Genomic DNA, 288358 nt, shown 5'->3' on the forward strand with positions numbered 1-288358 from the left:
ACACCAGGTTAAGGTTCAACAGATTTATTTGGTTGTAAATGCCACTAGCCTTTGGAGTGCTGTTCCGCTCACCTGGCAAAGGAACAGCTTTCCAAAAACTCCACACAGGCAGTGACCTGAGCCAGGAATTGAACCCAGGTCCCTGGAGCTGTGAAGCAGCAGTGCTAACCACTGTGCCACCCTAAAGACCTTTAACCACTGTGCTACTTCTGCCCCTAATTTGCATAAAGACCTTTAAAATGGCTGCCCCTATGTCTGTGAATTCCCAGAACAAAAGAAGCCATGTTACAGTGTCGGAAATGACCCACCTTATTACTGCTGAGGAGCTACTAACACCCCCTGGGAGATACACAAAGGTCATGTGTATTTGCTAACCTGACCTGCCAGTGGAATCAGTGAATCAGCTCAGGAAATGGCCTCTCAAACATTCCTCTGAATCCATAATGGTGGGGACATTCGCATTCCCGAAGACCAAGCTGAAATTCAGACGCTGGATAAATATTCTTTGTTGCAGACCTTGTGGAGAGGTAAGGTCACATCCGTGAAGACTCTGGCTTGTTTAATAAGTTAATATTGCACCCACCCCACCACCCCACCAAGTGCAAGCCACTCTGCTGCTTTGAGTTCTGACTAGCAAACCACAAAGCAGCTCTGCTTTGCTGACCCCACCTACCTTGTCTCTGCTCAAAGTTCTGTCCTGTCGCACCCAAACCGATCCATCTCTGCATGCCTATTTCACATGTGAAGTCAATACTACCGGAAATGTGAATCTTTCATCACCAGGTTTCAGCTCCCCCCAATCTCCATGAAGGAGACCTCATTTAACATTTCCCTGGTTTCTGTAAAACCTTCTTTTCTCTGTCTTTCTCTTTATTGGAAGTGTGTGTGGAGGGGGCCATTTCAGGGTGTTTGAATATGTCAATTCACTAATCTCGGAATTCATTCTAATTTGTTTGCTTTTGGTTGTTAGTAAGAGTTGGATCGCACTCACTGAGGGGTTGGTATATAAGCCAGCACTTATTAAAAAGGAAACAGATCACCCACCTTTCTATTTGGGTGGTGAGAGGGGAAATTAGCCATGTTTAAATTAACCCCTGCCTGTCTCCTAATTAAGAGACACGGGCTCAAATCCAGGATCACTTGTTTGAACTTGACCAGAGTCAAGATGATACAAAGATATGTAGAGGGACAGGTAATATTCAGGAAACGGGGGGCTACAGAAGGACTTGGACAGATTAGGAGAGTGGGTAAAGAAGGGGCAGATGGAATACAATGTGGAAAAGTGTGAGGTTATGCACTTTGGAAGGAGAAATGGAGGCACAGACTATTTTCTGAATGGGAGTTAACATCTCATAGCACAGAACAAAAGAAATCTGGAGTTAAAGAAGAAGGTAAAACTGCCCTGGACAATGACATGATCCAGTTACTGCTCAGGGATTGAAACTCACATAACTAACCGAGCTAGTAACGAGTGCTCCACCCTGATGCAGAATCCTCACTCCTAGCTCAGGGACTGGAAAAGCTCAGTGTGCATCTAGAATTTCAGGAGAGAGAGAGAAGTGGAACAGAAGTGAGAGAGTGAGCGAGGGAACAGGAGAGAGACCGTGTAAAGGAACACGAGCGAGAGCAAGCACAAGAGAACAGGAGTGTCAGGAGAGGGAAATAAAATCCCAGCTCCGCAAATTGGAAATGGAGCAAGTAGCTAAAGGGAGAGGGAGATCTGACAACTGGAGGCTGTAGGTAAAAATCTCTCTCTCTACCCACTAGCACCCCCTATTGCTCTAACCACAAACATGCTCTGCAGTCCTCAAACACATTCCCAAATCCAAAGGCAGTAACGTAGAGGGTTTCTTTTTGCCAGGAAGGTTAAAATGACCATCGAAACAGCTTTAATTCAAGGGCAGCTGCTAGGCAACTCCATAAGTGTATGGTAGGAATTGTCCCAAGTTATCGGGTAAGCGTTCTCCAAGGTCGCCTTCAAGACACACAATACAGAGTCGCTGAGCAGAGACTGATAACCAAGTTCCACACACGAGGACGGCCTCAACCGGGATCTTGGGTTCATGTCACACTATCTGTAACCCCCCACAACTTGCCTGGGCTTGCAAAATCTCACTAACTGTCCTGGCTGGAGACAATACACATCTCTTTGGACGGCATGGTAGCACAGTGGTTAGCACTGCTGTTTCACAGCTCCAGGGACCTGGGTTTGATTCCTGGCCCAGGTCACTGTGTGGAGTTTGCACATTCTCCTTGTGTCTATGTGGGTTTCCTCCACAGTCCGAAGATGTGCAGGTTAGGTTGATTGGCCATGCAAAAAAATTGCCCCTTAGTGTCCTGAGACGTGTAGGTTAGAGGGATTAGTGAGTATAATATGTAGGGATAGGGCCTAGGTGGGATTGTGTTCAGTGCAGACTTGATGGGCCGAAGGGCCTCTTTCTGCACTGTAGGGTTTCTATGATGATTAACCTGTGCTTAACCCTCTCTGCACTCACATTGTCTGTACCTGTAAAGACTTGATTACCTGTAAAGATTCTTATTCCAACCATGAAGATGTGGAGGCATTGGAAAGGGTGTAGAGGTATGGTGGGAAGGTCTTATGAGGAAAGGCTAAGGGACTTGAGGTTATTTTTATTAGAGAGAAGGTTACGAGGTGACCTAATTGAGGCATACAAGATGATCAGAGGATTAGATAGGATGGACAGTGAGAGCCTTTTTCCTCGGATGGTGATGGCTAACACAAGGGGACATAGCTTTAAACTGAGGGGTGATAATTATAGGATGGTAGTAAGGTCGTGGAATGCCCTGCCTGCAGCAGTTGTGGATTCGCCAACTTTAAGGGTGGATAACATTGGAATAGTTTAGGTTAGAGGGTCATTAGATTGGTTCCACTGGTCGGCGCAACATCGAGGGCCGAAGGGCCTGTACTGCGCTGTAATGTTCTACGTTCTACAAAATCAGAAGGCGAGGTTTCCCCATTCATAGTTCTTCACATATATTGAGTGGATTAAACTTTAAACACAATTCCGCTGGTCTTAATTGTCCTAAGGCATTGCAGAGATATCCCAGATGGAATTTTTAAATATCCTACACAATTTATTCAGCAGCTCAGAGTGCTTAAACAACAATCGTCAAAGATGTTGTCATTGCAACGTCATTCAACCACAGACTAATTTCAGTCAGATCAGTTGACAGTAAATACACCACACAGACATTTACTAAACAGCAGCTGCTTTCAGCATGTGCGGCAAAACTGAAAATACAGAATGACATTTAGCTAACATTTTATTGGGAGAAATAAACACAATCTTACATGGGTGAGAAAAATAAGAGTACACCTATCAGACAGCAGACACTGTATCGACACAGATACAGGAACTGGAACATTTGCATTCCCCAAGAAAGATAGGGAACACAGGAGGAAGAGTTTGTGGGGGAAATCCATTCAACAGTTCAAGAAGACCATCATATGGCTGGAGAATTGTAGAAACTGTCAGAGTGAAGGAGGAATCCACTGAGGCCATTACCAGCACTGCATCACATGAGAAGGCCTCTACGAGGAGTGCAGAAACCTGTTGAACGAGTTATAGGCAGACTCCAAGTCAAACAGCATCTGACGCACTTGGTTGTCATCCAATTCATCTGAGGCTGACATTCCACTGAGCTTCTGCAACCTACAAAACACCACAACACTGGGATAAACCAGGTCATTGTATCCAAACACAGATAAATCACATTTTTCTCTCTATAACTGGAGTGAGTCAGGGCTCATTCAAACTAAGAGTTGCCCTCCATACAGCTCACTCCACCTTCACAATCCTGCTCTGCCCTCAGCCCTGTATCAATCTCCAACCTAATCCCACTGCCCCGCTCTCTCCTCATAGCCCCGTATCAATCCCCAAACTAATCCCACTGCCTCGCTCTCTCCCCATAGCCCCGTATCAATCCCCAAACTAATCCCACTGCCCCGCTCTCTCCCCATAGCCCTGTATCAATCCCCAAACTAATCCCACTGCCCCGCTCTCTCCCCATAGCCCTGTATCAATCCCCAAACTAATCCCACTGCCCCACTCTCTCCCCATAGCCCTGTATCAATCCCCAAACTAATCCCACTGCCCCGCTCTCTCCCCATAGCCCTGTATCAATCCCCAAACTAATCCCACTGCCCCGCTCTCTCCCCATAGCCCTGTATCAATCCCCAAACTAATCCCACTGCCCCGCTCTCTCCCCATAGCCCTGTATCAATCCCCAAACTAATCCCACTGCCCCGCTCTCTCCCCATAGCCCCGTATCAATCCCCAAACTAATCCCACTGCCCCACTTTCTCCCCATAGCCCTGTATCAATCCCCAAACTAATCCCACTGGCCCGCTCTCTCCCCATAGCCCTCTATCAATCCCCAAACTAATCCCACTGCCCCGCTCTCTCCCCATAGCCCCATTTCAATCCCCAAACTAATCCCACTGCCCTGCTCTCTCCCCATAGCCCTGTATCAATCCCCAAACTAATCCCACTGCCCCGCTCTCTCCCCATAGCCCTGTATCAATCCCAAACTAATCCCACTGCCCCGCTCTCTCCCCATAGCCCCGTATCAATCCCCAAACTAATCCCACTGCCCCGCTCTCTCCCCATAGCCCCGTATCAATCCCCAAACTAATCCCACTGCCCCGCTCTCTCCCCATAGCCCTGTATCAATCCCCAAACTAATCCCACTGCCCTGCTCTCTCCCCATAGCCCTGCATCAATCCCCAAACTAATCCCACTGCCCCGCTCTCTCCCCATAGCCCTGCATCAATCCCCAAACTAATCCCACTGCCCCGCTCTCTCCCCATAGCCCTGCATCAATCCCCAAACTAATCCCACTGCCCTGCTCTCTCCCCATAGCCCGGTATCAATCCCCAAACTAATCCCACTGCCCTGCTCTCTCCCCATAGCCCTGTATCAATCCCCAAACTAATCCCACTGCCCCACTCTCTCCCCATAGCCCTGTATCAATCCCCAAACTAATGCCACTGCCCCACTCTCTCCCCACAGCCCTGCATCAATCCCCAAACTAATCCCACTGCCCCATTCTTACCCCTGCATCTTCTTTTACTTCAATTATTTAAATTCCTACAATAATCTCTGTCTCACTCACTCCTTTTGCTAAAGCATGTGCTGTTCCTATCCTGAGTCAATCCCTTTCTCCCCATCTCCTTCCTCAGTCCCTTAGTGAGACATTGGAATGAACGCTCACTAACCAGCAATTCACTCCATGAAAACTCACCACTGGTCCACTCTATCCTTTCCTTCAAAATCCACTGGCAGATTACTCATCCGATTCATCGTTTCCATCAGTTCCCGCAGATCAGGCTGGATCTGAGGAAATACTACAGTTTAGTAAGAATGCTGTGCTGGTCACAGGAAGGCAAAGAGTGAGCAGTGAATGGAATCAGGATCACATGGAGACATGTGAAATCCACTATTCCGTTCCTTGCCCATGATTCAGAATTACTCACTCCTTGACTGACAATCACCATGCCGTGACAGACAATCACATGGAGCAGCAGCACAAACACAAAGGGAACATTCACCAGCCCGTCCACACAGTCTACCATTCTATTAAAGTTAAAAACCTGTCTGAAAAGTCATAGGCTGAACATGTATATATTGAATGTATATATATTCGTTTAAGAGATCTCTGGATAGGTTTATGGACGAAAAGGGATTGGTATAGGCTAGTGGGTCATTGTTTTTGTAACTGGTCGGCGCAACATCGTGGGCCGAAGGGCCTGTTCTGCGCTGTAATGTTCTATGTTCTATATGTTCTATATAAAATTCCCAGGCCAAACTGTAATGACACTCTGACCCACCTGAAGCATTAATTGTTTGATAACGGTCAGATCTTGTGGCCTTCAGAGAACACAGCCTCATTTCAGCAGCAGAATAATAAACTACTTACATGGGGTTATTCGTGTTACCATTAATGCACGGGAGCTCCACTAGGGACAGCAGTGGTAATGTTACTGGTCCAGTAATCCAGGGACCCTGGGAATGCTCTTGGATCATGGGTTCAAATCCCATCAATTCAATAAACTGGATCAAAAGCCAGTCTCAGTAATAGTCACTATGAATATATAGGAAATTTTATGATTCGTTATAAAGTTCTGGTTAGGCCCCAACTAGAGTTCTGGTCACCACACATTCAAAAGAACGTGATGGACATTGACAGGGTGCAGAGGAGATTGACCAGAATGGTTCCAGGGATGAAGGATTTTAGTTACAAGATTCAGATGGAGAAGCAGAGCCAGGACTGAGTTCCTTGTGGGACCTTTTGTCTGTGCTGATGGGTAGCGTTTAAAATAACTTGGCAGGGTGATGGGGACCCAAGGATAGATTCAGTTGTGATAAAATCAGAAATGAAAATGGAAGACAGAAAATATTGGATGTGTCAGGAAAGCTGAGGAAACAAAGGTTAGAAAAAAAACTGTGGCAGTGGGCAAAGGAATCTCTTCAATGTAAAGAGTAAAACAAATAAAGCAGATAAGTTGAAGGCTCAGACGGAAATGTGGCAACTTGATATCACAGTTATTACAAAAACACAACTTCAAGAAGAACAGGAACGGAAGTTCAATGTAATGTTTTCAACTTAATATTGAACCGTATTGTATTATGATCTATTATGTACTATTTCTCAACTGCACCCCCCCCCCTCTCTGACATTTGCCACCTGGCCTGCCTCAGATCCAGCAGTTTCCTCCCTGGTATGACTGGAAATGTACTGTTCCAGAAAGTTCTCCAGCACACACTGCAGGAAGTTTTCCCCTTCCATGTCCCACAGTCTAAGCTTTTCCCAGTCTAGGGTAATTCAAGTCCCCAACTATCACAACCCTATTTGTCTGGCAAGTTTCCATAATTTGCCTACAAATGCTCTCTTCCATTTCCTTCCCACTATTTACATCGATCATAACAGCGCACTATGGGCCCTTCAGCCCTCAATGTTGCACCGACCTGTGAAACCAACGTGAAGCCCATCTAACTTACACTATTTCAATATCACCCAGATGTTTATCCACTGACCATTTAAATGCCCTTAATGTCGGCGAATCCACTACTGTTGCAGACAGGACATTCCACGCCCTTACTACTCTCTGAGTAAAGAACTTACCTCTGACATCTGTTCTATATCCGTCACCCCTCAATTTAAACCTATGTCCCCTCCTGTTAGCCATCACCATCTGAGGAAAAAGGCTCTCACTGTCCACCCTATCTAACCCTCTGATCATCTTGTATGCCTTTATTAAGTCACCTCCTCCTTATAGAACATAGAAGATAACAACGCAGAACAGGCCCTTCGGCCCACGATGTTGCGCCGACCAGTTAAAAAGCAATGACCCTCTAACCTAAACCAATCCCTTTCCATCCATAAGCCTATCCACGGATCTCTTAAACGCCCCCAAACTAGGCGCATCTACAACTGTAGCCTCTCCTCATAGTTCAACCCCCTCAACTCCGGTATCAGCCTAGTAAACCTCCTCTGCACTCCCTCCAAGACCAAAATATCCTTGCGTAAGTGCGGCGACCAAAACTGCACATAGTACTCCAGCTGCAGCCTCACCAGTGCCCTATACAGCTGCAGCAAGACCTCCCTACTTTTATATTCAATCCCCCTCGCTATGAAGGCCAGCATCCCATTCGCCTTCCAGACCACCTGCTGCACCTGCAAGCTGGGTTTTTGCGACTCATGCAGAAGGACCCCGAGGTCCCTCTGCACCGTCGCCTGCTGCAGTTTTTCGCCACGTAAGTAATAGTCCTTCCTACCATTATTCTGACCAAAGTGGACAACCTTACATTTGCCAACATTAAATTCCATTTGCCAGTTCCTGGCCCATTCACCCAGCCTATCTAGATCCTTCTGCAGACTCTCCACACCCTCCGCACAATTTGCCGTTCCACCAATCTTGGTGTCATCAGCAAATTTCGACACGATATACTCGGTTCCCTCCTCCAGATCATCTATATAAATGGTAAAAAGCTGAGGCCCCAGCACCGACCCCTGGGGCACTCCACTAGTCACCAACCGCCAATCCGAATAGCACCCATTGACCCCCACTCTCTGCCTCCTATTTGACAGCCAATCCTCTATCCACCCTAACACTCTACCCCCAACTCCATGCCCCCTTACCTTCTGCAATAACCTCTTGTGAGGCACCTTGTCAAACGCCTTCTGAAAATCAAGAAAGACCACGTCCACCGGCTCTCCTCTATCCACCGCCCTAGACACATCCTCATAGAACTCCAATAAATTCGTCAGACACGACTTCCCCTTAACGAAACCATGCTGCGTCTGCTCTACCAAACAATTCTCCTCAAGATGCCTCGCTATTTTCTCCTTAATCACGGATTCTAACAGTTTTCCTACAACAGACGTTAAACTAACCGGCCTATAATTCCCCGCCTTTTGCCTGCCACCCTTCTAAAACAACGGCGTAACATTAGCCGTTTTCCAATCCTCTGGCACTTCCCCGGAATCCAGCGACGTTTGAACATAAGAACATAAGAAATAGGAGCAGGAGTAGGCCATCTAGCCTTTCGAGCCTGCCCCGCCATTCAATAAGATCATGGCTGATCTGTCGCTGCTCAGTTCCCGCCCTCTCCCCATAACCCTTAATCCCCTCTCTTATCAAAAACCCATCAACCCGCGTCTTAAAAATATTTAGCGAGGCAGCCTCCACCACTTCAACGGGCAGAGAATTCCAGAGATTCACCGCCCTTTGAGTGAAGAAGTTCCTCCTCAACTCCGTTCTAAACCGCCCCCCCTTTATCTTGAGGCTGTGCCCCCTAGTCCTACTGTCTTTTTTGAGCGGGAAGAGTCTCTCCACCTCTATCCTATCCATCCCATTCATCATCTTATACGTCTCAATGAGATCTCCCCTCATTCTTCTAAACTCTAACGAGTACAAGCCCAGTTTACTCAGCCTCTCCTCATAGCTCAACCCCCTCAACTCCTGTATCAGCCTAGTAAACCTCCTCTGCACTCCCTCCAAGGCCAAAATATCTTTGCGCAGGTGCGGCGCCCAAAACTGCACACAGTACTCCAGCTGCAGCCTCACCAATGCCCTATACAGCTGCAGCAAGACCTCCCTACTTTTACATTCAATCCCCCTCGCTATGAAGGCCAGCATCCCATTCACCTTCCTGACCACCTGCTGCACCTGCAAGCTGGGTTTTTGCGAGAGGTTATTGCAGAAGGTCAGGGGACATGGAGTTGGGGGTAGGGTGTTAGCGTGGATAGAGGATTGGTTGTCAAATAGGAGGCAGAGAGTGGGGGTCAATGGGTGCTATTCGGATTGGTGGTTGGTGACTCGTGGGGTGCCCCAGGGGTCGGTGCTGGGGCCTCAGCTATTTACCATTTATATAGATGATCTGGAGGAGGGAACCGAGTGCAGGGTGTCGAAATTTGCTGATGACACCAAGATTGGGGGAAAGGCAAATTGTGCGGAGGGTGTGGAGAGTCTGCAGAAGGATCTAGATAGGCTGGGCGAATGGGCCAGGAAATGGCAAATGGAATTTAATGTTGGCAAGTGTGAGGTGGTCCACTTTGGTAGGAAGAATGGTAGGAAGGACTATTACTTACGTGGCGAAAAACTGCAGCAGGCGACGGTGCAGAGGGACCTCGGGGTCCTTGTGCATGAGTCGCAAAAACCCAGCTTGCAGGTGCAGCAGGTGGTCAGGAAGGCGAATGGGATGCTGGCCTTCATAGCGAGAGGGATTGAATATAAAAGTAGGGAGGTCTTGCTGCAGCTGTATAGGGCATTGGTGAGGCCGCAGCTGGAGTACTGTGTGCAGTTTTGGGCGCCGCACCTGCGCAAGGATATTTTGGCCCTGGAGGGAGTGCAGAGGAGGTTTACTAGGCTGATACCGGAGTTGAGGGGATTGAGCTATGAGGAGAGGCTGAATAAACTAGGCTTGTACTCGTTAGAGTTTAGAAGAATGAGGGGAGATCTCATTGAGACGTATAAGATGATGAATGGGATGGATAGGATAGAGGTGGAGAGACTCTTCCCGCTCAAAAAAGACAGTAGGACTAGGGGGCACAGCCTCAAGATAAAGGGGAGGCGGTTTAGAACGGAGTTGAGGAGGAACTTCTTCACTCAAAGGGTGGTGAATCTCTGGAATTCTCTGCCCGTTGAAGTGGTGGAGGCTGCCTCGCTAAATATTTTTAAGAAGCGGGTTGATGGGTTCTTGATAAGAGAGGGGATTAAGGGTTATGGGGAGAGGGCGGGAAAGTGGAACTGAGACACAACAGATCAGCCATGATCTTATTGAATGGCGGGGCAGGCTCGAAGGGCTCGATGGCCTACTCCTGCTCCTATTTCTTATGTTCTTATGTTCTTATGACTCATGCACAAGGACCCCGAGGTCCCTCTGCACCGTTGCCTGCTGCAGTTTTTCGCCACGTAAGTAACAGTCCATCCTACCATTCTTCCTACCAAAGTGGACCACCTCACACTTGCCAAAATTAAATTCCATTTGCCATTTCCTGGCCCATTCGCCCAGCCTATCTAGATCCTTCTGCAGACTCTCCACACCCTCTGCACAATTTGCCGTTCCCCCAATCTTGGTGTCATCCGGGAAAATAATCACCAAGGCATCCACTATCACCTCCATTTCCTTCAGAACCCTTGGATGCATTCCATTCGGTCCTGGGGACTTGTCCACAATCAGTCCCTCCAGTCTGTCGAGGACCCAGCACTGATCCCTGTGATACACCGCTGGTAACCGGCCTCCAGTCTGAAAATTTTCCCTCCACCACCACACTCTGTCTTCTATGAGACAGCCAGTTACTTATCCAATTGGCCAAATTTCCTTCTATCCCACACCTCCTTACTTTCTTCATGAGCCTACCATGGGGAATCTTATCAAACACCGTATTAAAATTCATGTATACGACATCAACAGCTCTACCTTCGTCCACACACTTAGTTACCTCCTCAAAGAATTCAATCAAATTTCTGGACAGCAAGAAAGGATGTCCCGAAGCATGGTACATTGGGGAGACCATGCAGACGCTATGACAACGGATGAATGAACATCGCTCGACAATCACCAGGCAAGACTGTTCCCTTCCTGTTGGCGAACACTTCAATGGTCACGGGCATTCAGCCTCTGACCTTCGGGTAAGCATTCTCCAAGGCGGCCTTCATGACACACGACAGCGCAGAGTCGCTGAGCAGAGACTGATAGCCAAGTTCCGCACACGAGGACGGCCTCAACAGGGATCTTGGGTTCATGTCACACTATCTGTAACCTCCATGACTTGCCTGGGTTTGCAAAACCTCACTTACTGTACTGTCTGGAAACAATACACATCTCTTTAAACTGTGATCAGTGCTCCTTCCACTCACATTGTCAGCCACTTTAGGACTTGAACAGCAGGTTAGGTGTAAAGATTCACATTCTAATCATTAATCTGTAAACTGTCTGTGCTTTATATGCTCCGTCTGAGGCCAGAACTCTCCATTCACCTGACAGAGGAACAAACCCCGAAAGCTTGTGAGTTTACTATCAAGTAAATCGGTTGGACTTAAACCTGGTGTTGTCAGACTTTTTACTGTGTTTACCCCAGTCCAAAGCTGGCATATCCACATCATGACTGCAATTTTTTTACACAGAGGGTGGTGAGTGTCTGGAATAAGCTGCCAGAAGTAGTAGTAGAGGTGGGTAAAATTTTATCTTTTGAAAAGCATTTAGATAGTTACATGGGGATGATGGGCATAAAGGGATATGGGCCAAATGCGGGCAATTGGATTAGTTTAGGGGTTTTAAAAAAAAGGGTGGCATGGACAAGTTGGACCGAAGGGCCTGTTTCCATGCTGTAAACCTCTGACTCCATAACTCTGACACCCTTCCCACAGATGAAGTGCAATAGTTCAGTTTTCAGACTGACGTTTATATAATCACTATTATCTCCGCACTTTTACATTCCATACTTATGTAAAACACAAGATTCTATCAGGTTCTTACAGCTTTATTCAGCTGGGGGGATTTTCCACAGATGATCATGTATTCTCTTCCAGCCACCCTGCTGTTGGCTGGCTGGGACTGCTCTCATTTGGTTTCATAATTAACTATTATCACGATTATGGAGCAAAACCCCAAATTTTGCATGGAAATGTTGGACTTTTAAATAAAATGTACAAGCCAAAGATAGCTGAGGATGTAAATTGTGAGAACATAAATTCAGTGACTGTCTGAGAGGTTCCAGTATAGGTGATACCAAGAAAGAGACAATGGAATGTCACAACCTTTCTCAGACCCACATTTTAAAGGAAGAATCCATGCAAAAGTTAACTGCCATTCCCTGTGGAGATAATGGAAACCGATTTTCATCTCAGCAGGAATTATATCCTTAAGTTATACCCCAGCTGTGTTTCATGGGTTTCCCCCTCCCATGAAAATAAAAATGTCTGGAATAAAAAGCCAGCTGCAAAACTTGGTGGGTGGACTTGTGTTGAATGTGTCAGAATGTGTGACATAGAAACAAGAAAACACTGCAGCAGTCATCTGTGCACTGGCAAGAAAAGAAAATACAAGTCTTTGGTGTCCCAACTTCATTTTCTCATGACTATTTGTTCAGAACATATCCACTAATCTCCTAGCAAACCTTGTTCAGCAACAACATCTCCTTACCTCATCCATGGCTCGGATTTCCAGACGCAGTTTATCCATGACAGTAATGAAAAGCTATGGAGAGAGAGAGAAAAGCACAGAGTCAGAGAGACAGAGCGCACGCTGTGGACAGTGAGTTAATGGTCAGCTTTGTTCTGGAATGACCTCTGGCCCTGGTCAGCCTCACCGACACAATATCTGCAATACAGCGATTCAGATTGCCCTTGTCATCCTTGATTGTGATTGGACGATCCTCCTTAATCCTCTCCATTGCCAATGGACAATCCAGCTGGAAAAAAATGATCGAAAAATTTAAACTGGGCCTTGATCCTCGATCCACAAAGTCCACCCAGCCAAACCCCATCTGCCAATCAGGAGCGTTCGCTCCCAGTCTGCAAATCCAGCCTTTTGTTCCACTCCTCCCACCTGGCCCTGCCCCTTCCCCTCCGGCCCCGCTCCCCCTCAGTCCTGTTCCGTTATTCCCCGCCTCCCACCTCAACCCCGCACCGATATTCTCTCCTCACATGTTACTTACCCTGTACTTTCTACAGAACTCATCGATGGTGGTGATATCTGAGCCCTGAACCTGTTTAAATGCTGCTTTATATTGAACAAGCAGGCGGGAGCAAGCAGCTGTGTACCTGCAATGGAAAAGTCAATTAGGAGAGTTCAGAACACCTTCAGCCCTTTCTCCCTCTCCAGTTCTCTCTGTGCCTCCTTTCTGCTCCCACTAACTCTACAGTTGTTCAGAAACACTTCCCATCACGTTTAGTTCTGTTTGACTTGTAACCGATCAACTTCAGCAGACAATACCTGCATTACCCCAGCTCAGCCAAACTCCGAGTGCCAATCGCTTCCTCACTCCCAACTGACTTTGTCTGCTCCAGCCTCCTGCCACCCTTCTCCTATGGGCCAGATCCCCCTTCCCCAGTGTATAACATAGTGTGATACTTACTCAGTGGGAGTGACACAATCCTTTATGTAGGTTTTCTCCAGCGCCTGAAGTGTCTTCACCACAGCAAACAGTTCAGCCATGTTATCAAATCTAGGATTGATGCACAGTGTTAACACAGGGTTTACACCCATCCTGTATGTGTGACCTTGTCTCAATGGTACAATCCATCCTGTATATGTGACCCTATCTGGTGGACATCAATCCTGTATAAGTGACCTTGCCTGGGACACCCATCCTGTATATGAGACCCTGTCTCTACGGTACACACCCATGTTATATATGTGACCATCTCTGGTACACACACATCTGCATGTATGAGTCAATCTGTCACATACTCAGTAGGTTAGCCTATCTGGTATACACCTATTCTGTATGTGTAATGCTGTGTGGCACACACCTATTCTATATGTGACCCTGTCTCTATGGCACACACCCATCCTTTACATGACTCAGAAAGAATGTTTCCAATAGTGGCAGAGTCCAGAACTAGGGATCATAGTCTGAGGATAAAGGAAAAATCTTTTAAAACATAAGAACATAAGAAATAGGAGCAGGAGTAGGCCATCTAGCCCTTCGAGCCTGCCCCGCCATTCAATAAGATCATGGCTGATCTGTCGTGGCTCAGTTCCACTTTCCCGCCCTCTCCCCATAACCCTTAATCCCCTCTCTTATCAAGAACCCATCAACCCGCGTCTTAAATATATTTAGCGAGGCAGCCTCCACCACTTCAACGGGCAGAGAATTCCAGAGATTCACCACCCTTTGAGTGAAGAAGTTCCTCCTCAACTCCGTTCTAAACCGCCTCCCCTTTATCTTGAGGCTGTGCCCCCTAGTCCTACTGTCTTTTTTGAGCGGGAAGAGTCTCTCCACCTCTATCCTATCCATCCCATTCATCATCTTATACGTCTCAAAACTGAGGTGAGGAAATTTTTTTCACACAGAGGGTGGTGAATGTGTGGAATTAATAAATGGGATGTTGGCATTTATTAGAGATGGACTGGAGCATAGAAATAGAGAAGTGTTGTTGCAATTGTATAGGGTGTTGGTGAGACCACATCTGGAATATTGTGTACAGTTTTGGTCTCCTTATTTGAGAAAGGATCTGGTGGCATTGGAGGCCCAGAGGAGGAGGTAGCTTCTGGGAATGAAAGGGTTGACGTATGAGGAGAGATCACATAGTTTGGAGGATCTTTAAGGAGATCTTTCTTGGTGCTCAGCAGAAATTTATTCCGATGGTTAAAAAGGATCGTAGGAGAGATAATCAGCCGTGGATAACGAAGGAGGTAAAGGGAAGTGTTAAATTAAAAGCGGATGCATTTAGAGTAGCTAAGAGTAGTGGGTGAGAAGAGGATTGGGAGAGGTTTAAATGTCAACAAAGAATGACAAAGAAGTTGATAAAGAAGGGTAGGATAAACTATGAAGCTGGGCTAGCGCATAATATAAAAAAGGATAGCAAGAGTTTTTATAAATATATAAAAAGGAAGAGGCTGGCTAGGGCGAACGTTGGACCCTTAGAGGATGAGAGGGAGGACATAGTGGTAGGGGATGGGGAAATGGCTGAGGCCCTGAATAACTTTTTTGTTTCGGTCTTCACGGAGGAGGACGTGAATAATTTGCCGGGTGTTAGAGATGGAAAGATGGTAGGATGGAGGGCCTGAATGACATTATTGTACTAGAGAGGTGGTGCTCGACAGACTGGAGGGGCTGATTGTGGACAAGTCCCCAGGACCGGATGGAATGGTTCTGAAAGAAATGGCAGAGGTGATAGTGGATGCCTTGGTGATTATTTTCCAAATGTCGCTGGATTCCGGGGAAGTGCCGGAAGATTGGAAAACGGCTAATGTTACGCAGTTGTTTAAGAAGGGTGGCAGGCAAAAGGCAGGGAATTATAGGCCGGTTAGTTTAACGTCTGTTGTAGGAAAAATGTTAGAATCCGTGATCAAGGGGAAAATAGCGAGGCATCTTGAGGAGAATTGTTTGGTAGAGCAGACGCAGCACGGTTTCATTAAGGGGAAGTCGTGTCTGACAAATTTATTGGAGTTCTATGAGGATGTGTCTAGGGCGGTGGATAGAGGAGGGCCGGTGGATGTGGTCTTTCTTGATTTTCAGAAGGCGTTTGACAAGGTGCCTCACAAGAGGTTATTGCAGAAGGTAAGGGGGCATGGAGTTGGGGGTAGGGTGTTAGGGTGGATAGAGGATTGGCTGTCAAATAGGAGGCAGAGAGTGGGGGTCAATGGGTGCTATTCGGATTGGCGGTTGGTGACTAGTGGAGTGCCCCAGGGGTCAGTGCTGGGGCCTCAGCTATTCACCATTTATATAGATGATCTGGAGGAGGGAACTGAGCGTATGGTGTCGAAATTTGCTGATGACACCAAGATTGGTGGAACGGCAAATTGTGCGGAGGGTGTGGAGAGTCTGCAGAAGGATCTAGATAGGCTGGGCGAATGGGCCAGGAACTGGCAAATGGAATTTAATGTTGGCAAATGTGAGGTTGTCCACTTTGGTCGGAATAATGGTAGGAAGGACTATTACTTACGTGGCGAAAAACTGCAGCATGCGACGGTGCAGAGGGACCTCGGGGTCCTGGTGCATGAGTCGCAAAAACCCAGCCTGCAGGTGCAGCAGGTGGTCAGGAAGGCGAATAGGATGCTGGCCTTCATAGCGAGGGGGATTGAATATAAAAGTAGGGAGGTCTTGCTGCAGCTGTATAGGGCACTGGTGAGGCCGCAGCTGGAGTACTGTGTGCAGTTTTGGTCGCCGCACGTACGCAAGGATATTTTGGCCTTGGAGGAGTGCAGAGGAGGTTTAGAATATAAGAACATAAGAAATAGGAGCAGGAGTAGGCCATCAAGCCCTTCAAGCCTGCCTCGCCATTCAATAAGATCATGGCTGATCTGTCGTGGCTCAGTTCCACATTCCCGCCCTCTCCCCATAACCCTTAATCCCCTCGCTTATCAAAAACCCATCAACCCGCGTCTTAAAATTATTTAGCGAGGCAGCCTCCACCACTTCAACGGGCAGAGAATTCCAGAGATTCACCACCCATTGAGTGAAGAAGTTCCTCCTCAACTCCGTTCTAAACTGCCCCCCCTTTATCTTGAGGCTGTGCCCCCTAGTCCTACTGTCCTTTCTGAGCGGGAAGAGTCTCTCCACCTCTATCCTATCCATCCCATTCATCATCTTATATGTCTCAATGAGATCTCCGGTATCAGCCTAGTAAACCTCCTCTGCACTCCCTCCAAGGCCAAAATATCCTTGCGTAAGCGTGGCGACCAAAACTGCACACAGTACTCCAGGCTGATACCGGAGTTGAGGGGGTTGAACTATGAGGAGAGGCTGAATAAACTAGGCTTGTACTCGTTACAGTTTAGAAGAATGAGGGGAGATCTCATTGAGACGTATAATATGTTGAATGGGATGGATAGGATCGAGGTGGAGAGGCTCTTCCCGCTTAGAAAGGACAGTAGGACTAGGGGGCACAGCCTCAAGATAAAGGGAAGGCGGTTTAGAACGGAGTTGAGGAGGAACTTCTTCACTCAAAGGGTGGTGAATCTCTGGAATTCTCTGCCCGTTGAAGTGGTGGAGGCTACCTTGCTCAATATTTTTAAGATGCGGGTTGATGGGTTTTTGATAAGAGAGGGGATTAAGGGTTATGGGGAGAGGGCGGGAATGTGGAACTGAGCCACGACAGATCAGCCATGATCTTATTGAATGGCGGGGCAGGCTCGAGGGGCTCGATGGCCTACTCTTGCTCCTATTTCTTATGTTCAGGCTTGTGCTCGCTGGAGTTTAGAAGGATGAGAAGGAATCTGATCGAGGGATATACAAATTTAAAAGACACTGATAAAGTAAATGTGACCAAATGTTTCCCCTTGTGGGACAATCTGCAATAAGAGGTCACAGGTATAGAATGAGAGGTGGTAGATTTCAAACTGAAATGAGGAGGATCTACTTCTCACAGAGGGGGGTGAATTTGTGGAACCCGCTGCCCCACAGCGCGGTGGGATCTGAATCATTGAATGGTTTCAAGAAGGAGATAAATACATTTCTAATAAAAAAAGGATAAGGAGATCTGAGGAACAGGCGGGGAGGTGGATTTGAGACCAGGGAAAGATCAGCCATGATCTGACTGAATGGCAGAGCAGGCTCGAAGGGCCGAATGGCTTCCTGCTGCTTCCATTTTCTATGTTTCTATGATCCTGTCTGGTACACGCCCATCCTGTATATGTGAGCCTGACTAGCATGTGTGTGTGACTTTGTACATTCTGTATATTCTCTGTGGAGTTGATCCTGTTGTTGTTTGCAGGAGACTCTGACTAGGAAATTGGAGTGAAAGACAAGGTTAACTCTGCTCCCCTCTCATGTGGGTGACCTTCTGACACATTGTCCTTCCCTCACCTATGATTCTGAGCTTTGGGTTCTCCAGCCTCACAGTATCAGTTCTGAACACTCCTGAGAATTGTCTCTATTTCACTCCAAACTATCGAGGTGTGCTCTCGGCAATGCCCCATATAGTTAGAGTAAGATTTCATCACACTATTTAGCACATTTTGCTCTCTTCTCTTTAACACCCACCTCACTTTCCACTCATTCTGTGCGGTCTCCCTGTGTAATCATCAACATGTCAAAAACAACATTACTCACTTTTCTCTTTCCCTGGCGTTTTTGTATAACTTCACTTCCTGAAACAAATAGAATTAGAATTCAATCTGGATGAATCCACTAACACTGAAACCGGCACGGGGCCAATCGGGACGCGAGGTCAATTGAGACGCAGGGCCAAGTGGAGCCAATCGGAGCACGGGGTCAATCGGGGCGCGGGGCCAATTGGAGCCAATCGGGGCATGGGGTCCATTGGAGCCAACCAGGATGTGGAGTCAATCTGGGCGCAGGGCCAATCAGTGCAGAGACAGAAGCACCTCAGCATGCTTCAAGCTCCATTAGTGCAACACTTCCTAACAGACTCTGCCCCCTCATCCCTCTCCCCCAGCAGAATTCCTCTGCTTCCGTTAGCCCCACCCCATCCCACCAGCTCCAGTCTCCTCGTAACCCCCAGACGTCTTTGCTCCCATCCAAAATCCTGACCCTGCCACCCCGTCCCAACGCTGCGCCTCCCTCCCAGCGCTCCCTCCCCCACACTCCCTCCCTGATGCCGCGCCCCCTTCCCCAACACCGTGCCTCCTCTCCCACATGCAGACACTCTGCCCTCTCCTATAACCAATATCCACCCCTCCCACCAGATCAAGGTGCTTCTCAGTCACAGCTCTGGCAATGATTTCCCACCTCGTACAGTTCCGGTTTGTTCCCTTGACCTGGAATTACACAAGAACAGAAATGGTGAAATTCTCAACTAACTGCTGGAGAGATCCCCAGGAACAAGTGATCAACAGCACATCCTCAAAGGGAAAAACTGATCATTACACAACATTCAATCACTTCACATACTGAAACAACCGTGTCCAAGTGCAGCAAGATCTGGGCAATATCCAGGCTTGGGCTGACAACTGGCAAATAACATTCGCACCACATTGAATACAGGAGTTCGAATGTTTTGTTGAAGTTCTACAAGACATTGGTAAGAACAAAGAACTGCACAGCAAAGGAAACAGGCCCTTCGGCCCTACAAGCCCGCGCTGCCCATTTTAACACTTAGTGAGTGCCTTATTCAAGTCTTTTGTTGATCGTTGATGTTTTTGTCTATCTCTAGTGGACTCCACAATAAAAAGGGTTCAAATTTAGGGAATTATATGTGCGCCAGTTTAGGGAATTATATGTGAGCTAGTAAGGCCACACTTGGAATACTGTACATTTCTGGTCACCCTATTATAGAAAGGATATTATTAAACTGGAAAGAGCGCAGGAAAGGTTTACTAGGATGCTACCGGGACTTGACAGATTGAGTTATAAGGAGTGGCTGGATAGGCTGGGACATTTTTCTCTGGAGCATAGGAGACTGAGGGGTGATCTTGTAGAGGTCTATAAAATAATGAGGGGCATAGACAAGGTAGAAAGTCAATATCTTTTCCCAAAGGTAGGGGAGACTAAAACTGAGGGGATAGGTTTAAGGTGAGAAAGGAGAGATACAAAATTGTCCAGAGGGGCAATTTTTTCACACAGAGGGTGGTGCGTGTCTGGAACAAGCTGCCAGAGGTAGTAGTCGAAGCAGGTACAATTTTATCTTTTAAAAAGCATTTTGATGGTTGCATGGATACAATGGTATAGAGGAATATGGGCCAAATGCTGGCAGTTGGGATTAGTTTAGGGGTTTCAAAAAAAAAGGGTGGCATGGACAAGTTGGGCCAAAGGGCCTGTTTCCCATGTGGTAAACCTCTATGGCTCTATGACCACATAAATGCCAGGCAATGACACCCTCAACAAGAGAGGAGCTAACCATCATTCCTTGACATTCAATGGCATTCCCAACACTGAGTCCCAATTTTCAACATTTAGCATTTGTCAGAAACTGAACTGGATCAGCTATATAAACACTGTAACTACCAATGCAGGTCAGAGGCTGGGAATCCTGCAATGAGTAACTCACTTCCTGACTCCCCAAAGCCTGTCCACCATCTACAAGGCACAAGTAAGGAGTGTGACGGAATGCTCCCCACTTCCCTGGATGGGTGCTGCTCCAACAACACTCAAGAGGTGTCAAAGCATAGTAGTCAATTCGATTGTTACTCATCCATCAACCTAAAACATCTGTTCCATCCGCCACCAACACACAGTGACAGCCGTGTGTACCATCTACAAGATGCATTGCAGCAACTCACCAAGACTCCTTAGGCAGCACCTTCCAAACCCACCACCACTTCCATCTAGAAGGACAGGAGCAGCAGATACCTGGGAACACCCCCCACCTGGCGATTCCCCTCCGAGTCACTCACTATCCTGATTTGGAAATATATCGGCCGTTCCTTCACTGTCGCTGGGTCAGAATCCTGGAACTCCCTCCCTAACAGCACTGTGGGTGTACCTACACAGTAAAAAGTCTGACAACACCAGGTTTTTACTGTGTCAGACTTTTTACTGTGTTTACGCCAGTCCAACGCCGGCATACCCACATCACGGTGTACCTACACCCCAGGGTCTGCAGTGGCTCAAAAAGGCAGCTCACCAGCACCTTCTGAAGGGGCAATGAGGGATGGGTAATAAAGGCTGACCTAACCAGCGATAGTCATCTCAGGTGAATGAATTAAAAACCACGTTGTCTTCTCTCTTTGTGCCCATATAGGGGTAACCTTTTAAACACAGCTGGTCCCAGTGAAGAGTTTCTATTGCTGACCATATCCCAGAGACATAACAATGATTGGTTTGAAGCCTCACCTCCAACAGCAGGATTCGCTGCAATGCCTTGAAACATTTTGATTGAAGAATGTTGTCTGCCTGTGAAACACTTGTTAACCTGCAACAGAAAGGCAAATATCAGAGCCCACAGATAAAACCCTACCCACCTTTGATTCACAAGATGTTTACAAACAGGACATCTGGCCCATTGTGTCGACACTAGCTAATATACGTCTGACTACATGAATCCCATTTACCAGCGCTGGGGCCATAGCCTTGCAGGTTACAGCAGTGCAAGTGAATATCTAAATATTTCTGAAACATTATGAGAATTTCTGACTCAACTACCTTTCAGGCAGAGAGTTCCGGACACCCATCACCATCTGGGTGAAGAGATTTCTCCTCAATAGCCCTCCACAGAATCCCTACTGTGCAGAAAGAGGACATTCAGCCCATCGAGTCTGCATCGACTCTCAGAAAGAGCATCTGACCCAATCCCCCACCCTATCCCTGTAACCCTGCACATTTAGCATGGCCAATCCACCTAACCTGCACATCTTTGGACTGTGGGAGGAAATCGGAGCACGTCGCGGAAACCCAGACACAGGGAGAATGTGCAAACTCCACAGTCACCCAAGCCAGGAATTGGACTGGGTCCCTAGTGTTGTGAGGTAACAGTGCTAACCACTGTGCCACCCACATCTATATCTCCGGATTAATGACCCCTTTACTAATGGAGAAAGTTCCTTCCTATCTATCAATGTATACTCATAATCTTATCCACCTCTATCAGGCCCCCTCTCAACCTTCACTGCTTTAAAAAAGACTCAGCCTATTCAGTCTTTTCTCATTGCTCAAACCCTCCATCCCAGGCAGCATCCTGGTAAATCTCCTCTGCAAAACAATTACATTCTTGCTAACGTGGTGACCAGAACTGCACAGTTCTTGCTGGCTTACCCAGCTTCGGGATGATCTCTCTGCTCTTGTATTCTGTATCTTGGATAATAAAAGCAAGTATCCCATAATGCCTTCTTAAGCACCTTATCTATCTGCTCTGCCACCTTTGGGGATCTGTAGTTATGCATGCCAAGGTCCCTCTGATCTTCAGTACTATCCAGGGTCCTACCATTCATAGTGTAATCCTTTGCCTTGGTAGCCCTCCCTCGCTTTCCCAGGGTGAATTCTATTTGTCACTGCTTTGCTCACCTAACCAAGAGTCCATTGGTGGGGATGAAGTAGAAAGGGTCGAGAGCGTCTAGATCACCAGCAACCTGTCCTGGTCCCCCCATAAGAACATACGAAATAGGAGCAGGAGTAGGCCATCTAGCCCTTCGAGCCTGCCCCGCCATTCAATAAGATCATGGCTGATCTGTTGCTGCTCAGTTCCACTTTCCCGCCCTCTCCCCATAACCCTTAATCCCCTCGCTTATCAAAAACCCATCAACCCGCGTCTTAAAAATATTTAGCGAGGCAGCCTCCACCACTTCAACGGGCAGAGAATTCCAGAGATTCACCACCCTTTGAGTGAAGAAGTTCCTCCTCAACTCCGTTCTAAACCGCCCCCCCTTTTATCTTGAGGCTGTGCCCCCTAGTCCTACTGTCTTTTTTGAGCGGGAAGAGTCTATCCACCTCTATCCTATCCATCCCATTCATCATCTTATACGTCTCAATGAGATCTCCCCTCATTCTTCTAAACTCTAACGAGTACAAGCCTAGTTTATTCAGCTTCTCCTCATAGCTCAACCCCCTCAACTCCTGTATCAGCCTAGTAAACCTCCTCTGCACTCCCTCCAAGGCCAAAATATCTTTGCGCAGGTATGGCGCCCAAAACTGCACACAGTACTCCAGCTGCGGCCTCACCAATGCCCTATACAGCTGCAGCAAGACCTCCCTACTTTTATATTCAATCCCCCTCGCTATGAAGGCCAGCATCCCATTCGCCTTCCTGACCACCTGCTGCACCTGCAAGCTGGGTTTTTGCGACTCATGCACAAGGACCCTGAGGTCCCTCTGCACCGCCGCCTGCTGCAGTTTTTCGCCCCGTAAGTAATAGTCCTTCCTACCATTCTTCCTACCAAAGCGGACCACCTCACACTTGCCAACATTAAATTCCATTTGCCATTTCCTGGCCCATTCGCCCAGCCTATCTAGATCCTTCTGCAGACTCTCCACACCCTCCGCACAATTTGCCGTTCCCCCAATCTTGGTGTCATCAGCAAATTTCGACACCCTACACTCGGTTCCCTCCTCCAGATCATCTATATAAATGGTAAAAAGCTGAGGCCCCAGCACCGACCCCTGGGGCACGCCACTAGTCACCATCCGCCAATCTTCCGACACTACAGTTAAGAAAGCCCACCAACACCCCTACTTTCTCAGAAGACGAAGGAAATTGGCATGTCAGCTGTGACTCTCACCAACTTTTACAGATGCACCATAGAAAGCATTCTTTCTGGTTGTATCACAGCTAAGTATGGGCTCCTGCTCTGCCCAAGACGACAAGGAATTTCAAAAGATCGTGAACGTAGCCCAATCCATCACACAAACCAGCCTCCTAAACACTGACTCTGTCTACACTTCCTGCTGCCTCAGGAAAAGTAGCCAGCATAATTAAGGACCCCCACGCACCCCAAACATTCTCTCTTCCACCTTCTTCCTTCGGGAAAAAGATGAAGTCCGAGGTCACGTACCAACCGACTCAAAAACAGCTTCTTCCCTGTTGCTGTTAGACTTTTGAAAGGATTTACCTTGCATTAAGTTAATCTTTCTCTACACCCTAGCTATGACTATAACACTATCTTGTGCACTCTCTCGTTTCTTTCTCTATGAACGGTATGTTTTGTCTGAATGCCGCGCAAGAAACAATACTTTCCACTGTATGTTAATGCATGTAACAATAATAAATCAAATAATATCTTGCAGTCTATGGCTATTCTCCTCACTTTACGTTAATGTACACCAGCACATAGCAAGGGCCCTAGTACCAAACCCTGTGGAACCCCATTGAAAACAGACATACAGTTACTGCAACATCTCTCTATTATCATCCTCTGGATCCAAAATTGGGTGAGAGGCAGGAAGCAACATACCACTTTGCCTTGGGTCCCATGGGCTCTTACTTTCCTGTCCAATCTGCCATGAGGGACCTTATCAAAAGCATTGCTAAAATTCATATATATCACATCAAATGTATAACTGTAATCAACACTCCTGGTTACCTCCTCAAAACATTTGATTAAATTTGCCCAATACAACCCTCCCTGAACAAATTCATGCCAACTGTCTCTTACTAATCCATGTCTATCCAAGTGCAGATATATTGTGTTCTTCAGAATCCTTTCCAGTAACTCCCCATCATTGAGGTGAGAGTGACCAGGCTATAACTTTCTGGTCTATCCCTACTTCACTATTTTAATAATGGGTCAATGTTAGCTGTCCTTCAGGGTGGCCAGCGAGGATGTGACAATGACAGCCGATGCCCCTGATATCTCCTTCTTACCTCCCTCAACAGCCTGGGATACATCTTGTCTGGGCATTATCCAGATTTAAGACTGCTAAACCTCCAAGTATCTCCTCTCCTCTAATATTTCAATGTTGCCAACCCTGAGGTCTACACCTGCATCATCCTTTTCCATTGTGAAGACTGACACAAAATATTCATTGAGGACCTTACACACCTCTTCCAGGTTGACACACACTTTACCTATTCCCTATTGGAACTACTCTTTCCCCAGTTACCCTCATGTTTGTTATATATTTGAAAAACCTCCTTGGATTTTCTTTTATTCCAGCACTGACCCTCTGACAGTGTGGCACTCCCTCAGTACTGACCCTCTGACAGTGTGGCACTCCCTCAGTACTGACCCTCTGACAGTGCGGCACTCCCTCGGCACTGACCCTCTGACAGTGCGGCGCTCCCTCGGCACTGACCCTCTGACAGTGCGGCGCTCCCTCAGCACTGACCCTCTGACAGTGCGGCGCTCCCTCAGCACTGACCCTCTGACAGTGTGGCACTCCCTCAGTACTGACCCTCTGACAGTGTGGCACTCCCTCAGTACTGACCCTCTGACAGTGCGGCACTCCCTCAGTACTGACCCTCTGACAGTGTGGCACTCCCTCAGTACTGACCCTCTGACAGTGCGGCACTCCCTCGGCACTGACCCTCTGACAGTGCGGCGCTCCCTCGGCACTGACCCTCTGACAGTGCGGCGCTCCCTCGGCACTGACCCTCTGACAGTGCGGCACTCCCTCAGCACTGACCCTCTGACAGTGCGGCACTCCCTCGGCACTGACCCTGTGACAGTGCGGCACTCCCTCAGCACTGACCCTCTGACAGTGCGACACTCCCTCGGCACTGACCCTCTGACAGTGCGGCACTCCCTCAGTGTCTTCCGGTGACTCTGGATCTCAATCCACACTCTCCGGCAGCAGCAAACTGTAAAAACAGGGCCTGGATGATAGGAACCGCTCAGTCGCGGCCTGGCAGCGGACTCTCCGTCTCTCACCCGCTCTCCGCTCCTCCCGTATCAGCGCCCCCGCGCGGCCCGGAGTCTCACAGCACCGCAATCCCACAATGCAGCCGCGCAACCGCCTCCCGCGCGCAGCTTCATTCGCCCAGAGCCTCACAGATCGTTCCACACAGCCCCTCCTCACTCCCACCCCCTCCCCCGCCGCGTCCCTCTCCCCACATTCCCTCCCCTCTTCCCCCCCCTCACCCCCTCTTCCCCCCCCTCACCCCCTCTTCCCCCCCCTCACCCCCCTCCCCCTCACCCGTCCCGCCCCGCCTCCCCTCCCCCGCCTCCCCTTCGCCCCCCCCCCCCCGCTCTCCCGCGCATCACCCCCCCCCCCCCCCGTGTCCCCATGCCTGCTCCCCCCCACCGTGTGACCACCCACATTCTCCTGCGCACTACCCCCATCTCCTTCTCCCCCTCTTCCTCAACCCCATTGCTCTCTGGGCAGAGGGCAGTCAGGAGCATTTTGGACTATGATTTTAATTCGTTATGATTTTAGGCAGTTACGGAAAAGATGAAACCAAGATGAGCTGAGAATAAGGTTTCTGAAATGTGGGAGGGCAATTTTAATTGGGTAAGATGGGATCCAGCCAAAGTGGTCTGGAAACACGTCGGAAAATCCACATCAGAGCGATAGGAGCCATTCGAAAAGGAAGCAGAGGGACGAGAAAGACAGCGTGTTCATGCGAAGGTAAAGGGTGGGACGTAAAAGCCCAAGGATCCTTGAATGTCAAGGGATATACAAAAATGGAGGCTTAGGGCAGGGATAGGATACTCAAAACAGTGTGACCAGTGGTGTACTGCAAGGATTGGTCCTTGGCCCCTTGCTGTCATATGACATTTGCAGATGACACTAAAATTGGTGTTTTTAATACTGAGGAAACGTAAAAAGGGTGGCACTGTGGCACAGCAGTTAATATTGCTGCTTAACAATACCAGGGACCTGGGTTCGATTCTCAGCTTGGGTCACTGTCTGTGTGGAGTTTGCACGTTCTCACCCTGTTTGTGTGGGTTCCCTCCGGGTGCTCTGGTTTCCTCCCACAGTCCAAAAGATGTGCTGGTTAAGTACATTGGCAATGCTAAATTCTCCATTAGTGTACCACAAACAAGTGTTGGAGTGTGGCGACTAAGAGATTTTCACAATAACTTCATTGCAGTGTTAATGTAAGCCTTTTAAGACACTTCTGGATGATTACTTAGGATTTAATGGGATTGAGGGTTATAGATAGGCCTGATGGGTAGGGATATGATTGGCGCAACTTGTGGGCCGAAGGGCCCGTTTGTGCTGTAGTGTTCTATGTTGTAATTATGACACCAATTAATAAACTTAAAACTAAAATAAGTTTGTAAGTTTATTTCTTAGTGTTACAAATAGGCTTACATTAACACTGCAATGAAGTTACTGTGAAAATCCCCTCACTCTTCTAAACTCCGGTGAATATAACCCTAACCAACAAATTCTCTCCATGTATGACAGACCTACCATCCCAGGAATCAGCCTGGTAAACCTTTGCTGTACTCCCCCTATAGCAAGGACATCATTCCTCAGATAAGGACACCAAAACAATACTCCAGGTGTGGCCTCACCAACACCCTGTACAATTGCAGCAATTCATCCCTATCTCTATACTCAAATCCTCTCGCTATGAAGGCTAACATACCATTTGCCTTCTTTACTGCCTGCTGTACCTGTGCACTTACTTTCAGTGACTGAAATATTTTATTAATATTTATTAATGATCTGGATGAGGGTATAGTTGGGTGGATTAGTAAGTTTGCTGATGACACCAAAGTCGGAGGTGTGGTAGATTGTGAGGAAGGGTGTCATAGTTTGCAGGGTGACTTAGAAAGGTTGCAGAGCTGGGCCGTGAGGTGGCGGATGGAGTTTAATGTGGAGAAGTGTGAGGTAATTCATTTCGGTAGGAATAACAGATGTGTTGAGTATAGGGCTAACGGGAGGACTTTGAATAGTGTGGAGGAGCAGAGGGATCTAGGTGTATGTGTACATAGATCCCTGAAAGTTGGGAATCAAGTAGATAAGGTTGTTAAGAAGGCATACGGTGTCTTGGCGTTTATTGGTAGGGGGATTGAATTTAGGAGTCGCAGCGTCATGATGCAACTGTACACAACTCTGGTGCGGCCGCACTTGGAGTATTGTGTGCAGTTCTGGTCCCCACATTACAGGAAGGATGTGGAGGCTTTGGAGAGGGTGCAGAGGAGGTTTACCAGGATGTTGCCTGGTATGGAGGGGAAATCCTATGAGGAGAGGCTGAGGGATTTGGGGTTGTTTTCGCTGGAAAGAAGGCGGCTAAGAGGGGACCTTATTGAAACATATAAGATGATTAGAGGTTTAGACAGGGTGGATAGTGATAGCCTTTTTCCTAGGATGGAGAAAGCTAGCACGAGGGGGCACGGCTTTAAATTAAGGGGGGGTAGTTATAGGACTGATGTCAGGGGTAGGTTCTTTACCCAGAGGGTGGTGAGGGACTGGAATGCCCTGCCAGCTGCAGTTGTAAATGCGCCTAGTTTGGGGGCGTTTAAGAGATCTGTGGATAGGTTTATGGACGAAATGGGATTGGTTTAGATTAGTGGGTTAGTGTTTTTTTTTAAAAGCTGGTCGGCGCAACATCGTGGGCCGAAGGGCCTGTTCTGCGCTGTAATGTTCAATGTTCTATGATGCATGAGGACACCAAAGTCTTGCTGAGTATCCACCTCTCTTGATTTACACCCATTTAAGTAATAATTTGTCTTCCTATTATTGCTACCAAAGTTGATAACCTCACAGTTATCCACATGATACTACATCCGCTGTTCATATGCTCACACACTCAGCCTGCCCAAGTCACACTGAAGCATCTCTGTATCCTCCTCACAGCTCACCCTCCCACCCAACTTTGTATCATCTGCAATTTGGAGATAATACATTCAGTTCCCTCTTCCAAATCATTAATATATAATGTGAACAGTTGGGGTCCGAGCACAGATCCCTGCGGAAGCCCGCTAGCCACCGCCTGCCGATCAGAAAACATCCATTCGTGCCAACTGTTTGCTTCCTATCTGCCAACCAGCTTATATCCATCACAAGACATTATGTGCAATCCCATGAGCTTTAACTTCATATAGTAGCCTGTTATGTGAGACCTTGTCTAAAGCCTTCTGAAAGCCTAAATAAACCACATCCACTAGTTCTCTTTGGTCAACATACCACCCTGGAACGTTGGAGGGAGTACAGAGAAGGTTCACCAGACTGATACCAGAGATGAAGGGGTTAGCTTATGAAGAGAGATTGAATAGATAGGGTATGTACTTGTTACAGTTTAGAAGGCTGAGGGGGGATCTTATAGAGACTTACAAGATAAAGAAGGGGCTAGATAGGGTAGAGATAGAGAGATTCTTCCCACTTAGAAAGGAGACCAGAACTAGAGGGCATAGCCTCAAAATAAGGGCGGTGGTGGGGGGGGCGCAGTTTAGAACGGAGTTGAGGAGGAACTTCTTCATTCAAAGGGTGGTGAATCTCTGGAATTCTCTGCCCGTTGAAGTGGTGGAGGCTACCTCGCTAAATATATTTAACTCACGGTTAGATAGATTTCTGATAGACAGGGGAATTAAGGGTTATGGGGAGAAAGTGGGAAAGTGGAACTGAGCCGCTTCAGATCAGCCATGATCTTACTGAATGGTGGGGCAGGCTCGAAGGGCTAGGTGGCCTATTCCTGCTCCTGTTTCTTACGTCCTTATGACACCTATGTTAGACTCCTATTTATTGACTACAGCTCAGCCTTCAACACCATTTTTCCCATAAAACTCATCTCCAAACTCCGTGGCCTCGGCCTTGCCATCTCTCTCTGCGACTGCATCCTGGACTTCCAAATTCACAGACCACAATCAATAAGGATAGGCAACACCTCCTCCATGATCATCCTCAATAGCAGTGCCTCACAAGGCTGAGTTCTCAGCCCCCTACTATATTCTTTGTACACCTATGACTGTGTGGCCAAAAAACAAAGAACATTACAGCGGAGGAAGAGATCCTTCCGGGGACCATGTCCCTCTATTCCCATCCTATTCATATACTTGTCAAGAGACCCAAAAGTCACTACCGTATCCACTTCCACTACCTCCCCTAGCAACAAGTTTGAGGGACCCACTACTCACTCTGTAAAAAATCTGCCTCGTACATTTCCTTTAAATCTTGCCCCTCGCACCTTAAATTATGCCCCCTAGAAACTGACTCTTCCACCCTGGGAAAAAGCTTCTCACTATCTACCCTGTCCATACCCCTCGTAATCTTGTAGTCTTCAATCAGGTCTCCCCTCAACCTGTTGCTTCAGTGAGAACAAATCAAGTTTCTCTAACCTCTTCGTATAGCTAATGCCCACCATACCAGGCAACATTCTGGTAAATCTTTTCTGTACCTTCTCCAAAGCCTCCACATCCTTCTGGTAGTGTGGCGACCAGAATTGAACACTATATTCCAAGTGCGGCCTCGCTAAGGTTCTATAAAGCTGCAACATGACTTGCCAGTTTTTAAACTCAGTACCCTAGTCGATGAAGGCAAGCATGCCGTATACCTTCTTGACTACCTTCTTCACCTGCATTGCCACTTTCAGTGACCTGTATACCTGTACACCCAGATCCCTCTGCCTATCAGTACTCTTAACGGTTCTGCCATTTACTGTATATTTCTTATCTGTATTAGACCTTCCAAAATGCATTATCTCACATTTGTCCGGATTAAACTCTGTCTGCCTTCTCTCTGCCCAAGTCTCCAAATTCCCCTTCAATTCGATTTTCAAGTTTAATAATAAATAGGCAACAATAATCTCTCCCTCAATGTCAACAAAGCGAAGGAGATTGTCATTGACCTCAGGAAGCGTAGAGGATAACATGCCTTTGTCTACATCAAAGGGGATGAAGTGGAAAGAGCTTCATTTTTTTAGACATCCAGATCACCAACAACTTGTCCTGGTCCCCCCATGCTGACACTATAGTTAAGAAAGCCCACTAACGCCTCTACTTTCTCAGAAGACTAATGAAATGTGGCATGTCAGCGATGACTCTCACCAACTCTGCACTATAGAAAGCATTCTTTCTGGTTGTATCACAGTTTGGTGTTGCTTCTGCTCTGCCCAAAGTCGCAAGAAACTACAAACGGTTGTGAATGTAGCCCAATCCATCACACAAGCCAGCCTCCCATCCATTGCCTCTGTCTACATTTCCCGCTGCCTCAGCAAAGCAGCCAGCACAATTAAGTACTCCACGCATCCTGGATATTCTCTCTTCTTTCTTCCGTCGGGAAGAAGATACAAAATTCTGAGGTCGCGTACCAGTCGACTCAAGAACAGCTTCTTCCCTGCTGCTGTCAGACTTCTGAATGGACCTACCTTGCATTAAGTTGATCTTTCTCTACACCCTAGTTATCACTGTAACACTACATTCTGCACTCTCTTGTTTCCTTCTCTATGAATGTTATGCTTTCTATAGCATGCAAAAACAATACTTTTCACTGCATGCTAACACGTGACAACAATAAATGAAATCAAATCAAGTGGAATGGATGTTCACCATCTCCCTCCAGAATGTCAATGCAACCTGTGCCAAAGGGGACAGACTTTGAAAAGATCTAGTAACTCAAGACTGGGCATCCATGAGGCACTGTGGGCCATCAGCAGCAGCAGATCTGCATTCCAGCACAATCTGCAACCACATGTCCTGGCATATCCCTGACTCAAACATTACGATCAAGCAAGGGGATCAACCCTGGTTCAAGGGAGAATGCAGGAGAGCATTCCAGGAGCAGCACCAGGCAAACCTAAAAATGAGGTGTCAATCCAGTGAAGCTACAACACAGGATTACTTGCATGCCAGACAACATGAACAGCAAGTGATAGAGCTAAGTGATCCCACTCTGCAGTCCTGCCGCATCCAGTCCTTAATGGTCGTGGACAATTAAACAGCTCACTGGAGGAGAAGACTCCACAAATATCCCCAACTCGATGAAGGAGCCCAGCACAGCAGTGCAAAAGATAAGGTTGAAGCATCTGTAGCAATCTTCAGCCAGAAGTGTCATGTGTTTGATCCATCTCAGCCTCTTCCAGTGGTCCCAGCATCTCAGATGCCAGTCTCCAGTCAATTCAATTCACTCCACGTGATATCAAGAAGCGGTTGGAGGTACTGGATACTGCAAACATTCTGGCAATAGTACTGAAGACTTGGGCTCCAGAACTCGCTGCCCTTAGCCAGCTGTTCCCCAGTATCGTTACAAAACTGGCATCTACCCAACAATGTGGAAAATTGCCCAGGTATGTCATGTACACAAAAAGCAGAACAAACCCAACCCAGCCAATTACTGCCAGTCAGTTTACTCTCAATCATCAATAAAGTGAAGGAAGGGGTCATCAACATTGCAGCAACTGTTCAGCAATGACCTGCTCAGTGACGCTCAGTTTGCATTTCGCCAGGGTCACTCAGCTCCTGACCTCATTACAGCCTTGGTTCAAACATAGACGAAACAGCTGAATTCTAGGGGTGAAGTGAGAGTGACAGCCCTTAACAGCAAGGCCGATTCGACTGAGTGTGATATCAAGGAGCCCTATCAAAACTGGAGTCTTCTGTTCTTATGTTCTTAATGGGTATCAGGGGGCAAACTCTCCTCTGGCTGGGGTCGTATCTCATTCTTAGGAAGATGGTTGTGGTTATGGAGAGTCAGTCATTTGAGACCTAGGACACAGAGGGATTGAGTTTAGGAGTCGGGAGGTAATGCTGCAACTTTATAAGTCCCTTGTCAGGCCCCACTTGGAGTACTGTGCGCAGTTCTGGTCGCCTCACTATAGGAAGGACGTAGAAGCTATTGAAAGGGTGCAGAGGAGATTTACAAGGATGTTGCCTGGATTGGGAGGCATGCCTTATGAAGATAGGTTGAGGGAGCTAGGTCTCTTCCTGGAGAGACGAAGGTTGAGAGGCGACCTGATAGAAGTTTATAAAATGTTGAGAGGAATAGATAGGGTGGATTCTCAGAGGCTATTTCCCCGGGTGGAAATGGTCACTACGAGAGGACACAGATTTAAGGTGCAGGGAAGCAAGTACAGAGGTGATGTTAGGGTTAAGTTTTTCACTCAGAGGGTGGTGAGTGAATGGAATCGGCTGCCGTCAGTGGTGGTGGAGGCGAACTCGCTGGGGTCTTTTAAAAGACTTCTGGATGAGTATATGGGATTTAATGGGATTGGGGGTTATAGATAGGTCTATGGATTGGTAGGTATTGATGTGATCGGTGCAACTTGTGGGCCAAAGGGCCTGTTTGTGCTGTAGTGTTCTATGTTCTATCTCTGCAGAGTCCCTCAGGATAGTGTCCTTGACCCAACAATCTGCAGCTGCTTCATCAGTGACTTCCCCTCCGTCATAAGGTCAGAAGTGGAAATGTTCACTGATGATTGCACAATGTTCAGCACCATTTGGGACTCCTCAGATACTGAAGCAGTCCATATTCAAATGAAACAAGATCTGGACAATATCCAGGCTTGGACTGACATGTGACAGTAACATAAATACCAGGCAATGACCATTATCAATAAGAGACACTCTAACCTTCACCTCTTGACATTCTGTGGTGTTACCATCACTGAATACCCCACTGCTAATATCCTTGTGGTTACCATTGACCAGAAACTCAACTGGACTTGCCATTATAAACACTGAGGCTACAAGAACAGATCAGAGGCTGGGAATACTGCAGTGGTAACTCACCCCCTGACTTCCCAAAGCTTGTTCACCATCTACAAGGCACAAGTCAGGAGTGTAATGGAATACTTCCCACTTGCCTGAATGGGTTGAGTTCCAAAAACACTCGAGAAACTTGACACCATCTGGGACAAAGCAGCCCGCTTGATTGGCACCACATTTACTCCCTCCACCACCAACACTCAGTGGCAGTGTACTATCTACAAGATGTACCGCAGCAATACATGAAAGATCCTTAGACAGCACCTTCCAGACATAAATAAACATAAACATAAAAAACATAAGAAATAGGAGCAGGAGTAGGCCATCTAGCCCCTCGAGCCTGCCCCGCCATTCAATAAGATCATGGCTGATCTGATTGTGATTCAGTTTCACTTACCTGCTTGCTCCCTATAACCCTTAGTTCCCTTATTGATCAGAAATCTATCTACCTGTGACTTAAACACATTCAACAAGGTAGCCTCTACTGCTTCAGTAGGCAGAGAATTCCAAAGATTCACTACCCTCTGGGAGTAGAAGTTCCTCCTCAACTCTGTTCTGAATTGACTCCCCTTTATTTTGAGGCTGTGCCCTCTAGTTCTTGTTTCCTTTCCAAGTGGAAATAATCTCTCTGCCTCTACCCTATCTATCCCCTTCATTATTTTATATGTCTCTATAAGATCCCCCCTCAGCCTTCTAAACTCTAACGAGTACAGACCACACTTAGAAAGTGAGGGATGGAAAGAGAAATGGACAGAGTGGGAGAGGAGAGGGAGAGAGAAAGTGGTGGGACTGGTTCACTGGTAGCTGGAATATTTTCCTTATGACTGTTTTCAGTTCTGTGCCCATAAATTGGTTAATAGGATACAGATGTATTTTGCCCCTGAAAGTAAATGGGAGTCAGATGTTTGTCTGCTTTGTACTCTAGTTGCCCACTGAGTCCGATGGAATTTTCCATTCCAGGGAAGCAGTAAATTAAGATTGAAAATCTTTGCATTTTGTTCCGATTGCAAACTGAAGATGGAGTGGTTGAATTGAGTGTTCTCCATAGCTGGTTGAATCTCTGTAATGTTGGGCCCTGGTTTGATTTGGCACTGATTGAACAATGTGAGTCACACATGGAGAGTGTGTGTGTGGGATGCAATTCTGAATTGGCCTTTGTAAAATTACTGATTCTATTTTTCTCTGACTGTATAATTTACCCTGCATTTTCTTCATTATTATTCTTGTAACCATTTACTTCTTTGCAAACCTTGTCTCAGTTTTTCATAAACTATTCAAACCTTACCTCCTTTTATTATTCCTTCACGACTTCATTAAAACGTCATTATTCCCATAGGGCCCTCATCAAACACTCATCATTTCCTGAAAAATTCCTTACTGTTATCCCATCAATCCTGAATCAGGAATTTAGCATTTCTTCATTATTCCCACATGAATCCTGAATAAAACCCAAACCAACAACAACATGTATTTATACAGCAACTTCAGTCTGATAAAATGGCTCAAGGTGCTCCAGTGAAGTGCGATACAAATCAACAGGAGCATATCTTAATTCAGATATTCTTTCAGAGAAACATATAAGATAGGAGCAGGTGGAGGCCATTTGAGCCTGCTCCGCCATTCATTATGATCATGGCTGATGATCCAATTTAATTTGTTTTGATTTATTATTGTCACAAGTATTAACATATAGTGAAAAGTATTGTTTCTTGCACACTATACAGACAAAACATATCATTTCATAGAGAAGGAAGGGAGAGAGTGCAGAATGTAGTATTACAGACATAGCTAGGGTGAAGAGAAATATCAACTTAATGCAAGGTAAGTCCATTCAAAAGTCTGACAGCAGCAGGGAAGAAGCTGTTCTTGAGTCAATTGGTACGTGACCTCAGACTTTTGTATCTTTTTCCTGAAGGAAGAAGGTGGAAGAGAGAATATCCAGGGTGCGTGGGGTCCTTAATTATGCTGGCTGCTTTGCCGAGGCAGCAGGAAGTGTAGACAGAGTCAGTGGATGGGAGGCTGGTTTGCGTGATGGATTAGGCTTTCTTAACGACCTTTTGTAGTTTCTTGCGGATTTGGGCAGAGCAGGAGCCACACCAAGCTGTGATACAACCAGAAAGAATGCTTCCTATGGTGCATCTGTAAAAATTGGTGAGAGTTGTAGCTGACATGCCAAATTTCCTTCGTCTTCTGAGAAAGTAGAGGCATTGGTGGGCTTTCTTAACTATAGTATTGGCATGGGGAACGAGAACAAGTTGTTGGTGATCTGGACACCCAAAAACTTAATACCCTAATCCTGCTTTTTCCCCCTGATCTTTGATCCTGTTTGCCCCAAGTGCTATATGAATGCATTCAGTGTTTGGCATCAACTACTTCCTGTGGTAATGAATTCCACAGGCTCACCACTCTCTGGGTGAAGAAATGTCTCCTCACCTCCGTCCTAAATGATTGACCCCAAATCCTCAGACTGTGACCCCTGGTTCTGGACTCCCCCGCCATTGGGAATATCCTCCCTGCATCTATCCTGTCTATTCCTGTTAGAATTTTATGAGTCTCTATGAGATCCCCCCTTATTCATCTGAACTCCGGCGAATGCATCAATTTCCTCTTGTGACCTGGATATCCTGGTGAGGCTAGTATTTATGCCCATCCTTAATATCCTTGAGAAGGTGATGGTGAACTGCCTTCTTGAACTGCTGCATCCCTGAGGTGAAGGTTTGAAGTTTATTTTATCAGTATCACAAGTAAGTTTACATTAACACTGCAATGCAGTTACTGTGAAAATTCCCCAGTCGCCACACTTCGGTGCCTGTTCATGTACACTGAGGGAGAATTTAGCACGGCCAATACACTTAACCGGCACGTCTTTCGGACTGTGGGAGGAAACCAGAGCACCTATAGGAAACTCTTGCAGACACGGGGAGAACGTGCAGCCTCCGCACAGGCAGTAACCCAAGCCAGAATTGAACCCGGGTCCCTGGCACTGTGAATAAAGTACAGTACAGCACACGAACAAGTCCTTTGGCCCTCCAAGCCTGTGCCGATCACGTTTACCTATCTAACCAACAGCTTATATCCCTCTATTCCCCATTTGTTCATATGCCTATCAAGATTAGTCTTAAATGTGGCTAATGTAACTGCTTCAACCACCTTATTCGGCAGTGCACTCCAGACCCCTGCCATCCTCTGAGTAAAAACCTTCCCCCGCACATCTCCATCGAACCTTCCTCCCTTACCTTGAACTTATGTCCCATTGTAATTGTCATTTCTGCCTTGGGAAAAAGCTTCCAACTGTTCACCCTATCTATACCCCTCATGATTTTATAAACTTATGTCAGGCTGCCCCTCGCCCCCATCTTTCCAGGGAGAACAATTCTAGTTTACCCAGTCTCTCCTCATAGCTAAGATCCTCCATACCAGGCAACATCTTGGTAACATTTTCTGCACTCCAAAGCCTCCACTTCCTTCTGGTAGTGTGGTGACCCGAACTGGACACAGTTTCCAAGTGTGGCCTAACCTACATTTTATACAACTGTAACATAATTTGCTAACTTGTATACTCAATGCCCCGTCCGATGAAGGCAAGCATGCCATATGCTTTCTTCACCACGTTTTCCACCTGTGCTGCCACTTATAAGGATCTGTGGACCTTTACTCCCAGATCTCTCTGTGTGTCTATGCTCCTGATGGTTCTGTCATTTATTTTATGGCTTCCACCTGAATTGGATCGACCAAAATGCGTCGCCTCGTATTTGTCCAGATTAAATTCTATCTGCTATTTCTCTGCCTAATTTCGCAGTCTACCTGCATGTGCTGTATTCTCTGACAATCTTCATCGCTATCTGCAACTCCGCCAATCTTAGTATCATCTGCAAAGTTGTTAATCAAACCAGCTACATTCTCTGCGGAACACCACTAGTTACAGACTTCTCAGAAAAGCGATACTAGGTGCATGCACTGAAGGTGAGAGGGCGACAGTTCAAAGGAGATGTGAGGACAAGTTTCTATACACAGAGAGTGGTAGGTGTGTAGAATGAGCTGCCAGGGATGGTGGTGGAGGTTGATACGATAGGGGTATTTAAGAGGCTTTTAGATAAGCACATGAATATTCAAGGAATAGAGGAATATGGACCAAGGGCAGGCAGAAAGGATTAGTTTAATATGTCGTCACATTTGACACAACATCATGGGCCGAAGGGCCTGTTCCTGTGCTATACTCTTCTATATTTGACCCTGGATGCTTATGAGTGCTAGGATCAAGGCCACGTAGAGTAGTGAATTATAGTGTATCCCTAGCTGCTTCAAGAAGACATCCATCATCCTAAGAAAAACCAAGCAGTGTGCCTTAATGAATATCGGCCAGTGGCTCTGACAAAGAGCAACAAAGAACAAAGAAAATTACAGCATAGGAACAGGCCCTTCGGCCCTCCAAGCCTGCACCAACCATGCTGCCCAACTTAACTAAAACCCCCTACCCTTCTGGGGACCATATCCCTACGTTCCATCCTATTCATGTATTTGTCCAGATGCCCCTTAAAACTCACTATCGTATCTACTCCCACTACATCCCCCGGCAGCAGGTTCCAGGCAGCCACCACCCTCTGTGTAAAAAACTTTCTTTTACATCTCCTTTAAACCTTGCCCCTTGAACCTTAAACCTGTGCCCCCTGGTAATTCACTCTTCCACCCTGGGAAAAAGCTACTGACTATCCACTCTGTCCATGCCTCTCATAATTTTGTAGACTTCTACGAGATTTCCCCTCAACCTCTGTTGTTCCAGTGAGACAAGCCAAGTTTCTCCAATCTCTCCTCATAGTTAATGCCCTCCATACCAGGCAACATCCTGGTAAATCTTTTCTGTACCCTCTCCAAAGACTTTGGCTGATAGGGTTAAGGAGAATCCTAAGGCGTTCTATAGGTATGTCAAGAACAGAAGGTTGGTTAGGGCAAGGTTAGGGCCAGTTAGAGACGGCAGAGGGAAGTTATGTGTGGAACCGGAGGAGATTGGTGAAGCATTGAACCAATATTTCTCTTCGGTGTTCACGCAGGGGGACATGGATATAGCTGAGGAGGACACTGGGTTGCAGGGGAGTAGAATTGACAGTGTTACAGTTGATAAGGAGGATGTGCTGGATATTCTGGAGGGTCTGAAAATAGATAAGTCCCCTGGTCCGGATGGGATTTACCCCAGGATTCTCTGGGAGGCAAGAGAAGTGATTGCAGAGCCTCTGGCTCTGATCTTCAGGTCGTCGTTGGCCTCTGGTATAGTACCAGATGATTGGAGGTTAGCGAATGTTGTCCCATTGTTTAAGAAGGGGAACAGAGACTTCCCCGGGAATTATAGACCGGTGAGTCTCACTTCTGTTGTGGGCAAGGTTTTGGAAAAAATTATTAGGGATAGGATTTATAGTTATTTGGAGAGTAATGAATTGATTGGAGATAGTCAGCATGGTTTTGTGGCGGGTAGGTCGTGCCTTACTAACCTTATTGAGTTTTTTGAGAAAGTGACCAAAGAGGTGGATGGGGGTAAGGCAGTGGACGTGGTGTATATGGATTTTAGTAAGGCGTTTGATAAGGTTCACCATGGTAGGCTTCTGCACAAAATGCAGATGTATGGGATTGGGGGTGATCTAGGGAACTGGATTAGGAATTGGCTAGCGGATAGGAGACAGAGGGTAGTGGTTGACGGTAAATATTCATCATGGAGTTCAGTTACAAGTGGTGTGCCTCAGGGATCTGTGTTGGGGCCACTGCTGTTTGTGATTTTTATTAATGATCTGGATGAGGGTATAGTTGGGTGGATCAGTAAATTTGCTGATGACACCAAAGTCGGAGGTGTGGTAGATAGTGATGAAGGGTGTCATAGTTTGCAGGAAGACTTAGACAGGTTGCAGAGCTGGGCCGAGAGGTGGCGGATGGAGTTTAATGCGGAGAAATGTGAGGTAATTCACTTTGGTAGGAATAACAGATGTGTTGAGTATAGGGCTAATGGGAAGACTTTGAATAGTGTGGAGGAGCAGAGGGATCTAGGTGTATGTGTACATAGATCCCTGAAAGTTGGGAATCAAGTAGATAAGGTTGTTAAGAAGGCATACGGTGTCTTGGCGTTTATTGGTAGGGGGATTGAATTTAGGAGTCGTAGCGTTATGTTGCAACTGTACACAACTCTGGTGCGGCCGCACTTGGAGTATTGTGTGCAGTTCTGGTCCCCACATTACAGGAAGGATGTGGAGGCTTTGGAGAGGGTGCAGAGGAGGTTTACCAGGATGTTGCCTGGTATGGAGGGGAGATCCTATGAGGAGAGGCTGAGGGATTTGGGGTTGTTTTCGCTGGAAAGAAGGCGGCTAAGAGGGGATCTTATTGAAACATATAAGATGATTAGAGGTTTAGATAGGGTGGATAGTGATAGCCTTTTTCCTCTGATGGAAAAATCTAGCACGAGGGGGCATGGCTTTAAACTAAGGGGGGGTAGTTATAGGACAGATGTCAGGGGTAGGTTCTTTACCCAGAGGGTGGTGAGGGATTGGAATGCCCTGCCTGCTGCAGTTGTAAATGCGCCTAGTTTGGGGGCGTTTAAGAGATCTGTGGATAGGTTTATGGACGAAAAGGGATTGGTTTAGGTTAGTGGGTCATTGTTGTTGTTTTTTTTTAACTGGTCGGCACAACATCGTGGGCCGAAGGGCCTGTTCTGCGCTGTAATGTTCTATGTTCTATGTTCCACATCCTTCTGGTAGTGTGGTGACCAGAATTGAACACTATATTCCAAGTGCGGCCTCACTAAGGTTCTATAAAACTGCAACATGACTTGCCAATTTTTAAACTCAGTGCCCCAGCCGATGAAGGCAAGCATGCCGTATGCCTTCTTGACCACCTTCTCCACCTGTGTTGCCACTTTCAGTGACCTGTGTACCTGTACACCCAGATCCCTCTGCCTATCAATACTCTTAAGGGTTCTGCCATTTACTGTATGTTTCCTATCTGTATTAGACCTTCCAAAATGCATTACCTCACATTTGTCCTAATTAAATTCCATCTGCCATCTCTCTGCCCAAGCTTCCAACTGATTTATATCATGCTGTATCCTCTGATGGTCCTCATCGCGATCCGCAAATCCACCAACCTTTGTGTCATTCGCAAACTTATTAATCAAACCAGTTACATTTTCTTCCAAATCATTTATATATATTATAAACAGCAAAGGTCCTGACACTGATCGCTGAAGAACGCCACTTATTCCATTCAGAAACGCACTCTTCCCCTGCTACCCGCTGTCTTCTGTGACCGAGATGTGGAGATGCCGACATTGGACTGGGATAAGCATAGTTAGGAGTCTCACAACACCAGGTTAAAGTTCAATAGGTTTATTTGATAGCACAAGCCACAAACTTTCAGGGCAGTGCTCTGAAAGCTTGTGGCTTGTGTTACCAAATACACTTGTTGGACTTTAACCTGGTGTTGTGAGACTTCTTACTATTCTCTGACTGAGCCAGCTCAGTATCCACCTTGCCAGTTCATCTTCTGCACCAGTCTGCTATGAGGGACTTTGTCAAAAGCCTTACTGAAGTCCATGTAGACAACATCCACTGCCCTACGTTCATCAATCATCTTCGTCACTTCCTTGAAAAACCCGATCAAGTTGGTGAGACACGACTGCACGTTCAGAAAATCATGTTGCCTCTCGCTAATACATCCACTTATTTCCAAGTGGGAATAAATCCTGTCTCGAAGAATTCTCTCCAATAATTTCCCTACCACCAACGTAAGGGTCACTGGCCTGGTAGTGCATTCCAAGTCCCCACCACGCTTTGTGTAAAATACATCCTCTGCATATTTGTATTGAATTTTCCCCCCCTTACCTTGAAATTTTCCTTGTATTCCACACTTGCTTCGTGTGTTCCCAGCCTCCTAGCATTGACAAATGCTTCCTTTTCCTCTTTGACTAGGCTCACAATATTTCTCGTTATCCAAGGCTCCCAAAACTTGTCATACTTATTCTTCATCCTCACAGGAATGTGCCAGTCCTGAATCCCTATTAACTTACACTTGAAAGCCTCCCATGTGCCAGATGTTGATTTGCTCTCAAACATCTGCCCCCAATCTACATTCTTCAGTTCGTGCCTGCTGTAATTAGCCGTCCCCCAGCTTAGCAAAGTAATTTGACATCCATCGTTATGAAGTGCTTCGAAAGGCTAGTCATGGCATGAATCAAATCCAGCCTCCTGGACTACCTGGGTCTATTACAGTTTGCCTACTGCCGCAACAGGTCCACAGCAGACGCCATTTCCCTGGCCCTGCACTTAACCCTGGAACACCTAGATAACAAGGACACCTATGTCAGATTCCTATTTGTTGATTACAGCTCAGCCTTCAATACAATTATTCCCATGAAACTCATCTCCGTGGCTTGGGCCTTGCTGCCTACCTCTGGCTAGACCTTCCTAACTCACAAACTGCAATCTGTAAGGATAGTAAGAATGAGAATCCTAAGACATTTCATACATATGTTAGGAACAAGAGGGTAGTCAGGGAAAGAATCGGACCTCTCAGGGTCAAAGGAGGGGAATTATGCTTGGAACCCAAGGAAGTAGGTGAGATCCTAAACGAATACTTTGCATCAGTATTCACAAGGGCGAGGGACATGTTGACTGGCAATGTCTCAGAGGATGTGTTGACCCATTAGAAAAAATTCTCAATTACAAGGGAGGAAGTGTTAGTTTTTTAGGAAACATTAAGACAGACAAATCCCCAGGGCTGATGGCATCTATCCTAGCTGCTCAGGGAGACAAGAGATAAAACTGCTGGGCCTCTAAGAGAAATCTTTGTCTCTTCATTGGACACGTGAGATCCCAGAGGATTGGAGGATAGCAAATGTGGTCCCGTTATTTAAGAAGGGTAGCAAGGATAACCCGGGTAATTATAGGCTGGTGAGTTGACGTCCATGGTAAGGAAATTGTTGGAGAAGATTATTAGAGATAGGATAGGACATTTAGAACGGAATAATCTCATTAGCGATAGACAGCATGGTTTTGTAAGAGGGCGGTCATGCCTCACAAATTTGGTTGAGTTTTTTGAGGAGGTGACTAAAACAATTGACAAGGGAAGAGCCGTGGATGTCGTCTATATGGATTTTAGTAAAGCGTTTGACAAGGTTCCTCATGGCAGGCTGGTGCAAAGGTTAAATCTCACGGGATAAAAGGTGAGCTAGCTAGATGGGTGGAGAACTGGCTTGGCCATGGAAGACAGAGGGCAGCAGTGGAGGGGTCTTTTTCTGGTTGGAGGTCTGTGACTTTTGGTGTTCCGCAGGGCTCTGTACTGGAACCTCTGCTGTTTGTGATATACATAAATGATTTGGAAGAAGATGTAGCTGGTGTGATCGGTAAGTTTGCGGACGACACAAAGATTGTTGGAGTTGCGGATGGTGATGAACATTGTCAGAGATTACAGCAGGATATAGATAGGCTAGAAAATTGGGCGGAGAAATGGCAGATGGAATTTAATCCAGATAAATGCGAAGGGATGCATTTTGGTAGATCTAATGTAGAGGGGAGCTACACAATAAATGGCAGAACCATCAGGAGTATGGACACAGAGGGACCTGGGTGTGCAAGTCCACAGATCCTTAAAGGTGGCAGCACAGGTGGAGAGGGTGGTAAAAAAGGCATATGGCATGCTTGCCTTTATTGGACGGGGCATAGTGTATAAAAGTTTGCATATGATGTTGCAGCTGTACAGAATGTTGGTTAGGCCACATTTGGAGTACTGTGTCCAGCTCTGGTCGCCACACTACTAGAAGGACGTGGAGGCTTTGGAGAGAGTACAGAAAAGATTTACCAGGATGTTGCCTGGTATGGAGGGTCTTAGCTATGAGAAGAGATTGGGTAAACTGGGGTTTTTCTCCCTGGAAAGAAGGAGGATGAGGGGTGATCTAACAGAGGTGTATAAAATTATGAAGGGCACAGATAGGGTGAACAGTGGGAAGCTTTTTCCCAGGTCGGAGGTGACGAACACAAGGGGTCACAAGTTCAAGGTGGGGGGGGGGGCGAGGTTTAACACAGATATCAGAGGGATGTTTTTTACACAGAGGGTGGTGGGGGCCTGGAATGCACTGCCAAGCAAGGTGGTTGAGGCGGACACACTGGGATCATTTAAGACTTATCTAGATAGCCACATGAGCAGACTGGGAATAGAGGGATATAAAAGAATGGTCTAGTCGGGCTCATGAGCAGCGCAGGCTTGGAGGACCGAAGGGCCTGTTCCTGTGCTGTATTGTTCTTTGTAACAACACCTCCTCCACGATCATCCTTAATATCGGTGCCCCACAAAGCTGTGTCCTCAGCCCCCTACCATACTGCTTATACACCTATGACCATGTGGCCAAATTCCCCTTCAATTCGATTTTCAAATTTGCTGATGACACCACCGTAGTGGGTCAGATCTCAAACAATGATGAGACAGAGTACAGGAATGAGATAGAGAATCTGGTGAACTGGTACAGCAACAATAATCTCTCCCTCAATGTCAATAAACCGAAGGAAATTGTCATCAACCTCAGGAAGCATGAAGGAGACTATGCTCCTGTTTACATCAATGGGACGAAGTGGGAAGAATCGAGAACTTCAAGTTTTTAGGTGTCCAAATCACCAACAACCTGTCCTGGTTGCCCCATGCTAATACCGTAGTTAAGAAAGCCCACCAACGCCTCTACTTTCTCAGAAGACTAAGGAAATTTGGCATGTCAGCTACGACTCTCACCAACTTTTACAGATGCACCATAGAAAGCATTCTTTCTGGTTGTTTCACAGCTTGGTATGGGCTCCTGCTCTGCCCAAGACTGCAAGGAACTACAAAAGGTCGTGAACATAGCCCAATCCATCACGCAAACCAGCTTCCCATCCATTGACTCCATCTCCACTCACACTGCCTCGGGAAAGCAGCCAACACAATTAAGGACCTCACTCACCTCAGACATTCTCTCTTCTACCTTCTTCATCGGGAAGAAGGTACAAAAGTGAGGTCACGTACCAACTGACTCAAGAACAGCTTCTTCCCTGCTGCTGTCAGACTTTTGAATGGACTTACATTAATTTGATCTTTCCCTACACCCTAGTTATGACTGTAACACTGCATTCTGCACTCTCTTGTTCTCTATGAACAATATGCTTTGTCTGTGTAGTGCACAAGAAACAGTACTTTTCACTGTAAATACATGTGATGATAAATCAAATCAAATCAAATAATCCTCAGTGAACATTTTCAGTGAACACAAGGGACTCCTGTGGAAGGAGTTCCTTCACAACATTGAGTCTCACCTGAACCTTCATGGCCTAAGGATGTCTAAGGAGCGTTTAGATGATGAAATTTAGATGGTGAGTGCAGCAGTTCATGTTTCATTCCACATACATCGTTCTAGTCCCCCTGCCTGATAATGACATTGTCAATTAGATGTCAATGTGTGGAATTGGGATGCATTGAAAATGACTTCTTAAGAACATAAGAAATAGGAGCAGGAGTAGGCCATCTAGCCCTTCGAGCCTGCCCCGCCATTCAACAAGATCATGGTTGATCTGAAGTGGCTCAGTTCCACTTTCCCGCTTTCTCCCCATAACCCTTAATCCCCTTGCCTACCAAAAACCTATCTACCCACGTCTTAAATATATTTAGCGAGGTAGCCTCAACCACTTCAACGGGCAGAGAATTCCAGAGATTCACCACCCTTTGAGTGAAGAAGTTCCTCCTCAACTCCGTTCTAAACTGCCCCCCTCTTATCTTGAGGCTGTGCCCTCTAGTCCTGCGGTCCTTTCTGAGCGGGAAGAACCTCTCCACCTCTACCCTATCCATCCTTTTCATCCCTTTCTTGCAATTAGGGAGGCAGAAAGCTATGTTGGTGATTAAGAGCTCATAATCTGCACATCTTTAATAAGAAGGGATCATTTCTATTACATCTGCAACCTTGTTTTATTCTGATTACCCTTCCCATGCCTCGTGATCTGCACTAATTCTTGTGTTGATGTCAGCAAGAATAATAAGCTTGTCTGACTTTAGCACAGGAGCAATCAAGGACAGAGGTTGTCATATAATTTATCCTTGACTTCATCATGGTGGAGGTGTGCACACTGATCAGTGTTGCTTGCCTATTGCTATGTAAGGACATGATGACTGTGAGCACTTAGAAACATAGAAGAAACAAAGAAAAACTACAGCATAATACAGGCCCTTCGGCCCACAAAGTTGTGCCAAACATGCCCCTACCTTAGGGATTACTAGGCTTACCTATAACCCTCTAATCTTACTAAGTTCCATGTACTTATCTGAAAGTCTCTTAAAAGACCCTATCGAATCTGCCTCCACCACTGAGGGCAGCTGATTCCACTCACTATCAAGTAACCCCTCATCGTTCGTCATCCTTTTACCAGGATGCTGCCTGGTTTGGAGGGTAGGCCTTATGAGGAAAGATTGAGGGACTGGGGCTTTTCTCTTTGGAGCAGAGGAGGATGAAAGGCGACTTAATAGAGGTTTATAAGATGATGAGAGGGATTGATAGAGTGGACGTTCAGAGACTATTTCCTCAGGTGGGTGTAGCTGTTACAAGGGGGCATAACTGTAAGGTTCATGGTGGGAGATATAGGAGGGATATCCGAAGTAGGTTCTTTACTCAGAGAGTGGTTGGGGTGTGGAATGCACTGCCTGCTGTGATAGTGGAGTCAGACACTTAAGGAACTTTCAAGCGGTTATTGGATAGGCACATGGAACACACCAGAATGATAGGGAGGGGATAGCTTGATCTTGGGATTGGACATAACTTGGCACAACATTGAGGGCCGAAGGGCCTGTACTGTGCTGTACAGTTCTATGTCTCTCCAAGGAGAAAAGGCCTAGCTCCCTTTAACTTAAAAGCTGATGTGTTCAGAGTGGCTAAAAATAGTGGCCGATTAGAAGATTGGGAAAGATTTAAAAATCAACAAAGAATGACTAAGAAGGTGATAAAGAAAGGAAAGGTAGACTATGAAGTTAAACTAGCACTAAATATAAAGAAGGACAGTAAAAGTTTTTATAAATATATAAAGAAGAGGATGCTGAATGTTGACCTGTGGAGGATGAGAGAGGGGATTTAGCGGTGGGCAATGAGGAAATGGCTGAGGCTTTAAATAAGTTTTTTGCCTCGGTCTTCACGGAGGAGGACACGAATAGTTTGCCAGATCTTAAAGATAGAAGGATAGTAGGACTTGAGGGCCTGAATGCGATTACTGTCAGTAGAGAGGTAGTGCTTGATAGACTAATGGGACTGAAGGTGGACAAGTCCCCAGGACCGGATGGAATGATCCCAGGGTTCTGAAAGAAATGGCAGAGGTGATAGTGGATGCCTTAGTAATTATTTATCAAAATTCGCTGGACTCCGGGGAAGTGCTGGAAGATTGGAAGATGGCTAATGTTACACCACTGTTTAAAAAAGGTAGCAGACAAAAGGCAGGGAATTATAGGCCGGTTAGTTTAATGTCTGTAGTTGGAAAAATGCTTGAATCCGTCATCAAAGAAGAAATAGTGAGGCACCTAGAAAAGAATGGTTTGATCGAGCAGACGCAGCACGGATTCGTTAAGGAGAAGTCGTGTTTGACGAATTTATTGGATTTCTATGAGGATGTGACTAGTGCGGTAGACAGAGGGGAACCGGTGGATGTGGTGTTTTTCGATTTCCAAAAGGCGTTTGATAAGGTGCCTCATAAAAGGTTGCTACAGAAGGTTAGGGTGCACGGAGTTGGGGGTAAGGTGTTAGTGTGGATAGAGGATTGGCTGACTAATAGGAAGCAGAGAGTTGGTATCAATGGGTGCTATTCTGGTTGGCGGTTGGTGACTAGTGGAGTGCCGCAGGGATCGGTGCTGGGGCCTCAGCTATTTACCATTTATATAGATGATCTGGAGGAGGGGGCTGAGTGTAGGGTGACAAAATTTGCTGATGACACGAAGATGAGTGGTAAAGCAAATTGCGTGGAGGGTGTGGAAAGTCTGCAGAGAGATCTGGATAGGCTGAGCGAGTGGGCGAGGACCTGGCATATGGAGTATAATGTGAGGTTATCCACTTTGGCAGAAGTAATAGTAGGAGGGATTATTTAAGAGGCGAAAAGCTGCAGCATGCTACGGTGCAGAGGGACCTGGGGGTCCTTGTGCACGAGTCGCAAAAACCCAGTCTGCAGGTGCAGCAGGTGATCAAGAAGGCAAATGGGATGTTGGCCTTTATAGCGAGGGGGATTGAATATAAAAGTAGGGAGGTCTTGCTGCAACTGTACAGGGCATTGGTGAGGCTGCAGCTGGAGTACTGTGTGCAGTTTTGGTCACTGCACTTGCAGAAGGATATATTGGCCTTGGAGGGAGTGCAAAGGGGGTTCACTCGGCTTATACCGGAGATTGAGGGGGTTGGACTATGAAGAGAGACTAAATAGACGAGGTCTGTACTCGTTGGAGTTTAGAAGGATGAGGGGGGATCTTATAGAGACGTATAAGATAATGAAAGGGATGGATATGGTAGAGGTAGAGAGATTCTTCTCGCTTAGAAAGGATAGCAGGACTAGAGGGCACAGCCTCAAGATAAGGGGGGTGCAGTTTAGATTGGAAGGGTGGTGAATCTCTGGAATCCTCTGCCCGTTGAAGTGGTGGAGGCTACCTCGCTAAATACGTTTAAGTGACGGGTAGATAGGTTTTTGATAGACAGGGGAATTAAGGGTTATGGGGAGAAAGCGGGAAAGTGGAACTGATCCACTTCAGATCAGCCATGATCTTATTGAATGGCGGGGTAGGCTCGAAGGGCTAGATGGCCTACTCCTGCTCCTATTTTTTATGTTCCCTCAACCTATCCTCATAAGGCATGCTCCCCAATCCAGGCAACATCCTTGTAAATCTCCTGTGCACCCTTTCTATGGTTTCCACATCCTTTCTGTAATGAGGTGACCAGAACTGTGCACAGTACTCCAAGTGGGGCCTGACCAGGGTCCTATATAGCTGCAACATTATCTCTCGACTCCTAAACTCAATCCCTCGATTGATGAAGGCCAGTACACCATACGCCGCCTTAACCACAGCTTCAACCTGCACAGCTGCTTTGAGCATCCTATGAACCCAGACCCCAAAATCCATCTGATCTTCCATACTGCCAAGAATCCGACCATTAATATTAGATTCTGCCATCCTATTTGACCTGCCAAAATGAACCACTTCACACTTGAGGTAAGGAAAATGTTAAATGTCAAGGGATCAAAGGTGAACTAGCTAGATGGGTGTGGAACTGGCTTGGCCATCGAAGTTCACCTGGACAAGCCCTCTGTATGCACAGGATCTGTGCAGATGAGGAGGATCACAACAGACACCTCCAGACGTTGAAAGATGCCCTTGTGAGAACAGGATATGGTACTCGACTCATCGATCGACAGTTCCGAAGCACCACAGCTAAAAACCGCACCAATCTCTTCTGAAGACAAACATGGGATACAGTGGACAGAGTACCCTTCATCGTCCAGTACTTCTCCAGAGTGGCGAAGCTACGACATCTTCTCCGGAGTTTTCAACATGTCATTGATGAAGACGAACATCTCGCCAAGGCCATCCCCACACCCCCACTTCTTGCCTTCAAACAACCACACAACCTCAAACAGACCGTTGTCTGCAGCAAACTACGCAGCCTTCAGGAGAACAGTGACCATGACACCACACAACCCTGCCACAGCAACCTCTGCAAGATGTGCCAGATCATCGACACGAATGCCATCATCTCACGTGAGAACACCATCCACCGATGTTGTCTACCTGATACGCTGCAGGAAAGGATGTCCCGAGGCATGTAACATTGGAGAGAGTGTGCAGACACTACAACAATGGATGAATGAACACCGCTCGACAATGACCAAGCAAGACTGTTCTCTTCCTGTTGGGGAACACTTCAGTGGTCACGGGCATTCGGCCTCTGATCTTTGGGTTCTCCAAGGCGGCCTTCACGACGGCGCAGAGTCGCTGAGCAGAGACTGATAGCCAAGTTCTGCACACATGAGGACGGCCTCAACCGGGATCTTGGGTTCATGTCACACTATCTGTAACCCTGTGACTTGCCTGGGCTTGTAAAATCTCACTAACTGTCCTGTCTGGGGACAATATACATCTCTTTAACCTGTGCTCAACACTCTTTCCACTCACATTGTCTGTACCTTTAAGACTTGATTAGCTGTAAAGACTTGCATTCCAATCATTATTTTGTAAATTGTCTTTGTGTCTTCATATGCCCTGCTTGTGAATAGAACTCCCATTCATTTGACGAAGGGGCAGTGCTCCGAAAGCTCATGGCTTTTGCTTCCAAATAAACCTGTTGGACTTCAAACTGGTGTTGTGAGACTTCTTACTGTGTTGGCTATAGAAGACAGAGGGTAGATGTGGAGGGGTCTTTTTCTGATTGGAGGTCTGTGACTAGTGGTTCCGCAGGGCTCTGTCCTGGGACCTCTGCTGTTTGTGATACATATATAAATGATTTGGAAGAAGATGGAGCTGGTCTGATTAGTAAGTTTGCGGACGTCACAAAGATTGCTGGAGTTGTGGATAGTGATGAATATTGTCAGAGAATACAGCAGGATATAGATAGGTTGGTAAATTGAGTGGAGAAATGGCAGATGGAATTTAATCCAGATAAATGCAAAGTGATGCATTTTGGTCAATCTAATGCAGGGGGGAACTACCCAGTAAATGGCAGAACCATCAAAAGTATAGGCATACAGAGGGATCTGGGTTTGCAAGTCCACAGATCCTTAATGGTGGCAACACGTGGAAAAGGTGGTGAAGGAGGCATATGGCATAGAAACAGAAAATTACAGCACAGTACAGGCCCTTTGGCCCTCAGTGTTGTGCCAAGCAATATCCAATCCTAAAATCAAGCTATATCCTCCCTATAATTCTGGTGTGCTCCATCTGTCTATCCAATAACAGCTTGAAAGTTCCTAAAGTGTCTGACTCCACTATCACAGCAGGCAGTGTATTTCACACCCCAACCACTCTCTGAGTGAAGAATCTGCCTCCGACATCCCTCCTATATCTCCCATCATGAACCTTATAGTTATGTCCCCTTGTAACAGCAGATCGACACAAATGGATATGATCTGGTGGCCATTACAGAGACGTGGCTGCAAGGTGACAGGGACTGGGAGCTGAATGTCCAGGGGTATCAAGTGTTTAGGAAGGATAGGCAGGAGGGAAAAGGGGGGGGCGTAGCTCTGCTGATTAAGGATAGCATCAGGGTGGTAGCGAGGGATGATATTGGAGCCAAGGAGCAGAAGGTGGAATCGTTGTGGGTAGAGATTAGGAACAGCAAAGGGAGGAAGACGCTGGTGGGTGTCGTCTATAGGCCCCCCAATAATGATCTGGAGATGGGGCGGGCTGTTAACGCACAAATAAGTGCGGCGTGCAGGAATGGGACGGCCGTAGTTATGGGGGATTTCAATCTGCATATTGATTGGTCGACCCATGTTGGACGCGGTGGGCTTGAGGAGGAGTTCTTGGAATGCTGCCGGGATAGTTTCCTCGAACAGTATGTGTTGGAGCCGACGAGGGAGCGAGCTATCTTGGATCTGGTGCTATGTAATGAGGTGGGTAGAATTAGGGAACTTGCGGTGAAGGATCCTCTTGGGGAGAGTGATCATTGTATGGTGGAGTTTCTGGTGCAGATGGAGGAGGAGAAAGTGGGTTCCCGGACACGCGTCCTTTGTTTGAACAGAGGGGAGTATGGTAGGATGAGAGAAGAATTGGCGAATGTGGACTGGGGGAGCGCGTTGGAAGGTAGGTCTGCTGAGGAGCAGTGGAGGATCTTTAAGGAGATCTTTCTTGGTGCTCAGCGGAAATTTATTCCGATGGTCAAAAAGGACCGTAGGAGGAGAGGTAATAAGCCGTGGATAACGAAGGAGGTGAAGGAAAGTGTTAAATTAAAGTGTTTAGAGTAGCTAAGAGTAGTGGGCGAGAAGAGGATTGGGAGAGGTTTAAAGGTCAACAAAGATTGACAAAGAAGTTGATAAAGAAGGGTAGGAGAAACTATGAAGCTGGGCTAGCGCTTAATATAAAAAAGGATAGCAAGAGTTTTTATAAATATATAAAAAGGAAGAGGCTGGCTAGGGTGAATGTTGGTCCCTTAGAGGATGAGAAGGGGGACTTAGTGGTAGGGGATGGGGATATGGCTGAGGTCTTGAATAACTTTTTGTTTCGGTCTTCACGGAGGAGGACGCGAATATGCCGGATGTTAGAGATGGAAAGGTGGTAGGACTGGAGGGTCTCGATGACATTACTGTTACTAGAGAGGTGGTGCTCGACAGACTGGAGGGGCTGATTGTGGACAAGTCCCCAGGACCGGATGGAATGCATCCAAGGGTCCTGAAAGAAATGGCGGAGGTGATAGTGGATGCCTTGGTGGTTATTTTCCAGACGTCGCTGGATTCCGGGGAAGTGCCGGAAGATTGGAAAGCGGCTAATGTTACGCCGTTGTTTAAGAAGGGTGCCAGGCAAAAGGCAGGGAATTATAGGCCTGTTAGTTTAACGTCTGTTGTAGGTAAAATGTTAGAATCCGTCATCAAGGAGGAAATAGCAAGGCATCTTGAGGGGAACTGCTTGATAGAGCAGACGCAGCACGGTTTCGTTAAAGGGAAGTCAAAGAACAAAGAACAAAGAACAACACAGCACGGGAAACAGGCCCTTCGGCCCAACGAGCCCACGCTGCCATCTTAACAAAGCATTTTCCTACACCTACCTTGCCCCGTGTGTATGCGAATGGTACCCCTAATTAGCCAGATTCAGGGGAGAATAGTGTAGGGTCAATTTGGTACACCAGTCAGCCTAACAGCACATCTTTGGGGTGTGGGAGGAAACCGGAGCACCCGGAGGAAACCCACGCAACCACAGGGAGAATGCGCAAACTCCCACAGACACTGGCCCAAATCCATGTATCTGCACAGCCAGCAGTGATAGTCACTGAGCTGTCGTGGTGCCTGTCTGCTGGTCCAGGTTTAAGCGCACACAACGACACAAAGTACTAGGCCACTCTCGAAACATCCAAGAGCAGCCCACGCACGACCCACCGTGTGCATGCCCCTCGTTTGACAACAAAGTGGACCGACACACCCGCGGATTAAAAGAGACAAACTGTCACTGTCTAAACACCTTTTGAAAGACAAAATTGTACCCGCCTCTACTACTACCTCTGGCAGCTTGCTCCAGACACTCACCACCTCTGTGTGAAAGAATTGCCCCTCTGGGCACTTTTGTATCTCTCCCCTCTCGCCTTAAACCTGTGCCCTCCAGTTTTAGGCTCCTTTGGGAAAAGCTATTGTCTATCTAGATGATCTATATCCCTCATTATTTTATAGACCTCTATAAGATCAGCCCTCAGCCTACTGATTGAGCTCCCTGTGGGCCTCACTGAGTTTGAGTTCCCCCGCTAACAGGCAGTCTCCTGCCCAGCTGGAACTCATTTCTCAGGCAGTCTGACAAATTTACTGGAGTTCTATGAGGATGTGTCTAGGGCGGTGGATAGAGGAGAGCCGGTGGATCTGGTCTTTCTGGATTTTCAGAAGGCGTTTGACAAGGTACCTCACAAGAGGTTATTGCAGAAGGTCAGGGGGCATGGAGTTGGGGGTAGGGTGTTAGCGTGGATAGAGGACTGGTTGTCAAATAGGAGTCATGATGTGGGTATGCCGGCGTTGGACTGGCGTAAACACAGTAAAAAGTCTGACAACACCAGGTTTTAGTCCAACCTATTTATTTGATAATATACTCACTAGCTTTCGGGGTTACCCCCTTCGTCAGGTGAATGGAAAAGGGGGTAACCCCGAAAGCTAGTGAGTATATTATCAAATAAATAGGTTGGACTAAAACCTGGTGTTGTCAGACTTTTTACTGTGTCAAATAGGAGGCAGAGAGTGGGGGTCAATGGGTGCTATTCGGATTGGCGGATGGTGACTAGTGGAGTGCCCCAGGGGTCGGTGCTGGGGCCTCAGCTATTTACCATTTATATAGATGATCTGGAGGAGGGAACCGAGTGTAGGGTGTCGAAATTTGCTGATGACACCAGAATTGGTGGAAAGGCAAATTGTGCGGAGGGTGCGGAGAGTCTACAGAACGATCTAGATAGGCTGGGCGAATGGGCCAGGAAATGGCAAATGGAATTTAATGTTGGTAAGTGCGAGGTGGTCCACTTTGGTAGGAATAATGGTAGGAAGGATTATTACTTACGTGGAGAAAAACTGCAGCAGGCGACGGTGCAGAGGGACCTCGGGGTACTTGTGCATGAGTCGCAAAAACCCAGCTTGCAGGTGCAGCAGGTGGTCAGGAAGGCGAATGGGATGCTGGCCTTCATAGCGAGGGGGATTGAATATAAAAGTAGGGAGATCTTGCTGCGGCTGTATAGGGCATTGGTGAGGCCGCAGCTGGAGTACTGTGTGCAGTTTTGGGCGCCGTACTTACGCAAGGATATTTTGGCCTTGGAGGGAGTGCAGAGGAGGTTTACTAGGCTGATACCGGAGTTGAGGGGGTTGAGCTATGAGGAGAGGGTGAATAGATTAGGCTTGTACTCGTTAGAGTTTAGAAGAATGAGGGGAGATCTCATTGAGACATATAAGATGATGAATGGGATGGATAGGATAGAGGTGGAGAGACTCTTCCCGCTCAGAAAGGACAGTAGGACTAGGGGGCACAGCCTCAAGGTGAAGGAGGGGCGGTTTAGAACAGAGTTGAGGAGGAACTTCTTCACTCAAAGGGTGGTGAATCTCTGGAATTCTCTGCCCGTTGAAGTGGTGGAGGCTACCTCGCTAAATATTTTTAAGACGCGGGTTGATGGGTTTTTGATAAGAGAGGGGATTAAGGGTTATGGGGAGAGGGCGGGAATGTGGAACTGACCCAAGACAGATCAGCCATGATCTTATTGAATGGTGGGGCAGGCTCGAAGGGCTAGTTGGCCTACTCCTGCTCCTATTTCTTATGTTCTTATGTTCACCCAAGGAAATAGTCTCTGCATGTCCACTCTATCTATCACTCTCATCATTTAATAAACCCCTATTAAGTCGCCTCTCATCCTCCTCCGCTTCAAAGAGAAAAGCCTCAGCTCCCTCAACCCTTCCCCATAAGACCTACCCTCCAAACCAGGCAGCATCCTGCTAGGTCTCCTCTGCACTCTTTCCAATGCTTCCACATCCTTCTTATAGTGAGGTGACCAGAAATGAACACAATACTCCAAATGTGGTCGCACGAACGTCCGGTATAGTTGCAGCATAATGCCATAACTCTTAAACTCAAACCCCCTGTTAATAAATGCTAACACACTATCAGCCCTCTTCACGGCTCTATCCACTTGAGTGGCAACCTTCAGAGATCTCTCTGTTCCTCCAGATCCCTCAGAACCCTGCCGTTGACCCTGTAATCTGCATTCAAGTTTGTCCTACCAAAATGAATCACCTCGCACTTATCAGAGTTAAACTCCATCTGCCACTTTTCGGCCCAGCTCTGCATCCTATCAATGTCTCTTCGCAGCCTGCAAGAGTCCTCCACCTCATCCACGACACCAATCTTGGTGTCATCAGCAAATTTACTAACCCACTCTTCAGCCCCTACTTCCAAGTCATTTATGAAAATCATAAAAAGCAGAGGACCCAGCACTGATGTCTGTGGTACACCACTGGTAACTGGCCTCAAGTCTGAAAATTTTCCCTCCACCACCACCCTCTGTCTTCTATGACACAGCCAGTTACTTATCCAATCGGCCAAATTTCCTTCTATCCCACGTTCCTTATCTTCTTCATGAGCCTACCATGGGGAACCTTATCAAACACCTTACTAAAATTCATGTATACGAACGACATCAACAGCTCTACCTTCGTCCACACACTGAGTTATCTCCTCAAAGAAATCAATCAAATTTGTGAGGCAGGACTTACCCCTCATGAAACCGTGCTGACTATCCTGGATTAAACTGAATCGTTTCAAATGGTCATAAATCCTATCTCTCAGGACCCTTTCCATTAACTTACCGACTACCGAAGTAAGACTAACTGGCTATAATTACCAGGGTCATTCCTATTTCCTTTCTTGAAGAGAGGAACAACATTTGTCACTCTCCAGTCCTCTGGCATTATCCCTGTGGACAGTGAGGACCCATAGATCAAAGCTAAAGGCTCCGCAATCTCATCCCTTGCCTCCCAAAATATCCTAGGATGTAGCCCATCTGGCCCAGGGGATTTATCCACCCTCAGGTTTTTCAAAATTGCTCATACATCTTCCCTCAGAACATCAACCTCTTCCATCCTATCAGCCTGTATCACGCACTCATCCTCAAAAACATGGCCCCTCTCCTTAGTGAACACTGAAGAAAAGTATTCAGTCAACACCTCACCTATCTCTTCTGACTCCATGCACAAGTTCCCACTACTATCCTTGACTGGCCCTAACCTCACTCTGGTCATTCTTTTATTTCTCACATACGAGTAAAAAGCCTTGCAGATTTCTTTTATAACACGCCAAGGACTTCTCATGCCCCCTCCTAGCTCTCCTAAGCCCTTTCTTTAACTCATTCCTAGCTATCTTGTAACACTCAAGCGACCCAACTGAACCTTGTTTTTTCATCCTTACATATGCTTCCTTTTTCCTCTTAACAAGACTTTCAATTTCCTTTGTGAACCATGGTTCCCTCACTTGGCCATTTCCTCCCTGCCTGACAGGGACATACCTATCAAGAACACACAGTATTTGTTTCTTGAGAAAGCTCCACTTTTCGTTTGTGCCCATAGCTGACAGTTTCTGTTCCCATCTTATGCTCCCTAATTCTTGCCTAATCACATCATAATTACCCCTGCCCCAATTATAAACCTTGCCCTGCTGTGTGACCCTATCCCTCCCCATTGCAATAATGAAGGACACCAAATTGTGGTCACTATTTCCAAAGTGCTCCCCCACAAACAAATCTAACACTTGGCCCGGTTCATTACCCAGTACCAAGTCCAATGTGGCCCCACTCTTGTCAGCTTATCCACATATTGTGTCAGGAAACTCTCCTGCACAAACTGTACAAAAAGTGTCCCATCTGAACTATTTGGCCTATAAAGATTCCAATCAATATTTAGAAAGTTAAAGTCACCCATGACAACTACCCTGTGACTTCCACACCTATCCATAATCTGCTTTGCCATTTCCTCCTCCACATCTCTATTACTATTTGGGGGCCTGTAGAAAACTCCTAATAACGTGACCGATCCTTTCCTATTTCTAACTTCAGCCCATATTACCTCAGTGGACAGATCGCCCTCGAAATGCTTTTCAGCAGCTGTTAAACTATCCTTGATTAACAATGTTACTCCTCCACCTCATTTACCGCCTTCCCTACACTTACTGAAACATCTATACACCGGAACTGTCAACAACCATTCCTGTTCCTGTTTTAACCATGTCTCCGTAATGGTCACAGCATCATAGTCCCAAGTACCAATCCACGCTCCAAGTTCACCTACCTTATTCCTGATGCTCCTTGCATTGAAGTAGATACACTTCAATCCACCATCCTGTCTGCCTGTACACTCCTGCGACCTTGGTACCTTCCTCAGTACCTCGCGATCCTCAACACTGGCTTTTGGACTACATCTCATTTTCCCATTGCCCTGACAAATTAGTTTAAACCCCCCCCGAAGAGCCGTAGCAAATTTCCCTCCCAGGATATTAGTGCCTCTCTGGTTCAGGTGCAAACTGTCCTATTTGTACAGGTCCTACCTTCCCCAGAATGTGCTCCAATTATCCAGGTAAATGAAACTCTCTCTCCTACACCATCACTGCAGCCACATGTTAATCTGTACTCTCTCCCTGTACCTCAACTCACTAGCACGTAGCACCAGCAACAAACCAGAGATGACAACATGCTTTGTTCTAGCTTTCAGCTTCCAGCCTAGCTCCCTAAATTCCTGTTTTAAATCCCCATCCCTCTTTCTACCTATGTCGTTGGTACCGATGTGCATCACAACCTGCGACTGATCCTCCTCCCCCCATTTAAGGATCTTGAAAACACGGTCCGAGACATCACGGGCTGTTGCACCCGGAAGGCAGCATACCATCCGTGAGTCTCTTTTGCTGCCACAGAATCTCCTATCTGTCCCTCTAACCATCGTGTCTCCAATTACTGTTGCTCTCCTGCTCTCCTCCCTTCCCTTCTGTGGCACAGGGACGGACTCAGTGCTCAAAGTCCAGTCACTCTGGCTTACCACTGGTAGGTCGTCCCCTCAACAGTATCCAACGTGGAATACTTGTTGCTGAGGGGAACAACCACAGGGGATCCCCACACTGGCTGCTTCCTCCCAGCCGCTCTCACTGTCACCCATCTATTTTCATTTTTTGGAGTCTCCAAATCCCTGAAGCTTTTATCTATGATCACCTCTGCCTCTCGAATGATCCAAAGTTCATCCAGTTCTAGCTCCAGTTCCCTAACGTGGGTTTTGAAGAACTGGAGATAGGTGCACTTCCCACAGGTGAGATCAGCAGGGAGACTGACGGCACCCCTCACCTCAAACATCCTGCAGGAGGAACATTGCACTGCTTTCACTGCCATTCCCTCTAGATAAAAAAGAAAGATCTTGCCTGATTTCCCTCACTCCTTTAGTTTAGAGGAATAAGTGAAAAAAAAGGAAAACAGCTTACCTGCTCTCACTCCAAGCGTTTTTTTAGGTTAGTCGGGGGTGGGGGGGGGGAGGGACTCTAGAAGTCTAAAGCCTCGGGTTTCCTCTCCGTTCAAATTTATTGGGGGAATAAACCTTCCCAGGTCTCACTGGGGCCTACTTCTGGTTTTAGACTCCCGGCTTAGAAAAAAATCTCTGAAAAAGGTAAGGTAAAATCTCTCTTACCTTCAAGCTCTCTGCACTGAGTCTCCATTCCAACTGCTCCTCTGGAAACATGCTTGCCTTTATTGGACGGGGATAGAGTATAAAAATTGGCATATGATGTTACAGCTGTATAGAACGTTGGTTAGGCCACATTTGGAGTACTGTGTCCAGTTCTGGTCACCACACTACCAGAAGGACGTGGAGGCTTTGGAGAGAGTACAGAAAAGGTGTACCAGGATGTTGCCTGGTATGGAGGGTCTTAGCTATGAGGAGAGATTGAGTAAACTAAGATTGTTCACCTGGGAAAGATGGAGGTTGAGGGGCGACCTAATTGAAGTTGATAAAATTATGAAGGGCATAGATGGGGTGAACAGTTGGAAGCTTTTTCCCAGGTCGGAAATGACAAACACAAGGGGTCACAAGTTCAAGGTGAGGAGGGTAAAGTTCAATACAGATATGCCGGAGACGTATTTTACACAGGGTGGTGGGGGCCTGGAATGCACTGCCAAACAAGGTGGTTGAGGCAGACACGCTGGGATTGTTTAAGGCTTATCTAGATAGCCATGTGGACAGACTGGGAATAGAGGGATACAAATGGATGGTCTAGTTCGGAACACATGATCGGGGCAGGCTTGGGGAGCTGTTCCTGTCCTGTGTTGTTCTTTGTTCTTTGAAAGACAGTTTACTGGCATGATGGTTCATGACAGAAAACCTATGTCATCTTTGCGCCGTTCTTCATTTCCACAATCACGCCAAAAGTATGTGTGACATGTACGGATTCCTTCAGCTAATACACCCCCGGTAGAACTGTCTCACTGAGGATGGTAATGGACGTTATCCCTAGCCAGCTGTTTACTGACAGGCACAGTACTTTTCTCAGGCCTGTGGCTGTAACATTGTCTGCGAGAGTGTGCATGCTGCTTGCATCAATGGTGTTACCTTTACTCCTGTTTTTGAGATTGTTTTATGACCATGTTGATGACATCCATGCCAGCTGAGGCTTGCTGACCAGGAAGATGAAGCAGAGAATGTTCCCCTATGGCAGGAGGGGTGAGTAGATGGTGCAATCCAGACGTCTCTGGGGGCTGCTCAGATCCGCTACTGTTTCATTTCAGTGAAAAACTCCACTGGCTGAAGCTGCTTGTGTGCAAGTTTGTGATGACAGCTCTCATTGAATCCATACCTGCTGCTACGTTATTACCACAGGTCTTCGATAAAGCAAAGTACTCCAGATGCAGGAAATCGGAAATGAAAACAGAAAATGCCGGAAGAACTCAGCAGTTCTGGCAGCATAGAATCATAGACCTATACAACACAGAAGAGGCACTTTGGCCCATTGAGTCTGCACCGAGACATCAGAAACACCTGAACTCCCACCAAATCCCATCTGCCAGCACTTGGCCCATGGTCCTGAATGTTGTGATGTGCCAAGGGCTCATCCAGTTACCTTTTAAAGGATGTGAGACATCCCACCTCTCCCACCCTTCCAGGCAGCGCTTTCCAGACCCTCACCACCCTATGGGTAAAAAAGTTTTTTCTTACCTACCCCCGAAACCTCCTGCCCTGTACCTTGAATCTGTGTCCCCTTGTGATTGATACTTCAGTGAAGGGGAAGAGCTGCTCTTTATCCACTCTGCCCGTGTCGCTCATAATCTTGTACACCTCAATCAGGACGCACTCAGTCTTCTCTGCTCCAATGGAACAACCCAAGCCTATGCATCCTCTAGAATGATAGTCGTAGGGGTTTACAGCATGGAAACAAGCCCTTCAGCCCAACTTGTCCATGTCATAAAAACATAGAACGTTACAGCACAGTACAGGCCCTTCGGCCCTCAATGTTTTGCCGAGCTATGTCCAATCCCAAGACCAAGCTATCCCACTCCCTATCATTCTGGTGTGCTCCATAAGCCTATCCAATAACCGCTTGAAAGTTCCTAAAGTGTCCGACTCCGCTATCACAAGAGGCAGTCTATTCCACACCCCAACCACTCTCTGAGTAAAGAATCTACCTCGGACATCCCTCCTATATCTCCCACCATGAACCTTATAGTTATGCCCCCTAGTAACTGCTACATCCGCCCAAGGAAATAATCTCTGCACGTCCACTCTATCAATCCCTCTCATCATCTTATAAATCTCTTTTTGGTTTATAAACCACCAAATCATCGCATTTGACCCATATCCCTCTATACCCATCTTACCCATGTAACTGTCTAAACACTTTTTAAAAGGCAAAATTGTACCCGCCTCTACTATTGCCTCTGGCAGCTTGTTCCAGACACTCACCACCACTCTGTGAAAAAAATTGCCCCTCTGGACACTTTTGTATCTCTCCCGTCTCACCTTAAACCTATGCCCTCTAGTTTTAGACTCCCCTACCTTTGGGAAAAGGTATTGAGTATCTAGCTGATCTCTGCCCCTCATTATTTTGTTTACCTCTATAAGATCACCCCTCAGCCTCCTACGCTTCAGTGAAAAAATATCCCAGTCTATCCAGCTCTCTTTATAACTCAAATCATCAAGTCCCAGTAGCATCCTAGTAAATCTTTTCTGCACTCTTTCTGGTTTAATAATATCCTTTCTATAATAGGGTGACCAAAACTGTACATAGTATTCCAAGTGTGGCCTTACCAATATCTTGTACAACTTCAACAAGACGTCCCAACTCCTGTATTCAATATTCTCTTCATAACTTAAAATTTCCAACCCCGGGCAGCATCCTGGTGAATCTCCTCTGCACCCCCTCCAGTGAAATTACATCCTTCCGATAATGTGGTGACCAGAACTGTACATGGTACTCCAGCTGTGGCCCCACCAAAATTCTATACAACTCCAACATGACTTCTCTGCTTTTGTAATCTATACCTCCATTGATAAAGGCAAGTGTCCCATATTCCTTTTTCACCACCCTACTAACATGGAAAGGGATAGGCATGAACCTTGGGTCAGTAGTTTTAGCTGGGGGAAGGGTAATTATGAGGCTATTAGGAGAGAATTAGGAAGCATAGGTTGGACTAGGAGACTACAGGGTCTCGGAACGTCCGAAATATGGAGTTTTTTTCAAGGAGCAGCTACTGCGAGTCTTTAATATGTATGTCCCTGTCAGGCAAGGAGGAATTGGTCGAGCTAGGGAACCGTGGTGCACTAGGAAAGTTGATTCACTGGTTAAAAAGAAAAAGGAGGCTTATGTCCGGATGAGACTTGAGGGCTCAGGTAGTGCACTAGAAAGCTTTAGATTGGCTAGGAGGGAGTTAAAGAGAGAGTTAAGAAGGGCTAAAAGAGGACATGAGAAGACTTTGGCTGATAGGATTAAGGAGAATCCTAAGGCGTTCTATAGATATGTTAAGAACAAAGTCCCCTGGGCCGGACGGGATTTATCCTAGGATTCTCTGGGAGGCAAGGGAGGCGATTGCAGAGCCTCTGGCTCTGATCTTCAGGTCGTCGTTGGTCACCGGTACAGTGCCAGAAGATTGGAGGTTAGCGAATGTTGTCCCATTGTTTAAGAAGGGGAACAGAGACTTCCCCGGGAATTATAGACCGGTGAGTCTTACTTCCGTTGTGGGCAAGGTTTTAGAAAAAATTATTAGGGATAGGATTTATAGTTATTTGGAGAGTAATGAATTGATTAGAGATAGCATGGTTTTGTGGAGGGTAGGTCGTGCCTTACTAACCTTACTGAGTTTTTTGAGAAAGTGACCAAAGAGGTGGATAGGGGTAAGGCAGTTGACGTGGTATATATGGACTTTAGTAAGGCGTTTGATAAGGTTCACCATGGAAGGCTTCTGCAGAAATTGCAGATGTATGGGATTGAGGGTGATCTAGGAAATTGGATTAGGAATTGGCTGGCGGATAGGAGACAGAGGGTGGTGGTTGATGGTAAGTATTCGACATGGAGTTCAGTTACGAGTGGTGTGCCTCAGGGATCTGTTTTGGGGCCACTGCTGTTTGTAATTTTCATAAATGATCTGGATGAGGGTATAGTTGGGTGGATTAGTAAATTTGCTGATGACACCAAAGTCGGAGGTGTGGTAGATAGTGAGGAAGGGTGTCTTAGTATACAGGGAGACTTGGACAAGTTGCAGAGCTGGGCCGAGAGGTGGAGGATGGATTTTAATGCGGAAAAGTGTGAGGTAATTCACTTTGGCAGGAATAACGGATGTGTAGAGTATAGGGCTAACGGTAGGACTCTGAATAGTGTGGATGAACAGAGGGATCTGGGTGTATGATCCCTGAAAGTTGGGAATCAAGTAGATAGGGTTGTTAGGAAGGCATACGGTGTCTTGGCGTTTATTGGTAGGGGGATTGAATTTAGGAGCCGCAGCGTCATGTTGCAACTGTACAAAACTCTGGTGCGGCCGCACTTGGAGTGTTGTGTGCAGTTCTGGTCCCCACATTATAGGAAGGATGTGGAGGCTTTGGAGAGGGTGCAGAGGAGGTTTACCAGGATGTAGCCTGGTATGGAGGGGAGGTCCTATGAGGAGAGACTGAGGGATTTGGGGTTGTTTTCATTAGAAAGAAGGCGGCTACGAGGGGACCTTATTGAAACATATAAGATGATTAGAGGTTTAGATAGGGTGGACGGTGATAGCCTTTTTCCTCGGATGGAGAAAGCTAGCACGAGGGGGCATAGCTTTAAATTAAGGGGTGGTAGTTATAGGACGGATGTCAGGGGTAGGTTCTTTACCCAGAGGGTGGTGAGGGATTGGAATGCCCTGCCTGCTGCAGTTGTAAATGCGCCTAGTTTGGGGGCGTTTAAGAGATCCGTGGATAGGTTTATGGATGGTAAGGGTTTGGTTTAGGTTAGAGGGTCATTGTTTTTTAACTGGTCGGCGCAACATTGTGGGCCGAAGGGCCTGTTCTGCGCTGTAATGTTCTATGTTCTATGTCCTTCCACTTTCAGACACCTGTGGACAAACACGCCAAGGTCCCTTTGTTCCACAGAACTTCCTAGTGTCCTACCATTCATTGAGTACTTTATTGTTAAATTGCTCCTTCCCAAATGTATCTCCTAAACTTTTCTGGATTAAATTCCATCGGCTACTTATATGTTCATCTGACCATTTTGTCTATATTCTTTTGTAGTCCAAGACTCTCCGCCTCACTGTTAACCACCCGGCCAATCTTTGTATCATTCACAAACTTTCTAATCCTATCCCCCACATCATCATCAATGTCATTTATATAAATGCTGAATAGTAGGAGGCCCAGCACAGTTCCCTGTGGTACACCACTGGACACTGGCCTCCAGCCTTCTGTCATAGAACATAGAACACAATGGCACAAACAGGCCCTTCAGCCCACAAGTTGCGCTGATCATATCCATACCTACCAGGCTTTTCTATAACTCTCAGTCCCATTAAATCCCATGTACTTGTATAAGATGATGAATGGGATGGATAGGATAGAGGTGGAAAGACTCTTCCCGCTCAAAAAAGACAGTAGGACTAGGGGGCACAGCCTCAAGATAAAAGGGGGGCGGTTTAGAACGGAGTTGAGGAGGAACTTCTTCACTCAAAGGGTGGTGAATCTCTGGAATTCTCTGCCCGTTGAAGTGGTGGAGGCTGCCTCGCTAAATATTTTTAAGACGCGGGTTGATGGGTTTTTGATAAGAGAGGGGATTAAGGGTTATGGGGAGAGGGCGGGAAAGTGGAACTGAGCAGCGACAGATCAGCCATGATCTTATTGAATGGCGGGGCAGGCTCGAAGGGCTGGATGGCCTACTCCTGCTCCTATTTCTTATGTTCTTATGTTCTTATGTACTCATCTCGAAGTCTCTTAAAATACCAGATAAGATACTGGAGATGAGGGGGTTGGACTATGAAGAGAGACTAAATAGACTGGGTCTGTACTCGTTGGAGTTTAGAAGGATGAGGGGGGATCTTATAGAGACGTATAAGATAATGAAAGGGATGGATAGGGTAGAAGTAGGATGAGGGGGGATCTTATAGAGACGTATAAGATAATGAAAGGGATGGATAGGGTAGAAGTAGAGAGATTCTTCCCGCTGAGAAAGGATAGCAGGACTAGAGGGCACAGCCTCAAGATAAGGGGGGAAGCAGTTTAGATTGGAGTTGAAGAGGAACTTCTTCACTCAAAGGGTGGTGAATCTCTGGAATTCTCTGCCCGTTGAAGTGGTGGATGCTATCTCGCTAAATATATTTAAGTCAAGGGTAGATAGGTTTTTGACAGACAAGGGAATTAAGGGTTATGGGGAGAAAGCAGGAAAGTGGAACTGATCCACTTCAGATCAGCCATGATCTTATTGAATGGCGGGGCAGGCTCGAAGGGCTAGATGGCCTACTCCTGCTCCTATTTCTTATATTCTTAAAAGACCCCAACGAGTTCGCCTCCACCACCACCGACGGCAGCCCATTCCACTCACCCACCACCCTCTGAGTGAAAAACGTACCCCTGACATCTCCTCTGTACCTAGTCCCCAGCACCTTAAACCTGTGTCCTCTCGTAGCGACCATTTCAGCCCTGGGAAATAACGTCTGAGAATCCACCCTATCTATACCTCTCAACATCTTATAAACCTCTATCAGGTCACCTCTCAACCTTCGTCTCTCCAGGGAGAAAAGATCGAGCTCCCTCAACCTATCCTCATAAGGCATGCCTCCCAATCCAGGCAACATCCTTGTAAATCTTCTCTGCACCCTTTGAATAGCTTCCACATCCTCCTTGTAGTGAGGCGACCAGAACTGTGCACAGTACTCCAAGTGGGGCCTGACAAGGATCTTATAAAGCTGCAGCATTATCTCTCGACTCCTAAACTCAATCCCTCGATTAATGAAGGCTAGCACACCATACGCCTTCTTGACCACATCCTCCACCTGTGAGGTTGATTTAAGAGTCTTATGCACCCAGACCCCAAGATCCTTCTGATCCTCAACACTGCTAAGAATCCTACCCTTGATATTATACTCCTTCATCACATTGTCAAAGTCTTTGCTGAAATCCATATAAACTACATTGACTGCACCACCATCGTCTATACACCTGGTCACCTTCTCAAAAAAATCAATCAAATTTGTTAGGCATGACCTCCTTCTGATGAAGCCATGCTGACTATCCCTGATCAAGCTTTGCCTCTCCAGTGGAGAGAAATGCTTTCCTTCAGAAATTTCTCCAATAGTTTCCCTCCCACTGACATGAGACTTACTGTTCTGTAGTTCCTTGGTTTATCTCTACAATCCTTCTTAAATAGTAGGACCACATTAGCTGTTCTCCAGTTGTCTGTCACCTCCCCCGTGGCCAGAGAGGATTTGAAAATTTGGGTCAGAGCCCCTGCAATCACCTCCCTTGCTTCCCACGGCAGCCTAGGGTACACTTCATCTGGACCTGGAGATGTATCCACTTCCTTGCCTTTCCCTTTGTCAATTTGTTCAAGAACTTCAGTCTCCCTGAATTCCAGACCATTGTCCGCATTCTCTTGGTGAAGGTGGATGTGAAGTATTCATTCACTCTACCAATGTCCTCTGCCTCCACTCACAGATTGCCCTGCTGGTCTCTAAGGGTTATCTTCTTCCCATTGCTATACTTAGAGAATATCTTGGGATTTTCCCTACTTTTACCAGCCAGAGCTCTCTCATAGCCCCTCTTTGCTTTCCTAATTACTTAATCTCCACCCTGCACTTTCTATTCCTCAGTAATGCCTCCACTGATTTGCTCCCCTTGTACTTTTTAAAAACCTTCTCCTCCTTCTCATTGTATCCTGAATTTCTCTGGTCATCCATGGTTCTCTGAGCTTGTTATTCCTTCCTATCGCTCTAGAGGGAGATGTTGGGCTTGCACCCTCTCCATTTCCTTTTAAAATGCCCCCCACTGCTCTTCTCGAGATTTTCTCATGAGTAGCTGCTCCCAGTCTAACTTGGCCAGATCCTGTCTTACTAAATTCCGCTCTTCCTCAATCCAATTTTTTTTTGCAGCTTGTCTGTTTCTTTGTCCATATATCATTGTTCCTTCACAGTCACTGGGACAAAATCCTCGAACTCCCTCTCTAACAGCACTGTGGGTGTACCTACACCTCAGGGACTCCAGTGGTTCAAGAAAGCAGCTCGCCACCACTTAAGGGCATTGAGGGAAGGACAATAACTGGTGACCTAGCCAGCGACACCCACGTAGAATTCAAACAGTACAGAAGGAGGCTGTTTGATCTTTCCAAGTCTGCACCGACTTTCCGAAAGGGAATCTCACCCACTCCTTCCCTCCCATCTGCCCTATCCCCATAACCCTGTGTATTTACCATGGCTAATCCACCTAACCTACACATCTTGGGACAGACACTGAGGGGCAATTTAGCATGGCTAATCCACCTAACCTGCACATCTTTTGACTGAGGGAAGAAGCCAGAGCATCTAGAGGAAACCCATGCAGACATGGAGAAAATATGCAAACCGTGGATCTGGATACATAGAACATAGAACACAGAACATTACAGCGCAGAACAGGCCCTTTGGCCCACGATGTTGCGCCGACCAGTTACAAAACAATGACCCACTAACCTAAACCAATCCCTTCTCGTCCATAAACCTATCCACGGATCTCTTAAACGCCCCCAAACTAGGCGCATTTACAACTGCAGCAGGCAGGGCATTCCAATCCCTCACCACCCTCTGGGTAAAGAACCTACCCCTGACATCCGTCCTATAACTACCCCCCCTTAATTTAAAGCCATGCCCCCTCGTGCTAGATTTCTCCATCAGAGGAAAAAGGCTATCACTATCCACCCTATCTAAACCTCTAATCATCTTATATGTTTCAATAAGATCCCCTCTTAGCCGCCTTCTTTCCAGCGAAAACAACCCCAAATCCCTCAGTCTCTCCTCATAGGACCTCCCCTCCATACCAGGCAACATCCTGGTAAACCTCCTCTGCACCCTCTCCAAAGCCTCCACATCCTTCCTGTAATGTGGGGACCAGAACTGCACACAGTACTCCAAGTGCGGCCGCACCAGAGTTGTGTACAGTTGCAACATAACGCTGCGACTCCTAAATTCAATCCCCCTACCAATAAACGCCAAGACACCGTATGCCTTCTTAACAACCTTATCTACTTGATTCCCAACTTTCAGGGATCTATGTACACATACACCTAGATCCCTCTGCTCATCCACACAGAACTGATTTGGCCATAGAAGACAGAGGGTAGCAGTAGAGGGGTGCTTTTCTGAATGGAAGGCTGTGACTAGTGGTGTTTCACAGGGATCAGTGCTGGGACCTTTGTTGTTTGTAGTAAATATAAATGAATTGGAGGAAAATGTAGCTGATCTGATTAGTAAGATGACAGAAAAATTGGGGGAGTTGTGGATAATGAAGAGGATTGTCAGAGGGTACAGCAAGATATAGACTGGCTGGAGAAATGGCAGATGGAGTTTAATCCGGACAAGTGTGATGTAATGCATTTTGGAAGATCCAGTGAATATAGGAATTATACAGTAAATGGTAGAACCTTTAGGAATATTGACAGACAGGGAGGTCTGGGCGTACATGTCCTCCGATCACTGAAAATGGCAATGCAGATGGACAAGGTAGTCAAGAAGGCATACAGCATGCTTGCCTTCATCGGTCAGGGCATTGAGTATAAAAATTGGCAGGTCATGCTGCAGCTGTAATCTTAGTTAGGTCTCATTTAGAATACTGGGTACAATTTTGTCACCACACTACCAGAAGGATGTGAAGGCTTTGGAGAGGGTACAGAAGAGGTTTACCTCGATGTTGCCTGGTATAGAGGACATTAGCTATGGAGAGAGATTGGAGAAACTTGGTTTGTTCTCACTGGAATGATGGACGATGAGAGGTGTCCCTGATAGAGGTTTTCAAGATTATGTGTGGCATGGACAGAGTGGATAGTCAGATGCTCTTTCCTTGGGTAGAAAAGTCAAATACTAGGGGACATGGGTTTAAAATGTGTGGGGAAGGGTTTAGAGGAGATGTGTGAGGCAAGTTTTTTATGCAGAGGGTGATGAATATCTGGAACGCGCTGGGAGGCGGTGGGAGCAGGTACAATAGCAGCATTTAAGGGGCAACTGGATGAATATATGAACAGAATGGGAATGAAAAGATATGGACTCCGTTTTTAATTTTGGCAGGCATCAAGATTGGTGCAGACTTGGAGGGCCAAAGAGCCTGTTCCTGTACTATACTATTCTTTGTACTTCTTTGTTCCACACAGTCACCCAAGGCCAGAATTGAACCCACGTCCCTGGCGCTGTGAAACAGTAGTGCTAATCATTGTGCCACCGTGCTGCTGGGAATTGAACCCAGATCCCTGGCGTTGAGAGGCAGCAGTGCTAACCATTGTGCCAACATGTTGTTTCTAAAAAATGAATAATTAACTTCAGTGAGACTTTAACATGATAATCAGTTCAGTGCTCTGCTACTTATTGCTGATCTTGTTTCACTATTTACATCATTATTCTGGATCTTTAAGAATCATAGTGAGCCTGACAGAAGCTGAAAGGGTTAATGTTTAAGGCAATGTGCTAGGGCGGTGCCTCCCTCTCTGGCTCCATCCCTCTGTTTTCTTTCCAAATATTTCCAAGAAACAGACTCCAATATTCCACGTGGACCAGACGGATATCTACCGTCTTCTCTCCAAGCTTCGATCTCTTTTTCACTACCCTCCTCTGATACAGCAGCACAAAAAGGGTTAACGTGCAGTGGGTGGGAAGCCTGGAGCTGTGGGAAACACTGCCTAGTGACTGTCCGGAGAATGTCTGTCACTCTCCCCGGTATTTTACTTGATTCTGGATGGTTACAGTTCCTCTGGGTCTCTGGCCTTGTCTCCTTCACACTGACCCTCTGGCTTATCTTTCTGTTCTGTGGATTGAGGAGTCATCGTCAGGAACACATCTGGATTAACACCTGGACAGGTAAGTGTGAGAGATGGGAGTGAGGGGGAGAAGAAGGGAAAAGGATGGAGTGAAAGAAGGAGGGAGGGAGGGAAGGAGTAGTAGAGGGAAGATGAACATCATCAATATGAGTGAGAGGGAGTGCAAAGTCTACCTGCGAATAAAAACAGAGGGTCTTTGTACACAGGGTAATATTCACTTTAAACATTAACAGGGAGCTGAAGTGTTCTGTCAGCTACTGATCAGGTTAGGACTGGGCCCCAGATGGAAGCTGCAGTTAGACTCAAACAACAGGAGGAGGCCTCACAGACCAGGCAGTACATGATGAGCAGTGAGCTACCAACAACAAAGTCAGGAGATGGAGGACAGAGCTGCCTAGTAATTCTTTCAGATCCTCTCTCCCTCTCACAGATACGCCCAAACACACAGAGTGTATGTGGCTTCCATCTTCTATCCAGCCTTATCGGTCCACCGTTTATAGTCAAAATCCAAAATTACAGTTTGGAACTCCCCCCCACCCCTGGTGTTGATATGTTACCCAATGAATCACTGCTTTGAAAATAAACACACAAAGCACAGACTAAGATTCATAGAGTCATAGAGGTTTACAGTATGGAAACAGGCCCTTCAGCCCTTGTCCATGCCACCGTTTGTTTTAAACCCCTAAGCTAGTCCCAATTGCCCACATTTAGCCCATATCCCTCTATACCCATCTTATCCACGTAACTGTCTAAATGCTTTATAAAAGACAAAATTGTACCCGCCTCTACTACTGCCTCTGGCAGCTTGTTCCAGACACTCACCACCCTCTGTGTGAAAAAATTGCTCCTCTGGACACTTTTGTATCTTTCTCAACTACCTTCTCCACCTGAGTTTCAGTGATAGGTGGAGATGAGGAGAAATTTCTTCACCCAGAGAGTGGTCAACCTGTGGAATTCCCTACCACAGAAAGTAGTTGAGGCCAAAACATTGAATGTTTTCAAAAAGCAATTAGATCTAGCACTTGGGGCGAAGGCGATCGAAGGATATTAGGGGAAGGTGGGATCAGGTTGGATGACCAGCCATGATCATGATGAATAGTGGAGCAGGCTCCAAGGGCCAGATAGTCTTCTCCAGATCCTATTTCCTATGTTTCTGTGGATATGGATAGGTGAAGTGATTGGGCAGAAATCTGATAGAATGTGTAACATATTGGAAAATATGAGCTGGTCCATGTTGGCAGGAAAAGAAAAGTAGCTTATTATTTAAATAGGGAGAGGCTGCCGAATACTGTGATACAGAGTTTATTGGTAAGTCAAAGGATGATAAATGATTGGGACTAGGCAGGATGCAGATTTGAAGTTATTATCTGATCAGCTATGATCTTATTGAATGGCAGAGCAAGTTTGAGGGCTGAATGGCCTACTGCTGCTCCGTGTTTGTAAAAGAGAGACCAGAATGGCAGTTTAATATTGCTGTAACGTATTTTCAGATGAGATTCGGGCTGGGGGTAAAAAGGGCAGAGTTGTAATTTTGGTTAGAGAAGCAATTGCAGCTGTGAGGAGGGATGATAGGTTAGAAGGGTCATCAATTGAGACCATATGGAGAGACCTTCGGAATAGAAATAGGTTCAGTCACATTAATGGGAGTGACTATAGACTCTCAAACAGTCAGAGGCAGATTGAACAACAAAGTATGTAGAATAGAACATAGAACATAGAACATTACAGCGCAGAACAGGCCCTTCGGCCCACGATGTTGCGCCGACCAGTTACAAAACAATGACCCACTAACCTAAACCAATCCCTTCTCGTCCATAAACCTATCCACGGATCTCTTAAACGCCCCCAAACTAGGCGCATTTACAACTGCAGCAGGCAGGGCATTCCAATCCCTCACCACCCTCTGGGTAAAGAACCTACCCCTGACATCCGTCCTATAACTACCCCCCCTTAATTTAAAGCTATGCCCCCTCGTGCTAGATTTCTCCATCAGAGGAAAAAGGCTATTACTATCCACCCTATCTAAACCTCTAATCATCTTATATGTTTCAATAAGATCCCCTCTTAGCCGCCTTCTTTCCAGCGAAAACAACCCCAAATCCCTCAGCCTGTCCTCATAGGATCTCCCCTCCATACCAGGCAACATCCTGGTAAACCTCCTCTGCACCCTCTCCAAAGCCTCCACATCCTTCCTGTAATGTGGGGACCAGAACTGCACACAGTACTCCAAGTGCGGCCGCACCAGAGTTGTGTACAGTTGCAACATGACGCTGCGACTCCTAAATTCAATCCCCCTACCAATAAACGCCAAGACACCGTATGCCTTCTTAACAACCTTATCTACTTGACTCCCAACTTTCAGGGATCTATGTACACATACACCTAGATCCCTCTGCTCATCCACACTATTCAAAGTCCTCCCGTTAGCCCTATACTCGACACATCTGTTATTCCTACCAAAGTGAATTACCTCACACTTCTCCGCATTAAACTCCATCCGCCACCTCTCGGCCCAGCTCTGCAACCTGTCTAAGTCACCCTGCAAACTATGACACCCTTCATCACTATCTACCACACCTCCGACTTTGGTGTCATCAGCAAACTTACTAATCCACCCAACTATACCCTCATCCAGATCATTAATAAAAATTACAAACAGCAGTGGCCCCAAAACAGATCCCTGAGGCACACCACTCGAAACCGAACTCCATGATGAATATTTACCATCAACCACCACCCTCTGTCTCCTATCCGCTAGCCAATTCCTGATCCAATTCCCTAGATCACCCCCAATCCCATACATCTGCATTTTCTGCAGAAGCCTACCATGGTGAACCTTATCAAACGCCCTACTAATATCCATATACACCACGTCCACTGCCTTACCCCCATCCACCTCTTTGGTCACTTTCTCAAAAAACTCAATAAGGTTAGTAAGGCACGACCTACCCGCCACAAAACCATGCTGACTATCTCCAATCAATTCTTTACTCTCCAAATAACTATAAATCCTATCCCGAATAATTTTTTCTAAAACCTTGCCCACAACAGAAGTGAGACTCACCGGTCTATAATTCCCGGGGAAGTCTCTGTTCCCCTTCTTAAACAATGGGACAACATTCGCTAACCTCCAATCATCTGGTACTATACCAGAGGCCAACGACGACCTGAAGATCAGAGCCAGAGGCTCTGCAATCACTTCTCTTGCCTCCCAGAGAATCCTGGGGTAAATCCCATCCGGACCAGGGGACTTATCTATTTTCAGACCCTCCAGAATATCTAGCACATCCTCCTTATCAACTGTAACACTGTCAATTCTACTCCCCTGCAATCCAGTGTCCTCCTCAGCTATATCCATGTCCCCTTGCGTGAACACCGAAGAGAAATATTGGTTCAATGCCTCTCCAATCTCCTCTGGTTCCACACATAACTTCCCTCTGCTGTCTATAACTGGCCCTAATCTTGCCCTAACCAACCTTCTGTTCTTAACATACCTATAGAACGCCTTAGGATTCTCCTTAATCCTATCAGTCAAAGTCTTCTCATGTCCTCTTTTAGCTCTTCTTAGCTCACTCTTCAACTCCCTCCTAGCCAATCTAAAGTTTTCTAGTGCACTACCCGAGCCCTCACGTCTCATCCGAACATAAGCCTCCTTTTTCCTCTTAACCAACGAAAAAACTTTTTTGGTGCACCACGGTTCCCTAGCCCTACCAATTCCTCCTTGCCTGACAGGGACATACCTATCACGGACTCGCAGTAGCTGCTCCTTGAAAAAACTCCACATTTCAGACGTTCCCAGTCCCTGTAATCTCCTAGTCCAACCTATGCTTCCTAATTCTCTCCTAATAGCCTCATAATTACCCTTCCCCCAGCTAAAACCACTAGCCCGAGGTTCATTCCTATCCCTTTCCATCACTAAGGTGAACGTAACCGAATTGTGGTCACTATCACCAAAATGCACACCAACTTCCAAGTCTAGCACCTGGTCTGGCTCATTTCCCAGCACCAAATCCAATATAGCCTCACCTCTAGTTGGCCTATCTACATACTGAGTCAAAAAACCCTCCTGCTCGCTTTGTACAAAAACTGACCCCTCTAACGAGCTAGAGCTATAACAATTCCAATCAATATTAGTAAAGTTAAAATCCCCCATGACAATTACCCTATTACTTTCACTCCTAACCAGGATCGTCTCTGCAATCCTTTCTTCAACCTCTCTAGAACTTTTAGGAGGTCTATAAAAGACTCCCAACAGGGTGACCTCTCCTCTCCTATTTCTAATCTCCGCCCATACTACCTCAACAGACAAGTCCTCATCAAACTTCCTCTCTGACACTGTGATACAATCCCTGACCAATAAAGCTACCCCTCCCCCCCCCACCTCCTTCTCTACTCCGACTAAAACATTTGAACCCCGGGACCTGCAGCAACCATTCCTGCCCCTGCTCTATCCATGTCTCTGAAATGGCCACAACATCAAAGTCCCAGGTACTGATCCACGCTGCAAGCTCATCCACTTTATTGCGAATACTCCTCGCATTAGGCTGATACCGGAGTTGAGGGGATTGAGCTATGAGGAGAGGCTGAATAAACTAGGCTTGTACTCGTTAGAGTTTAGAAGAATGAGGGGAGATCTCATTGAGACGTATAAGATGATGAATGGGATGGATAGGATAGAGGTGGAGAGACTCTTCCCGCTCAAAAAAGACAGTAGGACTAGGGGGCACAGCCTCAAGATAAAGGGGGGGCGGTTTAGAACGGAGTTGAGGAGGAACTTCTTCACTCAAAGGGTGGTGAATCTCTGGAATTCTCTGCCCGTTGAAGTGGTGGAGGCTGCCTCGCTAAATATTTTTAAGAAGCGGGTTGATGGGTTTTTGATAAGCGAGGGGATTAAGGGTTATGGGGAGAGGGCGGGAAAGTGGAACTGAGCCACAACAGATCAGCCATGATCTTATTGAATGGCGGGGCAGGCTCGAAGGGCTAGATGGCCTACTCCTGCTCCTATTTCTTATGTTCTTATGCATTAAAGTATACGCATTTCAAACCCTGCTCCACCCCACCCCTGCGATGCTGTGCATTGCAGTCCCCATCTATGTCCCCCTCACTTTCAACCCCATTACTCAGGATCCCACCCCCCCTCCGAATCAGTTTAAACCTAACTGGATAGCCTTAGCAAATTTACCCCCCAGGATATTGGTCCCCCTCTGATTCAGGTGCAGACCATCCCTCATATAGAGGTCCCACCTTCCCCAGAATGAGCCCCAATTGCTCAAGTACCTGAACCCCTCCCTCCTGCACCAACCCCTCAGCCACGAGTTCAAACTTTCCCTCTCTCTGTTCCGCTCTAAACTATCCCGTGGCACAGGCAAGAGTCCGGAGATAACCACTCTATCAGACTTGGCCTTTAGCTTCCACCCCAACTCCATAAATCTCTGCTTAATATCCTCTTCCCTTAACCTCCCTATGTCATGTGTCCCCACATGAACTATAACTTGGGGTTGTTCTCCCTCTCCCCTAAGAGTTCTGAATACCCTTTCCGATACATCCCGGACCCCAGCCCCTGGTAGGCAACACACCAGCCCTGAGTCCCTACCTTTACTTCCAACTCTCTTATCTGTCCCTTTAACGGTGGAGTCCCCAATCACGAGGCCCAATCTTTTACATCCCCTAACCACCTGAGCTTTTACAATAGGCTCACCCCCAGCAGCCTGCTCCCTTTGGCTATCCCCAGTTGATTCCTCCTCAACTGTAGCCTCCAGGACCGAAAACCTATTTTAGAGGGGAATAGCCCCAGGGGATTGTCCCCCCACCTGCTTCTTTCGCCTCTTCCTGGCAGTAACCTTCTCTGAGAAATACCAAAACAATAGGGCCGTAATAGAGGATTTTAACGACTTCAATATTCACAGTCATCATTTCAAGTGTGATTGTGAGAACTTTATTGGCCAAAGAAAGGTACAGCACAGGATCAGGCCCTTCAGCCCTCATGATGCTGATCATGATGCCGACCTAAACTAAACCGTTTGCACTTACGGAGTCCGTATCCTTCCATCCCTATCCTGTTCATGTATTTGTCTAGTTGCCCCTTAAATACCGCTGTCATCCTTGCTCCCATTGCCTCCCCAGGCAGTGCATTCCAGACGTTCACCACCCTCTGTGTAAAAAACTTGCCTCGCACATCTCCTCTAAACTTTTCCCCCCGCACCTTAAACCTATGTCCCTCAGTACTTGACTTTTCTACCCTAGGAAAAAGTATCTGACTATCCACTCTGTCCAGTTGTAGACAGTGAGGATGGATGTTACAATTTGCAGAGGGACATAGATAAGCTGCAGAGCTGGGCCGAGAGGTGGCAGATAGAGTTTAATACGGAAAAATGTGAGATGATTCACTTTGGTAAGAGTAACAGGAGTACAGAATGTAGGGCTAATGGAAGGACTCTTAGTAGTGTTGACGAGCAGAGAGATCTCGGGGTACATGTGCACAGATCCCTGAATGTTGGCACCCAGGTTGATAAGGTTGTTAAGAAGGCGTACGGTGTGTTAGCTTTTATTGGTAGAGGGATTGAATTTCGGAGCTGTGAGGTCATGTTACAACTGTACAAAACTCTGGTGCGGCCGCACTTGGAGTATTGTGTACAGTTCTGGTCGCCGCATTATAAGAAAGATGTGGAGGCTTTGGAAAGGGTGCAGAGGAGGTTTACCAGGATGTTGCCTGGTATGGTGGGAAGGTCTTATGAGGAAAGGCTGAGGGACTTGAGGTTATTTTCATTAGAAAGAAGAAGGTTACGAGGTGACCTAATTGAGGCATTCAAGATGATCAGAGGGTTAGATAGGGTGGACAGTGAGAGCCTTTTTCCTCAGATGGTGATGGCTAACACGAGGGGACATAGCTTTAAATTAAGGGGTGGTAATTATAGGACGGATGTCAGAGGTAGGTTCTTTACTCAGAGGGTAGTAAGTGCGTGGAATGCCCTGCCTGCAACAGTTGTGGACTCGCCAACTTTAAGGGCGTTCAAATGGTCAGTGGACAGGCATATGGATAACATTGGAATAGTTTAGGTTAGAGGGTCATTAGATTGGTTCCACTGGTCGGTGCAACATTGAGGGCCGAAGGGCCTGTACTGCGCTGTAATGTTCTATGTTCTATGAAGATATACAGTTCAGAACAGGCCCTTCAGCTTCACTCATCCATGCTGACCTTCGGCCCAACTGGTCCTGGCCGACTAAGTTTCCTGCACTGAGCAAGTCCCATTTGCCTGCATTTGGCCCAAATCCCCCTAAACCTTTTCCATCCATGTACCTGTCCAAATGCTTTTTAAAGAGCAAAAGAGTAACAAGGGAGACTGTAGGGCCTGTTAAGGATCAACAAGGTAATCTATGTATGGATCCACAGGAGCTGAGTGAGATCCTAAATGAATATTTCTCATCATATTTACTGTTGAGAAAAGCACGGATGTTAGGGAACTTGGGAAATAAATACTGATGTTTTGAGGAGTGTACATATTACAGAGAAGGAGGTGCTGGAAGCCTTAAAGTGCATCAAGGTAGATAAATCCCTGGGACCTGATGAAGTGTATCCCAGGACATTGTGGGAGGCGAGTGAGGAAATTGCGGGTCCCCTAGCCGAGATACTTGAATCATCGATAGTCACAGGTGAGGTGCCTGAAGATTGGAGAGTGGCAAATGTTGTGCCTTTGTTTAAAAAGGGCTGCAGGGAAAAGCCTGGGAACTACAGGCCAGTGAGTCTCACATCTGTGGTGGGTAAATTGTTGGAAGGTATTTCGAGAGACAGGATCTACAGGCATTTAGAGATGCAAGGACTGATTCATAATTAAGAAAATGAACAAAAGATAAAACAGGAGTTAAAGTTTCAAATTGGGACAGTGGCAGTCAAGGATAATGTTAGATCCAAAGGAGACTCCTGTGAATTTTCTATAAGAAATAGCAAGCCTGAAAATTGAGAGATGTTCAATATTCAGCAGAGGATAAAGAGATGGATTCAGGGGGAGAGAAATAAAGTATGAGAGTAAACTTGCAAATAACATGAAAATAAACTGTAAAAGCTTTGATAAAAAAGGGTAGGAGAAACTATGAAGCAGGGCTAGTGCTTAATATAAAAAAGGATAGCAAGAGTTTTTATAAATATATAAAAAGGAAGAGGCTGGCTAGGGTGAACATTGGACCCTTAGAGGATGAGAGGGGGGACTTAGTGGTAGGGCATGGGGAAATGGCTGAGGTCTTGAATAACTTTTTTGTTTCGGTCTTCACGGAGGAGGACGTGAATAATTTGCCGGGTGTTAGCGATGGAAAGGTGGTAGGACTGGAGGGTCTCAATGACATTACTGTTACTAGAGAGGCGGTGCTCGACAAACTGGAGGGACTGATTGTGGACAAATCCCCAGGACCGGATGGAATGCATCCGAGGGTTCTGAAAGAAATGGCGGAGGTGATAGTGGATGCCTTGGTGGTTATTTTCCAAACATTGCTGGATTCCGGGGAAGTGCTGGAAGATTGGAAAGCGGCTAATGTTACGCCATTGTTTAAGAAGAGTGCCAGGCAAAGGGCAGGGAATTATAGGCCGGTTAGTTTAACGTCTGTTGTAGGTAAAATGTTAGAATCCGTCATCAAGGAGGAAATAGCGAGGCATCTTGAGGGGAATTGCTTGATAGAGCAGATGCAGCACGGTTTCGTTAAGGGGAAGTTGTGTCTGACAAATTTATTGGAGTTCTATGAGGATGTGTCTAGGGCGGTGGATAGAGGAGAGCTGGTGGATGTGGCCTTTCTTGATTTTCAGAAGGCGTTTGACAAGGTACCTCACAAGAGGTTATTGCAGAAGGTAAGGGGGCACAGAGTTGGGGGTAGGGTGTTAGCGTGGATACAGGATTGGTTGTCAAATAGGAGGCAGAGTGTGGAGGTTAATGGGTGCTATTCGGATTGGCGGTTGGTGACTAGTGGAGTGCCCCAGAGGTCGGTGCTGGGGCCTCAGCTATTTACCATTTATATAGATGATCTGGAGGAGGGAACCGAGTGTATGGTGTCGAAATTTGCGGATGACACCAAGATTGGTGGAACGGCAAATTGTGCGGAGGGTGTGGAGAGTCTGCAGAAGGATCTAGATAGGCTGGGCGAATGGGCCAGGAACTGGCGAATGGAATTTAATGTTGGCAAGTGTGAGGTGGTCCACTTTGGTCGGAATAATGGTAGGAAGGATTATTACTTACGTGGCGAAAAACTGCAGCAGGCGATGGTGCAGAGGGACCTCAGGGTCCTTGTGCACGAGTCGCAAAAACCCAGCTTGCAGGTGCAGCAGGTGGTCAGGAAGGCGAATGGGATGCTGGCCTTCATAGCGAGGGGGATTGAATATAAAAGTAGGGAGGTCTTGCTGCAGCTGTATAGGGCATTGGTGAGGCCGCAGCTGGAGTACTGTGTGCAGTTTTGGTCACCACACTTATGCAAGGATATTTTAGCCTTGGAGGGAGTGCAGAGGAGGTTTACTAGGCTGATACCGGAGTTGAGGGGTTTGAGCTGTGAGGAGAGGCTGAATAAACTGGGCTTGTACTCGTTAGAGTTTAGAAGAATGAGGGGAGATCTCATTGAGACATATAAGATGATGAATGGGATAGATAGGATAGAGGTGGAGAGACTCTTCCCGCTCAGAAAGGACAGTAGGACTAGGGGACACAGCCTCAAGATAAAGGGGAGGCGGTTTAGAACGGTGCTGAGGAGGAACTTCTTCACTCAAAGGGTGGTGAATCTCTGGAATTCTCTGCCCGTTGAAGTGGTGGAGGCTGCCTCGCTAAATATTTTTAAGACGCGGGTTGATGGGTTTTTGATAAGAGAGGGGATTAAGGGTTATGGGGAGAGGGCGGGAATGTGGAACTGACCCAAGACAGATCAGCCATGATCTTATTGAATGGCGGGGCAGGCTCGAAGGGCTAGATGGCCTACTCCTGCTCCTATTTCTTATGTTCTTATGTTCTTAGAAACCATAGAACCATAGAAAATTTACAGCTCTTCTTGTCCTTCTTGTCTGTGCCAAACCATTTTTCTGCCTAGTCCCACTGACCTACACCTGGACCATGTCCCTCCACACCCCTCTCATCCATGTACCTGTCCAAGTTTTTCTTAAATGTTAAAAGTGACCCCACATTGACCACTTTATCCAGCAGTTCATTCCACACTCCCCCCACTCTCTGCGTGATGTAAGCTTCACGAGAAGCTTCTTTAAGTAATTAAAAAGAAAAAGATTGGTGAAAACAAAACAGGAGAATTTGCAACAAAGAAGACGGAATTGGGAGAGCAAATAATCATAGAGCCATAGAGATCAACGACTTTAGTTTTGTCTTCATGGAGGAAGACACAAAAGACTTCCCAGAAATGCTGAGCAACCAAGGGCTCAGTGAGGAGGAGGTATTGAAGGAAATTGGCATTATTAAAATTAATGGGACTGAAAGCTGATGAATCCACAAGGCCTGATGATGACATCCCAGAGTCAGGAGCTGGCCATGGGAAAATTGGTTGCCATCTTCCAAAATTCTGTCAATTCAGTCTTAGCAAAGACTGGAACAGTCTTAGCAAATTGGAGGGTGACAAATATCACCTCCCCATTTAATAAAGGAGGGAGGGAGAAAACAGGAAATTATAGACTGGTTCACCTAATAGCAGTAGCAAGGAAAATGCGAGAGTAAATGATAAAGGATGCAATAAAGGATACTTGGAAAATACCAACTATATTAGAGTCAGTAGGTCCTTCAGTCCATTGTGTCTGTGCCGACCATCAGGCACCTATCTATTCGAATCCCATTTCTCAGTACTTGGTGTAGCCTTGTGTACATGGTGCTTCAAGTGCTCATCTAAATATTTAGAACATAGAACACTACAGCACAAATAGGCCCTTCAGCCCACAAGTTGCACCGATCATATTCCTACCTACCAGGCCATAGAACTATTTGTAACTCTTAATCCCAGTAAATCCCATATACTCATCCAGAAGTCTCTGAAAAGACTCCACCGAGTTTGCCTCCACCACCACCGACGGCAGCCGATTCCACTCACTCACCACCCTCTGAGTGAAAAACTTACCCCTAACATGTCCTCTGTACCTTCTCCCCAGCACCTTAAACCTGTGTCCTCTCGTAGTGACCATTTCAGCCCTGGGAAATAGCCTTCAAGAATCCACCCTATCTATTCCTGTCAACATTTTATAAACCTCTATCAGGTCGCCTCTCAACCTTCATCTCTCCAGGGAGAAGAGACCTAGCTCCCTCAACCTATCTTCATAAGGCATGCCTCCCAATCCAGGTAACATTCTTGTAAATCTCCTCTGTACTCTTTCAATAGCTTCCACATCTTTCTTGTAGTGAGGCGACCAGAACTGAGCACAGTACTCCAAGTGGGGTCTGACAAGTATCTTATAAAGTTGTAGCATTACCTCCCGACTCCTAAACTCAATCCCTTGATAAATGAAGGCTAGTACACCATATGCCTTCTTGACCACATCCTCGACCTGCAAGGCTGATTTAAGAGTTCTATGGACCCGGACCCCAAGGTCCTTCTGATCCTCTACTCTGCTAAGACTCCTACCCTTGATATTGTACTCCTTCACCCCATTGGACCTGCCAAAATGGACCACGACACATTTATCCGCGTTGAAGTCCATCTGCCACTTCTCCGCCCAGTCTTGCATCCTATCTATGTCTCGCTGCAACTTTTGACATCCCTCCTCCAGACTGTGCACAACACCACCAACCTTCGTATCGTCGGCGAACTTACTAACCCATCCCTCCACTTCCTCACCCAGGTCATTTATGAAAATGACAAACAGCAAAGGTCCTAGAACAGATCCCTGGGGCACTCCACTGGTGACCGACCTCCATGCAGAAAAAGACCCATCCACAATCACTCTGCCTTTTTCAGGCAAGCCAGTTCTGGATCCACAAGGCAACAGCCCCTTGGATCCCATGCCCTCTTACTTTCTCAAGAAGTCTTGCGTGGGGGACCTTATCACATGTCTTGCTGAAGTCCATATAAACCACATCCACCGCTCTTACTTCGTCAATGTGTTCAGTCACATTTTCAAAGAACTCAACTAGGCTCGTAAGGCACAACCTGCCCTTGACAAAGCCATGCTGACTATTTCTGATCATACTAAACTTCTCTAAATGCTCATAAATCCTGTCCCTCAGGATCCTCTCCATCAGCTTATCAACCACTGAGGTTAGACTCACTGGTTGGTAATTTCCCGGGCTATTCCTGTTCCCTTTCTTGAAAATAGGAACCACATCCGCAATCCTCCAAACCTCCGGAACCTCTCCCATCTCCATCGACGATGCAAAGATCTTCGCCAGGAGCTCTGCAATCTCTTCCTTCACCTCCCACAGTAATCTGGACCCGGCGACTTATCTATCGTGATGCTACTTAAAAGTTCCAACACACGGTCTTTCTTAACGCCCACATACTCAATCTTTTCAGTCAGCTGCAACCTGCAGTACAACCTCCCAGATCATTTTCCACCATGAATACCAAGGCAAAGTACTCATTAAGCACCTCTGCCATTTCTACCGGTTCCACACAGGCCTTTCCCCCTTCACCTTTTAGAGGTCCAATCCCTTCACTTCTCATCCTTTAGCTCTTCACACATTTGGAGAATGCCTTGGGGTTCTCCTTAATCTTACCCGCCAAGGCCTTCTCATGACCCCTCTGGCTCTCCTAATTTCCTTTTTAAGCTCCTTCCTACAACCTGTATACTCCTCTGGATCCTTCACATCTCCTAGCTCTCTGAACCTTCTGTACGCCTTTTCTTTCTGGCTAGGTTCATTACAACCTTTGTGTGCCACGGTTCCCGTAACCTACCAAAAACTCCCTGTCTCATCGGAATGTTATTGTGTAGAGCTCCAGAGAAACATTTGTTGAAAATGCATTGAAGTAAATGCACTCCAGCTCTACAATCCCACTGAGCCTTGCAGCCTCCCTCTGCTGGCTCTTACTCTGCGCTGTGTCTATCTCAGTCTGAGCCCCGCAGCCTCCCTCTGCTGGCTCTTACTCTGCGCTGTGTCTATCTCAGTCTGAGCCCCGCAGCCTCCCTCTGCCGGCTCTCACTCTGCGCTGTGTCTATCTCAGTCTGAGCCCCGCAGCCTCCCTCTGCCGGCTCTTACTCTGCACTGTGTCTATCTCAGTCTGAGTCCCGCAGCCTCCCCCTGCTGGCTCTTACTCTGCGCTGTGTCTATCTCAGTCTGAGTCCCGCAGCCTCCCTCTGCCGGCTCTTACTCTGCACTGTGTCTATCTCAGTCTGAGCCCCGCAGCCTCCCTCTGCCGGCTCTCACTCTGCACTGTGTCTATCTCAGTCTGAGCCCCGCAGCCTCCCTCTGCCGGCTCTTACTCTGCACTGTGTCTATCTCAGTCTGAGTCCCGCAGCCTCCCTCTGCCGGCTCTCACTCTGCACTGTGTCTATCTCAGTCTGAGTCCCGCAGCCTCCCTCTGCCGGCTCTTACTCTGCACTGTGTCTATCTCAGTCTGAGTCCTACAGCCTCCCTCTGCCGGCTCTTACTCTGCACTGTGTCTATCTCAGTCTGAGCCCCGCAGCCTCCCTCTGCCGGCTCTCACTCTGCACTGTGTCTATCTCAGTCTGAGTCCCGCGGCCTCCCTCTTCTAGCTCTTACTCTGCACTGTGTCTGTCTCAGTCTGAGTCCCGCGGCCTCCCTCTTCTAGCTCTTACTCTGCGCTGTGTCTATCTCAGTCGGAGTCCCGCGGCCTCCTTCTGCCGGCTCTTACTCTGTTCTGTGTTTATCTCAGTCTCACTTTCTTTCTCAGTCCTTTCACTTGCTGACTTGCAGTTCCGGTTCCCACTGCCCTCGCCACACTAATTTAAACCCTCGCAGTGTGGAGGTAAGGCAAATATTTTTCACCCATCAGGTTGTGGAGGTCTGGAATTCACTGAAAGGCTAGTGGAGACAAAAACCCTCAACTCATTTAAAAGATGTTTGGAAAGGCACCTTAATGCAATAACTGACAGGGATACAGAGCAAATGCTGCAAGTGGGATTAGTCTGGGTGGTTCGGTTTTCCACCCAGCACAGACACAATGGGTGAAGTGGCCTCGTTTTAAGAACATAAGAACATAAGAAATAGGAGCAGGATTAGGCCATCTAGCCCTTCGAGCCTGCCCCGCCATTCAGTAAGATCATGGCTGATCTGTCGTGGCTCAGTTCCACATTCCAGCCCTCTCCCCATAACCCTTAATCCCCTCACTTATCAAAAACAGTAAGTGAGGGGATTAAGGGTTAAAGGAGATGTACGAGGCAGATTTTTTACACAGAGTAGTGGGTGCCTGGATCTTGTTGCCAGGGGAGGTAGTGGAAGCAGATATCGTAGTGACTTTTAAGGGGCGTCTTGAGAAGTACACAAATAGGATTGGAATAGAGGGATATGGTCCCTGGAAGGGTAGGGGGTTTTAGTTCAGTCCGGCAGCATGGTCAGTTCAGACTTGGAGGGCCGAAGGGCCTGTTCCTGTGCTGTAATTTTCTTTGTTCTTTGTTCTTTGTTCTATGTTGTAAACCTTCTATTATTCTGAGACAGTTAAGGATGGGCAGAAAATCTTTGCCCATCCTTGGATGAATAACTAAATAAAAGTTTGACCATTTGAAGAATTGGACTTTAAATTTTTACTGATCTTTTTCCGTAACCAACCTGAACCTTGTGATACTTTAATCCCTGTTTTCTAAATGTTCCCCGACTGACACTTGATCCATTTGACCCATCTCAGTGCGAGAAGCAGATTCAGCAATGTCTCCTCACTGGGTTCAATATCAGTGTACTGCAGCTAATTCCCCCTCGCCGATATTCATTGTGTGTGTTAATTTCAAAGGCAGATTCTTGCTGATTCTAAACGAGAGACCATTGGCTCTATAATATATTGGCGATACGAAGGTTGATGGTGTTGTGGATAGTCTGGAGGAATGTCGGAAGTTGCATAGATAGGATGCAAGACTGGGCGGAGAAGAGGCAGATGGACTTCAACACAGATAAATGTGTAGTGGTCCATTTTAGCAGGACCAACGGGATGCAGGAGTACAATATCAAGGGTAGGAGTCTTAGCTGGGTTGAAGAGCAGAAGGATCTTGGGGTCCGGGTCCGTAGGACTCTTAAATTGGCCTTGCAGGTGGAGGATGTGGTCAAGAAGGCGTATGGTGTACTGGCGTTCATTAATCGAGGGATTGAGTTTAGGAGTTGGGAAGTAATGCTGCAACTTTATAGGACCCTGGTCAGACCCCACTTGGAGTACTGTGCGCAGTTCTGGTCGTCCCACTACAGGATGGATGTGGAAACTATTGGGAGCTTGCAGAGGAGATTTACAAGGATGTTGCCTGGATTGGGAGGCATGCCTTATGAGGATAGGTTGAGGGAGCTAGGTCTCTTCTCCCTGGAGAGACGAAGGTTGAGAGGCGACCTGATAGAGGTTTATAAAATGTTGAGAGGAATAGATAGGGTGGATTCTCAGAGGCTATTTCCCAGGGCTGAAATGGTTGCTACGAGAGGACACAGATTTAAGGTGCTGGGAAGCAAGTACAGAGGAGACGTTAGGGGTAAGTTTTTCACTCAGAGGGTGGTGAGTGAGTGGAATTGGCTGCCATCGGTGGTGGTGGAGGCGAACTCGCTGGGGTCTTTTCAAAGACTCCTGGATGAGTATATGGGATCTAATGGCATTGGGAGTTACAGATAGTTCAATGGCTTGGTAGGTATGTGATCGGTGCAACTCGTGGGCCGAAGGGCCTGTTTGTGCTGTAGAGTTCTATGTTCTATGTTAAAATGTTTTGTTTACTTTCCAGCTGGAACGGAGGAGCGAAGGTTGAAGAGTAGGAGCAAAGTTGAGGTAAAGTTCAGATTTACACACTGGCTATGCGGTGGCTTCTCTATGGTCAGCAGTATCACTGACAACCATTCCTTGATAAACAAGCATCAGGATTTGGAATGCTGGTAGAATTTTGTGTAGGGAAGAGGATATTTGAACTCAGATACTGTGGTTATCGACCGTCTGAGGTTTCTCTCCATAACTGATGCACCATGTACTGTGGGGAGGAGGGAGAAAGGATGATGAGGGAAGGAGGGGGCGATGGTGATGAGGGAAGGGGGGGGCGATGGTGATGAGGGAAGGGGGGGCAATGGTGATGAGGGAAGGGGGGGCAATGGTGATGAGGGAAGGAGGGGGCGATGGTGATGAGGGAAGGGGGGGCAATGGTGATGAGGGAAGGGGGGGGCGATGGTGATGAGGGAAGGGGGGGCAATGGTGATGAGGGAAGGGGGGCAATGGTGATGAGGGAAGGAGGGGGCGATGGTGATGAGGGAAGGGGGGTGCAATGGTGATGAGGGAAGGGGGGTGCAATAGTGATGAGGGAAGGGGGGGGCGATGGTGATGAGGGAAGGGGGGGCAATGGTGATGAGGGAAGGAGGGGCAATGGTGATGAGGGAAGGGGGGGCAATGGTGATGAGGGAAGGAGGGGATGATGGTGATGACGGAAGGAGGGGGCGATGGTGATGAGGGAAGGGGGGGCAATGGTGATGAGGGAAGGGGGGGGCGATGGTGATCAGGGAAGGAGGGGATGATGGTGATGACGGAAGGAGGGGGCGATGGTGATGAGGGAAGGGGGGCAATGGTGATGACGGAAGGAGGGGGCGATGGTGATGAGGGAAGGGGGGGCGATGGTGATGAGGGAAGGGGGGGGCGATGGTGATGACGGAAGGAGGGGGCGATGGTGATGAGGGAAGGAGGGGATGATGGTGATGAGGGAAGGGGGGGCGATGGTGATGAGGAAGGGGGGGGCGATGGTGATGACGGAAGGAGGGGGCGATGGTGATGAGGAAAGGGGGGCGATGGTGATGACGGAAGGAGGGGGCGATGGTGATGACGGAAGGAGGGGGCGATGGTGATGAGGGAAGGGGGGGCGATGGTGATGAGGGAAGGGGGGGCGATGGTGATGAGGGAAGGAGGGGATGATGGTGATGACGGAAGGAGGGGGCGATGGTGATGAGGGAAGGGGGGGCGATGGTGATGACGGAAGGAGGGGGCGATGGTGATGAGGGAAGGGGGGGGCGATGGTGATGACGGAAGGAGGGGGCGATGGTGATGACGGAAGGAGGGGATGATGGTGATGAGGGAAGGGGGGGGCGATGGTGATGACGGAAGGAGGGGATGATGGTGATGAGGGAAGGGGGGGGCGATGGTGATGACGGAAGGAGGGGGCGATGGTGATGACGGAAGGAGGGGATGATGGTGATGAGGGAAGGAGGGGGCGATGGTGATGAGGGAAGGGGGGGGCGATGGTGATGAGGGAAGGAGGGGGCGATGGTGATGACGGAAGGAGGGGATGATGGTGATGAGGGAAGGAGGGGGCGATGGTGATGAGGGAAGGGGGGGGCGATGGTGATGACGGAAGGAGGGGGCGATGGTGATGACGGAAGGAGGGGATGATGGTGATGAGGGAAGGGGGGGGCAATGGTGATGAGGAAGGGGGGGGCGATGGTGATGAGGGAAGGGGGGGCAATGGTGATGAGGGAAGGAGGGGGCGATGGTGATGACGGAAGGAGGGGATGATGGTGATGAGGGAAGGGGGGCAATGGTGATGACGGAAGGAGGGGATGATGGTGATGAGGGAAGGGGGGCAATGGTGATGACGGAAGGAGGGGATGATGGTGATGAGGGAAGGGGGGCAATGGTGATGACGGAAGGAGGGGCAATGGTGATGAGGGAAGGGGGGGATGATGGTGATGAGGGAAGGAGGGGCAATGGTGATGAGGGAAGGGGGGGGCGATGGTGATGAGGGAAGGAGGGGGCGATGGTGATGAGGGAAGGAGGGGATGATGGTGATGAGGGAAGGGGGGGGCGATGGTGATGAGGGAAGGAGGGGGCGATGGTGATGAGGGAAGGAGGGGGCGATGGTGATGAGGGAAGGGGGGGGCGATGGTGATGAGGGAAGGGGGGGGTGATGGTGATGAGGAAGGGGGGGGCAACGGCGATGAGGGAAGGGGGCGATGGTGATGAGGAAAGGGGGGCAATGGTGATGACGGAAGGAGGGGGCGATGGTGATGAGGGAAGGGAGGGCGATGGTGATGAGGGAATGAGGGGGAAATGGTGATGAGGGAAGGAGGGGGGCAATGGTGATGAGGGAAGGGGGTTGATGGTGAGGAGGGAACAAGGGGGCAATGGTGATGAGGGAAGGAGGGGGCAACGCCGATGAGGGAAGGGGGCGATGCTGAGGGAAGGCGGGGGCGATGGTGATGAGGGAACTGGGGGGAGATGGTGATGAGGGAAGGGGGGATGATGATGATGAGAGAACGGGGGGGCGATGATGATGAGGGGGCAGGGACAATGATGAGGGGAGGAGGATGAGGAAAAAGGGAGGAGGAGAGGATGATGAGGGGATGGGATGAGGGGAAGGGATGATGGGGGAATGGGCGGTGCTGATGATGGAGGAAGGAGATGGGTGATGAGGAAGGTAGGGGAGGAAGAGGGGAGGAAGAGGGAATGATGATGAGGGGGAGGAAGTGATGATGAGAGGCGGGAGGAGTAGGTGGAGGTGGCGGAGATGATGGGGGAATGGGGAGAGGATATAGATGGGAAAAAGGAGGGATGATGATGGGGAGGGATGATGATGGGGGAGGGGTGATGATAGGGAAGGGGAGGTGATGGGGAGAGGGTGATGAACAAAGAAGAACAAAGAACAGTACAGCACAGGAAACAGGCCCTTCGGCCCTCCAAGCCTGCACTGCTCATTGGTCCAACTAGACCATTCTTCTGTATCCCTCCATCCCAGTCACTCATGTGACTATCCAGATAAGTCTTAAACGATCCCAGCGTGTCCACCTCCACCACTCAGTTTGGCAGTGCATTCCAGGCCCCCACCACCCTCTGTGTAAAATACATCCCTCTGACATCTGAGTTAAACCTCGCCCCTCTCACCTTGAACCTGTGACCCCTCGTGATCGTCACCTCCGACCTGGGAAAAAGCTTCCCACTGTTCACCCTATCCATACCCCTCATAATTTTATACACCTCTATTAGGTCTCCCCTCATTCTCTGTCTTTCCAGGGAGAACAACCCCAGTTTACCCAATCTCTCCTCATAGCTAAGACCCTCCATACCAGGCAACATCCTGGTAAACCTTCTCTGCACTCGCTCCAAAGCCTCCACGTCCTTCTGGTAGTGCGGTGACCAGAACTGGACACAGTACTCCAAATGTGGCCTAACCAACGTTCTATACAGCTGTAACATCAGACTCCAGTTTTTATACTCTATACCTTGTCCTATAAAGGCAAGCATGCCATATGGCTTCTTCACCACCTTCTCCACCTGTGATGCCACCTTCAAGGACTTGCACACCCAGGTCCCTCTGTGTGTCTATACTTTTGATGGTTCTGCCATTTATTGTATAGTTCCCCCCTACATTAGATCTACCAAAATGCCTCACTTCGCATTTATCTGGATTAAATTCCATCTGTCATTTCTCCACCCAACTTTCCAGCCTATCTATATCCTGCTGTATTCTCTGACAATATTCATCGCTATCCGCAAGTCCAGTTATCTTTGTGTCATCCGCAAACTTACTGATCACACCAGTTACACCTTCTTCCAAATCATTTATATATATCACAAATATTAGAGGTTCCAGTACAGAGCCCTGCGGAACACCACTGGTCACAGACCTCCAACCGGAAAAAGACCCTTCCACTACTACTCTCTGTCTCCTGTGGCTCAGCCAGTTCTCCACACATCTAGCCACCTCTCCTTTTATTCCATGAGATTTAACCGTTTGTACCAGTCTGCCATGAGGGACCTTGTCAAACGCTTTACTAAAATCCATATAGACGACATCCACGGCTCTACCCTCGTCAATTGTTTTTGTCACCTCCTCAAAAAACTGCACCAAATTTGTGAGGCATGACATCCCTCTTACAAAACCATGCTGCCTATCACTAATGAGATTATTCCGTTCTAAACGTGCATACATCCTATCTCTAAGAATCTTCTCCAACAAGTTCCCCATCACAGACGTCAAACTCACCAGCCTATAATTACCCGGGTTATCCTTGCTACCCTTCTTAAATAACGAGACCACATTTGCTATCCTCCAATCCTCAGGGACCTCACCTGTGTCCAGTGAAGAGACAAAGACCTTTGTCAGAGGCCCAGCAATTTCCTCTCTTGTCTCCCTGAGCAGTCTAGGATAGATGCCATGAGGCCCTGGGGATTGTCTATCTTAATAAGAACATAAGAAACATAAGAAATAGGAGCAGGAGTAGGCCATCTAGCCCTTCGAGCCTGCCCCGCCATTCAATAAGATCATGGCTGATCTGTTGTGGCTCAGTTCCACTTTCCCGCCCTCTCCCCATAACCCTTAATCCCCTCTCTTATCAAGAACCCATCAACCCGCTTCTTAAAAATATTTAGCGAGGCAGCCTCCACCACTTCAACGGGCAGAGAATTCCAGAGATTCACCACCCTTTGAGTGAAGAAGTTCCTCCTCAACTCCGTTCTAAACCGCCTTCCCTTTATCTTGAGGCTGTGCCCTCTAGTCCTACTGTCTTTTTTGAGCGAGAAGAGTCTCTCCACCTCTATCCTATCCATCCCATTCATCATCTTATACGTCTCAATGAGATCTCCCCTCATTCTTCTAAACTCTAACGAGTACAAGCCTAGTTTATTCAGCCTCTCCTCATAGCTCAATCCCCTCAACTCCGGTATCAGCCTAGTAAACCTCCTCTGCACTCCCTCCAGGGCCAAAATATCCTTGCGCAGGTGCGGCGCCCAAAACTGCACACAGTACTCCAGCTGCGGCCTCACCAATGCCCTATACAGCTGCAGCAAGACCTCCCTACTTTTATATTCAATCCCCCTCGCTATGAAGGCCAGCATCCCATTCGCCTTCCTGACCACCTGCTGCACCTGCAAGCTGGGTTTTTGCGACTCATGCACAAGGACCCCGAGGTCCCTCTGCACCGTCGCCTGCTGCAGTTTTTCGCCCCGTAAGTAATAGTCCTTCCTACCATTCTTCCTACCAAAGTGGACCACCTCACACTTGCCAACATTAAATTCCATTTGCCATTTCCTGGCCCATTCGCCCAGCCTATCTAGATCCTTCTGCAGACTCTCCACACCCTCCACACAATTTGCCTTTCCCCCAATCTTGGTGTCATCAGCAAATTTCGACACCCTACACTCGGTTCCCTCCTCCAGATCATCTATATAAATGGTAAATAGCTGAGGCCCCAGCACCGACCCCTGGGGCACCCCACTAGTCACCAACCACCAATCCGAATAGCACCCATTGACCCCCACTCTCTGCCTCCTATTTCCTAAAATGTTCCCTAAAAAACCTAACACTTCCTCCCTTGTAATGGAGATTTTCTCCAACGGGTCAACAGATCCTTCTGAGGCACTCCCAGACAACATGTCCCTCTCCTTTGTGAATGCTGATGCAAAGTATTCATTTAGGATCTCCCCAACCTCCTTGGGCTCTAAGCATAATTCTCCTCCTTTGTCACTGAGAGGTCCGATTCTTTCCCTGACAACTCTTTTGTTCCTAACGTATGAATAAAATGGCTTAGAATTCTCCTTAACCCTGTCTGCCAAGAACATTTCATGACCCCTTTTTGCCCTTCTAACTCCCCATTTGAGTTCTTTCCTACTTTCTCTGTATTCCTCTAGGGCTCCGTCTGTTTTTAGTTGCCTGGATCTAACATACTTCTCTCTTTTTTTGATCAGACCCTCAATATCCCTGGTTATGCATGGCTCTCGAATCCTACCTTTCCTATCCTTCCTTTTTACAGGCACGTGCCTGTCCTGCAGTCTTATCAACTATTCCTTAAAAGACTCCCATACGCCAGACGTGGACTTACCCTCGAACAGCCACTCCCAATCAACAGCCACCAATTCCTGCATAATCCAGCTCTTGTTAGCCTTGCCCCAATTCAGCACCCTACCCATAGGACAACACTCATCCTTGTCCAGTACTATCCTAAAGTTAACAGAATTGTGATCACTATTTGCCACATGTTCCCCTACTGAAACTTTGATGACCTGACCGGGCTCATTTCCCAGTACTAGGTCCAGTATAGCTCCCTCTCTAGTAGGGCTATCTACATATTGTTCCAAAGAATAAAAGGTTGCACAAAAGGTTGCTACAGAAGGTTAGGGGGCATGGAGTTGGGGGTAAGGTGTTAGTGTGGATAGAGGATTGGCTGTCTAATAGGAGGCAGAGAGTAGGTGTCAATGGGTGCTATTCGGATTGGCGGATGGTGACTAGTGGAGTGCCCCAGGGATCGGTGCTGGGGCCTCAGCTATTTACCATTTATATAGATGATCTGGAGGAGGGACCTAAGTGTAGGGTGTCAAAATTTGCTGATGACACAAAGATAAGTGGAAAAGCAAATTGTGCGGAGGGTGTAGAAAGTCTGCAGAGGGATCTAGATAGGCTGAGCGAGTGGGCGAAGACCTGGCAGTTGGAATACAATGTTAGCAAGTGTGAGGTTATCCACTTTGGCAGGAATAATAGTAGAAGGGACTATTATTTAAAGGGCGAAAAGCTGCAGCATGCTATGGTGCAGAGGGACCTGGGGGTCCTTGTGCATGAGTCGCAAAAACCCAGCTTGCAGGTGCAGCAGGTGGTCAGGAAGGCGAATGGGATGCTGGCCTTCATAGCGAGGGGGATTGAATATAAAAGTAGGGAGGTCTTGCTGCAGCTGTATAGGGCACTGGTGAGGCCGCAGCTGGAGTACTGTGTGCAGTTTTGGTCGCCGCACTTACGCAAGGATATTTTGGCCTTGAAGGGAGTGCAGAGGAGGTTCATTAGGCTGATACCGGAGTTGAAGGGGTTGAGCTATGAAGAGAAGCTGAGTAGACTGGGCTTGTACTCGTTGGAGTTTAGAAGGATGAGGGGGGATCTTATTGAGACGTATAAGATGATGAAGGGGATGGATAGGGTAGAGGTTGAGAGGTTCTTCCCGCTCAGAAAGGATAGCAGGACTAGAGGGCACAGCCTCAAGATAAGGGGGGGTGCAGTTTAGAACAGAGTTGAGGAGGAACTTCTTCACTCAAAGGGTGGTGAATCTCTGGAATTCTCTGCCCGTTGAAGTAGTGGAGGCTGCCTCGCTAAATATTTTTAAGACATGGGTAGATAGATTTTGGTAGGCAACGGAATTAAGGGTTATGGGGAGAGGGTGGGAAAGTGGAACTGAGCCACTTCAGGTCAGCCATGACCTTATTGAATGGCGGGGCAGGCTCGAGGGGCTAGATGGCCTACTCCTGCTCCTATTTCTTATGTTCTTATGAATCTTCCAGTACGCATTTTACAAATTCCTCCCCATCCAGACTGCCGTCGTAAGCACTTTCCAGTCTATATCAAGGAAATTAAAGTCCCCCACTACAATAACCCTATTTTTTCTGCACCTATCCAGAATCTCCTTACATATCCATTCCTCCACACCCTGTGGGCTGTTGGGAGGCCTGTGGTATACCACCAGCATAGTGACTGCATCCTTCCTCTTTCTGAGTCCACCCACAGTGACTCATTACATGACCTTTCTAAATTGTCCACCCTCTGCACCGCTGTAATATGCTCCCTAACTAATATTGCTACTCCCCTACCTCTTCTAGCCCCTCCCATGTCTCGCCTAAAAACTTATACCGTGGAATATTCAGCTGCCAGTCCTGTCCTTCTTTTAACCAAGTCTCCGTTACCACAACCACATCCAAATTCCACGTAAGCATTAAGGCCCTAAGTTCGTCTGTCTTACTTGTTACGCTCCTCGCATAGCAGATGCACTCCAGACCTCCAGGCCCACTTAGGTCCTCCTCCAGAATGCTCTTCTTCTTAGCTAGCCTTGCCCTGGCCCCAAGCTCATCCTCAGCCTCTGCGCTTACTGACCTACTGTTTTGATCCCCACCCCGCTGCCACATTAAGAACATAAGAAATAGGAGCAGGAGTAGGCCATCTAGCCCTTCGAGCCTGCCCCGCCATTCAATAAGATCATGGCTGATCTGTTGTGTCTCAGTTCCACTTTCCCGCCCTCTCCCCATAACCCTTAATCCCCTCTCTTATCAAAAACCCATCAACCCGCTTCTTAAAAATATTTAGCGAGGCAGCCTCCACCACTTCAACGGGCAGAGAATTCCAGAGATTCACCACCCTTTGAGTGAAGAAGTTCCTCCTCAACTCCGTTCTAACCCGCCCCCCCTTTATCTTGAGGCTGTGCCCCCTAGTCCTGCTGTCCTTTCTGAGCGGGAAGAGTCTCTCCACCTCTATCCTATCCATCCCATTCATCATCTTATACGTCTCAATGAGATCTCCCCTCATTCTTCTAAACTCTAACGAGTACAAGCCTAGTTTATTCAGCCTCTCCTCATAGCTCAACCCCCTCAACTCCGGTATCAGCCTAGTAAACCTCCTCTGCACTCCCTCCAAGGCCAAAATATCTTTGCGCAGGTGCGGCGCCCAAAACTGCACACAGTACTCCAGCTGCGGCCTCACCAATGCCCTATACAGCTGCAGCAAGACCTCCCTACTTTTATATTCAATCCCCCTCGCTATGAAGGCCAGCATCCCATTCGCCTTCCTGACCACCTGCTGCACCTGCAAGCTGGGTTTTTGCGACTCGTGCACAAAGACCCCGAGGTCCCTCTGCACCGTCGCCTGCTGCAGTTTTTCTCCACGTAAGTAATAGTCCTTCCTATCATTCTTCCTACCAAAGTGGACCACCTCACACTTGCCAACATTAAATTCCATTTGCCATTTCCTGGCCCATTCGCCCAGCCTATCTAGATCCTTCTGTAGACTCTCCACACCCTCCGCACAATTTGCCTTTCCCCCAATCTTGGTGTCATCAGCAAATTTCGACACCCTACACTCGGTTCCCTCCTCCAGATCATCTATATAAATGGTAAATAGCTGAGGCCCCAGCACCGACCCCTGGGGCACCCCACTAGTCACCGTCCGCCAATCCGAATAGCACCCGTTGACCCCCACTCTCTGCCTCCTATTTGACAACCAATCCTCTATCCACGCTAACACCCTACCCCCAACTCCATGTCCCTCGACCTTCTGCAATAACCTCTTGTGAGGTACTTTGTCAAACGCCTTCTGAAAATCTAGAAAGACCACATCCACCGGCTCTCCTCTATCCACCGCCCTAGACACATCCTCATAGAACTCCAGTAAATTTGTCAGACACGACTTCCCTTTAATGAAACCGTGCTGCGTCTGTTCTATCAAGCAATTCCCTTCAAGATGCCTCGCAATTTCCTCCTTAATGACGGATTCTAACATTTTACCTATCACAGACGTTAAACTAACCGGCCTATAATTCCCCACCTTTTGCCTGGCACCCTTCTTAAACAACGGCGTAACATTAGCCGTTTTCCAATCTTCCGGCACTTCCCCGGAATCCAGCGACGTCTGGAAAATAACCACCAAGGCATCCACTATCACCTCTGCCATTTCTTTCAGCACCCTCGGATGCAATCCATCTGGTCCTGGGGACTTGTCCACAATCAGCCCCTCCAGTCTGTCGAGCACCGCCTCTCTAGTGACAGTAATGTCATTAAGACCCTCCAGTCCTACCACCTTTCCATCGCTAACACCCGGCAAATTATTCACGTCGTCCTCCGTGAAGACAGAAACAAAAAAGTTATTCAATACCTTAGCCATATCCCCATCCCCTACCACTAGGTCCCCTTTGTCATCCTCTAAAGGACCAACGTTCACCCTAGCCAGCCTCTTCCTTATTAGTTTAAACCCTACTGAAACACTCTAGCAAAACTACCAGCGAGAACATTTGTGCCTTTCCAGTTCAGATGATGGGGGAGGGGTGATGATGTGGAGGGGATGATGATGTGGAGGGGGTGATGATGGGGCAGGGGTGATGATGGAGGAGGAATGATGATGGGGGAGGGATGATGATGGGGGAGGTGTGATGATGGGGCAGGGGTGATGATGGGGGAGGGATGATGATGAGGGAGGGGTGATTGTGGGGGAGGGGTAATGATGGGGGAGGGGTGATGATGGGGGAGGTGTAATGGTGGGGGAGGGGTAATGATGGGCGAGGGGTGATGATGTGGTGAGGTGATGATGGGGGAGGGGTGATGATGGGGGAGGGGAGATTGTGGGGGAGGGTAATGATGGGGGAGGGATAATGATGGGAGAGGGGTGATGATAGGGTACAGGTGATTGTGGGAGAGGGGTGATGATGGGAGAGGGGTGATGATGGAGGAGGGGTGATGATGGAGGAGGGGTGAGGTGATGATGGGGCAGGGGTGATGACGGGGGGAGGCGTGATGATGGGGGAGGGGTGATGACGGGGGAGGGGTGATGACGGGGGAGGGATGATGACGGGGGAGGGATGATGATGTTGTGAGGTGATGACGGGGGAGGGGTGATGATGCGGGAGGGGTGATGGTGGGGAGGGGTGATGATGGGGGAGGGGTGATGATGGGGGAGGGGTGATGATGGGGAGGGGTGATGATGGGGGAGGGGTGATGATGTGGTGAGGTGATGATGGGGGAGGGGTGATGATGAGGGAGGGGTGATGGTGGGGGAGGGGTGATGATGGGGGAGGGGTGATGATGTGGTGAGGTGATGATGGGGGAGGGGTGCTGATGGGGGAGGGGTGATGATGGGGGAGGGGTGATGATGGGGGAGGGGTGATGATGGGGAGGGGTGATGATGGGGGAGGGGTGATGATGTGGTGAGGTGATGATGTGGTGAGGTGATGATGGGGGAGGGGTGATGATGGGGGAGGGGTGATGATGGGGGAGGGGTGATGATGGGGAGGGGTGATGATGGGGGAGGGGTGATGATGTGGTGAGGTGATGATGGGGGAGGGGTGATGATGTGGTGAGGTGATGATGGGGGAGGGGTGATGATGGGGAGGGGTGATGATGGGGGAGGGGTGATGATGGGGGAAGGGTGATGATGGTGGAGGGGTAATGATGGGGATGGGGTGATGATGGGGAGGGGTGATGATGGGGGAGGGGTGATGATGGGGATGGGGTGATGATGGGGAGGGGTGATGATGGGGGAGGGGGTAATGATGGGGGGACAGATGATGATGCGGGAGGAATGATGATGTGGGAGGGGTGATGATGGGGAGGGGTGATGATGGGGGAGGGGGTAATGATGGGGGACAGATGATGATGCGGGAGGAATGATGATGGGGGAGGGGTGATGATGGGGGAAGGGTGATGATGGGGGAGGGGTGATGATGGGGGAGGGGTAATGATGGGGATGGGGTGATGATGGGGAGGGGTGATGATGGGGGAGGGGGTAATGATGGGGGACAGATGATGATGCGGGAGGAATGATGATGGGGGAGGGGTGATGATGGGGGAGGGGTGATGATGGGGGAAGGGTGATGATGGGGGAGGGGTGATGATGGGGGAGGGGTGATGATGGGGAGGGGTGATGATGGGGGAGGGGGTAATGATGGAGGACAGATGATGATGGGGGAGGGGTGATGATGAGGGAGGGGTGATGATGGGGAGGGGTGATGATGGGGGAGGGGTGATGATGAGGGAGGGGTGATGATGGGGAGGGGTGATGATGGGGGAGGGGTGATGATGGGGAGGGGTGATGATGAGGGAGGGGTGATTGTGGGGGAGGGGTAATGATGGGGGAGGGGTGATGATGGGGGAGGGGTGATGATGAGGGAGGGGTGATGATGGGGGAGGGGTGATGATGGGGGAGGGGTGATGATGGGGAGGGGTGATGATGAGGGAGGGGTGATTGTGGGGGAGTGGTAATGATGGGGGAGGGGTGATGATGGGGGAGGGGTGATGGTGGGTGATGATAGATGCTTGATAGAGCAGACGCAGCACGGTTTCATTAAAGGGAAGTCGTGTCTGACAAATTTACTGGAGTTCTATGAGGATGTGTCTAGGGCGGTGGATAGAGGAGAGCTGGTGGATGTGGTCTTTCTAGATTTTCAGAAGGCGTTTGACAAAGTACCTCACAAGAGGTTATTGCAGAAGGTCGAGGGACATGGAGTTGGGGGTAGGGTGTTAGCGTGGATAGAGGATTGGTTGTCAAATAGGAGGCAGAGAGTGGGGGTCAATGGGTGCTATTCGGATTGGCGGTTGGTGACTAGTGGGGTGCCCCAGGGGTCGGTGCTGGGGCCTCAGCTATTTACCATTTATATAGATGATCTGGAGGAGGGAACCGAGTGCAGGGTGTTGAAATTTGCTGATGACACCAAGATTGGGGGAACGGCAAATTGTGCGGAGGGTGTGGAGAGTCTACAGAAGGATCTAGATAGGCTGGGCGAATGGGCCAGGAAATGGCAAATGGAATTTAATGTTGGCAAGTGTGAGGTGGTCCACTTTGGTAGGAAGAATGGTAGGAAGGACTATTACTTACGGGGCGAAAAACTGCAGCAGGCGACGGTGCAGAGGGACCTCGGGGTCCTTGTGCATGAGTCGCAAAAACCCAGCTTGCAGGTGCAGCAGGTGGTCAGGAAGGCGAATGGGATGCTGGCCTTCATAGCGAGGGGGATTGAATATAAAAGTAGGGAGGTCTTGCTGCAGCTGTATAGGGCATTGGTGAGGCCGCAGCTGGAGTACTGTGTGCAGTTTTGGGCGCCGCACCTGCGCAAAGATATTTTGGCCTTGGAGGGAGTGCAGAGGAGGTTTACTAGACTGATACCGGAGTTGAGGGGGTTGAGCTATGAGGAGAGGCTGAATAAACTAGGCTTGTACTCGTTAGAGTTTAGAAGAATGAGGGGAGATCTCATTGAGACGTATAAGATGATGAATGGGATGGATAGGATAGAGGTGGAGAGACTCTTCCCGCTCAAAAAAGACAGTAGGACTAGGGGGCACAGCCTCAAGATAAAAGGGGGGCGGTTTAGAACGGAGTTGAGGAGGAACTTCTTCACTCAAAGGGTGGTGAATCTCTGGAATTCTCTGCCCGTTGAAGTGGTGGAGGCTGCCTCGCTAAATATTTTTAAGAAGCGGGTTGATGGGTCTCTTGATAAGAGAGGGGATTAAGGGTTATGGGGAGAGGGCGGGAAAGTGGAACTGAGCCACGACAGATCAGCCATGATCTTATTGAATGGCGGGGCAGGCTCGAAGGGCTAGATGGCCTACTCCTGCTCCTATTTCTTATGTTCTTATGTTCTTATGATGTGGTGAGGTGATGATGGGGGAGGGATGATGATGGGGGAGGGGTGATGGTGGGGGAGGGGTAATGATGGGGAGGGGTGATGATGGGGGAGGGGTAATGATGGGGGAGGGGTGATGATGTGGTGAGGTGATGATGGGGGAGGGATGATGGGGCGGGGTGATGATTGGGGAGAGATGATGATGGGGGAGGGGTGATGATGGGGGAGGGGTGATGGTGGGGGAGGGGTAATGATGGGGGAGGGGTGATGGTGGGGAGTGTGATGATGTGGTGAGGTGATGACGGGGGAGGGGTGATGACGGGGGAGGGGTGATGATGGGGAGGGGTGATGATGGGGAGGGGTGATGTTGGGGGAGGGATGATGATGGGGAGGGGTGATGACGGGGGAGGGGTGATGACGGGGGAGGGGTGATGACGGGGGAGGGGTGATGACGGGGGAGGGGTGATGATGGGGAGGGGTGATGATGGGGAGGGGTGATGTTGGGGGAGGGGTGATGATGGGGAGGGGTGATGATGGGGGAGTGGTGATGATGTGGTGAGGGGTGATGATGTGGAGGGGTTGATGGTGTGGAAGGGTGATGATGGGGGAAGGGTGATGACGGGGAAGAAGGCTGGGAGAAGGGTGATGATGGGACAGGAGTGATGATGAGGGAGGGGGTGATGATGGGGGAGGGGTGATGATGGTGGAGTAGGGTGGGGAGGGGTGGAGGGTTTTTTTGTATTTATTTGTAGGGCACTGGCATCACTGGCTGGCCAGCATTTATTGCCCATCCCTAGTTGCCCTTGTTAAAAGTCAACCACATTGCTGTGTTTCAAGAATCACATGTAGGCCAGACCAGGTAAGGATGGCAGATTTCCTTCCCTAAAGGGCATTAGTGAACCAGATGGGTATTTCCGACAATCGACAATGGTTTCATGGTCATCAGTAGACTCTTAATTCCAGATATTTTTCATTGAATTCAAATTCCACCATCTGGCATGGTGAAATTTGAACCCAGGATCTCCAGAACAGTAGCTGAGTTTCTGCACTGATAATCTAGCAATAAACCCCCAGGCCATCGCCTAAGAGAGGGTGATGATGAGAGGAGAGGAGAGGGGAGTGGATGAGGGAGGGGGAAGGAGTGGTGAGGGGAGGGGTTAATGTGGAGGTGGGGTGGGGGATAACAATGTCTCCTTGGTCTCCATTGTTGTTTACTTGCGCCGTTCTGTTGCTCTGAGTCCCTCTGAGACCAGTGACCATCCACTGGTCGGCGCAACATCGAGGGCCGAAGAGCCCTATGTTCTATGTTTTCTTTTCCAATCTGCGGCTTCAAGGTTTATTCAGGTACTGCTCCAGTAAAAGAGAAGTTGAAATGTTGGATTTAGCTGTGTAAGCTTTTCAGTTCTGTCCTTTTGGCAGGGTTGAGGGAGATGTGTGTAGAATGATGAGTCTAATCATTGATCTGGTGCTGCTGCTGAAATTTGAGTGCACTCTAATTGTAGATTCCTGGAACTGAGGCCAGTGGATAAAGCTGAAGAACAGCCTGTTTGAATGATGTGGGGACAGTGTTGTGTACATACAGCACTCTCCAAGCAGCTTGGGGGGGAGCTAATTAAAAACACTGAGACTTTGTCCAACTCCAAACAGTCTGCAAGCTCAAAGTCAGCTTTTGTTGTCCATACACAGAGGAGCATTCTTTTAATGCACTTCCATTTTACACTTGCCAAATCAAATGATCAGACAATGGTGAGTGTCCGGGGAGCAGAGAGATACCAAGCAATACAGTGGGTGTGAAGTCACAGTGAGTGCGGGCGGAGCAGAGAGCTGAGCCCTGAAGCAGTAATCAACTCGGACTCTTCTCAGGTTCAGTGGGTAGTCTTTCTGTCACTTTCAGTGCTGCTTGGGTTCTAGTCATTCAGACACAAGAACAAAGAACAAAGAAAATTATAGCACAGGAACAGGCCCTTCGGCCCTCCAAGCCTGCACCAACCATGCTGCCCGACTGAACTAAAACCCCCTACCCTTCCGGGGACCATATCCCTCTATTCCCATCTCATTCATGTACTTGTCAAGACGCTCCTTAAAAGTCACTACCGTCTCCGCTTCCACTACCTCCCCCGGCAACGAGCTCCAGGAATCCACCACTCTTTCTGTAAAAAATCTGCCTCGTACATCTCCTTTAAACCTTGCCTCTTGCACTTAAACCTGTGCCCCCTAGTAATTGACTCTTCCACCCTGGGAAAAAGCTTTTGACTATCCACTCTGTCCATGCCTCTCATAATCTTATAGACTTCTATCAGGTCACCCCTCAACCAAGTTTCTCCAACCTCTCCTCATAGCTGATGTCCTCCATACCAGGCAAAATCCTGGTAAATCTTTTCTGTACCCTCTCCAAAGCCTCCACATCCTTCTGGTAGCGTGGTGATCAGAATTGAACACTATATTCCAAGTGAGGCCTGACTAAGGTTGTACAAAGTTGCAACGTGACTTGTCGATTTTTAAACTCAGTGCCCCGGCCGATGAAGACAAGCATGCTGTATGCCTTCTTGACTACCTTCTCCACCTGCCTTGTCACTTTCAGTGACTCTGTGTACCTATATACCCAGATCCCTTTGCGTATCAATATTTCAAAGGGTTCTGCCATTTATTGTATATTTCCTATATGTATTAGACCTTCCAAAATGCATTACCTCACATTTGTCCAGATTAAACTCCATCTGCCATCTCTCTGCCCAAGTCTCCAACTGATCTATATCCTGCTGTATCCTCTGATGGTTCTCATCACTATCTGCAAATCCACCAACCTTTGTGTCGTATGCAAACTTACTAATCAAACCAGTTACATTTTCCTCCAAATCATTTATATATATTACAAACAGCAAAGGTCCCAGCACTGATCCCTGAGGAACACCACTTGTCAGAGCCCTCCATTTAGAAATGCACCCTTTCACTGCTACCCTCTGTCTTCTTTGACCAACATGATGTGGAGATGCCAATGTTGGACTGGAGTAAACACGGTAAGAAGTCTCACAACACCAGGTTAAAATCCAACAGGTTTATTTGGTAGCAAAAGCCACTAGCTTTCGGAGTGCTGCACCTTATGAAGTTAGGTTGAGGGAGCTGGGACTCTTTTCCCTGGAGAGACGAAGGTTGAGAGGCGACCTGATAGAAGTTTACAAAATGTTGAGAGGAATAGATAGGGTGGACTCTCAGAGGCTATTTCCCCGGTTTGAAATGGTCGCTACGAGAGGACACAGATTTAAGGTGCGGGGAGGGAGGTTCAGAAGTGATGTTAGGGGTAAGTTTTTCACTCAGAGGGTGGTGAGTGAATGGAATCGGCTGCCGTCAGTGGTGGTGGAGGCGAACTCGCTGGGATCTTTTAAAAGACTTCTGGATGAGTATATGGGGTTTAATGAGATTGAGGGTTATAGATAGGTCTGTAGGTTGGTAGGTGATGTGGTCGGCGCAACTTGTGGGCCGAAGGGCCTGTTTGTGCTGTAGTGTTCTATGTTCTATGTTCTATGAGTGGGAGTTCTTTGGCCAAGCCAGTTTTGTAACCACCTTGACAGCTCACCTCTGATCCCGTGAGACTTCACCTTCTGCACCAGTCTTCCACAAGGGACCTTGTCAAAGGTCTTACTGAAGTCCATGTGGACAACATCCACTGCCCTACCCTCATCAATCATCTTCGTCACTTCCTCAAAAAACTCAATGAAGTTCGTGAGACACGACCTCCCCTTCACAAAACTATGTTGCCTCTCACTTATATGTCCACATATTTCCAAGAGGGAATAAATCCTGTCTCGAAGAATCCTCTCCATTAATTTCCCTACCACTGATGCAAGGGTTTTAGAAATTGAATGGTGTTGTGTTATATTTCTGATGTAAAAGGGGCTCCAGAGTGTAATAGTGAGGAGAATTTTAATTGATTCAGGAGGATACAGACTGCTTGCTAAAATGGGTACCAGTGACAATGTGTATTGTGTCTCCAGACAGCAATGTGCATGACCGTTAACTACCCTCTTAAATGGCCAAGCAAACCCTTCATAGATGTGGGAAGAAAGATTGTGGAGACAAGCCAGGGAGCTATAGACCAGTGAGTCTCACGTCTGTGGTTGGGAAACTACTGGAAAAGGTTCTGAAGGAGAGAATCTTCCTCTTTGGTTTTGTCAGAGGAACAAATTTGAATTTTTTGAGCATGTGACCAAGTGTATGGATGAGGGGAGTGTAATTGGTGTGGTTTCGCATGAATTTCAGCAAAACCTTTGACAAAGTTCCACATGGGAAACTTATTGAGAAGGCAAATGCACATGGGTTACAGGGTAATCTGATTAGGTGGATTCATAATTGGCTGAGCAGTAGGAGACAGAGGGTGTGGGCAGCACAGTGGCACAATTGTTAGCACTGCTGCCTCACAGCTCCAGGGATCTCAATTTGATTCATAAGAACATAAGAAATAGGAGCAGGAGTAGGCCATCTAGCCCTTTGAGCCTGCCCTGCCATTCAATAAGATCATGGCTGATCTGAAGTGGATCAGTTCCACTTTCCTGCTTTCTCCCCATAACCCTTAATTCCCTTGTCTATCAAAAACCTATCTAGCCATGACTTAAATATATTTAGCGAGGTAGCGTCCACCACTTCAACGGGCAGAGAATTCCAGAGATTCACCACCCTTTGAGTGAAGAAGTTCCTCCTCAACTCCGATCTAAACTGCACCCCCCTTATCTTGAGGCTGTGTCCTCTAGTCCAGCTATCCTTTCTAAGGAAGAATCTCTCTACCTCTACCCTATCCATCCCCTTCATTATCTTATATGTCTCTATAAGATCCCCCCTCATCCTTCTAAACTCCAACGAGTACAGACCTAGATTATTTAGTCTCTCTTCATAGTCCAACCCCTTCGTCTCGTGGCTAAGGCTACCGGGGGGACTTTAAACTAGAAAGGATGGGGGGAGGGAATTGTGATGAGGAGACTGGGACGGAGGAGGTTAGCTCCCAGGTAGGAGAGGACTGCAGGCAGTATGAGAGGGAGATTAGACAGGGGGTGGAGAAGGGAAATGCCCAGACTGAGGGGGTGAAGTGTATATATTTTAACGCCAGGAGTGTAGTGAATAAGGTAGATGAGCTTAGGGCGTGGATTGCTGCTTAGGAGTGTGATGTGGTGGCCATTAGGGAGACTTGGATGTCTCAGGGACAGGACTGGGTACTTCAGGTGCCAGGATTCAGATGCTTCAGGAAGGACAGGGAGGGTGGCAGAAGAGGTGGTGGAGTGGCACTGTTGGTCAGGGACAGTGTCATGGCTGCAGAGAAGGAGGATGCCGTGGAGGGACTATCTACAGAGTCTCTGTGGGTGGAAGTTAGGAACAGCAAAGGGTCGAAAACTTTGCTGGGTGTATTCTATAGGCCGCCCAATAGTGACAGGGAAGTTGAGGTGTAGATAGGGAAACAGATTCTAGAGAGATGTAGTAATAACAGAGTTGTCATGATGGGAGACTTCAATTTCCCAAACATCGACTGGAATATCCCTAGGGTAAGGAGTTTGGATGGGGAGGAGTTTGTTAGGTGTGTTCAAGAAGGTTTCCTGACACAGTACGTGGATAAGCCTACGAGGGGAGAGGCTGTACTTGACCTGGTACTGGCGAATGAACCAGGACAGGTGATGGATCTCTCGGTAGGAGAGCATCTTGGGGATGGTGATCATAATTCTATCTCCTTCACAATTGCATTGGAACGAGATAGGATCAGGCAGGCTAGGAAGGTGTTTGTCTGGAGTAGGGGGAAATACGAAGAAGTCAGGAAGTTACTTGGACAAATAAACTGGAAGGAGGCGTTCTTAGGGAAAAGTACCGAAGGAAGGTGGCGGATATTCAAGGAATGTTTGTCTGGAGCTCTGCATGACAACGTTCTGATGAGACAAGGGGGTTTTGATAGGTCGCGGGAACCGTGGTGCACGAAGGCTGTGGTGAACCCAGTCAGGAGGAAAAGGAAGGTGTACAAAAAGTTCAGGGAACTAGGAGATGTTAAGGATCTTGAGGAGTATAAGGATTGTAGGAAGGAGCTTAAAAGGGAAATTAGGAGAGCCAGAAGGGGTCATGAGAAGACCTTGGCGGGTAAGATTAAGGAGAATCCCAAGGCCTTCTATAAATATGTGAAAAGTAAAAGGATAAGAAGAGAAGGGATAGGACCTATAAAAGGTGAAGGGGGAAAGGTCTGTGTGGAACCAGAAGAAATGGCAGAGGTGCTTAATGAGTACTTTGCCTCAGTATTCACAGTGGAAACTGATCTGGGAGATTTTGCTACGGTTTTGCAGCAGATGGAAAAGATTGAGTATGTGGATATTAAGGAGGAGGATGTGTTAGAACTTTTGAATTCTATCAAGATAGATAAGTCGCCGGGACCAGATGGGATGTACCCCAGGATACTGTGGGAAGCGAGGGAAGTGATTGCAGAGCCCCTGGCGATGATCTTTGCGTCGTCAATGGAGAAGGGAGAGGTTCCGGAAGATTGGAGGATTGCGGATGTAGTTCCTATTTTCAAGAAAGGGAACAGAGACAGCCCAGGAAATTACCGACCGGTGAGTCTGACCTCAGTGGTTGGTAAGCTGATGGAGAGGCTTCTGAGGGACAAGATTTACGAGCATTTGGAGAGGTTTGACATGATCAGAAATAGTCAGCATGGTTTTGTCAAGGGCAGGTCGTGCCTTATGAGCCTAGTTGAGTTCTTCGAAAATGTGACTGAACACATTGACGAAGGAAGTGCAGTGGACGTGGTGTACATGGACTTCAGCAAGGTGTTTAATAAGGTCCCCCATGCAAGACTTCTTGAGAAGGTGAGAGGGCATGGGATCCAAGGGCCTTTGGCCTTGTGGATCCAGAACTGGCTTGCCTGCAGAAGGCAGAGAGCGGTTGTGGATGGGGCTTTTTCTGAATGGAGGTCAGTCACCAGTGGAGTGCCCCAGGGATCTGTTCTAGGACCCTTGCTGTTTGTCATTTTCATAAATGACCTGGATGAGGAAGTGGAGGGATGGGTAAGTAAGTTCGCTGATGACACGAAGGTCAGTGGTGTTGTGGATGGTCTGGAAGGATGTCAAAAGTTGCAGCAGGACATAAATAGGATGCAGGACTGGGCGGAGAAGTGGCAGATGGACTTCAACGCGGATAAATGCGTAGCCGTCCATTTTGGCAGAACCAACGGGATGAACGAGTACACTATCAAGGGCAGGAGTCTTAGTAGTGTTGAAGAGCAGAAGGATCTTGGGGTCCGGGTCCACAGGACTCTTAAATCGGCCTCGCAGGTGGAGGATGTGGTCAAGAAGGCGTATGGTGTACTGGCCTTCATTAATCGAGGGATTGAGTTTAGGAATCGGGAGGTAATGCTGCAACTTTATAAGTCCCTTGTCAGGCCTCATTTGGAGTACTGTGCGCAGTTCTGGTCGCCTCACTATAGGAAAGACGTAGAAGCTATTGAAAGGGTACAGAGGAGATTTACAAGGATGTTGCCTGGACTGGGAGGCATGCCTTATGAAGTTAGGTTGAGGGAGCTGGGACTCTTTTCCCTCGAGAGATGAAGGTTGAGAGGCGACCTGATAGAAGTTTATAAAATGTTGAGAGGAATAGATAGGGTGGATTCTCAAAGGCTATTTCCCAGGGCTGAAATGGTCGCTACGAGAGGACACAGATTGAAGGTGCGGGGAGGCAAGTACAGAAGTGATGTTAGGGGTAAGTTTTTCACTCAGAGGGTGGTGAGTGAATGGAATCGGCTGCCGTCAGTGGTGGTGGAGGCGAACTCGCTGGGGTCTTTTAAAAGACTTCTGGATGAGTGTATGGAATTTAATGGGATTGGGGGTTATAGATAGGTCTATAGACTGGTAGGTCTGTTGATGTGATGGGCACAACTCGTGGGCCGAAGGGCCTGTTTGTGCTGTAGTGTTCTATGTTCTAATCCCCCGAGACTCAGGGGCAATTACCATGGCCAATCCACCTAAACTGCTATGTTCGGAGTATGGGAGGAAACTGGAGCACCCAGAGGAGATCCATGCAGACACAGGGAGAATGTACAGATTCCACACAGACAGTGACCTGAGACTGGATTTCAGCTTGGGTCCCCAGCACTGTCAGGCAACAGAACTAACCACCGTGCAGCCCTGTGCACACTGGGAGTTCCCAGTGCTGATCCTGTCCAGTGGTGTTCACAGTACTGATTCTGTCCAGTGGTGTTCACAGTACTGACCGTGTCCAGTGGTGTTCACAGTACTGACCGTGTCCAGTGGTGTTCACAGTACTGATCCTGTCCAGTGATGTTCACAGTACTGACCGTGTCCAGTGGTGTTCACAATACTGATCCTGTCCAGTGATGTTCACACTACTGATCCTGTCCAGTGGTGTTCACAGTGCTGATCCTGTCCAGTGGTGTTCACAGTGCTGATCCTGTCCAGTGGTGTTCACAGTACTGATCCTGTCCAGTGGTGTTCACAGTACTGACCGTGTCCAGTGGTGTTCACAGTACTGATCCTGTCCAGTGGTGTTCACAGTACTGACCGTGTCCAGTGGTGTTCACAGTACTGACCGTGTCCAGTGGTGTTCACAGTACTGATCCTGTCCAGTGATGTTCACAGTACTGACCGTGTCCAGTGGTGTTCACAGTACTGATCCTGTCCAGTGATGTTCACACTACTGATCCTGTCCAGTGGTGTTCACAGTGCTGATCCTGTCCAGTGGTGTTCACAGTGCTGATCCTGTCCAGTGGTGTTCACAGTACTGATCCTGTCCAGTGGTGTTCACAGTGCTGATCCTGTCCAGTGGTGTTCACAGTACTGACCGTGTCCAGTGGTGTTCACAGTACTGACCGTGTCCAGTGGTGTTCACAGTACTGATCCTGTCCAGTGGTGTTCACAGTACTGATTCTGTCCAGTGGTGTTCACAGTACTGATCCTGTCCAGTGGTGTTCACAGCACTGATCCTGCCCAGTGGTGTTCACAGTGCTGATCCTGTCCAGTGGTGTTCACAGTACTGATTCTGTCCAGTGGTGTTCACAGTACTGATCCTGTCCAGTGGTGTTCACAGTACTGACTGTGTCCAGTGGTGTTCACAGTACTGATTCTGTCCAGTGGTGTTCACAGTACTGATCCTGTCCAGTGGTGTTCACAGTGCTGATCCTGTCCAGTGGTGTTCACAGTGCTGATCCTGTCCAGTGGTGTTCACAGTACTGATCCTGTCCAGTGGTGTTCACAGTACTGATCCTGTCCAGTGGTGTTCACAGTACTGATCCTGTCAGGTGGTGTTCACAGTACTGATTCTGTCCAGTGGTGTTCACAGTACTGACCGTGTCCAGTGATGTTCACAGTGCTGATCCTGTCCAGTGGTGTTCACAGTACTGACCGTGTCCAGTGATGTTCACAGTGCTGATCCTGTCCAGTGGTGTTCACAGTGCTGATCCTGTCCAGTGGTGTTCACAGTACTGATTCTGTCCAGTGGTGTTCACAGCGCTGATCCTGTCCAGTGGTGTTCACAGTGCTGATCCTGTCCAGTGGTGTTCACAGTCCTGACCGTGTCCAGTGGTGTTCACAGTACTGATTCTGTCCAGTGGTGTTCACAGTACTGACCGTGTCCAGTGGTGTTCACAGTGCTGATCCTGTCCAGTGGTGTTCACAGTGCTGATCCTGTCCAGTGGTGTTCACAGTACTGATCCTGTCCAGTGGTGTTCACAGTACTGATCCTGTCCAGTGGTGTTCACAGTACTGATTCTGTCCAGTGGTGTTCACAGTGCTAATCCTGTCCAGTGGTGTTCACAGTACTGATCCTGTCCAGTGATGTTCACAGTGCTGATCCTGTCCAGTGGTGTTCACAGTACTGATCCTGTCCAGTGGTGTTCACAGTGCTGATCCTGTCCAGTGGTGTTCACAGTACTGATCCTGTCCAGTGGTGTTCACAGTGCTGATCCTGTCCAGTGGTGTTCACAGTACTGATCCTGTCCAGTGGTGTTCTCAGTACTGATCCTGTCCACTGGTGTTCACAGTGCTGATTCTGTCCAGTGGTGTTCACAGTGCTGATCCTGTCCAGTGGTGTTCACAGTACTGATCCTGTCCAGTGGTGTTCACAGTACTGATCCTGTCGAGTGGTGTTCACAGTGCTGACCGTGTCCAGTGGTGTTCACAGTACTGACCGTGTCCAGTGGTGTTCACAGTACTGATCCTGTCCAGTGGTGTTAACATAGAACATAGAACATTACAGCGCGGAACAGGCCCTTCGGCCCACAATGTTGCGCCGACCAGTCTTATTTTTAAAAAAAAACATTGACCCACTAATCTAAACCAATCCCTTTTCGTCCATAAACCTATCCACCAATCTCTTAAACGCCCCCAAACTTGGCGCATTTACAACTGCAGCAGGCAGGGCATTCCAGTCCCTCACCACCCTCTGGGTAAAGAACCTGCCCCTGACATCCGTCCTATAACTACCCCCCCTTAATTTAAAGCCATGCCCCCTCGTGCTAGCTTTCTCCATCCGAGGAAACAGGCTATCACCATCCACCCTATCTAAACCTCTAATCATCTTATATGTTTCAATAAGATCCCCTCTTAGCCGCCTTCTTTCTAGCGAAAACAACCCCAAATCCCTCAGTCTCTCCTCATAGGACCTCCCCTCCATACCAGGCAACATCCTGGTAAACCTCCTCTGCACCCTCTCCAAAGCCTCCACATCCTTCTTGTAATGTGGGGACCAGAACTGCACACAGTACTCCAAGTGCGGCCGCACCAGAGTTGTGTACAGTTGCAACATGACGCTGCGACTCCTAAATTCAATCCCCCTACCAATAAACGCCAAGACACCATACGCCTTCTTAACAACCTTATCTACTTGATTCCCATCTTTCAGGGATCTATGTACACATACACCTAGATCCCTCTGCTCCTCCACTCTATTCAGAGTCCTCCCGTTAGCCCTATACTCAACACATCTGTTATTCCTACCGAAATGGATTACCTCACACTTCTCCGCATTAAACTCCATCCGCCACCTCGCGGCCCAGCTCTGCAACCTGTCCAAGTCACCCTGCAAACTTCGACACCCTTCCTCACAATCTACCACACCTTCGACTTTGGTGTCATCAGCAAACTTACTAATCCACCCAACTATACCCTCATCCAGATCATTAATAAAGATTACAAACAGCAGTGGCCCCAAAACAGATCCCTGAGGCACACCACTCGTAACCGAACTCCATGATGAATAATTATCATCAACCACCACCCTCTGTCTCCTATCCGCTAACCAATTCCTGATCCAAGTACCTAAATTACCACCAATCCCATACATCTGCATTTTCTGCAGAAGCATACCATGGTGAACCTTATCAAACGCCTTACTAAAATCCATATATACCACGTCTACTGCCTTACCCCTATCCACCTCTTTGGTCACCTTCTCAGAGAACTCAATAAGGTTAGTAAGGCACGACCTTCCCGCTACAAAACCATGCTGACTATCTCTAATCAATTCATTACTCTCCAAATAACTATAAATCCTATCCCTAATAATTCTTTCTAAAACCTTGCCCACTACAGAAGTAAGACTCACTGGTCTATAATTCCCAGGGAAGTCTCTGTTCCCCTTCTTAAACAATGGGACAACATTCGCTGTCCTCCAATCTTCCGGTACTATACCAGAGACCAACGACGACCTGAAGATCAGAGCCAGTGGCTCTGCAATCACCTCTCTTGCCTCCCATAGAATCCTAGGGTAAATCCCGTCTGGACCAGGGGACTTATCTATTTTCAACCCTTCTAGAATATCCAACACATCCTCTGTATCAACTGCAATACTTTCTATTTTACACCCCATCACCCCAGTGACCTCCTCAGCTACATTCATATCGTCCTGCGTGAACACCGAAGAGAAATAATGGTTCAATGCCTCTCCAATCTCTTCCGGTTCCACACACAACTTCCCCCTACTGTCTGTAACTGGCCCTAATCTTGCCCTGACCAACCTTCTGTTCTTGACATACCTATAGAACGCCTTAGGATTCTCCTTAATCCTATCAGCCAAAGTCATCTCATGCCCTCTTCTAGCCCTTCTTAACTCCCTCTTCAACTCCCTCCTAGCCAATCTAAAGCTTTCTACTGCACTACCCGAGCCCTCAAGCCTCATCCGAACATAAGTGCTGATCCTGTCCAGTGGTGTTCACAGTACTGACCGTGTCCAGTGGTGTTCACAGTGCTGATCCTGTCCAGTGGTGTTCACAGTGCTGATGCTGTCCAGTGGTGTTCACAGTGCTGATCCTGTCCAGTGGTGTTCACAGTACTGACCGTGTCCAGTCAGTGGTGTTCACAGTGCTGATCCTGTCCAGTGGTGTTCACAGTACTGATCCTGTCCAGTGGTGTTCACGGTGCTGATCCTGTCCAGTGGTGTTCACAGTACTGATCCTGTCCAGTGGTGTTCACAGTGCTGATCCTGTCCAGTGGTGTTCACAGTACTGATTCTGTCCAGTGGTGTTCACAGTACTGATCCTGTCCAGTGGTGTTCACAGTGCTGATCCTGTCCAGTGGTGTTCACAGTACTGACCGTGTCCAGTGGTGTTCACAGTACTGACCGTGTCCAGTGGTGTTCACAGTGCTGATCCTGTCCAGTGGTGTTCACAGTGCTGATCCTGTCCAGTGGTGTTCACAGTACTGACCGTGTCCAGTGGTGTTCACAGTACTGACCGTGTCCAGTGGTGTTCACAGTGCTGATCCTGTCCAGTGGTGTTCACAGTACTGACCGTGTCCAGTGGTGTTCACAGTACTGATCCTGTCCAGTGGTGTTCACAGTGCTGATCCTGTCCAGTGGTGTTCACAGTACTAATCCTGTCCAGTGATGTTCACAGTACTGATCCTGTCCAGTGGTGTTCACAGTACTGATCCTGTCCAGTGGTGTTCACAGTACTGACTGTGTCCAGTGGTGTTCACAGTGCTGATCCTGTCCAGTGGTGTTCACAGTACTGACCGTGTCCAGTGATGTTCACAGTGCTGATCCTGTCCAGTGGTGTTCACAGTACTGACTGTGTCCAGTGGTGTTCACAGTACTGATCCTGTCCAGTGGTGTTCACAGTACTGACCGTGTCCAGTGGTGTTCACAGTACTGACCGTGTCCAGTGATGTTCACAGTGCTGATCCTGTCCAGTGGTGTTCACAGTACTGACCGTGTCCAGTGGTGTTCACAGTACTGATCCTGTCCAGTGGTGTTCACAGTGCTGATCCTGTCCAGTGGTGTTCACAGTACTGATCCTGTCCAGTGGTGTTCACAGTACTGATCCTGTCCAGTGGTGTTCACAGTGCTGATCCTGTCCAGTGGTGTTCACAGTACTGACCGTGTCCAGTGGTGTTCACAGTACTGATCCTGTCCAGTGGTGTTCACAGTGCTGATCCTGACCAGTGGTGTTCACAGTGCTGACCGTGTCCAGTGGTGTTCACAGTACTGATCCTGTCCAGTGGTGTTCACAGTACTGATCCTGTCCAGTGGTGTTCACAGTACTGATCCTGTCCAGTGGTGTTCACAGTACTGATCCTGTCCAGTGGTGTTCACAGTGCTGATCCTGTCCAGTGGTGTTCACAGTACTGACCGTGTCCAGTGGTGTTCACAGTACTGATCCTGTCCAGTGTTGTTCACAGTACTGATCCTGTCCAGTGGTGTTCACAGTACTGATCCTGTCCAGTGGTGTTCACAGTGCTGACCGTGTCCAGTGGTGTTCACAGTACTGATCCTGTCCAGTGGTGTTCACAGTGCTGATCCTGTCCAGTGGTGTTCACAGTACTGATCCTGTCCAGTGGTGTTCACAGTACTGATCCTGTCCAGTGGTGTTCACAGTACTGATCCTGTCCAGTGGTGTTCACGGTACTGATCCTGTCCAGTGGTGTTCACAGTACTGATCCTGTCCAGTGGTGTTCACAGTGCTGATCCTGTCCAGTGGTGTTTACAGTACTGATCCTGTCCAGTGGTGTTCACAGTACTGATCCTGTCCAGTGGTGTTTACAGTACTGACCGTGTCCAGTGGTGTTCACAGTACTGACCGTGTCCAGTGGTGTTCACAGTACTGATCCTGTCCAGTGATGTTCACAGTGCTGATCCTGTGCAGTGGTGTTCACAGTACTGACCGTGTCCAGTGGTGTTCACAGTACTGATCCTGTCCAGTGGTGTTCACAGTACTGATCCTGTCCAGTGGTGTTCACAGTGCTGATCCTGTCCAGTGGTGTTCACAGTACTGATCCTGTCCAGTGGTGTTCACAGTGCTGATCCTGTCCAGTGGTGTTCACAGTACTGATCCTGTCCAGTGGTGTTCACAGTACTGATCCTGTCCAGTGGTGTTCACAGTACTGATCCTGTCCAGTGGTGTTCACAGTACTGATCCTGTCCAGTGGTGTTCACAGTGCTGATCCTGTCCAGTGGTGTTCACAGTACTGATCCTGTCCAGTGGTGTTCACAGTGCTGATCCTGTCCAGTGGTGTTCACAGTGCTGATCCTGTCGAGTGGTGTTCACAGTGCTGATCCTGTCCAGTGGTGTTCACAGTACTGATCCTGTCCAGTGGTGTTCACAGTACTGACCGTGTCCAGTGGTGTTCACAGTACTGATCCTGTCCAGTGATGTTCACAGTGCTGATCCTGTGCAGTGGTGTTCACAGTACTGACCGTGTCCAGTGGTGTTCACAGTACTGATCCTGTCCAGTGGTGTTCACAGTACTGATCCTGTCCAGTGGTGTTCACAGTGCTGATCCTGTCCAGTGGTGTTCACAGTACTGATCCTGTCCAGTGGTGTTCACAGTGCTGATCCTGTCCAGTGGTGTTCACAGTACTGATCCTGTCCAGTGGTGTTCACAGTACTGATCCTGTCCAGTGGTGTTCACAGTACTGATCCTGTCCAGTGGTGTTCACAGTACTGATCCTGTCCAGTGGTGTTCACAGTGCTGATCCTGTCCAGTGGTGTTCACAGTACTGATCCTGTCCAGTGGTGTTCACAGTGCTGATCCTGTCCAGTGGTGTTCACAGTGCTGATCCTGTCGAGTGGTGTTCACAGTGCTGATCCTGTCCAGTGGTGTTCACAGTACTGATCCTGTCCAGTGGTGTTCACAGTACTGATCCTGTCCAGTGGTGTTCACAGTGCTGATCCTGTCCAGTGGTGTTCACAGTACTGATCCTGTCCAGTGGTGTTGACAGTACTGATCCTGTCCAGTGGTGTTCACAGTGCTGATCCTGTCCAGTGGTGTTCACAGTACTGATCCTGTCCAGTGGTGTTCACAGTACTGATCCTGTCCAGTGGTGTTCACAGTGCTGATCCTGTCCAGTGGTGTTCACAGTACTAATCTTTGTTTTTTCTCTGCAGAAGAAGAACAAACGAATTGAAATCAAGAAACAAGCAGTCACTGAAGTCAATGTTCACATAGAAAGTGACACATCACCACAGGAACAAGTCTGTGAACAGTCAAGAAGGAACAGGAAAAGGAAGTGTGGGAAGCGTTCCAACTCTGAGAACTCCTCAGCTAAAGAAGGGGAGGTTATGGTGCGTCTTGTTTCTCTTTGTCATTACACCCTCTCACAATGACAGGGAAAAAGAGAGCCAATGGTAATGGCTTTCTGAACAGTGGGAGTTTGGAATTTGTTTCAAACAATGGGTCTTTGAAATCTGTATGTAATCAATTGATCTGGGTATGTAATCAATAATGAAATCCCTGCAGTACAGACGAAGGCCATTTGGCCCATTGACGCTGCACCAATAACAATCCCACCCAGACCTTAGCTCCGTATCCCCATGTATTTACCTGACACATCGGGTAATGCGGTGTATCTGGATTGGATGTGGTGTATCTGGATTTCCAGAAAGCATTTGACAAGTGCCACACCAAAGGCTGCTGCACAAGATAAAGGTGCACAGTGTTATGGGTAATGTATTAGCATGGATAGAGGATTGGTTGACTAACAGAAAGCAAAGAGTGGGTGTAAATGGGTATTTTTCTGGTTGGTGATCAGTGACTAGTGGTATGCCTTGGGGATCAGTGTTGGGACCGCAACTGTTTACGATTTACATAGATGATTTGGAGTTGGGGACCAAGTGTAGTGTGTCAAAATTCACAGATGATACTAAGATAAGTGAAAGAGAAAAGTGTGCAGAGGATGCTGAAAGTCTGCAAAGGGATATAGATAGTGAGTGGGTGAGGGTCTGGCAGATGGAGTACAATGTTGGTAAATGTGAAGTCATCCATTTTGGTCAGAATAACAACAAAATGGATGATCTCCAAAATAGAGACGCAAGGACTGATTAGGGACAGTCAGCGTGGCTTTGTGAGTGGAAAATCATGTCTCACAAATTTGATTGAGTTTTTTGAAGGGGTAACCAAGAAGGTAGATGAGGGCAGTGCAGTTGATGTTGTCTACATGGTCTTCAGCAAGGCCTCTGACAAGGTACCGCATGGTAGGTTGTTGCATGAAGTTAAATCTCACGGGGTCCAGCGTGAGGTATCTAAATGGATACAAAATTGGCTTCTTGACAGATGCCAGAGGGTGGTTGTGGAGAGTTGTATTTCAAACTGGAGAACTGTGGCCAGCAGTGTGCCTCAGGGATCAGTGCTGGGCCCACTGTTATTTGTCATTTATATTAATGATTTGGATGAGAATATAGGGGGTATGGTTACTAAGTTTGCAGATGACACCAAGATTGGTGGCATAGTGGACAGTGAAGAAAGTTATTTCCAATTGCAACGGGATCTTGATCAATTGGACCAATTGACTGACGAATGGCAGATGGAGTTTAATTTATAAGAAATTCCACATCCTATAAGAAAGTTGTGGAAGCATTGGAGAGAGTGCAGAGGAGATTTACCAGGATGCTGCCTGGTTTGGAGGGTAGGTCTTATGGGGAAGGGTTGAGGGAGCTGGGGCTTTTCTCTTTCGAGCAGAGGAGGATGAGAGGCGACTTAATAGAGGTTTATAAGATGATGAGAGGAATAGATAGAGTGGACGTTCAGAGACTATTTCCTCGGGTGGATGTAGCTGTTACTCGGGGGCATAACTATAAGGTTCATGGTGGGAGATATAGGAGGAATGTCCAAGGTAGATTCTTCACTCAGAAAGTGGTTGGGGTGTGGAATGGACTGCCTGTTGTGATAGTGGAGTTGAACACTTTAGGAACTTTCAAGCAGTTATTGGATAGGCACATGGAGCACACCAGAATGATAGGGGATAGCTTGATCTTGGGTTTGGACATAGCTCGGCGCAACATTGAGGGCCGAAGGGCCTGTACTGAGCTGTACTGCTCTATGTTCTAATTTACATAAATGTGAGGTGATGCATTTTGGTAGATTGAACCAGGGCAGGACTTACTCAGTTAAATAGTAAAAAATTGCAGCGTGCAGAGGGACCAGGGTGTCCTCGTGCAGGAATCTCAAGGAGTTGGTTTGCAGATGTAGCAGGTAATTAAGAAGGCAAATGGAATTTTGTCCTTCATTGCGAGAGGGATGGAGTTTAAAAACAGCGAGGTTATGTTGCAGCTGTATAAGGTGCTGGTGAGGCCACACCTGGAGTACTGTGTACAGTTTTGGTCTCCTTACTTGAGAAAGGATATACTGGCACTGGAGGGGGTGCAGAGGAGATTCACTAGGTTGATTCCGGAGTTGAGAGAGTTGGCTTATGAGGAGACACTGAGTAGACTGGGGCTATTTTCATTTGAATTCAGAAGAATGAGGGGAGATCTTATAGAAACATATAAGATTATGAAGGGAATAGATAAGGTAGAAGCAGGGAAGTTGTTTCCACTGGTGGGTGAAACTAGAACTAGGGGGCATAGCCTCAAAATAAGGGGAAGCAGATTTAGGACTGAGTTGAGGAGGAACTTCTTCACCCAAAGGGTTGTGAATCTGTGGAATTCCCTGCCCAGTGAAGCAGTTGAGACTCCCTCGTTGAATGTTTTTAAGCAAGGATAAATTTTTGAACAGTAAAGGAATTAAAGGTCATGGTGAGCGGGCAGGGTAAATGGAACTGAGTCCACAAAAAAGTCAGCCATGATCTTATTGAATGGTGGAGCAGGCTCGAAGGGCCAGATGACCTACTCCTGCTCCGAAGTTCTTACGTTCTTACGTAATCCCCCTGAAACTAAGGGGCTCGTGCACTTAACACGCGCATGTTAAGATTGCGGGAGGAAACTGGAGCACCCAGAGGAAACTCACGCAGGCACTGGGAGAATGTGCAAACTCCATACAGACAGTGACCCAAGACCTGAATTGAACCTGGGTTCCTGCCACTCTGAGGCAGCAGTGCTAACCACTGTGCCACCATGTCGAAAATGTATGTCTATTCCGGACAAATGTGAGGTAATGCATTTCGGAAGGTCTAATACAGATAGGAAATATACAGTAAATGGCTAACCTAAAATTTGCTGATGACACAAAAGATAGAGTATGAAGCTAAACTAGCTCTAAATATAAAAAATGATAGTCAAAGTTTTTACAAATATATAAAGAAGACTGGCTAAAGCGAATGTTGGACTCTTGGAGGATGAGAGAGGGGATTTAGCGGTGGGTAATGAGGAAATGGCTGAGACTCTAAGTAAGTTTTTTGTGTCAGTCTTCATGGAGGAGGACACAAATAGTTTACCGAATATTAAAGATAGAGGGATGGTAGGAGATGAGGTCCTTAATACAATTATTGTTACTAGAGAGGTAGTGCTTGGTAGACTAATGGGACTGAAGGTAGACAAGTCCCTGGGACCGGATGGAATGCATCCCAGGGTTCTGAAAGAAATGGCAGAAGCGATAGATGCGTTAGTAATTATTTATCAAAATTCGCTGGACTCTGGGCAAGTGCCGGAGGATTGGAAAACAGCTAATGTTACGCCGCTGTTTAAAAAAGGTAGCAGACAAAAGGCAAGGAATTATAGGCTGGTTAGCTTAATGTCCGTAGTTGGAAAAATGCTAGAATCCGCCATCAAAGTAGAAATAGCAGGACACCTAGAAAAGAATGGTCTGATCAAGCAGACGCAGCACGGATTCGTGAAGGGGAAGTCGTGTTTAACAAATTTACTGGATTTCTATGAAGATATGACTAGTGCAGTAGACAGAGAGAAACCGGTGGATGTGGTGGTTTTAGATTTCCAGAAGATGTTCGATAAGGTGAACATGAACATTACAGTGCAGTAGAGGCCCTTCGGCCCTTGATGTTGTGCCGACGAGTGGAACCGATCTAATGACCCTCTAACCTAAACTATTCCAATGTTATCCGTATGCCTTTCCACGGACCATTTGAACGCCCTTAAAGTTGGCGAGTCTACAACTGCTGCAGGCAGAGCATTCCACGCCCTTACTACCCTCTGAGTAAAGAACCTACCTCTGACATCCGTCCCATAACTACCACCCCTTAATTTAAAGCTATGTCCCCTCATGTTAGCCATCACCATCTGAGGAAAAAGGCTCTCACTGTCCACCCTATCCAACCCTCTGATCATCTTGTATGCCTCAATTAGGTCACCTCGTAACCTTCTTCTCTCCAATGAAAATAACCTCAAGTCCCTCAGCCTTTCCTCATCAGACCTTCCCACCATACCAGGCAACATCCTGGTAAACCTCCTCTGCACCCTTTCCAATGCCTCCACATCTTTCTTATAATGCGGCGACCAGAACTGTACGCAATACTCCAAGTGTGGCCACACCAGAGTTTTGTACAGTTGCAACATGACCTCACAGCTCCGAAATTCAATCCCTCTACCAATAAAAGCTAACACACAGTATGCCTTCTTAACAACCTTACCAACCTGGGTGCCAACTTTCAGGGATCTGTGCACATGTACCCCGAGATCTCTCTGCTCGTCAACACTACTAAGAGTTCTTCCATTAGCCCTATATTCTGTAATCCTGTTACTCTTACCAAAGTGAATCACCTCACACTTTTCCGTATTAAACTCCATTTGCCACCTCTCAGCCCAGCTCTGCAGCTTATCTATGTCCCTCTGCAAACTGTAACATCCATCCTCACTGTCTACAACTCCTCTGACTTTGGTGTCATCAGAAATTTACTAATCCATCCTTCTACACCCTCATCTAGGTCATTTATAAAAATGACAAACAACAGTGTCCCCAAAACAGATCCCTGAGGAACACCACTTGTAACTGAACTCCAGGTTGAATATTTCCCATCAACCACTACCCTCTGTCTTCTATCAGCTAGCCAATTCCTGATCCAAACTGCTAAATCACCCTCAATCCCACGCATCTGCATTTTCTGCAGTAGCCTACCATGGTGAACCTTATCAAACGCTTTACTAAAATCCATATACACCACGTCAACTGCCTTACCCTTATCCACCTCACAAAAGGTGCCTCACCAAAAGGTTGCTGCAGAAGGCTAGGGTACATGGGATTGGGGGTAAAGTGTTAGCGCGGATAGAGAATTGGCTATCTAACAGGAAGCTGAGAGTTGGAATCAATGGATGCTTTTCTGGTCGGCAGTTGGTGACTAGTGGAGTGCTGCAGGGTTCGGTGCTGGGACCTCAACTGTTTACCATTTACATAGATGATCTGGAGGAAGGGGCTGAGTGTACGGTAACAAAATTTGCTGATGACACGAAGATGAGTGGAAAAGCAAATTGCGTGGAAGGTGTGGAAAGTCTGCAGAGAGATCTGGATAGGCTGAGTGAGTGGGTGAGGACCTGGCAGCTGGAGTATAACGTTAGCAAATGTGAGGTTATCCACTTTGGTAGAAATAATAGTAGGAGGGATTATTATTTAAAAGGCAAAAAGCTGCAGCATGCTACGGTGCAGTGGGACCTGGGGGTCCTTGTGCACGAATCGCAAAAACCCAGCCTGCAGGTGCAGCAGGTGATCAAGAAGGCGAATGGGATGCTGGCCTTTATAGCGAGGGGGATTGAATATAAAAGCAGGGAGGTCTTGCTGCAACTGTACAGGGCACTGGTGAGGCTGCAGCTGGAGTACTGTGTGCAGTCTTGGTCACCTTATTTGCAAAAGGATATATTGGCCTTGGAGGGAGTGCAGAGAAGGTTCACCAGGCTGATACCAGAGATGAAGGGGTTAGCTTATGAGGAGAGATTGAATAGACTGGGCCTGGATCTTATAAAGACTTACAAGATAATAATGGGCTAGATAGGGTAGAGGTAGAGAGATTCTTTCTGCTTAGAAAGGAAAACAGAACTAGAGGGCACAGCCTCAAAATAGGGGGGGAGGCAGTTTAGAATGGAGTTGAGGAGGAACTTCTTCACTCAAAGGGTGGTGAATCTCTGGAATTCTCTGCCCGTTGAAGTGGTGGAGGCTGCCTCGCTGAATATATTTAAGTCACGGGTAGATAGGTTTCTGATAGACAGGGGAATTAAGGGTTATGGGGAGAAAGCGGGAAAGTGGAACTGATCCACTTCAGATCAGCCATGATCATATTGAATGGCGGGGCAGGCTCAAAGGGCTAGATGGCCTACTCCTGCTCCTATTTCTTATGTTCTTATGTAACATGGGCAAGGAAACCTCTTACTGGTTACCACGTACCATCCTCCTTTGGGTGATGATTCAGTATTTCTTCATGTTGAACAACACTAGGAGGAAGCACTGAGTGTGGCAAGGGCGCAAAATGTTCTCTTTGTGAGGGACTTCAATGTGCACCACCAAGAGTGACTCGGTTGCAGCGCCACAGAGCGAGTTGGTCGGGTCCTAAAGGATATCACTGCTAAACTGGGACTGTGACAGGTGGTGAGGAAACCAACAAAAGGAAATAACATACTTGACCTTATCCTCACCAACTGCCTGCCACAAATTCATCTGTCCATCACAGGAATGGGAGAAGTGACCACCATACAGTTCTTGTGGAGACAAAGTCCTGTCTTCACATTGAGAATAACCTCTTTCGTGTTGTGTGGTATCATGCTGAATGGGATAGAGTTTAAGCAGATGCAGCAATTCAAGACTGGGCATCCATGAGGCACTGTAGACCATCAGCAGCAGCAGATCTGCATTCCAGCACAATCTGCAACCACATGTCCTGGCACATCCCCCATTCAACTATTAATATCAAGCCAGGGGATCAATCCTGGTTCAAGGGAGAGTGCAGGAGGGCATTCCAGGAGCAGCACCAGACAAACCTAAAAATGAGGTGTCAACCTGGTGAAGTGCAACACTATACTACTTGCGTGCCAAACAGCATTAACAGCAAGTAATAGACAGAGATAAGTGACCCCACAACCAATGGATCAGATCTAAGCTCTGCAGTCCTTCCACATCCAGTCCTGAATGATGGTGGACAATTAAACAACTCACTGGAGGAGGCTCCACAAATATCCCCACCCTCAATGATGGAGGAGCCCAGCATCTCAGTGTAAAAGATAAGGCTGAAGCATTCACAGCAATCTTCAGTCAGAGTACCAAGAGGATGATCCATCTCAGCCTCCCCCAGTGGTCCCAGCATCTCAGATGTCAGTCTCCAGCCAATTCAATTCACTCCATGTGATATCAATGAATGGCTGAAGATTCTGGACGCTGTAAAGGCAATGGGCCCTGACAATATTCCAGCAATAATATTGAAGATCCCAGAATTTGCTGTGACCCTAGCCAAGCTGTTCCAGTGCAGTTACAACACTGGCATCTGCCAGCAATGTGAAAAATTACCCAGGTCATAGAGAGCCATAGAAGTTTGCAGCATGGAAACAGGCCCTTCGGCCCAACTTATCCATGCTGCTTTTTTTTTAAAACCCCTAAACAAATCCCAATTGCCCGCATTTGGCCCATATCCCTCTATGCCCATCGTACCTATGTAACTATCTAAATTCTTTTTGAAAGATAAAATTATACCCGCCTCTACTTCGACCTCTGGCAGCTTGTTCCAGACACTCACCATCCTCTGTGTGAAAAAATTGCCCCTCTGGACACTTTTGTATCACTCCCCTCTCAAATTAAACCTATGCCCTCTTGTTTTAGACTCCTCTACCTTTGGGAAAAGATATTGACTATCTACCTTGTCTATGCCCCTCATTATTTTACAGACCTTTATAAGATCACCCCTCAGCCTCCTACGCTCCAGAGAAAAGAGTCCCAGTCTATCCAGCCTCTCCTTATAACTCAATCCATCAAGTCCCAGTAGCGTCCAAGTAAATCTTTTGTGCACTCCTTCTAGTTTAATAATATCCTTTCTGTAGATTGACCAGAAGTGCACACAGTATTCCAAGTGTGGCCTTACTAATGTCTTCTACAACCTCAATAAGGTATCCCAACTCCTGTATTCAATGTTCTGACCGATGAAACCAAGCATACCGAATACCTTCTTCACCACTCTGTCCACCTGTGACTCCACTTTCAAGGAGCTATGAACATGTACCCCTTGATCTCTTTGTTCTGTAACTCTCCCCAGCGCCCTACCATTAACTGAGTAAGTACTGCCCTGGTTCAATCTACCAAAATGCAGCACCTCCCATTTATCTAAATTAAACTCCATCTGCCATTTGTCAGCCCACCGGCCCAAATCCGGGTGTGGACTGTAGACATGAAACAGGACAAATCCAACCCAGATAATTCCCACCTCATCAGTCCACTCTTGATCATCAGTAAAGTGATGGAAGGGGTTATCGACAGTACTATCAAGCAGCACCTGCTCAGCAATAACCTGCTCAGTGACACCCAGTTTGGGTTTCACCAGGGTCACTCAGCTCCTGACCTCATTACAGCCTTGGTTCAAACATAAACGAAACAGCTGATTTCCGGAGGTGAGAGTGACAGTCCTCGACATCAGGGCCTCATTTGACTGAATGTGCTATCAAGGAGCCCTAACAAAACTGGAGCCAATGGGTATGAGGGGGAAACCTGTCTGCTGGTTGGAGTCATACTGATATATAGAAGGTGGTTGTGGAGGGTCAGTCATCTGAGCTCCAGGACACCTCTGCAGGAGTAACTCTGGTTAGTGTCCTTGGCCCAACCACCTTCAGTTGCTTCATCAATGACCTTGCCTCCATCGTAAGGTCAGAAGAGCGGATGTTCGCTGATGATTGCACAATGTATTGTGTCATTTGTAACTCCTCAGATACTGAAACAGTCCATGTTTAAATGTGGCAAGATCTGCACAATATTGAAGTTTGGGCTGATGTGTGGCACGATGTTACCACTTAAATACAAATCAATGGTCAACTCCAACAGGGATAGCACAGAACTCCTGTCACACACCGCCAGGGACCTGGCTTCAATTCCCTGGGTCACTGTTTGTGTGGAATTTGCACATTCTCCCCCTGTCTGTGTGGGTTTCCTCTGGGTGCTCTAGTTTCCCCCCACAGTCCAAAGATGTGGGTTGACCATAGTAATGTGTGGAGGTATGGAGATAGGGGTGGTGGGGAAGGCCTGAGTAAGATTTCTAAGTTTCAGAGTTAGTGCAGAGTCGATGAGCCAAATGGCCTATTTCTGCATTGTAGGGAATCTGAGGGTGAATCTAACTATCTGCTTTTGATTTTCAGTGGCATTCCCATCACTGAATCCCCTACTATCAGCATCATGAGCTATCAACATACCATTGATCAGAAACTGATTTGGATTAGTCATATAAATACTGTGGCCACCAGAGCTGATGTGGGTATGCTGGTGTTGGACTGGCGTAAACACAGTAAAAAGTCTGACAACACCAGGTTTAAGTCCAACCGATTTATTTGAAAGTAAACGCACACGCTTTCGGGGTTAGTCCCTTCGTCAGGTGAATGGAGAGTTCTGGCCTCAGACAGAGCATATAAAGCACAGACTGTTTAGCGATTACTGATTAGAATGCGAATCCTTACACCTAACCTGCTGTTCAAGACCTGAAGTGGCTGACAATGTGAGTGGAAGGAGCACTGATCACAGGTTACAGAGATGTGTATTGTCTCCAGACAGTACAGTAAGTGAGGTTTTGCAAACCCAGGCAAGTCACGGGGGTTGCAGATAGTGCGACATGAACCCAAGATCCCTGTTGAGACCGTCCTCATGTGTGCGGAACTTGGCTATCAGTCTCTGTTCAGCGACTCTGCGCTGTCGTGTGTCGTGAAGGCCGCTTTGGAGAATGCTTACCCGAAGGTCAGAGGCTGAATGCCCGTGACCACTGAAGTGTTCGCCAACAGGAAGGGAACAGTCTTGCCTGGTGATTGTCGAGCGATGTTCATTCATCCGTTGTCGTAGCGTCTGCATGGTCTCCCCAATGTACCATGCTTCGGGACATCCTTTCTTGCAACATATCAGGTAGACAATGTTGGCCGAGTTGCAAGAGTATTTACCATGTACCTGGTGGATGGTATTCTCACGTGTGATGATGGTATCCATGTCGATGATCCGGCATGTCTTGCAGAGGTTGCTGTGACAGGGTTGTGTGGTATTGTGGTCACTGTTCTCCTGAAGGCTGGGTAGTTTGCTGCGAACAATGGTCTGTTTGAGGTTGTGCGGTTGTCTGAAGGCAAGAAGTGGGGGTGTGGGGATAGCCCTGGCGAGATGTTCGTCTTCATCAATGATATGTTGAAGACTCCGGAGAAGATGTCGTAGCTTCTCCGCTCCGGGGAAGTACTGGACGACGAAGGGTACTCTGTCCACTGTGTCCCATGTTTGCCTTCTGAGGAGATCGGTGCGGTTTTTCACTGTGGCGCATCGGAACTGCCGATCTATGAGTCGAGCACCATATCCTGTTCTTATGAGGGCATCTTTCAGGGTCTGGAGGTGTCTGTCACGATCCTCCTCATCTGAGCAAATCCTGTGTATACGGAGGGCTTGTCCATAGGGAATGGCTTCTTTAACATGTTTAGGGTGGAAACTGGAGAAGTGGAGCATTGTGAGATTGTCTGTGGGCTTGCGGTACAGTGAGGTGCTGAGGTGACCGTCCTTAATGGAGATGCGTGTGTCCAAGAATGCAACTGATTCTGGGGAATAGTCCATGGTGAGTCTGATGGTGGGGTGGAATTTGTTGATATCATCATATAGTTGTTTCAGTGATTGTTCACCATGAGGCCAAAGGAAGAAAATGTCATCGATGTATCTAGTGTATAGCATCGGTTGAAGATTCTGTGCAGTGAAGAAGTCTTGTTCGAACCTGTGCATGAAGATGTTGGCATATTGAGGTGCAAATTTGGTCCCCATGGCTGTTCCATGTGTCTGGATGAAAAACTGGTTGTTGAAGGTGAAGACATTGTGGTCCAGGATAAAGCGGATGAGTTGTAAAATTGCATCTGGAAACTGCAGTTGTCAGCATTGAGTACTGAGGCAGTCGCAGCAATGCCATCGTCGTGGGGGATGTTGGTGTAGAGCGCTGAGACATCCATTGTGACGAGGAGTGTCCCTGGTTCAACTGCTCCGTGTGTGCTGAGTTTCAGTAGAAAGTCCGTAGTGTCGCGACAAAAGCTGGGGGTTCTTTGTACAATGGGTTTCAGGATGCCCTCGACGTAGCCGGAGAGGTTCTCACACAGAGTCCCATTGCCCGATACAATGGGACGGCCAGGTGTGTTTGCCTTGTGTATCTTTGGGAGGCAGTAGAGATCTCCAATGAGGGGAGTACGTGGAATGAGAGCACGGAGGGTGCTCTGAAGGTCCGGATCAAAGGTCTTGATCAGATTGTTGAGTTGACGAGTGTGTTCTTTGGTCGGATCTGTGGGTAATTGTCTGTAGTGTTCCTCATTGTTTAGTTGTCGGTACACTTCTTTACAGTAATCCGTTCTGTTCAGTATGATAATGGCCCCCCCTTTGTCTGCTGGTTTGATGACAATGTTGCGGTTTGCCTTGTGAGCGTGGATGGCGTTGCGTTGTGCTTGGGTGATGTTTGGGGCTGTCTTGTGAGTGCGGCTGATGAATCTGGTGTTAACGCACCTCCTGATGGTTTGGGCATACAAGTCCAGTCGAGGGCAGCGGCCTTCCGGAGGAGTCCAATTGGATTCCTTCCTTCTCCGGAGTCTTCAACATATCATTGATGAAGACGAACATCTCGCCAGGGCTATCCCCACACCCCCACTTCTTGCCTTCAGACAACCACAACCTCAAACAGACCATTGTTCGCAGCAAACTACCCAGCCTTCAGGAGAACAGTGACCACAATACCACACAACCCTGCCACAGCAACCTCTGCAAGACATGCCGGATCATCGACATGGTTACCATCATCACACGTGAGAATTCCATCCACCAGGTACATGGTAAATACTCTTGCAACTCGGCCAATATTGTCTACCTGATACGTTGCAAGAAAGGATGTCCCGAAGCATGGTACATTGGGGAGACCATGCAGATGCTACGCCAACGGATGAATGAACATCGCTCGACAATCACCAGGCAAGACTGTTCCCTTCCTGTTGGCGAACACTTCAGTGGTCACGGGCATTCAGCCTCTGACCTTCGGGTAAGCATTCTCCAAGGCGGCCTTCACGACACACGACAGCGCAGAGTCGCTGAACAGAGACTGATAGCCAAGTTCCGCACACATGAGGACGGTCTCAACAGGGATCTTGGGTTCATGTCGCACTATCTGTAACCCCCGTGACTTGCCTGGGTTTGCAAAACCTCACTTACTGTACTGTCTGGAGACAATACACATCTCTGTAACCTGTGATCAGTGCTCCTTCCACTCACATTGTCAGCCACTTCAGATCTTGAACAGCAGGTTAGGTGTAAGGATTCGCATTCTAATCAGTAATCGCTAAACAGTCTGTGCTTTATATGCTCTGTCTGAGGCCAGAACTCTCCATTCACCTGACGAAGGGGCTAACCCCGAAAGCTTGTGAGTATATTATCAAATAAATAGGTTGGACTAAAACCTGGTGTTGTCAGACTTTTTACTGTGCCACCAGAGCTGTCAGAGGCTGGGAATCCTGCAGTGAGTAACTCACCTCCTGACTCCTCAAATCCTGTCTACTATCTACAATCCACATATGCTCGACAGACTGGAGGGGCTGATTGTGGACAAGTCCCCAGGACCGGATGGAATGCATCCGAGGGTTCTGAAAGAAATGGCGGAGGTTATAGTGGATGCCTTGGTGGTTATTTTTCAGACGTCGCTGGATTCCGGGGAAGTGCCGGAAGATTGGAAAACGGCTAATGTTACGCCGTTGTTTAAGAAGGGTGCCAGGCAAAAGGCGGGGAATTATAGGCCGGTTAGTTTAACGTCTGTGGTAGGTAAAATGTTAGAATCCGTCATTAAGGAGGAAATTGCGAGGCATCTTGAAGGGAATTGCTTGATAGGGCAGACGCAACACGGTTTCATTAAAGGGAAGTCGTGTCTGACAAATTTACTGGAGTTCTATGAGGATATGTCTAGGGCAGTGGATAGAGGAGAGCCGGTGGATGTGGTCTTTCTTGATTTTCAGAAGGCGTTTGACAAGGTACCTCACAAGAGGTTATTGCAGAAGGTCAGGGGGCATGGAGTTGGGGGTAGGGTGTTAGCGTGGATAGAGGATTGGTTGTCAAATAGGAGGCAGAGAGTGGGGGTCAATGGGTGCTATTCGGATTGGCGGTTGGTGACTAGTGGGGTGCCCCAGGGGTCGGTGCTGGGGCCTCAGCTATTTACCATTTATATAGATGATCTGGAGGAGGGAACCGAGTGCAGGGTGTCGAAATTTGCTGATGACACCAAGATTGGGGGAAAGGCAAATTGTGCGGAGGGTGTGGAGAGTCTGCAGAAGGATCTAGATAGGCTGGGCGAATGGGCCAGGAAATGGCAAATGGAATTTAATGTTGGCAAGTGTGAGGTGGTCCACTTTGGTAGGAAGAATGGTAGGAAGGACTATTACTTACGGGGCGAAAAACTGCAGCAGGCGACGGTGCAGAGGGACCTCGGGGTCCTTGTGCATGAGTCACAAAAACCCAGCTTGCAGGTGCAGCAGGTGGTCAGGAAGGTGAATGGGATGCTGGCCTTCATAGCGAGGGGGATTGAATATAAAAGTAGGGAGGTCTTGCTGCAGCTGTATAGGGCATTGGTGAGGCCGCAGCTGGAGTACTGTGTGCAGTTTTGGGCGCCGCACCTGCGCAAGGATATTTTGGCCCTGGAGGGAGTGCAGAGGAGGTTTACTAGGCTGATACCGGAGTTGAGGGGATTGAGCTATGAGGAGAGGCTGAATAAACTAGGCTTGTACTCGTTAGAGTTTAGAAGAATGAGGGGAGATCTCATTGAGACGTATAAGATGATGAATGGGATGGATAGGATAGAGGTGGAGAGACTCTTCCTGCTCAAAAAAGACAGTAGGACTAGGGGGCACAGCCTGAAGATAAAGGGGGGGCGGTTTAGAACGGAGTTGAGGAGGAACTTCTTCACTCAAAGGGTGGTGAATCTCTGGAATTCTCTGCCCGTTGAAGTGGTGGAGGCTGCCTCGCTAAATATTTTTAAGAAGCGGGTTGATGGGTTCTTGATAAGAGAGGGGATTAAGGGTTATGGGGAGAGGGCGGGAAAGTGGAACTGAGCCACGACAGATCAGCCATGATCTTATTGAATGGCGGGGCAGGCTCGAAGGGCTAGATGGCCTACTCCTGCTCCTATTTCTTATGTTCTTATGTACAAGGTACAAGTCAGGAGTGTGATGGTATGCTCTCCACTTGCCTGGGGAGAATGTGCAAACTCCACACAAACAGTGACCCAGGGAATCGAAGTCAGGTCCCTGGCGGTGTGTGACAGGAGTTCTGTGCTATCCCTGTTGGAGTTGACCATTGATTTGTATTTAAGTGGTAACATCGTGCCACATATCAGCCCAAACTTCAATATTGTGCAGATCTTGCCAACAACACTCAAAAAGCTTGATACCATCCAGGACAAAGCAGCCCTACTTGATTGTTATCCTGTCCACAAACATCCACTCCCTCCACCTTTGATGAACAGTGACAGCCGTGTGTATCATCTACAAGATGCACTGCACCAAGGCTCCTTCGGCAGCACCTTCCAAACCCACAGCCTCAGTTCCTCGTTCCTTCACTGTCACTGGGTTAAAATCCTGGAACTCCCTCCCTAACAGCACCATGAGCGTACCTACACCTCAGGGACTGCAGCGGCTCAAGAAGGCAGCTCACCAGCATCTTCTGAAGGGGCAATTAGGGATGGGCAGTGAATGCTGGATGAGGGTTTTTTGGGTGTAATTATTGATGGTGCGCCACAAGCCAAGTTTCGGTGCTGGGGTGTTTTTTGGGCGGAATATGTCCTTCATTAGAGGTTTTTAGGCGGGGTTGAAGTTGAAGTTTTTTAGGAGTGGGTCTGTGTTTATTGGGGTTCTTTGGGCAGTTTTGGGTTTTCCAAAGTGGGGGTAACATTTGGTAGATTAGCTTTAAAGGTTTTGGGGTTCTTTAGGGGAGGAGTGTACAATGATTTCTATGAGGGTGTTAAGGCTTTTTAGGGTGTTATGGGAGTTGTGCTGATGTACAATGATTATTTAGGGGGTTTGTGCTGTATACAATGATTATTCAGGGAGTTTGTGCTGTATACAATGATTATTCAGGGAGTTTGTGCTGTATACAATGATTATTCAGGGGGTTTGTGCTGTATACAATGATTATTCAGGGGGTTTGTGCTGTATACAATGATTATTCAGGGAGTTTGTGCTGTATACAATGATTATTCAGGGGGTTTGTGCTGTATACAATGATTATTCAGGGGGGGTTTGTGCTGTATACAATGATTATTCAGGAGGTTTGGGGAGGATTTGTGTACAATGAAGTTTAGGGGGATTGGGGAAGGTTTTAGGGAGGATTTGGAGGTTTGGGGCAGGGTTTGAAGGGCTTTAGGGAGAGTTTAGAGGGATTGTGGAAGATTTAGGGGGATTGAGGAAGGTTTGGGGGTTTTGTGGAGGGACTGGGGGGTATTGGGAAGTGTTTAGGGAGATTGGAGAGGGTTTTGGGGGATTGGGGAGGATTTGGGGGGATTGAGGAGGGTCTGGGGGATTGGAGAGGGTTTGGGGGATACACGGGAGGGTCTAGGGGGACTGGGGAGGGTTTGGTGGGGTACTGGGAGGGTCTAGGGGGATTGGGGAGGACTGGGGAGGATCTAGGGGGATTTGGGAGGGTGTATGTCTGCAATGGGCGGTGTTTGTGGCCTGCGAGCCGCGGATTGAGGATTTTGAATGAGAATAGCGATTAGAGAGCCGGACACAGAGCCCGGAGCCCGGGACAGAGCGAGCTCGCAGCGCGATTCACTGTCCGGAGCCCGGTGTCCGCGGCGAGGGCTGTGCGGAGCCCGGTGTCCGGTGAGATGGGGCGGGGCGGCTCTCCGGATTCAGCCCGATTCCCGGATGCGGGTGGGGTTGTGTCTGGGGGTGCGGGTGGGGTTGTGTCTGGGGGTGTAGGTGGGAATTTTGTCAGGTGTTATGGGTGGGGGTTGTGTCAGGATGTGAGAGAGGATTCTGTCGGGGGTGTGGGTTGGAGGTTGTGTCGGGTGTGGTGCGGTTTGTGTCTGAGGGGGGGTTATGCCTGGTGTTGTGGGTGGGGGTTGCGTCTGTGGGTGTGGGTTGTGACAGGTGGTGTGGGTGGGGGTTGTGTTGGGGTGTGTCTGGGGGTCACATCTAGGGATGTGGGTTGCGTCTGGGGGTGTGGGTGGGGGTTGCGTCTGGGGGTGTGGGTGTGGGTTGTGTCAGGGGTGGGGGTGGGGTTTGCGTCTGGGGGTGTGGGTTGCGTCAGGTGCTGTGGGTGGGGGTTGTGTCTGGGGGTGTGGTTTGTGTCAGGGGTTGTGGGTGGGGTTTGCGTCTGGCGCTGTGGGTGTGGGTTGAATCGGGGGGTGTGGGTTCTGCCAGGGGGTGTGGGTGGGGGTTGTGTTGGGGGTGTGGGTGGGGGTTGTGTCTGGGATTGTGGGTTGTGTTGGGGGTGTGGGTGGGGATTGTGTCTGGTGGTGTGGTTTGTGTCAGGGGATGTGGGTGGGGTTTGTGTGTGGGTTGTGTCGGGGGATTGGGTGGGGATTGTGTCTGGGGGTGTTTGTGTCAGGGGGTGTGGGTGGGGTTTGTGTCTGGGGGTGAGTGTTGTGTCTGTGGGTTGGGTGGGGGTTGTGTCAGGGTGGGGATTGTGTCTGGAGGTGTAGGTTGTGTCAGGGGGTGCGGGTGGGGATTGTGTCTGGAGGTGTAGGTTGTGTCAGGGGGTGCGGGTGGGGTTTGTGTCGGGGTGACGGGACCCCGAGATGATGGGGGCTTGGGGTGACGGGGACTCGAGCTGATTGTTGGCAGTTGGAGTTTGAAGGATTGATCAGATTCTGTCCTGACTCCTGAGTTGTGACTCACACGTTGATATTCCTCACAGGAAAAGCGTCAGTTTCTGAGATTACACCGATCCAGGATGGATGAGAATCCGACTGAAGGAAATGGGTCGCCCAGTAAAGGCGATACTCTACCCTGGAATCTAGCCAAGCACCAAAGATCCAAACACTCAAAAGTAGCAATGGAGAGTGGGCGGGTGATGGATCCAGCAGAGAGAGCTGTCATCCGCATTGCAGGTACTGGTTGCAGGGATGGGGGAATGTTTTGGGGGGTGGGGGATTGCGGGTGTGAAGGGTGCATTGTCTGCTTTGGCTGGGGTATTTTGTTTTTTAAATCTCAGGTTGTGAAGAGGTTTGGAGAATGAAAATGTTCAGTGTAACATCTACCTGAATTGTACATTGATTAGTGTGTGAAGTCTGTTGTTTGGGAAATCCAACCATGGCAGCCGGGAGATCTTCAATTCAATGGAATAAATCTGGAATTGATTAAACTACTCTTGATAATGTTTGACCATGAAATGATCAAATTGTCATAAAAGGTACCTGGTCACTTTGTTCCAAGTGACAGACACACTGCTTAGGCAAGGGTCTGCTAGGTTCCCTGCTATTGCAGTCTATTATGAGTCAAACTTCACTGCTCAGTAAACGCATTGGGATTGTTTTCTCCTGCTCTTATTTCTTATATTAGAACATACAACATTACAGCGCAGAACAGGCCCTTTGGCCCACGATGTTGCGCCGACCAGTTAAAAAGCAATGACCCTCTAACCTAAACCAATCCCTTTCCATCCATAAACCTATCCACGGATCTCTTAAACGCCCCCAAACTAGGCGCATTTACAACTGCAGCAGGCAGGGCATTCCAATCCCTCACCACCCTCTGGGTAAAGAACCTACCCCTGACATCTGTCCTATAACTACCACCCCTTAATTTAAAGCCATGCCCCCTCGTGCTAGCTTTCTCCATCCGAGGAAAAAGGCTATCACTGTCCACCCTATCTAAACCTCTAATCATCTTGTATGTTTCAATAAGATCCCCTCTTAGCCGCCTTCTTTCTAACGAAAACAACCTCAAATCCCTCAGTCTCTCCTCATAGAACCTCCCCCCCATACCAGGCAACATCCTGGTAAACCTCCTCTGCACCCTCTCCAAAGCCTCCACATCCTCCCTATAATGTGGGGACCAGAACTGCACACAATACTCCAAGTGCGGACGCACCAGAGTTTTGTACAGTTGCAACATGATGCTGTGGCTCCTAAATTCAATCCACTTACCAATAAACGCCAAGACACCGTATGCCTTCCTAACAACCTTATCTACTTGATTCCCAACTTTCAGGGATCTATGTACACATACACCTAGATCCCTCTGTTCATCCACACTATTCAGAGTCCTACCGTTAGCCCTATATTGTCATGTTATGATCTGGCCTGACCAAATCCCAAAGGGAAACTTGGGCAAGATATCACAACAATTTTCAGTTTATACTTTATTATGAGAATGGTTTGTGTACTGAAGTCAGAGGTAAAGAAAAATTAAATACCACTTTTGGAGATTTTAGATATTACCTAGTAGATAAGAGGGATTTTTAACTTATCTTTTTTCGGAGTTTTTTCTAAGGCAGCCGGAGATGTAAAAATTGGAAGTAGGCCCCAGTGAGACCTGGGAAGTCTTTTTTTGTCCAGTAAATTTGAACAGGGAGGAAACCCAAGACTCTAGACTTCCAGAGTCTCCCACCTTCCCCCCACCCGCCCACTTCTTCTAACCTAAAAAAAAGACTTGGAGTGAGAGCAGGTAAGCTTTCTTTCTTTGTTTTCTTCTTTGTTTTTTTCCTCTAACCTAATGGGAGTGAGGGAATATCAGGCAAGATCTTTCTTTTTTTTATCAGCAAGTTGTGTAGAGAGAATGGCAGGAAAGGCAGTGCAATGTTCCTCCTGCAGAATGTTTGAGATGAGGGAATTTAGGCAGCTAAGCTGGAAGCTGAGAGCCAGGACAAAGCATATTGTCATCTCTGGTTCATTGCTGGTGCCACGTGTTAGTGAGTTGAGGTACAGGGAGAGAGTGCAGATTAACATGTGGCTGCAGGGATGGTGTAGGAGAGAGAGTTTCATTTACCTGGATAATTGGAGCACATTCTGGGGAAGGTGGGACCTGTGCAAACAGGATGGTTTGCACCTGAGTCAGAGGGGCCAACAAAAGTGGGGCCACATTGGACTTGGTACTGGGTAATGAACCAGGCCAAGTGTTAGATTTGTTTGTGGGTGAGCACTTTGGAGAAAGTGACCACAATTTGGTGTCTTTTATTATTGCAATGGGGAGGGATAGGGTCACACAGCAGGGCAAGGTTTATAATTGGGGCAGGGGTAATTATGATGTGATTAGGCAAGAATTAGGGAGCATGAGATGGGAACAGAAACTGTCAGGTATGGGCATAAACAAAAAGTGGAGCTTTCTCAAGGAACAAATACTGCGTGTTCTTGATAGGTATGTCCCTGTCAGGCAGGGAGGAAATGGCCAAGTGAGGGAACCATGGTTCAGAAAGGTTGAATGTCTTGTCAAGAAGGAAAAGGAAGCGTATGTAAGGATGAACAAACAAGGTTCAGTTGGGTTGCTTGAGGGTTACAAGGTAGAAGGAATGAGTTAAGAAAAGGGCTTACGAGAGCTAGGAGGGGTCAGATCAAGGAAAACCCCAAGGCGTTTTACTCTTATGTGAGAAATAAAAGAATGACCAGAGTGAGGTTAGGGCCAGTCAAAGATAGTAGTGGGAATTTGTGCATGGAGTCAGAAGAGATAGGTGAGGCTTTGACTGAATACTTTTCTTCAGTATTCACTAAAGAGAGGGGCCATGTTTTTGAGGGTGAGTGCGTGGTACAGGCTGATAGGATGGAAGAAGCACATGTTCTGAGGGAAGATGTATGAGCAATTTTGAAAAACCTGAAGATCGATAAGTCCCCTGGGCCAGATGGGATACATCCTAGGATACTTTGGGAGGCAAGGGATGAGATTGCAGAGACTTTAACTTTGATCTTTGGGTCCTCACTGTCCATGGGGATTGTGATGTGGGTATGCCGGCGTTGGACTGGCGTAAACACAGTAAAAAGTCTGACAACACCAGGTTTTAGTCCAACCTATTTATTTGATAATATACTCACAAGCTTTCGAGGGACACCCTCTTCGTCAGGGTCACCTGACGAAGAGGGTGTCCCTCGAAAGCTTGTGAGTATATTATCAAATAAATAGGTTGGACTAAAACCTGGTGTTGTCAGACTTTTTACCATGGGGATTGTGCCAGAGGACTGGAGAGTGGCAAATGTCGTTCCCCTCTTCAAGAAAGGAAATAGGAATGACTGGTAATTATAGGCCAGTCTTACTTCGGTGGTCGGTAAGTTAATGGAAAAGGTCCTGAGGGATAGGATTTATGACCATTTGGAAAGATGCAGATTAATCTGGGATAGTCAGCACGGTTTTGTGAGGGGTAAGGTCTACCCCACAAATTTGATTGAATTCTTTGAAGAGGTAACTAAGTGTGTAGATGAAGGTAGAGCAGTTGATGTCATACACAGGTATTTTTGTAAGGCGTTTGATAAGATTCCCCATGGTAGGCTCATGAAGAAAGTAAAGATGTGTGGAATAGAAGGAAATTTGGCTAATTGGATAAGTAACTGGCTGTCTCATAGAAGTGATCTGGACATGCCGGTGTTGGACTGGGGTAAAACTGAAAATAATCTCACTACACCAGCTTAAAGTCCAACAAGTTTAATGCAGACAAATAGATTATTTTCAGTTTTATCTCATAGAAGACAGAGGGTGGTGGTGGAGGGAAAATTTTCAGACTGGAGGCCAGTTACCAGCGGTGTACCACAGGGATCAGTGCTGGGTCCTCTGCTATTTGTGATTTTTATCAATGACTTGGAGGACGGGACTGCAGGGTGGACTAGTAAATTTGCTGATGACACCAAGATTGGTGGAGTAGTGGATGAGGTGGAGGGCTCTTGCAGGCTGCAAAGAGACATTGATAGAATGGTGGGTGGTGAGTGGAATCAGCTGCCATCGGTGGTGGTGGAGGCAAATTCATTTGGATTTTAAGAGACTTCTGAATGAGTACATGGGACTTACTAGGCTTACTTATAACCCTCAATCCTATTAGGTAGAGATATGATTGGTGCAACTTGTGGGCCAAAGGGCCTGTTTGTGCTGTAGTGTTCCATGATCTTATGAATGCAGGGCTGGGCAGAAAAGTGACAGATGGAGTTTAACTCTGATAAGTGTGAGATGATTCATTTTGGTAGGACAAACTTGAATGCAGATTACAGGGTCAACAGCAGGGTTCTGAGGAATGTGGAGGAACAGAGAGATCTTGGGGTTCATATCCACATATCTCTGAAAATTGCCACTCAAGTGGATAGAGCTGTGAAGAAGGCTTTTAGTGTGTTAGTGTTTATTAACAGGGTGTTTGAGTTTAAGAGCCGTGGGGTTTAAGCTGCAACTATGCTGGACCTTGGTGAGACCACGTTTGGAAAATTGTGTGCAGTTCTGGTCACCTCACTATAAGAAGGATGTGGAAGCATTGGAGAGAGTGCAGAGGAGATTTACCAGGATGCTGCCTGGTTTGGAGGGTAGGTCTTATGGGGAAGGTTTGAGGGAGCTGGGGCTTTTCTCTTTAGAGCGGAGGAGGATGAGAGGCGACTTAATAGAGGTTTATAAGATGATAAGGGGGATAGATAGAGTGTACGTGCAGAGACTATTTCCTCGGGTGGCTGTAGCTGTTACTCGGGGACATAACTATAAGGTTCATGGTGGGAGATATAGGAGGGATGTCCGAGGGTAGATTCTTCACTCAGAGAGTGGTTGGGGTGTGGAATACACTGCCTGGTGTGATAGTGGAGTCGGATACTTTAGGAACTTTCAAGCTGTTATTGGATAGGGACATGGAGCACTCCAGAATTATAGGGAGTGGGATAGCTTGATCTTGGGTTTGGACATCGCTCAGCACAACATTGAGGGCTGAAGGGCCTGTACTGTGCTGTACTGTTCTACATCAAAAGATTTTATTCACAAAATAAAACTTAAACACACAAAATGATGTTTACACTGTTAAAAATAGTCTGACAAACATTTCCCAAAAAGATTTCTCCTCAGTTAGTCTCATAGATAAACACCTCTTTCGACAAACGTCCTTATAGATATTAAATCGATAAAGTTCCAGTATATTTACCACAAGGCACGTATGAGGACCACATCATCAGCCTGCTCTATCTCAGTTGACTGTGGAAATCCAAGGCTTTGAAAAGAGCTCTGCTTCCTGGAACAAAAAGACACTTCTCTGGAGTGGCTAAAGCTCTGTCACATTGCTTCTTTCACAGCTCTGACTCAGCACAGCATTCTTGTCAAGATCTTACATGACCACTGCTCCTAGAATCATTTCCAACCTTTCTTCAAGTGTGTTATTTTCTCTTTCATCTGTAAAGCTGTTGTTCTTATCCTTACTTGAAAGTTATCTTTTTCAGAATATAAAAATCTTTCAGGTTTTTCTAATGGCCGCTACTATCAGGAAAATATAAGCAAAATAACTTTGTTTTATTCATTTATGAGCTTTGCCTGTAAATCTCCTTTTTGTTTCCCTTTGAAGTTCAACAGCTAAAAGTCCCGATACTCACTTATCTCCAAATTCAAATTTCCACTTGCGTTGTGTTTACTTGTTGCATATCGTAGCTTGGTCATCTCCACTTCAAATGCCTGCTTTTGCACTTAACCTTTTTAATGATTTAAACCTTGCATCCTAACTATCCTCAACCTAAGTGAATCAGTCCCAGCCTCACTGACATACATACCTTCTTCACAGCATACCATAAGAAATAGGAACAGGAGAAGGCAGTTCAGCCCATCGACCCTGCTCTGCCATTCAGCAGAATCATGGATAATCTACCATTCTTCACGTTCACTCTCTTGCCCTTTCCCCATAACCCTTGATTCTCTTACTGATCAAAAATCTATTTCCGCCTTAAATATACACAAGGACTCTGTCCCCACAGCTCCCTGTGGCAAGGAGCTCCAATGAATCAAAACCTTCAGAGAAGAAATTCCCCCTCATGTCAGTTTTAAATTGGTTTATTCTGAGACTGAGCCCTCTGGTCCTAGTCTCTCCCATGAGAGGAAACATCCCCTCAGCATTTACCCTGTCAAACCCATTAAGAATCCTCTATGTTTCAATGAAATCACCTCACTTCTAAATTCCAATGAGTCGCAACCTGTTTAACCTTTCCTCATAAGACAATCCTTCTATACCAGGGGTCATCCTAGTGAACCTTCTCCGAACTGCCTCCTATGAAATAACATCTTTTAAAGATGTGAAGGTTAGGTCGATTGGCCATGTCAAATTGCCCCTTAGTGTCAGGGGGACTAGCTAGGGTAAATGCATGGCGTTAAGGGGATAGGGCCTGGGTAGGATTGTGGTCGGTGCAGACTTGATGGGCCGAGTGGCCTCCTCCTCCTGCACTGTTGAATTCTATGAGCTTTTCCTTCAATAAGGGGTCCAAAGCTACTCTCAGTACTCTAGACATGGTCTCACCTATATCTTTACAGTTTCACATACCACAGTAATATTGAAAAAAATGACAGTTTGATCACTGTTGTAGGAAAGCTTAGCTCAGTTTGTACACGCTGTATCCATTGTTTGGCATGCAGGTCAACCTATGTTCACTAACATGGGAATATGGGCAGAATCTACCTCCTGATTGGTCAGGCTAATATGTTTATAATAACAATGAGAATAATAACATTTTTGCTGCTGATTGGTCAAATGTTTAATTATCCTGTCTCCACCTAGACTCCAGCTCAGTAACTCTCAGCCCCTCGAGCTGCAGGCACTTGTTGCAGATGTGGATGTTGAAAATCACACAGGTGTTTCCAGCTGTTCACATACTGCAGCTGCAACACATCACCTGTCTGCATCTTTATTGTGTTTTATTTAATTGATTAAATTTACAGGTTGAGAAATATTTCTCAATTGTCTGATTAGCGATTTTAATCTTGCTAATTTATTAAATTTAGTTATATGCTTTTGGCCTTTAATCTAACTTAGGCCACAGTTCTAATTCAACTATTTTTTATACATCAAACTCCACCTCTGTATTTATAAAACTGTATAGTGGTGAAGGCATTCAAGGTTTGCAGGTGCAGCAGGTGGTCAGGAAGGCGAATGGGATGCTGGCCTTCATAGCGAGGGGGATTGAATATAAAAGTAGGGAGGTCTTGCTGCAGCTGTATAGGGCATTGGTGAGGCCGCAGCTGGAGTACTGTGTGCAGTTTTGGGCGCCGTACTTACGCAAGGATATTTTGGCCTTGGAGGGAGTGCAGAGGAGGTTTACTAGGCTGATGCCAGAGTTGAGGGGGTTGAGCTATGAGGAGAGGCTGAATAAATTAGGCTTGTACTCGTTAGAGTTTAGAAGAATGAGGGGAGATCTCATTGAGACATATAAGATGATGAATGGGATGGATAGGATAGAGGTGGAGAGACTCTTCCTGCTCAGAAAGGATAGTAGGACTAGGGGGCACAGCCTGAAGATAAAGGGGGGGCGGTTTAGAACGGAGTTGAGGAGGAACTTCTTCACTCAAAGGGTGGTGAATCTCTGGAATTCTCTGCCCGTTGAAGTGGTGGAGGCTGCCTTGCTAAATATTTTTAAGACGCGGGTTGATGGGTTTTTGATAAGAGAGGGGATTAAGGGTTATGGAGAGAGGGCGGGAATGTGGAACTGAGCAGCGACAGATCAGCCATGATCTTATTGAATGGTGGGGCAGGCTCGAAGGGCTAGATGGCCTACTCTTGCTCCTATTTCTTATGTTCAGGAAGATGTTTAATATTGGTGGTGTTCAATATTGAACGATATTGGTACATTATTGAGGAAAAATAAGATCTAGGAGCAGAATTAGGTCATTTGGCTGTGGGACCATCAAGTCTGCTCTGCCATTCAATCATAGCTGATAAGTTTCTCAACCCCATTCTCCCACCTTTTCCCCATAACCTTTGATCGCCTTACCAATCAAGAAGCTATCAATCTCTGTCTATGGCAATGAATTCCATAGATTCACCACCCTCTGGCTGAAGAAGTTCCTCCTCATCTCGGTTCTAAAGTGTTGAGGAGCAGAAGGATCTTGGGGTCCGGGTCCACAGGACTCTTAAATCGGCCTCGCAGGTGGAAGAGGTGGTCAAGAAGGCGTATGGTGTACTGGCCTTCATTAATCGAGGGATTGAGTTTAGGAGTCGGGAGGTAATGCTGCAACTTTATAAGACCCTTGTCAGGCCTCATTTGGAGTACTGTGCGCAGTTCTGGTCGCCTCACTATAGGAAAGACATAGAAGCTATTGGAAGGGTACAGAGGAGATTTACAAGGATGTTGCCTGGACTGGGAGGCATGCCTTATGAAGTTAGGTTGAGGGAGCTGGGTCTCTTTTCCCTGGAGAGACGTAGGTTGAGAGGCGACCTGCTAGAGGTTTATAAAATGTTGAGAGGAATAGATAGGGTGGATTCTCAGAGGCTATTTCCCCGGGTTGAAATGGTCGCTACGAGAGGACACAGGTTTAAGGTGCGGGGAGGAAAGTACAGAAGTGATGTTAGGGGTAAGTTTTTCACTCAGAGGGTGGTGAGTGAATGGAATCGGCTGCCGTCAGTGGTGGTAGAGGCGAACTCGCTGGGGTCTTTTAAAAGACTTCTGGATGAGTATATGGGGTTTTATGGGATTGGGGGTTATGGATAGGTGTTAATGTGATCGGCGCAACTCGTGGGCCGAAGGGCCTGTTTGTGCTGTAGTGTTCTATGTTCTATGTTCTAAAGGGTTGTCCCTTTATTCTGAAGCTGTGTCCTTGGATTCTAGTCTCTCCTACTAATGGAAACACCTTCCTTCTGATCCATTCTGTACAGGCCTTTCATTATTCTGTAAGTTTCAATGAGATTCTCCCTCATCCTTCTAAACTCTATCGGGTACAGACTTAGAGTCATCAAATGCTGCTCATACATCAAGCTTTTCATTCCTGGAGTCATTCTTATGAACCTCCTGTGGACCCTCTCCAGAGCCAACACATCCTTCCTTAGATATGGGACCTAAAACTGCTCACAATAAATACTCCATATGTGATCTGATCAGAGCCTTATAAAGCCACAGCAATACACTTCTGTTTTGTATTTTATTGCTCATGAAAGGAATGCTAACATTACATTTGCCTTCTTAACTACCAACTCAACCGGTAAGTTAACCTTAAGAGACTGCTGAACTAGGACTCCCAAGTTCCTTTGTACTCCTAATTTCTGAATTCGATCTCCATTTAGAAAATAGTCTATGCCTCTATTTTTCCTATCAGTGTATAACGTCACACTTTCCCACGCTATTCCATTTTTTGATTTGATTTATTATTTTCACATGTATTAGAATACATGAAAAGTATTGTTTCTTGTTCGCTATATAGTATGACTTTAATGGGTAAACCTTCCAGAACTGAGGTGAGGAGAAATTTCTTCACTCAGAGGGTGGTGAATGTGTGGAATTCATTCCCACAGAATGTAGTTGAGGCTAAAAATTTGTCTGATTTCAAGAAGAAAGTAGATATAGCTCTTGGGCTTAAGAGATCAAGGGATGTGAGAGGAAGGGGGAAATCAGGATATTGAATTTGATGATCAGCCGTGACCAAAATAAATGGCAGGGTGGCACGGTACCACAGTGGTTAGCACTGCTGCTTCACAGCTCCAGGGATCTGGGTTTGATTCCTGGCCTGGGTCACTGTCTGTGTGGAGTTTGCACATTCTCCTCGTGTTTGTGTGCTCTGGTTTCCTCCCACAATCCAAAGATGTGCGGGTTAGGTTGATTGGCCATGCTAAAATTGCCCCTTAGTGTACTGGGATACTTAGGTTAGAGGGATTAGTGGGTAAAATGTGTAGGGATATGAGGGTAGGGTCTGGGTGGGATTGTGGTTAGTGCAGACTCAATGGGCCGAAGGGCCTCTTTCTGCACTGTAGGGTTCTATGGTTCTATGATTCTATGATCTATGGCAGGCTGGAGGAGCCGAATGAACCCCAATACCTCCTCCTTTTTGATTTCTTTTAACTTTTAACTTGCTGCCGGAGGAGGTAGTGGAAGGGGATACGGTAGTGACTTTTAAGGGGTGTCTTGACAAATACATGAATAGGATGGGAATAGAGGGACATGGTCCCCGGAAGGGCAGAGGGTTTTAATTCAGTCAGGCAGCGTTGTTGGTGCAGGCTTGGAGGGGCTGAAGGGCCTGTTCCTGTCCTGTAATTTTCTTTGTTTTGACCTTGTGGATCTGGTGCAAAACCATGATGACCTGAAGCCCCCTGTAATTTTTCAGAGATATCATTTCGACATGGCTGGGAGAATCCCTGGGGAACTTGTCACTGAGCTCTTGGCTGGGTTGCAAAAATGAGCTGAACATTGCAAATTTGGACCGCCTCTTAATGAAATGTTGTGGGACAGATTGGTATGTGGCAATAACTGACCTAACCATTCCAAAGATGCTATTACAGAACACAGTTTGGACTCACAAAAAGCCCTTGAGGTAGCCTTCTCATTTGAGAACACAGAAAAACTACAGGAACTACAGGAGGCAGCAGGCAGCAATGTCCTCCAATTAAGGAGAGGGACCTTGTGTAATCAGTCCTCAGTGGAGACTGTGTGCGTAAATGAGCTGTTAAAGACCTCCTTCCATATAGAAACGCCAGCGTCAGCACCAGACCATCAAGAAAGGGCAGTGACCACCCAAGATATTAAAGAACACACTCCAGAAAACTGCAGTTGTCACATGACAGATTACTGCAAACACTGTCAAAGGACACAGCCATGGAAAAGTTTCAGGAACAGGCAAAATACTTGCTGCTGAGGAAGAAATCTGAGGCCAATACTTGAGCGTACTAACAGAGAAAACGCTGGAAAATCTCAGCAGGTCTGTAAGGAGAGAAAAGAGCTGATGTTTTGAGTCCAGATGACTTTTTGTCACGTATCCCCTCTTCCAGAGACAGTGGCATTACAACTAAATTGGATTGTTACAATGGAAGTTGCCCCAGTAATAGTGGAATTACTGGTAAATGGCCATCCCTTGAAGATGAAGGTGGACATGGGAGCTACAGTCTCTGTTATTGGAGAGCAGACCTAGAAGCAGCTCCAATCAGGTTCCAACTCCTGAGTTTGGAAGATACAAAGGGCAGACTAGTCACCGAAACGCATCACAGTGGCCCCAGTGACTTGGAGGCAGCTATCAGCTCGTCTCCCACTCAGCATTGTACGGGTACATGGACCAAGCCTTAAGGGGAGAGATTGGCTCCAACAAGTCTGGCTGAACTGGTTGGAGATCTTCAGACTAGGCTTGGGGGAACTATGCAAGGCTATCAGTAGGTACCCTGGAGCTTGTCAGGAAGGCCGGGGAAAATAGAAGGTGCTAAAGTCAGGATCTATGTTGACCCTGATGCAACACTGAGGTATTTCAGAGTCAGGCCAGTCCCTTACCCAATGCTGGAGAAGCTGGAAATTGAACTAGGGTGCCTTGAAAGTTTAGATACAATAAGGCCTGTGCAATTTGTAGAATGGGCGGTAATTGTTGTCCCTGTTCTTGAGCCTGATCAATAATTTTGTCTTTGCAGGGACTATAACTAATGGTCAATTGGGTCTTCAAACTTAATCAAAGATCTGTATGCCAAGCTAACAGATGGGAAGACATTCGCCAAGTTGGACGTGAGTCACGCCTCTCTCCAGCTTAAATTGGATGTGTCCTCCCAGATATATGTGATGAACATTACACATAGAAGACTCTACGAGTACACCCAGGGTAAAAGCAAATTACTGCAGATGCTGGAATCTGAGCTTTGACAAAGGGTCGTCTGGACTCGAAACGTCAGCTCTTTTCTTTCCTTACAGATGCCGCCAGACCTGCTGAGATTTTCCAGCATTTTCTCTTTTGGTTTCTACAAGTATACTTGTTTGCCCTTTGGGATCTCGTCAGTGTGTGCCATTCTCCAAAGAGTTATAGAGAACATCCTTTAAGGGCTACCCAAGGTAGCAGTATACTTGGATGACATCTTGGTCAAGGAGGATTCCGAACAGGAACACCTAGCCAACCTCAAAGAAGTCTTGTAGTGATTTTCCAGACTGGGAGTTTGCTTAAAGAGGGAAAAATGCGTTTTCTGAGGAGATGGCAGGAGATAACATCCAGTAAAGGCTATCAAGGAAACATCAATCCCAAGGAATACCACACAGTTAAAATCCACCATGGGGTTAGTCAATTATTACAGACAATTTATCCCAAATAGAACATAGAACACTACAGCACAAACAGGCCCTTCGGCCCACGAGTTGCGCCGATCACATCAACACCTACCAATCTATAGACCTATCTATAACCCCCAATCCCATTAAACCCCATATACTCATCCAGAAGTCTTTTAAAAGACCCCAGCGAGTTCGCTTCCACCACCGCTGACGGCAGCCGATTCCATTCACTCACCGCCCTCTGAGTGAAAAACTTACCCCTAACATCACTTCTGTACTTTCCTCCCCGCACCGTAAATCTGTGTCCTCTCGTAGCGACCATTTCAACCCGGGGAAATAGCCTCTGAGATACACCCTATCTATTCCTCTCAACATTTTATAAACTTCTATCAGGTCGCCTCTCAACCTTCGTCTCTCCAGGGAAAAGAGTCCCAGCTCCCTCAACCTAACTTCATAAGGCATGCCTCCCAGTCCAGGCAACATCCTTGTAAATCTCCTCTGTACCCTCTCAATAGCTTCTACATCTTTCCTATAGTGAGGCGACCAGAACTGCGCACAGTACTCCAAATGAGGCCTGACAAGGGTCTTATAAAGTTGCAGCATTACCTCCCGACTCCTAAACTCAATCCCTCGATTAATGAAAGCCAGTACACCATACGCCTTCTTGACCACCTCCTCCACCTGCGAGGCCGATTTAAGAGTCCTGTGGACCTGGACCCCAAGATCCTTCTGCTCTTCAACACTACTAAGACTCCTGCCCTTGATAGTGTACTCGTTCATCCCGTTGGTTCTGCCAAAATGGATGACTACACATTTATCCGCGTTGAAGTCCATCTGCCACTTCTCCGCCCAGTCCTGCATATATAAAGGATAGCAAGAGTTTTTATAAATATATAAAAAGGAAGAGGCTGGCTAGGGTGAACGTTGGTCCTTTAGAGGATGAGAAAGGGGAGCTAGTGGTAGGGGATGGGGATATGGCAAAGGTCTTGAATAACTTTTTTGTTTCTGTCTTCACGGAGGAGGACGTGAATAATTTGCCGGGTGTTAGCGATGGAAAGGTGGTAGGAATGGAGGGTCTTAATGACATTACTGTTACTAGAGAGGTGGTGCTCGACAGACTGGAGGGGCTGATTGTGGACAAGTCCCCAGGACCGGATGGAATGCATCCGAGGGTTCTGAAAGAAATGGCGGAGGTGATAGTGGATGCCTTGGTGGTTATTTTCCAGACGTCGCTGGATTCCGGGGAAGTGCCGGAAGATTGGAAAACGGCTAATGTTACGCCGTTGTTTAAGAAGGGTGCCAGGCAAAAGGCGGGGAATTATAGGCCGGTTAGTTTAACGTCTGTGGTAGGTAAAATGTTAGAATCCGTCATTAAGGAGGAAATTGCGAGGCATCTTGAAGGGAATTGCTTGATAGGGCGGACGCAACACGGTTTCATTAAAGGGAAGTCGTGTCTGACAAATTTACTGGAGTTCTATGAGGATGTGTCTAGGGCAGTGGATAGAGGAGAGCCGGTGGATGTGGTCTTTCTGGATTTTCAGAAGGCGTTTGACAAGGTACCTCACAAGAGGTTATTGCAGAAGGTCAGGGGACATGGAGTTGGGGGTAGGGTGTTAGCGTGGATAGAGGATTGGTTGTCAAATAGGAGGCAGAGAGTGGGGGTCAATGGGTGCTATTCGGATTGGCGGATGGTGACTAGTGGGGTGCCCCAGGGGTCGGTGCTGGGGCCTCAGCTATTTACCATTTATATAGATGATCTGGAGGAGGGAACCGAGTGCAGGGTGTCGAAATTTGCTGATGACACCAAGATTGGGGGAACGGCAAATTGTGCGGAGGGTGTGGAGAGTCTGCAGAAGGATCTAGATAGGCTGGGCGAATGGGCCAGGAAATGGCAAATGGAATTTAATGTTGGCAAGTGTGAGGTGGTCCACTTTGGTAGGAAGAATGGTAGGAAGGACTATTACTTACGTGGCGAAAAACTGCAGCAGGCGACGGTGCAGAGGGACCTCGGGGTCCTTGTGCATGAATCGCAAAAACCCAGCTTGCAGGTGCAGCAGGTGGTCAGGAAGGCGAATGGGATGCTGGCCTTCATAGCGAGGGGGATTGAATATAAAAGTAGGGAGGTCTTGCTGCAGCTGTATAGGGCATTGGTGAGGCCGCAGCTGGAGTACTGTGTGCAGTTTTGGGCGCCGCACCTGCGCAAGGATATTTTGGCCCTGGAGGGAGTGCAGAGGAGGTTTACTAGGCTGATACCGGAGTTGAGGGGATTGAGCTATGAGGAGAGGCTGAATAAACTAGGCTTGTACTCGTTAGAGTTTAGAAGAATGAGGGGAGATCTCATTGAGACGTATAAGATGATGAATGGGATGGATAGGGTAGAGGTGGAGAGACTCTTCCCGCTCAAAAAAGACAGTAGGACTAGGGGGCACAGCCTCAAGATAAAGGGGAGGCGGTTTAGAACGGAGTTGAGGAGGAACTTCTTCACTCAAAGGGTGGTGAATCTCTGGAATTCTCTGCCCGTTGAAGTGGTGGAGGCTGCCTCGCTAAATATTTTTAAGAAGCGGGTTGATGGGTTCTTGATAAGAGAGGGGATTAAGGGTTATGGGGAGAGGGCGGGAAAGTGGAACTGAGCCACGACAGATCAGCCATGATCTTATTGAATGGCGGGGCAGGCTCGAAGGGCTAGATGGCCTACTCCTGCTCCTATTTCTTATGTTCTTATGTTCTTATGTCCTGCTGCAACTTTTTCCATCCTTCCAGACCATCCACAACACCACCGACCTTCGTGTCATCAGCGAACTTACTTACCCATCCCTCCACTTCCTCATCCAGGTCATTTATGAAAATGACAAACAGCAAGGGTCCTAGAACAGATCCCTGGGGCACTCCACTGGTGACTGACCTCCATGCCGAAAAAGACCCATCCACAACCACTCTCTGCCTTCTGCAGGCAAGCCAGTTCTGGATCCACAAGGCCAAAGGCCCTTGGATCCCATGCCTTCCATTATGGAAATACATTTATGGAAATATATTCCAAATATGTCTTCCATTCTGGATGCCTTGCATCCTCTACTTCAAAAATGTCAGAGATGGTCCCGGGAAACTCCGCAGGCTGAGGCTTTTACTAAAGTTAAACGTTAGTTCCTGTCATCTAACCTACTGGCCCATTTTGATCCTAAGAAAGAACTTACACTGACATACAACACTTCCTCAAATGGGGTTGGTGCAGTGCTGTCACATTGCTGGAAAGATGGGGTGGAAAAGCCCATGACATTTGCCTCCTGGAGCTTTCTGGATGTGGAGTGAAGGTATTCTGAGGTTGAGAAGAGTTGTTTGGTGTGAAGAATTTCCATCAAAAAGTCTGCAGTCGTGTTATAGTAACTGGCCATAAACCCTTATTGGACCTCAGCTGGTGGGGGTATTCACAAACATCTTCAACCTTCAACCTTTACAACAATCTGAGGTCCCTATCTGCTTCAAGAAGATAACCATCATACCGGTGCCTCAGAAAAACCGAGCACTGTGCCTTAATGACTATTGGCCGGTGGCTCTGACATCCACCATTATGAAGTGTTTCGAAAGGTTAGTCATGGCACAAATCAGTTCCAGCCTTCTGGACTGCCTGGATCCATTACAGTTTGCCTATCACTGCTAAGGGCCGCAGCAGACACCATTTCCCTGGCCCTGTACTCAACCCTGGAACACCTTGATAACAAGGACACGTATGTCAGGCTCCTATTTATTGACTACAGCTCAGCCTTCACCACCATTATTCCCACAAAACTCATCTCCAAACTCTGTGGCGTGGGCCTTGGCACCTCCCTCTGCGACTGGATCCTGAACTTCCTAACTCTCAGACCACAATCAGTAAGGATAGGCAACAACATGTTTGTAATCTTTATTAATGATCTGGATGAGGGTATAGTTGGGTGGATTAGTAAATTTGCTGATGACACCAAAGTCGGAGGTGTGGTAGATTGTGAGGAAGGGTGTCATAGTCTGCAGGGAGACTTAGATAGGTTGCAGAGCTGGGCCGAGAGGTGGCGGATGGAATTTAATGCGGAGAAGTGTGAGGTAATTCACTTTGGTAGAAGCAACAGATGTGTCGAGTATAGGGCTAACGGGAGGACTTTGAATAGTGTGGATGAACAGAGGGATCTAGGTGTATGTGTACATAGATCCCTGAAAGTTGGGAATCAATTAGATAAGGTTGTTAAGAAGGCGTACGGTGTCTTGGCGTTTATTGGTAGGGGGATTGAATTTAGGAGTCGCAGCGTCATGTTGCAACTGTACACTACTCTGGTGCAGCCGCACTTGGAGTACTGTGTGCAGTTCTGGTCCCCACATTACAAGAAGGATGTGGAGGCTTTGGAGAGGGTGCAGAGGAGGTTTACTAGGATGTTGCCTGGTATGGTGGGGAGGTCCTATGAGGAGAGACTGAGGGATTTAGGGTTGTTTTCGTTGGAAAGAAGGCGGCTAAGAGGGGATCTTATTGAAACATATAAGATGATTAGAGGTTTAGATAGGGTGGACAGTGATAGCCTTTTTCCTCGGATGGAGAAAGCCAGCACGAGGGGGCATGGCTTTAAATTAAGGGGGGGTAGCTACAGGACGGATGTCAGGGGTAGGTTCTTTACCCAGCGGGTGGTGAGGGATTGGAATGCCCTGCCTGCTGCAGTTGTAAATGCGCCTAGTTTGGGGGCGTTTAAGAGATCTATGGATAGGTTTATGGACGAAAAGGGATTGGTATAGGCTAGTGGGTCGTTGTTTTTGTAACTGGTCGGCACAACATCGTGGGCCGAAGGGCCTGTTCTGCGCTGTAATGTTCTATGTTCTATGTTAACATCTCCTCCATGATCATCCTCAACACCGGTGCCCCACAAGGCTGTGTTCTCAGCCCCCTACTATACTCCTTATACACCTATGACTGTGCAGCCAAATTCCCCTCCAATTCGATTTTCAGGTTTGCTGACAATACCACCTGAGTGGATCGGATCTCAAACAATGACGAGACAGAGAACAGGAATGAGAGAGAATCTGGTGAACTTGTGCAGCAGCAATAATCTCTCCCTCAATGTCAACAAACGAAGGAGATAGTCATTGACTTCAGGAAATGTAAAGGAGAACATGCCCCAGTCTACATCAATGGGGATGAAGTAGAAAGGGTTGAGAGCTTCAAGTTTTTAGATGTCCAGATCACCAACAACCTGTCCTGGTCCCCCCCATGTCGACACTATAGTTAAGAAAGCCCACCAACACCCCTACTTTCTCAGAAGACTAAGGAAATTTGGCATGTCAGCTATGACTTTCACCAACGTTTACAGATGCCCCATAGAAAGCGTTCTTTCTGGTTGTATCACAGCTTGGTGTGGCTCCTGCTCTGCCCAAGACCATAAGGATCTTCAAAAGGTCGTGAATGAAGCCCAATCCATCACACAAACCAGCCTCCCATCCATTGACTGTCTACACTTCCCACTGCCTCGGCAAAGATAACTGGACTTGTGGATAGCGATGAACATTGTCAGAGAATACAGCAGGATATAGATAGGCTGGAAAATTGGGCGCAGAAATGACAGATGGAATTTAATCCAGATAAATGCGAAGTGATGCATTTTGGTAGAAAGAATGTAGGGAGGAGTTACACAATAAATGGCAGAACCTTCAAAAGTATAGACGCACAGAGGGACCTGAGTGTGCAAGTCCACAGATCTTTGAAGGTGGCAGCACAGGTGGAGAAGGTGGTGAAGAAGCCATATGGCATGCTTGCCTTTATAGGACAGGGTATAGAGTACAAAAATTGGTGTCTGATGTTGCAGCTCTATAGGATGTTGGTTAGGCCACATTTGGAGTACTGCGTCCAGTTCTGGTCGCCACACTACCAGAAGGACGTGGAGGCTTTGGAGCGAGTGCAGAGAAGGTTTACCAGGATGTTGCCTGGTATGGAGGGTCTTAGCTATGAGGAGAGATTGGGTAAACTGGGGTTGTTCTCCCTGGAAAGACAGAGAATGAGGGGAGACCTAATAGAGGTGTATAAAATTATGAGGGGTATGGATAGGGTGAACAGTGGGAAGCTTTTTCCCAGGTTGGAGGTGACGATCACGAGTGGTCAGAGGTTCAAGGTGAGAGGGGCGAGGTTTAACTCAGATGTCAGAGGGATGTATTTTACACAGAGGGTGGTGGGGGCCTGGAATGCACTGCCAAACAGAGTGGTGGAGGTGGACACGCTGGGATCGTTTAAGACTTATCTGGATAGTCACACGAGCAGACTGGGAATGGAGGGATATAAACAAATGGTCTAATTGGACCAATGAGTAGCACAGGCTCGGAGGCCGAAGGGCCTGTTGCCTGTGCTGTACTGTTCTTCGTTCTTTGTTCAAAGCAGCCAACAAAATTAAGGACCCCACGCATCCTGGACATTCTCTCTTTCACCTTCTTCCGTTGGGAAAAAGATACAAAAGTCTGAGGTCATGTACCGACCGACTCAAGAACAGCTTCTTCCCTGCTGCTGTCAGACTTTTGATTGGACTTACCTTATATTAAGTACCGTAGCAATGACTATAACACTACATGGATAAGAGGGGTGTGGAGGGATATGGTCCAGGTGCAGGTCAGTGGGACTAGGCAGAAAAATGGTTCAGTACAGACAAGAAGGGCAAAAGGCCTGTTTCTGTGCTGTAGTGTTCTATGGTTCTATTCTGCACTCTTTTGTTTCCTTCTCTATGAATAGTATGTTTTGTCTGTATAGCGTGCAAGAAACAATATTTTTCACTGTATGATAACACGTGACAATAATAAATCAAATCTAATCAGGTTAAGCCTGGGGAAATTGGAGCCCCAACAAGAAAACTAAAAAAGCAATAATGGTTCCAAAGGACAGAAAGAACTTTTGCAATGGGTATTTCATTTGATTTATTATTGTCACATGTATTAACATATAGCTTTTTGCCTTGGTCTTCACGGAGGAGGACGCGAATAGTTTGCCGGATATTAAAGATAGAAGGATGGTAGGAGTTGAGGGCCTGAATGCGATTACCGTCACTAGAGAGGTAGTGCTTGATAGACTAACAGGACTGATGGTGGACAAGTCCCCAGGACCGGATGGAATGCATCCCAGGGTTCTGAAGGAAATGGTAGAGGTGATAGTGGATGCCTTAGTGATTATTTACCAAAATTCGCTGGATTCCGGGGAAGTGCTGGAAGATTGGAAAACGGCTGATGTTATGCCGCTGTTTAAAAAAGGTAGCAGACAAAAGGCAGGGAAATATAGGCTGGTTAGTTTAATGTCTGTAGTTGAAAAAATGCTTGAATCCGTCATCAAAGACATGGGCCGAAGGGCCTGTTTGTGCTGTAGTGTTCTAAGAAGAAATAGCGAGGCCCCTAGAAAGGAATGGTTTGATAGAGCAGACGCAGCACGGATTCGTTAAGGGGAAGTCGTGTTTGACGAATTTATTGGATTTCTATGAGGATGTGACTAGTGCAGTAGACAGAGGGGAACCGGTGGATGTAGAACATAGAACATTACAGCGCGGAACAGGCCCTTCGGCCCACAATGTTGCGCCGACCAGTCTTATTTTTAAAAAAAACATTGACCCACTAATCTAAACCACTCCTTTTTCGTCCATAAACCTATCCACCAATCTCTTAAACGCCCCCAAACTAGGCGCATTTACAACTGCAGCAGGCAGTGGTGTTTCTAGATTTTCAAAAGGCGTTTGATAAGGTGCCTCACAAAAGGTTGCTTCAGAAGGTTAGGGTGCATGGAGTTGGGGGTATGGTGTTAGCGTGGATAGAGGATTGGCTGTCTAATAGGAAGCAGAGAGTTGGTATCAATGGGTGCTATTTGGATTGGCGGTTGGTGACTAGTGGAGTGCCGCAGGGATCGGTGCTGGGGCCTCAACTGTTTACCATTTATATAGATGATCTGGAGGAGGGGGCTGAGTGTAGGATGACGAAATTTGCTGATGACACGAAGATGAGTGGAAAAGCAAGTTGCGCGGAGGGTGTGGAGATCTGCAGAGGGATCTGGATAGGCTGAGCAAGTGGGTGAGGACCTGACAGATGGAGTATAATGTTAGCAAGTGTGAGGTTATCCACTTTGGCAGAAATAATAGTAGGAGGGATTACTATTTAAAGGGCGAAAAGCTGCAGCATGCTACAGCAGAGGGACCTGGGGGTCCTTGTGCATGAGTCGCAAAAACCCAGTATGCAGATGCAGCAGGTGGTCAAGAAGGCGAATGGGATGTTGGCCTTTATAGCGAGGGGGATAGAATATAAAAGCAGGGAGGCCTTGCTACAACTGTACAGGGTACTGGTGAGGCCGCAGCTGGAGTACTGTGTGCAGTTTTGTCGCCGCACTTGCGAAAGATATTTTGGCCTTGGAGGGAGTGCAGAGGAGGTTCACTAGGCTGATACCGGAGATGAGGGGGTTGGACTATGAAGGGAGACTAAATAGACTGGGTCTGCACTTGTTGGAGTTTAGAAGGATGACGGGGGGATCTTATAGAGACGTATAAGACAATGAAGGGGATGGATAGGGTAGAGGCAGAGAGGTTCTTCCTGCATAGAAAGGATAGCAGGACTAGAGGGCACAGCCTCAAGATAAGGGGGGGAAATTTAGATCAGAGTTGAGGAGGAACTTCTTCACTCAAAGGGTGGTGAATCTCTGGAATTCTCTGCCCATTGAAGTGGTGGAGGCTATCTTGCTAAATATATGTAAGTCACGGATAGATAGGTTTTTGATAGACAAGGGAATTAAGGGTTATTGGAAGAGAGCGGGAAAGTGGAACTGATCCACTTCAGATCAGCCATGATCTATCTTATTGAATGGCGGGGCAGACTCGAAGGGCTAGATGGCCTACTCCTGCTCCTATTTCTTATGTTCTTATGTTCTTATAGTGAAAAGTATTGTTTCTCGCGCTATAGAGGCGCGCGTGATGGCGGGCAGGCACATGTGTGCTGCCGGGCAGGTGGGCGTGTGTTGCATGGTTGATCTGATACTGAATCAGTTCCACTTTCCCACTCTCTCCCCACAACTCTTAATTCCCTTATCGATTAGAAATCTATCTACCAGTGACTTAAATATATTCAACGAGGTATCCTCCACCACTTCAATGGGCAGAGAATTCCAGAGATTCACCACCCTCCTCAATTCTGATCTAAACTGCTCTCCCCTTATTTTGAGGTTGTGCCCTCTAGTTTTGCTATCCTTTCTAAGCAGGAAGAATCTCTCTACCTCTACCCTGTCTAGCCCCTTTATTATCTTGTAAGTCTCTATAAGATCCCCCCTCAGCCCTCTAAACTCCAACAAGCCCAGTCTATTCAATCTCTTCATAAGCTAACCCCCTCATTGCCAGGCTGGGCGCGTGTGTGCTGCCAGGCTGGGCACCTGTGTCGCTGGGTGGGCATGCGTGTGTCGCTGGGCGGGCACGCGTGTGTTGTCACCCAATGGGTGCACGTGTGGCTATCACTCAATATCCTCAATGGTGTTTGCTGTGTGACAAACAGTTTTTGGATGTGAGGAAGTATCTTGAGGCACAGTGCAGTCAGAGGATGTCCTGTTGCGTAAGAACAGGAAGATTAGGCCATGTAAACAGTAACAATTTACTGTTGAAGTAAATGGAAATGGAGCTGTCATTTCAATTTCTTGGCCGCGTGTACTTTTTTTCAAGCTCATAGTCAAACTGTTGTTCAGTAAACATTGAATGAGAAATCTGTTACATTGCACGCATTCTGCCTTCAATTTTCCGATTGTGGATTTTTATTCCTGCAGAATTTCGTTATTTTCTTGACATTTTGAAATAAGACTAATATTTGCATTTGGGGAATCTGTTTGAACCTGGCTAGAGTATCTGTTCTGGAAGTCCAATGATACATTATTTTAAATAAGATATATCTGTCTCTTTTAAACCAGAAAGTTGGAAATTTGCTGAATATACAGTAACTGAGGTCAGAGTTTAATCACTCATTAGAATTAAATTTGCAGCCTTGGTCTTGTTTGAAGATGTAATCAACAAGTAACAAGGCTGATTAACAAACAGGAGGCTTGTTTGGGAAAATGATTTGTATAAAAAGAACAACAAAACAAAACCTTTTAAACTCAATGACTCCCGGACACCAGCTGACAAATAATTACTTCTTCACAATTGGCCTGATAGATCGTGTGACCCCTGATAACTCCTCCCTGGCACTAAGGGGTACATCATCACATCCCTCCCCAGAGATTTCTTAATTAATGTTTTACAATAGCAGTAAAACTATAATTTACACAGCAAAGTTGCAGGTGGATTTCTCAATAAGTAAGTATCTCGAGGTTTTTACATTTGTTGAAAGTGTCACAATTCTTTAACAGATGCTTCGTAGAATCTGTGGTGTAAAAGGATGCCATTCAGCCCGTCAAGTCTGCACCAAACACAATCCCACCTAGGCCCTATCCCCATAATCCCACACATTTACCCCGCTAATCCCTCCAACCTACTCACCCCGGGACACTAAGGGGCAATTTAGCATGGCTAATGCATGTAACTAGCACATCTTTGGACTTTTGGAGAAAACCGGAGCACCTGGAAGAAACCCATGCAGACACAGGGAAAACGTGCAAACACCGCACAGTGACCCAAGCTGGGAATCGAACCCAGGCCTTTGGAGCTGTGAGGCAGCAGTGCTAACACTGTGCCACCGTGCTGGTCACCTCTCCAATTTCCACTGCTAACTGATTTGATTTGATTTAACTTATTATTGTCACATGTGTTAACACAGTGAAAAGTTTTGTTTTTATTGCGCGCCATACAGACAAAACATACTGTTCATACGGAAGGAAACGAGAGAGTGCAGAATGCAGTGTTACAGTCATAGCTAGGGTGTAGAGAAAGATCAACTTAATGCAAAATACGTCCATTCAAAAGTCTGACAGCAGCAGAACAAAGAACAATACAGCACAGGAACAGATCCTTTGGCCCTCAAGCCTGCAACAATCATGTGTTCCTAACTAGACCATCCGTTTGTATCCCTCTATTCCCAGTCTGTTCATGTGGCTATCTAGATAAGTCTTAAACGATACCAGCGTGTCCGCCTCAACCACCTTGCTTGGCAGTGTATTCCAGGCCCTCACCACCCTCTCTGTAAAATACGTCCCCCTGACATCTGTGTTAAACCTCGCCCCCCTCACCGTGAACTTGTGACCCCTTGTGTTCGTAACCTCCGACCTGAGAGAAAGCTTCCCACTATTCACCCTATCTATGCCCTCCATAATTTTATACACCTCTATTAGGTTGCCCCTCATCCTCCATCTTTCCCAGGTGAACAACCCCAGTTTACTCAATCTCTCCTCGTAGCTAAGACCCTCCATACCAGGCAACATCCTGGTAAACCTTTTCTGTACTCTCTCCAAAGCCTCCAAGTCCTTCTGGTAGTCTGGCGATCTGAGCTGGATGCAGTATTCCAAATGTGGCCTAACCAATGTTCTATATAACTGCAACATCATATGCCAACTTTTATACTCTATGCCCCGTCCAATAAAGGCAAGCATGCGATATGCCTTCTTCACCACTCTCTCCAACTGTGCTGCCACCTTTAAGGATCTGTGGACTTACACACCCAGTTGCCTCTGTGTCTATACTCCTGATGGTTCTGCTATTTATTGTATAACTCCCCCTACATTAGATCTACCAAAATGCATCACCTCGCATTTATCTGGATTAAATTCCATCTGCCATTTCTCTGCTCAATTTTCCAGCCTTTCTATATCCTGCTGTATTCTCTGACAATATTCATCACCATCTGCAACTCCAGCAATCTTTGTGTCATCCGCAAACTTACCAATCACACCAGCTACATCTTCTTCCAAATCATTTATATATATCACAAACAGCAGAGGTCCCAGTACAGAGCTCTGCGGAACACCACTAGTCACAGACCTCCAACTGGAAAAAGACCCCTCCACTGCTACCCTCTTTCTTCTATGGCCAAGCCAGTTCTCCACCCACCTAGCTAGCTCACCGCTGATCCCGTGAGATTTAACTTTTGCATCAGCCTGCAATGAGGGATCTTATCAAATGCTTTACTAAAATCCATATAGAAGACATCCACAGCCCTTCCCTCGTCAATGATTTTTGTCACCTCCTCAAAAAACTCAACCAAATTTGTGAGGCATGACCTCCCTCATACAAAACCATGTTGTCTATCACTAATGAGATTAATCAGTTCCAAATTCATATAGATCCTGTCTCCAGTAATCTTCTCCAACAATTTTCCTACCACGGATGTCAAACTCACCAGCCTATAATTACCCAGGTTATCCCTGCTACCCTTCTTAAATAACGGGACCACATTTGCTATCCTCCAATCCTCAGGGACCTCACCTGTGTCCAATGAAGAGACAAAGACTTCTGTGAGAGGCCCTGCAATTTCATCTCTTGTCTCCCTCAGTAATCTAGGACAGATACCACCTGGCCCTGGTCTACCTTAATGCTTCCTCAAGCACCTAACACTTCCTCCCTTGTAATTGTGATTTCTACACATCCCTCTGAGATGCTACTAATCAACATGTCTCTGTCCTTTGTGAATACTGATGCAAAGTGTTCATTTAGGATCTCACCTACTCCCGGGTTCTAAGCATAATTCCCCTCCTTTGTTCATGAGAGGTCCCACTCTTTCTCTGACAACCCTCTTGTTCGAACGTATGTATAAAATGCCTTGGGATTCTCCTTAATCTTGTCTGCCAGGGACATTTCGTGACCCCTTTTAAACATAGAACAAAGAACAGGGGTCGGTGCTGGGGCCTCAGCTATTTACCGTTTATATAGATGATCTGGAGGAGGGAACCGAGTGCAAGGTGTCGAAATTTGCTGATGACACCAAGATTGGTGGAAAGGCAAATTGTGCGGAGGGTGGGGAGAGTCTACAGAAGGATCGAGATAGGCTGGGCGAATGGGCCAGGAAATGGCAAATGGAATTTAATGTTGGCAAGTGCGAGGTGGTCCACTTTGGTAGGAATAATGGTAGGAAGGACTATTACTTACGTGGAGAAAAACTGCAGCAGGCGATGGTGCAGAGGGACCTCAGGGTCCTTGTGCATGAGTCGCAAAAACCCAGCTTGCAGGTGCAGCAGGTGGTCAGGAAGGCGAATGGGATGCTGGCCTTCATCGCGAGGGGGATTGAATATAAAAGTAGGGAGGTCTTGCTGCGGCTGTATAGGGCATTGGTGAGGCTGCAGCTGGAGTACTGTGTGCAGTTTTGGGCGCCGTACTTACGCAAGGATATTTTGGCCTTGGAGGGAGTGCAGAGGAGGTTTACTAGGCTGATGCCAGAGTTGAGGGGGTTGAGCTATGAGGAGAGGCTGAATAAATTAGGCTTGTACTCGTTAGAGTTTAGAAGAATGAGGGGAGATCTCATTGAGACGTATAAGATGATGAATGGGATGGATAGGTTAGAGGTGGAGAGACTCTTCCCGCTCAGAAAGGATAGTAGGACTAGGGGGCACAGCCTCAAGATAAAGGGGGGGGGCGGTTTAGAACGGAGTTGAGGAGGAACTTCTTCACTCAAAGGGTGGTGAATCTCTGGAATTCTCTGCCCGTTGAAGTGGTGGAGGCTACCTCGCTAAATATTTTTAAGACGCGGGTTGATGGGTTTTTGATAAGAGAGGGGATTAAGGGTTATGGGGAGAGGGTGGGAAAGTGGAACTGAGCCACGACAGATCAGCCATGATCTTATTGAATGGCGGGGCAGGCTCGAAGGGCTGGTTGGCCTACTCCTGCTCCTATTTCTTATGTTCTTATTTAAAAACTACAGCACAAACAAACATGTGAAGAGGAAAAGGATGAGATGTGAAGGAATAGGACCTATAAAAGGTGAAAGGGGAAATGTCTGTATGGAATCGGAAGAAATGGCAGAGGTGCTTAATGAATACTTTGCCTCGGTATTCACAGTGGAAAATTATCTGGGGGGTTGTACTGCAGGTTTGCAGCGGACTGAAAAGATTGAGTATGTGGACGTTAAGAAAGAGGATGTGTTGGAACTTTTAAATTCTGTCCAGATAGATAACTTGCTGTGACCAGATGGGATGTACCCCAGATTACTGTGGGAGGTGAGGGAAGAGATTGCAGAGCCCCTGGTGATGATCTTTGCATCGTCGATGGAGACGGGAGAGGTTCCGGAGGTTTGCGGATGTGGTTCCTATTTTCAAGAAAGGGAACAGGGATAGCCCAGGAAATTACCGATCGGTGAGTCTGACCTCGGTGGTTGGTAAGTTGATGGTGAGGGTACTGAGGGACAGAATTTATGAACATTTACAGAAGTTTAATATGATCAAAAATAGTCAGGACGGCTTTGTCATGGGCAGGTCGCGCCTCACGAGCCTAGTTGAGTTCTTTGAAAATGTGACTGAACACATTGACGAAGGAAGAGCGGTGGATGTGGTTTACATGGACTTCAGCAAGGCGTTTGATACGATCCCCCATGCAAGACTTTTTGAAAAAGTGAGAGGGCATGGGATCCAAGGGGCTTTGGCCCTGTGGATCCAGAACTGGCTTGCCTGCAGAAGGCAGAGAGTGGTTGTGGATGGGTCTTTTTCTGCATGGAGGTCAGTCACCAGTGGAGTGCCCCAGGGATCTGTTCTAGGACCCTTGCTGTTTGTCATTTTCATAAATGACCTGGATGAGGAAGTGGAGGGATGGGTTAGTAAGTTCACCGTTGATACGAAGGTTGGTGGTGTTGTGGATAGTCTGGAGGGATGTCAGAAGTTGCAGCGTGACATAGATAGGATGCAAGACTGGGCAGAGAAGTGGCAGATGGACTTCAGCGCGGATAAATGTGTAGTGGTCCATTTTGGCTGGTCCAACGGGATGAAGGAGTATAATATCAAGGGTAGGAGTCTTAGCTGTGTGAAGAGCAGAAGGATCTTGGGGTCCGGGTCCACAGGACTCTTAAATCGGCCTCGCAGGTGGAGGATGTGGTCAAGAAGGCGTATGGTGTACTGGCCTTCATAAATCAAGGGATTGAGTTTAGGAGTTAGGAGATAAAACCCCATATGCGTCTGGGTACCATATCCCTCTATTCCTATACTATTCATGTATTTGTCAAGACGCCCCTTAAAAGTCACTACCATATCCACTTCCACTACCTCCCCCAGCAACGAGTTCCAGGCATCCACCACCCTCTGTGTAAAAAATCTGCCTCGTACATCTCCTTTAAACCTTGTCCCTCGCACCTTAAACCTGTGCCCCCTAGTAATTGACTCTTCCACCCTGGGAAAAAGCTTCTGACTATCCACTCTGTCCATGCCTCTCATAATCTTGTAGACTTCTATCAGGTCTCCCCTCAACCTCCGTCGCTCCAGTGAGAACAAACCAAGTTTCTCTAACCTCTTCACAGAGCTAATGCCTTCCACACCAGGCAACATCCTGGTAAATCTTTCCAGTACCCTCTCCAAAGCCTCCACATCCTTCTGGCAGTGTGACGACCAGAATTGAACACTATATTGTGTTCAGTTCTGATAGACAAGGGAATTAAGAGTTATGGGGAGAAAGCGGGAAAGTGGAACTGATCCACTTCAGATCAGCCATGATCTTATTGAATGGCGGGGCAGGCTCGAGGGGCTAGATGGTCTACTCCTGCTCCTATTTCTTATGTTCTTATATTCCAAGTGCGGCCTAACTAAGGTGCTAAAAAGCTGCAACATGACTTGCCAGTTTTAAAACTCAGTACCCCAGCCAATGAAGGCAAGCATGCCTTATGCCTTCTTGACTACCTTCTCCACCTGCATTGCCTCTTTCAGTGACCTGTGCACCTGTACACCCAGATCCCTCTGGCCATCAATACTCTTAAGGGTTCTTCCATTTACTAGATATTTCCTGTCTGTTTTCGACCTTCCAAAATGCATTATGCGTGGTGTATATGGATTTTAGCAAAGCGTTTGATAAGGTTCCCCATGGTAGGCTACTGCAGAAAATGCAGATGCATGGGATTGAGGGTGATTTAGCAGTTTGGATCAGGAATTGGCTAGCTGATAGAAGACAGAGGGTGGTGGTTGATGGGAAATATTCAACCTGGAGTTCAGTTACAAGTGGTGTACCTCAGGGATCTGTTTTGGGGCCACTGCTGTTTGTCATTTTTATAAATGACCTAGATGAGGGTGTAGAAGGATGGATTAGTAAATTTGCTGAGGACACCAAAGTCAGAAGAGTTGTTGACAGTGAGGATGGATGTTCCAGTTTGCAGAGGGACATAGATAAGCTGCAGAGCTGGGCTGAGAGGTGGCAGATGGAGTTTACATAAGAACATAAGAAATAGGAGCAGGAGTAGGCCATCTAGCCCTTCGAGCCTGCCCCGCCATTCAATAAGATCATGGCTGATCTGTCGTGGCTCAGTTCCACATTCCCGCCCTCTCCCTATAACCCTTAATCCCCTCTCTTATCAAAAACCCATCAACCCGCGTCTTAAAAATATTTAGCGAGGTAGCCTCCACCACTTCAACGGGCAGAGAACTCCAGAGATTCACCACCCTTTGAGTGAAGAAGTTCCTCCTCAACTCTGTTCTAAACCGCCCCCCCTTTATCTTGAGGCTGTGCCCCCTAGTCCTACTGTCCTTTCGGAGCGGGAAGAGTCTCTCCACCTCTATCCTATCCATCCCATTCATCATCTTATATGTCTCAATGAGATCTCCCCTCATTCTTCTAAACTCTAACGAGTACAAGCCCAGTTTATTCAGCCTCTCCTCATAGCTCAACCCCCTCAACTCCGGCATCAGCCTAGTAAACCTCCTCTGCACTCCCTCCAGGGCCAAAATATCCTTGCGTAAGTGTGGCGACCAAAACTGCACACAGTACTCCAGCTGCGGCCTCACCAGTGCCCTATACAGCTGCAGCAAGACCTCCCTACTTTTATATTCAATCCCCCTCGCTATGAAGGCCAGCATCCCATTCGCCTTCCTGACCACCTGCTGCACCTGCAAGCTGGGTTTTTGCGACTCATGCACAAGGACCCCGAGGTCCCTCTGCACCGTCGCCTGCTGCAGTTTTTCTCCACGTAAGTAATAGTCCTTCCTACCATTATTCCTACCAAAGTGGACCACCTCGCACTTGCCAACATTAAATTCCATTTGCCAGTTCCTGGCCCATTCGCCCAGCCTATCTAGATCCTTCTGCAGACTCTCCACACCCTCCGCACAATTTGTCGTTCCACCAATCTTGGTGTCATCAGCAAATTTCGACACGATACACTCGGTTCCCTCCTCCAGATCATCTATATAAATGGTAAATAGCTGAGGCCCCAGCACTGACCCCTGAGGCACTCCACTAGTCACCATCCGCCAATCCGAATAGCACCCATTAACCCCCACTCTCTGTCTCCTATTTGACAACCAATCCTCTATCCACGCTAACACCCTACCCCCAACTCCATGTCCCTCGACCTTCTGCAATAACCTCTTGTGAGGTACTTTGTCAAACGCCTTCTGAAAATCAAGAAAGACCACATCCACCGGCTCTCCTCTATCCACCGCCCTCGACACATCCTCATAGAACTCCAATAAATGTTTATGATTACAAGTCATTAATAAAATTTTGCTGTTAACCGACTGCAGACGACAAAGCCTTCAACAGACACCATCTGTAACCAACACCTTCAGTTCCGCCTGCCCTTAGTCAAATCATGTTGCCATCACTGGTTAGACTAGCCTTTATTGCCCATTCGTAATTACGCCTGAGAAGGTGATAGTGAGCTGCTTTCTTGAACTGCTGCAGTCTCTGAGGTGCAGATGCACCCAAATTACTATTATGGAGGGAGTTCCTGGATTTTGAGCCAGTGACAATGAAGAAATGTGCGGCACAGTGGTTAGCACTGCTGCCTCACAAGCTCCAGGGACCCAAGATCAATTCCTGGCTTGGGTCACTGTCTGTGTAGAGTTTGTACATTGTCCCTGTATCTGCGTGGGTTCCTCCAGGTGCTCCGGTTTCCTCCCACACTCTGAATGACATGCTGGTTAGGTTCATTGACTGAAACAGGTACCAGAGTGTGACGACTGGGGGAATTTCACAGTCACTTCATTGCAGTGTTAATGTAAGCCTTACTTGTGACTAATAAATAAACTTTACTTTGAAACGGTGATATATTTCCAAGTCAGGATGGTAGTGTTTCCAGGTATCTGCTGCTCCTGTCCTTCTAGATGGAAGTGGTGGTGGGTTTGGAAGGTGCTGCCTAAGGAGCCTTGGTGAGTTGCTGCAGTGCATCTTGTAGATGGTACACACGGCTGTCACTGTGTGTTGGTGGTGGAGGGAGTGGATGTTTGTGGATGGGGTGCCAATCAAGTGGGGCTGCTTTATCCTGGATGGTGTTGAGCTTCTGGAATGTTGGAGCTGCACCCATCCAGGCAAGTGGGGAGTATTCCATCACACTGCTGGCTTGTGCCTTGTAGATGGTGGACAGGATTTGGTGGAGGCAGGAAGTGAGTTCCTCACTGCAGGATTCCCAGCCTCTGACCTGCTCTGGTAGCCACAGCATTTACGTGGCCACTCCAGTTCAGTTTCTGGTAACCGCAGAATATCGATTGTGGGGGATTCAGTGATGGTAAGACCATTGAATGTCAATGGGCCATGGTTAGATCTTCTCTCATTTGGGATGGTCATTGCCTGGCTCTTGTGTGGTGTGAATGTTACCTTCCACTTATCAGCCCAAGGTTGGATGTTGTCCAGATCTGGCTGCATTTGGACATGGACTGCTTCAGTATCTGAGGAGTGGCGAATGGTGCTGAACACTTGCGAGGGCTTTGTTGATCATTCATTTCCCTATTACAAAATAGGCAATCTCTACTTGTCAACAATACCGAGGTAATCTAAAGCACATAATATATGATGAGAATAGGGTTAGGAAGAGGATGTTCAGCCTGTCGCTCAGGGAGGTGAGTACACAGTGGTATTGTCATTAGGTTGGGAATCCAGAAAGCAGGGATAATGGCGAGACAGGATCGAATCCCACCATGGCAAATTTTAATTCAATAAAAATCTGGAATCAGAAGCCTAATAATGACCATGAAACCATTGTAGATTGTTGTAAAAACCCATCTGGTTCACTAATGTCCTTTAAAGAAAGAAATCTACTGTCCTTTCCTTGTATGGCCCACATGTGACTCTAGACCCACAGCTATGTGGTTGACTCTTAGAATTATAGAATCCCTACAGTACAGAAATATAGACTCTTAAATGTTCTGCAGAATGGCCTGGCAGTCACTCAGTTCAAGGGCAATCAGGGATAGGCAACAAATGCTGGCCTAGCCAGTGACACCCATATCCTACAAATGAATCAAAGAAAATATTCCAATTACTGTCTCTGATTTGGTTACCTGACTGGCTGAGGGCACTTCACCTCAAGTTTTAACTGCTCAGTCTTTTTTCATGTATTCCAACTAAGCAGTTGTGATTATTTAATATATAAACTTAGATAAAGATGGAATCCCTCTTTCAATATTGTCATATATTGACCGCACCAGATGGGATGTACCCCAGGTTATTGTGGGAGGTGAGGGAAGTGATTGCAGAGCCTCTGGCGATGATCTTTGCATCGTTGATGGAGACGGGAGAGGTTCCGGAGGATTGGAGGATTGCGGACGTGGTTCCTATTTTCAAGAAAGGGAACAGGGATAGCCTGGGAAATTACCGACCGGTGAGTCTAACCTCAGTGGTTGGTAAGTTGATGGAGAGGATTCTGAGGGACAAGATTTATGAGCATTCAGAGAAGTTTAGAATGATTAGGAATAGTCAGCACTGCTTTGTCAAGGGTAGGTAGTGCCTTACGAGCCTGGTTGAGTTCTTTGAAAATGTGACTGAACACATTGACGAAGGAAGAGCGGTGGATGTGGTTTACATGGACTTCAGCAAGGTGTTTGATAAGGTCCCCCATGCAAGACTTCTTGAGAAGGTGAGAGGGCATGGGATCCAAGGGGCTTTGGCCTTGTGGATCCAGAACTGGCTTGCCTGCAGAAGGCAGAGAGTGGTTGTGGATGGGTCTTTTTCTGCATGGAGGTCGGTCACCAGTGGAGTGCCCCAGAGATCTGTTCTAGGACCCTTGCTGTTTGTCATTTTCATAAATGACCTAAATGAGGAAGTGGAGGGATGGGTTGGTAAGTTCGCCGACGATACGAAGGTTGGTGGTGTTGTGGATAGTCTGGAGGGATGTCAGAAGTTGCAGCGTGACATAGATAGGATGCAAGACTGGGCGGAGAAGTGGCAGATGGACTTCAATATGGATAAGTGTGTAGTGGTCCATTTTGGCAGGACCAACGGGATGCAGGAGTACAATATCAAGGGTAGTAGTCTTAGCTGGGTCGAAGAGCAGAAGGATCTTGGGGTCCGGGTCCATAGGACTCTTAAATCGGCCTCGCAGGTGGAAGATGTGGTCAAGAAGGCGTATGGTGTTCTGGCCTTCATTAATCAAGCGATTGAGTTTAGGAGTCGGGAGGTAATGCTGCAACTTTATAAGACCCTTGTCAGACCCCACTTGGAGTACTGTGTGCAGTTCTGGTCGCCTTACTACAGGAAGGATGTGGAAGCTATTGAGAGGGCGCAGAGGAGATTTACAAGGATGTTGCCTGGATTGGGAGGCATGCCTTATGTAGATAGGTTGAGGGAGCTAGGTCTCTTCTCCCTGGAGAGACGAAGGTTGAGAGGCGACCTGATGGAGGTTTATAAAATGTTGAAAGGAATAGATAGGGTGGATTCTCGGAGGCCATTTCCCAGGGTTGAAATGGTCGCTACGAGAGGACACAGGTTTAAGGTGCTGGGAAACAAGTACAGAGGAGATGTGAGGGATAAGTTTTTCACTCAGAGGGTGGTGAGTGAGTGGAATCGGCTGCCGTCGGTGGTGGTAGAGGCGAACTCGCTGGGGTCTTTTAAAAGCCTTCTGGATGAGTATATGGGATCTAATGGCATTGGGAGTTACAGATAGCTCTATGGCTTGGTAGGTATGGATGTGATCGGCGCAACTTGTGGGCCGAAGGACCTGTTTGTGCTGCAGTGTTCTATGTTCTATATCTTTTTGTAACCTGATCTCCACCCTTGTCTACCTACACCCCAGGGACTGCAGCAGTTCAAGAAAGGGGGTGCTTCTTCACGCAGAGAGTGGTGGGAGTGTGGAATGAGATGCCGTATAAAGTGGTAAATGCGGGGTCACTTTTAACTTGGAAAAACTTGGACGGGTACATGGATGACGGGGGTGTGGAGGGATATGGTCCAAGTGCGGGTCAGTGGGACTCGGCAAAAATGGTACGGCACAGACAAGAAGGGCCAAAAGGCCTGTTTGTGAGCTGTAATTTTCTATGGTTCTATGGTTTCTAAGGTAGCTCAGCACCATCGTCTGAAGGGTGACCAGGGATAGGCAGTGTGTCGCAGGGTGGGGAGGATGGGGTGTTGACTGCTGTGATTGACCCAGTTGGGAGCCTTGGTCAGAGTTGTCACAATATAGCTGGGTGAAGGATTTGCTCTCTCTGCTGGATCTTGTTGCATGGTTGTGTGCTGATGGTTGTTAAGGGATGTATTGTTATGGATTCACTCTGGGGATTAGAGTGAGGAAATCTCATTAATCAGCCCAGCGCTGAATCAGCTGCTCCATTCACAACCACACTCAGACTCTCCACAATCAATAGACTGCCTTCTGCCCCACTATCAGAGTGAGGGGGGGCAGGGTGGTGAGTGTGAGTGTGAGGGGGAGGTGAGTGAGGGGGGGGGTCGGCGTGAGGGGGATTGATAGGGGAGACAATGGGGAGGGTTTGGTGGGGGGTCAGTGGGAGGGTTCGGTAGGGAAGACAGCAAATGGGGGGGAGGAGTCCCTCTCTCTGTCTCTCTGATTCCTGGAGTGGCAGCAATCTGAGAGATTGGATTAACTTGAGCTTGTACTCACTGGAATTTAGAAGAATGGGGCGGGGGGGAGATCCTCAGCAGAGGGGCTGAAAGACGATGCAGTACTCAGCAAAGACAAGCTAAATAGCCATGATAGGCAAGAGCATGGCAAGGAGCGGGGGAAACGTGATGGGTAAATTGCATCTGTTTCAGTGCAAGAGGGCTGACAGGTAAAGCTGATGAACTCAGGGCATATATACGTCTGTAGGACTGGGATATTATAGCCATAACTGAAACATGGCCAAGGGAAGGACAGGACTAGCAGCTCGATGTTCCAGGATACAGGACTTTAGGTGGGATAGAGATGGAGGAAGGAGAGGAGGGGGAGTTGCATTTTTGATTAAGAAGAGCATTGCGGCAGTAATCAGAGATGAAATAACCAAGGGATCATCCAGCGAAGCTTTGTGGGTGGAATTAAGAAATAAGAAGGAGATGATGACCTTATTGGGGTTGTACTATAGGCCCCCAAATAGTCAACAGGTGTTAGAACAAATATGCAGGGAGATTGGGGAGACTTGCAGGGGTAATAGGGTTGTCGTAGTCGTGGATTTTAGTTTTCTGCGCTAGTGTTAAGGGCTGAGATAGGGCGGAATTTGTTAAGTGAATTCAAGAAAATTTCTCAGCAGCATGAGGAAACCATGAGGGTCCTATTCAGCGAGGGCAAATCTTGACCTACTCTTGGGAAACAGAGCAGGGCAAGTGACTGAGGTGATGGTGGGGGACCTCACTTTGGGACCGGTGATCATAGCTTTATTAATTTCAAAACAGGTATGGAAAAGGGACAGAACTGATCCACAGTGGCAAGCTTTAAACTGGAGAACTTTGATGGAATTAGACAGGAGCTTGCGAGGGTTGACTGGAGTAGCTTGTTTGAGGGTAAAGGGACTTCCAGCAAGTGGGAGGCCTTCAAAAGTGAAATAGCTCGAGTTCAGGGTCTACATGTTCTTGTTAGGGTGAATGACAAGGCTGGCAGGAATAGGAACCCTAGATCACAAAACTTACTGAGATTTCAGCCAGGATAAAAGGAAGCATGTCTCAGGTACAAGCAGCAGGAATCAAGGGATTCCCTGGAGGTGTACAGGGTATTCAGAGGTGTACAGGGGAAAGTAGGATCCCGGACCTGTGTCCTTTGTTTGAACAGAGGGCAGTACGATAGGATGAGAGAGGAATTGGCAAATGTAGATTGGGGGCGCAGATTGGTCGGTAGGTCTGCTGAGGAACAGTGGAGGATCTTTAAGGAGATCTTTCTTGGTGCTCAGCAGAAATTTATTCCAATGGTAAAGAAGGATCGTAGGAGAAGAGATAATCAGCCGTGGATAACAAAGGAGATAAAGGAGAGTATTAAATTAAAAGCTGATGCGTTTAGAGTGGCTAAAAGTAGCGGGCGAGAAGAGGATTGGGAGAGGTTTAAATATCAACAAAGAATGACGAAGAAGTTGAGAAAGAAAGGAAGGATAGACTATGAATCTAGGCTAGCGCTAAATATAAAAAAGGATAGTAAGAGTTTTTATAAATATATAAGAAGGAGGAGGCTGGCTAGGGTGGATGTTGGACCTTAGAGGATGAGAGAGGGGATTTAGTGGTGGGGGATGAGGAAATGGCTGAGGCCTTGAATAACTTTTTTGCTTCGGTCTTCACGGAGCAGGACGTGAATAGTTTGCCAGGTGTTAACGATGGAAAGATGGTAGAAGTGGAGGGCCTGAATGAGATCATTGTTACTAGAGAGGCAGTGCTCGACAGACTGGAGGGACTGATGGTGGACAAGTCCCCAGGACCAGATGGAATATAAGAACATAAGAACATAAGAAATAGGAGCAGGAGTAGGCCATCTAGCCCTTCGAGCCTGCCCCGCCATTCAATAAGATCATGGCTGATCTGTGGTAGCTCAGTTCCACTTTCCCGCCCTCTCCCCATAACCCTTAATCCCCTCTCTTATCAAGAACCCATCAACCCGCTTCTTAAAAATATTTAGCGAGGCAGCCTCCACCACTTCAACGGGCAGAGAATTCCAGAGATTCACCACCCTTTGAGTGAAGAAGTTCCTCCTCAACTCCGTTCTAAACCGCCTCCCCTTTATCTTGAGGCTGTGCCCCCTAGTCCTACTGTCTTTTTTGAGCGGGAAGAGTCTCTCCACCTCTATCCTATCCATCCCATTCATCATCTTATACGTCTCAATGAGATCTCCCCTCATTCTTCTAAACTCTAACGAGTACAAGCCCAGTTTATTCAGCCTCTCCTCATAGCTCAATCCCCTCAACTCCGGTATCAGCCTAGTAAACCTCCTCTGCACTCCCTCCAGGGCCAAAATATCCTTGCGCAGGTGCGGCGCCCAAAACTGCACACAGTACTCCAGCTGCGGCCTCACCAATGCCCTATACAGCTGCAGCAAGACCTCCCTACTTTTATATTCAATCCCCCTCGCTATGAAGGCCAGCATCCCATTAGCCTTCCTGACCACCTGCTGCACCTGCAAGCTGGGTTTTTGCGACTCATGCGCAAGGACCCCGAGGTCCCTCTGCACCGTCGCCTGCTGCAGTTTTTCTCCACGTAAGTAATAGTCCTTCCTACCATTCTTCCTACCAAAGTGGACCACCTCACACTTGCCAACATTAAATTCCATTTGCCATTTCCTGGCCCATTCGCCCAGCCTATCTAGATCCTTCTGCAGACTCTCCACACCCTCCGCACAATTTGCCTTTCCCCCAATCTTGGAATGCATCCAAGGCCTCTGGTATAGTACCGGAAGATTGGAGGTTAGCGAATGTTGTCCCATTGTTTAAGAAGGGGAACAGAGACTTCCCCGGGAATTATAGACCGGTGAGTCTCACTTCTGTTGTGGGCAAGGTTTTAGAAAAAATTATTAGGGATAGGATTTATAGTTATTTGGAGAGTAATGAATTGATTGGAGATAGTCAGCATGGTTTTGTAGCGGGTAGGTTGTGCCTTACTAACCTTATTGAGTTTTTTGAGAAAGTGACCAAAGAGGTGGATGGGGGTAAGGCAGTTGATGTGGTATATATGGATTTTAGTAAGGCGTTTGATAAGGTTCACCATGGTAGGCTTCTGCAGAAAATGCAGATGTATGGGATTGAGGGTAATCTAGGAAATTGGATCAGGAATTGGCTAGCAGATAGGAGACAGAGGGTGGTGGTTGATGGTAAATATTCGTCATGGAGTTCGGTTACGAGTGGTGTGCCTCGGATCTGTTTTGGGGCCACTGCCGTTTGTAATTTTTATTAATGATCTGGATGAGGGTATAGCTGGGTGGATTAGTAAATTTGCTGATGACACCAAAGTCGGAGGTGTGGTAGATAGTGAGGGAGGGTGTCATAGTTTGCAGGAAGACTTGGACAGGTGGCAGAGCTGGGCCGAGAGGTGGAGGATGGAGTTTAATGCGGGGAAGTGTGAGGTAATTCACTTTGGTAGGAATAACAGATGTGTTGAGTATAGGGCTAATGGGAGGACTTTGAATAGTGTGGATGAACAGAGGGATCTAGGTGTATGTGTACATAGATCCCTGAAAGTTGGGAATCAAGTAGATAAGGTTGTTAAGAAGGTATACGGTGCCTTGGCGTTTATTGGTCGCAGCGTCATGTTGCAACTGTACACAACTCTGGTGCGGCCGCACTTGGAGTACTGTGTGCAGTTCTGGTCCCCACATTACAGGAAGGATGTGGAGGCTTTGGAGAGGGTGCAGAGGAGGTTTACCAGGATGTTGCCTGGTATGGAGGGGAGGTCGTATGAGGAGAGACTGAGGGATTTGGGGTTGTTTTCGCTGGAAAGAAGGCGGCTAAGAGGGGATCTTATTGAAACATATAAGATGATTAGAGGTTTAGATAGGGTGGACAGTGATAGCCTTTTTCCTCGGGTGGAGAAAGCTAGCACGAGGGGGCATGGCTTTAAATTAAGGGGGGGTAGTTATAGGACGGATGTCAGGGGTAGGTTCTTTACCCAGAGGGTGGTGAGGGATTGGAATGCCCTGCCTGCTGCAGTTGTAAATGCGCCTAGTTTGGGGGCGTTTAAGAGATCCGTGGATAGGTTTATGGACGAAGAGGGATTGGTTTAGATTAGTGGGTCATTGTTTTTTAACTGGTCGGCGCAACATCGTGGGCCGAAGGGTCTGTTCTGCGCTGTAATGTTCTATGTTCTAGTACACCATACGTCTTCTTGACCACATCCTCCACCTGCGAGGCCGATTTAAGAGTCCTATGCACCCAGACCCCAAGGTCCTTCTGATCCTCTACACTGCTAAGAGTCCTACCCTTGATATTAGAACATAGAACACTACAGCACAAACAGGCCCTTTGGCCCACAAGTTGCGCTGATCATATCCATACCTATCAGGCCATAGAACTATCTGTAACTCCCAATCCCATTCAATCCCATGTGCTCATCCAGAAGTCTTTTAAAAGACCCCAGCGAGTTCGCCTCTGCCACCATTGACGGCAGCTGATTCCACTCACTCATCACCCTCTGAGTGAAAAACTTACCCCTAACATCTCCTCTGTACTTGCTTCCCAGCACCTTAAACCTGTGTACTTTCGTAGTGACCATTTCAGCCCTGGGAAAATAGCCTCTGAGAGTCCACCCTATCTATTCCTCTCAACATTTTATAAACCTTTATCAGGTCACCTCTCATCCTTCGTCTCTCCTGGGAGAAGAGTCCCAGCTCCCTCAACCTATCCTCATAAGGCATGCCTCCCAATCCAGGCAACATCCTTGTAAATCTCCTCTGCACCCTCTCAATAGCTTCCACATCCTTCCTGTAGTGAAGTGACCAGAACTGCGCACAGTACTCCAAGTGGGGTCTGACAAGGGTCTTTTAAAGTTGCAGCATTACCTTCCGACTCCTAAACTCAATCCCTCGATTAATGAAGGCCAGTACACCATAAGCCTTCTTGACCACATCCTCCACCTGCGAGGCCAATTTAAGAGTCCTATGGACCTGGACCCCAAGGTCCTTCTCCTCAACATTGCTAAGACTCCTACCCTTGATATTATACTCCTTCATCCCATTGGACCTACCAAAATGGACCACTACACATTTATCCGTGTTGAAATCCATCTGCCACTTCTCCGCCCAGTCTTGCATCCTATCTATGTCTCGCTGCAACTTCTGACATCCCTCCAAACTATCCACAACACCACCAACTTTCGTGTCGTCGGCAAACTTACTAACCCATCCCTCCACTTCCTCGTCCAGGTCATTTATGAAAATGACAAACAGCAAGGGCCCTAGAACAGATTCTGGGGCACTCCACTGGTGACCGTCCTCCATGCAGAAAAAGACCCATCCACAACTACTCTCTGCCTTCTGCAGGCAAGCCAGTTCTGGATCCACAAGGCAACACCCCTTGGATCCCATGCCCTCTCACTTTCTCAAGAAGTCTTGCATGGGGGACCTTACCGAACACCTTGTTGAAGTCCATATAAACCACATCCATTGCTCTTCCTTCGTCAATGTGTTTAGTCACATTTTCAAGAGCTCAACTAGGCTCGTAAGGCACGACTTGCCCTTGACAAGGCCGTGCTGACTACTTTTGATCATACGAAACTTCTCTGAATGCTCATAAGTGTTGTCCCTCAGAATCCTCTCCATCAACTTACCAACCACTGAGGTTAGACTCACCGGTCGGTAATTTCCCAGGCTATCCCTGTTCCCTTTCTTGAAAATGGGAACCACATCCACAATCCTCCAATCCTCTGGAACCTCTCCCGTCTCCATTGACGGCGCAAAGATCATCGCCAGAGGCTCTGCAATCTCTTCCCTCGCTTCCCACAGTAACCTGGGGTACATCCCATCTGGTCCCGGCGACTTATCTATCTTGATGCTGTTTAAAAGTTCCAACACATCCTCTTTTTTAAGAACATAAAAACATCAGAAATAGGAACAGGAGTAGGCCATCTAGCCCTTCGAGCCTGCCCCGCCATTCAATAAGATCATGGCTGATCTGATAGTGGTTCGGTTCCACTTTCCCACTTTCTCCCCATAACCCTTAATTCCCTTGTCTATCAGAAACCTATCTGCTCGTGACTTAAATATATTCAACGAGGTAGCCTTCTCCACTTCAACGGGCAGAGAATTCCAGAGATTCACCACCCTTTGAGTGAAGTCCTCCTCAACTCCGATCTAAACCGCCCCCCGCCCTTTGTTTTGTGGCTGTGCCCCCTAGTTCTGTTTTCCTTTCTAAGTGGAAGGAATCTCTCTACCTCTACCCTATCTATGCCCTTCATTATCTTGTAAGTCTCTATAAGATCCCCCCTCAGCCTTCTAAACTCCAACAAGTATAGACCCAGTCTATTCAATCTCTCCTCATAGGCTAACCTCCTCATCTCCAGTTTCAGCCTGGTGAACCTTCTCTGCACTCCCTCCAAGGCAAATATATCCTTTCACAAATGTGGCAACCAAAACTGCACACAGTACTCCAGCTGCGGCCTCACCAGTACCCTGTACAATTGCAGCAAGACTTCCCTGCTTTTATATTCTATCCCCCTCGCTATAAAGGCCAACATTCCATTCGCCTTCTTGATCACCTGCTGCACCTGCAGGCTGGGTTTTTGCGACTTGTGCACAAGGACCCCCAGGTCCCTCTGCACCGTCGCCTGCTGCAGCTTTTTGCCTTTTAAATAATAATCCCTCCTACGATTATTTCTACCAAAGTGGATAACCTCACATTTGTTAATGTTATACTCCATCTGCCAGGTCCTCGCCCACTCACTTAGCCTATCCAGATCTCTCTGCAAACTTTCCACACCCTCCACACACTTTGCTTTTCCACTCATCTTTGTGTCATCAGCAAATTTTCTTACCCTACACTGAGCCCCCTCCTCCAGATCGTCTATATAAATGGTAAATAGTTAAGGCCCCAGCACCGATCCCTGCGGCACTCCACTAGTCACCAACCGCCAACCAGAAAAGTACCCATTGATTCCAACTCTCTGCTTCCTATTAGACAACCAATCCTCAGTCCACACTAACACCTTACCCCCAACTCTGTGCACCCTAACCTTCTGCAGCAACCTTTTGTGAGGCACCTTATCATACGCCTTCTGGAAACCTAAAAACATCACATCCACTGGTTCCCCCCTGTCTACCGCACTAGTCACATCTTCATAGAAATCCATTAAATTTGTTAAACACGACTTCCCCTTCATGAATCTGTGCCTTGTCTGCTTAATCAAACCATCCTTTTCTTGGTGTCCTGCTATTTCTTCTTTGATGATGGATTCTAGCATTTTTCCAACTATGGATGTTAAGCTAATAGGCCTATAATTCCCTGCCTTTTGTCTGCTACCAGCGGCGTAAGATTAGTTGTTTTCCAATCTTCTAGCACTTGCCCAGAGTCCAGTGAATTTTGATAAACAATTACTCAGGCATTCCCTATTTCTTCTGCCATTTCTTTCAGAACCCTGGGATGCATTCCCTCTGGTCCCAGGGACTTGTCTACCTTCAGTCCCGTTAGTCTACCAAGCACCTCTCTAGTAACAATAATTGTATTAAGGACCTCATCTCCTACCATCCTTCTATCTTTAATATTCGGTAAGCTATTTGTGTCCTCCTCCGTGAAGACCGACAGAAAAAACGTATTTAAATTCTCAGCCATTTCCTCGTTACCCACTGTTAAATCCCCCCCCTTGTCCTCCAAGGGTCCAACATTCACTCTAGCCAGTCTCTTCTTCTTTATATATTTGTAAAAACTTTTACTATCATTTTTTATATTTAGTGCTAGTTTAGCTTCATACTCTATCTTTCCTTTCTTTATTGCTTTCTTAGTCATTCTTTGGTTTTTAACCTTTCCCAATCTTTTAATCGCCCACTATTTTTAGCTGCTCTGTACACATCAGCTTCTAATTTAACACTCTCCTTTATTCCCTTCGATATCCACAGCTGGTTATCCCTTTTCTTACAGTCTTTCTTTACCATCGGAATATATTCCTGTTGAGTACCGAAAAAGATCTCCTTAAAAATCCTGCACTCAGCTGTCCTACCAACCAATCTACATTCGCCAATTCCATCCTCATCTTATCATACTCCCCTCTGTTCAAACAGAGGGCACAGGTTTGGGGCCCTACTTTCTCATCCTCCATCTGCATCAAAAATTCAACTATACAATGATCACTGGTCCCAAGAGGATCCCTCACAAGAAGATCCCTAATTCTACCTACCTCGTTACACAGTACCAGATCTAAGATAACTCGCTCCCTTGTAGGTTTCGTTACATACTGTTCAAGGAAACTATCCCAACAGCATTCCAAGAACTCTTCCTCAAGCCCACCGCGTCCGACTTGAGTCAACCAATCAATATGCAGATTAAAATCCTCCATAATTATCGCCGTTCCGTTTTTGCACGCATCTTAACGTCCACATACTCAATCTTTTCAGTCCGCTGCAAACCTGCAGTACAACCATCTGTCAGAGAGAATTCCACAGGTTCACAACTCTGAGTGATGAAGTTCTTCCACATCTCAGTCCTGAATGGCTTACCCTTTATTCTTAGACTGTGACCCCTAGTTCTGCACTTCCCCACATCAGGAACATTCTTCCCACATCTAGACTATCCAGTCTTTGTCTCCCTTTCTCTGTCTCTGTCTCCCTCTGTCTCTCTCCTGTCTCTCTCCCTCTGTCTCTGTCATGCTCTGTCTGTCTCTGCCTCCCCCTCTCTGTGTCTCTTTCACTCTCGCTCTGCCTGCCTCTCTCTCCATCTCTGTGTGTCTCTCTCCCTGAATTTCTCTGTCTCCCTTTGTCTATCTCTCTATCAGTCTCTCTGTTTGTCTCTGTGTCTTTCTTTCTGTATCTCTTTCTCTCTCTCTGTCCCTCTGTCTCTCTCCATCTGTCTCTCTCTCTCTCTGTCTCTTCTTGTTTCCCTTTCTCTCTCTTCCATTCTGTGTGTCTCTCTCTCTCTCGCCTCCCTCTGTCTGTCTGTCTGTCTCTCTCAGTTTCCCTCTCTCTCTTCCTCTCTGTCTCTATCTCTCTTTTCTCTGTCTCTCTCTCGCTCTCTGTCTCTGTCTCTCCCTGCATCTCCCTGTTTCCCTCTGTCTCTTCCTCTGTGTCTGTCTCTGTCTCTCTGTTTCTCTCCCTCTCTGTCCCTCCCTGTCTCTCTCTGTTTCCACTCTCTCTTCCCTTCTGTCTCTGTCTCTCACTCCCTGTCTCTCTCTCTCGGTCTCTCTCTCTGTTCCCTCTCTGCCTCTATCTCTCTGCCTCTATCTCTCTGCCTCTATCTCTCTGCCTCTATCTCTCTGCCTCTATCTCTCTGCCTCTATCTCTCTGCCTCTATCTCTCTGCCTCTATCTCTCTGCCTCTATCTCTCTGTCTGTCTCTCGCTGTTTCACTCTGTCACCCTCTGTCTCTCTCTATCTCTCTCTCTCTCTCACTCTGTCACTCTCTGTCTCTAGCTCTGTCTGTCTGTCTCTCTGTCTCACTCTTTCACTCACTGTCGAGTGACTAGTGGAGTGCCGCAGGGATCGGTGCTGGGGCCTCAACTGTTTACCATTTACATAGACAATCTGGAGGAGGGAGCTGAGTGTATGGTAACAAAATTTGCTGATGACACGAAGACAAGTGGAAAAGCGAATTGTGCGGAGGGTGTGGAAAGTCTGCAGAGAGATCTGGATAGGCTGAGTGAGTGGGCGAGGACCTGGCAGATGGAGTATAATGTTAGCAAATGTGAGGTTATCCACTTTGGCAGAAATAATAGTAGGAGGGATTATTATTTAAATGGTGAAAAATTACAACATGCTACAGCGCAGAGGGACCTGGGGGTCCTTGTGCACGATCGCAAAAACCCTGTCTGCAGGTGCAGCAGGTGATCAGGAAGGCGAATGGAATGTTGGTCTTTATAGCGAGGGGGATAGAATATAAAAGCAGGGAGGTCTTGCTGCAATTGTACAAGGTACTGGTGAGGCCGCAGCTGGAGTACTGTGTGCAGTTTTGACCCCCTTATTTGTGGAAGGATATATTTGCCTTGGAGGGAGTGCAGAGAAGGTTCACCAGGCTGATACCGGAGATGAGGGGGTTGGCCTATGAGGAGAGATTGAATAGACTGGGCTTGTACTCGTTAGAGTTTAGAAGGCTGAGGGGGGATCTTATAGAGACTTACAAGATAATGAACTGGCTAGATAGGGTAGAGGCAGAGAGATTCTTTCCACTTAGAAAGGAAACAAGAACTAGAGGGCACAGCCTCAAAGTAAAGGGGCGGGGGGGGAGCAGTTTAGAACAGAATTGAGGAGGAACTTCTTCTCTCAGAGGGTAGTGAATCTCTGGAATTCTCTGCCCATTGAAGTGGTGGAGGCTGCCTCGTTGAATATATTTAAGTCACAGGTAGACAGATTTCTGATCAATAAGGGAATTAAGGGTTATGGGGAGCAGGCGGGTAACTGGAACTAAACCACTATCAGATCAGCCATGATTTTATTGAATGGTGGGGCAAGCTCGAGGGGCTAGATGGCCTACTCCTGCTCCTATTTTGGATGTTCTTATGTCTCTCTCAATCTGTCTGTCTTTGTCTCTCACTCTGTCTCTCTTTTTCTCACTCTCTCATTCTCTCTCACTCTCTGCCACTCTCTCATTCTCTGTCTCTCTCTGTCTCACTCTGTCTCTCTCTGTGTCTCTATCTGTCTCTATCTCTCTCTGTCTCTGTCTCTCTGTCTCTCTCACGCACTCCCTGTCTCTGTCTCCCACTCCGTGACTCTTTCAGAGAATGGGGGGAGACCTAATACAGGTGTAGGGTGAACAGTGCGAAATTTTTTCCCGGGTCGGAGGTGTCGAACACAAGGGGTCACAGGTTCAAGGTGAGGGGAGCGAGGTTTAACTCCGATATCAGAGGGATGTCATAGAGTCATAGAGGTTTACAGCATGGAAACAGGCCCTTCGGCCCAACTTGTCCGTGCCAGCCTATTTTTAAACCCCTAAACTAGTCCCAATTTCTCACATTTAGCCCATATCTCTCTATCCCTATTGTATCCGATGTAATTATCTAAACACTTTTTAAAAGAAAAGATTGTTAGTAATGTATTAATAACACAGAAGGAGCACTTTTAATGTACTTTACACAGAGGGTGGTGGGGGTCTGGAATGCATTGCCAAGCAGGGTGGTGGAGGTGGACGTGCTGGGATTGTTTAAGACTTATCTAGAAACTGCAGCAGGCGGCGGTGCAGAGGGACCTCGGGGTCCTTGTGCATGAGTCGCAAAAACCCAGCTTGCAGGTGCAGCATGTGGTCAGGAAGGCGAGTGGGATGCTGGCCTTCATAGCGAGGGGGATTGAATATAAAAGTAGGGAGGTCTTGCTGCAGCTGTATAGGGCATTGGTGAGGCCGCAGCTGGAGTACTGTGTTCAGTTTTGGGCGCCGTACTTACGCAAGGATATTTTGGCCTTGGAGGGAGTGCAGAGGAGGTTTACTAGGCTGATGCCGGAGTTGAGGGGGTTGAGCTATGAGGAGAGGCTGAATAAATTAGGCTTGTACTCGTTAGAGTTTAGAAGAATGAGGGGAGATCTCATTGAGACGTATAAGATGATGAATGGGATGGATAGGATAGAGGTGGAGAGACTCTTCCCGCTCAGAAAGGACAGTAGGACTAGGGGGCACAGCCTCAAGATAAAGGGGGGGCAGTTTAGAACGGAGTTGAGGAGGAACTTCTTCACTCAAAGGGTGGTGAATCTCTGGAATTCTCTGCCCGTTGAAGTGGTGGAGGCTACCTCGCTAAATATTTTTAAGACGCGGGTTGATGGGTTTTTGATAAGAGAGGGGATTAAGGGTTATGGGGAGAGGGCGGGAACGTGGAACTGAGCCACGACAGATCAGCCATGATCTTATTGAATGGCGGGGCAGGCTCGAAGGGCTAGTTGGCCTACTCCTGCTCCTATTTTTTATGTTCTTATGTTCTCTCATTCTCTGTCTCACTCTGTCACTCTCTTTCTCTCTGTCACTCTCTTTCTCTCTGTCTGTCTTGCTCTGTCTGTCTGTCTGTCTCTCTCTCTGTGTCTCTCTCTCTATCTCTCTCTCTCTGTCTCACTCTGTCACTCTGTCTGTTTCTCTCTCTGTCTCTATCTCTCTCTCTACCTCCCTCCCTCTCTCTGTCTCTCTGTTTCACTGTCACTCTCTCATAGTATGATTGTCTCTCTCTGTCACTCTCTCTCTTTCTCTGTCTCTCTTTCTTTGTCTCTCTCTGTCTGTCTGTCTGCCTCTCTCTCTCTGACTCTCTGTCTCTCCCTCTTGGTCTCTCTCTGTTTCCCTCTCTCTCTTTCTCTGTCTGTCTGTCTGTCTCTCTTTACCTGTCTCTCTCTACCTCACTCTGTCACTCTCTCACTCTGTCACTCTTTCTGTCCTTCTTTCTCTCTCTCTTTGTCTCTCACTGTCTCACTCTCTCACTTCCTGTCACACTCTCTGTCTCTCTCTTTATCTGTCTCCCTCTCTCTGTCTCACTTTGTCACTTTCTCACTCTCTGTCTATCTGTCTCTCTCTCTGCCTGTCTGTCTCTATCTCTCTGTCACTCTCACTCTGATTGTGTCTCTCTTTGTCTCTCGCTCTGTCTCTCTCTACTTCTCTTTGTCTCACTGTCTCACTCTCTGTCACTCTTTCTGTCTTTCTCTCTCTCTTTCTGTCTGTCTCATTCTCTCACTCTCTTTCTCTGTCTCTCTTTCTTTGTCTCTCTTTCTCTGTCTGTCTGTATGCCTCTCTGACTCTCTGTCTCTCCCTCTTGGTCTCTCTCTGTTTCCCTCTCTCTCTATCTCTGTCTGTCTGTCTCTCTCTGTCTCTCTCTCTCTCTGTGTCTCTCTCTCTCTCTCTGTGTCTCTCTCTCTCTGTGTGTCTCTCTCTGTCTCTCTCTGTCTGTCTCTGTCTGTCTCTCTCTCTTTCTCTGTCTCTGTCTGTCTCGCTCTGTCTGCCTGTCTCGCTGTCTCTCTGTGTCTCTGTCTTTCTCTCTCTGTCTATTTCTGTAATGTTATCATACCTTGCTGTCAATCTGCTGCCCCTTTAAGGGGGCGGGTGTTGGTTTCGAGTTGTGTTTGAGCCTGGTCAGTTTCAGAGCGGGACTGAACAGGAGGACAGATCAGCCGGGATTGCTTCTGATCCCATGGCTTTCCACAACCCCTGGAACCTTCCGGCAGACGCCCAGGAAGAGGATTTTATACAGGCTTTCGAGGATGTCAGGGAAAAGTATAAAGGTCAGGAAACCAGAGCCGGAATATGGGGGAGAGAGGAGTGTGGGGGAGAGAGTATGGGAAAGAGAGAGAGAGAGTGTGGCAGAGAGAGAGAGAGTGTGGCAGAGAGAGAGAGAGCGTGTGGCAGAGAGAGAGAGAGAGCGTGTGGCAGAGAGAGGGAGCGTGGGATAGGGAGAGAGGGAGCGTGGGATAGGGAGAGAGGGAGCGTGGGATAGGGAGAGGGCGAGCGTGGGATAGGGAGAGGGCGAGCGTGGGATAGGGAGAGGGCGAGCGCGGGATAGGGAGAGGGCGAGCGCGGGATAGGGAGAGGGCGAGCGCGGGATAGGGAGAGGGCGAGCGCGGGATAGGGAGAGGGCGAGCGCGGGATAGGGAGAGGGCGAGCGCGGGATAGGGAGAGGGCGAGCGCGGGATAGGGAGAGGGCGAGCGCGGGATAGGGAGAGGGCGAGCGTGGGATAGGGAGAGGGCGAGCGCGGGATAGGGAGAGGGCGAGCGCGGGATAGGGAGAGGGCGAGCGCGGGATAGGGAGAGGGCGAGCGCGGGATAGGGAGAGGGCGAGCGCGGGATAGGGAGAGGGCGAGCGCGGGATAGGGAGAGGGCGAGCGCGGGATAGGGAGAGGGCGAGCGCGGGATAGGGAGAGGGCGAGCGCGGGATAGGGAGAGGGTCAGCGCGGGATCGGGAGAGGGGGAGAGTGAGAGTGTGGCAGAGAGAGAGAATGCGGGATAGGGAGAGAGTGAGTGCGGGATAGGGAGAGCGACAGTGTGTGGCAGAGAGAGAGTGTATGTAGCAGAGAGAGGGATGTGGGATAGACAAAGACTACAAGAGGGAGAGAGAGAGAGAATACAGGAGTGTACAAAAGAGATTGCGGGAGTGTGCGAGGGAGGGACTGTGCTGGAGGGAGAAAGGGAGTGTGTGGGAGGAAGAGAGGGAGTGTATGAGAGAGAGGGAGCATGAGTGCGGGAGAAGGGCAATGAGCAAAAGAGTGAGGGGGAGTGAGGAAGGGCAGGGTAGTGTGAGAGGTAGAGAGAGGGCATGTCTGACTGAGTGTAGGGGACACAAAGCAGGGTGGGATGTTGAGCTGTGAGGAGAATGCAGAGATATTTCAGTGTGATTTCAAAATGCTGAGTGAGTGGGCAAATGAATGGCAGATGCTGTAGAATGTGGATAAATGCGAGGTTATTCACGTTAATTTGATTTGATTTATTACTGTCGCATGTATTAGCATACAGTGAAAAGTATGATACCTTGCGTGCTATATAGACAAATCATACCGTTCATAAAGAAAAGGAGTGCAGACTAGTGTTACAATCATGGCTAGGGTGTAGAGAAAGATCAAGAAATGCAAGGTAGGTCCATTTAAAAGTCTGACAGCAGCAGGGAAGAAGCTGTTCTTGAGTCAGTTGGTATGTGATCTCAGACTTTTGTATCCTTTTCCCGACAGAAGAAGGTGGAAGAGAGAATGTCTGGGGTGCGTGGGGTCCTTAATTGTGCTGGCTGCTTTCCTGAGGCAGTGGGAAGTGTAGACAGAGTCAATGGATGGGAGGCTGGTTTGCGTGATAGATTTGGCTATGTTCACGACCTTTTGTAGTTTCTTGCAGTCTTGGGCAGAGCAGGAGCCATACAAAGCTGTGATATAACCAGAAAGAATGCTTTCTATGGTGCATCTGTAGACATTTGTGAGAGTCACAAAGAACAAAGAAAGGTACAGCACAGGATCAGGCCCTTCGGCCCTCCAAGCCTGCGCCGATCATGATGCCTGCATAAACTAAAACCGTTTGCACTTACGGAGTCCGTATCCTTCCATTCCCATCCTGTTCATGTATTCGTCTAGTTGCCCCTTAAATACTGCCGTTGTACCTGCTCCCACCCCCTCCCCAGGTAGCGCATTCCAGACATTCACCATCCCCTGTGTAAAAAACTTAGCTCGCACATCTCCTCTAAACTTTTCCCCATGCATCTTAAACCTATGTCCCCCAGTACTTGACTTTTCTACCCGAGGAAAGAGTATCTGACTATCCAGTCTGTCCATGCCACTCATAATCTTGTAAATCTCTATCAGGTCACTCCTTAACCTCCCTCGTTCCAACGAGAACAAACCGAGTTTATCCAATCTCTCCTCATAGCGAATACCCTCCAAACTAGGCAACATCCTGGTAAACCTCTTCTGTACCCTCTCCAAAGCCTCCACATCCTTCTGATAGTGTGGTGACCAAAATTGTATCCAGTATTCTAAATGAGGCCGAACTAAGGTTCTATATAGCTGCAGCATAACCTGCCAATTTTTATACTCAGTGTCCTGATCGATGAAGGCAAGCATGTCATATGCTTTCTTGACTACCTTCTCCACCTGCATTGCCACTTTCAGTGATCAGTGGACATGTACGCCCAGATCCCTCTGCCTGTCAATACTCCTAAGGGTTCTACCATTTACTGTATAATTCCTACGTGCATCGGACCTTCCACAATGCATTACATCACACTTGTCCGGATTAAACTCATCTGCCATTTCTCTGCCCAAGTCTCCAACCGATCTATATCTTGCTGTATCCTCTGACAATCCTCTTCATTATCTGAATGCCACCAATTTTTGTGTTGTCTGCGAACTTACCAATCAGACCAGCTACATTTTCCTCCAAATCATTTATACTTACTACAAACAACAAAGGTCCCAGCACTGATCCCTGTGGAACACCACTAGTCACAGCCTTCCATTCAGAAAAGCACCCCTCTACTGCTACCCTCTGTCTTCTATGGCCAAGATGTGGAGGTGGTCGTTTTGGACTGGGGTAAACATAGTAAGAGGTCTCACAACACCAGGTTAAAGTCCAACAGGTTTATTTGGTCGCAAAAGCCACCAGCTTTCAGAGCGCTACTCCTTCATCAGGTGAGTGGGAGCTCTGTTCACAAATAGGGCAAATAAAGACACAAACTCAATTTACAAAATAATGGTTGGAATGCGAATCTTTACAGGTAACCAAGTCTTAAAGGTACAGACAATGTGAGTGGAGAGAGGGTTAAGCACAGGTTAAAGAGATGTGTATTGTCTCCAGGCAGGACAGTTAGTGAGATTTTACAAGCTCAGGCAAGTCATGGGGGTTACAGATAGTGTGACATGAACCCAAGATCCCTGTTGAGGCCGTCCTCATGCGCGAAACTTGGCTATTCGTCTCTGCTCAGTGACTCTGCGCTGTCATGTGTCGTGAAGGCCACCTTGGAGAATGCTTACCCCGAAGATCAGAGGCCAAATGCCCGTAACCGCTGAAGTGCTCGCCAAGGGAAAGAGTGTTCTCTCATTGTCTGTACCTTTAAGACTTGATTACCTATAAAGATTCCCATTCCAATCATTATTTTGTAAATTGAGTTTGTGTCTTTATATGCCCTGTTTGTGAACAGAACTCACACTTACCTGACGAAGAGGCAGCACTCCGAAAGCTAGTGGCATTTGCTACCAAATAAACCTATTGGACTTTAACCTAGTGTTGTGAGACTTCTTTCTATGGCCAAGGCAGTTCTAAATCCATCTTGCCAGCTTCCCTTTGATCACGTGTGACTTCACCTTTTATATCAGTTTACCATGAGAGTCCGTGTAGACATCATCCACTGCCCTTCCCTCATCTATCATTATATAGAACATAGAACACTACAGCACAAACAGGCCCTTCGGCCCACAAATTGCATTGATCGCATCCATACCTACCAAGCCATAGAACTATCTGTAACTCGCAATCCCATTAAGTCCCATGTACTCACCCAGAAGTCTTTTAAAAGACCCCAGCGAGTTCACCTCCAGCACCACCAATGGCAGCAGATTCCACTCACTCAGTGAAAAACTTATCTCTAACATCTCCTCTGTACTTGCTTCCTAGCACCTTAAACCTGTGTCCTCTCGTAGCGACCATTTCAGCCCTGGGAAATAGCCTCCGAGAATCCACCCTATCTATTCCTTTCAACATCTTATAAACCTCTATCAGGCCAACCTTCGTCTCTCCAGAGAGAACAGACCAAGCTCCCTCGATCTATCTTCATAAGGCATGCCTCCCAATCCAGGCAACAACCTTGTAAATTGCCTCTGTACCCTTTCAATAGCCTCCACATCCTTCCTGTAGTGAGGCAACCAGAACTGCGCACAGTACCCCAAATGAGGCCTGACAAGGGTCTTATAAAATTGCAGCATTACCTCCCGATTCCTAAACTCAATCCCTCGATTAATGAAGGCCAGTACACCATACGCCTTCTTGACCACATCCTCCACCTGTGAGGCCGATTTAAGAGTCCTATGGACCCGGACCCCAAGATCCTTCTGCTCCTCTGCACTGCTAAGACTCCTACCTTTGATATTGTACTCCTGCATCCCAGTGGTCCTGCCAAAATGGACCACTGCACATTTATCTGGGTTGAAGTCCATCTGCCACTTCTCCGCCCAGTCTTGCATCCTATCTATTGTCACGCTGCAACTTCTGACATCCCTCCAGACTATCCACAACACCACCAACCTTTGTATCATCGGCGAACTTACTAACCCATCCCTCCACTTCCTCACCCAGGTCATTTATGAAAATGACAAACAGCAAGGGTCGTAGAACAGATCCCTGGGGCACTCCACCATCCACAACCACTCTCTGCCTTTTTCAGGCAAGCCAGTTCTGGATCCACAAGGCCAAAGCCTGTTGGATCCCATGCCCTCTCACATTCTCAAGAAGTCTTGCATGGGGGATCTTGTCAAACGCCTTGCTGAAGTAAACCACATCCACTGCTCTTAATTCGTCAATGTGTTCAGTCACATTTTCAAAGAACTCAACTAGGCTCGTAAGGCACGACCTGCCCTTGACAAAACCATGCTGACTATTTCTGATCATGTCAAACCTCTCCAAATGCTCGTAAATCTCGTCCCTCAGAAGCCTCTCCATCAGCTTACCAACCACTGAGGTCGGTAATTTCCTGGGCTATCTCTGTTCCCTTTCTTGAAAATAGGAACCACATCCACAATCCTCCAATCTTCCGGAACCTCTCCCCTCTCCATTGACGACGCAAAGATCATCGCCAGGGGCTCTGCAATCACTTCCCTCACCTCCCACAGTATCCTGGGGTACATCCCATCTGGTCCCGGCGACTTATCTATCTTGATAGAATTCAAAAGTTCTAACGCATCCTCCTCCTTAATATCCACATACTCAATCTTTTCCATCTGCTGCAAATCCGTAGCAAAATCTCCCAGATCAGTTTCCACTGTGAATACTGAGGCAAAGTACTCATTAAGCACCTCTGCCATTTCTTCTGGTTCCACACAGACCTATCCCCCTTCACCTTTTATAGGTCCTATCCCTTCTCTTCTTACCCGCCAAGGCCTTCTCATGACCCCTCCTGGCTCTCCTAATTTCCCTTTTAAGCTCCTTCCTACAATCCTTATACTCCTCAAGATCCTTAACATCTCCTAGTTCCCTGAACCTTTTGTACACCTTCCTTTTCCTTCTGACTAGGTTCACCACAGCCTTCGTGCACCACGGTTCCCACAACCTACCAAAACCCCCTTGTCTCATCGGAACGTTGTCATGCAGAGCTCCAGATAAACATTCCTTGAATATCCGCCACCTTCCTTCGGTACTTTTCCCTAAGAACGCCTCCTTCCAGTTTATTTGTCCAAGTAACTTCCTGACGTCTTCGTATTTCCCCTTACTCCAGACAAACACCTTCCTAGCCTGCCTGATCCTATCTCGTTCCAATGCAATTGTGAAGGAGATAGAATTATGATCACCATCCCCAAGATGCTCTCCTACCGAGAGATCCATCACCTGTCCTGGTTCATTCGCCAGTACCAGGTCAAGTACAGCCTCTCCCCTCGTAGGCTTATCCACGTACTGTGTCAGGAAATCTTCCTGAACACACCTAGCAAACTCCTCCCCATCCAAACCCCTTAACCTTGGGATATTCCAATCGATGTTTGGGAAATTGAAGTCTCCCATCATGACAACTCTGTTATTACTACAAACAATGGAACAACATTGGCTATCCTCCAGTCCTCTGGACCATCACCTGTAAGAATACAGAGATTTGTGTCAGGGCCCCAGCAATTTCCTCCTTTGCCTCTCTCAGTATTCTGGGGTAGATCCCATCAGGCTTTGGGGACTTATCTACTTTAATGCTTTTTAAGATGTTCAACAGCTCCACTTTGATATCGACATGACCCAGAGTATCTACATACCCTACCCTAGGCTCCTCATCCATTGAGTTCTGTTCTTTGGTGAATATTGAGGCAAAGCATTCATTTAGTATGTTGCCCATTTCCTCTGGTTCCAAGCATAGAACCTCTAACCTCTAGGACCAACCCTTTCCCTAACTACCATCTTGCCCTTTACATATGTATAAAATACCTTAGGATTTACCCTAATCCTGTTTGTCAAGAACTTTTCATGCCTCCTTTTAGCCCTCCTAGCTCCTTCCTTAAGTTCCTTCCAATGTTCTTTATATTCTTCAAGGGCTTCATCTCTCCTCAGCCTTTTAGATCTAATGAATTCTTCCTTTTTCTTTTTGACAAGGCTCATAATATCCCTTGTTATCCACAGTTCCCAATACTTGCCACACATATCCTTCATCCTTACAGGTACATACCGATCCTGAATTCCAATCAACTTATGTTTGAAAGACTCCCATACGTTGGATGTTGATTTACCCTCAAACAGCCTCCCCCAATCTATGCTCTGCAGAGCCTGCCTAATGTTGTTGTAGTTAGTCTTCCCCCAGTGGAACAATGAGGGAGAGATATGGGCGGCATGCCAGCACAGTGATTAGCACTGCTGCCTCACCAGGGATCTGGGTTCAATTCCCAGCTTGGCTCACTGTCATTGTGGAAATTGGACATTCTCCCCATGTTGTGTGGGTTTCCTCCCACATTCTGTAAGACATGCTGGTTTGCATTAACCCGAACAGGTGACGGAATGTGGTGACTAGGGGAATTTCACAGTAACTTCATTGCAGTGTTAATATAAGCCTACTTGTGTGAGGTGATACATTTTGGAGGATCAAATTTAGATGTAAATTATACTGTAAATGGCAGGACCCTTTGGAACATTAACATACAGAGGGATCTCGGTGTACAGGTCCATAGTTCCCTAAAAGTGACAACACAAGTGCCAAGGTGATTAAGAAGGTATATGGCATTCTTGTCTTCATCAGCCGGTCCACCAAGTACAGGAGTTGGGAAATCATGTTGCAGCTATATAAAACCTTGATGTGGAGATGCCGGCGTTGGACTCGAGTGGGCACAGTAAGAAATCTCACTACACCAGGTTAAAGTCCAAAGGGTTTATTTGGTAACATGAGCTTTTGGAGCACTGCTCACTCACCTGATGAAGGAGCAGCGCTCCGAAACTAGAGATTTCAAACAAACCTGTTGGACTTTAACCTGGTGATATAACACCTTGGTTAGGCCCAAATCCCTCTGTACGTTAATGTTCAGAAGAGTTCTGCCAGTTACGGTATAATTCACACCTAAATTTGAACCTCCAAAATGCAGCAGCTGTGGAGAGAGAAAAACAGAGTTAATATGTCAACTCCAATATGAAGCTTTGTCATAGCTGTCTCGGATTCTGGGGATCTCAGCGTTGCTGGGATGTCAACATATTTTGAGTGACTTTATTTTTGATTTTAGAGGGAGAACATGGGTCCATTGTAATAGTGAGGGAGTGCTGCACTGTTGGAGGGTCAGTACTGAGGGAGTGTCCCACTGTCAGAGGATCAGTACTGAGGGAGTGCCGCACTGTCAGAGGGTCAGTGCTGAGGGAGTGCAGCACTGTCAGAGGGTCAGTGCCGAGGGAGTGCAGCACTGTCAGAGGGTCAGTACTGAGGGAGTGCAGCACTGTCAGAGGGTCAGTGCTGAGGGAGTGCCGCACTGTCAGAGGGTCAGTGCTGAGGGAATGCAGCACTGTCGGAGGGTCAGTACTGAGGGAGTGCCGCACTGTCAGAGGGTCAGTACTGAGGGAGTGCCGCACTGTCAGAGGGTCAGTACTGAGGGAGCGCCGCACTGTCAGAGGGTCAGTGCTGAGGGAGTGCTGCACTGTCAGAGGATCAGTGCTGAGGGAGTGCCGCAATGTGGAAGAATTTGTCTTTCAGATGAGCTTTCAATCTGAGTCGCAAATACTTTTGGAGGTACAGAGGTGTTTCCAAGGCTGATTGTTGAGAGGAGCAGGATAATTCTCCCTTGTGTCTTGTGCAGTATTTGTCGCTGAACTATCTGAAAATGATTACAGTGTGGATCCTGCTGTTTGCACATTAGCTTTTGCATTTCCTTCAATGTGACAGTTGGAATAGCCTTTGCCTGGTTACAAAGAGCTTTGAGTATTCTGGTTGTGCAGACTGGCTTGTTGTTTAAAGCTGGAATATGTTTCCGTGGTGAAAGTTTGAGAATCTGAGTGTTGACTGCTGTGTGAGGACCACATTTGCTTGCTGTCCTCAGTTTGTGTCTTTGGTGAGGAGAGGATCTCTGTCTGTCACTGCAATAAAGTCTCTCTGCCCCTCCCCATGTGTAGCTTGCACCAGTGCCTACAATTCCCTGTTTTGCTTCTGAAAGAATCCATCTGTTGCTTGTCCCTATATGGTGGCCTGAATGCTGTTGGATTTAATGTTGCAGCTGCAGCTTTAAAAGGGAATATGTTCAGGCTGTGTTTACCGACACTCATATTGGAATGGCGTTAAGATATTACACTCCACACTTAAATTCCTTCCACACCTCTCATAGCTCTAGTTTCTGCTGTCACCTTCATTTCCCCCTTCCCTTCCACTCCGTGCCCCTCGCCCCTTCCTTCTCCCTCTCCCTTCTCTGTCTTCTGCTGCAGCTCCCCCCAAATTTTCCCCTGCGATTCCCCCTGTGTTTTCTCCTCCGTCTCCCCTCCTTTGTCTGCCCCCCCGTCACCCCCCAACATCTCCCCGCCCTTTGTCTCGTCCCACATCACCCCATTGTCTATCACTCCCCACCGCCCCCATCTCCATCTCCTTTTTCCTCTTCTATGTGGAATAACTTGAGGGCGTCTCGTTATGACTTCAAGTTAAGGGGTTATTACTAACAAGTTAAATATGTATACACAAGCAATGATCAAACAGAACAAAGAACAAAGAAAGGTACAGCACAGGATCAGGCCCTTCAGCTCTCCAAGCCTGCACTGATCATGATGGTTGCCTAAACTAAAACCATATGCACTTACAGAGTCCATATCTTTTCATTCCCATCCTATTCATGGATTTATCTAGTTGTCCCTTAAATTCCACTATTGTACCCGCTCCCACCACCTCCCCGGCAGCGCATTCCAGACATTCACCACCCCCTGTGTAAAAAAACTTACCTCGCACATCTCCTCTAAACTTTTCCCCAAGCATCTTAAACCCCTTTCCCTAGTACTTGACTTTTCTACCCGAGGAAAGAGTATCTGACTATCTACTCTGTCCATGCCACTCATAATCTTGTAAATCTCTATCAGGTCACCCCTTAACCTCCCTCGTTCCAACGAGAACAAACCGAGTTTATCCAATCTCTTCTCATAGCGAATACCCTCCAAACTAGGCAACATCCTGGTAAACCTCTTCTGTACCCTCTCCAAAGCCTCCACATCCTTCTGATAGTGTGGTGACCAAAATTGTACCCAGTATTCTAAATGAGGCCGAACTAAGGTTCTATATAGCTGCAGCATGACCTGCCAATTTTTATACTCAATGCCTGCCCGATGAAGGTAAGCATGTCATATGCTTTCTTGATTATCTTGTCCATCTGCATTGCCACTTACAGTGATCGGTGGACATGTACGTCCAGATCCCTCTGCCTGTCAACACTCCTAAGGGTTCTACCACTCACTGTAGAATTCTTACATGCATTGGACCTTCCACAATGCATTATCCCGGACTTGTCTGGATTAAACTCCATCTGCCATTTCTCCACCCAAGTCACCAACCGGTCTATATCATGTTGCATCTGTGGAATTCCCTGCCCAGTGAAGCAGTTGAGGCTACCTCATTAAACATTTTTAAGGCAAGGATAGATAAATTTTTGAACAGTAAAGGAATTAAGGTGAGTGGGTGGGTAAGTGGAGCTGAGCCCACAAAAAGATCAGCCATATCTTATTGAATGGCGAGGCAGGCTCGAGGGGCCAGATGGCCTACTCCTGCTCCTAGTTCTTATGTTCTGCAACTCCACCAATTTTTGTGTTGTCTGTGAACTTACTAATCAGACCAGCTACATTTTCCTCCAAATCATTTATATTTACTACAAACAACATAGGTCCCAGCACTGATCCCTGTGAAACACTGCTAGTTACAGCCTTCCATTCAGAAAAGCACCCCTCTACTGCTACCCTCTGTCTTCTAAGTCCAAGATGTGGAGATGGTGGTTTTGGACTGGGGTAAACACAGTAAGAGGTCTCACAACACCAGTTTTGGTCTCCTTTTCTGAGGAAGGATGTTCTTGCTCTCGAGGGAGTGCAGTGAAGGTTTACCAGGCTGATTCCGGGGATGGTGGGACTGATGTATGAGGAGAGATTGACTAGGTTAGGATTGTTTTAACTGGAGTTCAGACAAACGAGGGGGGATCTCATAGAGACTTATAAAATTCTAACAGGATTAGACAGGGTAGATGCAGGGAGGAGATTCCTGATGGTGGGGGAGTCCAGAACCAGGGGTCACAGTCTGAGGATTCAGGGTAGACCATTTAGGACGGAGGTGAGGAGACATTTCTTCACCCAGAGAGTGGTGAGCCTGTGGAATTCATTCCCACAGGAAGTAGTTGATGCCAAAACATTTGAATGTATTCAAGGGGCAGCTGGATATAGCACTTGGGGTGAATGGGATCAAAGGTTATGGGGAGAAAACAGGATTAGGCTTTTGAGTTGGATGATCAGCTATGATCATAATGAATGGTGGAGCAGGCTCGAAGGGCCAGATGGCCTCGTCCTGCTCCTATCTTCTGTGTTTCTATGTTTAATGCTTTTTCAGTCACCCAATACCTCCTCCTTTTCGATATTGACATGATCCAGAATATCTACACACCCTATTGGGGGCTTGTGTAGCCCCCCCTCATCCTCGCCAAATCCAGAAATATCGATCCAGGCGTGAGCCCTGTTCTCACATTAGTATTGTATGACTACAAGAAAGTTGCTGAAGGAAATGGCCTCTGAGCTTGGTTCTTTGATTTGGACCTTTCTTCTGCCTGCTCTGCTAATCCAGTGGAAGCTGGATGGTAAGGTTTTAACCTAACAGGGTGAACCCCATTTGGTTTAACAAATTTCTGAAACCCCTCCACTGTAAAAGCTGTGCCATTAGCTGACACTCAGATTTCGGGGATGTCAGGGATGATTCAACATGTTAGTGGTGGCTCTGGCTGTTGTGGTCTTCGTGAATTGGACATCCAACCAAAATGAGAAACAAATGCTCCGTGGAACCTTGCCCATGGCCTACCTGGCCAGTGTCAAGGCTGCATATTCACCAGTGGTGGAAATGCCTGTTGAGCTTCACAACTAGGGCACTGGTGGACCATTCTTTTGATTTCTTTATCAATACCCGGCTACCAAGCAAAACTTTGGGTGAGTGCATTCATCTTGCGTTGGCCTGGATGTGCATCCTGTAATTCCTGTAATAAAAGCTGTCACCCCTGGGGTGGCACTATAACACAAACTCCTCACGTTTTATCTCTGTCCTTCACTACTGGTAAGGTTTAAATAGCTCTGATTAATCATATCATCAACCTTGCAACACTATCTTTTTATTTACTTTTGATAACACTGGGTCTCTTTCAGTCCAAGTTTTTATATGTTTTGCTGAGACTGACAAGATCTCTATTATGTTCTATGTTAAGTCCAATGGCAACAGAATTTCTTGTGAGACCGATGGTGTGGAGATTGTTTGCAGAAGAGATAAGTGGTCAGGTTCATCACATTTGATATTTCAAATAGTTCCTGGATGATGCTGAAACAAATAACTGTACGCTGCTAGTAATGGAGCCCATGTCTGCACTCTCGCAGAGGCGATTGGTGGCACTGGTTTATCTTTTCCGAATAAACCCAACAACAATTTGTGATCTGATACTACGCTGAAATGCCTATCATATGTATGTGTTGATGAAACTTCTTCACCGCATGAATTATCACCAGGCTTTTCTTGTCAGTCTGAGAGAACTATTTTTCTGCATCTGATAATGTCCTAGAGGCAAATGTAATTGTTCTTTCCAGTCCATCTGGCATCTTGTGGGACAAAACTGCTCCCACTCCATAAGATGGGGCATCACATGTAACTACTAATGAATCATAATGTGCAAGCATTGCTGACAAATGCAAAACTTACTTCACTTTTGTAAATGCTTCCATCTGGACTTCTCCCCATTTCCAACGCTGATGCTTCTTCAAATACTAGTGCAGTGGGGCAAAGATTATAGATACGTTTTTAAGCAATCTACTGAAATAGTTTACTATTCCCAGAAACGATTCTAATTCAGACACATTTTTAGACTGTGGTACAACCTTGATAGCTGTAATTTTAACCTCCACAGGATGTAAACTTTTAGCAACCAAAAGAGAAAATGCTGGAAAATCTCAGCAGGTCTGGCAGCATCTGTAAGGACAGAAAAGCACTGACGCTTTGAGTCCAAAGCTTTAACAAAGTGTCATCTGGACTCGAAACGTTGGTTCTTCTCTCTCCTTAGAGATGCTACCAGATCTGAGATTTTCCAGCATTTTCTCTTTTAGTTTCGAACTCCAGCATCTGCAGTAATTTGCTTTTATCCAGTGCAAACCTTTAGCATTGACCCTGGAAGCCCAGGTAACTTTATCCACCTGGAAAGCGCATTTCTCCCAGTTCAAACAAACCACCCCCGTCTTCAAATTTTCTCAAAACTTCCCGCCTGAGTTTGATCTATGTCCCTCAGGTGAGGCTCCTGTAATTAGAACATCATCTAGAGAAACTGCTAAGTTTGGGAAGCTTTGGAATAATCTTTCCATCATACACTTGGAAATGGCACAGGCCAATGAGACACCTAAAGCTAAACATGTACATTGGTATAGCCCCTTGTGGGTGTTGATAGTAACCAAGCTCTGAGAATCCTCATCCAATTCCAGCTGTGCCGCGGTGTGACTGAGATCCAGCTTGGTGTAATTCAGGCCCCCTGCTAATTTGGCGTAGAAATTAAAGTTTTAGGCATGGGGTAGCCTATCTATCTGAGCTTCTCGATTAGTTTATAATCCTCACACATTCTTACAGTACGATCCGCTTTGAGGATAGGGATTATTGGTGCTGCCTATTCAGAGAATTGCATCAGTTTTATAACTTGTCAATCTTCTAGTCTCCCAAGCTAGTTTTTATGTTTCTAAGCTGTACTTCAATCTTGTGATTGTGATCTGGGCATGTCTGAAAAAAGTTTGGTGTTGCCTTCGGCTTTCACTCCTTTGATTCGCTGAAAAACTTCCAGACATTCACACAGTAACTCTTAAATACATCTGTCCCATAGATTTAATATCACTAATCAGTCTAATTTTATCTGCTTCAACCAATCCCAACCCATTGACAAGATCAGTGACCCTCAATTACTAGAACAGGTAGATAAGCTGTTTGTTTCCTGTAAGATACAGTAACTGCTGTTAACCCGACTGTCTTCAATATCTCTCCTGTGTAAGTAGACAAAACGGCTTCTGTTTCATTCAATCTCATCCTATTTCCAATTGCCCTCAGCTCTGACAAAGAGTCATCTAGACTCAAAACGCTGCCTCTATTCTCCCTCCACTGATGCTGTCAGACTGGCTGAGATTTTCCAGCATTTTCTGTTTTTGTTTCAGATTCCAGCATCTGCAGTATTTTATTTTTATCTTATTGTTGCTTTGTCACACTGACTGTTAAGCCTCAAGACGGAATCAAACCAAACATACCAGGTTCAGAGAGCAAAATATGACTGTCCAAGAGGGAATGTGAGAATAAAACGGCAACGAACATCAAAGGCAATCCAAAAATATTGTAAATACTGAGTGTGAAGGAAGAGGGGAAGAGGGCCCTCTTAGCAACAAAGGGCAAAGATTGAGAAATATTAATCAGGGTTAAAATCACCAGGCAATTGCAGAGATTTGAATAAATTAACATAGAAACATAGAAGATCGGAGCAGGAGGAGGCCATTCGGCCCTTTGAGCCTGCTCCACCATTCATTATGATCATAGCTGATTATCCAACTCAATAGCCTAATCCTGTTTTCTCCCCATAACCTTTGATCCCATTCACCCCAAGTGCTATATCCAGCTGCCTCTTGAATACATTCAATGTTTTGGCATCAACTACTTCCTGTGGGAATGAATTCCACAGGCTCACCACTCTCTGGGTGAAGAAATGTCTCCTCACCTCCGTCCTAATGGTCCACCCTGAATTCTTACTGACCCCTGGTTCTGGACTCCCCCACCATTGGGAATCTCCTCCCTGCATCTACCCTGTCTAATCCTGTTAGAAATTTATAAGTCTCTATGAGATCCCCCCTCATTTGTCTGAACTCCAGTGAAAACAATCCTAACCTAGTCAATCTCTCCTCATACATCAGTCCCACCATCCCCGGAATCAGCCTGGTAAATCTTCACTGCACTCCCTCGAGAGCAAGAACATCCTTCCTCAGAAAAGGAGACCAAAACTGCATACAATACTCTAGGTGTGGCCTCACCAAGTCCCTGTAATACTGCAAGAACACATCTCTGCTCCAGAACTCGGAGAGTCTGCACGAATTTGCAAAGTCTGATTGTGTTTGATGAATTGAATAGAATTTTTGATGAAGCAACAGAGAAGGTTGATGATGGGAATGTGAGTTTCGAGAAAGGGTTAATAAAGTACTACATGAAAGGCTGCTTAACAAAATTGAGGCTTGTGGAACAGGAAGGTTTAATTGGACAAAACAGTAGCTAAAGGGGAGATTACACTGGGTTATGGTAAATGTATCCTGGGTTCAATCATCTTCATCAGTGACCTTCCTTCCATCGTAATGTTGGAAGTGGGGTTGTTCACTGATGATTGTACAATGTTCACCATTCGCGACTCCTCAGATACTGAAACAGCCCATGTCCCAATGCAGTGAGACCTGGACAATATCCAGACTTAGGCTGGCAAATCATATTTAATATTCAACTTGCACAAATGCAGTATATTCTCCTTCTAAATTGTGACTTATCCATTACCTCTGCCACATCAGCTTCTCCCGATATTTACTCAGCATTCTCTTCCTCAGTAAACACCCATCCAAAATGGAAAATGTTGGAAAAACTCAGCAGACAAGGCATCAACTGTGGAGAGAGAAAAACCAAGTTCATATTTTGAATTAAATATGGCTTTTCTTAAGAGCTATCCATCATATTTCAACCTCCCATCAGTTCCAAACAAGGATCTGATGAAAAGTGAGCTGTTTCCCTTTTCTCAGATACTGTCAGATCTGCAATGTTGTGGACAGTCTGGAGGGATGTCAGAAGTTGCAGCGTGACATAGATAGGATGCAGGACTGGGCGGAGAAGTGGCAGATGGACTTCAACGCGGATAAATGTGTAGTGGTCCATTTTGGCAGGACCAGCAAGATGAGGGAGTATAATATCAAGAGTAGGAGTCTTAGCTGGGTTGAAGAGCAGAAGGATCTTGGGGTCCGGGTCCATAGGAATGACAGAGGAGTCCATAGGTACAGAGGAGATGTTAGGGGTAAATTGTTAGGGGTAAATTGGCCTCGCAGGTGGAGGATGTGGTCAAGAAGGCGTATGGTGTACTGGCCTTCATTAATCGAGGAATTGAGTTCAGGAGTCGGGAGGTAATGCTGCAACATTGTAAGACCCTTGAGAGACCCCACTTGGAGTACTGTGCGCAGTTCTGGTTGCCTCACTACAGGAAGGATGTGGAAGCTATTGAGAGGGTACAGAGCAGATTTACAAGGATGTTGCCTGGATTGGGAGGCATGCCTTATGTAGATAGGTTGAGGGAGCTAGGTCTCTTCTCCCTGGAGAGACGAAGGTTGAGAGACGACCTGATAGAGGTTTATAAAATGTTGAGAGGAATAGATAGGGTGGATTCTCGGAGGCTATTTCCCAGGGCTGAAATGGTCGCTACGAGAGGACACAGCTTTAAGGTGCTGGGAAGTAGGTACAGAGGAGATGTGAGGGGTAAGTTTTTCACTCAGAGGGTGGTGAGTGAATGGAATCGGCTGCCGTCAGTGGTGGTGGAGGCGAACTCGCTGGGGTCTATTAAAAGACTTCTGGTTGAGCATATGGGATCTAATGGCATTGGAAGTTACAGATAGTTCTATGGCTTGGCAGGTATGGATATGATCGGCGCAACTTGTGGGCTGAAGGGCTTGTTTGTGCTGTAGTGTTCTATGTTCTTCCAGCACTTTCTGTTTTTATTTCAGATTTCCAGCATCTTCAGTAATATGCTTTTATTTCTAATAGGGATAATTCATCCTATATTCTCACCTTGTGTGCACCTTGAAGCACATGGCATTCTCCATGCTGATGGGATCCACTGTATCTCTTTCTTCCCAATTACTCTTTACATGCGGTGGGAAATTTTTGGGTTTCCGATTATGCTAACTAAAATAATAATCTCCTATTTTTTCTTCCCCTGTCATTCAAGTATTTTTGACCTGGTTCACACTTCCTCAGGTAGCACCTTCCAAACCCACAACCTGTCCCATCTAGAAGGACAGGGTAGTGAATACCTGGGAACACCACCACCTGAGGTTCCCTTCCAAGTCATTCACCATTCTGACTTGGAAGGCATCGCTGTTCCTTCATTGTTGTTGGATCACTGTGAACAGTGCTCTCTCGCTGTTGCAAACGGTGCTCTCTCGCTGTTGCGAACGGTGCTCTCTCGCTGTTGCGAACGGTGCTCTCTCGCTGTTGCGAACGGCGCTCTCTCGCTCTTGCGAACGGCGCTCTCTCGCTCTTGTGAACGGCGCGCTCTCGCTGTTGCGAATGGCGCGCCCTCGCTGTTGCGAACGGCGCGCCCTCGCTGTTGCGAACGGCGCGCCCTCGCTGTTGCGAACGGCGCGCCCCCGCTGTTGCGAACGGCGCGCCCCCGCTGTTGCGAACGGCGCGCCCCCGCTGTTGCGAACGGCGCGCCCCCGCTGTTGCGAACGGCGCGCCCCCGCTGTTGCGAACGGCGCGCCCCCGCTGTTGCGAACGGCGCGCCCCCGCTGTTGCGAACGGCGCGCCCCCGCTGTTGCGAACGGCGCGCCCCCGCTGTTGCGAACGGCGCGCCCCCGCTGTTGCGAACGGCGCGCCCCCGCTGTTGCGAACGGCGCGCCCCCGCTGTTGCGAACGGCGCGCCCTCGCCGTTGCGAACGGCGCTCTCGCTGCTGTGATGGAATGGCATCATGCAGTATTTCAATTCTGCATTCTCTTCCACTTTGCTGACTGGTCATTTCTCAGCCAGAGTCTGATTCACAGCATCACAATTTCATATTAATCCCATCCCAGAATCGTTATCAGCCATGTAGGGCCGGAGGGGGAGGAGGGATGGCTAAGATCTGATCAGAAAGTAGAGCTATCATTCTCATTCAATCTGCTGGGTGGCCCCTTACTCCCTTACCCCACACAAACATTGTTACAGTCCCTCTCTCTCTCTCTCTTTTACTCTATCTGTCTCTCTCTCTCCTTTCTTTCTCTCTTATCTTCTCTCTGCCTTTCTCTGACTCTCTTCCTCTCTGTCTTTCTTTCGCTCTCTGTATCCATCTCTTTTTGTGTCTGGTTATCTCTCCCTGCAGTTCCCTCTGTCTCTCTTTTATGTATCTCTCTCTGCCTTTGTCTCTCTCTCTCTCTGTTTCACTGTTTCCTGTCTGTATCTTTCTAACCCCGTCCCTCTCTGACTTGTTGTCCCTCTGTTGTCTCCGCCCCTCTCTGTGTCTCTTTATCTCTCCCCAATTCTGTCTGTTTCTCACTCTAGCTGTGTCTCTGTCAGCTTCTCTCTGTCTCTTAATCCTCTCTGTCTCCCCCTCTCTCTGTCTTTATGTCACCCTTTTTGTTCCACCCTCTTTCTCTCTCTCAGTCTCCATTTCACTCTTTTTTTGTCAATCACTACCTCTTCTCTCTCTTTGTCTCTTTTTTCTGTCAAACTCTGTTTCTGTCATTCTCAGCTTCTCTGTTTTTTTTCCCTCTCTCTGCCTCTGTGCCTCACTCTCTGTATATCTTTGTCTCTTTCACTCTCCCTCTCTCTATATCTCCCTCTTTATCCCTCTGTCTCTCGATCTCTCACTCTCTATCCCTTTCTCTCTCGTTCTCTGTCTCCCTCTCTTGCTCTTTTTCTCTCTCTCTTGTCTTCTGTCTCTTTCTCTTGCTCTCTGTCTCTCACTGTTTCACGCACTGCCTCACACTATATCTTTCTCTCAAATTGTCTCTCTGTCTCTTCTGAATCTCTCTCTCTCTTTGTCTCACCCTGTCTGTCTCTCTCTCTCTCTCTCTTTGTCTCACCCTGTCTGTCTGTCTCTCTCTCATCCTCGGTGTTTCTCACACTGGTGGGAATTTTACTGTACCGCCCGCTGCAGGAATTGTTGCAGACTGGACATGGACCATGCAAAGGTCTGTTGACCCTGGGCAATATTTTCCAACCTTGAGGCGAGTGTGGCCATAAAATCCAGTCCACTGTTTTGTCTCCTCTCTCTCTCACACACACACTCTCTCTCTCTCACTTTCTCTGTCCCACTCTGTCTGTCTGTTTGTCTCTGTCTGCCTGTCTGTTTGTCTGTCTACCTGTCTGCCTCTATCTCCCTCTCTCTCACACTCTTGGAACATAGGAGCAGAAGTAGGCAAATTCAGTCCCTCTAACCTGTTACAGCTAATCTGTATCATCCTCACTGTTGGCCACTCCTCCAAGTTTGATATCATAGAAACATAGAAAAACTACAGCACAATACAGGCCCTTCGGCCCACAAAGTTGTTCTCTGGGAGGCAAGAGAAGTGATTGCAGAGCCTCTGGCTCTGATCTTCAGGTCGTCGTTGGCCTCTGGTATAGTACCGGAAGATTGGAGGTTAGCGAATGTTGTCCCATTGTTTAAGAAGGGGAACAGAGACTTCCCCGGGAATTATAGACCGGTGAGTCTCACTTCTGTTGTGGGCAAGGTTTTAGAAAAAATTATTAGGGATAGGATTTATAGTTATTTGGAGAGTAATGAATTGATTGGAGATAGTCAGCATGGTTTTGTGGAGGGTAGGTCGTGCCTTACTAACCTTACTGAGTTTTTTGAGAAAGTGACCAAAGAGGTGGATGGGGGTAAGGCAGTTGACGTGGTATATATGGATTTTAGTAAGGCGTTTGATAAGGTTCACCATGGTAGGCTTCTGCAGAAAATGCAGATGTATGGGATTGAGGGTAATCTAGGAAATTGGATCAGGAATTGGCTGGCAGATAGGAGACAGAGGGTGGTGGTTGATGGTAAATATTCGTCATGGAGTTCGGTTACGAGTGGTGTGCCTCAGGGATCTGTTTTGGGGCCACTGCCGTTTGTAATTTTTATTAATGATCTGGTTGAGGGTATAGTTGGGTGGATTAGTAAATTTGCTGATGACACCAAAGTCAGAGGTGTGGTAGATTGTGAGGAAGGGTGTCATAGTTTGCAGGAAGACTTGGACAGGTTGCAGAGCTGGGCCGAGAGGTGGCGGATGGAGTTTAATGCGGAGAAGTGTGAGGTAATTCACTTTGGTAGGAATAACAGATGTGTCGAGTATAGGGCTAACGGGAGGACTTTGAATAGTGTGGATGAACAGAGGGATCTAGGTGTATGTGTACATAGATCCCTGAAAGTTGGGAATCAAGTAGATAGGGTTGTTAAGAAGGCATACGGTGTCTTGGCGTTTATTGGTAGGGGGATTGAATTTAGGAGTCGCAGCGTCATGTTGCAACTGTACACAACTCTGGTGCGGCCGCACTTGGAGTATTGTGTGCAGTTCTGGTCCCCACATTACAGGAAGGATGTGGAGGCTTTGGAGAGGGTGCAGAGGAGGTTTACCAGGATGTTGCCTGGTATGGAGGGGAGGTCGTATGAGGAGAGACTGAGGGATTTGGGGTTGTTTTCGCTGGAAAGAAGGCGGCTAAGAGGGGATCTTATTGAAACATATAAGATGATTAGAGGTTTAGATAGGGTGGACAGTGATAGCCTTTTTCCTCGGGTGGAGAAAGCTAGCACGAGGGGGCACGGCTTTAAATTAAGGGGGGGTAGTTATAGGACGGATGTCAGGGGTTGGTTCTTTACCCAGAGGGTGGTGAGGGATTGGAATGCCCTGCCTGCTGCAGTTGTAAACGTGCCTAGTTTGGGGGCGTTTAAGAGATCCATGGATAGGTTTATGGACGAGAAGGGATTGGTTTAGGTTAGTGGGTCATTGTTTTTTTAACTGGTCGGCGCAACATTGTGGGCCGAAGGGCCTGTTCTGCGCTGTAATGTTCTAGGTTCTATGTTCTAACATGCCCCTACCTTAGCGATTACTAGGCTTATCTATAACCCTCTATCTTACTAAGTTCCATTACTTACCTAAAAGTCTCTTAAAAGACCCTATCGAATCCGCCTCCACGACTGTTGCTGGCAGCCGATTCCACGCACCCACCACTCTCTGAGTGAAAAACCTACCCCTGACATCTCCTCTGTACCTACTCCCCAGCATCTTAAACCTGTGTCCTCTCGTGGCAACCATTTCAGCCCTGGGAAAAAGCCTCTGACTATCCACTCGATCAATACCTCTCAACATCTTATACACCTCTGTCAGGTCACCCCTCATAGTTCGTCTCTCCAAAGAGAAAACGCTGAGCTCCCACAACCAGATGGGATGTACCCCAGGTTACTGTGGGAGGTGAGAGAAGAGATAACAGAGCCCCTGGCGATGATCTTTGTGTCGTCGATGGAGACAGGAGAGGTTCCAGAGGATAGGAGGATTGCGGATGTGGTGCCTATTTTCAAGAAAGGGAACAGGGATAGCCTGGGAAATTACCGACCGATGAGTCTAACCTTAGTGGTTGGTAAGTTGATGGAGAGGATTCTGAGGGACAGGATTTATGAACATTTAGAGAAGTTTAGTAAGATCAGAAATAGTCAGCATGGCTTTGTCAAGGGCAGGTCGTGCCTTACGAGCCTAGTTGTGTTCTTTGAAAATGTGACTGAACACATTGACAAAGGAAGAACGGTGCATGTGGTTTACATGGACTTCAGCAAGGCATTTGATAAGGTCCCCCATGCAAGACTTCTTGAGAAGGTGAGAGGGCATGGGATCCAAGGGGCTGTTGCTTCGTGGATCCAGAACTGGCTTGCCTGCAGAAGGCAGAAAGTGGTTGTGGATGGGTCTTTTTCTGCATGGAGGTCAGTCACCAGTGGAGTGCCCCAGTTCTAGGACCCTTGCTGTTTGTCATTTTCATAAATGACCTGGATGAGGAAGTGGAGGGATGGGTAAGTAAGTTCGCTGATGATATGAAGGTTGGTGGTGTTGTGGATAGTCTGGAGGGATGTCATAAGTTGCAGCGTGACAATAGATAGGATGCAAGACTGGGCGGAGAAGTGGCAGATGGACTTCAACGCGGATAAATGTGTAGTGGTCCATTTTGGCAGGTCCAATGGGATGAAGGAGTATAATATCAAGGTAGGAGTCTTAGCACTGTAGAGGATCAGAAGGATCTTGGGGTCCGGGTCCATAAGACTCTTAAATTGGCCTCGCAGGTGGAGGATGTAGTCAAGAAGGCGTATGGTGTACTGGCCTTCATTAATCAAGGGATTGCGTTTAGGAGTCGGGAGGTAATGCTGCAACATTGTAAGACCCTTGTCAGGGTCTTTTAAGAGACTTCTGGATGAGTACATGGGACTTAATAGGATTGAGGGTTATAGGTAAGCCTAGTAGGTAGAGATAAGATCGGCACAATTTGTGAGCCGAAGGGCCTGTTGTGCTGTTGTTTTTCTATGCTTCTATGATTCTATGAATCTGCGATAGTCAGCACAGATTTGTGAGGGTTAAGTCTTACCTCACAAATTTGATTGAATTCTTTGAGGAGGTAACTCAGTGTGTAGATGAAGGTAGAGCAGTTGATGTTGTATACGTGGATTTTAGTATGGTGTTTGATAAGGTTCCCCACGGTAGGCTCATGAAGAAAATAAGGAGGTGTGGGATAGAGGGAAACTTGGCCGATTGGATAAGTAACTGGCTGTCTCATAGAAGACAGAGGCTGGTGGCGGAGGGAAAATTTTCAGACTGGAGGCCAGTTACCAGCGGTGTATCACAGGGATCAGTGCTGGGTCCTCTGCTGTTTGTGATTTTTATCAATGACTTGGAAGAGGGGGCTGAAGGGTGGGTTAGTAAATTTGCTGATGACACCAAGATTGGTGGAGTAGTGGATGAGGTGGAGGGCTCTTGTAGGTTGCATAGAGACATTGATAGGATGCAGAGCTGGGCCGAAAAGTGGGAGTTGGAGTTTAACCCTGATAAGTGTGAGGTGATTCATTTTGGTAGGACAAACTTGAATGCAGAATACAGGGTCAATGGCAGGGTTCTGAGGAATGTGGAGGAACAGAGAGATCTTGGGGTTCATATCCACAGATCTCTGAAGATTGCCGCTCAAGTGGATAGAGCTGTGAAGAAGGCTTATAGTGTGTTAGTGTTTATTAACAGGGGGTTTGAGTTTAAGAGCCGTGGGGTTATGCTGCAACTATACAGGACCTTGGTGAGACCACATTTGGAATATTGTGTTCAGTTCTGGTCACCTCACTATAAGAAGGATGTGGAAGCATTGGAGAGAGTGCAGAGGAGATTTACCAGGATGCTGCCTGGTTTGGAGGGTAGGTCTTATGAGGAAAGGTTGAGGGAGCTGGGGCTTTTCTCTTTAGAGCGGAGGAGGATGAGAGGCGACTTAATAGAGATTTATAAGATGATGATGATGAGGGGGATAGATAGAGTGGACGTTCAGAGACTATTTCCTTGGGTGGTTGTAGCTGTTACAAGGGTACATAACTATAAGGTTCATGGTGGGAGATATAGGAGGGATGTCCGAGGTAGATTCTTTACTCAGAGAGTGGTTGGGGTGTGGAATGGACTGCCTGCTGTGATAGTGGAGTCGGACACTTTAGGAACTTTCAAGCTGTTATTGGATAGGCACATGGAGTGCACCAGAATGATAGGGAGTGGGATAGCTTGATCTTAGGTTTGGACATAGCTAGGCACAACATTGAGGGCCGAAGGGCCTGTACTGTGCTGTACTGTTCTATGTTTCTATATTTCTACGTTAAATCTACCGTCTCGCAACCTATACCTGTGACCTCCTGTTTGAGATTGTCCCATAAGTGGAACGTTTGGTCAACATTTATGCTTTCAATCCATTTTAAATGTTAAAAAAAATTCTCCGTCTCTGTCTCTTTCTCTGTTTGTCTCTGTTTCTCCCTCTCTGTCTGTCTGTCTCTCACTTCCTCTCTCTGCCTCACTCTCTATTTCTCTCTGTTTTTTTCTCACTCTCTGTCTCTCTCTCTCTGTCTCTCCGCCTCATTCTTTCCCTCTGTCTCTCTGCCTCACTCTGTATCTCTCTCTCTCTCTGCCTCTCTCTCCCTCATTCATTCTTTCTCTCTGTCTCTCTGCCTCACTCTCTCTCTCTGTCTCTCTCCGTTTCTCTCTCCTCTGTCTCTCTGCATCACTCTCTGTCCCTCTCTGTCTGTCTCTCGCCTCACTCTCTGTTTTTCTCTCTCTCTGTCTCTCTGCCTCACTCTCTATCTCCCTCTCTCTGTTCCTCTGCCTCACTCTGTATCTCTCTCCTTCTGTCTCTCTGTCTCACTCTGCTTCTCTCTCTCTGCTTCACTCTCTGGATCTCTCTCTCTCTCTGCCTCACTATCTGTATCTCTCTCTTTCTGCCTCTCTATCTCACTCCCACTCTGTCCCTCTGCTTCACTCTATCTCTCTGCCTCACTCTTTGTATCTCTTTCTGTCTCTCTGCCTCACTCTCTGTTTCTCTCTGTCTCTGCCTCATTCTCTGTCTCTCTCGCTCTGTTTCACTCTCTGTTTCTCTCTTTCTGTCTCTCTGCATCACTCTCTGTATCTCTCTCTTTTTGTCTCTCTGCCTCACTTTCTGTTTCGCTCAAACTTTGTCTCTCTGTCTCACTCTCTGTTTTTCTCTCTGTCTGCCTCAGTCTGTTTCTCTCTCTTTCTGCTGCTCTTTCTCACTCTGTCTCTCTGTCTCCCTGCCTCTGCTTGTCTCTCTGCCTCACTCTCTGTTTCTCTCTCTCTGTCTCTCTGCCTCAGTCTATGTTTCTCTCTCTTTCTGCCTCTCTGTCTCACTTTCTGTCTCTCTCCCTCTCTGGTAACATAGAACATAGAACACTACAGCACAAACAGGCCCTTCGGCCCACTAGTTGCACCGATCACTTCTATACCTACTAAGCCATAGACCTATCTATAACCCCCAATCCCATTAGATCCCACATACTCATCCAGAAGTCTTTTAAAAGACCCCAGCGAGTTCGCCTCCACCACCACCGACGGCAGCCGATTCCATTCACTCACCACCCTCTGAGTGAAAAACTTAACCCTAACATCTCCTCTGTACTTGCTTCATAGAACATAGAACATTACAGTACAGAACAGGCCCTTTGGCCCACGATGTTGCGCCGACCAGTTAAAAAGCAATGACCCTCTAACCTAAACCAAACCCTTTCCGCTTCCCTGCACCTTAAATCTGTGTCCTCTCGTAGCGACCATTTCAGCCCTGGGAAATAGCCTCTGAGAATCCACCCTATCTATTCCTCTCAACATCTTATAAACCTCTATCAGGTCGCCTCTCAACCTTCGTCTCTCCAGGGAGAAGAGTTCCAGCTCCCTCAACCTATCTTCATAAGGCATGCCTCCCAATCCTTGTAAATCTCCTCTGCACCCTTTCAATAGCTTCCACGTCCTTCCTATAGTGAGGCGACCAGAACTGAGCACAGTACTCCAAGTGGGGTCTGACAAGGGTCCTATAAAGTTGCAGCATTACCTCCCGACTCCTAAACTCAATCCCTTGATTAATGAAAGCCAGTACACCATACGCCTTCTTGACCACATCCTCCACCTGCGAGGCCAATTTAAGAGTCCTATGGACCCGGACCTCAAGATCCCTCTGCTCTTCAACACAGCTAAGACTCCTACCCTTGATATTGTATTCCTTCATTCCGTTGAACCTGCCAAAATGGACCACTACACATTTATCTGCGTTGAAGTCCATCTGCCAAGGTTCTCTGCCTCACTCCCTCCCTCTCTTTGTCTCTCTCCGTCACTCTCTGTTTCTCTCTGCCTCACTCTCTGTATCTCCCTCTCTGTCTCTCTGCCTCACTCTCGATCTCTCTGTCTCACTCTCTATTTGCCTTAAGAAGATCGGTTGAGGGAGCTCAGCCTCTTCTCCCTGGAGAGACGAAGGATGAGAGGCGACCTGATAGAGGTGTATAAGATGTTGAGAGATATTGATTGAGTGGATTCTCAGAGGCTTTTTCCCAGGGCTGAAATGGTCACTACGAGAGGACACAGGTTTAAGGTGCTGGGAAGCAAGTACAGAGGAGATGTCAGGGGTAAGTTTTTCACTCAGAGGGTGGTGAGTGAGTGGAATCGGCTGCCGTCGGTGGTGGTGGAGGCGAACTTGTTAGGGTCTTTTAAGAGACTTCTGGATGAGTACATAGGATTTAATGGGATTGAGGGTGATAGATAGGCCTGGTAGGTAGGGATATGATCGGCGCAACTTGTGGGCCGAAGGGCCTGCATCTGCTGTAGTGTTCTATGTGCTCTGTTCTCTCTCCTCTGTCTCTCTGCATCACTCTCTGTTTTTCTCTATCTGCCTCACTCTCTGTATCACTCTCTCTCTCTTTGCCTCGCTCTATCTCTCTGCCTCGCTCTATCTCTCTGCCCCAGTCTCTTTCTCTCTCTTTGTCTCTCTGCCTCATTCTCTGTATCTTTCTCCCTCTCTCTCTCTGCCTCACTCTCTGTATCTCTCTCTTTCTGTCTCTCACTCTCTCTCTCTCTCTCTGTCTCTCTTCCTCACTCTCTGTTTCTCTCTTTGTCTCTCTGCTTCACTCTGTCTGTCTCTCTGCTTCACTCTCTGTTTCTCTCTCTTGCTGCCTTACAGTTTCACGCTCTCTCTGTCTCTCTTCCTCACTCTGTTTCTCTCTCTGTCTCTCTGCTTCACTGTTTCTCTCTGTTTCTCTCTGCTTCACTCTGTTTCTCTCTCTCTCTGTTTCTCTCTCTGTCTGCTTCACTCTCTGTTTCTCTCTCTGCCTCACTCTCTGTATCTCTCTCCCTCTGTCTCTCTGCCTCACTCTCTGTCTATCTCTCTCTGCCTCACTCTCTGTATCTCTCTCTGCCTTTGTCTCACTTTCTGCCTCTCTCCCACTCTGTCCCTTTGCCTCACTCTCTCTCTGTCTCTCTCCGTTACTCTCTGTCTCTCTGTCTCACTCTCTGTTTCTCCCTCTGTCTCTCCGCCTCACTCTCCCTGTCTGTCTCTATTACTCTGTTACTTTTTCTCTGTCTCTCTGCCTCACTCTCTGTATCTCTCTTTCTACTTCTCTGTCTCACTTTCTGCCTCTCTCTCTGCTGCTCTCTCTCTTTCTCTCTCTCTCTGCCTCTCTCTCTCTCTCTCTGTCTGTCTCTCTGTATGAATTGTTTCCCAGTATTAGGGATCAATGATTGACAAAGAGGCTGCTTCTGATTGGCTGAGAGCTGTAGTAAATGCTGGGACGGAAGCTGTTTTATTTTATTGAGTTTGTGAGAGCTTGGGGAAAGGATCACCTCTCCGCCGAGCTCCATGGACAGCTCTCGGGCTATCCAGCAGGAAATCAGCTCGTTAAAAGGTACTGCCAGGGGCCACTGCGCTGTGCTGGGACACGGGGAGTGCTCCACTGTGCTGGGACACGGGGGATGCTGCACTGTGCTGGGACGGGGGGTGCTGCACTGTGCTGGGACACGGGGGGTGCTGCACTGTGCTGGGACACGGGGGGTGCTGCACTGTGCTGGGACATGGGGGGGGGTTGCTGCGCTGTGCTGGGACATGGGGGGGTGCTGCGCTGTGCTGGGACGGGGGGTGCTGCACTGTGCTGGGACGGGGGGTGCTGCACTGTGCTGGGACGGGGGGTGCTGCACTGTGCTGGGACAGGGGGAGTGCTGCACTGTGCTGGGACATGGGGGGGGGGTGCTGCGCTGTGCTGGGACATGGGGGGGTGCTGCGCTGTGCTGGGATGGGGGGTGCTGCGCTGTGCTGGGATATGGGGGGTGCTGCGCTGTGCTGGGATATGGGGGATGCTGCGCTGTGCTGGGATATGGGGGATGCTGCGCTGTGCTGGGACTCGGGGGGTGCTGCACTGTGCTGGGACACGGGGGGGTGCTGCACTGTGCTGGGACGCGGGGGAGTTGGACTGTGCTGGGTCACAGGGAGTGTTGCACTGTGGTGGGATGCGGGGGAGTTGCACTGTGCTGGGTCATGGGAGGTGTTGCGCTGTGCTGGGATATGGGGGTGCTGCGCTGTGGTGGGATGCGGGGGAGTTGCACTGTGCTGGGGAAGAGGCTACGGCCACTCAGTGTAGAGTGGATGGGACTGGGGTTGTGGGAGAGGCTGCTGTGGAAATATGGATGAGGTGCTGTGGGTGTGAGAGCTGTGAGGAGCCGTGGATGTTTTGTTGCCTTTGACACTGCAGTGAACTGATGGTCTTGCTGTATTTGACTGCATTGCTGCATCAATAATGCATGGGAATGGCTGCAGCCAAGTAGACAGAGTAGGGTGTGATTGACGCTGCAGATTCTGCAGGCCCATTAAACAGGGAGGGTCGCTGTAACTGAGCTGGATGGAGTGAGCTGGGTGTGGGAGATGCTGTGGGACTGTGAAGCAGAAATGGTTCATTCTCTGGGTGTGTGAATCATCTCCAGCTAAGTTTGAATATTGCTAGGTCAGGGATTCAGGACAAACCTCTCCCACCATCCCATAAACAGACTGCAGTATGTGAGTGTGATTTAACGCTTTCTGCAGTGTGTCTGAGAGAGAGAGAGAGAGAGACAGGCTCTGAGTATCAAATATTTGCATATGAATGTTGCTTTTTGTCCAGTCCCTCTGCTGTAAACATTGATCGATGTGCTGATTTTGTCTCTATAGGTAGTGTTTCTCTACAAGGTCAGAGTTAACTACCGATGAGTAAAACTCATTAACCAGGGACAAGAGTAACACTGAGGAAGAGTTAACCAGGAGTAGTCCAGAATCTGTACCTGTCTGGCCCTAAATTCCAGTTTTCTGTCCTGACACTGCAAACAAAATACTCTTTTCAAAATCACAAACAACATCCTGTGTGAGTGGCAGAGGCCAAGGTTCCCTCTCGACCTTCTTGACCTGTCTGCGGCCTTTGACATGGTGACCACACTATCCTCCTCCTTATGCATAGGAGGCCATTCAGTCCATTGACTCCATGCTAGTTCTCTGCACAGCAATCCATTCAATTCTATTCCCCTGCTCAGTCATAGAACATAGAACACTACAGCACAAACAGGCCCTTCGGCCCACAAGTTACGCCAATCACATCAATACCTACCAATCCATAGACCTATCTATAACCCCCAATTCCATTAAATCCCAAATACTCATCCAGGAGTCTTTTAAAAGACCCCAGCGAGTTCGCCTCCACCACCACTGACGGCAGCCGATTCCATTCACTCACCACCCTCTGAGTGAAAAACTTACCCCTAACATCACCTCTGTACTTGCTTCCCTGCACCTTAAATCTGTGTCCTCTCGTAGTGACCATTTCAACCCGGGGAAATAGCTTCTGAGAATCCACCCTATCTATTCCTCTCAACATTTTATAAACCTCTAGCAGGTCGCCTCTCAACCTTCGCCTCTCCAGGGAGAAGAGTCCCAGCTCCCTCAATCTATCTTCATAAGGCATGCCTCCCAATCCAGGCAACATCCTTGTAAATCTCCTCTGCACCCTTTCAATAGCTTCTACGTCCTTCCTATAGTGAAGCGACCAGAACTGCGCACAGTACTCCAAGTGGGGCCTGACAAGGGACTTATAAAGTCCCAAAGTCTGTCAGTCTATTTCTTTCACTACATCTATCCGAGTTGTTTTCACATCGTACACTGTCTCCATTTCCACCACCTTCATGTGATTGAGTTGCAGTTTATCACCACTCAGTGTGTAAAAAAAAGTTCCACGCATACAGAATCATAGAATCCCTATAGTGCAGAAGCGGGCATTCGACCCATCGAGCCTCACTGACTCTCAGACAAAGTTTCTTACCCAGGCCCTCTGCCCCACCCTATCCCCATAACCCCACACATTTACTATGGTTAATCCACCTACACATCTTTCGGACTTTGGGAGGAAACCGGAGCACCTGGAGGAAACTATGCAGACACAGGGAGAACGTGCAGACTCCACACAGACAGTGACCCAAGGCAGGAATCAACCCGGGTCCCTGGTGCTGTGAAGCAGCAGTGCTAACCACTGTGCCACTGTGTTCCACTTTATCGCTATCTGATCTTTCCTCACTCTCTTTCACTCCAAGGAGAACAATCCCAGCTTCTCCACCTGAACCTTGTAACTAAAATCCCTCATCCCTGGAACCATCCTGGTCAATCTTCTCTGCACTCTCTCAATGTCCCTCATATCAATGTCTATCACCCTCCAGGAGACAGATAGGAGACAGAGGGTGGTGGTTGATGGTAAATATTCGTCATGGAGTTCGGTTACGAGTGGTGTGCCTCAGGGATCTGTTTTGGGGCCACTGCTGTTTGTAATTTTTATTAATGATCTGGATGAGGGTATATTTGGGTGGATTAGTAAGTTTGCTGATGACACCAAAGTCGGAGGTGTGGTAGATTGTGAGGAAGGGTGTCATAGTTTGCAGGGTGACTTAGAAAGGTTGCAGAGCTGGGCCGCGAGGTGGCGGATGGAGTTTAATGCGGAGAAGTGTGAGGTAATTCATTTCGGTAGGAATAACAGATGTGTTGAGTATAGGGCTAACGGGAGGACTTTGAATAGTGTGGATGAACAGAGGGATCTAGGTGTATGTGTACATAGATCCCTGAAAGTTGGGAATCAAGTAGATAAGGTTGTTAAGAAGGCATACGGTGTCTTGGCGTTTATTGGTAGGGGAATTGAATTTAGGAGTCGCAGCGTCATGATGCAACTGTACACAACTCTGGTGCGGCCGCACTTGGAGTACTGTGTGCAGTTCTGGTCCCCACATTATAGGAAGGATGTAGAGGCTTTGGAGAGGGTGCAGAGGAGGTTTACCAGGATGTTGCCTGGTATGGAGGGGAGATCCTATGAGGAGAGACTGAGAGATTTGGGGTTGTTTTCGCTGGAAAGAAGGTGGCTAAGAGGGGACCTTATTGAAACATATAAGATGATTAGAGGTTTAGACAGGGTGGATAGTGATAGCCTTTTTCCTAGGATGGAGAAAGCTAGCACGAGGGGGCACGGCTTTAAATTAAGGGGGGGTAGTTATAGGACTGATATCAGGGGTAGGTTCTTTACCCAGAGGGTGGTGAGGGACTGGAATGCCCTGCCTGCTGCAGTTGTAAATGCGCCTAGTTTGGGGGCGTTTAAGAGATCTGTGGATAGGTTTATGGACGAAATGGGATTGGTTTAGATTAGTGGGTTAGTGTTTTTTTTAAAAGCTGGTCGGCGCAACATCGTGGGCCGAAGGGCCTGTTCTGCGCTGTAATGTTCTATGTTCTATGTTCCAGCCTCAATGATAACCACCACTCGCTGTTTGATAGCCAAATCTTTTATCCAATTGGGCATCAATTCTCTTATTCCATTAGCCTCAGTTTTGTTAACCAGCCTTTTATGGATGTTGTGTACATTGATTTTAGCAAGGTATTTGACAAGGTCTCAGATGACAGATTGGTTGAAAAAGTAAAGCCCATGGGATTCTGACTTGGGATATTGAGGCTTTGGTCAAGAAGAAGAAGGAGGCACATGACATGCACCAACAGCGAAAATCAAGTGGATTTCTTCAAGAGTATAGAGGGTGTCAGAGGAGAGTTAAGAGATAAATCAGAAGGGCAAGAAGGAGACTCAAGATCGTTTTGGCAGATAAGGCAAAGGAGAACCCAAAGAGCTTCTACAAATACATAAAGGGCAAAAGAATAACTAAAATCATAGAAATGCTGCAGTGCAGAAGGAGGCCATTTGGCCCATCGAGTCAGCACCGACAATAATCCCACCCAGGCTCTGTCCCCTTAACTCCCAAGCATTTCTTTAGACAGTTACATAGGTGTGGAGTCATAGAGGTTTACAGCATGGAAACAGGCCATTCGGCCCAACTTGTCCATGCCGTCCTTTTTTTTTAACCATTAAACTAGTCCCAATTGCCCACGTTTGGCCCATATCCCTCTATACCCGTCTTACCCATGTAACTGTCCAAATGCTTTTTAAAAGACAAATTTGCACCCGCTCTACTACTACCTCTGGCAGCTCGTTCCAAACACTCATCATCCTCTGTGTGAAAAAATTGCCCCTCTGGACACTTTAGTATTCTTCCCCTCTCACTTTAAACCTATGCCCTCTTGTTTTAGACTCCCCCATTTGGAGAAAGACCTCAAGCCCCTAATCACCCCTCAGCCCCCTACGCTCCAGAGAAAAAAGTCCCAGTCTATCCAGCCTCTCCTTGTAACTCAAACCATCAGGTCCCAGTAGCATCCTAGTAAATCTTTCTACTTTAATAATACCCTTTCTATAATAGAATGAACAGAATTGCACACAGTATTCCAAGTGTGGCCTTACTAATGTATTTTACAACTGCAACAAGACATCCCAACTCCTGTATTCAATGTTCTGACCAATGAAACCAAGCATGCTGAATGCCTTCTTCACCACTCTATCCACCTATGACTCCACTTTCAAGGAGCTATGAACATGTACCCCTAGATCTCTTCGTTCTATAACTCTCCTCAACGCCCTACCATTAACTGAGTAAGTCCTGCCCTGGTTCAATCTACCAAAATGCATCATCTCGCATTTATCTAAATTAAACTCCATCTGCCATTCGTCAGCCTGCTGGCCCAATTGATCAAGAACCCGTTGCAATCAGAGATAACCTTCTTCACTGTCCAGTATGACACCAATCTTGGTGTCATCTGCAAACTTAGTAACCATGCTCCCTATATTCTCATGCAAATCATTAATATAAATGACAAATAACAGTGGGCCCAGCACTGATCCCTGAGGCACACCGCTGGTCACAGGCCTCCAGTTTGAAAAACAACTCTCTCCAACCACCCTCTGGCTTCTGTCATCAATCCAATTTTGTATCCATTTAGATACCTCCCCCTGGATCCTGTGAGATTTAACTTTATGCAACAACCTACCATGCGGTACCTTGTCAAAGGCCTTGCTAAAGTCCATATAGACAACATCAACTGCACTGTCATAGAACATAGAACATTACAGCGCAGTATAGGCCCTTCAGCCCTCGATGTTGCGCCGACCAGTGGAACCAATCTAATGACCCTCTAACCTAAACTATTCCAATGTTATCCATATGCCTATCCACTGACCATTTGAACACCCTTAAAGTTGGCGAGCCCACAACTGCTGCAGGCAGGGCATTCCACACCCTTACTGCCCTTGTCTACCTTCATTACTGTCCTCATCCACTTTCTTTGTTACTTCTTCAGAAAACTCAATCAAATTTGTGAGACAAGAGTTTGCACTCACAAAGCCATGCTGACTGTCCCTAATCAGTCCTTGCGTCTCTAAATGCCTGTAGATCCTGTCTTTCAAAATATCTTCCACAACTCACCCAGCACAGATGTGAGGCTCACTGGCCTGTAGTTCCCAGGCTTTTCCCTGCAGCCCTTTTTAAACAAAGGTACAACATCTGCCACTCTCCAATCTTCAGGCACCTCACCCGTGACTATTGATGATTCAAATATCTCGGCTAGGGGACCCGCAATTTCCTCCCTAGTCTCCCACAATGTCCTGGGATACACTTCATCAGGTCCCGGGGATTTATCTACCTTGATGCACTTTAAGACTTCCAGCACCTCCTTCTCTGTAATATGTACACCCCTTAAGACATCACTATTTATGGAATTTAATCCGGACAAATGTGAGGTAATGTATTTTGGAAGGTCTAATGCAGATAGGAAATATACAGAAAATGGCAAAACCTCTTAAGAGTGTTGATAGGCAGAGGGATCTGGGTGTACAGTTACAGAGATCACTGAATGTGGCAACCCAGATGGAGAAGGTAGTCAAGAAGGCATACGGCATGCTTGCCTTCATCGGCTGTGGTATTGAGTTTAAAAATTGGCAAGTCATGTTGCAACTTTATAGAACCTTAGTGAGGCCGCACTTGGAATATAGTGTTCAATTCTGGTCACCACACTACGAGAAGGATGTGGAGGCTTTGGAGAGGGTACAGAAAAGATTTACCAGGATGTTACCTGGTATGGAGGGCATTAGCTATGAGGAGAGGTTGGAGAAACTTGGTTTGTTCTCACTGGAGCAATGGAGGATGAGGGGAGACCTGATAGAAGTCTACAAGATTATGAGAGTCATGGACAGAGTGGATAGTCAGAAGCTTTTTCCCAGGGTGGAAGAGTCAGTTACTAGGGGGCACAGGTTTAAGATGCAAGGGGCAAGGTTTAAAGGAGATGTACGAAGCAGATCTTTTACACAGACAGTAGTGGGTGCCTGGAATTTGCTGCCGGGGGAGGAAGTGGAAGTGGATACGATAGTGACTTTTAAGAGGTGTCTTGACAAGTACATGAATAGGATGGGAATAGAAGGATATGGTCCCCGGAAGGGTAGGGGGTTTTAGTTCAGTCGGGCAGCATGGTCGGTGCAGGCTTGGAGGGCCAAAGGGCCTGTTCCTGTGCTGGAATTTTCTTTGTTCTTTGTTTTATTTATTTCCCCAAGTTCCCTAACATCCATGCTTTTCTCAACAGTAAATACTGATGAGAAATATTCATTTAGGATCTCACCCATCTCTTGTGGATCTGCATATAGATGACCTTGTTGATTTTTAAGAGGCCCTACTCTCTCCCTAGTTATTCTTTTTTTACACTTCACCCATATTCAGCAACAGTAACATTTCATTTCCCACTGGACTAATATAGACTGTCCATTGACCTTTTACTTTTAACAACACAGACTACCTGATGGTTCATTAATCTTGCTGATAATGTGACGGCTTCCTTCAAAGTTGTAGGCAGGCAAAATGTCGGAAACTCTCTTTGTTAAGAGAGGGGATTAAGGGTTATGGGGAGAGGGCGGGAAAGTGGAACTGAGCCACGACAGATCAGCCATGATCTTATTGAATGGCGGGGCAGGCTCGAAGGGCTAGATGGCCTACTCCTGCTCCTATTTCTTATGTTCTTATGTTCTATAGGCCAGTTAGTTTAGCATTTGTTTGTTGGGAGATGGTTTTGTGAAGGGTAAATTGTGTTTGACTAATTTGCTGGAATTCTTCAAAGATGTAACAAGGCAAGTGGATAATGGGGATCTTGCAGATGTAATATATCTGGACTTCTGGAAGGTATTTGATAAAGTGTGAAACTGAAGGTTAATACACAAGATGAGATTACATGGTGTTAGGGGCAGGTTATTAGCTTGACAGGAGACTGGCTGACTGATATTCTGATGTTTCAAGTGCTCATCCAAACACTTTTAAAAGATTCTACAGTTTATGACCTCCACTACCTCCAGCATTCAAACCAGCCTCCCATCCACTGACTCTGTCTACACTTCCTGCTGCTTCAGCAAAGCAGCCAGAATAATTAAGGACCCCACGCACCCCAGACATTCTCTCTTCCACCTTCTTCTGTCGGGAAAAAGATACAAAAGTCTGAGGTCACAGACCAACAGACTCAAGAGCAGCTTCTTCCCTGCTGCTGTCAGACTGTCGAATGGACCTACCTCACATTAAGTTGATCTTTCGAGTTATGACTGTAACACTACATTCCGCACCCTCTTTTCCTTCTCTATGTACAATAGAGAAGAAGCAGTACTTTTCAGTGTACTTTTTACTGTACTTTTCACTAACAGGTGTTAGTGTGGATAGAGGATTGGCTATCTCATAGGAAGCAGAGAGTCGGTATCAATGGGTGCTATTCTGATTGGCAGTTGGTGACTAGTGGAGTGCCGCAGGGGTCGGTGCTGGGGCCTCAGCTCTTTACCATTTATATAGATGATCTGGAGGAGGAGGCTGAGTGTAGGGTGACGAAATTTGCTGATGACACGAAGATGAGTGGGAAAGCAAATTGCGTGGAGGATGTGGAAAGTCTGCAGAGAGATCTGGATAGGCCGAGCGAGTGGGTGAGGACCTGGCAGATGGAGTATAATGTTAGCAAGTGTGAGGTTATCCACTTTGGCAGAAATAAAAATAGGAAGGATTATTATTTAAGAGGCGAAAAGCTGCAGCAGGCTACGGTGCAGAGGGACCTCGGGGTCCTTGTGCATGAGTCACAAAAACCCAGCCTGCAGGTGCAGCAGGTGATCAGGAAGGCGAATGGGATGCTGGTCTTCATAGCGAGGGGGATTGAATATAAAAGCAGGGAGGTCTTGCTGCAACTGTACAGGGCACTGGTGAGGCCGCAGCTGGAGTACTGTGTGCAGTTTTGGTCGCCGCACTTGTGGAAGCATATAGTTGCCTTGGAGGGAGTGCAGAGGAGGTTCACTAGGCTGATACCGGAGATGAGGGGGTGGGCCTATGAAGACAGACTAAATAGACTGGGCTTGTACTCGTTGGAGTTTAGAAGGCTGAGGGGGGATCTTATAGAGACGTATAAGATAATGAAGGGGATAGATACGGTAGAGGCAGAGAGATTCTTCCCGCTTAGAAAGGATAGTAGGACCAGCGGGCACAGCCTCAAGATAAGGGGAGGCAGTTTAGATCGGAGTTGAGGAGGAACTTCTTCACTCAAAGGGTGGTGAATCTCTGGAATTCTCTGCCCGTTGAAGTGGTGGAGGCTACCTCGCTGAATATATTTAAGTCACGGGTAGATAGGTTTCTGATAGACAGGGGAATTAAGGGTTATGGGGAGAAAGCAGGAAAGTGGAACTGATCCACTTCAGATCAGCCATGATCTTATTGAATGGCGGGGCAGGCTCGAAGGGCTAGATGGCCCACTCCTGCTCCTATTTCTTATGTTCTTATGTATGTTAAAACATGTGACAATGGTAAATCAAGTCAAAAATTTTCCCAGACAGTGCATTCCAGATTCCTACAACCCCTGGGTGAATCCCCTCTGATTCTCCAGTTCCTTACCCTAAAACCATGTCCCCTCAACCAAGGGGAACAGGTGCTCCCTACTCATAAGAACTAGGAGCAGGAGTCAGCCATCTGGCCCCTCGAGCCTGCTCCGACATTCAATAAGATCATGGCTGATCTTTTTGTGGACTCAGCTCCACTTACCCGTCTGTTCACCATAATCCTTAATTCCTTTACTGTTCAAAAATTTATCTATCTTTGCCTTAAAAACTTTCAATGAGGTAGCCTTGACTGCTTCACTGGGCAGGGAATTCCACAGATTCACAACCTTTGGTGTGAAGAAGTTCCTCCTCAACTCAGTCCTAAACCTGCTTCCCCTTATTTTGAGGCTATGCCCCCTAGTTCTAGTTTCACCCACCAGTGGAAACAACTTCCCTGCTTCTATCTTATCTATTCCCTTCATAACATAGAACACTACAGCACAAACAGGCCCTTCGGCCCACAAGTTGTGCCGATCACATACCTACCAAGTCATATAACTATCTGTAACTCCCAATGCCATTAAATCCCATATACTCATCCAGAAGTCTTTGAAAAGACCCCAGCGAGTTCGCCTCCACCACCACCGACGGCAGCCAATTCCACTCACTCACCACCCTCTGAGTGAAAAACTTACCCCTAACATCTCCTCTGTACTTGCTTCCCTGCACCTTAAACCTGTGTCCTCTCGTAGTGACCATTTCAGCCCTGGGAAATAGCCTCCGAGAATCCACCTTATCTATTCCTCTCAACATTTTATAAACCTCTATCAGGTCGCCTCTCAACCTTCGTCTCTCCAGGGAGAAGAGTCCCAGCTCCCTCAACCTATCTTCATAAGGCATGCCTCCCAATCCAGGCAACATCCTTGTATAGAGTATAAAAATTGGAATCTGATGTTACAGCTGTATAGAACATTGGTTAGGCCACATTTGGAGTACTGCGTCCAGTTCTGGTCGCCGCATCATCAGAAGGACGGGGAGGCTTTGGAGACAGTGCAGAGGTTTACCAGGATGTTGCCTGGTATGGAGGGTCTTATGGAGGAGAGATTGGGTAAACTGGGGTTGTTCTCCTTGGAAAGACAGACAATGTGGGGAGTCCTTATTGAGATGTACAAAATTATGAAGGGTATAGATAGGGTGAACAGTGGGAAACTTTTTCCCAGGTCGGAGGTGACGATCACGAGGGGTCAGAGGTTCAAGGTGAGAGGGGCGAGGTTTAACTCAGATATCAGAGGGATGTATTTTACACAGAGGGTGGTGGGGGCCTGGAATGCACTGCCAAACAGGGTGGTGGAGGAGGACACGCTGGGATCGTTTAAGACTTATCTGGATAGTCACATGAGCAGACTGGGAATGGAGGGATGCAGAAGAATGGTTTAGTTGGACCAATGAGCGGCACAGGCTTGGAGGGCCGAAGGGCCTGTTTCCTGTGCTGTACTGTTCTTTGTTCTTTGTACACCAGTTGTTTAGCACGTGTTTAGCTGCACTATCTGCCTATTGCTAGTCTCACTAGCACAGGAAGTAATCCTGTGATTACAACCCTAGAAGTCCCCTTTTTTAACTCACTACCTAAGTCCCTGAACTCCCTTGCAGGACCTTGTCATTCTCCCTACCTTTGTCGTTGGTACCAATGTGTGCCATAACCTCTGGCTGTTTGCCCTCCCCTTTCAGAATGTCCCATGCCTGTTCAGAGACACCCTTGGCCCTGGCACCAGGGAGGCAACATGGAGTCTCTGTCACATCCACAGAAACCCCTAACTGTACCCCTAACTATAGCGACCCCTATAACTATTGCTCTCGTGCTCTTTGTCCCTCCCTGCTTAACAACAGAGCCAGCTGTGGTACCTCTGCTTTGGCTGCTGCTACTGGTATCCCCTGATAGGCCATCCTCCACAACATTATCCAAAACAGTATACTTGTTAGAGAGCGAGTGACCACAGGGGATTCCTGCACTGACTGCCTGCTCCTTCTGGCGGTCATTCATCTATCTGCCTGCACCTTGGGTGGGACCATATCTCTAAAGCTCCTTTCTATGATGCTTTCCGACACCTGCATGTTCCTAAGTGCGTCCAGCTACTGCTCCAACCAATCCACGCTGTCTGTAAGGAGCTGCAATTTTGTGCATTTCCTGCAGATGTAGTCATCCAAACACTTGAAGCCTCGTAGATCTCCCACATTTCACAGACAAAGCATTTTACCCTGATGACTAACATTTATACCACAAATGGATTTATGTACACATAAGACACTTAAAAATTTAGGTTATTAGCTATACAGTCCCTGGTGCTAGATTTCCACTGTAAATATTAATAGCTAAATACACTAGTTTCCTATACTATTTAATTAATCACACCTCAGACATGCCCCCCTCAGCCTTCTTCCTTCTAAAGAAAACAATCCAAGCCTATCCAGTAGCTCCTTATAGCTCAAATGCTTCATCCCAGGCAACATCCTGGTGAATCTCCTCTGTACCCCCTCCAGTGCAATCACATCCTTCCTGTAGTGAGGTGACCAGAGTTGTACACAGTACTCCAGCTGTGGATTAACCAACACTCTGTACAGCTCTATTTTGGTCTCATTGCTCTTATACTCCTGATAAAAGCTAGTGTCCTATACGCCTTCTTAATTATTGTATTTACCTAGTCTGCCACCATCAGGGATCTGTGAATAATTACCCCAAGATCCCTCCATTCCTCTGAGCTTCCCAGTGTCCTGCCATTCATTAAATACTCTCTCATCTTCTTGCTTCTTCTTCCAAAGTGCATCATCTCACAGTTATCAGGGTTATCACAGTTATCATCTGCTACTGCTCTGCCGATCTGACCATGCCACCTATATCATCCTGTAACCTAGAACCATCCTATTCACCAATCACTCAACCAATCTTGGGATCATCTGCAAACTTGATTATTATTCTCCTCACATTTTCTTTGATATCATTTATGTATAAAACAAACAATAAGGGTCCTTTGTGATACGTTACTGCTCACCAGTCTCCAGTCACTCAAACAGCCTTCGACCACCACCCTCTGCATCCTATTACTGAGCCAGTCTCAGATCCATCTCACCAACTTTCCCTGAATTCCATAAGTTTTAATCTTCTGGGTGTTCTCATCCATGAATTACAGAAAACTATTATGCAGGTACAGCAGGTCATCAGGAATGTGGGCATTTATTGCTAAAGCAATAGAATGTAAAAGTAGGGAAGTGTTATTGCTACTGTACAAAACATTAGTGAGAGAGCACTCAGTATTGTGTAAAGCTTTGGCCTCCTTATTTGAGATCCAAAGTCAAGTACTATGTTATATATTAATGATTTGCAAGAGGGAACTGAATGTATTATTTCCAAATTTGCAGATGATACAAAGTTGGGTGGGAGGGTGAGCTGTGAGGAGGATACACACAGTGTGATTTGGACAGGCTGAGTGTGTGGGTATCTGCATGGCAGATGCAGTATAATGTGGATAAATGTGAGGTTATCCACTTTGGGAGCAATAATAGGAAGGCAGATTATTACTTGAATGGGTGTAAATTGAGAGAGGTGGATACTCAGTGAGACCTTGGAGTCCTCGTGCATCAGTCGCTGGAAGTAAGTGCGCAGGTACAGCAGGCAGTAAAGAAGGCCTTCATGGTGAGAAGATTTGAGTATAGGGATAGGGATGTTTTGCTTCAATTATGTAGGGCGTTGGTGAGGCCACACCTGGAGTATTATGTACAGTTTTGGTCTCCTTATCTGAGGAAGGATGTCCTTGCTATAGAGGGAACACAGTGAAGGTTTACCAGGCTGATTCCTGGGGTGGCAGGTCCGTCATATGAGGAGAGACTAAGTCGGTTAGGATTATATTCACTGGAGTTCAGAGTGAGAGGGGATCTCATAGAAACGTGTAAAATTCTAACAGGGTTAGACTGGGTAGATTCAGAAAGAATGTTCCCAATGGTGGGGGAGTCTAGAACTGGGGGTCATAGTTTGAGGATAAGGGATAAACCTTTTAGAACTGAGGTGGGGAGAAATTTCTTCACCCAGAGGGTGGTGAATGTGTGTGGAACTCATTCCCACAGAATGTAGTTGAGGCCAAAACGCTGTCTGATTTCAGGAAGAAATTAGATTTCGCCCCTGGGGCATAAGGAATCAAGGAATAGGGGAGGAAGGGCAGATCAGGATATTGAATTTGATGTCAGCCATGATCAAAATGAATGGTGGAGCAGGCTCAAAGGGCCAAATGGAATACTCCAGTGTGTAATTTCAATGTACATTACACTGGCGGCAGTCAGAGGAGACTCACGATATTGTTTCCAGAGGATAGGGGTTTGACTTACGAAGAGATATTGAGCAGTTCCTAAGAACATAAGAAATAGGAGCAGGAGGCCTATGGAGGAATGAGGGGAGGTCTAATTAAGTTGTTTGTACACAATGATAAGGAGGATTGACAAATAGATATGGAGAGGATGTTTCCTCTTGTGGAACAATCTAGAACAATAGGTTCTGTCGTTTTAGGGGTGGCAGATTTAAATTCAGAGATGAGGAAAAATTACTTGTCTCAGAGTGGTGAGTCTGTTGAATTCACCAGCTGTGAATGCAGTGGATGCTGGGAATTTGACTAAGTTTAAGGAGGAGATAGACAGATTTTTAATTAGTATTGGGTTTGAAAGGCGATGGTGAACAGGCAGGAAGGTGGAGTTGAGGCCGGGATGAGATCAGCTATGATCGTACTGAATGGTGGAGCAGGCTCGAGGGGCTGAGTGATCTATTCCTGTTCCTCGTTCTTTTGGTTCTTCATCTCTCTCTGGGTTAGATGTTAATCCTTGAGCTCTTGTCTCCAATTCATGAGTCCATCCGTGATTTATCAACTGTCTTCTTGGTGAAAGTCCACCTGATTCTATTTGGAATGAAACAATGAGGAATGAGAACATTTTAGTGACTTGTGCCAACTCTTTGAAAGCATTATCTTTTTAATCCCATTCTCCGGCTCTTTCCCAATAATCCATTAAATTTTATATCTTCAAGTGTGTATCTAACTCTAATAAAAGTTATTGGGTAATGTGCTTTGACTGCTCTCTCCAGCATCACATTCCAGATCACAACAACTCACTCAGTGGAGTATTTCCTATCTCCTAGCTTTTCACCAATTCTCATCCATCAGAATTCCTCTGCTTTTCCACTCTGCTACCACTGGAAACACTTTCTCCTTATTTACCCGGTTGGATTTTAAACGCCTCTATTCAATTTCTCTGAACCAGGCTACATTGGATTTGGTACTGGGTAATGAACCAGACGAGGTGTTAGACTTGGAGGTAGGTGAGCACTTTGATGATAGTGACCACAATTCGGTTACGTTTACCTTAGTGATGGAAAGGGATAGGCATATACCGAAGGGCAGAAGTTATAGCTGGGGGAAAGGTAATTATGAGGCTATTAGGCGAGATTTAGGATACATAGGGTGGAGTAGGAAACTGCAGTGGCAGGGAACAACTGAAATGTGGAGCTTATTCAAGGAGCAGCTACTGTGAGTCCTTGATAAATATGTACCTGTCAGGCTGGGAGGAAGTGGTCGAGCGAGGGAACCGTGGTGTACTAAAGAAGTTAAATCTCTGGTGAAGAGGAAGAAGGAGGCTTATGTAAAGACGAGATGTGAAGGCTCAGTTAGGGCACTGGAGAGTTATAAATTAGCCAAGAAGGAGCTAAAGAAAGAGTTAAGAAGAGCTAGAGGAGGACATGAGAAGACTTTGGCGGATATGATCAAGGAGAACCCTAAAGCTTTCTATAGGTATGTCAAGAATAAAAGATTGGTTAGGGCAAGATTAGGGCCAGTCAGAGACAGTAGTGGGAAGTTGTGCGTGGAGCCTGAAGAGATAGGAGAGGCACTGAATGAGTATTTTTCATCAGTATTCATGCAGGAAAAAGTCAGTGTAGTCGAGGAGAATACTGCAATACAGGGGTGTAGACTAGACGGGATTGAGGTACATAAGGAAGAGGTGTTAGCAATTCTTGAGAGTATGAGAATAGATAAGTTCCCTTGGCCGGATGGGATTTATCCTATGATTCTCTGGGAGTCTAGGGAGGAGATTGCAGAGCCTTTGGCTTTGATCTTCATGTCGTCATTGGCTTCAGGTATAGTGCCGGAAGACTGGAGGATAGCAAATGTTGTCCCCTTGTTCAAGAAGGGGAGCAGAGACCATCCTGGGGATTATAGACCAGTGAGCCTTACTTCTGTTGTGGGCAATGTTTTGGAAAGAATTATAAGGGATGGGATTTATAATCATCTAGAGGGAAATAAATTGACTAGGGATAGTCAACTCGGTTTTGTGAAGGGTAGGTCGTACCTCACAAACCTTATCGAGCTTTTTGAGAAGGTGACCAAAGAGGTGGATAAGGGTGAGGCAGTTGACGTGGTGTATATGGATTTTAGCAAAGTGTTTGATAAGGTTCCCCATGGTAGGCTACTGCAGAAAATGCAGTTGGATTGAGGGTGATTTAGCAGTTTGGATCAGGAATTGGCTAGCTGATAGAAGACAGAGGGTGGTGGTTGATGGGAAATATTCAACCTGGAGTTCAGTTACAAGTGGGGTACCTCAGGGATCTGTTTTGGGGACACTGCTGTTTGTCATTTTTATAAATGACCTAGATGAGGGTGTAGAAGGATGGATTAGTAAATTTGCTGACGACACCAAAGTCGGAGGAGTTGTAGACAGTGAGGATGGATGTTACAGTTTGCAGAGGGACATAGATAAGCTGCAGAGCTGGGCCAAGAGATGGCAGATGGAGTTTAATATGGAAAAGTGTGAGGTGATTCACTGTGGTAAGAGTAACAGGAATACAGAATATAGGGCTAATGGAAGAACTCTTTAGTAGTGTTGATGAGCAGAGAGATCTCGGTGTCCATGTGCATAGATCCCTGAAAGTTGGCACCCAGGTTGATAAGCATGTGAAGAAGGCGTACGTTGTGTTCGCTTTTCTTGGTAGAGGGATTGAATTTCGGAGCCGTGAGGTCATGTTACAACTGTACAAAACTCTGGTGCGGCCGCACTTGGAGTACTGCATACAGTTCTGGTCGCCGCATTATAAGAAAGATGTGGAGGCATTGGAAAGGGTGCAGAGGAGGTTTACCAGGATGTTGCCTGGTATGGTGGGAAGGTCTTATGAGGAAAGGCTGAGGGACTTGAGGTTGTTTTTGTTAGAAAGAAGAAGGTTGAGAGATGACCTAATTGAGGCATACAAGATGATCAGAGGGTTAGATAGGGTGGACAGTGAGAGCCTTTTTCCTCGGATGGTGATGGCTAACACGAGGGGACATAGCTTTAAATTAAGGGGTGGTAATTATAGGACGGATGTCAGAGGTAGGTTCTTTACTCAGAGGGTAGTAAGGGCGTGGAATGCCCTGCCTGCAGCAGTTGTGAACTCGCCAACTTTAAGAGCATTCAAATGGTCAGTGGATAGGCATATGGATAACATTGGAATAGTTTAGGTTAGAGGGTCATTAGATTGGTTCCACTGGTCGGCGCAACATCGAGGGCCGAAGGGCCTGTACTGCGCTGTAATGTTCTGTGTTCTATCTCTGCTGTAAGACGAACAGTCCAACAGCCTTCAATCCCTAGAATTCCTCATTCCTGATTTCTCAACCATTCTCATGAATGTTTTCCAATGTCTTCATATTATTCCTAAAGTGTGGCACCCAGAACTGGACACAATATTCCAGTTGAGATCAAACTCTTGTATTATAAAGGATCAGTACAATCTCCTTGCTCTTGTACCCCATCCTGCCAATAAAGCTTCGGAGGCTTTTGCCCATTATTAAGCATGCTCTCGGAAGATAGGAACAGGTAAGAGCGCATGAAAATCAGAGAAACTTGGTGAAATGGATCAGACACTGGCTTAGTAATAGGACTTAGTAATAGCGTAGTGGTAGAAGGCTGCTCGAGTGATTGGAGGCTGGTGCCCAGTAGTGTACCACAAGAATCAATACTGGGTTCCTTATAAAGTCAGAGAGTCATAGAGGTTTACAGCATGGAAACACATCCTTCAGCCCAACTTGTCCATGTCATCCTTTTTTACCATTAATCTAGTCCTGGTTGCCCACATTTGGCCCATATCCCTCTATACCCTTCTTACACACGCAACTGTCCAAAGACTTTTTAAAAGACAAAATTGTACCTGCCTCTACTGCCTCTGGCAGCTTGTTCCAGACAGTTACTCGCCTTTGTGTGAAAAAATTGCCCCTCTGGACCTTTTTGAATTCGTCATTCCTGATTTCTCAACCATCTTAAAACTATGCCCTCTAGTTTTAGACTCCCCTACCTTTGGGAAAAGATGTTGACGATTTAGCTGAACTATGCTCCTCATTATTTTGTAAATCTTTATAAGATCACTCCTAAACTTCAATGCTTCAGGGAAAAAAAATCCCAGTCTATCCAGCCTCTCCCTATAACTCAATCTACCAAGTCCCGGGAGCATCCTAGTAAACCTTTTCTGTACTTTCTAGTTTAATAATATCCTTTCTATAATAGGGTGACGAGAACTGTGCACAGTGTTCCAAGTGTGGCTTCACCAATGTCTTGTACAACTTCAGCAAGACATCCCAATTCCTAAAGAACAAAGAAAATTCCAGCACCGGAACAGGCCCTTTGGCCCTCCAAGCCTGCACTGACCATGCTGCCCGACTGAACTAAAGCCCCCTACCCTTCCGGGACCATATCCCTCTATTCCCATTCTATTCATGTATTTAGAGTAAGTAGTCTCACAACACCAGGTTAAAGTCCAAAACATTTATTTGGTAGCACGAGCTTTCGGAGCACTGCTCCGAACCGAAGCTCACCCCAAAGATGTGCTCTTAGGCTGATTGGTTTTACCAAATTGACACTATTCTCCCCTGAATCTGGCTAAGTCAGGGGTTCTATTCGTAGACACGCAGGGTAGAATAGGTGTAGGGTGATGCGGCAGCGCGGGCTTGTTGGGCCGAAGGGCCTGTTTCCCGTGCTGGGTTGTTCTTTGTTCTTTGCTCCTTTATCCTTTATCGCTGGATTCCGGGGAAGTGCCGGATGATTGGAAAACGGCTAATGTTACGCCGTTGTTTAAGAAGGGTGCCAGGCAAAAGGCAGGGAATTATAGGCCGGTTAGTTTAACGTCTGTGGTAGGTAAAATGTTAGAATCTGTCATTAAGGAGGAAATTGCGAGGCATCTTGAAGGGAATTGCTTGATAGAGCAGACGCAGCACGGTTTCGTTAAAGGGAAGTCGTGTCTGACAAATTTACTGGAGTTCTATGAGGATGTGTCTAGGGCGGTGGATAGAGGAGAGCCGGTGGATGTGGTCTTTCTAGATTTTCAGAAGGCGTTTGACAAAGTACCTCACAAGAGGTTATTGCAGAAGGTCGAGGGACATGGAGTTGGGGTAGGGTGTTAGCGTGGATAGAGGATTGGTTGTCAAATAGGAGGCAGAGAGTGGGGGTCAACGGGTGCTATTCGGATTGGCGGATGGTGACTAGTGGAGTGCCCCACGGGTCGGTGCTGGGGCCTCAGCTTTTTACCATTTATATAGATGATCTGGAGGAGGGAACCGAGTGTAGAGTGTCGAAATTTGCTGATGACACCAAGATTGGGGGAACGGCAAATTGTGCGGAGGGTGTGGAGAGTCTGCAGAAGGATCTAGATAGGCTGGGCGAATAGGCCAGGAAATGGCAAATGGAATTTAATGTTGGCAAGTGTGAGGTGGTCCACTTTGGTAGGAAGAATGGTAGGAAGGACTATTACTTACGGGGCGAAAAACTGCAGCAGGCGACGGTGCAGAGGGACCTCGGGGTCCTTGTGCATGAGTCGCAAAAACCCAGCTTGCAGGTGCAGCAGGTGGTCAGGAAGGCGAATGGGATGCTGGCCTTCATAGCGAAGGGGATTGAATATAAAAGTAGGGAGGTCTTGCTGCAGCTGTATAGGGCATTGGTGAGGCCGCAACTGGAGTACTGTGTGCATTTTTGGGCGCCGCACCTGCGCAAAGATATTTTGGCCTTGGAGGGAGTGCAGAGGAGGTTTACTAGGCTGATACCGGAGTTGAGGGGGTTGAGCTATGAGGAGAGGCTGAATAAACTGGGCTTGTACTCGTTAGAGTTTAGAAGAATGAAAGGAGATCTCATTGAGACGTATAAGATGATGAATGGGATGGATAGGATAGAGGTGGAGAGACTCTTCCCGCTCAAAAAAGACAATAGGACTAGGGGGCACAGCCTCAAGATAAAAGGGGGGCGGTTTAGAACGGAGTTGAGGAGGAACTTCTTCACTCAAAGGGTGGTGAATCTCTGGAATTCTCTGCCCGTTGAAGTGGTGGAGGCTGCCTCGCTAAATATTTTTAAGACGCGGGTTGATGGGTTTTTGATAAGAGAGGGGATTAAGGGTTATGGGGAGAGGGTGGGAATGTGGAACTGAGCAGCGACAGATCAGCCATGATCTTATTGAATGGCGGGGCAGGCTCGAAGGGCTGGATGGCCTACTCCTGCTCCTGCAACTGTACACAACTCTGGTGCGGCTGCACTTGGAGTATTGTGTGCAGTTCTGGTCCCCACATTACAGGAAGGATGTAGAGGCTTTGGAGAGGGTGCAGAGGAGGTTTACCAGGATGTTGCCTGGTATGGAGGGGAGATCCTATGAGGAGAGACTGAGAGATTTGGGGTTGTTTTCGCTGGAAAGAAGGCGGCTAAGAGGGGACCTTATTGAAACATACAAGATGATTAGAGGTTTAGACAGGGTGGATAGTGATAGCCTTTTTCCTAGGATGGAGAAAGCTAGCACGAGGGGGCATGGCTTTAAATTAAGGGGGGGTAGTTATAGGACGGATGTCAGGGGTAGGTTCTTTACCCAGAGGGTGGTGAGGGATTGGAATGCCCTGCCTGCTGCAGTTGTAAATGCGCCTAGTTTGGGGGCGTTTAAGAGATCCGTGGATAGGTTTATGGACGAAATGGGATTGGTTTAGATTAGTGGGTTAGTGTTGTTTTTTTTAAAAAGCTGGTCGGCGCAACATCGTGGGCCGAAGGGCCTGTTCTGCGCTGTAATGTTCTATGTTCTATGTTCTATTTCTTATGTTCTTATCAGGTGAGTCACTTGATGAAGGAACAGTGCTTGAAAGTTTGTGCTACCAAATAAACCTGTTGGAATTTAACCCACTATTATGAGACTATTTCCTGTGCCTATCCCAGTCCAACGCCAGCAACTCCACATCATATTCTTGTATTTGTCAAGATGCCCCTTAAAAGTCACTATCATATCCGCTTCCACAACTTCTCGCAGCAGCGAGTTCCAGGCACCCTCTACCCTCTGTGTAAAAAATCTGCCTCGTACATCTCCTTTAAACCTTGCCCCTCGCACCTTAAACCTGTGCCCCCTTTGTAATTGTCTCTTCCACCCTGGGAAAAAGCTTCTGACTATCCACTCTGTCCATGACTCTCATAATCTTGTAAACTTCTATCAGATTCCCCCTCAACCTCCGTCACTCCAGTGAGAACAAACCAAGTTTCTCCAACCTCTCCTCATAGCTAATGCCCACCATACCAGGCAACATCTTGGTAAATCTTTTCTGTACCCTCTCCAAAACCTCCACATCCTTCTGGTAGTGTGGCGACCAGAACTGAACACTATATTCCATGTGCACCCTCACATTGTCTGGTGATAGTGGGGAAGGGAGGAGGCGGAGGCGGGTCAGATGTATCTCTGATTGGGGGGAGGGCTGAACGTTGTCTGGTGGTGGGGTGGGGGGGAGGAGATGGTGGGTCAGATGTTCTTCTGGAGATGGGGTGTGAGGCCAGACAATTCTCTGGGGGGGTGTTGAGAATAGTTTTTGTTGGGGAGGGGGGAGATCGTTGTCTTGGGGTGGGGGGACAGAGGGAAGCGGGTCAGATGGATATCTGATGGAGGGGGAGATGGATCTCTGGTAGGAGGGCAGGGGGTTCCGCTGCCACTCTGCAGGCGACTGGTGGAGGGGAAGGGGGGCAGGGGTAGCGATCAGTCTAGATGGGGTGGGGGGGGGGGGGCGGTGGTGATCTGTGTGTGTGTCCCTTATCCACCCCTCCCCCACTATCCACACATATCACTGTCCCCCTTATCCATCCCCCCACTACCCAGACCGAATGACGCCCCTTCCCCACTCTCCCTTCTGCCACCGATTGCCCGCAGCAGACCCCCCCCCCCCCCCCACCTCCCTACCAGAGATCCATCTGCACACCCCCCGAGATACACCCTCGCTCCTGCTTTTCGCTCCTGGGCTGCTTTCTCCACTTTCTGCAGCCCGGTCTGATACGGGCGCGTCTTTTCCAATTTGTTTCTAACTGTGCACGCGCAGTTCCGAGCTCTGCTTGTTCCGGCAGCGCTAAGCCCTGCGCACACCGCGAACGGACTGGAGATGACTGCAAGTGTATGGGGGCGCCAGATTACTAAGTCGGATCTGTACTACGCCCAGAATCCACACTTAGAATGAAAATGGTAAAATCGGACCCATTGTTTTAGGGTGAGCAGCAGGAGATTCAGAAGGGGTTTGAGAAAAATCTTTTTCACTCAGAGGGTGGTGGGAATCTGGAATGCGCTGCCTGGGAGGGGAGTGGATGCTAGAAACCTTACAACCTTTAAAAATATTTGAATGAGCACTTGAAATATCATAATACTTGAGTAATGGTAGATATTGTCAGTGCAGACTCGATGGGTTGAAGGGCCTTTTCTGCAATGGCTGTATGGCCGGAATTTTACCAGTCTGCCTGCCACGGGAATTGGAGTGGCTGAGAAGCAGACAATGGAAATGCCCATTGACGTTGGGTGGGATTTTACAGTTTTGGGATAAGTGAGGCCATAAAATCCCGGCCTGTGGCTTTGTGACAATTCTGGCCATTCTAGTTCTGACATTCATAGCTGATTACTAACCCAGTGCCAATTTCCTGCATTATCTCCCTATCCTGACTCTATTACTCTTCAGAAAACTATCAGTTTCTGCCTTGAGCATGTTGATTGACTGAGGGGCTGAGTGGCCTACTGCTGTATGTATGTTTGAGATTCCACAGCCCTCTGGGATAGAGAATTCCAAAGGTTCATAACCTTCTGAGTGAAGACATTCCACCTCATCCCAGTTTGAAATAACCTGCCCCTTATTATCAGAGTGTGTCTCTGCTTTTAACTCTCACTTTTCCACCTTCAGCGCCCTGTGCTCCAGCACCCTCTTTTGAGTGAAGCCCTTTATTTTAAACAAGAGCAGAAGGACTCAATTCTTCTCCTCTGCTTACAGATGCTGCCAGACCTGTTCAGTGTTTGCAGCTTCCTTTGTTCCTGTTCCAGATTTCCGTATCCGCAGCGGTTTGTTTCTTTTATCCTTTATTTTCTATGGTCTGTCTGTGGTATTCCTTGCAAAATGTATCACTGCACACATCTTTGCATTAAATTTCATCTGCCACCCGTCTGCCTTTTTATCACCCTTATCCTCTTGGAGTCTCAATGTTTGCTTCACAGTTCACTGGATTGATTACTTGTGAGTGAGTTTGATTGAGGCTGTATCGATATTTGAAAATGAAACCACACAAGGCTCTGGGCCTGGGCAGATTGTTGATTTCACGGATATAATCTTGTGCCATTGGCAGTTAGCAGCAATGTGTGTTAGCTCTTGGCATTTAGTGCTGTACAGATTCCTTTCCAGTGGGTGTGGTGCCAGGCTGAGTGTGTGTGCCTGTCTCAGCGAGGCTGGCTGAAATCAAGAGGCTTGACAAAGCCAAGATTACACACAAACAAACTGAGTGGCTCTCCTGGAGCAAGTGGAGTCACCATGTCACTCCCAGCTCAGCAAGCCATGCAGATTGATAATGAAGGTATGGAGTGCTAAGCACCCCTCACCCCATCTGCAACACAGAATTGTTACAATGTAGAAAGAGGCCATTTGCTCTACTATTCTGATGATCTTTAAAGGTCAACAGAAAGCTATAAAAAAAGTAAGATAGATTATGAGAGTAAACTAGCTCAGAATATAAAAACAGAAAGCAAAAGTTTCTATAAAATGAAAAAGCGTGGCTAGAGTAAACATTAGTCCTTTAGAAGATGAGAAGGGGGATGTAATAACTGGAAATGAGAAAATGGCTGAGGCATTGAACAGGTATTTTGTGTCAGTCTTCACAGTGGAAGACACAAATAACATGCCAAAAATTGATGACAGGAAGGCGATGGCAGGTGAGAACCAAGAAACTATTAAAACCATAGAACATTACAGCACAGAAACAGCCTTTTGGCCCTTCTTATCTGCGCTGAACCATTTTTCTGCCTAGTCCCACTGATCTGCAACTGGACCATATCCCTCCACACTCCCCTCATCCATGAACCTGTCCAAGTTTTTCTGAAATGTTAAAAGTGAGCCCGCATTCACCACTTTATCCGGCAGCACATTCCACACTCCCACCACTCTCTGTGAAGACCCTCCCCTAATATTCCCTTTAAACTTTTCCCTCTTCACCCTTAACCCATGTCCTCTAGTTTTTTTTCTCCCCTAGCCTCAGTGGAAAAAGCCTGCTTGCATTCACTCTATCCATACCCATCATAATTTTATACACCTCGATCAAATCTCCCCTCATTCTTCTACGCTGCAGGGAATAAAGTCCTAACCTATTCAACCTTTCTCTATAACTCAGTTTCTCAAGTCCCAGCAACATCCTTGTAAACCTTCTCTGCACTCTTTCAACCTTATTAATATCCTTCCTGTAATTAGAACATAGAACACTACAGCGCAGTACAGCCCCTTTGGCCCTCGATGTTGCGCCGACCAGTGGAACCAATCTAATGAACTTCTAACCTAAACTATTCCAATGTTATCCATATGCCTATCCACTGACCATTTGAACGCCCTTAAAGTTGACGAGTCCACAACTGCTGCAGGCAGGGCATTCCGCGCCCTTACTACCCTCTGAGTAAAGAACCTACCTCTGACATCCGTCCTATAATTACCACCCCTTAATTTAAAGCTATGTCCCCTCGTGTTAGCCATCACCATTTGAGGAAAAAAGGGCTCACTAAGAACCCTGTCTAACCTCTGATCATCTTGTATGCCTCAATTTGGTCACCTCGTAACCTTCTTCTTTCTAATGAAAATAACCTCAAGTCCCTCAGCCTTTCTTCATCAGACCTTCCCACCATACCAGGCAACATCCTGTAAACCTCCTCTGCACCCTTTCCAATGCCTCCACATCTTTCTTATAATGCGGCGACCAGAACTGTACGCAATACTCCAAGTGCGGCCGCACCAGAGTTTTGTACAGTTGCAACATGACCTCACGGCTCAGAAATTCAGTCCCTCTACCAATAAAAGCTAACACAACGTACGCCTTCTTAACAACCTTATCAACCTGGGTGCCAACTTTCAGGGATCTATGCTCATGGACACCGAGATCTCTCTGCTCGTCAACACTACCAAGAGTCCTTCCATTAGCTCTATATTCTGTACTCCTGTTACTCTTTCCAAAGTGAATCACCTCACACTTTTCCGCATAAAACTCCATTTGCCACCTCTCAGCCCAGCTCTGCAGCTTATCTATGTCCCTCTGCAAACTGGAACATCCATCCTCACTGTCGACAACTCCTCCGACTTTGGTGTCGTCAGCAAATTTACTAACCCATCCTTCTACACCCTCATCTAGGTAATTTATAAAAATGACGAACAGTAGTGTCCCCAAAACAGATCCCTGAGGAACACCACTTGTAACTGAACTCCAGGTTGAATATTTCCCATCAACCACCACCCTCTGTCTTCTATCAGCTAGCCAATTCCTGATCCAAACTGCTAAATCACCCTCAATCCCATGCATCTGCATTTTCTGCAGTAGCCTACCATGGGGAACCTTATCAAACACTTTGCTAAAATCCATATACATCATGTCAACTGCCTTACCCTTATCCACCTCTTTGGACACCTTCTCAAAGAACTCGATAAGGTTTGTGAGGCACGACCTACCCTTCACAAAACCGTGTTGACTATCCCTAATCAATTTATTTTATTAGGTGACCAAAACTGCACACAATACTTTAAATTCAGCCTCACCAATGTCTTATACAACCTCACCATAACATTCCAACTCTTATACTCAATACTTTGATTTATAAAGGCCAATGTTCCAAAAGCACTCTTTACGACCCTATCTATCTGTGACGCCACTTCTAGGGAATTATGTATCTGTATTCCCAGATCCCTCTGTTTCACTACACTCTTCAATGTCTTACCATTTACCTTGTGTGTTCTACCTCGGTTTGTCCTTCCAAAGTGCAATACCTCACACTTGTCTGCATTAAATTCCATTTGCCATTTTTCTGTTTGTTAACCAATCCTCTATCCTTTTTTCTAGCTGGTCCAAATCCCTCTGCAAGCTTTGAAAACCTTCCTCACTGTCCACTACACCTCCAATCTTTGTATCATCAGCAAATTTGCTGATCCAATTTACCACATTATCATCCAGATCATTGATATAGATGACAAACAACAATGGACCCAGCACTGATCCCTGTGGCACACCACTAATCACAGGCCTCCACTCAGAGAAGCAATCCTCCACTACCACTCTCTGGCTCCTTCCATTGAGCCAGTGTCTAATCCAATTTACTACCTCTCCACATATACCTAGCGACGGAACCTTCCTAACTAACCTCCCATGGGGGACCTTATCAAAGGCCTTGCTGAAATCCATGTAGACAACATCCACTTTCCTGGTAACCTCCTTGAATAACTCTGATAGATTGATTAAACATGACCTACCACACACAAAGCCATATTGACTCTCCCTAATAAGTCCGAGTCCATCCAAGTATTTGTAGATCCTATCTCTTAGTACTCCTTCCAATAACTTACCTACTACTGACGTCAAACTTACTGGCCTATAATTTCCCAGATTACTTTTTGAGCCTTTTTTAAACAACGGAAAAACATGAGCTATCCTCCAATCATCCGGCACCTCACCCGTGGATACTGACATTTTAAATATATCTGCCAGGGACCCTGCAATTTCAGCACCATTATCATGAAAGAGGTAGTGTTGGGCAAGTTAATGGGGCTAAAGGTAGACAAGTCTCTTGGCCCTGATGGAATGCATCCCAGGGCACTAAAAGAGATGATGGGAGAAATAGCAAATGCACTAGTGGTAATAGAACATAGAACATTACAGCGCAGAACAGGCCCTTCGGCCCACGATGTTGCGCCGACCAGTTAAAAAAACAATGACCCACTAACCTAAACCAATCCCTTTTCGTCCATAAACCTATCCACGGATCTCTTAAACGCCCCCAAACTAGGCGCATTTACAACTGCAGCAGGCAGGGCATTCCAATCCCTCACCACCCTCTGGGTAAAGAACCTACCCCTGACATCCGTCCTATAACTACCCCCTCTTAATTTAAAGCCATGCCCCCTCGTGCTAGCTTTCTCCATCCGAGGAAAAAGGCTATCACTGTCCACCCTATCTAAACCTCTAATCATCTTATATGTTTCAATAAGATCCCCTCTTAGCCGCCTTCTTTCCAGCGAAAACAACCCCAAATCCCTCAGTCTCTCCTCATACGACCTCCCCTCCATACCAGGCAACATCTTGGTAAACCTCCTCTGCACCCTCTCCAAAGCCTCCACATCCTTCCTGTAATGTGGGGACCAGAACTGCACATAGTACTCCAAGTGCGGCCGCACCAGAGTTGTGTACAGTTGCAACATGACGCTGCGACTCCTAAATTCAATCCCCCTACCAATAAACGCCAAGACACCGTATGCCTTCTTAACAACCTTATCTACTTGATTCCCAACTTTCAGGGATCTATGTACACATACACCTAGATCCCTCTGTTCATCCACACTATTCAAAGTCCCCCCGTTAGCCCTATACTCGACACATCTGTTATTCCTACCAAAGTGAATTACCTCACACTTCTCCGCATTAAACTCCATCCGCCACCTCTCGACCCAGCTCTGCAACCTGTCCAAGTCTTCCTGCAAACTATGACACCCTTCCTCACAATCTACCACACCTCCGACTTTGGTGTCATCAGCAAATTTACTAATCCACCCAACTAAACCCTCATCCAGATCATTAATAAAAATTACAAACAGCAGTGGCCCCAAAACAGATCCCTGAGGCACACCACTCGTAACCGAACTCCATGACGAATATTTACCATCAACCACCACCCTCTGTCTCCTATCTGCTAGCCAATTCTTGATCCAATTTCCTAGATTACCCTCAATCCCATACATCTGCAATTTCTGCAGAAGCCTACCATGGTGAACCTTATCAAACGCCTTACTAAAATCCATATATACCACGTCAACTGCCTTACCCCCAATTTACCAAAATTTGCTGGATTCTGGGGTGGTTCCCGCAGATTGGAAAACAGCAAATGTGACGCCACTGTTTAAAAAAGGAGGTAGACAAAAGGTGGGTAACTGTAGGCCGGTTAACTTAAGTAGTAGGGAGAAAGCTTGAATCTATCACCAAGGAAGAAATAGCGAGACATCTGGATATGTTGTCCCATTGGTAAGACGCAGTATGGGTTCATGAAGGGCACGTCATGTTTGACTAATTTGGTGGAATTTTTTGAGAACATTACATTGTACAGTGGACAGTGGGGAATCTTTGGATGTGGTGTATCTGGATTTCCAGAAGGCATTTGACAAGGTGCCACACCAAAGACTGCTGTGTAAGGTAAAGCTGCACAGTGTTATGGGTAATGTATTAGCACAGATAGAGGATTGGTTAACTAACAGAAAGCAAAGAGTGGGGGTAAATGGGTATTTTTCTGGTTGGTGATCAGTGACTAGTGGTGTGCCCCAGGGATCAGTGTTGGGACCGCAATTGTTTACAACTTACACAGATGATTTGGAGTTGGGGACTTAGTGCAGTGTGTCAAAATTCACAGATGAGCAAAGTGTGCAGAGGATGCTGAAAATCTACAAAGGGAAATGGATAGTCTAAGTGTGTGGGCGAGGGTCTGACAGATGGAGTACAATGTTGGTAAATGTGAGGTCATCCATTTTGGTCAGAATAACAGCAAAATGGACTATTATTTAAATGGTAAAAAATTGCAGCATGCTGATGTGCAGAGGGACCTGGGTGTCCTTGTGCAGGAATCTCAAGGAGTTGGTTTGCAGATGCAGCAGGTAATTAAGAAGGCAAATGGAATTTTGTCCTTCATTGCGAGAGGGATGGAGTTTACAAACAGCGAGGTTATGTTGCAGCTGTATAAGGTGCTGGTGAGGCCACACCTGGAGTACTGTGTACAGTTTTGGTCTCCTTACTTGAGAAAGGATATACTGGCACTGGAGGGGGTGCAGAGGAGATTCACTAGGTTGATTCCGGAGTTGAGAGAGTTGGCTTATGAGGAGAGACTGAGTAGACTGGGGCTATACTCATTGGAATTCAGAAGAATGAGGGGAAATCTTATAGAAACATGTAAGATTATGAAGGGAATAGATAAGATAGAAGCAGGGAAGTTGTTTCCATTGGCAGGTGAAACTAAGACTAGGGGGCATAGTCTCAAAATAAGGGGAAGCAGATTTAGGACTGAGTTGAGGAGGAACTTCTTCACACAAAGGGTTGTGAATCTGTGGAATTCCCTGCCCAGTGAAGCAGTTGAGGCTCCCTCATTGAATGTTTTTAAGGCAAGGATAGATCAATTTTTGAGCAGTAAAGGAATTAAGGGTTATGGTGATCGGGCGGGTAAGTGGAGCTGAGTCCACAAAAAGATCAGCCATGATCTCATTGAATGGTGGAGCAGGCTCAAGGGACCAGAAGCCCTACTCCTGCTCCTAGTTCTTATGTTCTTATATCTGCACCAGTTCTCCAAAAAAGCAACATAACTTAGTGCCATCCTCCAGTCTTTTTCTTGTATCCCTGTGCATTGTTCCTATTCAAATACTCATCAAATGAGCTCTTGAATGCCTCGATTGAACCTCCGGAGGTTGAACTGGAACTCAGTGTTAATGTCACTGAGCTCGGAGTTACTCTCACTGGGCTCGGAGTTACTGTTACTGGGCTCGGTATTACTCTCACTGGGCTCAGAGCTACTCTCACGGAGCTCAGAGTTACTGTCACTGGGCTCGGTATTACTCTCACTGGGCTCCGTATTACTCTCACTGGGCTCAGAGTTACTGTCACTGGGCTTGGTATTACTCTCACTGGGCTCTGTATTACTCTCACTGGGCTCCGAGTCACTGTCACTGGGCTGAGTGTTACTGTCACTGGGCTCGGAGTTACTCTCACTGGGCTCAGTGTTACTCTCACTGGGCTTGGTATTACTCTCACTGGGCTCCGTATTACTCTCACTGGGCTCCGTATTACTCTCACTGGGCTCCGTATTACTCTCACTGGGCTCCGTATTACTCTCACTGGGCTCAGTGTTACTGTCACTGGGCTTGGTATTACTCTCACTGGGCTCCGTATTACTCTCACTGGGCTCCGAGTCACTGTCACTGGGCTCCGAATCACTGTCACTGGGCTCCGAGTCACTGTCACTGGGCTGAGTGTTACTGTCACTGGGCTCGGAGTTACTCTCACTGGGCTCAGTGTTACTCTCACTGGGCTCAGTGTTACTCTCACTGGGCTTGGTATTACTCTCACTGGGCTCCGTATTACTCTCACTGGGCTCCGTATTACTCTCACTGGGCTCCGTATTACTCTCACTGGGCTCAGTGTTACTGTCACTGGGCTTGGTATTACTCTCACTGGGCTCCGTATTACTCTCACTGGGCTCCGAGTCACTGTCACTGGGCTCCGAATCACTGTCACTGGGCTCCGAGTCACTGTCACTGGGCTCCGAGTCACTGTCACTGGGCTGAGTGTTACTGTCACTGGGCTCGGAGTTACTCTCACTGGGCTCCGTATTACTCTCACTGGGCTCCGAGTCACTGTCACTGGGCTCTGAGTCACTGTCACTGGGCTCCGAGTCACTGTCACTGGGCTGAGTGTTACTGTCACTGGGCTCGGAGTTACTCTCACTGGGCTCAGTGTTACTGTCACTGGGCTTGGGGTTACTGTCACTGGGCTCGGAGTTACTCTCACTGGGCTCAGAGTTACTGTTACTGGGCTCAGTGTTACTGTTACTGGGCTCAGTGTTACTGTTACTGGGCTCGGAGTTACTCTCACTGGGCTCCGAGTCACTGTCACTGGGCTCGGAGTTACTCTCACTGAGCTCGGAGTTACTGTCACTGGGCTCAGAGTTACTGTCACTGGACTTGGTATTACTCTCACTGGGCTGTATAGGGCATCGGTGAGGCCGCAGCTGGAGTACTGTGTGCAGTTTTGGGCGCCGCACCTGCGCAAGGATATTTTGGCCCTGGAGGGAGTGCAGAGGAGGTTTACTAGGCTGATACCGGAGTTGAGGGGATTGAGCTATGAGGAGAGGCTGAATAAACTAGGCTTGTACTCGTTAGAGTTTAGAAGAATGAGGGGAGATCTCATTGAGACGTATAAGATGATGAATGGGATGGATAGGATAGAGGTGGAGAGACTCTTCCCGCTCAAAAAAGACAGTAGGACTAGGGGGCACAGCCTCAGGATAAAGGGGGGGCGGTTTAGAACGGAGTTGAGGAGGAACTTCTTCACTCAAAGGGTGGTGAATCTCTGGAATTCTCTGCCCGTTGAAGTGGTGGAGGCTGCCTCGCTAAATATTTTTAAGAAGCGGGTTGATGGGTTCTTGATAAGAGAGGGGATTAAGGGTTATGGGGAGAGGGCGGGAAAGTGGAACTGAGCCACGACAGATCAGCCATGATCTTATTGAATGGCGGGGCAGGCTCGAAGGGCTAGATGGCCTACTCCTGCTCCTATTTCTTATGTTCTTATGTTCTTATGACTTGGGGTTACTGTCACTGGGCTCGGAGTTACTCTCTGTTAATCTGCGTTGCAGCTTCACTCTTTAATCTGCTGTAGATCCCTCCCACTGTCCTGTCTGACTCTCGGAATCTCTCTCCTTCCCCACTTTAAGCACTCACCCTCACTCTAATCCTATTCTTCATCCTTTGTTCCCCTATCTTACCTTCCCTAAATGTCACCCCTCACCCTTCTCACTTTCACTCACAATCTCTCCATCTCTCTCCCCTCCCCCTGCCCCCGAGCTGATTTCCTGAATTTGGTGCAGGAAGCGACAGCGGAGATTTGATTTTTTGCTGGGAATGGGCTTTATGTGAGAAACAGGATATAATCTAATCACAGGGGGCTCATTAACCGCTCCCATTGTGTGGAGCACTTGAATGCTGTGCTGATGGATATCCTTGATTTTCTGTCATGTGCTGTTTGACAGACATGGTGCAATGGAAATGAGTGTAGAAGCTGATTGTCCATCTCACTGGCATTGGCCTGGGGATGGGATAGGCTCTATCCTTGGGCAGCTCAGGGATTTCCACTATTGATTATTCAAAGGTTTTTGAATAATGCAGAAACCTGGTGGTCTGTTATCTCCAGAGATCCAGAATACAAACAGGTGGAAGTTCATTGATCATTGCAGAAAGTTTGCTGGAGTAAGTGTGTTGTGTTTTGAAGATTGCGCCCCAGGAAGGATCATTTGCTTATGGAATGGATGGAGTTCAAGTTCACCAGAAAAATACCAAGAGTTCAGTAGTGAGGGACATGTTTCAATCATGAGTTTGATAATTAGAACAAAGAACAAATAAAGGTACAGCGCAGGATCAGGCCCTTCGGCCCTCCAAGCCTGCGCCAACCATGATGCTTGCCTAAACTAAAACTGTTTGCACTTTCCGTCTGTCCTTCCTGAACCCTGATTAACCCTCAAAGTTCAGTTCCCATCCTTTCTCACCTTGGAGCCACATCTCCATAATGCCAACTGTATCATCCCCCTTTACATCTATCTGTGCAACTAATTCATCCATTTTGTTTCCAATGTTCCGACCGCTCGGGTACAAAACCTTAAGGTGTGCGCGTGTATCTGTGTGTGCCTGTGTTTCTGTGTGCACGTGTGTGTCTGTGTATCTGTGTGTGTTTACGTGTGTGTGTGTGTGTGTGTGTGTGTGTGTGTGTGTGTGTGTCTGAATTTGTGTGTGTCCGGGTATGTGCCTGTGTATGTGTTTTGTTGTGTATGCGTATCTGTGTGAGAGTGTATGTCTGTCTGTGTATCTGTGTGTTTGTGTGTGTTGTGTGTGTCTGTGTTTTTGTGTATGTCTGCGTGTTTGTGTGTGTCTGTGAGCTTGTGTTGTGTGTCTCGCTCTCCTATCTCTCTGTTTTTCTTTCTCCGTGCCTGTCTGTCTCAGTCTCACTGTGTGATTGGTAAAAACTCCAGTTTCAGTTTTGATGAAAGTGAGCAGTTGTGAGCTGACAGATTTGCTAAAAGGATTGAAGAGGTTGTTAAATATAAAGTGTTGGGAATCTGGCTGCGATCAGATTCTCACAGCCCCCTGAGAATCTTAATGAGAGACTGTAAATATTTCAGTCAGGAGCTAGCTGCACCTCTCGCCTGACTGACCCAGCCTGGTTGCTATGGAGTCTAGGATTGAGCTTTTCCAAAGGCCAAAGGCAACCAGAGTTCGGAGGTCAGTTACTCTCCTTTGGGAAAGCGACAGAAGGAGAGAGACCCGTAGAACTCACACAGCCATAACCAATGTAAACACTGAACTGGACCCTGTTCCCTTGCTGGTGATCACTCTCCCTCTGTTTCCCCCTCTCTCTTCATAAAAATCATAGAAACCCTTCAGTACAGAAAGAGGCCATTTGGCCCATCGAGTCTGCACCGACCACAATCCCATCTCCATATTTACCCACTAATCTCTCTAACCTACGCATCTCAAGACTTTAAGGGCAATTTTTAGCATGGTCAATCAACCTAACCTGCACATCTTTGGACTGTGGGAGGAAACTGGGGTACCCGGAGGAAACCCACGCAGACTTGAGGAGAATGTGCAAATGCCACACAGACAGTGACCCACACCAGGAATCGAACCCAGGTCTCTGGAACTATGAAGCAGCAGTGCTAACCACTGTGCTACCGTGCCACCCTCTCTTTTTGCCTCCTTCTCGCTTTCCTTTTCTCTCTGTCCTCTATCTTTCTCTTTCATCCCCTCTCTGATCCTCACTCCCTCTTTGTTTCTCTCTCCCTCTCTGTGGCCGGAAGTTTCCGGCTGTGCCCAGCACGGGAATCGATGTGGGCAAGGGGTGGACCATGGAAAAGTCCATTGACCTCGAGTGGGATTTTATGGTTTTGGGATGAGCAAGGCTGGAAAATCCTGCCCTATGTCTCTCCCTCTCTCTGTTTTTCCCTCCAGCTGTGTCGGGGATGTCGATGAGACCGGACCTAATGAAGAATTTACTTGCAATAGAAGCAGTTCAGAGAAATTTCACTGAGCTGATTCATAGGAACATTGGAAATAAGAGCAGGAGTAGGCCATTCAACCCTTCAAACCTGTTCCACTGTTCAGCCAGATCACAGCTGATTCTCATTTTCCTGCACTATGCTCAGATCCCTTGATGTCTTTAATATCTAGAAATCTATCCATCTTTGCTTTGAACACACTCAATAACGAATCTTCACAGCCCTCTGGGGCAGAGAATTCCAAAGATTCACCAGGTCTGAGTGAAGAAATTCCTGTTCATTTCCATCCAAAATGGTCTGCCCCTCATCTGGGGTCTGTGGCGCCAGATACAGTGAGCTGTGTGCAAATTAGCACAGAGTAAATAAGGTTAGAGGTGAATGTGTGGCTGAAAGATTGTTGTGAGAGAGGGTTTTGATTTGTGGGGCATTGTCACCAGCACTGGGAAAGTGGGAGCTGCACCACTCGAATAGTCTTTACTGAAACTGTGTAGGGACCAGACTTCTGATAAGTGGTGTAACTAAAGTGACAGAAAGAGTTTGAAACTAAATAGTGGGGAGGAAAGGATCATGCAAGAGGGCATAGGAACTAAAAGCAGGAGGAGTCCATTTGGCCCTTTGAGCTGCTCTGCCATTCATTCTGATCATGGCTAATCATCCAGCTCAATATCCTGATCCTGCCTTCCCCCCATATCCTTTGATCCCCTTCACCCCAAGTGCCCTACCAAACTGCTTCTTGAAATCATTCAATGTTTTGGTCTCAACTACCTCCTGTGGTAATGAATTCCACAGGCTCACCACTCTCTGAGTGAAGAAATGTCTCCTCATCTCCATCCTAAATGGTCTACCCTGAATCCTCAGACTGTGACCCCTGGTTCTGGACTCCCTCACCATCGGGAACATCCTCCCTGCATCTACCCTGTCAAGTCCACTCTGCACCTACTCGTGGTTCACCCTCCCACCCAGCTTTGTATTATCTGCAGACGTGGAGAGAATACATTTTTAGGTGCTCGTCTAAATCATCAATATAATTAGTGAATAGCTAGGGTCCCAGCACTGATCCACCGCTAGTCACTGTAAGTATAGTTACAGCACTTTGTTGTTCACAGGATACGGGAGCAAACTGGGATTAGGCTATTACTCATAGATGTAGAGATGCGGGCGTTGGACTGGGGTAAACACAGTAAGAAGTCTCACAACACTAGGTTAGAGTCCAACCAGTTAATTTGATAGTAATCCCACAAACTTTCGGAAACGGTGTTCCTTTGTCAGGTGTGTGGAAGGTTCTGATCAGAAAGGCATATAAAGTCACACACAGTTTACAGAATACTGATTAGAATGCAAGTCTTTACAGCTAACGTGCTATTCAAGCCTTAAAGATGCAGACAATGCCATTGCTATGCTAATGCGATCTCCACTCACATTGTCTGTATCTTTAAGACTTGGAAAGGTGAGCATGGAGGAGGTAAAGGGGCAGGAATTGCACTTTCTGCGTGGGAAGGTGCCATGGGCACGGGGTGAGATATTGGGCGTGCTGGAGGAGTGGACTAGGGTGTCCCAGAGGGAACGGTCCCTGCGGAATGCTGACAGGAGTTTCAAGGGGAAGGTGTGTTCAGTGGTGGCATCATGCTGGAGTTGGCAGTAATGGCGGAGGATGATCCTTTGAAATGTGGAGACTGGTGAGGTGAAAAGTGAGGACAAGGGGGACCCTCGATAAAAGCAAATTACTGCGGATGCTGAAATCGGAAACCAGAGGGGAAAATGCTGGAAAATCTCAACAGGTCTGGCAGCATCAGTAAGGAGAGAAAAGAGCTGATGTTTCTAGTCCAAATGTCAAAGCTGGGGTCTCTATCCTGCTTCTGGGAGGGAGGGGAGGCGGTGAGAGCAGTAGCCCGGGGGTTGGATTCGACACAGTTAACAGTCCACGGTGGGGGGAAAGCCACGATTCAGAACAAGAGAGACATATCGGCAGCACTATTTTAGAAAGAGGTATCATCAGAACAGATGTGGTGGAGGTGAAAGAACTGAGAGAATGGGTTGGAGTCCTTAAAGAACGTATGAACTTGGAGCAGGAGTAGGCCATCTGGCCCCTCAAGCCTGCCCCGCCATTCAATAAGATCGTGGCTAATCTTTTTGTGGACTCAGCTCCACTTACCCGCCCGCTCACCATAACCCTTAATTCCTTTACTGTTCAAAAATTTATCTGTCGCTGCCTTAAAAACATTCAATGAGGGAGCCTCAACTGCTTCACTGGGCAGGGAATTCCACAGGTTCACAACCCTTTGTGTGAAGAAATTCCTACTCAACTCAGTCCTAAATGTGCTTCCCCTTATTTTGAGGCCATGCCCCCTAGTTCTAGTTTCACCTGCCAGTGGAAACAACTTCCCTGCTTCTATCTTATCTATTCCCTTCATAATCTTTTTTTGTTGAATTCAAATTCCACCATCTACTGTGATGGGAATCAAACTCGGGTCCCCAGAACATTAGCTGAGTTTTTGGATTTATTGTCTAGCAATAATACCACTAGGCATTACCTTTCCAGATTAGTACATGATCTCAGACTTTTATATTTTTTCACCAATGGGCGAAGTTGGAAGAGAGAATGTCTGGGGCTCGTGTAGGTCTTGATTATCGGACAAATTTAAAATCTTTGTATCTGAATGCACTTGGAACAAAATTAATGTGTTAATGGCACAAATAGAAACAGAAGGATATGATTTGGTGGCGATTACTGAGACATGGTTACAAGGAGACCAGGTCTGGGATTTAAATCTCCAAGGGTACTCAGCATTTTGGAAAGGTAGATAGAAAGGAAAAGGAGGTGGTGTAGCTTTGCTGCTGAAAGAATGGACCATTGCTGTAATGTGAAATGACATATGCACGGCAGATCAAGATGTGGAATCAGCCTGGTTAGAAATAAGAAATAGCAAAGGGAAGAAGTACTTGGTAGGAGTAATCTATAGGTCCCCAAGCAGCAGTTCCGCAGTGGGGCACAGTGTAAACCAGGAAATACTGGGGGCTCGCAAAAAAGGTACAGTAATAATCATGGGTGATTTTAATATATGCATAAATTGGAAGAATCAAATTGTCAAGGGTAGCCTGAAGGCAGAATTCATTGAAGGTATTAGAGATTGTTTCTTGCAACAGTATGTTGTGGAACCAGGGAGCAGGCTAATCTGGATTGGGTGCTGTGTAATGTACCATGGGGTGGCACGGTGGCACAGTGCTTAGCACTGCTGCCTCACAGTGCCAGGGACCAAGGTTCAATTCCCAGCTTGGGTCACTGTCTGTGGGGTTTGCGCATTCTATCCATGTCCGCATGGGTTTCCTCTGGATGCTCCGGTTTCCTTCCACAATGTAAGGATGTGTGGGTTGGGTGGATTGGCCATGCTAAATTTCCCCTAAATTTAGTATCGGGGGACTAGCTAGGGTGGAGTTATAGGAACATAGCCAGGTAGGTTGTAGTCAGCACAGACTCAATGGGCCGAATGGCCTCTTTCTACGCTGTAAGATTTAATGATTCTAGTTAAGGATCCTCTAGTGACCATAGTATGATAGAATTTAAGATTCAGTTTGGGGGTGAGAAAGTGGAGTCTTACACTAGCGATCTGGAAGTAAACTAAGGAAGTTACATTGGCATGAGGACAGAGTTGGCTTGAGTAGAGTGAGCAGGAAGGCTAAAAGTTAGGATAGTGGATGAGCTGTGACAATTGGTTAATGAGGTACCCAAGTCGTGACAACTAAAATATATCCCAGTCAGGAAGAAAGAAGGTCAGGGGGCTAAAAAACATCCATGGCTAAACAAGGAGGCCAAGGACAATATAAAGACTGAAACTAAGGTATATCATATTCAAAGGGCAGCGGCAGGCTGGAAGATTGGGACATTTTCAAACAGAAACAAAGAGATACTAAAAACTAATAAAAACAGCAACAGTAAATTATGAATAAACCTAGCGCAAAATATCAAGAAGGATCATAACAGCTTCTATAGGTATATAAAAGGGAAGAGAGTTGCTTGGGTAAATGTTCATCCTTTGGAAGATGAAACTGGAGAGTTAATAATGAGGATACTGAAATGGCAGAGATGCTAAATCAATACTTTGCTTCATTTTTCACAGTGGCGGACACTAGTATCAATCCGATAGGAATGGGCAAGTCAGAGGTTATAGAAAGGGTAGAAATTAAACAATCAACATCGATAAAGAAATGGTAGAACATAGAACATTACAGCGCAGAACAGGCCCTTCGGCCCACGATGTTGCACCGACCAGTTAAAAAGCAATGACCCTCTAACCTAAACCAAACCCTTTCCATCCATAAACCTATCCACGGATCTCTTAAACACCCCCAAACTAGGCGCATTTACAACTGCAGCAGGCAGGGCATTCCAATCCTTCACCACCCTCTGGGTAAAGAACCTACCCCTGACATCCGTCCTATAACTACCCCCCCTTAATTTAAAGCCATGCCCCCTCGTGCTAGCTTTCTCCATCCGAGGAAAAAGGCTATCACTGTCCACCCTATCTAAACCTCTAATCATCTTACATGTTTCAATAAGATCCCCTCTTAGCCGCCTTCTTTCTAACGAAAACAACCTCAAATCCCTCAGTCTTTCCTCATAGGACCTCCCCTCCATACCAGGCAACATCCTGGTAAACCTCCTCTGCACCCTCTCCAAAGCCTCCACATCCTTCCTGTAATGTGGGGACCAGAACTGCACACAATACTCCAAGTGCGGCCGCACCGGAGTCTTGTACAGTTGCAACATGACTCAGCAAATTATTGGGATTGAGGGTAGTGGAGGTTTACCAGGCTGATTCCTGGGATGGCAGGTCTGTCATATGAGGAGAGACTGTGCCGGTTAGGATTATATTCACTGGAGTTCAGAGTGAGAGGGGATCTCATAGAAACGTATAAAATTCTAATAGGGTTAGAAAGGGTGGATTCAGAAAGAATGTTCCCAATGGTGGGGAGCCCAGAACTAGGGGTCATAGTTTGAGGATAAGGGGTAAACCTTTTAGAACTGAGGTGAGGAGAAATTTCTTCACCCAGAGGGTGGGGAATGTGTGGAATTCACTCCCACAGAAAGTAGTTGAGGCCAAAATGTTGTCCTATTTCGAGAAAGAATTAGATATAGCTCTTGGGGCTAAAGGGATCAAGGGATGTGGGGGGAAAGGGGCTCAGGATATTGAATTTGAGGAAAAGATTCAATTTGATGAAGCTTTGTTGAGCACCTTTGGTCTGTGTGCAATCAGGACCCTGACCTTCCTATTGCTTTAACACAGTAAAAAGTCTGACAACACCAGGTTTTAGTCCAACCTATTTATTTGATAATATACTCACAAGCTTTCGGGGTTAGCCCCTTCGTCAGGTGAATGGAGAGTTCTGGCCTCAGACAGAGCATATAAAGCACAGACAGTTTACAGATTACTGATTAGAATGCGAATCCTTACACCTAACCTGCTGTTCAAGTCCTGAAGTGGCTGATAATGTGAGTGGAAGGAGCACTGATCACAGTTTAAAGAGATGTGTATTGTCTCCAGACAGTACAGTAAGTGAGGTTTTGCAAACCCAGGCAAGTCACGGGGGTTACAGATAGTGCGACATGAACCCAAGATCCCTGTTGAGACCGTCCTCATGTGTGCGGAACTTGGCTATCAGTCTCTGTTCAGCGACTCTGCGCTGTCGTGTGTCGTGAAGGCCGCTTTGGAGAATGCTTACCCGAAGGTCAGAGGCTGAATGCCCGTGACCACTGAAGTGTTCGCCAACAGGAAGGGAACAGTCTTGCCTGGTGATTGTCGAGCAATGTTCATTCAGCCGTTGTCGTAGCGTCTGCATGGTCTCCCCAATGTAACATGCTTCGGGACATCCTTTCTTGCAACGTATCAGGTAGACAATGTTGGCCGAGTTGCAAGAGTATTTACCGTGTACCTGGTGGATGGTATTCTCACGTGTGATGATGGTATCCGTGTTGATGATCCGGCATGTCTTGCAGAGGTTGCTGTGGCAGGGTTGTGTGGTATTGTGGTCACTGTTCTCCTGAAGGCTGGGTAGTTTGCTGCGAACAATGGTCTGTTTGAGGTTGTGTGGTTGTCTGAAGGCAAGAAGTGGGGGTGTGGGGATAGCCCTGGCGAGATGTTCGTCTTCATCAATGATACGTTGAAGACTCCGGAGAAGATGTTGTAGCTTCTCCGCTCCGGGGAAGTACTGGACGACGAAGGGTACTCTGTCCACTGTGTCCCATGTTTGCCTTCTGAGGAGATCGGTGCGGTTTTTCGCTGTGGCGCATCGGAACTGTCGATCTATGAGTCGAGCACCATATCCTGTTCTTATGAGGGCATCTTTCAGGGTCTGGAGGTGTCTGTCATGATCCTCCTCATATGGTGCTCGTGAGTCTATTATCAAATAAATCGGTTGGACTAAAACCTGGTGTTGTCAGACTTTTTACTGTGTTTACGCCAGTCCAACGCTGGCATACCCACATCATGACTTCCTATTGCTTGCCATTTTAACAAATGATTCTCCTCCCATGCCCACATGTCTGTCCTTACTCTGCTGTAATGTAAGAAGTCTCAAAAAACCAGGTAAAGTCCAACAGGTTTATTTGGTAACACAAGCCACTAGCTTTCGAAGTGCTGCTCCTTCATCAGATGAGTGGGAGTTGTGTTCACAAACAGGGTATATAAAGACACAAACTCAATTTACAAGAGAATGATTGGAATGTGAGTCTTTACAGGTAATCAAATCTTAAAGGTACAGACAATGTGAGTGAAGAGATGGTTAAGCACAAGTTAGTGAGATTTTGCAAGCCCAGGCAAGTCGTGGGGATTACAGATAGTGTGACATCCTGGTTGAGGCCATCCTCATGTGTGCGGAACTTGGCTATCAGTCTCTGCTCAGCAATTCTCCATTGTTGTGTGTTGTGAAGGCCGCCTTGGAGAACTGTTGTTGTGAGACTTTTTACTGTGCCTACCCCAGTCCAACACCAGCATCTCCACATCATTTAAGATGGAGATTTGAAGAATTTCTCTCAGAGGATTGTGAATCTTGGAATTCTCTTCCTCAAAAGACAACGTAAGCAGAGTCGTTGAATATTTTTAAGCTAAACTAAGTAGATTCTTGTTTAACAAGGAGGTGGAAGATTCTGAGGGGTTGGCAGGAACATTGAGGTTACAATCAGATCAGCAATGATCATATTGAATACCAGATCAAATTAGAGGGGCTGAGTGGCCTACTCTTGCTCCTGATTTGTACATTTGTGTGTCTGTATGTAAATTGAAGCCACCCCCCCAACATGCCATTATGACTGTATTAGCCTTGTTGTATTCACCTCTAATTTCCTGATTTAAACTGTTTTGTACATTACCACTACTGTTTTGTGGCCTATAAATAACTACCACTAATATTCACTGTGTCTTGCTGTTACATAGCTCCAGAATCTACATCTTGATCCTCTGATCTAAGATCCTCTCTCACTAACATACTGATCTCATCTTTTATTAACAGCGCTATCCTACCGCTGCCTAAGTGTTGGACATTCAGTTCTCAGCCTCTGTCATCGTGTAGCTATATCATGCCCATTTAGTTCTACTTGTGCCATCAATTCATCTAACTTGCTGTGAATACTAAGTCAATCTTGAATCCTACAGTGCAGAAGGTGGCTATTTGGCCCATCAAGTCTGCACTGACCACAATCCCACTCAGACAGAGTGCCTCTTATAATATCTTGTTAACATTTGTCATATTTTGTCTCTATTTCATGCTGACCTTTCTATCCACTGCTTTCCCAAATTGCAGATTACTTTTCCTCTTACTATTACTAGCTTTGTTTTGTTCGAGCTGAATTCTGTCTCTGTTTCTCATCCATGTGCCAAGCTGGTATAAATCCTCCTCGACAGCACTAGCAAATCTCCCTGTTGCTTTGGAACTCTCTGAACACCTCAGAAGTTGGTGGAAGTGGGGTCATTGAATATTTTTAAAGTGGTCATACATATTCTTGTTAGGGAATGGAACCAAAGCTTTTAGGGGTGGTGGAACTTGAAACACAAACAGATCAGTCATGATCTTATTGAGTGGTGGAGCACCCTTCAGGGGCGAATGACCTACTGCTCCTATTTTGTTTGTTTAATGATGGTCACATTTCTGCTACTTGCTGTTATTAATAAAACCTTATTACTAAGATCTGCGTTTGGAAAGCAAACGGAGCAAAATTCTCACCAACCAATCACTTACCTGTTAACATAAGAACATAAGAAATAGGAGCAGGAGTAGGCCGTCTAGCCCTTCGAGCCTGCCCCGCCATTCAATAAGATCATGGCTGATCTGTCGTGGCTCAGTTTCACTTTCTGGCTTTCTCTCCATAACCCTTAATTCCCTTAGAACATAGAACACAGAACATTACAGCGCAGAACAGGCCCTTCGGCCCACGATGTTGCGCCGACCAGTTAAAAAAAACAACAACAATGACCCACTAACCTAAACCAATCCCTTTTCGTCCATAAACCTGTCCACAGACCTCTTAAACGCCCCCAAACTAGGCGCATTTACAACTGCAGCAGGCAGGGCATTCCAATCCCTCACCACCCTCTGGGTAAAGAACCTACCCCTGACATCTGTCCTATAACTAACCCCCCCTTAGTTTAAAGCCATGCCCCCTTGTGCTAGATTTTTCCATCAGAGGAAAAAGGCTATCACTATCCACCCTATCTAAACCTCTAATCATCTTATATGTTTCAATAAGATCCCCTCTTAGCCGCCTTCTTTCCAGCGAAAACAACCCCAAATCCCTCAGCCTCTCCTCATAGGATCTCCCCTCCATACCAGGCAACATCCTGGTAAACCTCCTCTGCACCCTCTCCAAAGCCTCCACATCCTTCCTGTAATGTGGGGACCAGAACTGCACACAATACTCCAAGTGCGGCCGCACCAGAGTTGTGTACAGTTGCAACATAACGCTACGACTCCTAAATTCAATCCCCCTACCAATAAACGCCAAGACACTGTATGCCTTCTTAACAACCTTATCTACTTGATTCCCAACTTTCAGGGATCTATGTACACATACACCTAGATCCCTCTGCTCCTCCACACTATTCAACGTCTTCCCGTTAGCCCTATACTCAACACATCTGTTATTCCTACCAAAGTGAATTACCTCACATTTCTCTGCATTAAATTCCATCCGCCACCTCTCGGCCCAGCTCTGCAACTTGTCTGTCGGCCCTTGTCTGTCAAAAACCTATCTACCCGTGACTTAAATATATTTAGCGAGGCAGCCTCCACCACTTCAACGGGCAGAGAATTCCAGAGATTCACCACCCTTTGAGTGAAGAAGTTCCTCCTCAACTCCGATCTAAACTGCCCCCCCTTTATCTTGAGGCTGTGCCCTCTAGTCCTGCTGTCCTTTCTAAGCGGGAAGAATCTCTCTACCTCTACTCTATCCATCCCTTTCATTATCTTATATGTCTCTATAAGATCCCCCCTCATCCTTCTAAACTCCAATGAGTACAGACCCAGTCTATTTAGTCTCTCTTCATAGTCCAACCCCCTCATCTCCGGTATCAGCCTAGTAAACCTCCTCTGCACTCCCTCCAAGGCCAAAATATCCTTGCGCAAGTGCGGCGACCAAAACTGCACACAGTACTCCAGCTGCGGCCTCACCAGTGCCCTGTACAGTTGCAGCAAGACCTCCCTACTTTTATATTCTATCCCCCTCGCTATAAAGGCCAACATACTATCATGTTTCCCCGTGAAGCCACGCAGTAAATTTTTCTCAGACTCTGGCCTTTCCTTAGGCTACCCGCTTCTTTTAAACTAGTCCTTCATTCTCCATCCTTTCTCTCCTCACCTCAAAGTTTAGGTAGATTCTTCAGTCAACAGCACCTCCTCCCTCACTGTACTGAATTTCATCACTCACCAAGGAGCAGCTTTCGTCTTCATGTTTGTTCACCTCAAACCTAGAACCCTCAGCTGCTGCTTTCTTTTTCATTCTTTCACGGGATGCAGGCATTGGTAAAACCAGAATTTGCTCGCCACCTCTAATTGCCCTTGAACTGAATGTCTCACTTGGCCAGTTAAAATCTAACCATATTGCTGTGGCTCTGGAGCCACAAGTAAGGAGCAGGTGAGGACAGTAGATTTCCTTCCCTAAAGGACATTAGTGAACCAGATGGGTTTTTCCAACAATTTACAACAGTTTTCTGGTCACCATTACTGAAACTAATTTTCAATTGTTTTTGATAATTGAATTAAATTCTACCAGCTGTTGTGGTAGGATTTGAGCTCCATTTGCTTTAGTCTCTGGATCATTGGCCCAGTGGCATTGCCAGATGAGGGGATTGTCTGATAATGAAAGGTTGAGCAGCTTGAGCCACAATCTTTGGGGAAAAATGGGAGATGATTTAATTGAAACAAAGAAGATCCAGAGTAAATATCGAGAACACATTTCCCCTTGTGGGAAAGTCTAGAACGAGGGTACACAGTTTAAAAGTAAAGCGTCTCCCATTCTCGATCTACCAAAATGCATCACCTCACATTTATCTAAATTAAACTCCATCAGTCATTTATCAGCCCACTGGCCCAATTGATCAAGATCCCGTTGCAATCAGAGATAACCTTCTTCACTGTCCACCGTGCCACCAATCTTGGTGTACTCTGCAAACTTATTAACCATCCCTACTAAAGTCTCATCAAATCATTAATATAAATGACAAATAACAGTGGGCCCAACACTGATCCCTGAGCACACCGCTGGTCATAGGCCTCCAGTTTGAAAAACAACTCTCTACAACCACCCTCTTGTATCCATTTAGATACCTCCCCCTGGATCCTGTGAGATTTAACTTTATGCAACAACCTACCATGCGGTACCTTGTCAAACGCCTTGCTACAGTCCGTGTAGACAGCATCAACTGCACTGCCCTCATCTACCTTCTTGGTTACCCCTTCAAAAATTCAGTTAAAATTGAGAGACATGATTTTCCATTCAAAGCCTAATCAGGCCTTGCATCTCTAAATGCCTGTAGATCCTGTCTCTCAAAGTACCTTCCAACAATTTACCCACCACAGATGTGAGGCTCACTGGCCTGTAGTTCCCAGGCTTTTCCCTGCAGCCCTTTTTAATAAAAGGCACAACATTTGCCATTCTCCAGTTTTCAGGCACCTCACCCGTGACTATCGATGATTCAAATATCTCTGCTAGGGGATCCGCAATTTCCTCCCTAGCCTTCCCCTCAGAAGGTGGTGGTGAGCTGCCTTCTTGAACTGCTGCAGTCCACGTGATATAGGAGTGGTTTCCAAGATTTTAACCCAGTCACATGCAGGAATGGCTGATATATTTCCACGTCAGAATGGAGAGTGACTTGGAGGGGAATCTCCAGGTGGGGGGTGTTCCCAGGTATCTGCTGCTCCTGTCCTTCTAGATGGAAGTGGTGGTGGGTTTGGAAGGTGCTGCCTAAGGAGCCTTGGTGAGTTGCTGCAGTGCATCTTGTAGATGGTACACACGGCTGTCACTGTGTGTTGGTGATGGAGGGAGTGGATGTTTGTGGATGGGGTGCCAATCAAGTGGGGCTGCTTTATCCTGGATGGTGTTGAGCTTCTGGAATGTTGGAGCTGCACCCATCCAGGCAAGTGGGGAGTATTCCATCACACTGCTGGCTTGTGCCTTGTAGATGGCGGACAGGTTTTGGGAAATCAGGAGGTGAGTTACTCACTGCAGGATTCGTAGAGTCACAAGCACAGAAACAGGCCCTTTGGCCCATCATGTCTATGCAGGCCATCCAATACCAGTCTGTCCTAATCCCACTTACCAGCACTTGGACCAAAATCTGTTCCGTGGTGATTTAAGTACTCGTCCAGATGCTTCTTCAATGTTGTAAGAGTCCGTGTCTCCAACTCAGGCAACGTGATCCGTATTCCCACCACACTCCAGGAGAAAAAATCTTTCCTCAGATCTCCTCCTCAAGATGTGCTGGTTAGATGCAACGGCCATGCTAAATTCTCCTTCAGTGTACCTGAACAGGCGCCAGACTGTGGCAACTAGCAGAATCTCACAGTAACTTCAATGCAGTGTTAATGTAAGCCTACCTGTGACTAATAAATAAACTTTATATTCTAAACCACTTACTCCTCACCTTAAACTTCCTGATCTTAGACATCTCTTCCATAGGGAAAAGATTCAAATGATCTACCCTTATCAATGTTTCTCATAATTTCATACCTCACTATCAGATCCTTCTTCAGCTTCTGCTCCAGGGAAAGCAAACCCAGCCTATCCAGTCTCTCCCCGTAGCTGAAACTTTCCATCCCACAATCTTGCTGCACTTATACAGGGCCTTGGTAAGGCCACACCTTGAATACTGTGTGTAGTTTTGGTCTCCTGAGGAAGGACATTTTTGCTATTGAGGGAGTCCAGCGAAGGTTCACCAGACTGATTCCTGGAACGGCAGGACTGACAGATGAAGAACGACTGGATCGACTGGGCTTGTATTCACTGGAATTTATATTATAAGACCACAACATGCAGGAGCAAAATTAGGCCATTCGGCCCATTGAATGCATGCTGCCATGCAATCAAAGAACAGTACAGCACAGGAACAGGCCTTTTGGCCCTCCAAGCCTGTGCTGCTCATGTGCCCAACTAAACCATTCGTTTGTATCCCTCTATTCCCAGTCGCTCTGTGGCTATCCAGATAAGTCTTAAATGATCCCAGCGTGTCTGCCTCCACCACCCTGCTTGGCAGTGCATTCCAGGCCCCCACCACCCTCTGTGTAAAATACGTCCCCCGACATCTGTGTTGAACCTTACTCCCCTCATCTTGAACTTGTGTCCCCTTGTGTTCATCACCTCCGACCTGGGAAAAAGCTTCCCTATCTATGCCCTTCATAATTTTATACACCTCTATTAGGTCTCCCCTCATCCTCCGTCTTTCCAGGGAGAACAACCCCAGTTTACCCAATCTCTCCTCATAGACCTCCATACCAGGCAACATCCTGGTAAACCTCTTCTGTATTCCCTCCAAAGCCTCCACGTCCTTCTGGTAGTGTGGTGACCAGAACTGGACGTGGTATTCCAAATGTGGCCTAACCAACGTTCTATATAGTTGCAACATCATATGCCAACTTTTATACTCTGTGCCCTGTCCAATAAAGGCAAGCATGCCATATGCCTTCTTTACCACCCTCTCCACCTGTGTTGCCACCTTTAAGGATCTGTGGACTTGCACACCCAGGTCCCTCTGTGTCTATACTCCTGATGGTTCTGCCATTTATTGTATAACTCCCCCTACATTAGATCTACCGAAATGCATCACTTCGCATTTATCTGGATTAAATTCCATCTGCCATTTCTCCGCCCAATTTTCCAGCCTATCTATATCCTAATTATGGTGATTCTCATCCCCATTCTCCTGCCTTCTCCCTGTAACCCTTGATCCCCTTATTGATCAAAACCTATCTACCTCTGTCTTAAAGACACTCAATGACCTGGCCTCCACAGCCTTCTGTGGCAAAGAGCCATTCAGGACTGAGATGGGGAAGAACTTCTTCACTCAGAGTGTTGTTAATCTGTGGAATTCTCTCTGACAGAAAGCTGTTGAGGCCAGTTTGTGAGATATGTTCAAGGGGGAGCTGGACATGGCCCTTGTGAGTAAAGGGATCAAGGGATATGGAGAGAAAGTGGGAGTGGGGTATTGACGGTGCATGATCAGCCATGATAATATTGAGTGGCCTACATCTGCACCTATTTTCTATGTTTCTAATCATCCTGATGAATCTCCTCTGCACTCCCTCCAATGCAATCAGTTCCTTCCGATAGTGTGCCAATGAGAACTGTGCACAATACTCCATCTGTGGTCGAACCATTGTTTTATGGAGTTGTACCAAGGCCTCTCTGTTCTTGTATTCTATGCTGCGGCAATGGGGGCAAGCATTCTGTTTGGCTCCTTCACCACACTGTCTATCTGTGCTACCACCTTCAGGGATCTATGGATGTGTACCCCAAGGTCCCTTTGTTTCCCAGTACGCCCTATCGATTACCATTTATTGTGTATATTCTACCCTTATTAGACCTCCAAAATGCATCACCTCATACTTATCAAGATTAAATTCTGTCTGCCATTGTTCTGCCCAACGCATCAGCTGATCAATATCTCTGTAGCCTCAGGCTTTCCTCACTATCAACAACACCATCATCTTTCATGTCATCTGTAGACTTACTAATTATATCTTCTACAAACAGGCCAAGTTGATAATGTACCGAACAAACAGCAAAGATCCCAGCACTGATTGCTGGTCACGGGCTTGTAATCACAAAAGCAGCCCTCCACCATCACCCTTTGCCTTGTATTAACAAGACAGTTTTGGATCCAATTTGCCAACTTGCCTTGGATCCCATTGGCTCTGAGCTTTTGGACCAGCCTTCTTTGTGGGACATGAATTGGCCACGATTGACTGGGAATACTGAAAAGAATGTGAGTATAGGGATAGAAATGTTTTGCGTCAATTGTATAGGGTGTTGGTGAGGCCACACCTAGAGTATTATGTACAGTTTTGGTCTCCTTATCTGAGGAAGGATGTCCTTGCTATAGAGGGAGCACAGTGAAGGTTTACCAGGCTGATTCCTGGGATGGCAGGTCTGTCATATGAGGAGAGACTAAGTCAGTTAGGATTATATTCACTGGAGTTCAGAGTGAGAGGGGATCTCATAGAAACGTATAAAATTCCATCGGGGTTTGACAGGGTAGATTCAGAAAGAATGTTCCCGATGGTGGGGGAGTCCAGAACTAGGGGTCATAGTTTGAGGATAAGGAATAAACCTTTTAGAACTGAGGTGCGGAGAAATTTCTTCACCCAGAGGGTGGTGAATGTGTGGAATTCATTCTCACAGAAAGTAGCTGAGGCTAAAACGTTGCCTGATTTCAGGAAGAAATTAGATTTCGCTCTTGGGGCAAAAAGGATCGAGGAGTATGGAGGGAAGGGGAACAGAATTTTGAATTCAATGATCAGCCATGATCTGAATGAATGGCAGAGAAGACTCGAAGAGCCGAATGGCCTCCTCCTGCTTCTACTTTCCATTTTTCTGTGAACTTGATTTTTATACAGGAACTAGATGGATTGAGATGTGTCACCACCTTGTGGATGTATGGTGAATAGTTTCAGAAAATTCCTTTCTCTTCAGTTTAACTCTCTCATCGTTAGGTGTGAATAACCAGAGAATATTGTCACCTCTGACTGAAATGTTATGGGTTTAGTACCCCCTCAAGAAAATTATCCAGGCTGAAACTCCAAGTCACTACTGAGGGAGTGCCGCACTGTCAGAGGGTCAGCGCTGAGGGAGTGCCGCACTCTCAGAGGGTCAGTGCTGAGGGAGTGCCGCACTGTCAGAGGGTCAGTACTGAGGGAGTGCCGCAATGTCAGAGGGTCAGTGCTGAGGGAGTGCCGCACTGTCAGAGGGCCAGTACTGAGGGAGTGCTGCACTCTCAGAGGGTCAGTGCTGAGGGAGTGCCGCACTCTCAGAGGGTCAGTGTTGAGGGAGTGCCGCACTGTCAGAGGGTCAGTACTGAGGGAGTGCCGCACTGTCAGAGGGTCAGTGCTGAGGGAGTGCCGCACTGTCAGAGGGTCAGTGCTGAGGGAGTGCCGCACTCTGAGGGTCAGTGCTGAGGGAGTGCCGCACTGTCAGAGGGTCAGTACTGAGGGAGTGCCGCACTGTCAGAGGGTCAGCGCTGAGGGAGTGCCGCACTGTCAGAGGGTCAGTGCTGAGGGAGTGCCGCACTGTCAGAGGGTCAGTGCTGAGGGAGTGCCGCACTGTCAGAGGGTCAGTGCTGAGGGAGTGCCGCACTGTCAGAGGGTGAGTGCTGAGGGAGTGCCGCACTGTCAGAGGGTCAGTGCTGAGGGAGTGCCGCACTGTCAGAGGGTGAGTGCTGAGGGAGTGCCGCACTGTCAGAGGGTCAGTGCTGAGGGAGTGTCGCACTGTCAAAGGGTCAGCGCTGAGGGAGTGCCGCACTGTCAGTGGGTCAGTGCTGAGGGAGTGTCGCACTGTCAGAGGGTCAGTGCTGAGGGAGTGCCGCACTGTCAGAGGGTCAGTACTGAGGGAGTGCTGCACTGTCAGAGGGTCAGTGCTGAGGGAATGCTGCACTGTCAGAGGGTCAGTGCTGAGGGAGTGTCGCACTGTCAGAGGGACAGTACTGAGGGAGTGCTGCACTGTCAGTGGGTCAGTGCTGAGGGAGTGTCGCACTGTCAGAGGGTCAGTGCTGAGGGAGTGCCGCACTGTCAGAGGGTCAGTGCTGAGGGAATGCAGCACTGTCGGAGGGTCAGTACTGAGGGAGTGCCGCACTTGTTGTTTTGGTTTGTGATGATGTTTTGATGGGGTTGGGGATGTGGTTGGCGTGCTGTGGAGGATAGGGAAGAGTTATGTGATTGCTGAGTGTGTTTAATCTCTCTGCTGCTTGCTGACAACAACAGAGTAAAGTTTGTTGTGGTGAAGTGTGTTTGAACAAATTCCAGTCTCCTTTTGTGTGGAATATTCTGGAGTGGTAGTATTTTGATGAGGGTGGTTCCTTTTACTGATGTTATCTCCAGCTTCATTAGGCTGCTGCTCTGGAGGAGAGTTGGTAACGTGTCAGACAAAGCCTTGTTTATTCAGCTCCTGTACCACACCCAGACTGGCAATGACTCACAGACAGAAGCCAAACCAAAAGGCATTCCCTGTCTTCACATTCCCCTGCATTATGTGGGGAGAAGGAGGGACAGCCCCCACACTGGGAAGCCCCTGCTTTCATCCTCCTCACCCAACCCCACCCTTGTTTCTGTTGCCTTATAAACCGCAGGATACAGACTCCCCTGGTCACCCCCAGCTCTCAGTCGCTTTCTGAGTGCAGAACTCCACATTCCAGATCACGGCTGAGGAATTTGCAAAGCAGCAGATTCCATTCCACAGTGCACACACTGGGAATGTGGAGTGATTCTGGGAGTTGGGTACGGGAATAATTGTGCTGTGTATGTGTGAGGTAAGGGGTGGATTGGGAGGGTGGTTCAGAGCTGAGTTCAGAGCGTTGGGGAGGTAGCATTGTGAGTTTGTTGGTGACAGTGCAGAATATGTAGTTTAGAGCTAAACTCTGGGTACTGATATTTCTGATGTGGAGATGCTGGCATTGGACTGGGTTAAACACAGGAAGAAAACTCACAACACCAGGTTAAAGTCCAACAGGTTTATTTGGTAGCAAACGCTACTAGCTCCCCACTCACCTGACGAAGGGGCAGAGCCCCGAAAGCTAATGGCGTTTGCTATCAAATTAATCTGTTGGACTTTAACCTTGTGTTGTGAGATTTCTTACTGATATTTCCACATTCTGTGGTTATAGAGACTAATTAGTTCATATGGGCTCCACTTATGACTCAGTCTGTACTGGAATAACAGGACATCCGCATCAAGTAGCATCAATTCACTCAGAGATAGAGGCAATGACACGCAGTGGACAAACATCCCCAACTATTCCCACTGCCCCCACTCTCTCCCCATAGCCCTGTATCAATCCCCAAACTAATCCCACTGCCCCGTCTCTCCCCATAGCCCTGTATCAATCCCCAAACTAATCCCACTGCCCCGCTCTCTCCCCATCGCCCTGTATCAATCCCAAACTAATCCCACTGCCCCCTTCTCTCTCCCCATAGCCCTGTATCAATCCCCAAACTAATCCCACTGCCCCGCTCTCTCCCCATAGCCCTGTATCAATCCCAAACTAATCCCACTGCCCCTCTCTCTCCCCACAGCCCTGTATCAATCCCCAAACTAATCCCACTGCCCCACTCTCTCCCCACAGCCCTGTATCAATCCCCAAACTAATCCCACTGCCCCGCTCTCTCCCCATAGCCCTGTATCAATCCCCAAACTAATCCCACTGCCCCCGCTCTCTCCCCATAGCCCTGTATCAATCCCCAAACTAATCCCACTGCCCCGTCTCTCCCCATAGCCCTGTATCAATCCCCAAACTAATCCCACTGCCCCACTCTCTCCCCATAGCCCTGTATCAATCCCCAAACTAATCCCACTGCCCCGCTCTCTCCCCATAGCCCTGTATCAATCCCCAAACTAATCCCACTGCCCCACTCTCTCCCCATAGCCCTGCATCAATCCCCAAACTAATCCCACTGCCCCGCTCTCTCCCCATAGCCCTGTATCAATCCCCAAACTAATCCCACTGCCCCTCTCTCTCCCCATAGCCCTGTATCAATCCCCAAACTAATCCCACTGCCCCACTCTCTCCCCATAGCCCTGGATCAATCCCCAAACTAATCCCACTGCCCCGCTCTATCCCCACAGCCCTGTATCAATCCCCAAACTAATCCCACTGCTCCGCTCTATCCCCACAGCCCTGTATCAATCCCAAACTAATCCCACTGCCCCCCTCTCTCTCCCCATAGCCCTGTATCAATCCCCAAACTTAATCTCATGTCTTTCTGTAGTTCTCTGTGTGTGGAGATAATACATGGGTTTGGGTTATTACTTATGAATAAATGGCAGTGAATGAGTAACCTGTTCCCAAATGAGGCTGTGAGGTCGGGTTACAGTTTTCTCAATCTGCTGGGCTATTTACAGGGTCTGAAATATCAGTGTTAAATTGGGACGGCGACATAATGTGTCTCGTGCTATATTCCTGTTTTAGTTGAAGCTTGTCTTTACTATCTGTGTGTTTGGTTTGGGCTGTGTCACTGAAACTCATTCACACGATGTGGGGATTCAGTCTGGGCTCTGCTCAGTTTTGTCATGCCCGAGAAACGTCCACACCCTAACCCCACGCAATCTGAATGGAGAAGTGATGGCCTCAGAATCTTTCTGAGTGACATGGAGGTGTAACTCTGGAGTTCCAGCCTATAGTTCAGGAGCTCATTTACTGTCTGATGACATTTACTCTGCAGAGTTTTACTCACAACTGGCCTCGCCCCAGGAATTCTGTGCTGCTCGTGCCAGTTAGTGACTGATCACTTTTCCTGCCACACTTTATTTCTAGGCCCCCGCCCCTCCTCCTCGTGTTCTCATTCATTCCCTTCACTCTCACTGCTGCCTCCAGACAGGAGAATCTGAAAGGAGATTCCTTGCACTGAGGACATCTTTCTTTCCCCTGATCTTTACTCAAAGCTGGTGGACAGGTTATCTTATAGTTGGTTCTTGGTGCCAGGTTCCTGTTGCAGTCAGGAGATTAAGATGGTAGCTGGCATGTTAATGCCTTTGCAGCAACTCAGGGCAGTGTATGAGTTGTTGTTTCGCGATGGTGTTATGGTGGCAAAGGATGATCGTAGGCCACAGACACATCATCCCGAGTTGCGGGGAGTCACAAATCTGCAGGTGATCCAAGCGTTACGCTCCCTGAAATCCCGCGGTTTTGTCCGGGAACGTTTTGTGTGGAAACATCATTACTGGTATCTCACTGATGAGGGAATCTGCTTCCTCCAACAATACCTTCACCTGCCCTCGGATATTGTTCCACTATCACTGCACAGAGTTCCAGCAGCCCGGAGGAGAGTGTCCCGACCTCTCAGCCAACCCTCGGCCAGACCCTATCCAGCTCCCAGGGTCGAGGGTCAGTGCGAAAAGCGGGAATATCGCAGGATCGATGAGCTGAGATTTGACAAGGTGACTGAGGAGACACTGGGACAGAAAATAGCCCCCACAACAGGTTAGCAAACACTCCTCTCATCCTAGCTCTCTCTCTCTCTCTTTCCCTCTCTCTCTCTCCCCCTCCCCCTGTCTCACTCTCTCTCTCACACACACTCTCTCTCTCTTTTTTATTGCTTCCTCTATTGCTGGCGTTCCTCTCTCATGGCACTAACTGCCTGGTGCAGATGACTCACATCACAATCAGGTTTCCGGGCCCTGCCCTCTCCTGATACTCATGTGCGGCACTCCCTCAGCACTGACCCTCTGACAGTGCGACACTCCCTCAGCACTGACCCTCTGACAGTGCGGCACTCCCTCAGCACTGACCCTCTGACAGTGCGGCACTCCCTCAGCACTGACCCTCTGACAGTGCGGCACTCCCTCAGCACTGACCCTCTGACAGTGCGGCACTCCCTCAGCACTGACCCTCTGACAGTGCGGCACTCCCTCAGCACTGACTCTCTGACAGTGCGGCACTCCCTCAGCACTGACCCTCTGACAGTGCGGCACTCCCTCAGTACCGTCCCTCTGACAGTGCGGCATTCCCTCTGACAGTGCAGCACTCCCTCAGCACTCCCTCGGTACTGACCCTCTGACATTGCGGCATTCCCTCTGACAGTGGGGCACTCCCTCGGTACCGTCCCTCTGACAGTGCGGCACTCCCTCAGTACCGTCCCTCTGACAGTGCGGCATTCCCTCTGACAGTGCAGCACTCCCTCGGTACTGACCCTCTGACATTGCGGCATTCCCTCTGACAGTGCGGCACTCCCTCAGCACTGACCCTCTGACAGTGCGGCACTCCCTCGGCACTGACCCTCTGACAGTGCGGCACTCCCTCGGTACTGACCCTCTGACAGTGCGGCACTCCCTCGGTACCGTCCCTCTGACAGTGCGGCACTCCCTCGGTACCGTCCCTCTGACAGTGCGGCACTCCCTCAGTACCGTCCCTCTGACAGTGCGGCATTCCCTCTGACAGTGCAGCACTCCCTCAGCACTCCCTCGGTACTGACCCTCTGACATTGCGGCATTCCCTCTGACAGTGGGGCACTCCCTCGGTACCGTCCCTCTGACAGTGCGGCACTCCCTCAGTACCGTCCCTCTGACAGTGCGGCATTCCCTCTGACAGTGCAGCACTCCCTCAGCACTCCCTCGGTACTGACCCTCTGACATTGCGGCATTCCCTCTGACAGTGCGGCACTCCCTCAGCACTGACCCTCTGACAGTGCGGCACTCCCTCAGCGCTGACCCTCTGACAGTGCGACACTCCCTTAGCACTGACCCTCTGACAGTGCGGCACTCCCTCAGTACTGACCCTCTGACAGTGCGGCGCTCCCTCAGTACTGACCCTCTGACAGTGCGGCACTCCCTCAGCACTGTCCCTCTGACAGTGCAACACTCCCTCAGCACTGACCCTCTGACAGTGCGGCACTCCCTCAGCACTGACCCTCTGACAGTGCGGCACTCCCTCAGCACTGACCCTCTGACAGTGGGGCACTCCCTCAGCACTGTCCCTCTGACAGTGCAACACTCCCTCAGCACTGACCCTCTGACAGTGCGGCACTCCCTCAGCACTGACCGTCTGACAGTGCGGCACTCCCTCAGCACTGACCCTCCGACAGTGGGGCACTCCCTCAGCACTGACCCTCTGACAGTGCGGCACTCCCTCAGCACTGACCCTCTGACAGTGCGGCACTCCCTCAGCACTGACCCTCTGACAGTGCGGCACTCCCTCAGCACTGACCCTCTGACAGTGCGGCGCTCCCTCAGTACTGACCCTCTGACAGTGCTGCACTCCCTCAGCACTGTCCTCTGACAGTGCGGCACTCCCTCAGCACTGACCCTCTGACAGTGCGGCACTCCCTCAGCACTGACCCGGACTAAACTCCATCAGCCATTTTTCTTCCAGTACCTGCAACAGATCCGTATCCTCTGCACCCTTTGACAACCTACACTATCTCCACCTCTCGTTGTGTCTCTGCAAACTTATTAATGATGTGGATATGCCGGCGTTGGGCTGGGTTAAACACAGTAAAAAGTCTGACAACACCAGGTTTCACTGAAACCTGGTGTTGTCAGACTTTTTACCAAACTTATTAACCCACCCATCTACGTTTTCATCCAAGTCGTTTGTAATGAAATACAGAACACCGCTCGTCATGGGCTCCCAGCCAGAAAAATGCCCTTCCACCGCTCCCCTTTGATTTCAATAGGCAAGTCAATTCTGAATCCATGTGGCCAAGTCACTGCAGATTCCAGGCATCTTAATCTTCTGAAATTCCAAGGGGAAGGCCAATCATATGTGGTTAATTTAGAATCATAGAACTAAGAAAAACTGCAGCACAAACAGGCCCTTCGGCCCACAAGTTGCACCAATCATATGCCTACCTACTCGGCTTACCTATAACCCTCAATCCCATTAAATCCCATGTACTCATCCAGAAGTCTCTTAAAAGACCCTATCAAATTTGCCTCCACCACCACCGACGGCAGCCGATTCCACTCATCCACCACCCTCTGAGTGAAAAACTTACCCCTGACATCTCCTCTGTACTTGCTCCCCAGCACCTTAAACCTGTGTCCTCTCATAGTGACCATTTCAGCCCTGGGAAATAGCCTCTGAGAATCCACCCTATCTATTCCTCTCAACATCTTATAAACCTCTATTAGGTCACCTCTCATCCTTCGTCTCTCTAAGGAGAAAAGACCACGCTCCCTCAACCTATCCTCATAAGGCATGCCACCCAATCCAGGCAACATCCTTGTAAATCTCCTCTGCACCCTCTCAATAACTTCAACATCTTTCCTGTAATGAGGAGACCGCAACTGTGCACAGTACTCCAAGTCGGGTCAGACCAGGCTCTTATACATTATCTCCCGATTCCTAAACTCAATTCCTCGATTGATGAAGGCCAGTATACCATACGCCTTCTTGACCACATCCTCTACCTGCGAAGCTCCTTTGAGTCCTAGATCCTTCTGACCTTCCACACTGCTGAGAGTCTTACCCTTTATATTATATTCCTTCATCCCATTGGTCCTGCCAAAATGGACCACGACACATTTATCTGGGTTGAAGTCCATCTGCCACTTCTCCGCCCAGTCTTGCATCCTATCTATTGTCACGCTGCAACTTCTGACTTCCCTCCAGACTGTCCACAACACCACCAACCTTCGTATCATCGTGTCAATTTCACGTCAATATAAAAATTAAAGATCGTATAAAACTGATAGAAAAAGTGTACATTTGTGCTAGGACAAAGTGGCAGATCAGAAGATTGGAAAAAATATAAACAACTTCAAAGAATGACCAAACAAAGGAAAAAGAAAGGTACAGAACAGGAACAGGCCCTTCGGCCCTCCAAGCCTGTGCCGATCATGATGCCCTAACTAAACTAAAAAAAACTTCTACCCTTACTTGGTCCGTATCCCTCGATCCCCTCCCTATTCATGTACCCATCCAGATGCCTCTTAAATGTTGCTAATGTGCCGACTTCCATCAGCTCCTTTGGCAGTGTGTTCCAGGCACCCACCACTCTCTGTGTGAAAAACTCCCCCCGCACATCTCCCTTAAACTTTCCCCCTTTCACCTTGAACCTGTGTCCCTGTGTAATTGACTCTTCCATCCTGGGGAAAAAGTCTCTCAAAGAACAAAGAAAATTACAGCACAGGAACAGGCCCTTTGGCCCTCCAAGCCTGCACTGACCATGCTGCCCGACTGAACTAAAACCCCCTACTCTTCCGGGGACCATATCCCTCTATTCCCATCCTATTCATGTAGTTGTCAAGATGCCCCTTAAAAGTCACAAAGTTTCCACCTCCACTTCCTCCCCCGGCAACGAATTCCAGGCACCCACACTCCCTGTGTAAAAAATCTGCCTCGTACATCTCCTTTAAACCTTGCCCCTCGCACCTTAAACCTGTGCCCCCTGTAATTACTCTTCCATCCTGGGAAAAAGCTTCTGACTGTCCACTCTGTCCATGCCTCTCATAAACTTGTAGACTTCTATCAGGTCTCCCCTCAACCTCTGCCGCTCCAGTGAGATCGAGCCAAGTTTCTCCAATCTCTCCTCAGAGCTAATTCCTCCATACTAGGCAACATCCTGGTACGTCTTTTCTGTACCCTCTCCAAAGCCTCCACATCCTTCTGGTAGTGTGGCGACCAGAATTGAACACTATATTCCAAGTGTGGCCTAACTAAGGTTCTATAAAGCTGCAACATGACTTGCCAATTTTTGAACTCAATACCCCGGCCGATGAAGGCAAGCATGCCGTATGCCTTCTTGACTACCTTCTCCACCTGCATTGCCACTTTCAGTAACCTGTATACCTGTACACCCAGATCCCTTTGTCTATCAATACTCTTAAGGGTTCTGCCATTTTCTGTATATTTCCTATCTGTATTAGACCTTCCAAAGTGCATTACCTCACATTTGTCAGGATTAAACTCCATCTGTCATCTCTCCTCCCAAGTCTCCAACTGATCTTTATCCTGCTGTATTCTCTGATGGTCCTCATCGCTATCTGCAAATACTTCAGCAAGGCATTTGATAAGGTCCCCCATGCAAGATGACACGAAGGTCGGTGGTGTTGCGGATGGTCTGGAAGGATGGCAAAAGTTGCAGCAGGACATAAATAGGATGCAGGACTGGGCGGAGAAGTGGCAGATGGACTTCAACGCGGATAAATGCGTAGTCATCCATTTTGGCAGAACCAACGGGATGAACGAGTACACTATCAAGGGCAGGAGTCTTAGTAGTGTTGAAGAGCAGAAGGATCTTGGGGTCCGGGTCCACAGGACTCTTAAATCGGCCTCGCAGGTGGAGGAGGTGGTCAAGAAGGCGTATGGTGTACTGGCCTTCATTAATCGAGGGATTGAGTTTAGGAGTCGGGAGGTAATGCTGCAACTTTATAAGACCCTTGTCAGGCCTCATTTGGAGTACTGTGCGCAGTTCTGGTCGCCTCACTATAGGAAAGACGTAGAAGCTATTGAAAGGGTACAGAGGAGATTTACAAGGATGTTGCCTGGACTGGGAGGCATGCCTTATGAAGTTAGGTTGAGGGAGCTGGGTCTCTTTTCCCTGGAGAGACGAAGGTTGAGAGGCGACCTGATAGAAGTTTATAAAATGTTGAGAGGAATAGATAGGGTGGATTCTCAGAGGCTATTTCCCCGGGTTGAAATGGTCGCTACGAGAGGACACAGATTGAAGGTGCGGGGAGGATAGTACAGAAGTGATGTTAGGGGTAAGTTTTTCACTCAGAGGGTGGTGAGTGAATGGAATCGGCTGCCATCGGTGGTGGAGGCGAACTTGTTGGGGTCTTTTAAGAGACTTCTGGATGAGTACATGGGATTTAATGGGATTGAGAGTTATAGATAGACCTGGTAGGTATGGATATGATCGGTGCAACTTGTGGGCTGAAGGGCCTGTTTGTGCTGTAGTGTTCTATGTTCTATGTTAAGATTAGTGGAAATTGGGACATCTTTAAAGATCAGCAGAAAGCCACAATAAAAGCTATAAAGAGAAGTAAGATAGATTATGAGAGTAAACTAGCTCAGAATATAAAAACAGAGAGCAAAAGTTTCTACAAATATATGAAATGAAAAAATGTGGTGAAAGTAAACATTGGTCCTTTAGAGGATGAGAAGGGGAATGTAATCACTGGAAATGAGAAAATGGCTGAGGCATTGAACAGGTATTTTGTGTTGGTCTTCACAGTGGAAGACACAAATAACATTTTCCAGACGTCGCTGGATTCCGGGGAAGTGCCGGAAGATTGGAAAACGGCTAATGTTATGCCGTTGTTTAAGAAGGGTGCCAGGCAAAAGGCGGGGAATTATAGGCCTGTTAGTTTAACGTCTGTTGTAGGTAAAATGTTAGAATCCATCATCAAGGAGGAAATAGCGAGGCATCTTGAGGGGAACTGCTTGATAGAGCAAACGCAGCACAGTTTCGTTAAAGGGAAGTCGTGTCTGACAAATTTACTGGAGTTCTATGAGGATGTGTCTAGGGCGGTGGATAGAGGAGAGCCAGTGGATGTGGTCTTTCTTGATTTTCAGAAGGCGTTTGACAAGGTACCTCACAAGAGGTTATTGCAGAAGGTCAGGGGGCATGGAGTTGGGGGTAGGGTGTTAGCGTGGATAGAGGACTGGTTGTCAAATAGGAGGCAGAGAGTGGGGGTCAACGGGTGCTATTCGGATTGGCGGATGGTGACAAGTGGAGTGCCCCAGGGGTCGGTGCTGGGGCCTCAGCTATTTACCATTTATATAGATGATCTGGAGGAGGGAACCGAGTGTAGGGTGTCAAAATTTGTTGATGACACCAAAATTGGTGGAAAGGCAAATTGTGCGGAGGGTGGTGAGAGTCTACAGAAGGATCTAGATAGGCTGGGCGAATGGGCCAGGAAATGGCAAATGGAATTTAATGTTGGCAAGTGCGAGGTGGTCCACTTTGGTAGGAATAATGGTAGGAAGGATTATTACTTACGTGGAGAAAAACTGCAGCAGGCGACGGTGCAGAGGGACCTCGGGGTCCTTGTGCATGAGTCGCAAAAACCCAGCTTGCAGGTGCAGCAGGTGGTCAGGAAGGCGAATGGGATGCTGGCCTTCATCGCGAGGGGGATTGAATATAAAAGTAGGGAGGTCTTGCTGCAGCTGTATAGGGCATTGGTGAGGCCGCAGCTGGAGTACTGTGTGCAGTTTTGGGCGCCGTACTTACGCAAGGATATTTTGGCCTTGGAGGGAGTGCAGAGGAGGTTTACTAGGCTGATGCCGGAGTTGAGGGGGTTGAGCTATGAAGAGAGGCTGAATAAATTAGGTTTGTACTCGTTAGAGTTTAGAAGAATGAGGGGAGATCTCATTGAGACGTATAAGATGATGAATGGGATGGATAGGATAGAGGTGGAGAGACTCTTCCCGCTCAGAAAGGACAGTAGGACTAGGGGGCACAGCCTCAAGATAAAGGGGGGGCGGTTTAGAACGGAGTTGAGGAGGAACTTCTTCACTCAAAGGGTGGTGAATCTCTGGAATTCTCTGCCCGTTGAAGTGGTGGAGGCTGCCTCGCTAAATATTTTTAAGAAGCGGGTTGATGGGTTCTTGATAAGAGAGGGGATTAAGGGTTATGGGGAGAGGGCGGGAAAGTGGAACTGAGCCACGACAGATCAGCCATGATGTTATGGAATGGCGGGGCAGGCTCGAAGGGCTAGATGGCCTACTCCTGCTCCTATTTCTTATGTTCTTATGTTCAAAACTTGATGACAGGAAGGCTATGGCAGGTGAGAACCAAGAAACTGGCATTATCACGAAAGAGGTAGTGTTGGGCAAGTTATTGGGGCTAAAGGTAGACAAGTCTCCTGGTCCTGATGGAATGAACGTAAGAACATCTGGGAGATTTTGTTATGGATTTGCAGCAGATGGAAAAGATTGAGTACGTGAATATTAAGGAGGAGGATGTGTTGGAACTTTTGAAGTCTATCAAGGTCGATAAGTCGCCTGGACCAGATGGGATGTACCCCAGGATACTGTGGGAGGCGAGGGAAGAGATTGCAGAGCCCCTGGCGATGATCTTTGCGTCGTCAGTGGAGACGGGAGAGGTTCCGGAGGATTGGAGGATTGCGGATGTAGTTCCTATTTTCAAGAAAGGGAACAGAGATAGCCCGGGAAATTACCGACCGGTGAGTCTGACCTCAGTAGTTGGTAAGCTGATGGAGAGGCTTCTGAGGGACAAGATTTACGAACATTTGGAGAGGTTTGACATGATCAGGAATAGTCAGCATGGATTTGTCAAGGGCAGGTCGTGCCTTACAAGCCTAGTTGAGTTCTTCGATAATGTGACTGAACACATTGACGAAGGAAGTGCCGTGGACGTAGTGTACATGGACTTCAGCAAGGCGTTTGATAAGGTCCCCCATGCAAGACTTCTTGAGAAGGTGAGAGGGCATGGGATCCAAGGGCCTTTGGCCTTGTGGATCCAGAACTGGCTTGCCTGCAGAAGGCAGAGAGTGGTTGTGGATGGGTCTTTTTCTGCATGGAGGTCAGTCACCAGTGGAGTGCCCCAGGGATCTGTTCTAGGACCTTTGCTGTTTGTCATTTTCATAAATGACCTGGATGAGGAAGTGGAGGGATGGGTAAGTAAGTTCGCTGATGACACTAAGGTCGGTGGTGTTGTGGATGGTCTGGAAGGATGGAAAAAGTTGCAGCAGGACATAGATAGGATGCAGGACTGGGCAGAGAAGTGGCAGATGGACTTCAACGCGGATAAATGTGTAGTCGTCCATTTTGGCAGAACCAACGGGATGAACGAGTACACTATCAAGGGCAGAAGTCTGAGTAGTGCTGAAGAGCAGAAGGATCTAGGGGTCCGGGTCCACAGGACTCTTAAATCGGCCTTGCAGGTAGAGGAGGTGGTCAAGAAGGCGTATGGTGTACTGGCCTTCATTAATCGAGGGATTGAGTTTAGGAGTCGGGAGGTAATGCTGCAACTTTATAAGACCCTTGTCAGACCCCACTTGGAGTACTGTGTGCAGTTCTGGTCGCCTCACTATAGGAAAGATGTAGAAGCTATTGAGAGGGTACAGAGGAGATTTACAAGGATGTTGCCTGGACTGGGAGGCATGCCTTATGAAGTTAGGTTGAGGGAGCTGGGACTCTTTTCCCTGGAGAGACGAAGGTTGAGAGGCGACCTGATAGAAGTTTACAAAATGTTGAGAGGAATAGATAGGGTGGACTCTCAGAGGCTATTTCCCCGGGTTGAAATGGTTGCTACGAGAGGACACAGATTTAAGGTACAAGGAGGGAAGTTCAGAAGTGATGTTAGGGGTAAGTTTTTCACTCAGAGGGTGGTGAGTGAATGGAACCGGCTGCCGTCAGTGGTGGTGGAGGCGAACTCGCTGGGGTCTTTTAAAAGACTTCTGGATGAGTATATGGGGTTTAATGAGATTGAGGGTTATAGATAGGTCTGTAGGTTGGTAGGTGTTGATGTGATCGGCGCAACTCGTGGGCCGAAGGGCCTGTTTGTGCTGTAGTGTTCTATGTTCTAACATAAGAAATAGGAGCAGGAGTAGGCCATCTAGCCCTTCGAGCCTGCCCCGCCATTCAATAAGATCATGGCTGATCTGAAGTGGATCAGTTCCACTTTTCCGCTTTCCCTCCATAACCCTTAATTCCTTTGCCTGTCAAAAACCTATCTACCTGTGACTTAAATATATTCAATGAGGTAGCCTCCACCACTTCAACGGACAGAGAATTCCAGAGACTCACCACCCTTTGAGTGAAGAATTCCTCCTGAACTCCGATCTAATCTGCCCCCCCTTATCTTGAGGCTGTGCCCTCTAGTTCTGGTCTCCTTTCTAACCAGAAAGAATCTCTCTACCTCTACCCTATCTAGCCACTTCATTATCTTGTAAGTGTCTGCAAGATCCCCCCTGAGCCTTCTAAACTCCAACGAGTACAGACCCAGTCTATTCAATCTCTCTTCATAATCTAACCCCGTCGTCTCCGATATCAGCCTGGTGAACCTTTTGTGCACTCCCTCCAAGGCCAATATATCCTTTCGCAAATCAGGGGACCAAAACTGCCCACAGTACTCCAGTTGCGGCCTCACCAGTGCCCTGTACAGTTGCAGCAAGACCTCCCTGCTAAATATTTTTAAGAAGTGGGTTGATGGGTTTTTGATAAGAGAGGGGATTAAGGGTTATGGGGAGAGGGCGGGAAAGTGGAACTGAGCCACGACAGATCAGCCATGATCTTATTGAATGGCGGGGCAGGCTCGAAGGGCCAGATGGCCTACTCCTGCTCCTATTTTTTATGTTCTTATGTTCTTATACTCTATCCCCCTCACTATAAAGGCCAACATTCCATTCGCCTTCTTGATCACCTGCTGCATCTGCACACTGGGTTTTTGCAACTTATGCACAAGGACCCCCAGGTCCCTCTGCACCGTAGCATGCTGCAGCTTTTCGCCTTTTACATAATAATCCCTCCTACTATTATTTCTGCCAAAGTGGATAACCTCACACTTCCTAACATTATACTCCAACTGCCAGGTCCTCGCCCACTCACTCAGCCTATCCAGATCCCTCTGCAGATTTTCCGCGCCCTTCACGCAATTCGCTTTTCCACTCATCTTCGTGTCATCAACAAATTTCGTCACCCTACACTCAGCCCCCTCCTCCAGATCGCCTATGTAAATGGTAAACAGTTGAGGCCCCAGCACCGATCCCTGCGGCACTCCACTAGTCACCAACCGCCAACCAGAAAAGCACACATTGATTCCAACTCTCTGCTTCCTGTTAGACAACCAATCCTCTATCCACGCTAACACTTTACCCCCAACTCCATGCACCCTAACCTTCTGTAGCAACCTTTTGTGAGGCACCTCATCAAATTTGTTAAGGGGAAGTCGTATCTGACGAATTTATTGGAATTTTATGAGGATGTGTCTAGGGCGGTGGATAGAGGAGAGCCGGTGGATGTGGTCTTTCTGGATTTTCAGAAGGCGTTTGACAAGGTGCCTCACAAGAGGTTATTACAGAAGGTTAGGGGGCATGGAGTTGGGGGTAGGATGTTAGCGTGGATAGAGGATTGGCTGTCAAATAGGAGGCAGAGAGTGGGGTCAATGGGTGCTATTCGGATTGGCGGTTGGTGACTAGTGGAGTGCCCCAGGGGTCGGTGCTGGGGCCTCAGCTATTTACCATTTATATAGATGATCTGGAGGAGGGAACCGAGTGTAGGGTGTCGAAATTTGCTGATGACACCAAGATTGGTGGAACGGCAAATTGCGCGGAGGGTGTTGAGAGTCTGCAGAAGGATCTAGATAGGCTGGGCGAATGGGCCAGGAACTGGCAAATGGAATTAATGTTGGCAAATGTGAGGTTGTCCACTTTGGTAGGAATAATGGTAGGAAGGGCTATTACTTACATGGCGAAAAACTGCAGCATGCGATGGTGCAGAGGGACCTCGGGGTCCTTGTGCATGAGTCGCAAAAACCCAGCTTGCAGGTGCAGCAGGTGGTCAGGAAGGCGAGTGGGATGCTGGCCTTCATAGCGAGGGGGATTGAATATAAAAGTAGGGAGGTCTTGCTGCAGCTGTCAAGGGCATTGGTGAGGCTGCAGCTGAAGTACTGTGTGCAGTTTTGGGCGCCGTACTCACGCAAGGATATTTTGGCCTTGGAGGGAGTGCAGAGGAGGTTTACTAGGCTGATGCCGGAGTTGAGGGGGTTGAGCTATGAGGAGAGGCTGAATAAACTAGGCTTGTACTCGTTAGAGAGGGGAGATCTCATTGAGACGTATAAGATGATGAATGGGATGGATAGGATAGAGGTGGAGAGACTCTTCCCGCTCAGAAAGGACAGTAGGACTAGGGGGCACAGCCTCAAGATAAAGGGGGGGGTGGTTTAGAACGGAGTTGAGGAACAATTTGAGGCTAACTCACTAAATATTTTTAAGATGCGGGTTGATGGGTTTTTGATAAGAGAGGGGATTAAGGGTTATGGGGAGAGGGCGGGAATGTGGAACTGAGCCACGACAGATCAGCCATGATCTTATTGAATGGCGGGGCAGGCTCGAAGGGCCAGATGGCCTACTCCTGCTCGTATTTCTTATGTTCTTATGTTCATTGGTAAGATGCAGCATGGGTTCATGAAGGGCAGGTCATATTTGACTAATTTGGTGGGATTCTTTGAGAACGTTACATTGTGCAGTGGACAATGGGGAACCTGTGAATGTGGTGTATCTGGATTTCCAGAAGGCACTTGACAAGGTGCTGCACCAAAGACTGCTACATAACATAATGGTGCATCGTGCTACAGGCAATGTATTAGCATGGATAGAGGATTGGTTAACTAACAGAAAGCAAAGAGTGGGATAAATGGGTATTTTTCTGGTTGGTGATCAGTGACTAGTGGTGTGCCTCAGGGATCAGTGTTTGGACTGCAATTTTTTCCCATTTACATAGACAGTTTGGAGTTGGGACCAAGTGTAGTGTGTCAAAATTTGCAGATGACATAAGATGGGTGGCAGAGCAAAGTGTGCAGAGGACACTGAAAGTCTACAATGGGATATAGGTAGTGTAAGAGAGTGGGTGAGGGTCTGGCAGATGGAGTACAATGTTGGTAAATGTGAGGTCATCCATTTTGGTAGGAATAACAGCAAAATGGACTATTATTTAAATGGTTAAAAATTCCAGCATGCTGCTATGCAGAGGGACCTGGGTGTCCTTGTGCAGGATTCACAAGGAGTTGGTTTGCAGATGTAGCAGGTAATTAAGAAGGCAAATGGAATTTTGTCCTTCATTGCGAGAGGGATGGAGTTTAAAAACAGCGAGGTTATGTTGCAGCTGTATAAGGTGCTGGTGAGGCCACACCTGGAGTACTGTGTACAGTTTTGGTCTCCTTACTTGAGAAAGGATATACTGGCACTGGATGGGGTGCGGAGGAGATTCACTAGGTTGATTCCGGAGTTGAGAGGGTTGGCTTATGAGGAGAGACTGAGTAGACTGGGGCTATACTCATTGGAATTCAGAAGAATGAGGGGAGATCTTATAGAAACGTATAAGATTATGAAGGGAATAGATGAGATAGAAGCAGGGAAGTTGTTTCCACTGGTGGGTGAAACTCGAACTAGGGGACATAGTCCTAAATCTGCTCCTCCTTATTTTGAGACTGAGTTGAGGAGGAACTTCTTCGCACAAAGGTTTGTGAATCTGTGGAATTCTCTGCCCAGTGAAGCAGTTGAGGCTCCCTCATTGAATGTTTTTAAGGCAAGGATAAACTTTGACTAAGCTCACAATATTTCTTGTAGCCCAAGGTTCCTCAGTGGCCTATAATTTTCTGGATTATTCCTGCTTCCTTTCTGAAACAAGAGAACAGCATTGGCTATTCTCCATTCCTCCAGAGAATAGTTCGGTCATCCTGATCTGCACGGTTTGGAGGGTGAAGGGCCGGTTGTTGTGCTATACCTTTCTTTGTTCTTTGCCTTTCACTTCTCGTCACTCAGACAATTGTGCGTCTTTAACCACCACTTGCGCCTTACTGCCATTGGCTTCTTTCGTCTTCAAAATCGCCTGTTTGGCACTTCATCAAATGGTGTCTAAAAGTCCTTTACCTTATTTGGAAATTTGTGCTTGAAAAGTCAGAAATTTTCTGCATTTGCTATATTTTGTGGGGGTTCAGTTTAACATGATGTATTTGCCTTCCCTTATGTCCCCTCTCTTAGCTTTTTCAATTCCCTCCTACAATTTTGCAGAAACCTCTTCATGAACTTGGAGGGGTGGCCTAGTGGTACAGTGGTTAGTCTGCTGCCTCACAGCGGCAGGGACCCGGGTTCGATTCCCAGCTTGGGTCACTGTCTGTGTGGAGTTTGTACGTTCTCCTTGTGTCTGCGTGGGTTTCCTCCAGGCGCTCTGGTTTCCTCCCACAGTCTGAAAGGTGTGCTGGTTAGGGTGGATTGAACCGAACAGGCGCTGGAGTGTGGCAACTAAGGGAACTTCACAGTAACTTCTTTGCAGTGTTAATGGAAGCCTTACTTGTGAATGATAAATAATCTTTTCAACTAACTGAATCGTGATCCTAACATAGGTGTGAACTCTGGTGAATCTCCCTCTATATCCTTCCCCAGACTTCGACATTGTGGGAATTTAAGTGGTTTAAGAAGCTTTACTCATCACCTGGGAGAATTAGCTTTGATTTCTTGATCACAAGCTTCAAAGGGATATACCTAGTTTCAACTTAAGTGTCTGTTTTCTGAATCGTTGACATTTCGTTATCCTGTGTTTTTGAACATTAGAGGGAACAGGGTCATGTGCTGAGTTCAGTGACTAATAATCATAAAGCAGTTCATCGTGTGATGCTGAGAAAACATTTTGCAAAAGTAACCAGAATATATTGGAGCTTGACCAGGAGGTTACCTTGATGTGAGCTGAACATGTTAAACTTTTCTGAATTTTTAACAGAAAACCTGTGAGAGGTGTTTATAGAACATAGAATATAGTACAGCACTGGAATAGATCCTTCAGAACCACCATTCTGTGCCGAACATGGCACCAGATTAAACTAATCCTTTCTGCCTGCCCTTGGTCCATATCACTCTATTCCTTGAATATTCATGTGCTTATCTAAAAGCCCCTTAAACACCCCTATCCTATCAACCTCCACCACCATCCCTGGCAGCTCATTCCACACACCCCTCACATCTCCTTTGAACTTTCCCCCTCTCACCTTAAGAACATAAGAAATAGGAGCAGGAGTAGGCCATCTAGCCCTTCGAGCCTGCCCCGCCATTCAATAAGATCATGGCTGATCTGTCGTGGCTCAGTTCCACATTCCCGCCCTCTCCCCATAACCCTTAATCCCCTCTCTTATCAAAAACCCATCAACCCGCGTCTTAAAAATATTTAGCGAGGCAGCCTCCACCACTTCAACGGGCAGAGAATTCCAGAGATTCACCACCCTTTGAGTGAAGAAGTTCCTCCTCAACTCCGTTCTAAACCGCCCCCCCTTTATCTTGAGGCTGTGTCCCCTAGTCCTACTGTCCTTTCTGAGTGGGAAGAGTCTCTCCACCTCTATCCTATCCATCCCATTCATCACCTTATACATCTCAATGAGATCTCCCCTCATTCTTCTAAACTCTAACGAGTACAAGCCTAATTTATTCAGCCTCTCTTCATAGCTTAACCCCCTCAACTCCGGCATCAGCCTAGTAAACCTCCTCTGCACTCCCTCCAAGGCCAAAATATCCTTGCGTAAGTGCGGCGTCCAAAACTGCACACAGTACTCCAGCTGCGGCCTCACCAATGCCCTATACAGCTGCAGCAAGACCTCCCTACTTTTATATTCAATCCCCCTCGCTATGAAGGCCAGCATCCCATTCGCCTTCCTGATCACCTACTGCACCTGCAAGCTGGGTTTTTGTGACTCATGCACAAGGACCCTGAGGTCCCTCTGCACCGTCGCCTGCTGCAGTTTTTCTCCACGTAAGTAATAGTCCTTCCTACCATTATTCCTACCAAAGTGGACCACCTCGCACTTGCCAACATTAAATTCCATTTGCCATTTCCTGGCCCATTCGCCCAGCCTATCTAGATCCTTCTGTAGACTCTCCACACCCTCCGCACAATTTACCTTCCCTCCAATCTTGGTGTCATCACCAAATTTCGACACCCTACACTCGGTTCCCTCCTCCAGATCATCTATATAAATGGTAAATAGCTGAGGCCCCAGCACCGACCCCTGGGGCACTCCACTAGTCACCATCCGCCAATCCGAATAGCACCCATTGACCCCCACTCTCTGCCTCCTATTTGACAACCAATCCTCTATCCACGCTAACACCCTACCCCCAACTCCCTGTCCCCTTACCTTCTGCAATAACCTCTTGTGAGGTACCTTGTCAAACGCCTTCTGAAAATCCAGAAAGACCACATCCACTGGCTCTCCTCTATCCACCGCCCTAGACACATCCTCATAGAACTCCAGTAAATTTGTCAGACACGACTTCCCTTTAACGAAACTGTGCTGCGTCTGCTCTATCAAGCAATTCCTCTCAAGATGCCTCGCTATTTCCTCCTTGATGATGGATTCTAACATTTTACCTACAACAGACATTAAACTAACCGGCCTATAATTCCCTGCCTTTTGCCTGGCACCCTTCTTAAACAACAGCGTAACATTAGCCGCTTTCCAATCTTCCGGCACTTCCCCGGAATCCAGCAACGTCTGGAAAATAACCACCAAGGCATCCACTATCACCTCCGCCATTTCTTTCAGAACGCTTGGATGCATTCCATCCGGTCCTGGCGACTTATCCACAATCAGTCCCTCCAGTCTGTCGAGCACCTCCTCTCTAGTAACGGTAATGTCATTAAGACCCTCCAGTCCTACCACCTTTCCATCTCTAACATCCGGCAAATTATTCACGTCCTCCTCCGTGAAGACAGAAACAAAAAAGTTATTCAATACCTTAGCCATATCCCCATCCCCTACCTCTAAGTCCCCCTTCTCATCCTCTAAGGGACCAACGTTCACCTTAGCCTGCCTCTTCCTTTTTATATATTTATAAAAACTCTTGCTATCCTTTTTTATATTAAGCGCAAGCCCAGCTTCATAGTTTCTCCTACCCTTCTTTATCATCTTCTTTGTCAATCTTTGTTGACATTTAAACCTCTCCCAATCCTCTTCTCACCCACTACTCTTAGCTACTCTAAACGCATCCGCTTTTAATTTAACACTTTCCTTCACCTCCTTCGTTATCCACGGCTTATTACCTTAAGTGTCTATCCCCTAGTATTAGACATTTCAGTCTGGGCAAAAGGTTTTGAGTGAGATTTCCCGACTGTGCTCGTCCCTCAACCTAAAAATCCTGCCCAAAGTCAGTGGACTTTTCCATGATTTGCCCCTCGTTTCCTCCGATTCTGGTGGCAGCAGAACAGGAAAATTTGCTGCTCTATCAATCCTATCTCTGCCTCTCATAATTTTATAGACCTTCATCAGGTCTCCCCTCAGCCTCTGCCACTTCAGAGAAAAGAACACCAATTTATCCAACCTCTCCTCATGGCTCATACTTTAATCTAGGCAACATTGTGGCAATCCTCTTCTGCATCTCTCCAAAGCCTCCACATCCTTCCTATACTGTGGAATTAAGCACAACCAGATGTTATAAAGCTGCAACATGACATCCTGATTCTTCTACTCAATTCCCTGACCATTAAATGCTAGCATGGATAAGAACAGACAGAAGGAAATCCTTATTAGTCAGGGAATTGTATTGGGTGAAATTGTTGGGATTAAAACCCAATAAAGTCCCAGGGCCTATGCTCTGCATCCCAGAGTACTCAAGGAAGTGGCTCTCAAAATAGCGAATGTGCTGGTGATCATTTTCTAGAATTCTATAGACTCTGGAAGAGTTCCAGTGGATTGGAAGGTAGCTAATGTAACCCCACTTTTTAAAAAAAGGGAGAGAGAATTTTGGGATTTATAGACTGGTTAGCCTGATATTGGTGGTGGGGAAAATACTGGAGTCAATTATTAAAGATGTAATAACTGAGCATTTGGAAAGCAGTGACAGGATCAGTCCAAGTCAGTATGGAGCCACTATAGGGAAATTGTGCTTCATAAATCTTCTGGAATCTTTTGAGGATGTGACGAGTAGAGTGGACAAGGGTGAACCAGGGGATGTTGTGTATCTGGATTTTCAAAAGGCTTTTGACAAGGTCCCACTCAAGAGATTAGCGAAGAAAATGAAAACTCATAGAACATAGAACATTACAGCGCAGTACAGGCCCTTCAGCCCTCGATGTGGTGCTGACCTGTGAAACCAATCTAAAGCCCATCTAACCTACACTATTTCAATGTCATCCGTATGTTTATCCAATGACCATTTAAATGCCCTTAATGTCGGCGAATCCACTACTGTTGCAGGCAGGGCATTCCACGCTCTTACTACTCTCTGAGTAAAGAACCTATCTGTCCTATATTTATCACATGCATGGTATTGGGGGTAATGTATTAACATAACATAAGAAATAGGAGCAGGAGTAGGCCATCCAGCCCTTCGAGCCTGCCCCGCCATTCAATAAGATCATGGCTGATCTGTCGCTGCTCAGTTCCACTTTCCCGCCCTCTCCCCATAACCCTTAATCCCCTCTCTTATCAAAAACCCATCAACCCGCGTCTTAAAAATATTTAGCGAGGCAGCCTCCACCACTTCAACGGGCAGAGAATTCCAGAGATTCACCACCCTTTGAGTGAAGAAGTTCCTCCTCAACTCCGTTCTAAACCGGCCCCCCTTTATCTTGAGGCTGTGCCCCCTAGTCCTACTGTCCTTTCTGAGCGGGAAGAGTCTCTCCACCTCTATCCTATCCATCCCATTCATCATCCTATACGTCTCAATGAGATCTCCCCTCATTCTTCTAAACTCTAACGAGTACAAGCCCAGTTTATTCAGCCTCTCCTCATAGCTCAATCCCCTCAACTCCGGTATCAGCCTAGTAAACCTCCTCTGCACTCCCTCCAAGGCCAAAACATTTGGTTGGCAGACAGGAAGCAGAGAGTGGGAATAAACGGGTCCTTTTCAGAGTGGCAGGCAGAGAGTAGTGGGGTATTGCAGATTTCAGTGCTGGGACCCCAGTTATTCACAATATACATTCATGATTTGGATGAAGGTATTGAATGTAATATCTCCACATTTGCAGATGACACTAAGCTGGGTGGCAGTGTGTGCTGTGAGGAGGATGCTAAGAGGTTGCAGGGTGACTTGGACAGGCTGGCTGAGTGGGTAAATACTTGGCAAATGCAATATAATCTGGATAAATGTGAGGTTCTCCACTCTGGGGGCAAAAACAGGAGGGAGGATTATTATCTGAATGGTGACAGTTTAGGAAAAGGGGAAGAGCATTGTGACCTGGGTGTCATGGTGGAACAGTCACTGGAGGTTAGTGTTCAGGTACAGCAGGCAGTGAAGGAAAGCAAATGGCAGATGAACTTAGTTCCAAGTACTAATCTAAGCTCTATGATGGTGCCATTATAAAGACTCAATTTGATTTGAGTTATTATTGTCATGTGTATCGGTATGCTGTGAAAAGTAGTGTTTCTTGCTTGCAATATAGACAAAACATACTGTTCATAGAGAAGGAAAGGAGAGAGTGCAGAACGTAGTGTTACAGTCGTAGGTAGGTTGCATTGAAAAATCAACTTAGTGCAAGATAGATTCATTCAAAAGTTTCATGGCAGCAGGGAAAAAGCTGTTTTTGAGTCGGTTGGTACGTGACCTCAGACTTCTGTAACATTTTCCGGACGGAAGAAGGTGGAAGAGAGAATGTCCGGAATGTGTGGGGTCCTTAATTATGCTGGCTGCTTTTCCAAGGCAGGGGAAGTGTAGGCAGAGTCAGTGGATGGGAGGCTGGTTTGTGTGATGGAGTGGGCTAATTTCACAACCTTTTGTAGTGTCTTGCGGCCCTGGTCTGAGCAGGAGCCCAGACCAAGCTGTGAAACAACCAGAAAGAATGCTTTCTATGGGGCATCTATAAAAGTTGGTGAGAGTCGTAGCTGACATGCCAAATTTCCTTCGTCTTCTGAGAAAGTAAAGGTGTTGATGGCTTTCTGAACTGTAGTGTCGGCATGGGGGGGGGACCAGGACAGGTTGTTGGTGATCTGGACACCTAAAAACTTGAAGCTCCTGACCCTTACTACATTGTCCCTGTTCATGTAGACAGGGGCATGTTCTCCACTACACTTTGTGAAGTTGATGACAACCCCCTTAATTTTGTTGACATTGAGGGAGAGATTATTGTGGCTGCATCAGTTCACCAGATTCTCTGTCTCATTCCTGGACTCTGTCTCGTCATTGTTTGAGATCCAACCCACTACAGTGGTGTTGTCAACAAACTTGAATATTGAGTTGGAAGGGAACAACTTGGTTAAAGGAAGGACAGGATTGGCATCTCCAGGATAGAGCTGCATCATGCAGGATAGAAGGGGTGTTGCACTCGGAGGGTTCATGCAGTGAAGCAATATGAGTAGAGCTCAGGAATAGGAAAGGTGTGATCACAATGTTGGGGAGTTTACTATAGGTCACCCAACAGCCAGTGGGAGATAGAGGAACAGATATGTAGGCAGATTTTGGCAAAGTGTAAAAGTAACAGGATTGTGGTGGGAGATTTTAATTTCCCCGATATTGACTGGGACTCACTTAGTGCTGGGGGTGTGGATGGGGCAGAGTTTGTAAGGAGCATCCAGGTGGGCTTCCTGAAACAGTTTGTAGATAGTCCAACTAGGGAAGGGGTCACACTGGTCCTGGTATTGGGGAATGAGCCCAGCCAGGTGGTCGATGTTTCAGTAGGGGAGCAGTTCGGGAACAGTGACCACAATTCAGTAAGATTTAAAGTGCTGATGGATAAAGATAAGTGTAGTCCTCAAGTGAAGGTGCGAAATTGGGGGAAGGCTAATTACAACAATATTAGGCAGGAACTGAAGAATGTCGATTGGGGGCAGATCTTTGAAGGCAAATCAACATCTGGCATGTAGGGGGCTTTCAAGTGTAAGTTGATAGGGATTCAGGACCAGCACATTCCTGTAAGGATGAAGGATAAGTAAAGCAAGTTTTGGGAACCTTGGATAACGAGAGATATTATGATCCTAGTCAAAGAGAAAAAAAAGCATTTGTCAAAACTAGGAGGCTGGGAACACACGAAGCAAGTGTGGAATACAAGGAAAGTAGAAAGAAACTTAAGCAAGGAATCAGGAGGTTTAACAAGGGTCACGAAAAGTCATTGGCCAGCAGGATTAAGGAAAATCCCAAGCCTTTTTACACATTTATAAAGAGTAAGAGGGTAGCCAGGGAGAGGGTTGACCCACTCAAGGACAAGGGAGGGAATCTGTGTGGAGCCAGAGGAAATGGGTGAGGTATTAAATGAGTGCTTTGCGTCAGTATTCACCAAAGAGAAGGAGTTAAGAACATAGAACACTACAGCACAAACAGGCCCTTCGGCCCACAAGTTGCGCCGATCACATCAATACCTACCAATCCATAGACCTATCTATAACCCCCAATCCCATTAAATCCCATATACTCATCCAGAAGTCTTTTAAAAGACCCCAGCGAGTTTGCCTCCACCACCACTGACGGCAGCTGATTCCATTCACTCACCACCCTCTGAGTGAAAAACTTACCCCTAACATCACCTCTGTACTTGCTTCCCTGCACCTTAAATCTGAGTTGGTAGATGATGAGTCTGGGAAAGGATATGTAGATAGTTTGAGTCATGTTGAGATTAAAAAGGAGGAGGTATTGGGGTTCTTGAGAAACATCAAGGTAGACAAATCCCCCAGGGCCTGATGGGATATATCCCAGAATACTGAGAGAGGCAAGGGAGGAAATCGTTGGGGCCTTGAGAGAAAACTTTGTATCCTCACTGGCTACAGGGGATCTCCAAGAGGATTGGAGAATAGGCAATGTTGTTCCTTTGTTTAAGAAGGGTCGCAAGAATAATCCAGGTAATTACAGGCCGGTGAGCTGGGAGGGAAATTATTGGAGAGGATTCTTCGAGACAGGATTTATTCCCACTTGGAAATGAGTGGATGTATTAGTGAGAGGCAACATGATTTTATGAAGGGCCGGTCATGTCTCACAAACTTGATTGAGTTTTTCAAGGAAGTGATGAAGATGATTGATGAGGGTAGGGCAGTGGATGTTAAAATCATAGACAAACTACAGCAGAAACAGGCCCTTCGGCCCACAAATTGCGCCGATCATATCCCTACCTACTAGGTTTATCTATAACCCTCAATCCTATGAAGTCCCATGTACTCATCCAGAAGTCTCTTAAAAGACCCCAGTGAGTTTGCCTCCACCACCACCGATGGCAGCCGATTCCACTCACCCACCACCCTCTGAGTGAAGTTGTTTACATGGACTTCAGTAAGGCCTTTGACAAGGTCCCTCATGGCAGACTGGTGCAGAAGGTGAAGTCACACGGGATCAGAGGTGAGCTGGCAAGGTGGATACAGAACTGGCTCGGTCAAAGGGGACAGAGGGTAGCAGTGGAAGGGTGTGTTTCTGAATGGAGGGCTGTGACAAGTGGTGTTCCTCAGGGATCAGTGCTGGGACCTTTGCTGTTTGTAATATATATAAATGATTTGGAGGAAAATGTAACTGGTTTGATTAGTAAATTTGCAGACGACACAAACGTTGTGGATTTGTGGATAGCAATGAGAACTATCAGAGGATACAGCAGGATATAGATCAGTTGGAGTCAGGCAGAGAGATGGCAGATGGAGTTTAATCCGGACAAATGTGAGGTAATGCATTTTGGAAGGTCTAATACAGATAGAAATATACAATAAATGGCAGAACCCTTAAGAGTATTGATAGGCAGAGGGATCTGGGTGTACAGGTACATAGCTCAGTGAAAGTGGCAGTGCAGGTGGAGAAGGTAGTCAAGAAGGCATACGGCATGCTTGCCTTCATCTGCTGGGGTATTGAGCTTTTAAACTCAAGTCATGTTGCAGCTTTATAGAACCTTAGTTAGGCTGCACTTGGAATATAAACTGGTATTTTATGACCTTGCTTTGTCAGGCTTGTTAAATCCCACCTGAAGCTGAAGGAGAATTCCCTTCTATGAGCTGCACCTCCCCCGATTCTAGGGTGGGTATGGCAGTAATATTCCAGTCATAGTGTTCAGTTCTGATCACCACACTACCAGAAGGATGTGGAGGCTTTGGAGAGGGTACAGAAAAGATTTACCAGGATGTTGCCTGGTATGGAGGGTATTAGCTATGAGAAGAGGTTAGAGAAACTTGGCTTGTTCTCACTGGAGTGATGGAGGTTGAGGGGAGACCTGATAGAAGTCTACAAGATTATGAGAGGCATGGACAGAGTGGATAGTCAGAAGCTTTTTCCCAGGGTGGAAGAGACAATTACTAGGGGGCACAGGTTTAAGGTGCGAGGGGTAAGGTTTAAAGGAGATGTACGAGGCAGATTTTTTACACAGAGGGTGTGGGTGCCTGGAATTCACTGCCGGGGGAGGGAGTGGAAACAGATTCGATAGTGACTTTTAAGGGGTGTCTGGACAATCACATGAATAGGATAGGAATGGAGAGATATGGTCCCTGGAATGGTAGGGGGTTTTAGTTCAGATGGGCAGCATGGTTGGTGTAAGCGTGTAATTTTCTTTGTTCTTTATTCTTTGTTCTAATGGCCTGCTGGCCTTCATAGTAAGATGATTTGAGTATAGGAGTAAGGATGTTTTGGTGAGGCCACACCTTGAGTATTGTGTACAGTTTTGGTCCAGTTTGAGGAAGGACATTTTTGCTATTGAGGTAGTCCAGTGAAGATTCACCAGACTGATTCCTGGAACGGCACGACTGACATATGAAGAGAGACTGGATCGACTGGGCTTGTACTCACTGGAATTGAGAAGAATGAGAGGGAATCTCACAGAAACATATGAAATCCTGATGGGACTGGACAGGATAGATGGGAAGAATATTCCCGATTTTGGGGAAGTCCAGCGCTAAGGGTCACAGAGTGAGTCTAAAGAGTAAGCCATTCAGGACTGAGATGGGGAAGAACTTCTTCACTCAGAGAGTTGTGAACCTGTGGAATTCTCTCCCACAGAAAGCTGCTGGGGTCAGTTTGTTAGATATGTTCAGGAGGGAGCTGGACGTGGCCGTTATGGCTAAAGGGATTCAAGGGGAATGGAGAGAAAATGGGAGTGGGATACTGAAACTACATGAGCAGCAACCATCATATTGAATGGCAGAGCAGGCTTGAAGGGCCGAGTGGCCTACTCCTGCTCCAATTTTCTATGTTGCTAAGATGATATATCAGTGAAACAACGGTTATAGTTCAGGTGGGGAAATGATTAAAATATCAGTGATACAGGAGAAACAATTAATGGTGAAAACTAATTGCATTCAGTATCTTTAAACTGGAAATTCAAAAAAATGGATTGCAAAAGGATTACTCTTCAGAACCTCACATTCTGCCTGTCTTTCGCTGTAAATGCGTGTTATCGAGTCTGACCCTGGCCCAGAAATGTGGAATAGGCAATGAAAAAACTGTGGCATACATCACTCTCAATCTCTATCATGCACTATTAAGACACATGGGATTGGAGGAAATGTGTTGAGATGGATAGAAAACTGGCTGGCAGAGAGGAAACAAAGAGTAGGAATTAATGGGTGCTTTTCAAATTGGCCGGCACTAACTAGTGGGGTGCCACAGGGATCGGTGCTGGGACCCAGCTATTCACAATATATATTAATGATTTGGATGAAGGAACAAAATGTAATATCTCAAAGTTTTCAGTTGATACCAAGCTGGGTGGGAGAGTGAACTGTGACGAGGATACAGAGATCCTTCAGAATGATCTGGACAGGTTGGGTGAGCGGGCTAATCAATGACAGATGCAGTATAATTTGGATAAATGTGAGGTTATTCACTTTGGAAGCAAAAACAAGAAGGCAGATTACTACCTAAATTAGGAGAGGGGAGTGTGCAGAGGGACCTGGGTGTCCTTGTGTACCAGTCACTGAAGGTAAGCGTGCAGGTACAGCAGGCGGTAAAGAAGGCAAATGGCATGTTGGCCTTCATTGTGAGAGGTTTTGAGTACAGGAACAGGGATGTGTTGTTACAATTATACCAGGGCCTTGGTGAGGCCACACCTAGAGTATTGTGTGCAGTTTTGGTCTCCTTTTCTGAGGAAGGATGTTCTTGCTCTCGAGGGAGTGCAGTGAAGGTTTACCAGGCTGATTCCGGGGATGGTGGGACTGATGTACGAGGAGAGGTTGACTTGGTTAGGATTGTTTTCACTGGAGTTCAGACAAATAAGGGAGGAATCTCATAGAGACTTATAAAATTCTAACAGGTCTAGACAGGGTAGATGCAGGGAGGATATTCCCGATGGTGGGGGAGTCCAGAACCAGGGGTCACAGTCTGAGGATTCAGGGTAGACCATTTAGGACGGAGGTGAGGAGACATTTCTTCACCCAGAGAGTGTTGAGCCTGTGGAATTCATTCCCACAGGAAGTAGTTGATGCCAAAACATTGAATGTACTCAAGGGGCAGCTGGATATAGCACTTGGGGTGAATGGGATCAAAGGTTATGGGGAGAAAACAGGATTAAGCTATTGAATTGGATGATCAGCTATGATCATAATGAATGGTGGAGCAGGCTCAAAGGGCCGAATGGCCTCCTCCTGCTCCGATCTTCAGTGTTTCTATGAGATGGAATAGGCTCGAAGGGCTGAATGGTCTCTTCCCATTCCTTTGAAATTCTCCTTGGCAATAGGAGTGTCATTGCAATCAGAGTGGGATGAGGAGAGGCGGTTCAGGACAAGACAGGCTTAGGGGCTAATAGGATGGAGAGAATAGAGATCTGAATTAACTCCAGTGGGACTTGAGTGAGGAACTTGTGAGAAATTCAGAACGGATTTATTCGGATGAAGTTTGTTAGTTGGTGTTCGGAGAAAATCAGGATGCTTCAGGGTAAACTCAAGCTCAAGAGAACAAATCCCTGCTTTTTCCAGAACCTGAGATTGGATTCTGTTTCCTCCTGCTCAGGCATGCCTGAGGCCTGGGACACCCAAGCCTAGGGCCTGGGACACCTGAGCATGGAGTCTGGGACATTTGAGGCCTGGGACTCCTGAGCTCTGGGGCCTGCAAACCAGAGGCCTGGGATACTGGGACCCTGAAGCCTGTAGAATGGGCTGGTGCCTTCGGCTCTGACCTGCAATTGGAGCTGGGGCCTGGACTGGAGTGTGATACCAGCTGTGTGATACCAGGTCCTGAGCAAAACTGAGTGGCTCTGAATTGAAGCAAGTGTTGTGAGGGTACAGCCATTGACATGCCAGCATGAGAGGATTGTTAAAAATCCTGTGAACCGTCCAGGAGTTTAGGCAGGCGAGGCTGAGCCAGGAAGTTTTCTGTCAGTTTGTGAGCTCAGGCTCGGGCTGTGGAGAGAGGGCATGGAGTTGTACTGTGTCATTGTTTGAGTGAAGTCCGATTCGGCAGAACATTGAGAGAGCAATCTGCAAGGCTAACACAATGGAACTAGATGATGGCAGGTCCTTCATGGAAGATTTAATTCAGCAGGGACAAGGTAGGGCAGCTGTTATTTAATCACAGGCTGTTACCGATCCGAATGGGGGATGGGGGTCAGACTATCAGAACTAAAACCTGTCGAAGGTTCTCACTGCTGGTTGTGTGTGTGTCTGTGTCTCAGAGTGTGTGTTTATAGTGTTTGTGTATGTGTGTCAGTGTGAGTGTGTGTAAGTGTGCCTGTGTGTGTATCTGTGTCAGTGTGACTGTGTGTCAGCGTGTGTCTGTGACCGTGTGTGTCAGTGAGTGTGTGTCAGTGTGTATGTGTCAATGTGTGTGTTTGTGTCAGTGAGTGTCAGTGTGTCTTTCAGTGTGAGTGTGTCTGTTAGTGTGAGTGTGTGTCATTGTGTCTGTCAGCGTGTGTCAATGTGAATGTGTTAGTGTGTGTGTATGTCAGTGTGTGTGTGTTGTCAATGCGTGTCAGTGTGATTGTGTGCCAGTGTGTGTGTCAGTGTGTCTGTCAGCATGAGTGCGTGTCTGTGTGTGTGTGTCAGTGCCTTTCATTGTGTGTGCCTGTGTGTCAGTGTGTCTGTGTCAGTGTATCTATGTCAATGTGAGTGTGTGTGTCAATGTGTGTGTGTGTGTCAGTGTGTGAATGTGTCTGTGTCAGTGTCAGTATGAGTGTGTATCAGTGTCAGTGCAAGTGTGTGTCAGTGTGTGTCAGTGAGTGTCAGTCACTGTGTCTGTCAGTGTGAGTGTGTGTCAGTGTGAATATCTGTGTGTGTGTGTGTGTCATGGTGTCTGTCAGTGTGTGTCAGTGTGAATGTGTTAGTGTGTGTGTATGTCAGTGCGTGTGTGTCAATGTGTGTGTCAGTGTGATTGTGTGCCAGTGTGTGTGTGTGCCAGTGTGTCTGTCAGTGTGAGTGCATGTCAGCGTGAGTGTGTGTGTTAATGTGTCTGTCAGTGTATGTGTGTGTCAGTGTGTCTTTGTCAATGTGAGTGTGTGTGTGTGTGTGTGTCAGTGTATCTGTGTCAATGTGTGTGTCAGTGCGTGAGTGTGTGAATGTGTGTCAGTGTCAATATGACTGTGTGTCAGTGTGCATGTGTGTGTGTGTGAGTGTGTCATTGTGTGTGGGTCAGTGTGAGTGTGTGTGTGTCAATGTGAGTGTGTGTGTGACAGTGAGTGTGTGTGTCATTGTGTGTGGGTCTGTGTGTGTGTCAGTGTGAGTGTGTAAGTGTGTGTGTTAGTGTGAGTGTGTGTCATTGTGTGTGTCAGTGTAAATGTGTTAGTGTGTGTGTGTCAATGTGTGTGTCAGTGTGATTGTGTGCCAGTGTGTGTGTCAGTGTGCCAGTGTGTATGTCAGCGTGAGTGTGTGTGTTAGTGTGTCTGTCAGTGTATGTGTGTGTCAGTGTGCCTGTTTCAATGTGAGTGTCTGTCAGTGTGTGCGTGTGCGCCTGTGTGTCAGTGTGTCTGTGTGAATGTGTGTGAGTGTGTGTCAGTGTATCTGTGTGAATGTAAGAACATAAGAACATAAGAAATAGGAGCAGGAGTAGGCCATCTAGCCCTTCGAGCCTGCCCCGCCATTCAATAAGATCATGGCTGATCTGTTGTGGCTCAGTTCCACATTCCCGCCCTCTCCCCATAACCCTTAATCCCTTCTCTTATCAAAAACCCATCAACCCGCTTCTTAAAAATATTTAGCGAGGCAGCCTCCACCACTTCAACGGGCAGAGAATTCCAGAGATTCACCACCCTTTGAGTGAAGAAGTTCCTCCTCAACTCCGTTCTAAACCGCCTCCCCTTTATCTTGAGGCTGTGCCCCCTAGTCCTACTGTCTTTTTTGAGCGGGAATGAGTGTGTGTCAGTGTGTGTGTCTGTCAGTGTGAGTGTGTGTCAAAGTGTGTGTGTGTGCGTCAATGTGAGTGTGTGTGTGTGTCACTGTGTGTGTGTGCGTCAGTGTGAGTGTGTGTGTGTCAGTGTTAGCGTGTGTCAGTGTGAATGTGTGTCAATGTGTGTGGGTCAATGTGAGTGTGTGTCATTGTGTGTGGGTCAGTGTGAGTGTGTGTGTCAGTGTGAATGTGTGTCAATGTGAGTGTGTGTCATTGTGTGTGGGTCAGTGTGAGTGTGTGCCATTGTGTGTGTGTGCCAGTGAGTGTGTGTGTCATTGTGTGTGGGTCAGTGTGAGTGTGTCAATGCAAGTGTGTGTGTGTGCCAGTGAGTGTGTGTGTCATTGTGTGTGGGTCAGTGTGAGTGTGTGTGTGTCAGTGTGTCTATTTACCATTTATATAGACGATCTGGAGGAGGGAACCGAGTGTATGGTGTTGAAATTTGCTGATGACACCAAGATTGGTGGAACGGCAAATTGTGCGGAGGGTGTGGAAAGTCTGCAGAGGGATCTAGATAGGCTGGGCGAATGGGCCAGGAACTGGCAAATGGAATTTAATGTTGGCAAGTGCGAAGTTGTCCACTTTGGTAGGAATAATGGGAGGAAGGACTACTATGATCTTATTGAATGGCGGGGCAGGCTCGAAGGGCTAGATGGCCTACTCCTGCTCCTATTTCTTATGTTCTTATGTTCTATGTTACTTACATGGCGAAAAACTGCAGCATGCAACGGTGCAGAGGGACCTCGGGGTCCTTGTGCATGAGTCGCAAAAACCCAGCTTGCAGGTGCAGCAGGTGGTCAGGAAGGCGAATGGGATGCTGGTCTTCATAGCGAGGGGGATTGAATATAAAAGTAGGGAGGTCTTGCTGCAACTGTACAGGGCACTGGTGAGGCTGCAGCTGGAGTACTGTGTGCAGTTTTGGTCGCCGCACTTATGCAAGGATATTTTGGCCTTGGAGGGAGTGCAGAGGAGGTTCACTGGGCTGATACCGGAGTTGAGGGGGTTGAACTATGAGGAGAGGCTGAATAAACTAGGCTTGTACTCGTTAGAGTTTAGAAGGATGAGGGGAGATCTCATTGAGACGTACAAGATGATGAATGGGATGGATAGGATAGAGGTGGAGAGACTCTTCCTGCTCAGAAAGGACAGTAGGACTGGAGGGCACAGCCTCAAGATAAGGGGGGTGCAGTTTAGAACGAAGTTGAGGAGGAACTTCTTCACTCAAAGGGTGGCAAATCTCTGGAATTCTCTGCCCGTTGAAGTGGTGGAGGCTGCCTCGCTAAATATTTTTAAGACGTGGGTAGATAGGTTTTTGATAGGCAAGGGGATTAAGGGCTATGGGGAGAAGGCGGGAAAGTGGAACTGAGCCACTTCAGATCAGCCATGATCTTATTGAATGGCGGGGTAGGCTCAAAGGGCTAGATGGCCTACTCCTGCTCCTATTTCTTATGTTCTTATGTTCTTAGTGTGAGTGTGCGGGCCAGTGTGACTGTGTGTCAGTGTGTGTGTTTGTGTCAGTGTTAGTGTGTGTCACAGTGTGAGTGTGTGTCACTGTGTGTGTGTGTGTCTGTGTGTGGGTCAGTGTGAGTGTGTCATTGTGCGTGGGTCAGTGTGAGTGTGTGGGTCAGTGTGTGTGTGTGTGTCAATGTGAATGTGTGTCAGTGTGTGGGTCAGTGTGAGTGTCTGTGTGTGTGTGTGTCAGTGTGAGTGTGTGTCATTGTGTGTGGGTCAGTGTGAGTGTGTCAATGTATGTGTCATTGTATGTGGGTTAGTGTGAGTGTGTGTCAGTGTGTGGGTCAGTGTGAGTGTGTCACTGTGTGTGTGAGAGTGCGTGTGTCTCAGTGTGTGTGTGTGTGTCAGTGTGAGTGTGTCTTAGTGTTGGTGTGTGTCAGTGAGTATGTGTCAGTGTGTGTGTGTGTTATTGTGTATGGGTCAGTGTGAGTGTGTGTCATTGTGAGTGGGTCAGTATGTGAGTGTGTGTGTGGGTCAGTGTGAGTGTGTCATTGTGTGTGTGTCAGTGTGAGTGTGTGCGGGTCAGTGTGAGTGTGGGTCACTGTGTGTGTGTGTCAGTGAGTATGTGGGTCAGTGAGTGTGTGTCAGTGTGTGTGTGTGGGTCACTGTGTGTGTGTGTCAGTGTGAGTGTGTGCGGGTCAGTGTGAGTGTGGGTCACTGTGTGTGTGTGTGTGTGTGTCAGTGTGAGTGTGTGCAGGCCAGTGTGATTGTGTGAGTGTGTGCAGGCCAGTGTGAGTGTGGGTCACTGTGTGTCAGTTGTGTCAGTGTGAGTGTGGGTCACTGTGTGTGTGGGTCAGTGTGAGTGTGTGGGTCAGTGTGAGTGTGTGCGGGTCAGTGTGAGTGTGGGTCACTGTGTGTATGTCAGTGAGTGTGTGTGTCAGTTGTGTGAGTGCGAGTGTGAGTGTGTTTCAGTGTGAGTGTGTGTGTGTGTGGGTCAGTGTGAGTGTGTGACTGTGTGTGTCAGTGAGTGTGAGTGTGTCAGTGTGTGCCAGGATGCTGGTTAAGATTGCTGCAGGTTCCAATCACTAGGCGACTGCACAGGATTTTATGTCAATATACTGACAAGTTCTTGGATTTTGTTCTCATGCATGTGGACTTTAATCAGAGGGTATTTTTAACCTCCTCCCCTCACAGGGGACAAGGAGAGAATCCAGTGCATTGCTGCTTTCTGCTTTATTGATACTGGAGCTTGGGAGCTGAGGTGTCTCTCTCTGTCTCCGTCTTCGTCTTTCTGTCTGCCTTGCTGTCTCTCCGTCTCTCATTTTTCCTGCCTTTTCTGACTTGCTGTGATCGGTTTGGATGAAGCTTTTACCTGGTAGGTGAATGAATGTATGGTAATGACCTTGACGCTGCTGCTATATTTTCCACTTTAAAAACGGAGCCACTGTCATCTGCTTTGAATTCTGTTTTGAATTTAGTTACAGAAACTAACTCTAGCTTCTCTTAAAATACACCCTGTCTCCACCTACGTCAGTCCGAATCTGGCCGGGCATGGCTTCTGGCCAAGTAACTATTGACGTGTGAGTGAGAAAAAGGTGACACCTGTTGGAGAGGCAAATAGCTTGTGTGCCTGACCCTGTATCAGAAACAGAGGACAAAGAATAATAAAAACACACAGACAGGGAGGAGATATAGAAGAAACAGAGGGCAAAACCGGGAGAAAGGAAAACCGGGAAAGAGAGAGAGAGGAAAACCTAGAGAGAATGCAAAAGAGAGGAAAACCGAGAGAGAGAGAGAGAGAGAGAGAGGAAAACCGGGAAAGAGAGAGAGAGAGAGAGGAAAACCGAGAAAGAGAGAGAGAGAGAGGAAAACCGGGAGAGAGAGAGGAAAACCGGGGCAGAAAGAGAGAGAGGAAAACCGGGAGAGAGAGAGGAAAACCAGGGCAGAAAGAGGGAGAGAAAAACCGGGAGAGAGAGAGGAA

The 288358-nt window shown here is 47.3% G+C and overlaps 2 protein-coding genes and 1 pseudogene across 6 annotated transcripts; 2 read left to right on the forward strand and 1 right to left on the reverse strand.

Moving 5' to 3' along the window:
• Positions 1-3267: 3267 nt before the first annotated feature.
• vps28 (VPS28 subunit of ESCRT-I) lies at positions 3268-25424 on the reverse strand. 5 transcript variants are annotated; one of them, XM_080214379.1, is made up of 10 exons: positions 25252-25424; positions 20932-21010; positions 18889-18917; positions 18250-18287; positions 13606-13695; positions 13186-13291; positions 12838-12939; positions 12672-12725; positions 5266-5357; positions 3268-3674 (listed from the first exon to the last, which is right to left on the reverse strand). In XM_080214379.1, exons 2-10 carry the CDS (start codon positions 20966-20968, stop codon positions 3554-3556), a joined length of 669 nt encoding a protein of 222 aa, XP_080070505.1. In that variant the 5' UTR covers positions 20969-21010; positions 25252-25424; the 3' UTR covers positions 3268-3553. The 5 variants fall into 5 exon arrangements, with proteins under 5 accessions (XP_080070505.1, XP_080070514.1, XP_080070522.1 ...); XM_080214388.1 differs by having other exon boundaries at positions 25219-25424; XM_080214396.1 differs by having other exon boundaries at positions 25186-25424.
• A 425-nt stretch (positions 25425-25849) lies between these two features.
• Positions 25850-141254, forward strand: LOC145360079 (uncharacterized). The gene is made up of 6 exons (XM_080215029.1): positions 25850-26094; positions 68524-68853; positions 84634-84677; positions 113301-113477; positions 130141-130333; positions 141115-141254. The coding sequence occupies exons 1-6, from the start codon at positions 25983-25985 to the stop codon at positions 141252-141254; spliced, it is 996 nt and encodes a 331-aa protein (XP_080071155.1). The 5' UTR covers positions 25850-25982.
• Positions 141255-257061: 115807 nt separating this feature from the next.
• On the forward strand, positions 257062-257538 carry LOC145360087 (small ribosomal subunit protein eS10 pseudogene; annotated as a pseudogene).
• Positions 257539-288358: the final 30820 nt, after the last annotated feature.

This window comes from Carcharhinus amblyrhynchos, chromosome 2 (genome assembly GCF_965287045.1).
Source record: "Carcharhinus amblyrhynchos chromosome 2, sCarAmb.v2.hapA, whole genome shotgun sequence".
Lineage (NCBI taxonomy): Eukaryota > Metazoa > Chordata > Chondrichthyes > Carcharhiniformes > Carcharhinidae > Carcharhinus > Carcharhinus amblyrhynchos.

Excerpts from the sequence above, each read along its gene's own strand:
- vps28 (XM_080214379.1), bottom strand. The coding sequence starts at position 20,968 with ATGTTTCAAGGCATTGCAGCGAATCCTGCTGTTGGAG. Across the intron at positions 13,292-13,605 it reads GATTGTGTCACTCCCACTGA|GTACACAGCTGCTTGCTCCC; the intron begins GTAAGTATCACA and ends TTTCCATTGCAG. Across the intron at positions 3,675-5,265 it reads AAGGATAGAGTGGACCAGTG|GTTGCAGAAGCTCAGTGGAA; the intron begins GTGAGTTTTCAT and ends GGTGTTTTGTAG.
- LOC145360079 (XM_080215029.1), top strand. The coding sequence starts at position 25,983 with ATGGGATCCAGCCAAAGTGGTCTGGAAACACGTCGGAAAATCCACATC. Across the intron at positions 26,095-68,523 it reads GACAGCGTGTTCATGCGAAG|AAACAGACTCCAATATTCCA; the intron begins GTAAAGGGTGGG and ends AATATTTCCAAG. Across the intron at positions 113,478-130,140 it reads CTAAAGAAGGGGAGGTTATG|GAAAAGCGTCAGTTTCTGAG; the intron begins GTGCGTCTTGTT and ends TATTCCTCACAG.